At 45.7% G+C, this 288358-nt stretch overlaps 9 protein-coding genes and 1 long non-coding RNA gene across 24 annotated transcripts in view; 4 read left to right on the forward strand and 6 right to left on the reverse strand.

Annotated features, from left to right (window-relative positions):
* Positions 1-791: 791 nt before the first annotated feature.
* On the reverse strand, positions 792-15748 carry TOP3A (DNA topoisomerase III alpha). Of its 4 annotated transcripts, none has more exons than XM_077274349.1 (20): positions 15653-15748; positions 13563-13812; positions 13042-13101; positions 12722-12795; positions 11744-11819; positions 11113-11221; positions 10892-11035; positions 10636-10806; positions 9058-9158; positions 8112-8186; positions 7729-7811; positions 7404-7611; positions 5711-5896; positions 5473-5602; positions 5263-5376; positions 3712-3877; positions 3490-3633; positions 3021-3143; positions 2174-2844; positions 792-2070 (listed from the first exon to the last, which is right to left on the reverse strand). In XM_077274349.1, exons 2-20 carry the CDS (start codon positions 13746-13748, stop codon positions 1886-1888), a joined length of 3006 nt encoding a protein of 1001 aa, XP_077130464.1. In that variant the 5' UTR covers positions 13749-13812; positions 15653-15748; the 3' UTR covers positions 792-1885. The 4 variants fall into 4 exon arrangements, with proteins under 4 accessions (XP_077130464.1, XP_077130463.1, XP_077130461.1 ...); XM_077274348.1 differs by lacking the exon at positions 15653-15748 and adding an exon at positions 15132-15255; XM_077274346.1 differs by lacking the exon at positions 15653-15748 and adding an exon at positions 15004-15175.
* SMCR8 (SMCR8-C9orf72 complex subunit) lies at positions 15738-20487 on the forward strand. The gene is made up of 2 exons (XM_077274350.1): positions 15738-18074; positions 19250-20487. The coding sequence occupies exons 1-2, from the start codon at positions 15880-15882 to the stop codon at positions 19701-19703; spliced, it is 2649 nt and encodes an 882-aa protein (XP_077130465.1). The 5' UTR covers positions 15738-15879; the 3' UTR covers positions 19704-20487.
* Positions 20488-23134: 2647 nt separating this feature from the next.
* On the reverse strand, positions 23135-29936 carry SHMT1 (serine hydroxymethyltransferase 1). Of its 4 annotated transcripts, none has more exons than XM_077274355.1 (13): positions 29829-29936; positions 27834-27906; positions 27253-27369; positions 26928-27073; positions 26443-26558; positions 26133-26293; positions 25763-25844; positions 25422-25634; positions 25232-25348; positions 25024-25146; positions 24124-24240; positions 23824-23934; positions 23135-23588 (listed from the first exon to the last, which is right to left on the reverse strand). In XM_077274355.1, exons 3-13 carry the CDS (start codon positions 27346-27348, stop codon positions 23416-23418), a joined length of 1455 nt encoding a protein of 484 aa, XP_077130470.1. In that variant the 5' UTR covers positions 27349-27369; positions 27834-27906; positions 29829-29936; the 3' UTR covers positions 23135-23415. The 4 variants fall into 4 exon arrangements, with proteins under 4 accessions (XP_077130470.1, XP_077130467.1, XP_077130468.1 ...); XM_077274352.1 differs by having other exon boundaries at positions 27253-27372; XM_077274353.1 differs by having other exon boundaries at positions 27253-27372; positions 29818-29908.
* A 134-nt stretch (positions 29937-30070) lies between these two features.
* Positions 30071-88161, forward strand: PRPSAP2 (phosphoribosyl pyrophosphate synthetase associated protein 2). Of its 3 annotated transcripts, none has more exons than XM_077274357.1 (11): positions 30071-30196; positions 60531-60662; positions 61098-61150; positions 64769-64835; positions 65353-65525; positions 65975-66090; positions 68474-68529; positions 68837-68985; positions 82809-82879; positions 85525-85671; positions 86012-88161. In XM_077274357.1, exons 2-11 carry the CDS (start codon positions 60580-60582, stop codon positions 86168-86170), a joined length of 1074 nt encoding a protein of 357 aa, XP_077130472.1. In that variant the 5' UTR covers positions 30071-30196; positions 60531-60579; the 3' UTR covers positions 86171-88161. The 3 variants fall into 3 exon arrangements, with proteins under 3 accessions (XP_077130472.1, XP_077130473.1, XP_077130471.1); XM_077274358.1 differs by having other exon boundaries at positions 30146-30165; XM_077274356.1 differs by lacking the exon at positions 30071-30196 and adding an exon at positions 50282-50461.
* On the reverse strand, positions 38622-50269 carry LOC143785471 (uncharacterized). Its single transcript, XR_013217992.1, has 3 exons — positions 50139-50269; positions 39610-39707; positions 38622-38724 (listed from the first exon to the last, which is right to left on the reverse strand). It is a non-coding gene; the product is annotated as an uncharacterized LOC143785471 (long non-coding RNA).
* Positions 88162-93407: 5246 nt separating the features above from the next.
* On the forward strand, positions 93408-172455 carry SLC5A10 (solute carrier family 5 member 10). The gene is made up of 15 exons (XM_077274362.1): positions 93408-93541; positions 97102-97173; positions 97625-97729; positions 100325-100384; positions 101503-101607; positions 108563-108668; positions 108998-109078; positions 113135-113340; positions 116274-116409; positions 152201-152308; positions 152428-152578; positions 167738-167906; positions 169919-170134; positions 171684-171789; positions 171895-172455. The coding sequence occupies exons 1-15, from the start codon at positions 93434-93436 to the stop codon at positions 172086-172088; spliced, it is 1923 nt and encodes a 640-aa protein (XP_077130477.1). The 5' UTR covers positions 93408-93433; the 3' UTR covers positions 172089-172455.
* FAM83G (family with sequence similarity 83 member G) lies at positions 112319-143035 on the reverse strand. 2 transcript variants are annotated; one of them, XM_077274361.1, is made up of 6 exons: positions 142605-143035; positions 141962-142516; positions 131076-131243; positions 122740-122864; positions 121040-122558; positions 112319-116104 (listed from the first exon to the last, which is right to left on the reverse strand). In XM_077274361.1, exons 2-6 carry the CDS (start codon positions 142442-142444, stop codon positions 115733-115735), a joined length of 2667 nt encoding a protein of 888 aa, XP_077130476.1. In that variant the 5' UTR covers positions 142445-142516; positions 142605-143035; the 3' UTR covers positions 112319-115732. The 2 variants fall into 2 exon arrangements, with proteins under 2 accessions (XP_077130476.1, XP_077130475.1); XM_077274360.1 differs by lacking the exon at positions 142605-143035 and adding an exon at positions 142536-142552 and having other exon boundaries at positions 141962-142498.
* Positions 172456-195504: 23049 nt separating the features above from the next.
* GRAP (GRB2 related adaptor protein) lies at positions 195505-239216 on the reverse strand. Of its 3 annotated transcripts, none has more exons than XM_077274385.1 (5): positions 239085-239216; positions 233894-233991; positions 229800-229922; positions 207817-207979; positions 195505-199087 (listed from the first exon to the last, which is right to left on the reverse strand). In XM_077274385.1, the coding sequence occupies exons 1-5, from the start codon at positions 239160-239162 to the stop codon at positions 198905-198907; spliced, it is 645 nt and encodes a 214-aa protein (XP_077130500.1). In that variant the 5' UTR covers positions 239163-239216; the 3' UTR covers positions 195505-198904. The 3 variants fall into 3 exon arrangements, with proteins under 3 accessions (XP_077130500.1, XP_077130501.1, XP_077130499.1); XM_077274386.1 differs by lacking the exon at positions 239085-239216 and adding an exon at positions 237789-237811 and having other exon boundaries at positions 196939-199090; XM_077274384.1 differs by having other exon boundaries at positions 196941-199090.
* A 208-nt stretch (positions 239217-239424) lies between these two features.
* B9D1 (B9 domain containing 1) overlaps positions 239425-288358 on the reverse strand; it is a 180494-nt gene continuing 131560 nt past the window's right edge. Inside the window, exons 8-10 of the transcript XR_013217995.1 lie at positions 259777-259899; positions 239702-239783; positions 239425-239598 (exon numbers count right to left, since the gene is read on the reverse strand). The gene's annotated coding sequence lies outside the window, so the exon portion shown is untranslated. The remainder of the gene's footprint in view (positions 239599-239701; positions 239784-259776; positions 259900-288358) is intronic.
* EPN2 (epsin 2) overlaps positions 255151-288358 on the forward strand; it is a 55211-nt gene continuing 22003 nt past the window's right edge. For 2 of the 4 annotated variants that reach the window (XM_077274379.1, XM_077274382.1), the window contains exons 1-2: positions 263396-263609; positions 277445-278263. In XM_077274379.1, coding sequence (XP_077130494.1) covers positions 277666-278263 — 598 coding nt within the window. In that variant the 5' untranslated portion in view covers positions 263396-263609; positions 277445-277665. Of the gene's footprint in view, positions 255296-263395; positions 263610-274056; positions 274135-277444; positions 278264-288358 lie in introns of those variants that run through there. The other 2 variants (XM_077274381.1, XM_077274380.1) reach the window with 2 other exon arrangements.

Below are 288358 nucleotides of genomic sequence, written 5' to 3' on the forward strand. Positions count from 1 at the left end.
AAACAGTTGTGGCCATAAATATTGGAACAGTTGATAGATAAAGGCGTGTATAAGTTTTATTGTCCTGTGATTGAGGTCTGGTCCATGATTGTGATGCCCCCACAAGGTCTGAGGAGCACATTCCTTAGTCGATATAGAAAGACATAAGTTGTGTCCTGAATGTAGCTGGTTGTAGCCTTTACGAGGGGTTTAAGAATACCCGCTACCCATCCAGAACACAATTGACCTACTGAATAAACTATAAGCAATAGGTCCTCAACCAGAAGAAGCCATCCTGGCCACCACGGATGTAGAATCTTTGTACTCGAATATCTCACACCAGGATGGATTAAATGCCTGCAAAGTCTTCATGTAAAATTTAGGAATTGATACTTGTTCTGTGGTGAAGCTTACAAAATTCATCCTCACCAATTACCTTGAATTTGGTAAGATATATGTATAGGAGACTGGTACAGCGATGGGAAGTAAAAGGGGCCACAGTACGCAAATCTTTTCATGGCCAGTGACTTCTTGTCCCATGAGGCCTCTGGGCTATCGTCGTTACATTGACGATATTTTTGTCGTCTGAGCAACAGCTAAAGACGTTCCATGAACTCTTAAATCAATTTCATCCCATAAACAACTTTACTATTGTACTGCAATTAACTAACAAGAACAATGAAATAGAGACGACCCTGGACCAGAAGAATAGACTATGAAAACAGTGAGGAACTGATGGTACATGGTAGATTACAAAGTTGAAATTCGCATCATACAATTACTTAGGAGGATAACCCTTAGGAATATGTACAATATTTCTCATAGTTTTATTTGTACATTAAAAACAAGAAAAATAATATATTACAACAAACGTCACGAGACTGAGCGAACTCCGCACAAAAAGCGGTTATAATTCTGGCGGCACCTTCTGTAGACGCTCGGGGGAAGATGATCTCACAGAATATTGCATCGTTATATTAAAATAATTTATATATAAAAAAAAAAAAGACCAAACCTACCGGAGTCAGTCATGGGATCTGCAATATCAGGCGCGTGCTACGTGAATTTTCCTCCTTTACAGGGATTCTTACACTTCCTTTAAGTTAGTAAGGTGATCCAATAATAAAATGATCACTAGGATCTGGGCAAAATTATTTGCAGGACTCTGGCTCGGTGATGACGTTTCGACGGGGCCTAACTAATCAGAAGGGGGTGCCGACAAATAGGAAGAGGTCTGCAGGAACCTGGAAGCAAGTGTTAAATTTCCCAGCAGCACCCCCACAGGGGAAATTAAGCATTGGACTGTCGGGTCCTCCAGATAAAAAGACGCTCTTTGTAGCTGCTCACTACTCCGGATGACATATGAACCCCCTTCCCTAATAGATTTTATGACTTTTTATTTTTTTTTAGAGTGGGCAAGACTAAAAAAAAAATAAATAAATTGGTAACTAATGTATAAACTGAACTCTGGCTCTTTTGACCCCATCATAAAATATTTTATTTCTTCTTTTTGGTTTTTGATATAAGAGACGTCACTGGGAAACCCATCTCCTAATTAGACACAGAACCTCCTGAGATGGGGACAACGACTTTTCATAATGGCCGATTTTCCACGACACCGCTGTCGGTATGAAGCCAAGCCAGAGTCCGGTCCGACAGTCTGATTGGTAGGCATTCACATATCTGGGCTTTAGGGTACGACATGATTTGCTCAGGAGACCCTGTGGCCGGTGGTCCTTCCATGGATACGTGAATCCGGCACAACAACCAAGGGGTTGTTAACGCCTAAAATATAGAACATCCATGTAACAGGAGTAGATGGATGGAGGAGGAGGATGATGATGGTTTTCCATTCTCGAGCACTCTGCTCCAGTAGGGACGTACAAGATAAAATATTAGACGCTCCTCATCTATTCTGCGGACAGTTGGTCCTGTTGTGTCCGGGCTGGTGACATACACCACAACTCCGTGGTTTTTTCGCTGTCGGCCCGCGATCTGAAGAGTTGTGGTCAGAACGCTTGCTCTTGGTGCCAGAATTGCGTTGCGCTGAGAAGCTTCCTCCAAATGCACTGGGATAGTCGCCGGAGCCTCCTGGAGGGGATCAGGGAGAGATACAAGGGGTTAAATAAAAGTCTTAGTGTGCAGATAGTCGCCCTGGAGCACTTGGGACCCTAGGACCACCCCAACCCCTTACCTGGTGGCACATTTTCGTCAGCCCACTGGAAGAAGCTGCACTGCTGCTCTCTGGGTTTGGAGCAGGTGTGGAATTGTCGCCCCTTGTTGGCGCCGTCTTTCTGCACCGTACGAGTGACCGCGGGCTGATTGCACATACAAGAAGCCTGACCGTCGGATGCATGGTCCCCACTTCCACCTCCAGACTCCCGTGGACTAGTGAATGAATTTGAGGGACGTCCTCCAGATATCTGCAGGGGCGGCGCACTTCTGCCAGCGTCGCCCTCCTGATCCGCCCACAAAAAGAAGTTGCAGTTTCCGCCGTTGCATTTGTAAAATGGGCGTCCTTGATTGGGCCCCTCCTTGCGAACAGTCAGCTGCACAGCGCTAACCCCACAATTGCAGACCACCTCGTTCTGATCAGTGCCGGCCGCTACGGACGTCCGGACGGCGGGGGTCACAAGTTTTGGATTCCTCTCCTTCTTGGCGGGCGGCTGGCGACTTTGCCTTTCTCTGGAATTACCCACTTGGTTCCTCTCCCTCGGGCCGGACTGAGGGGCCGCTCGGTTACCTCCCTGCAGGTACTTGAGATCTAGGACTTCCCGCAGAGTTTCGTCACAACCGCCGATGCACCCAACAAACTCAAGAGGCATCAACGGGGGGACACTGCCGCGCTTAAATTTAAACTTCAGCCTAGAGGGGGAGAAGGAAGAGGGAACATCCAAAAAATAAGACACTAGCTAGGATTGCCTTCACTGATACAATGTAACGAACTGAAGCTGTGATAGATCAGAACGTTTCCATTCAATGACAGCAGCAGAGTTCCTAGAATCAGCTCGGACCTATACAGATATAAAGTGTCAGCTTACTTGTGCACAGGGTGGGGTCCGCACACGTCACACACGCTCTCGTCTCGTGACACCTCCAAGACGGAGCTGGGGAGCCAGATGGATGTTTTACAACTCGGATATCCCAGGCACGAAATGTAGAACCTAAACACAGACACGGGACAGTTACCGGTGGAGACTTACGAGCTGTTACCCTCCATCCTGAGGTTTGGGGTCTTTATCCTTTTGATACCGCATATTCTCTCTCTCTGGCAGCTGAGTGGGCGGGCTCTCCCTGGTGTGATGCATCACACTCAACCAATCAAATGCCTCCAAACTCAACCCCTCCCATCTGACACAGTGAAGCTGCAGCATCATCTCCCTCCTCCTCCTCCACTTTATGGTTTTGGGATGATTCAGAAACTTTAAGGACTTTTGTGGGAACTACGGTGTAAGTCTGGGAACCTCATAAAAGGGTTGAGCTCCGGCATAAACCCTATTATCGTCGTACCCGCCATCTCTCTTAGTTTTCAGAACCATATCCCGGTTGCACTGAGGACATTTTCGTACAGGAAGAGGAGTCTCTGCGTAAATCTCCTGCTGTTCCACGGGTTGCGCTGCCTGTCCAAAATACTGAGACAAAGCCTCGTCCAACCTGTAGAGATGGACAAATCCAGAATAAATGACCTAGGAACTCTGCTGTGAATAGGATGGCAATCCGAGGACTACTCACTTGGTGGCTTTGGCCACAGCTTCGATGAAGACCTGCTTGTATTTCTCAACCTGCTGTCTCAAGACAGTGAACTTGTCCTTCTTGCCTTCACAGACCAGCTTGAGGTCGGCCTCTAATTCAGCACGCAGGTTCGGCTTGGACATCTCGAAGCCCATGGAATCGTATCCTGTGGAAATGATCAATGTAAAGCAATGGGGGCAACAGAGATGGAGTAATTGGTAGGATGAAGATTATGTAGATTTATAACGGTCTCAGGGTGGAGGGGGTTCATTACAAAACAGAGGTAATAAAACCACGGGACGCGGCCCCAGGAGCCATGGAGGGCACAGGAGGTGGTCCACGGAGGCAGGGAAGGCTCGCGAGGCAGCCCGAGGAGGCAGGGAAGGCAGCCAAGGAACGGAAGGCAGCCAGAGGGGGAAGGGAAGGAACGGGAGGCGGCCCGAGGGGGCAGGAACAGCACAGAAGGCGGCCCGAGGGGGCAGGAACGGCACGGAAGGCGGCCCGAGGGGGCAGGAACGGCATGGGAAGCGGCCCGAGGGGGCAGGAACGGCACAGGAGGTGGCCCGAGGGGGCAGGAACGGCACAGGAGGCGGCCCGAGGGGGCAGGAACGGCACAGGAGGCGGCCCGAGGGGGCAGGAACGGCACAGGAGGCGGCCCGAGGGGGCAGGAACGGCACAGGAGGCGGCCCGAGGGGGCAGGAACGGCACAGGAGGCGGCCCGAGGGGGCAGGAACGGCACGGAAGGCAGCCCGAGGGGGCAAGAACGGCACAGGAGGCGGCCCGAGGGGACAGGAACGGCACGGGAGGCGGCCCGAGGGGACAGGAACGGCACGGGAGGCGGCCCGAGGGGACAGGAACGGCACGGGAGGCGGCCCGAGGGGGCAGGAACGGCACGGGAGGCGGCCCGAGGGGGCAGGAACGGCACGGGAGGCGGCCCGAGGGGCCAGGGAAGGCACGTGAGGCGGCCCGAGGAGCCAGGGAAGATGGCCCGAGGAGGCAGGAAAGACAGCCCAAGGAGGCAGGCAGGGCACGGGAGGCGGTCCGAGGGGGTAGGGAAGGCACGGGAGGCGGCCCGAGGAGGCAGGCAGGCAGCGTACGGGAGGCGGCCCGAAGAGGCAGGGAAGGCAGGAGAGGTGGCCCGAGGAGGCAGGCAGGGGATGGGATGCGGCATGGTAAGGTGACAGGAAGCTGTGTGAGGAGCTGGGGAGGAGACAAAAGGTGGTGCAAAAAGTCTGGGGAGAGGAGAAAAAAGGTTGTGTGAGGAGCAGTGGAGGGGATGAGAGGCGACATGAGAAGCCACGGAGAAGGGAATACTCCAGGAGATGACACAGAGGCGCGAGGCTGCCTTGTAGGTGACGGGAGGCACATGGCGTCTGTGCCACCTCCCCACTTACAGAAGCAGTGACACTGCGGGCTAAGTACATGCCTCAGAGATGACCCCGTATCAGACACTTATGGCAAATCCACAGCAGTGAAAAATCTGTATCTTACTAATTTCATCATCGCTGATTTCGTTGATAGATCAGTGATCTATCCACACCGGATCCTCACCTTCCACCAACCCCATCCCCAGCTCTCCTGGGAGGAACCTCTGCTCCGGGGTGAGACCCACATACATACGGGACTTGATGGTCTCGATGTGCTCAGCGTGGGTGGCGTCGGTCCCTGGAGGAGACAATGAGGACACGGGCAGGTTAGAGGCTTTGTGGTGCTGATTGCTCCTGGTGGGTGCAGAGTTTCTGTTCATCTACAGCCACGTACCTATGCCGTGTTTTTCCATCAAGGAGATGAGATCTGCCTCTGTGAGAAGCTGCGGAGGGCTGGTCTCTCCATCCAGCATCTCCACCGTGGTGGGCTGAAACCTAGACCCCATCTCATACACCGGGATTATCTAACAGCACAGCAAAACTAGTTACCAAGATAGGAAAAGAAACACCCCAGCAGGGGGCGCTGCTCGATTATTGTGCTTAAAAGTATAATATAATGCTCCAATCCCTACCTTGGTGTTCCACTTATCATAGGGGTAAACGTCCAGATAATTCCTGGCAATGATCATCAGTCCGTGAGCAAAAAACCTCTCAGCGGCAATGTCAATCTCAACTGTGGTCTCCTGGCCCTGAGCATCCTGAGAGCAGCAGGCCAAGAAGTGGCGCACAATGAACTCGTAGATGCGCTGCTCATTACCCTGCATGTAACAGCAAGAAACACGTGATAAAGTGGTATAGCAGTTATATTCTTGTACATAGGGGCAGTATTATAGTAGTTATATTCTTGTACATAGGGGCAGTATTATAGTAGTTATATCCTTGTACATAGGAGCAGTATTATAGAAGTTATATTCTTGTACATAGGAGCAGTATTATAGTAGTTATATTCTTGTACATAGGAGCAGTATTATAGTAGTTATATTCTTGTACATAGGAGCAGTATTATAGTAGTTATATTCTTGTACATAGAGGCAGTATTATAGTAGTTATATTCTTGTACATAGGGGCAGTATTTATAGCAGTTATATTCTTGTACATAGGGGCAGTATTATAGTAGATATATTCTTGTACATAGGGGCAGTATTATAGTAGTTATATTCTTGTACATAGGAGCAGTATTATAGTAGTTATATTCTTGTACATAGGAGCAGTATTATAGTAGTTATATTCCTGTACATAGGGGCAGTATTATAGTAGTTATATTCTTGTACATAGGAGCAGTATTATAGTAGTTATATTCTTGTACGTAGGAGCAGTATTATAGTAGTTATATTCTTGTACATAGGGGCAGTATTATAGTAGTTATATTCTTGTATATAGAAGCAGTATTATAGTAGTTATATTCTTGTACATAGGGGCAGTATTATAGTAGTTATATTCTTGTACATAGGGGCAGTATTACAGTAGTTATATTCTTGTACATAGGAGCAGTATTATAGTAGTTATATTCTTGTACATAGGGGCAGTATTATTGTAGTTATATTCTTGTACATGGAGCAGTATTATAGTAGTTATGTTCTTGTACATGGAGCAGTATTATAGTAGTTATATTCTTGTACATAGGGGCAGTATTACAGTAGTTATATTCTTGTACATAGGAGCAGTATTATAGTAGTTATATTCTTGTACATAGGGGGCAGTATTATAGTAGTTAAATTCTTGTACATAGGGGCAGTATTATAGTAGTTATATTCTTGTACATAGGGGGCAGTATTATAGTAGTTAAATTCTTGTACATAGGAGCAGTATTATAGTAGTTATATTCTTGTATATAGGAGCAGTATTATAGTAGTTATATTCCTGTACATAGGGGCAGTATTATAGTAGTTATATTCTTGTACATAGGAGCAGTATTATAGTAGTTATATTCTTGTATATAGGAGCAGTATTATAGTAGTTATATTCCTGTACATAGGGGCAGTATTATAGTAGTTATATTCCTGTACATAGGAGCAGTATTATAGTAGTTATATTCTTGTACATAGGGGCAGTATTATGTTAGTTATATTCTTGTACATAGGGGCAGTATTATATTAGTTATATTCTTGCACATGGGGCAGTATTATAGTAGTTATATTCCTGTACATAGGAGCAGTATTATAGTAGTTATATTCTTGTACATAGGGGCAGTATTATAGTAGTTATATTCTTGTACATAGGGGGCAGTATTATGTTATTTAGTAAGGGTGTGCTGTTACACCTCACCTGCAGACTGTTGGTATACTTTGTGGGGTGGATGGGCGGATGGGCTTGATCTGTCTTATTCCCGTTTCTTGGCGTTGGCCCACCCCTTTCCAGAATACGTTGTGCAAATCCTCCCCACTGGGGATCCTGCGTCTGCTGCTCGACCAGCGTTGTGAGGTTTAGATCTTTAGGAAAGATATTAGTCTCTGTGCGGGGATAGCTGATATAACTGTAAGAAAAAAAAAAAAAAAAAGGACACTATGATGAGGGAAAAAAAATGAAAAGTTTAGTCTGATCACGTAGATCCGCTGTTGCGGTCGGTCCCGCTCTCGGTGGCTGCCCTTACCCTTGCGTGTAGAGTTTCTCTGCAATCTTCATGGTTTCTTTAGCTCCGATTTTCAATTTGCGAGAAACCAATTTTTCCATTTCCTGCACAGAAGAAGTGAACACGATGTGGAGACAGTCAGTGACTTATTACAGTGAGTGCGACACAATTCATGGTTAAGGAATGGCGCTTTCTATGGCGGCGCGGTGTCCGGAGCCATCATTACTAGTGTGGTGGTTTCCAATCTGTGGCTCTCCAGCTGTTGCAAAACTACTACTCTCAGCATGCTCTGATAGCCAATTGCCCGAGCATGCTGGGAGTTGTAGTTTTACAACAGCTGGAGAGCCACAGATTGGAGACCAATGCTCAGGTGTAAAAACCAGTATTGGTATCCGTCCACGTACCACAGTGTCCAGCGCCACCGGCCTCCATTTACTTTTTGGTTTACTCCCGACCTGAACAACAGTTGCTGTGGGATCCTAAAAAACAAAGCAACAAACAACGTTTCATTATTTAAATCAAATTTTTGCCACATTTTTTTTTCTATTGGTATCATGATCCGTATTAGAATTAATTAAAAATGAGATATCTTGCAATTTTCACACTTACTATTAAACATTGCACACGTACATTAGCAGCAATGAACTTAGCTTATATCAAAGCAACTAATGAGCGTGTGCAAAATTCATTGTGAAGGGAGGATTCGGTTCTGATTGGTGGATTCTGTGTTATCAGCTGTTATTATTCATTGCAATCTTACCTCTGATAAGGAGCCTGCTGAAAAATATATACTGCTGTAAAAATATATAGGCTCAGCGCTTGTAAAATAACCAATTCTTTTGGCCTTGAGGCCTATAAATTTACAGAAAGTAGATTACAAGGCCATTAAAGTGTTAATTACCGTCTTGATAGATAAATATTGTTGGATAGATCTTGTAAATATGAACAATTTTGCAATTTTCTGCGTGATAAAATTGTCAGCCGTTCTTGTGATATTAACGCTTTTCTTTACAGCTCATTGCCTTGGAGACCGACCACCGATTCTAGAATATGCGTCATGACTACAGGCTCTTTCCTACGGAGCTTATAAACACTGTTTTGAGTCACTGGAGTGTGTTGTTTCCTCCTAATCCCGAAGAGCCTAAGCGCAATGCTTACAAGCTAAGACGGCAGCGGTGGTCGGTCTCCGAGGTAACAAGTTGTAAACAAAACAAAAGTTTTAATGTCTCTAGAACGGCTGCAAAATTTTAACAAGCAAAAATTTGCAAAAGTGTTTGTATTTACATTTACTTTCCTGACAATATCCATCTATAAAAATGAGACTAACCCCTTAAAGAGACAGAACCATACCTCCATACAGATCTGATAGAGAACCAGGCAGGCCGTATGATTGAAGAGACGATTTCTTTTCCAGTTAAACTCCACCATTCCGTCTTCATGGTCATGAGTCACTGAACCCAAAGAAGATGATATACGGTAAGTATATAGGATTATAACAGAGGCATAAAGAGCAACAGATTCTAAACAGTTTTAAGGGGGTTGTCCAAGATGAGAAAAAAAGGGTCTAATATCTCCCAAAAACAGTGCCACGCCTGTGCAATACCAGACACAATAACATGATTCCTGGCCTCTATATCCTGCATTTACTAGAAAGAAGCAGCAGAGAAAACATTATAAAGCAGTACTAACCAATGTAGCCCTGAATCCAGCACTGATGTGAGATAAAACATTTACTAGAAAAAAAGAGCAGGGAAGACATTGTACAGCAGCACTGAGCGGTGTAGCTGTGAATCCAGCACAGAGGTGAGATAAAACACTTACTACAAAGTACCATGTAAGACATAAAAGAGCAGTACTGAGCAGTGTAGCTATGAATCCAGCATTGAAGTGAGATAAAATATTTACTAGAAAAAAATATCAGGGAAAAAGTCATGCCCAAGGATTGTGAGACCTTGGTTAGGTCGGCGATTGACTGAGATAAGTGGGGAGAGTGTGCGCTATCCTCATGGGTAGTAGGGGGCTCCTGTGGGGCCTTCATTGTGGGGGGAGAGGAGGAGACGAATATGCACGCCTGAAGCTGGATAGGTGAGAAGAACTACGCCGTAGATAGGCTGATGGAACTGGGCCAGGGAGGAAGAGCGGGAGAAAAGCTTGCAAGAACTATATTGGGTGGTGGAGAGAGTGACCAAATCAGAAGTAGGCCTCAATGAAGCTGTGGACTAAATTTTGACACTGGCGGGGCCTGAGAAAAGCCTGAAAAAAAAAGCTGTCCTGTGAAAACCTGCCAAAGTCTGAACGCAGACCCATGTCTGCCTCCTTTGGACACTAAACAAAAACTGACTAGCTCGGTTCCAGTTGGTGGGTGGAGTTAATTTTTTTCCTGCCTAGTGTCAGCAGCATGTTTTCATGTGTCCATCAAAGAGGCGAGAGGATAAACACTTAGTAGAAAGAAGTGTCATGGAAGTCATAACAGACCAGTACTGAGCAGTGTAGCTATGAATCCAGAACAGAGGTGAGATAAAACACTTATTAGAAAGAAGTGGGAGCCTTGAGGACAATATACAGTAGTACTGAGCAGTGTAGCTGTGAATTCTGATATAAAACATCCACTCTTAAGCGGCTATTCAAGCTGTCTGCCTGCCTTTCTTATTGTATTCCTGACTTCCCTATACACTTTAAAAGGCAGCTGTAATCTGATCCCTCAGTGAGCTGGCAATTCATCTTGTATTACCAAAGACACTTTTTAGCAATTTTTCAGAGTAAATGCAGAGTTCTTAAGGCCGGAGTGGGGGGTATTAGTGGATGGAAAACAAAAAAGGCTCATAAGTGGAGAAAAAGCCTTGTATTAGGTAGCATGCAGACAGGTTCCCTGTAAGAAAAGAGCCCAGATAAAGAAGAAAGCTTCGCGTACACGTTCTCGCCACTTACCCTTGATTTTATAAAAGGCTTCGGGAATAAAAGCCTGAATGGCCTTAAATCTCTCGACTACAAACCCCAATGTGGGGAACTGACAACTCCCATAACTGATGAGCTGGCTGGATAACACGGACGGAAAGATCTTCTGGAGGCGCAGAGTCTGGAAGCGGGTGAAGGCAGCTCCTGGAAATAACAAAAAAAGGAGCGGATGTCTATGGGGTAACAGGACAGGGAGTAACGCTGACCCCTACTACTGCCTGCTGCCCACCTATCCGAAGGTCCAGCTCCATCCGTACATCCACAGCGTCGCTGACGTTCTGGTCGGGTGGGCTGAGGTTCTCGCAGGCGGCTCGGATGGATCGCGGGGTGATCTCAGAGAAGCGCGCTCTGAATACCTGCAGATTGGGTTTCACTATAAGAAAAAGTAATGAAGGGGTTAATGTTTGGAGCCGCCGAAAAGTCCGGGCAGCATGGAGGGTGAGGCCGTACCCGCTTTGCAAACGTGGATAATTTCAAAGCCGATGTTCTCCCCTTCTCGGTCACAATCCGTCCATATAACGAGAGCCTGGCACTGCCGCACCTCCCGCTCCAGGGTTTTCTACAAGCACATACACAAGACAGGTTTCAGGCACCAAAAATCACAGCGCTTTCCCTGGGGACAAAAGTGGCGAGAAAGCTGCAAAAACATCATCAAAAGTTGTCTGTGACTCATCCCCCATGCGTGAAGCTGGAGGACACACACTTATCGGTGTCGGACCACCACACACCCGATAATGAGGACCCCTCCTAAAGACGGGTCCATCAATATATCAGTACTACGTAATAACCATACCAAATATGTTTTCATCTGACATCTCTGTCTAACAGGAGCGGATGCAGTTGAGATCTGATCGCTGCTGTCAACCATTTAGATGCTGCTGTCAATCTGATAGCAGCATTTAGATGTAGCGCTCGCCAGACAGCAATGTCTGCAAAACAAAAGGATGCCTTCACCTGGGTTATGCAAAAATTGAAAAATAAAAAAATAAAAAAAATAAATTATATATATATATATATATTTTTTTTTTTTCTTTTTTAGATTTTCCGGTCATGACGGGTTTAAACATGATGGAAGACTTACCTTAATGTTCAGGAAATCGTTTGGGCAAAATTTCTCCACTTCTGCATCAAATAGTGAAACTGGGTTGCAGCTGCGCCTGCAAAGTGAGACACTGAGTCATTACCTGAAGTGGTGCAATTAGTGGAGGGCTCAAGACGCGGACCCCCGCTGAGCAACAGTGCTGAAAAGCATCAGCGATATAGCAGAAGTTAGATATATACAGAGCGCCAAATTTCTACATTCTAAACTGGTACAAAATTGGAGCTCTTCCTTAAAAAAGGCTGCCCACTACCTGGACAACTCCATCATAAATGTGACTGTACCCTATAAAAATAGTTTACAAACACATGCCGAACCGACACCGTCCCAGCGATGTCTGCCAGCACTCGAGTGACATTACCATGCGGCGCTCACACTTCAATCAACAGTCTGAGCTTCTATTTGATGGTGCAGGAAGCGGATAATCTCTTTAAAAAGGTTATTCCATTCTTCAGAAATTGATATTTTCAAATAGAGCTTTTCCAATTTACTGCTTGTTAAAATTTGCAGTCATTCTTGAGATAGTTTCTTGAAATGTTTTATTTAAAGGGGTTATTCGTTTTTTTCATAGTTAGCATTGCCAGACAGAGCTTATAAATACAAGTAATTTTGCAATTTACTGCTTGTTAAAATTTGCAACCGTTCTGGAGATAGTACCACTTTTTCTTTTGTTTACAGCCGGTTGCCTAGGAGACCGACGAGCTGTAAACAAAAGAAAACTGTTAATATCTCAAGAACGGCTGCAAATTTTAACAAGCAGTAAATTGCAAAATTACTTGTATTTATAAGCTCTGTCTGGCAATGCTAACTATGAAAAAAGAATAACCCCTTTAAATAAAACATTTTTATCTGTTTAGTTTTCATTAGAATTATCTGATGTCTCTGATAAGCTGCGCTGACACCGACAACATTGCAGATCTCTGTCCATCAGTTCTAAAGATTTTCAAAGAAGAAACCAACCAGGACTTCAGGTGACTCTGAAAATCCAGCGCCAGCAAATGTCCGGACACAGAAGTCATAATGACGGAGACGTCCTGCGGAGAAATGATAAAATATACGATAATAGAATAATATGATAATACAAAAGATATACAAACACCCAAACCAAGAACACACAAGGCCAAATAGTTGGCGAGTGTCTGTAAAATAGCGCAAATCACCAAGCACACTGCAAATCGAAATCTCTGCCTGCAGTCAGTGAATAGAAACAGCTTCTGGCAGCAAACAATGAACTATCGTGGTATACATATATTCTTCCCTCTCTCATTTTTATCACTTACCCTTCCAAAAAGGTGATATTCGTACTCATAGATCTTGTTAAACTTCGAAAACCCTTCTCTCTGTAAATATATATGTATGAAAAAAAAAAATGGATGACTTTTGGGTTCTCATTGGCTGTAAGCCATAATCATCGACATTAACAGAAAAACACGTGAAATAGATCACTCTGTTTGTAATGACTCTATATAATTTATGGGATTCACTTTTTGTATTGAAGATCTGAAATAAATTAACTTTTTGATGACATTCTAATTTTGTGAGAAGCATCGGTATATCCTATGCATGCAAATATGACATGCAAGAAGAATTTGCAAATTTTCCATGTGGGAAGATGAGCATCAGTCCCCAATGAATGACATCAGGGTTGATGCGAAAACAGATGTCCCGCAAACCAGTGACTGATCGTGAGCCATAGATTTCTTACATGGATCTTGTAGGAAGGTGTGTGTGATATTGGCATATGTGACCGTGCCCATTACGGTCCCCTTTTTATTAAAGAAATTGCCTTCAATGACCTCACCCTCCTCATCCTCCCGCTGGACATAAGATCGGCGATCCCCTTGGCGGCATCATTCTTCTCAGCCACACACAGGACCTTCTGAACAGGGATTCTTAGAGACATGTCGATGGAGTTTACAGAACAGGAGCGAATGCCGAAACGTGTCAGTTGTCTGCTAAAAACGAAAATACTTCTCTGGAGGATCATTACGCGAGGTGACGGCGGTGTTCATGTCTGAGCGCTACAGAAAACCGATGAGGTCAACGCATCCCTGTAAAAGAAGTAATACTAATCAAACCATGCCTTAGTCACAGAGTCACCCAGACCTCACAGGAATGCACGGCCCTGGCTCCCTCTCCTCCCCATCCTTTACAACCGGACGATTTTCCATTTCTGCGCTTTTGTTTTTTTTTTCTCCAAGTTAACGCAATTACAGCGATACCAAACTTATATATAAATGTATTTCTTTTATCGGTTACAAAAATATCTGAAATTTGTAGAAAAAAAAAATAAAATAATTGTGTCATATTCTAACATCCATAACTTGTATTTCTCCGTTGATGGAGTCTCGTTATGTTCCACCTCGAGCGGTAGAATTATAGGTACCATTTTGGAGAACATTCAACAATTTAATCGCCTTTAATTCTATTTTTCTGAGATGACCCAAAAAAAAAACAAAAAAAAAAAAACAGCTTTGATTTTTTTTTTAATTTTACAGTTAATTTATTCGTAGATTTTTACAGATCCAAGGCATATGCATATAATGTATATATATATATATATATATATATATATATATATATATATATATATATATGTATATTTTCTTTGACTGGGAGACTAATTTTTTCCAATATTAAAAAAACAAACAAAAAAAGAACACCTTTTTTTTTATTGTGTTCACTTTTTTTCTCCTTTTACAGGATTTGAGTCTGTGATTCCCTGTAATATATACTATGGTATATAGTAGAAAAAAAATTGCAATAAAAATGGCGGCGATGGGGGCTTTGAGCAAGGCGCCAGCTGCCATGGTAACCAGTCGGCACTCCACCCCAAGTAAAATGATTAAGGGCCGCTCAAGGAAAGACATTGGCATCTAAATAGTTAAGCAGCAGTGATCGGAGTCGGCTCTGATCACTGCTGGCGACTGTGTCACCGGCCCCGCACCGGGAAGGGGTTAATAGGCTGCCATCCCACAGCCCTGAATACCTGGATTCCCCACACCCCAGGCCTTGCGGACCCAGTCCTCACCACTCTCCTCAGCTCTGCTTGCTGTCAGTGAATGGGAGCACTCTCAGTTACACGACTTTCTCCTCCCCCCGGTATAACACAGGGAATCCATAGCAGAGACCCCCACTGACACATTGTACCGGACGCTCAGCTGTTGTGAGCAGCAGGAGGCCAATATCAGCGTCTTCTCTTATAAAGAACCACGTACTAATAAGGAGTTGTCAATACTTACACTCCATGTCGCTTCCCGCGCAGGCCAGGCATTCGCTTGCTGCTGCAGAATGACCCTCTTCGCGCAACGTAGCGGCGCTGAGAGACATCACGTGATCAATGTGAACTACAAGTCCCGGCATGCCTTACCGTATTTTTTTCCTATTTGTTTCACGTCATTCCCGTCAGGGCTCATTCATTATGGCGTCTATCAGCTGCGGATCCGCTAGCTTAATAATTCGGGAATGTCTGAACGAGCTCCGGCACAGCAGTGACGTCACGATTTAGTCACGTGATCGGCCTTCTAAACTACAACTCCCGTCATGCATTAGTGTTATTTTTTACTTATTTTTTTTTCTCAACGTTCATGTTGTCTTCAGGGTTACTAATGAATAAAACTTCTTAATATGCATGATATATTCTAATTTGATGCAAATAAACATTCTCCTGCGAGAGTGACGTCAGGAAGTGGTCACGTGACCTTTATCTGAACTACAATTCCCGACGTGCATTGCTGGTAATTTTTCTTATTTCTTTTTATTTTGTTACGTTTTACGGAATTAGTAAAGAAGACGTAACCTTGTTGTGGATACAGGAGCCTAATTTGAGAGAGTTCGTTCTGACTCGCTCAGTAGTGACGTCACTGGTTGATCACGTGACCTTCTTCTGACCCTTGCCGGACTCCGTACTAAGTCATGTGATCGTGTCAGAACTACAATTCCCGGCATTCGTGTTTCTCCGGTGATGCGGAAGGAAGGTCGTTATCTCCCTGGCTGCCGGGTTTCTCTCTCACACGCTCCGGACTTGTGCTACTTAAGCGGGAATCCGTGACGTCACTGGGATGTCATGTGGTTCGCAATTCAAGATGGCGTCCTCCCTGTGAGGTGTTTGTGACAAGATGATCGGCTCTCCGGATGTGGTGGCGTTTACCCGAGATGAGGAGTATGACTCCCCCCAGCAGGGCTCCCCGGGGCTTCCAGAGGAGTACTCGGTGCCGCTGTTTCCAGAGAGCAGCCCCTGGTCCCGGCTTTCGGGGGCCCAATTCATCAGGGACTTCATCCTGATCTCGGAGTTCTCGGAGCAGGTGGGGCCGCAGCCTCTCCTCACCGTCCCCGACGACCCCCGCGTCCGCGGCGCCTTCGACCTCAACTACTTCTCCCTGCGCATCATGTCGGTGGACTACCAGGCCTCGTTCGTGGGTCACCCCCCGGGGTCTTCCTACCCCAAGCTGAACTTCGTGGAGGACTCCAAGGTGGTCCTGGGCGACTCCAAGGAAGGGGCGTTCGCCTATGTGCACCACCTGACGCTGTACGACCTGGAAGCGCGAGGCTTCGTGCGCCCCTTCTGCATGGCCTACATCTCCACCGACGAGGACAAGATCATGGAGCAGTTCCTGCAGCTCTCGGGCGACTTCTCCAAGGCGTCCGAATGTCTCAAGACCGGAAACCGCAAAGCGTTCGCCAACGAGCTGGAGAAGAAGCTGAAGGACCTGGACTACACCCGGAGCGTCCTCCTGGACGAGATGGATGAGCAGGAGAAGACGGACCACCAGGGTTTCTACACCACCCAGGCCATCGAGAAGGCCAATGAGCTGGCCAACGTGGAGAAGTCCATGATCGAGCACCAGGACCTTCTGAGACAGATCCAGTCCTACCCATACCGACACCTAAAGGGGGAGGACTACCAGCCGTACGTGCCGGACCCGGTCACCACCTCTGACCATGAAGGTGACGACGATGACCCTGAGGTCTACACCCCTCGCTCCTCCTACACCCCCAAATTCATCAAAGCCAAGTCTTCCAAATGTTTCGATAAGAAGCTGAAGACCTTGGAGGAGCTGGTGGACGTTTACTTCTTCACCCAAACGATGGACCTCTTGACAGCCATCGAGAAGCGCTATCGGGGCGACGTCAGCTACTTAATCATGAGTCACCTGGACAGGACCCTCCTGGGCCAGCAAGCCATTACAAACTTTCTCTTTGAGGACGTCTCCACCTTGGATCCTAAACCCATCGCCAGGCAATATTCAAACCAGCCGAGCGCTGCTAAAGTGGAGGAAGACATGAAGCCGTCAGTCAGTGTGGAGTCCTATAAGTCCAGCGTGGAGTCTGTGCGGATTAAAATTGAGCAGGAGGCGTTTGACGATGACCAGGATGAGGCGACCAGCAACACAGAGGGTCTCGAGGCGGAGACCAAAGGGAGTGTGAGCAGTGGAGAGAGCATCGAGGTTTTACAGACGGAGAAGTCTACGCTCCTCGTCCATTCAGAGAGTCAACCGTGCCTGACGCTTCATCCGAGCCCGCAGTCCAGGCGGAAATCCGGCAGCCGGAGGACCATCAGCGAGGACAGCATTGAAGTCCTTAGTACTTGTACATCCGAAACTGTGATCCCCGAAGATTTCCGAGCATCTTACCAAATAGCCATTAACGAAGAGGAGACCTCCGCCGAGGGCGAAGACTGTGCCATTTTCGAGGACAACGATAAAGCCAACGAGGTCGATCTGACGGTGGACCCGGCTTGTTGTATACGGACTGAGAGTCCCATCCTTGACGAGTTAGCCAGAGATCTTGTGCCAAGCGATGGCGTCGTAGTCAGCGTGCCGCCTCAGCCCGGCAGGCACATCAGCCATACATTCGGTCCGGTGAAATTCTGCGTGGAGCAAGTGGACGACCCATGCGGGGAAAGCTTCTCTGCTCCAGAGTCCAACTACCTATTGAGCAGCAGGGACGCTGGGAAAATGACTCTGGACGAGGACTCCACCAGCTACAGGAGCGGTGCCTCCACCTGCTCCGATAGGACCCCTTCCCCTCCCCCTGTCGCCACCATCACCGAGCGCCAAAAGAGGAAAGCTGGCCAAAACGCTCTGATGTTCATCAGGCAGTACCCCTTCTCTCACCCCGCCATTTACTCTCTGCTTAGCGGGAGGACCCTCGTCGTGTTGGGCGAAGACGAAGCCTTTGTGAAAAAACTTGTGACGGCGCTGTCCGTGTTTGTCCCCAATAATGGACACGTAGCCAAACCCATCAAGATGTGGGCGACCTCCCCCCTGCACGTCATGGACTTCCAGAAGTGGAAACTGATTGGACTTCAGAGGTAAAGACCCCGATAAACGTCCCCATACTTGTGCCAAAAATCTGGCTCTTAACGCGCGGTGCCAGCGGAGTACTGGCTGTGGGGACGAAATCTCATCCTCCGGGCGGTAATTGACCTGCGCTCAGAATCTCTGGAGAAAATATTCTCTGTGGATTTCATCTATTTCTATATAGAGGAGAAATGTGCAGTGAATTCATCTCCTGTTCTATCTGTGGATTTTCATCCCTTGCTACGTTATCCTTGAAGGTATTTTCCACTTACGGGAACAATATCTCTCTTTAAATGCCTGTACTTTGGACTAAATATAATTTTTGCAATTGGCTTTTTTTTTTTATACCTTTTGCTTTCATTTTCCTGTACATTTATATTTCCTGTGCTGCAAGAACATAAATCAGCCTAGAGGAGCTCAGAAAACAGAGCTGAAAACTCTATCAGCACGTGCTCACTGGCAGATTCTCAGTTAACTCATTCATAGCCAGCAAAAATACAGAGGCTCTAGAAATTTTAAATACAATCCAATTGCAAAAGTAATTTTTAGCTCAAAATTCATGCATTTAAGTAAAAAAAAAAAAAGATTTTTCTCCAGAGGTGGGCTTCCTACTTTATCCTTGGGGTCCAACTTCTATAAATGAAGTCCTCTCTCTATTTGATTATTTCTGCATTTTCAGTGTCCCGATGGCGGTAATGGAAGCCATTACACAACCTAATACTCTGTGTCCTCGACCTCCTGTCCTGTTTCTTCCCCCTTTGCAGGGAGTCGGTTTTTCTACATCACTGACATAATGTAAGAATGGTTTTCGCCGTTTTCTGATCCTCTGAAGTCGCCTTTCCACGTAATGGATTAATCTGAGCGAGTAGAGCTGCAGTGCAAAGTATAGGAGAGTGGGATCCTGACATAGGAGCTAGATTAGACTCCCAACAGACATCATGGCCTGGGTGGAGCAAAAGCAAAAAAAAAAATTTTCTTTGGGCAGAAATGGGGTTATGATGACTATTTCTGCTAGCTGTCAGTGAATGCAAACATTTTCCTGGTCATGTCCATCATGAACCGATGTCTATAAAAGTGAGTTTACATTCACAGACAGCAAGCACAACTCTTACATGGTGAGATGTACTTAAAAAGTTGCAGAACTTTATTACCTTTTAATAACTTTTTTTTCTTCCTCATCTCGTAGGGGGGTCTCTCCTTCCGGATCCAACACCCTGCACACCCTGAGCCGATACAGCCGCTACGCCAGCATATTGGATGCAGACAACAAGACGCTGCGGTGCCCGGTGTACAGGGGGACGCTCCTCCAGAGGGTGGCAGACCACCGCACACAGATCAGGAAAGGCAGCACTTACTACATGCACGTGCAGAGCATGCTGACCCAGCTCAGCGCCAAGGCCTTCCTCTTCACCTTCTGCCACCACGTCCACCTGCCCATCCGGGAGAAGGAGAGCGAGGAGTCGATAAGGCAGCGCCGCGCCGCCTTCCTGCAGCAGCTCCTCGGCCTCTCCCACGAGGACAGCAAGATCGTAGAATACCTCTCGGAACTGCTCAAAACGCATTATCTGCGGGAATCGGGGACGCAGCTGCTTCCTGTGCTCAGATTTGACTACATCCCCAGCATTTTATACAAGATTTGACCCATCGGTCGCCCCCTGTAGACACGTGTGGATGTATAAGACTGCGCATTATGGTGGGCTTCTCGGCCAAGAGAAGAATCTTGGGGGGCTTTATTTACTTTTTAGCCTTCTGTTTTTTTTATGTCACATTGCCTCCGCCAGTTTTTACTAGTGATGACCTAGGTCTGTTGTTTTCAACCTGTGGCTGTCCTGGCATTGCAAAACTACAACTCCCAGCATGCCCTGGGCGCCAGTCGTTGACAAATCTGGTGCCAGTAGCTCTCGAGGCATGCTGGGAGTTGTAGGTTCGCAACAACAGTCACAGTTTGATTATTATAGGGATAAAAAAGGAGCCGGTGGCCAGTCGTGTCAGATCTGCTGTTAAAGGGACCCTAAAGTCTAGCATCTATTAGTGCTGGTGAGTGCAATCTACTGTTCCCTGTTATCAGCCACTTCTGTCCACTCAGAAATCCTCTCCCCTCCATAATCACTAATTTGTCACATATCTTCAAAGACCTTTTCCTCCATGTTTGGGTTTACAGGGGCATTCTTTTTTTTTTTTCCGTTTTGGTGCTAAAGTTTTAGAAAAATCATGGCAAAACCCCCTCCCGTACAGGTGCATTTGTAAATGTATTCTTAGGCTGTGTTCACACACTGTAGTTTTCCAGGGAAATGTATTGTGTGATTACGGCGATAACGCTGGGTCCAGATGCAGAGCTTTTGCACTGATATTTACAGTAGAAGCAAAAGTTTTCACCCCAGTATCGGAGCACAAAAAACTCCTTTTAAAACTGCACATTTTAGTAATTTCCTAGATTTTATTTTTAGCGAGATCCGTCCTATAGGGGGCAGCGTTCCAGCAGTCTTTCCAATGTCGGAAACCATTTTTTTTGTAAATTTCACCTTCAGAATCTTTTTGGGATTGAATAATCTATTGTTCCCTGTTATCAGCCATTTCTTTACTGAGTGCAGGAACCTCCCCTTCTTATCACGTAGCTCTGGAGCAGAGATTTTTTTTCCCCTTTACATCACACCTGACTGATATATGCTGTTATAACGCTCCAGCACTATAAGAGTTAAACTTTAGCGGCCCCCCGCACTCGCCGTCCACCCGCCCAGTGTTATTTCTGTTTGCGTCTTGTAATTTATTATTTTCTTAGCCTCCCGTCCATGCGGTTTCTTATGTCATTACTTGCACTAATGGATCATGTGTGACCGACCGTCGGGCGCTCTGAGGAACGCAGCTCTGGTGCCAAATGTTGCCCGCTGTCAGGATCACATGCAGCCGATCACAGTCGCACCAGATGTTCTATTGTAGTGAATGGGGCTTGTAAGATCTGTGCTTCCTGGCAGTGAATGGGAACGGTCTCTTACTATGTGTAGTAATTAATGTCCAATCTTGGTTACAGGACTTGTAAAATCAGAGCGTTACAATCCCATCTGCCATTTAATTCTGACTTGGTCAACCCCTGCTTACTGTCAGTGAATGGAATCCTTTATCAGTTGTTTTTTGGAGATTTGTGAATTTTTTTATATCGGAGAATGTTTTCACTTGGTTTCGGCAAGCAGAGGTTTACTAATAGTCAGATTTGCATCAACGTCATCTGATTCTCTTTGTCTAGATCCACCTCTGCTTGCCAGCAGTGAGTGGAAACCATCAGTGAGGAATACTGATGGGAGAGTATACTCTTGGCTCGGGTTTTCCAGATCATGCTCGGGTGACCGAGTATTTGTTAGTGCTCGGAGATTTAGTTTTCATCCTGGCAGCTGAATGATTTACAGCTACTAGCCAGCCTGAGTACATGTGGGGGTTGCTAGGGAATCCCCACATGTAATCAAGCAGGCTAGTAGCTGTAAATCATTCAGCTGCCGCGATGAAAACTTACAACACTAACAAGTACGCGGAGACCACCCGAGCAACGTGTATATTCGCTCATCACTAGTGAGGAACTGAAAAACAAATGGGTGAATCGTTTCACTCACTGACAGCAAGCAGAGCATTTACCAAGAAGACAGGTTCCCAAAGCTGTTGATAAGGCATGAGTAAGTAAAAGCACTGCTTGCCATCAGGGAGTAGATGCATTCACAGATCTTTGAATGGAGTGATGCTGCCAGCACTTACAATCTCTTTCTATTGAACTTGTAAGCGCTGCTGCGATCTGTAGGGCGTGCCGTTACCTGCTAATCCTGGCCAAGCTGCGGTGGTCGGTTTCCTAGGACTCAATAATGGCTGTAAATTGCAAAACTGCTTTCTGTGGAAAACCCCTTTAAGCACAGAATTACACAACCTCTGTAGTGTTTTGTTTAGGACTGTCAGGGCATGGGGGAGAGTTATAGTTTCAAAATAGCTAGTGTTGCTGGCTGTTACCCTACACGGATGGATTGTTGCCCTCTCTTTATAGAGGTCCAGTGGGTGGGGCATGACACCAGGAGCAAGCTCCGCCTCAGACAGAACAGTGAACGGAGTTGGCACCGGTGACAGAGCGATGTCCGTCTGTCTGGGGTGTTCAGTCGGTTGCAGTCTTAAGTCCTAACTAAGAACAGTTCTCCTTTAAGAGGCTGCAGAGTCTTTAGGTGTCTTGGCTGCTGTGGAACTAAAATTCTCAGCAAGCGCTGCAGGAAGAAGGGCCCCTCAGCAGACCGGATGGTACTAGCGACTGCAGTGCCCTCTAGTGGAGATGTATATAGTCCTCACAGCTGGTGCGGGTGGCATTAGTGGACTTTCCACGGCACTGACTTTGCACTGCTGCTGTTTCGGTTCAGTTTCGTCTGTAAATGAGCTCAATGTGAAATGTATTTCTTTATAAAGCTGTGAACGCTCTGGGTATTTAACCCCGTACGTAGATGTGATTGCCCCCTTTATTTTTTTTTCTGTTTGTCCTTTGGCCAAGGCTCGCTGGAGGTGCAGGAGCCTCACTGCAACCCCACTGCTCTGGTGCCACCATAACACTCAGGGTTCATACCACCACTGCGGGGACAGCAATATAAACCTTCCGCTTCCTGCAGCTTTGTTACACCAGAGGATGATGGGAGTTGTAGTTGGAGATCAGCTGGTGTACCAAAGATATATCTCCGTTATATTGGTGCATGCAAGGACCCATCCGTGCTCACAAAAACCCGCTGCATGACCCCAAAACTGTGTCGTCTGTTGCCAAATCCACCTGAATAAATGACGGATTTATCTCTGGTCTCATGGACACTACTGATTATTGCATCCAGCGCTGTGAAAGATGGATGACGGCCGGCGTGGCTGCCAGTATGACAACCTGCTGAGGGGGTTGTTTTCTTTTTATTAGAATTTTGCTAAAGATTAGGTGGTCAGGGGTGTAAGATCCCCCCTCAATTACCTGGGAGTGCAGGGAAAGGGAAACAAGTTAGACCTCCCCTAATCATAAAGTGGTACCATATGCTATCACTTTTTAATGTGGGAATTAAAAAAAAAAAAAAAAAAATCACTTTTTCAAGGGAGACATTTATTCCAGCAGGATTGGTGGCGGCACAATGTGAACAGCACATAACGCCCCCACAAGTCACGCTGCCAGGATAATGGCTGCAGAATTGAGGACCCTCTGGCCACAATCATGAGGGATTTCCGATCCTCGCGGAGGACGTGTGACTACGGCCCCAGGATTGAATGAAATCACTTTTCCTAATTATAGTCGTGCTTCCTCAGCAGCTGATATTTGATATCTGGCTCTTGTATGACATCCTCCGTTATATCCCCACACATCACTCACAAGTCAGGCAGGCCGGGGATAGGAAAAGAGCTGGAGAACTGCTCCACCTCCTCCTTCAGGGACGAGATCTTCTCTCGGTGTTTGTCGTCCGACGCCAACTTGTCCTTAAACTCTTTCAGGGTCGCCTTGGGGTTCATGTCGTTCTGAATCTCCAGAGTGAGTAAAATACCTGAAAGGGGGGGGGGGGGGGGGGGAATAAAAAATTAAAAACCATCTTCCAGAAAACAGCACCACCCCTGACTACAGGTCATCTCTAGTATTGCAGCTCCCTTCTGTTCAAGTGAATTAGGCAGAGCTGCAATTCATCACCTGTGCAATACTAAGGAAATCCTAAAAACATGATCTTTTGGGGGCCGTGAGGACTGGAGATTGGGAAACCCTGGTCTACAACGGCCACCACCCACCTTGGTGAATGAAATGCGCAACTTTTTTAAAGTCTTCTTCTTTAAACCCTCGAGAAGTCAGGGCGGGGGATCCAAGTCGAAGGCCGCTGGGACGGAGGGCACTCTTGTCACCTGCCAGGGGGGGGTGCAGATAATGGATTAAGTCACTTACTAGTCAACATGCAGCATTCAGAGACTGTAGAATGGATTTTACAGCTGTTCCGCCTGACTGACGTCCATTATTAGAGCTGCGCGGTTCCTTGAGAGTCTGAAGGTTGCAGATTTTTTTGCCTTCAGGTCTATAGCAAGACTTGCACTCACCCGGGCAGGTGTTCTTGTTGCAGGCGATGGCGCAGGCTTCAAGGACCTTCTCGGCTCGTCCTCCGTCAGTCTTCTTGTCCTTCAGGTTGACCAGAATGAGATGATTATCGGAGCCGCCTGTAAATTGACGGAGAAAAAAAAAGTTTCCTTCCAGAGATGACAACTTTCCTTTATAATGGGTTCAGTAACAAGTCCACTTTAGAAAGTAAATAACTTACTAATCATTGGGGAATCCCAGAAAAGGTCTCGAATGAAGATCTCCGCTATATCAATTGTCTATGGGACTGTGCGCGACTCTTACCGTATTCCCATAGACAATTATTAGAGCGGTGGTCTGCATCCATGGCCACTGCGGCTTTTAAGAGTCCTGTTGAAGACCTGTGAAGGTCCGACTGATGCGGTTAGGTGATACCCTTCAATTTTGGAAATGGCTCAAGTATTTGGTTTATGTATTTTTAAAAAACCCCCACACGATGACCCCTGGGATCCTAAGAACCACTGATTTTGGCCATTTATCCCTTTAATCATTCAGGCCAAGACAGACTTCAGTAATCAATGGATTCATCCATTTAGTCAGGTCACCAAGTTTCCTAGAGACATGGTTGGGGACCTCTGTGGAGTAAGCCCCTAGCCTCATGGCTGTGTTCACTAAGCCAGTGGCTTATGTCCAGGAGTACGATGCGATCGGCAGTCTGAAATCGGACATGTCCAATCGACATCTCCCCTGACCATCAGTCGGCCGGCGACCCCATGCCTATTAGACCAGTCGATATCGGTGCTACACAGTGGGTCAAGTTCCTTTCCCCATCATAACGGACAGAGGACCCGTCCCAGAACGTCGGCTTCTTACATCACCATGACCGGAACATCGGCTTTGTAAATCAATCGAGGCTTTCTTACTGGTGACGATGTGATAGCCCAGTTCTTCCAGTGCACTTGCCAACGCCCGGCAATTAGAGACCACCTGTGTCTGGTACAACCGGAACTCCGGGCTCATGGTTTGTTTCAGGGTCACAGCAATGCCTGTAATAAGTCAGGATGAATTTCTAAAAGCTCGGTGGTGGGTGATCCATGATCCTGTCATACAGGTAACAAGGGTGGGTCGTACCTGCAATAGCGTGATTATGGGGTCCACCTTGTAGGCCGGGAAACACCGCTTGATTAATTGGGCTCTCATAATTGTACAGGATTTCCTTCCCAGTCTTCGGATCCACGCTTCGGACTCCTGACGGAGAAAAATCAAGTGAATGCCGCAGTCGTTACTCCATTTTTCTCCTCCCCCGGTGAGGACTACTCACCCTTCCGGTAAAAGATCATGCCAGCACGGCATCCGCGCAGGGTCTTGTGCGTCGTGGTGGTGACGATATCGCAATGCTCAAAGGGAGACGGCACCACGCCGGCTGCCACCAAGCCACTAATGTGCGCCATGTCGGCCATGAGGACTGCATTGTTTTCATCGGCGATCGTCCTCATTCGGCCATAATCCAGATTCCGGGAGTAGCAGCTAACACCTTAGACATGAATGAATGTATTTTTTGTTTTTCCCTTTTTTTTTTATTTTTAATTTTAAAATTTAGCAAAAATGCCAGTCAGATATTTGGAAAGAATGTGACTTAATGATGGTGGTTGTAGTACTCACCGGCAATGATAAGTTTGGGATGAAACAAGCGGGCATTTTCCTCCAGTCTGTCGTAGTCTATATAACCAGTGTCCGGATTCACCTGCGATCAAGGTGAAGATAAATCAACATGTGAAGCTGAAATACTCTGTGCAGCTGGAGAGGGATGGGGGGAGGGGACGATCCTTCCATTTTCTTAAAAGACATTACCTTCCTCTTACATTTTATCCCTGCCCATGTAGCTCTGGCTTCACTAACATCAGGTCACTTTCCTCCCGCAAGGTCAGTGCACTCTTCTTCTGCTGTTATAGTCATTCCCATGATCTGACTGTCCGCAGACAGAGCGCACAAATCACTGGATCTTACATGCAGCGATGTGACGACTGCTCACCTTGTACGGCATGGACTCAAAAAAGATGGATGTGGCAGAGATTTTCTTCTTGTCGGTCATGAAGCCGTGGGTGAGGTGCCCCCCGTCAGGCAGGTCCAGCCCCATGATCCTCCCATGAGGCTCCACCAAGGCAGTGTAAACAGCAAAATTTGCAGGGGATCCTGGAATCGAAAATTACATTTTTTTTTTTTTTTGCAACGTATGGAGCAAAATCTGCAGCAAAATTCACAAATCATAAATGGAGATTTGCTGCAAAATCTGGAGGAAAAACATGCAATGTGCAGAAAACATCGGCATAATCATCTCTCACCTGAATACGGCTGCACGTTCACGCCCCATTTCTGGGGGTCCAGACTGTACGCCTCCAGTGCCCTCTTCTGGCACAGCCGCTCCAGCTCATCCACGTGCTCCGTGCCGCCGTAGTACCTGCGGGGTGACAACATTAAAATCCAATCTGGTCTCTACAGGAGGCAGGTCGTCTAGGGCCTCCTGTGTGAGGTCAGATTGACCTCTCTCAAAAATATGGCTTCTTTCTTCCAAAAACAGCGCCACACGGGTGCACAGGATGGGTCTGGAGTTACAGTTCGGGGCTATAGCACACACAACCTGGGGATAGAGGTGCTGCTGTTTTGTGTTTTTTTTTTTTTGGGGGGGGGGGGAAAGCCGTGATATTTTTCTAATCCTGGAAAACCCCTTTAAAATGTCCTGAGTAAGTCGCGGCCACAGATCGCCCCAATCCCATGCGACATGACATGCACATATGCTCTGGTGAAGAGCACCGGCGTCGCCCCTCACCTCTGTCCAGGGTAGCCCTCCGAATATTTATTATTCAGGCACGAGCCCAGAGCCTGCAAAACCGCGCAGCTGGCAAAGTTCTCGGAGGCGATGAGCTCCAGCCCGTAGCGCTGCCGGCGCTTCTCCTTCCGGATGATCTCGTACACCTACAAGTATAAGTATTAAACATAACCTGGGACTTCCTTAATGCAGTAGAGGTCCTGTAGTCCGGCATCTGATGGTCCAGAAATCCTGAGAATCCAGTACGCCCATCCAAGTGAATGGGAAAGCTACGAGTGTGCCGCCACCTCTGCATCCCCACCATAAGTCTCCCCCGATTTCTTACCTCCGGATCATTTGTTTCAAGAGGCTCCAGCACCATCCGGTTATGAGATGCCCACAGGTCGGCGTGCCCACCGTTCATCACCGGGGAGTCCGCCATTGGCCGGCCTCAGATACGTCACTTCTGGAACAATAAAAATAATTCATAACCATTTAAAGGGGAAGTTCGGACTTTGGTCAAAAGTCTGCAGTCACTTTATGTGACCGCTTAATCACGGCAGCGTAATGTGAAGATGCAAAAACTGTCCAGCGGGAATACCGGGAACAGGTATACAGCGACTGCAGATCCCTTTAAGGCCTCTGCTTGCTGTCAATGAATGGTAACGTTATTGTTTACAGCCGAATCCGACATGGATACATTAAATGGAAACTTATCGGTGACGGAAGGCTCGCCCGCCACAGCTCACCCGCATCAGTGACGGAGGCTCGCCCGCCACAGCTCACCCGCATCAGTGACGGAGGCTCGCCCGCCACAGCTCACCCGCATCAGTGACGGAGGCTCGCCCGCCACAGCTCACCCGCATCAGTGACGGAGGCTCGCCCGCCGCTGACTTCAGCTGACGGAGGGTGAAAACAAAAACTTACATATTAACTTTCCAAGGGCAGTAGAAAGTTGGGAGTGAAATTGCCTCAGTCTCATCCAAGTATCAAAGGTCTTCTGTGGAGACACAACAACCACACGGAGGGTTAACACTATTGGTGCCAGAAAGTCTCCTGACAACCAGGGTCCCGGGACAGAGGTGGAGCAGTGGGGGAGGGTCTCCTGACAACCAGGGTCCCGGGACAGAGGTGGAGCAGTGGGGGAGGGTCTCCTGACAACTAGGGTCCCGGGACAGAGGTGGAGCAGTGGGGGAGGGTCTCCTGACAACCAGGGTTCCGGGACAGAGGTGGAGCAGTGGGGGAGGGTCTCCTGACAACTAGGGTCCCGGGACAGAGGTGGAGCAGTGGGGGAGGGTCTCCTGACAACTAGGGTCCCGGGACAGAGGTGGAGCAGTGGGGGAGGGTCTCCTGACAACCAGGGTCCCGGGACAGAGGTGGAGCAGTGGGGGAGGGTCTCCTGACAACCAGGGTCCCGGGACAGAGGTGGAGCAGTGGGGGAGGGTCTCCTGACAACTAGGGTCCCGGGACAGAGGTGGAGCAGTGGGGGAGGGTCTCCTGACAACCAGGGTTCCGGGACAGAGGTGGAGCAGTGGGGGAGGGTCTCCTGACAACTAGGGTCCCGGGACAGAGGTGGAGCAGTGGGGGAGGGTCTCCTGACAACTAGGGTCCCGGGACAGAGGTGGAGCAGTGGGGGAGGGTCTCCTGACAACCAGGGTTCCGGGACAGAGGTGGAGCAGTGGGGGAGGGTCTCCTGACAACTAGGGTCCCGGGACAGAGGTGGAGCAGTGGGGGAGGGTCTCCTGACAACTAGGGTCCCGGGACAGAGGTGGAGCAGTGGGGGAGGGTCTCCTGACAACTAGGGTCCCGGGACAGAGGTGGAGCAGTGGGGGAGGGTCTCCTGACAACTAGGGTCCCGGGACAGAGGTGGAGCAGTGGGGGAGGGTCTCCTGACAACCAGGGTCCCGGGACAGAGGTGGAGCAGTGGGGGAGGGTCTCCTGACAACCAGGGTCCCGGGACAGAGGTGGAGCAGTGGGGGAGGGTCTCCTGACAACTAGGGTCCCGGGACAGAGGTGGAGCAGTGGGGGAGGGTCTCCTGACAACCAGGGTTCCGGGACAGAGGTGGAGCAGTGGGGGAGGGTCTCCTGACAACTAGGGTCCCGGGACAGAGGTGGAGCAGTGGGGGAGGGTCTCCTGACAACTAGGGTCCCGGGACAGAGGTGGAGCAGTGGGGGAGGGTCTCCTGACAACCAGGGTCCCGGGACAGAGGTGGAGCAGTGGGGGAGGGTCTCCTGACAACCAGGGTCCCGGGACAGAGGTGGAGCAGTGGGGGAGGGTCTCCTGACAACTAGGGTCCCGGGACAGAGGTGGAGCAGTGGGGGAGGGTCTCCTGACAACCAGGGTTCCGGGACAGAGGTGGAGCAGTGGGGGAGGGTCTCCTGACAACTAGGGTCCCGGGACAGAGGTGGAGCAGTGGGGGAGGGTCTCCTGACAACTAGGGTCCCGGGACAGAGGTGGAGCAGTGGGGGAGGGTCTCCTGACAACCAGGGTTCCGGGACAGAGGTGGAGCAGTGGGGGAGGGTCTCCTGACAACTAGGGTCCCGGGACAGAGGTGGAGCAGTGGGGGAGGGTCTCCTGACAACTAGGGTCCCGGGACAGAGGTGGAGCAGTGGGGGAGGGTCTCCTGACAACTAGGGTCCCGGGACAGAGGTGGAGCAGTGGGGGAGGGTCTCCTGACAACTAGGGTCCCGGGACAGAGGTGGAGCAGTGGGGGAGGGTCTCCTGACAACCAGGGTCCCGGGACAGAGGTGGAGCAGTGGGGGAGGGTCTCCTGACAACCAGGGTCCCAGGACAGAGGTGGGGGAGGGTCTCCTGACAACCAGAGTCCAACACAGCTTGTTTTATCTAACAACCATTGTTCCAGGTCAGGTGACGTTTCTGACCACCTTTGTGACTGCACTCCTGTCATACCCGCTCCTGACCTTATCTCAGGCCGCCCGCTCTCCGCAGGTACCGTCCGCCCCGGATCTCCCTTTCTCCGCTGCTGTCCCGGTGTCAGCTCTGCTCCCGACCACGCCACGTTCTCTCCCACACTTGTAGCTAGAAGCTGGCACATAGCCTAACCAATCACAGCCAGCCACTGTTTTAGCCAGTCCAATCATCAAGGGGCACACAAAACCAATGACCAATCACTGACAAGTACTCTATCAAGCCTGCCAATGAAAGAACGGCAGATTTTCCGCGGGAGGATGCACTTTGTGTAAAGCCTGAGTGATGTGACAGGAAGGAGAATGTGAGACCCTGAGGCGGCGGCCAGAGGTGAGGGGCGGCGGACCCCGAGCGGCCACAGGTAAGCGCCACACATACCTGCGGGAGGAGCCCGAGCGCCACACATACCTGCGGGAGGAGCCCGAGCGCCACACATACCTGCGGGAGGAGCCGCACCTTATGTGTCCATCCCCTCACTTGTATGAGGCCTGTATTTTTGGAGATAAATTGTATTACTAATTTATAATATATTATTACTGAGCTATAATATATTATTATTATTATTATATGCCACCAGTATAATATACTGAAAAGCTGGAAAAAAACTCCCAGTGCGGTGAATGGTAATTTCAGGCCGCTCCCACACAGTACTGTGAGTTTCCGCCGTTTCCTGTGCGGTAATAATGGACCAGTGATCGGAGTCTCAGGACGGCGGCACCAGGCGGGACAAGGTTCATACACTGCTCAAAAAAATAAAGGGAACACTTAACAGAATCTAACTCCAAGTAAAAAAAAATTCTGTGACATCAAACTGTCCACTTAGGAAGCATCACTGATTGACAATCAATTTCACATGCTGTTGTGCAAATGGAATAGGCAACAGATGGAAATTATTGCCAATTATCAAGACCCCCGCAATAAAGGAGTGGTTCTGCAGGTGGGGACCACAGACCACATTTCAGCACCAATGCTTTCTGGCTGATGTTTTGGTCACTTTTGAATGTTGGTTGTGCTTTCACACTCGTGGTAGCATGAGACGGACTCTACAACCCACACAAGTGGCTCAGGTAGTGCAGCTCATCCAGGATGGCACATCAATGCGAGCTGTGGCAAGAAGGTTTGCTGTGTCTGTCAGCGTAGTGTCCAGAGGCTGGAGGCGCTATCAGGAGACAGGCCAGTACACCAGGAGACGTGGAGGGGGCTGTAGGAGGGCAACAACCCAGCAGCAGGACCGCTACCTCCGCCTTTGTGCAAGGAGGAACAGGAGGAGCACTGCCAGAGCCCTGCAAAATGACCTCCAGCAGGCCACAAATGTGCATGTGTCTGCACAAACGGTTAGAAACCGACTCCATGAGGATGGTCTGAGTGCCCGACGTCCACAGATGGGGTTGTGCTCCCAGCCCAACACCGTGCAGGATGCTTGGCATTTGCCACAGAACACCAGGATTGGCAAATTCACCACTGGTGCCCTGTGCTCTTCACAGATGAAAGCAGGTTCACACTGAGCACATGTGACAGACGTGACAGTCTGGAGACGCCGTGGAGAGCGATCTGCTGCCTGCAACATCCTTCAGCATGATCGGTTTAGCATTGGGTCAGTAATGGTGTGGGGTGGCATTTCTTTGGAGGGCCGCACAAACCTCCATGTGCTCGCCAGAGGTAGCCTGACTGCCATTAGGTACTGAGATGAGATCCTCAGACCACTTGTGAGACCACATACTGGTGCGGTTGGCCCTGGGTTCCTCCTAATGCAGGACAATGCCAGACCTCATGTGGCTGGAGTGTGTCAGCAGTTCCTGCAATATGAAGGCATTGAAGCTATGGACTGGCCCACCCGTTCCCCAGACCTGAATCCGACTGAGCACATCTGGGACATCATGTCTCGCTCCATCCACCAATGTCACGTTGCACCACAGACTGCCCAGGAGTTGGCGGATGCTTTAGTCCAGGACTGGGAGGAGATCCCTCAGGAGACCATCTGCCACCTCATCAGGAGCATGCCCAGGTGTTGTAGGGAGTTCATACAGGCACGTGGAGGCCACACACAATACTGAGCATCACTTCTTTGATCCTGAGGCATTTCCACTGAAGTTGGATCAGCCTGTAATTTGATCTTCCACTTTGATTTTGAGCATCATTCCAACTCTAGACCTTGATGGGATATTAGTTGTGATTTACATTGATCATTTTTATGTTTTATTCTCAACACGTTCCACTATGTAATGAATAAATATTTGCAACTGGAAAAATTAAAAAGCGTATATTTTCTGAGCTCTGAGTGTTGTGTGGAGCCGATGGTTTCACCATCTCAGATAAGATGTTTTTCTATTGCTTTTTATTGTACTTATAAGGTAGGCCGGACTGGGACTGAAAATCAGCCCTGGCACACAAGCCAAAGCAGCCACATTCAAATCCGCTAACTAGGAGTGCATCTTCTATGCAGCCTTTTTCTGTATAGTTTGTGGGTGAGAACACTAAGGGAGTTAAATAGGTGAAAAATTACAATATATGTCCCTCCTTGTCTTTAAAAGTTGGGAGATACGGCATTTTATGACTGTGCATATGCCCCGTGACCATGCTGACATTTTTGGTCTTGAAAGGAAAAAAAATTGCAGCATGCTGTGAGTGGCTCCCACATTCGGATCACGCGCACCTACAGGTGTATCTCACAAAATTAGAATACCATAAAAAAAGTTAACGTATATACTCGAGTATAAGCCGACCCCCCTAAGTTTGCCACAAAAAACTGGGAAAACTTAATGACTCGAGAATAAGCCTAGGGTGGGAAATGCAGCAGCTACCGGTAAATGTCAAATGTAAAAATAGATACCAATAAAAGTAAAATTAATTGAGACATCAGTAGGTTAAGTGTTTTTGAATATCCATATTGAATCAGGAGCCCCATAAGTTGCTCCATATTAAAATATTCCCCATATAATCCTGCATAAAGGTTAATAATGGCCCCATAAGATGCTCCATAGACACATTTGCCCAATATAATGCTGCACAAATGTTGATTATGGCCCCATAAGATGCTCCATAAAGATATTTGCCCCATATAGTGCTGCACAAACGTTGATTATGGCCCCATACAGACACTTGCCCCCCACAGTGCTGCACAAACGTTATGGCCCCATATACAGTAGTGCTGCACAAACGTTATGGCCCCCATATAGTGCTGCACAAACGTTATGGCCCCCATATAGTGCTGCACAAACGTTATGGCCCCATAGATGCTCCATACAGACACTTGCCCCATTTGCTGTTGCTGCGATAAAAAATAAAAAATCACATACTCACCTCGCACTTTCAATATTCACCTGCTCCTCATTCCGGTTACCGCTCCGTCTTCTGTAATGACGTTCAGGCAGAGGGCGCACACTAACCACATCACCGCGCCGTCTGACCTGAGCGTCACTGCTGAAGACAGAGTGGCGGTGGAACGAGGAGCAGGTGAATATCGTGCAGCGCTCCCCTCCCCGTTATACTCACCTGCTCCTGGCGCTGTGCAGTCCCTGCTTCCCCGTCGCCGGCAGCTTCATCCTGTCTTGAGCGGTCACCGTTACCGCTCATTACAGTTATGAATATGCGGCTCCACTTCTATGGGAGGTGGAGCCGCATAGTTGTAGCGCCCCCACCGCCGCAGGGCCGAGGGGTACCCGGTACCGGGCCTCTGAGTCTCTGCTCCTGGGGTTGTCACGGCGGCTAGGCCCCGGTCCGTGACCCTGCCGTGGGGCGCACAATCAATGCTAGGTGTGGATGTTGGTGGTGCAGTTGTGGGGTGCAGGTCGCGGTGAATAACGAGGACACCAGGTTGCAGTCTCTTTACCTCTTTACTGGAGATCTCTGAGTCCTCAGTCCAGAATATGGTTCACCAGGCTGCGCAAGTCCGGCCGGTCCAATGGCACCTCCAGAGTTCACTTCACAGGTGGAAATCGGTGCCTTCCTTCTTAGCGCTATGTGTTGTAGTCCTTCCCTGCTATGCTTACGGAAAGTACCCCACAACTGTTGTGTCTGTTTCTTAAGTTCCCTCACAACTCGATTAAATGATGTTCTTCTAATCTTCCGTCCCTTCCTGATGTTACAGTTAGAACGGCACCCGTTTGTCGGATAGGCCTGGAGTTCTTCCGGGACCCTAGAGACGCCCCTCTCCCGCAATTGCCTCCCAAGACTTCATAGGTGATATGTGTTAGACAGCCCGCCTTAAACTGACTGTCCTGCCGCTGTTTAGAGTATTGCTTGAAGCTGGTTATTGTAATACTCCCTCGGCGTTCCGGCCACCGGTAGTGCGCCTCAGTAGGGTGTTGCTCCGGTCTTACAGTACGACCCCTACTGGTATTCTCCTATTGCTTGATCTCGTTTCTCACTCAGCACAATCTATCTCGCTTCTAGTCCTTTCTTGGGTCCCGCCGCTTCCCGGAGCTGGCGCGGACCCGTTACGTTCTTTCAATGCCAAGCCTCTGTCAGGATCCCACCCCTGACAGAGACCCTACTGTCTCTTCCTCCACAACACCCTCTGCCACTAGGTGTTGCTTCGTCCAATCCAGTCAGCTTTCTGATCTAACTTCCTGCCTGACCCCCAGTTTACCCACTATGGTGGGGAGTGGCCTAATGAATAGAACCCTTAGCTCCCCCCGGAGGCCCAGCTGTGAAATGTATTGGTGTCTGTGATACCTGATCAGATGAACTCCTTCAGTGCCATCGGACGCACCGCAGCTCCCCTTAGTGGCGGAGCCACAGTACTGCAACGACCAGGACTCTGGGGCGCTGCATATTCATTACTGTAATGAGCGGTACCATGTGATCGCTCACTACAGGAAGAAGCTGTTGCCGGCGACGGGGAAGCCAGGGACGTGCAGGGACCGCTCCAGGAGTAGGTGAGTATAATTAGACAGCCCCCGCTCCCCCTCCCCTGCCGACCCCTTGGGTATGACTCGAGTATAAGCCGAGAGGGGGACTTTCAGCCCCAAAAAATGGGCTGAAAATCTCGGCTTATACTCGAGTATATACGGTAATTTATTTCAGTTATTTAATACAAAAAGTGAAACTCATATATTCTATAGAGTCATTACACAGAGTGATCTATTTCACATCTTTATTTCTGTTAATGTTGATGATTATGGCTTACAGCCAATGAAAACCCAAAAGTCATTATCTCAGTAAATTAGAATACTTTATAACCCCAGCTTGAAAAATGATTTTAAAATCCGAAATGTTGGCCTACTGAAATGAATGTTCAGTAAATGCACTCAGTACTTGGTCGCGGCTCCTTTAGCATCAATTACTGCATCAATGCGGCGTGTCATGGAGGCGATCAGCCTGTGGCACTGCTGAGGGGTTATGGAAGCCCAGGTTGCTTTGATAGCAGCCTTCAGCTCGCCTGCATTGTGGGGTCTGGTGTCTCATCTTCCTCTTGACAATACTCCATAGATTCTCTATGGGGTTAAGGTCAGGCGAGTTTGCTGCCAATCATGCACTGTGATACTGTTGTTTGTAAACCAGGTAGTGGTACTTTTGGCAGTGTGGACAGGGGCCAAGTCCTGCTGGAGAATGACATTTCCATCTCAAAAAAGCTTGTCGGCAGAGGGAAGCATGAAGTGCTCTAAAATGTCCTGGTAGACGGCTGCACTGACTTTGGTCTTGATGAAACACAGCGGACCTACACCAGCAGATGACATGGCTCCCTAAACCATCACTGATTGTGGAAACTTATACAGCCCCATATACAGTATGATGACCCCACATATAATGCCCCATATACAGTATGATGGCCCCACATATAATGCCCCATATACAGTATGATGGCCCCACATATAATGCCCCATATACAGTATGATGACCCCACATATAATGCCCCATATACAGTATGATGGCCCCACATATAATGCCCCACATACAGTATGATGGCCCCACATATAATGCCCCATATACAGTATGATGGCCCCACATATAATGCCCCATATACAGTATGATGGCCCCACATATAATGCCCCATATACAGTATGATGGCCCCACATATACCACCACCCCCTCCATATAGTATGATGGCTCCAAAAAATGCTGATTGATTAAAAATAAATAAATAAAAATACTCACCTCTCTTCTTTATTCTCCGCTGGGCCGCGGTTGCGACTGCAACAGCAACGTTACTAGGGCAGGAGAGCAGAATGCAGACTCTCTACCCACAGGACGTGCTGACATATGTAAGTGTCAGCGTGTCCCTGGCTCCAGCCACATGTGCATTGCAACGTTCAGTGCGTGTGCGCACCCCGTGCCCGGGTTCCGGAACCCCAGCAGGGGCCCAGAAAATTAAAGGGGCCAGCAGCCGTAGAAACGGTCTGGCGGCCCCCCAAACAGCGCCACACCGCGGCCCACCGGGAAAGTGCCCGGAAGGGCAGATTAGCAGTCCGGGCTTGCGATAGGCGCCTTTATTCTGGTGGTAACCCTGAGAACTTATAGCCCAGGACTGGGGCGGTAACCCTGACAACTTATAGCCCAGGACTGAGGCAGTAACCCTGACAACTTATAGACCAGGACTGGGGCAGTAACCCTGACAACTTATAGCCCAGGACTGGGGCGGTAACCCTGACAACTTATAGCCCAGGACAGGGGCGGTAACCCTGACAACTTATAGCCCAGGACTGGGGCGGTAAGCCTGACAACTTATAGCCCAGGACTGGGGCGGTAACCCTGACAACTTATAGCCCAGGACTGGGGCGGTAACCCTGACAACTTATAGCCCAGGACTGGGGCGGTAACCCTGACAACTTATAGCCCAGGACTGGGGCGGTAACCCTGACAACTTATAGCCCAGGACTGGGGCGGTAACCCTGACAACTTATAGCCCAGGACAGGGGCGGTAACCCTGACAACTTATAGCCCAGGACTGGGGCGGTAAGCCTGACAACTTATAGCCCAGGACTGGGGCGGTAACCCTGACAACTTGTAGCCCAGGACTGGGGCGGTAACCCTGACAAGTTATAGCCCAGGACTGGGGCGGTAAGCCTGACAAGTTATAGCCCAGGACTGGGGCGGTAACCCTGACAAGTTATAGCCCAGGACTGGGGCGGTAACCCTGACAACTTGTAGCCCAGGACTGGGGCGGTAACCCTGACAACTTGTAGCCCAGGACTGGGGCGGTAACCCTGACAACTTGTAGCCCAGGACTGGGGCGGTAACCCTGACAAGTTATAGCCCAGGACTGGGGCGGTAACCCTGACAAGTTATAGCCCAGGACTGGGGCGGTAACCCTGACAAGTTATAGCCCAGGACTGGGGCGGTAACCCTGACAAGTTATAGCCCAGGACTGGGGCGGTAACCCTGACAAGTTATAGCCCAGGACTGGGGCGGTAACCCTGACAAGTTATAGCCCAGGACTGGGGCGGTAACCCTGACAAGTTATAGCCCAGGACTGGGGCGGTAACCCTGACAAGTTATAGCCCAGGACTGGGGCGGTAACCCTGACAAGTTATAGCCCAGGACTGGGGCGGTAACCCTGACAAGTTATAGCCCAGGACTGGGGCGGTAACCCTGACAAGTTATAGCCCAGGACTGGGGCGGTAACCCTGACAAGTTATAGCCCAGGACTGGGGCGGTAACCCTGACAAGTTATAGCCCAGGACTGGGGCGGTAACCCTGACAAGTTATAGCCCAGGACTGGGGCGGTAACCCTGACAAGTTATAGCCCAGGACTGGGGCGGTAACCCTGACAAGTTATAGCCCAGGACTGGGGCGGTAACCCTGACAAGTTATAGCCCAGGACTGGGGCGGTAACCCTGACAAGTTATAGCCCAGGACTGGGGCGGTAACCCTGACAAGTTATAGCCCAGGACTGGGGCGGTAACCCTGACAAGTTATAGCCCAGGACTGGGGCGGTAACCCTGACAAGTTATAGCCCAGGACTGGGGCGGTAACCCTGACAAGTTATAGCCCAGGACTGGGGCGGTAACCCTGACAAGTTATAGCCCAGGACTGGGGCGGTAACCCTGACAAGTTATAGCCCAGGACTGGGGCGGTAACCCTGACAAGTTATAGCCCAGGACTGGGGCGGTAACCCTGACAAGTTATAGCCCAGGACTGGGGCGGTAACCCTTGTGGAGACACAGCATTGTATCTTAATTAACCAGATGACTATTTTTTAGCAAGCTAAGAAGAATAGACTGTTATCTGTATGTTGACTTTTGATTTCATGTGTTTCTTTCTGGCTGTTCAAGAAAATAGACTTGTTTGTGGAAGCCTGGAATATTGACTTGTAAGCTGATATGCGATATGACCTAGTGTGCTCTTATCCTTGATGACTACTGATATGCTAATTATGCATTGGGTAGCCCAGATAGTTTGTTGATTTTTAAAATGGAGGAAAATCTCTGCAAATACATTATATAATGAAACAAGGTGACATGGTTGTCCTCATTCTTCTCCTTATCTCTGGTGCTGGACTGAAGGACACTTGTTTAAACATAAAAAGAGGTAATATGCCTCAATGAGACACAGAGACTGAGAGGCAGCCAATACATCCAAACATCCAGGGGACCCTACAGGACTGCTGCCAATATATCATGGCCCCATCACGAGGAACACAGATCTACCATTCTACAGGAAACAACCTAGGGGACCTCAGTCCTGGTTGGAAGGATACAGATCTGCTCCATTGACCATCTCTAAACCATGGATACGTTTGGAGAAAGCCAGGATTGGGACCCGACGGTCACCTGGCTCCATGAAGATGTTCGGAGAAGCCAGGTTGTGACCATCAGGACAACTGGCCTTGTACCTGAATGGACTGCCATCTTCCTAAGCTTGTTGTTACCTCTTCTCTGTGTGTGTGCCACAAGTGGGGTAGTCGACCCTGGAAGCTCTGAAGTCACAGCTGCTCTTATCCCGGCGAGTCTGCGGAAGGGTGAGACTCGGTAATGTGCACCATCTTTGGGTACTGTGCTGCGACTGTGCTACGTGTTATCTGTCTATTTGGTGGTTCAATAAAGCATTGACACATTGTTATACCCTCACCTTGTGTTGTCTGAGTAGCATTATGCCCACTTTAAACGGAGAGCTGGCGTTCGGCGGGACGATCCCTGGTCCATGCCTGCCGACCCCCCAAACCGCGCCCCTCCGTGTCTCCACAACCCTGACAACCTGTATCCTAGAATAAGGAATATAACCCTGACAACCTTTGTCCAAGGATTGAGGCGGTAGCCCTGACAACCTATGCCTCTTGACAGGCGGTAATGCTGACAACCTGTGTGTCAGAACCAAAGCCGTACCTCTGACAACCCATATCCCAGGAAATGTGGTTACCATGACAACTCAGGGCAAAGACCGTTCCCCTGACAACCAACAGTAGCAGTCACATTATCAAAACCATTGTAAGGAAAAGTGGATGAGTAACCCATAGCAACCAAATCAGCTCTTTGGTATCGCACTAATCGGAACATCCCTATCTGTGTGCTGCTATACCCGAATTCATCCAGCAGGGGGCAGTGCAGACTACATTATATTTTTACACTTTTTTTGTATACATTTCAGGATAACTAAACTTTTAAAAAAATCTAAAATAACTTTAGAAAGTCTGTATGTCCGCGCATCGCTCTCCAAGGACAAGCTGTGAGCATTACACGGGGCTTCAGAACCTGACCATGCACAGATCAAAACTACTGATCCGTGGCTACAGCACATTTTTCCATGAGACATGCGAACCGCACTTACAAGCTCTTTCCTATTGAGCTTGTCAGCGCTATTTTAAACCTGATCAGGATCGCTGGAGAGCGCTGTTACCTGCCAATCCGGGACAGCTTCAGCTACACAACAGCGGTGGTCGGTCTCCGAGGTAACAAGTTGGAAACAAAGGAAAAGTATTCATATCTCAAGAACGGCTGCAAAGTTTAGAAGAAAAAAAAAACAGTGAATTCCAAAAGTGCTTATTTTCACATGTATTATCCAACAACATCCATCTATGAGGATGGGAATAACCCTTTTTAAAATGCAGGTAAAATTCAATTAGTAGATGATAATTAGTTGTCAACAATCAACACTCACTCATACTGATGAGTAGCACTTCCATACTGTCTTAGATACATATAGAAAAACATTTGCCATAGAAACCAAAAATTAGCTGCGTAGGAGCAAAAAATTAGAAGTGACAAATTAAATTAAAATTAATATATTTTATTTATACATGAATTAAAAAAATTATGACATATATTGAAAAATCAGGAATAGGTACAAGGGGAGGCTGGAATAACTCAATGCATATATGATTAGCAGCAAGGTGCAATGGGCGCTATTTATTTAGTTTTTTTAGGTGAATATGCCTAATTTTAGTTGCCATCAGTGATAAGAGATCTCTGATATTAAGTTTTAAAGGACTTTGATATTTTTCTATTTAAGCCCAAGCACTTTAGATTATCACCAAGTGTTATTTGATGGTTAGCTATTATTAATATAATATAAACTGATATCCTTACTGCTAATCATATATGCATTGAGTTATTCCAGACTCCCCTTTTTCCTAGCACTTTTTCCTGTTTTTTTTTAATATATGGTCATCATTTTTTAATTCATGTATAAATAAAATATATATTTTAATTTAATTTCTCACTCATATTTTTCTATAGGTAAGTAAAATTCAATGTTGGCGGTGCTACATCAAGAAGATGGCGTGGTGATGATGTGCCACCTACAAAGTTCAGCGGTCAAAAGGCCAAAAGAAGCCTAAGCAGCAGCTGGAAGATGGCATGGGGTCCGACACCAGGAGTACCCTGAGCGAAGGGTCGCATGGAAAAAAATTAGAAATGTTGCAATTTTCACACTAGTAACTAAGTCTAATACTAGACTCCTATACTGTAGTGAATGGTGGATCCTGTGTTATCTACTGTATATAGAGGTGTTATCAGTCATTGTACAGGAGGAGGAGGTGAGCTGTGACATCACCTATTGTGGATGGTGGATCCTGTTATCTACTGTATATAGATGTGTTATCAGTCATTGTACAGGAAGAGGAGGTGAGCTGTGACATCACCTATTGTGGATGGTGGATCCTGTGTTATCTACTGTATATAGAGGTGTTTGTTATGATCTGGTGGCCTAAGAGCAGCATGAGACGTACTCTGGAGAAGGTGGTACCTTTACTGACCGCAGACCCTGAACTTAACACCGCAACTAGAAGTAGCCGTGGAATGTACCTATCACTCCCTAGACATCTCGACACAGCCGGAGGACTAATTACCCCTAGAGATAGAAAAGGGAAAACTATCTTGCCTCAGAGAAAATCCCCAAAGGATAGACAGCCCTCCACAAATATTGACTGTGAGAGGAGAGGGAAATAACATACACAGACTGAAATCAGAATTTAGCAAAGGAGGCCACTTCTAGCTAAATAGAAAGGAAAGGACAGAGTACTATGCGGTCAGTATTAAAACACTAGAAAATCCACCACAGAAAATACAAAATCTCCAGATCTAACTAAAGACATGGAGGGTATATCTGCATCTCCAGAGATACCAGCTTGGCTAACAAATCCTTATACAGACCAAGCTGGACAAGACAAAACATGGAAAATAACTTGAACGATCAGGCCCACAGCATGTGGACTGCAAAAAACAAGCAGAACTTATCTTTGTTGAAATGAACAGCAAGCAAGAGAGACCAGGCAGGGAAGTGAATCCTCCAGGAAACAATGGACAACTGGCACTAACTAAAGGGTCAAGCAAGACTAAATAGCCCAGTCAGATTTGCAATAAGTGGACACACCTGATGAATGCTGCGATCCAAAGACAGCAGCGCTACCACTTATAACCACCGGAGGGAGCCCAAGAGCAGAATTCACAACAGGTGTTATCAGTCATTGTACAGGAAGAGGAGCTGAGCTGTGACATCACCTATTGTGAATGGTGGATCCTGTGTTATCTACTGTATATAGAGGTGTTATCAGTCATTGTACAGGAGGAGGAGGTGAGCTGTGACATCAGCTATTGTGGATGGTGGATCCAATGTTATCTACTGTATATAGAGGTGGTATCAGTCATTGTACAGGAGGGGGAGGTGAGCTGTGATATCACCTATTGTGAATGGTGGATCCTGTGTTATCTACTGTATATAGAGGTGGTATCAGTCATTGTACAGGAGGGGGAGGTGAGCTGTGATATCACCTATTGTGAATGGTGGGTCCTGTGTTATCCACTGTATATAGAGGTCTTATCAGTCATTGTACAGGAGGAGAAGGTGAGCTGTGATATCACTTATTGTGAATGGTGGATCCTGTGTTATCTACTGTATATAGAGGTCTTATCAGTCATTGTACAGGAGGAGAAGGAGGTGAGCTGTGACATCACCTATTGTGCATTGTCACTAGTCAACTACTCTTATGCTGTCATGAGAGCACATCTTAGAACTCGACATCCACTGACTCTAATTAAGGCTAGGTTCAGATCGCGTTAGGGCAATCCGTTAAGCGCTAGCTGATTGCGCTAACGCAATGTCTTTTTTGGGGTAGCGTTAAACGTCCCCGCTAGCGCAGATCCCCGATCTGCCAGAGCGGGGAACGGACCTCGGGCGCGCCGCGGACGCTGCAAGCAGCGTCCGAGGCACGCTACAAAAGAACGACACATCACTAGCGCGTGCCGAAAATGGCACGCGCTAGCAATGCGCTTTAACATTGCTGGCAATGGGAGCGCTAACGGACGCGTTGCACGGCGTTAATTTCGCCGTGCAACGCTGTCCGTTAGCGCTCACACAAAAACGAAATGAGAACCTAGCCTAACCCCTCTCTGACCTTGGACGTATTATCCCGTCGAGGTTACCTGGGCCTATCTGACCCTCGACAGGATAGTACATCATATGCGATCGGCTGCGCTCACAGGGGCAGCGCGGCCAGTCGCCACCGGGTGTCAGCTGATTATCACAGCTGACATCCGGCACTATGTGCCAGGAGCAGTCACGGATCGCTCCTGACACATTAACCCCCAGAACACTGTGATGAAACATGATTGCAGCGTTCCGTCAGCATAGGGAAGCATCGCGCAGGGAGGGGGCTCCCTGCGTGCTTCCCTGAGATCCTCGGAGCAACGCGATGTGATTGTGTTGCTCCGAGGGTCTCCTACCTCCTCCTCCCTGCAGGCCCGGATCCAAAATGGCCACGGGGGGCCTTCCGGGTCCTGCAGGGAGGTGGCTTCCAAGCGCCTGCTCAGAGCAGGCGTCGGGAAGCCTCCCTGCACTGCCTGTCAGATCGCTGATCTGACACAGTGCATTGCATAGTGTCAGATCAGCGATCTGTCACTATAATGTGATGTCCCCCCTGGGGCAAGGTAAAGAAGTAAAAAAAAAAATATATATTGTTCCAATAAATACATTTTTGTCTAAATAAAAAAAAACAATAAAAGTACACATATTTAGTATTGCCACGTCCGTAACGACCCGACCTATAAAATTGTCCCACTAGTTAACCCCTTCAAAGATCACCGTAAAAAAAAAAAAACCACGATGCCAAAAGCAATGCTTTATTGTCATACTGCCGAACAAAAAGTGGAATAGCACGCAATCAAAAAGACGAATATAAATATCCATGCTACCGCTGAAAATGTCATCTTGTCCCGCAAAAAGCGAGCTGCCATACAGCATCATCAGCGAAAAAATAAAAAAGTTATAGTCCTCAGAATAAAGCGATGCAAAAATAATTATTTTTTATACAAAATCTATTTTATTTTTTTAAAGTGCCAAAACCATAAAAGCATGATATAAATGAGGTATCGCTGTAATCGTACTGACCCGAAGAATAAAACTTCTTTATCAATTTTATCAAACGTGGAACGGTATAAACCCCCCCCCCCCCCCAAAAGAAATTCACGAATTGCTGGTCTTTGTTCATTCTTCCTCACAAAAATCGGAATAAAAAGCGATCAAAAAATGTCATGTGCCCGAAAATGGTACCAATAAAAACGTCAACTCGTCCTGCAAAAAACAAGACCTCACATGCCTCTGGACCAAAATATGGACAAATTATAGCTCTCAAAATGTGCAGACGCAAAAACTATTTTTTGCAATAAAAAGTGTCTTTTAGTGTGTGACAGCTGCCAATCATAAAAATCCGCTAAAAAACCCGCTTTAAAAGTAAATCAAACCCCCCTTCATCACCCCCTTTGTTAGGGAAAAGTAATAAAATTTAAAAAATTTATTAATTTCCATTTTCCCATTAGGGTTAGGGTTGGGGCTACAGTTAGGGTTGGGGCTTAAGTTAGGGATGGGGCTAAAGTTAGGGTTGGGGCTAAAGTTAGGGTTGGGGCTAAAGTTAGGGTTTGGATTACATTTACGGTTGGGATTAGGGTTAGGGGTGTGTCAGGGTTAGGGGTGTGGTTAGGGTTATGGTTGGGATTAAGGTTAGGGGTGTGTTGAAGTTAGGGGTGTGGTTGGGATTAGGGTTAGGGGTGTGTTAGGGTTAGGGGCATGTTCGGGTTAGGGGTGTGGTTAGGCTTATGGTTAAGGTTGGGATTACGGTTAGGGGTGTGTTTGGATTAGGGTTTCAGTTATTGGGGGGTTTCCACCGTTTAGGCACATCAGGGGCTCTCCAAACGCAACATGGCATCCGATCTCAATTCCAGCCAATTTTGCGTTGAAAAAGTAAAACAGTGCTCCTTCCCTTCCGAGCTCTCCCGTGCACCAAAACAGGGGTTTACCCCAACATATAGGGTATCAGCGTACTCAGGACAAATTGTACAACAACTTTTGGGGTCCAGTTTCTCCTGTTACCCTTGGGAAAATACAAAACTGGGGGCTAAAAAATGATTTTTGTGGTAAAAAAAAAATAATTTTTATTTTCACAGCTCTGCGTTATAAACTGCAGTGAAACACTTGGGGGTTCAAAGTTCTCACAACACATCTAGATAAGTTCCTTGGGGGGTCTAGTTTCCAATATGGGGTCACTTGTGGGGGGTTTCTACTGTTTAGGCACATCAGGGGCTCTGCAAACGCAATGTGACATCTGCAGACCATTCCATCTAAGTCTGCATTCCAAACGGCGCGCCTTCCCTTCCAAGCTCTGCCATGCGCCCAAACAGTAGTTTTTTCCCACATATGGGGTATCAGTCTACTCAGGAGGACAAATTGGACAACTTTTGGGGTCCAGTTTCTCCTGTTACCCTTGGGAAAATACAAAACTGGGGGCTAAAAAATTATTTTTGTGGAAAAAAAAATAATTTTTATTTTCACGGCTCTGCGTTATAAACTGTAGTGAAACACTTGGGGTTTCAAAGTGCTCACCACACATCTAGATGAGTTCCTTAGGGGGTCTACTTTCCAAAATGGTGTCACTTGTGGGGGATTTCAATGATAGGCACATCAGGGGCTCTCCAAACGCAACATGGCGTTTCATCTCAATTCCATTCAATTTTGCATTGAAAAGTCAAAAGGCGCTCCTTCCCTTCCGAGCTCTGCCTTGCACCCAGTGTTTTACCCCTACATATGGGGTATCAGCGAGCTCAGGACAAATTGCACAACAACTTTTGTGGTCCAATTTCTTCTGTTACCCTTGGGAAAATAAAAAATTGAGGACGAAAAGATCATTTAAAAAAAAAATATATGATTTTTTATTTTTACGGCTCTACATTATAAACTTCTGTGAAGCACTTGGTGGATCAAAGTGCTCACCACACATTTAGATAAGTTCCTTCGGGGGTCTACTTTACAAAATGGTGTCACTTGTGGGGGGGTTTCAATGCTTAGGCACATCAGGGGCTCTCCAAACGCAACATGGCGTCCCATCTCAATTCCAGTCAATTTTGCATTGGAAAGTCAAACTGCGCTCCTTCCCTTCCGAGCTCTGCCATGCGCCCAAATAGTGGTTTACCCCCACATATTGGGTATCAGCGTACTCAGGACAAATTGCACAACAACTTTTGAGGTCCAATTTCTCCTGCTACCCTTGGTAAAATAAAACAAATTGGAGCTAAAATAAATTTTTTGTGAAAAAAAGTTAGATTTTTTTTTAAACATTCCAAAAATTCCTGTGAAACACCTGAAGGGTTAATAAACGTCTTGAATGTGGTTTTGAGCACCTTGAGGGGTGCAGTTTTTAGAATGGTGTCACACTTGGGTATTTTCTATCATATAGACCCCTCAAAGTGACTTCAAATGTGATGTAGTCCCTAAAAAAAAAATGGTGATGTAAAAATGAGAAATTGCTGGTCAACTTTTAACCCTTATACCTCCCTAACAAAAAAAAAATTGGTTCCAAAATTGTGCTGATGTAAAGTAGACATGTGTGAAATGTTACTTATTAAGTATTTTGTGTGACATAACTCTGTGATTTAAGGGCATAAAAATTTAAAGTTGGAAAATTGCGAAATTTTCAAACTTTTCGCCAAATGTTTGTTTTTTTCACAAATAAACGCAGGTAATATCAAAGAAATTTTAACACTAAGATGAAGTACAATATGTCATGAGAAAACAATGTCAAAATATATGGGATCAGTTGAAGCGTTTCAGAGTTTTAACTTCATAAAGGGACAGTGGTCAGAATTGTAAAAATTGGCCTGGTCATTAACGTGCAAACCACCCTTGGGGGTAAAGGGGTTAATAAATCATGCAAAATCCTAATAAAGTAGAGTGTGTTTGTTGATATGTCATCATAATAATGGCTCCACCAGTCAAAGACCAGATAACTCTAACCTGCACCCTGCGGGAACCACCACAGCTGTGTGTATACAGCAGCATCACCTTCATATGCACTCCACAGAGCCACATGCAGGTGTACCAAGAAAGGGCAACTCAACCCAAGTTCAATAAATCCAGTATAATACTGCTCCTATGTTCAAAACTATAACTACTATAATACTGCCCCCTATGTACAAGAATATAACTACTATAATACTGCTCCTATATACAAGAATATAAGTACTATAATACTGCTCCTATGTACAAGAATATAACTACTATAATACTGCTCCTATGTACAGGAATATAACTACTATAATACTGCCCCCTATGTACAAGAATATAACCACTATAATACTGCCCCTATGTACAAGAATATAACCACTATAATACTGCTCCTATGTTCAAAACTATAACTACTATAATACTGCCCCCTATGTACAAGAATATAACTACTATAATACTGCTCCTATATACAAGAATATAAGTACTATAATACTGCTCCTATGTACAAGAATATAACTACTATAATACTGCTCCTATGTACAGGAATATAACTACTATAATACTGCCCCTATATACAAGAATATAACTACTATAATACTGCCCCTATGTACAAGAATATAACCACTATAATACTGCCCCTATGTACAAGAATATAACCACTATAATACTGCCCCTATGTACAAGAATATAACTACTATAATACTACTCCTATGTACAAGAATATAACTACTATAATACTGCCCCTATGTACAAGAATATAACTACTATAATACTGCCTCTATGTACAAGAATATAACTACTATAATACTGCCCCTATGTACAAGAATATAACTACTATAATACTGCCCCTATGTACAAGAATATAACTACTATAATACTGCCCCTATGTACAAGAATATACAGTTAGGTCCATATATATTTGGACAGAGACAACATTTTTCTAATTTTGGTTATAGACATTACCACAATGAATTTTAAACAAAACAATTCAGATGCAGTTGAAGTTCAGACTTTCAGCTTTCATTTGAGTGTATCCACATTAAAATCGGATGAAGGGTTTAGGAGTTTCAGCTCCTTAACATGTGCCACCCTGTTTTTAAAGGGACCAAAAGTAATTGGACAATTGACTCCAAGGCTATTTCATGGACGGTTGTGGGCAATCCCTTCGTTATGTCATTCTCAATTAAGCAGATAAAGGGCCTGGAGTTGATTTGAGGTGTGGTGCTGCATTTGGAAGGTTTTGCTGTGAAGTAAACATGCGGTCAAAGGAGCTCTCCATGCAGGTGAAACAAGCCATCCTTAAGCTGCGAAAACAGAAAAAACCCATCCGAGAAATTGCTACAATATTAGGAGTGGCAAAATATACAGTTTGGTACATCCTGAGAAGGAAAGAAAGCACTGGTGAACTCATCAATGCAAAAAGACCTGGGCGCCCACGGAAGACAACAGTGGTGGATGATCGCAGAATAATCTCCATGGTGAAGAGAAACCCCTTCACAACAGCCAACCAAGTGACCAACACTCTCCAGGAGGTCGGCGTATCAATATCCAAATCTACCATAAAGAGAAGACTGCATGAAAGTAACTACAGAGGGTTCACTGCACGGTGCAAGCCACTCATAAGTGTCAAGAATAAAAAGGCTAAAAAACATCTAAAAAAGCCAGCACAGTTCTGGAAGAACATTCTTTGGACAGATAAAACCAAGATCAACCTCTACCAGAATGATGGAAAGAGAAAAGTATGCTGAAGGCGTGGTACAGCTCATGATCCAAAGCATACCACATCATCTGTAAAACCCGGCGGAGGCAGTGTGATGGCTTGGGCATGCATGGCTGCCAGTGGCACTGGGTCACTAGTGTTTATGGATGATGTGACACAGGAATGAATTCTGAGGTCTTCAGAGCCGTCATACTGTGTGCTCAGATCCAGCCAAATGACGCCAAACTGATTGGTCGTCATTTCATATTACAGAAGGACAATGACCCAAAACATGAAGCCAAAGCAACACAGAAGATTATTAAATCAAAGAAGTGGAATATTCCTGAATGGCCAAGTCAGTCACCTGATCTCAACCCAATTGAGCAGCATTTCACTTGTTAAAGACTAAACTTCAGACAGAAAGGCCACAAACAAACACCAACTGAAAACCACCGCAGTGAAGGCCTGGCCGAGCATCAAAAAGGAGGAAACACAGCGTCTGATGATGTCCATGAGTTCAAGACTTCAGGCAGTCATTGCCAACAGAGGGTTTTCAACCAAGTACTAAAAATGAACATTTTATTTAAAATTATTGAATCTGTCCAATTACTTTTGGTCCCTTTAAAAACAGGGTGGCACATGTTAAGGAACTGAAACTCCTAAACTCTTCATCCAATTTTAATGTGGATACCCTCAAATGAAAGCTGAAAGTCTGAACTTCAACTGCATCTGAATTGTTTTGTTTAAAATTCATTGTGGTAATGTTTATGACCAAAATTGGAAAAATGTTGTCTGTCCAAATATATATGGACCTAACTGTAACTACTATAATACTGCTCCTATGTACAAGAATATAACTACTATAATACTGCCCCTATGTACAGGAATATAACTACTATAATACTGCCCCTATGTACAAGAATATAACTGCTATAATACTGCCCCTATGTACAAGAATATAACTACTATACTACTGCTCCCTATATACAAGAATATAACTACTATAATACTGCTCCTATGTACAAGAATATAACTACTATAATACTGCTCCTATGTACAAGAATATAACTACTATAATACTGCTCCTATGTACAGGAATATAACTACTATAATACTGCTCCTATGTACAAGAATATAACTACTATAATACTGCTCCTATGTACAAGAATATAACTACTATAATACTGCTCCTATGTACAAGAATATAACTACTATAATACTGCTCCTATGTACAAGAATATAACTACTATAATACTGCCCCTATGTACAGGAATATAACTACTATAATACTGCTCCTATGTACAAGAATATAACTACTATAATACTGCCCCTATGTACAAGAATATAACTACTATAATACTGCTCCTATGTACAAGAATATAACTACTATAATACTGCTCCTATGTACAAGAATATAACTACTATAATACTGCTCCTATGTACAAGAATATAACTACTATAATACTGCTCCTATGTACAAGAATATAACTACTATAATACTGCTCCTATGTACAAGAATATAACTACTATAATACTGCTCCTATGTACAAGAATATAACTACTATAATACTGCTCCTATGTACAAGAATATAACTACTATAATACTGCCCCTATATACAAGAATATAACTACTATAATACTGCCCCTATGTACAATAATATAACTACTATAATACTGCTCCCTATGTACAAGAATATAACTACTATAATACTGCTCCTATGTACAAGAATATAACTACTATAATACTGCTCCCTATGTACAAGAATCTAACTGCTATAATACTGCTCCTATGTACAAGAATATAACTACTATAATACTGCCTCTATATACAAGAATATAACTACTATAATACTGCCCCTATGTACAAGAATATAACTACTATAATACTTCTCCTATAACGTGTGTAGAGCAGCCGTTCGTGGCGGTGTTCCCGGTGACACAGGACAGGTGTATATACCTATTACTCGCACATATGTCGGGCTTGGTTCCCCTGTAGTTATTTGCTGCCTGTATTTTCAGCTTCTGCTCACACATCGATGCGCTCGGCGATCCCCATCACTTCTCCCTGCCATTGACATCCTCTCGCCCGTGACGTCACGCACATGGGCGGATGGGAAGGGGGGCACGGGGCAAAGTCTGGGCTCTGGTTGATGCTTTCGGTGCTCGTCAGGCTCTCGCGGCGCCGCCATTTTCAGTGTCTGAAAGCAAGTGAGAGGAGAGGAGGCAGAGACCGGGGACCGGGAGCGGCGGTGCTGAGGTCACTGGAGGGCCGGGTGACAGGTAACTACTGGGAACACACGACCCCCCTCATCTCTGTACGTCACGTCTGCCGGGGCCGCGGTGGCGGAGTGTGAGGTGCAGGATCCGTTATCCCTGTGTCAGTATCAGCCTGACATCCCTGATCACGTGTCCGGTGCTACCTGTTATCAGACTTGTTCTTGTTCTAAATCCATCTGTGACCTCACATTGTTTACATCATTGTACATGTAACACATCACCTATGTATGTTATATATATATATCGTGTGCATGGTGGGGGTTTCGTAGCAGCTGGGTTTGGCCCCTCGCCGTGCCTCCGGAGCGCCTCAGTTCGCCTGTGCCTCCGGAGCGCCTCGGGTCGGCTGCGCGCTGTGCCTCCGGAGCGCCTCGGGTCGGCTGCGCGCTGTGCCTCCGGAGCGCCTCGGGTCGGCTGCGCGCTGTGCCTCCGGAGCGCCTCGGGTCGGCTGCTCTCTTCCGGAGTGCCTCAGTTCTGGTGTATTTCGGGGTACGTGTCACTTGCGTATGTTTAGTTGGGTGTGCAGTGTGTGCATACCAGGAGTGAGCACTGATAAGCCAAGACCCCTGTGCAGTGCTTGTCTGGCCCCGGCTTTCGCCATGGTGTATACGCTCTCGAAGTGCTCGTGTATGTTCCCTTACGCCGTGCCCACTGGTGTATACGCTCTCGCAGGGCTCATGTATGCTCCCTTACGCCGTGCCCCCTGGTGTATACGCTCTCGCAGTGCTCGTGTATGTTCCCTTACGCCGTGCCCCCTGGTGTATACGCTCTCGCAGTGCTCGTGTATGTTCCCTTACGCCGTGCCCCCTGGTGTATACGCTCTTGCAGTGCTCGTGTATGTTCCCTTACGCCGTGCCCCCTGGTGTATACGCTCTTGCAGTGCTCGTGTATGCTCCCTTACGCCGTGCCCCCTGGTGTATACGCTCTCGCAGTGCTCGTGTATGCTCCCTTACGCCGTGCCTCCTGGTGTATACGCTCTCGCAGTGCTCGTGTATGTTCCCTTACGCCGTGCCCCCTGGTGTATACGCTCTCGCAGGGCTCGTGTATGTTCCCTTACGCCGTGCCCCCTGGTGTATACGCTCTCGCAGGGCTCGTGTATGTTCCCTTACGCCGTGCCCACTGGTGTATACGCTTTCGCAGTGCTCGTGTATGCTCCCTTACGCCGTGCCTCCTGGTGTATACGCTCTTGCAGTGCTTGTGTATGTTCCCTTACGCCGTGCCCCCTGGTGTATACGCTCTCGCAGTGCTCGTGTATGTTCCCTTACGCCGTGCCCCCTGGTGTATACGCTCTCGCAGTGCTCGTGTATGTTCCCTTACGCCGTGCACCCTGGTGTATACGCTCTCGCAGGGCTCGTGTATGTTCCCTTACGCCGTGCCCCCTGGTGTATACGCTCTCGCAGTGCTCGTGTATGCTCCCTTACGCCGTGCCCCCTGGTGTGTACGCTCTCGCAGTGCTCGTGTATGCTCCCTTACGCCGTGCCTCCTGGTGTATACGCTCTCGCAGTGCTCGTGTATGCTCCCTTACGCCGTGCCCCCTGGTGTATACGCTCTCGCAGTGCTCGTGTATGCTCCCTTACGCCGTGCCCCCTGGTGTATACGCTCTCGCAGTGCTCGTGTATGTTCCCTTACGCCGTGCCTCCTGGTGTATACGCTCTCGCAGTGCTCGTGTATGCTCCCTTACGCCGTGCCCCCTGGTGTATACGCTCTCGCAGTGCTCGTGTATGCTCCCTTACGCCGTGCCCCCTGGTGTATACGCTCTCGCAGTGCTCGTGTATGTTCCCTTACGCCGTGCCTCCTGGTGTATACGCTCTCGCAGTGCTCGTGTATGCTCCCTTACGCCGTGCCTCCTGGTGTATACGCTCTCGCAGTGCTCGTGTATGCTCCCTTACGCCGTGCCCCCTGGTGTATACGCTCTCGCAGTGCTCGTGTATGCTCCCTTACGCCGTGCCCCCTGGTGTGTACGCTCTCGCAGTGCTCGTGTATGCTCCCTTTCGGCGCACATTGCTCACGGCTCTGTGAGATGCTTGTACGTTACACACCGGCATATCCTTGTGAGCGAGGCCGGAGTGATGTGAGACGCAACGTTTGTAATTTAATCCTCGTGCTAAACTTGAGATGAAAAGAATTTGTTTTTTCATCTTTAAACTTTTATGCCCGTGTTTTATTCTTTACTTTTAAGTAACCATGATTATTTGAGGTCTGTTTTTATTTTTCGTGCTGCTTTATTTCCCAATTACCATAGGTCGGGCTCCCTGCGTGGGGTCCAGATTACGGGGACCCTGACTATTCCTGTATTGTTTACTGGTTTGTGACTCAAGTATAAAAAGTCTATAACAGAACAGGATCAGTGTAATTATTGTTGCACCTATTTTTAATTTATACCAAAGCTATTCAGCTTAAAATAAAAAGAAAACTCTGCATTGTCTGATCCTGCTGTCTGATACTTTTCCTTCACCCAGAAACATCAGTTGCTCAGTTTCCCTCCTTGCAGTGACAGGTCGGGTAATGAGGCGGATTTTCTTATGTGTTGATAACGCTGTATGTAGTGTGTGTGTCAGGCCGGAGACACACTGGTGCGAGATACGGCCGAGTCTCGCTGGTTAAAAGCAAGCTGTGGCACCGGCACTCCGGAGCGGAGCGTGCAGCTGCATAGCAATACATGGAGCCACACGCTCCGCTCCGGAGTGCCGGTGCCACAGCTTGCTTTTAACCAGCGAGACTCGGCCGTATCTCGCACCAGTGTGTCTCCGGCCTAAGGGGTGAAGTGATAGGAGGCGCTCAGGCTTTTATCTGCGCCGCTTTCTGTAAATTCTGTAACCAAATTGTTGTCGCTCAGTTCCAGTCTGATGTGCATTAGAAAGAAGTGGTTGTAATTCATGATCCCTCCACTCATGATCCTGTTCTGGCAGCGAAACAAGATATTAATACATTTCTAGAATGTGCAGTATAGACCCAGAGAGTCCTACAGTGAGGAAGAGAATATAGAAACGGGTCAGCTGTGCACCCCAGCTCAGTGTGTGTAAAATATATAACCTCACACAGCATGGAGTCTCTGTGTACATACATTACTGATCCTGACTTACCTCCTGTATTATACCCCAGAGCTGCACTCACTATTCTGCTGGTGCAGTCACTGTGTACATACATTACATTACTGATCCTGAGTTACCTCCTGTATTATACTCCAGAGCTGCACTCACTATTCTGCTGGTGCAGTCACTGTGTACATACATTACATTACTGATCCTGAGTTACCTCCTGTATTATACTCCAGAGCTGCACTCACTATTCTGCTGGTGCAGTCACTGTGTACATACATTACATTACTGATCCTGAGTTACCTCCTGTATTATACTCCAGAGCTGCACTCACTATTCTGCTGGTGCAGTCACTGTGTACTTACATTACGGATCCTGAGTTACATCCTGTATTATACTCCAGAGCTGCACTCACTATTCTGCTGGTGCAGTCACTGTGTACATACATTACATTACTGATCCTGAGTTATATCATGTATTATACTCCAGAGCTGCACTCACTATTCTGCTAGTGTCCATGTGACTTCTTGTACTGTAGCACACACATCTCTGGCTCATCCTGTCCTCTATATATTGTATAGTTTTTGTCTCTGCCCCCCCCCCCCTTACAGTGGACCTTGTGTTATTTTCGGTTCCTCTTTTGGACACAAATTCCAAGTGAACGTAGACTGCAAATATTGCAAAATAAACCATCTTCCGGCCCCGATTCCAGCTCCCCCCTCTCCTCCTTCCCTGTTGGTGTACATGTCTGTACGCTCTGCAGTCCCGGTATTCTATTCATGGACCTGAAAGATCATTCCTGACACTTGTTCCTCAATTTAGTTGTTTCCTTTGGAAAAAATTTTTTTCCATAGTGCGTAATGTACCACAGGAATTGCAGTGTGTCACATCGGATGCTGGCCGCTGCGGAGCCGCTGAGTGCTAATCCGTGCTCCGATGTCTAGCAGTCCAGACCGACTACATGTAACGATCAGATCCATAGCTGTGGCTGCAGCCCAGACCCGGCCTTTTCTGTACACAACCAGCGCTCATGTAGAGATTTGTTTGTCTGACAGGTGATTTCAATGTTTTCTATATTTTCTTCGCAATGGTTCTTTATATCTCACGTTTCATCCTTGTGTCATAGTCTGACATCAGGATACAAATGTATTATTCAGGGGATGTGTCTGATGTGCCGCAGCTGCTCCCACCCTGGGACCCATCCTGAGATCAGGCTAAAAATAAGCCGGGTATGATCAGCCAGGACCAAGTAATATGGTAATGTATGTACACAGTGACTGCACCAGCAGAATAGTGAGTGCAGCTCTGGAGTATAATACAGGATGTAACTCAGGATCAGTAATGTAATGTATGTACACAGTGACTGCACCAGCAGAATAGTGAGTGCAGCTCTGGAGTATAATACAGGATGCAACTCAGGATCAGTAATGTAATGTATGTACACAGTGACTGCACCAGCAGAATAGTGAGTGCAGCTCTGGGGTATAATACAGGATGTAACTCAGGATCAGTAATGTAATGTATGTACACAGTGACTGCACCAGCAGAATAGTGAGTGCAGCTCTGGGGTATAATACAGGATGTAACTCAGGGTCAGTAATGTAATGTATGTACGCAGTGACTGCACCAGCAGAATAGTGAGTGCAGCTCTGGGGTATAATACAGGATGTAACGCAGGATCAGTAGAGGTCCATATAACATATCTACAGTGACTCCTCTCTTTGTAGTTTTTTCTATGTAGATGGTAGGTGGGTGTTAGGTTGGCAGCTTCCTCCTCTTCCAGTCTACGACTTCTTGTCAGTCTGCTCTCCGTCTCTGGGGGCTGACGGCCGTCTCCCCCTCTAAACTGTGGTGTTGTGAGATCCAGCTGTGTCACCGGCTCATTATGGTGTCCGTGTATAAGTAATTGCTACGGTATTTTGTCTTTTTTACAGATTTATTGCAAAATCCGAGTCAGATTTCTTCCGCCTGATTTCCGTCCCGTGTGTCCTCACTCCGCTGATCCGTTCATGAGGAGATGTAATTTTTGGCTTTGGGTGGAGATTTGCTGTGAATTGTCTCCTTCCTCTGAGTCATTGGTGGCTGAGGCCACAGTAATCCGTATGTTGCTGCACAGACGACATTAGTTTTATGTCTGTATTTGTCCTTTTCCATTAATAATCCACTTCGATATATAGTGGAAATTTTCCCCTCCTCCTAGGTCTCCAGTTTGCTCAGTATTTCCCTTTGACCAAGGTGACCGATCATACATTAACCTGGTATTTCACTTATCAGTGTGAATCTGCTATGTTCAGCCAGGGCCGGTTCTCTCCTGCTCTGATAATTCTCATCCACAGAGGGGGGTAACATTTTTTTAATTATTGTAAGGATTCTGTTCTCAGAAAGCGTCTTCTTCGGTCCGGTCACAACATTGCCTCTTCTTTCCACCTGCTGCCTTTCTGTAGCCGTCACTGTCGGGCGTATAGTAGGGTTGTCCGGACCGGTTTACCTCTGGTCTCCGGCTGCTGACACTTTACATTCACATTAGTGTTGCTCGGTTGCTTTCACCACTTTCTGCTGAGTGATTACTGTAAACTTTGCTGGAGGTAAAAATTTGAGGATAAACGATCTGCAAGGAATGACGACGAATCTGTCCACCAGACCTCCCCAGTGATCAAACATTTTTCATCTATACTATGGAAATGATACGTGTTCTTTAAGATAGCGACCAGTTTTCTGGGATTTGGTGCCTCACAACCCCTCATAAAACACTCATTTGTTCTTTTTTGTATCCATGACAGTGAAGTTGTCAGACAGGATCCACTGGGTTGTCCACTGCGGTCGCACATGCTCACTGTTCTCGTGTACCGTGGTGGTCGTAGTAATGGTCGTACCTCCCCTTTAGGGTCTCCTGTGGCTCAGGTTCTTGTTTTCTGCTGCAGCCTATGAACCTTAATCTCCTGGAGTCGTAGACTGATTAGCATAGATGTTATAGATGTTTCAGACCTTTGCTCCCCTCATCTATAGGAGCAGCGGTCAGGACAGGAAAAGGCGCTGCTACCGACTTCCTCTCTGTAGAAGATCGAGGTAGAAAAGTTCTATCGTGCAGGAGGATGTGACGGCGCAGAATCTACTTTGTTCCCTTGTATGAGTAGCAGGATGATTCCACTCATCAGTCACATGCTTATATCCTCGGGGTGACAGTGTGGGGGGGTCTGGGTAGTGTCCCTCCGCGCCTGCAGAGTCATAGTGGAGCGCTGCCATCCACCAGGATGCTCCACATTTTCACACTTCACTTCTTGTAAAGAGCTGATGCCAGAAGGGAAGATTTTGGTGGCCTCAGCGTCGTCCTCTACCCCCTGCTCCTTTTCTATAAGCCGCACATACATTCACACATTTGCTTTCTGCATTACGATCATTCCTGTGCAAGTGCTGAGAGGTTATAAGCAAAGTGATAATCTGCACCGATGTCACAGTGTATCACATGTACCGCAATTTGTAAATAGATCTGCTGCGGTGTGTGGAAGTATGAGACGGATGACAACTGTCATAACGGCTGGAAGTAATCCCATCATTGTCTGACAGCGACCACTGCAGTAATGTGAAAAGGATCCTGGGTTACATCCTCCAGAGCTGCACTCACTATTCTGCTGGTGCATTCACTGTGTACATACATTACATTACTGATCCTGAGTTACATCCTGTATTATACTCCAGAGCTGCACTCACTATTCTGCTGGTGCAGTCACTGTGTACATATATTACATTACTGATCCCGAGTTACCTCCTGTATTATACTCCAGAGCTGCACTCACTATTCTGCTGATGCAGTCACTGTGTACATACATTACATTACTGATCCTGAGTTACATCCTGTATTATACTCCAGAGCTGCACTCACTATTCTGCTGGTGCAGTCACTGTGTACATACAAACATTACTGATCCTGAGTTACCTCCTGTATTATACTCCAGAGCTGCACTCACTATTCTGCTGGTGCAGTCACTGTGTACATACATTACATTACTGATCCTGAGTTACATCCTGTATTATACCCCAGAGCTGCACTCACTATTCTGCTGGTGCAGTCACTGTGTACATATATTACATTACTGATCCCGAGTTACCTCCTGTATTATACTCCAGAGCTGCACTCACTATTCTGCTGGTGCAGTCACTGTGTACATACATTACATTACTGATCCTGAGTTACATCCTGTATTATACCCCAGAGCTGCACTCACTATTCTGCTGGTGCAGTCACTGTGTACATATATTACATTACTGATCCTGAGTTACCTCCTGTATTATACTCCAGAGCTGCACTCACTATTCTGCTGGTGCAGTCACTGTGTACATACAAACATTACTGATCCTGAGTTACCTCCTGTATTATACTCCAGAGCTGCCCTCGGGAAAAATCAAGAGTTGCAATAACATGAACCTAATGATAGTAGGTTCATACCCACCATTGGATCATTGTCTGATTTTCCCCCACACTTTTTGTTCTAGTTTTTAAAAACCTTTGCACATACTTCATTTAACACTTGTTGTAGGTGAAAGTAACAACAACATACACGTGGCAGAAATTTCATCACGTTGGTACCACGTGTAGCCGCAGGATATTGTTTACAGATGCTGCAATCTGTTTGTTTTCCTTATGAGTATTTGACTAACCCTTTACGTGACACACAGACTGCAGAGCGGTGATCTGCAATATAGCATCACATCTTATCATTTTCATCTTCTTTGTTTCAGATTCCATTTAATTAGAAAGATGCTTTTGTTTTCCTCTTATATAGGAAAATATAACTTCTATAATACTGCTCCTATGTACAAGAATATAACTACTATAATACTGCAGCTATGTACAAGAATAGAACTACTATAATACTGCCCCCTATGTACAAGAATAGAACTGCTATAATACTGCCCCTATATACAAGAATATAACCACTATAATACTGCCCCTATATACAAGAATATAACTACTATAATACTGCCCCTATGTACAAGAATATAACTACTATAATACTGCTCCTATGTACAAGAATATAACTACTATACTACTGCTCCTATGTACAAGAATAGAACTACTACAGGTCCTTCTCAAAAAATTAGCGCATAGTGTTAAATTTCATTATTTACCATAATGTAATGATTACAATTAAACTTTCATATATTATAGATTCATTATCCACCAACTGAAATTTGTCAGGTCTTTTATTGTTTTAATACTGATGATTTTGGCATACAACTCCTGAAAACCCAAAAAACCTGTCTCAATAAATTAGCATATTTCACCCGTGCAATCAAATAAAAGTGTTTTTTAATAACAAACAAAAAAACCATCAAATAATAATGTTCAGTTATGCACTCAATACTTGGTCGGGAATCCTTTGGCAGAAATGACTGCTTCAATGCGGCGTGGCATGGAGGCAATCAGCCTGTGACACTGCTGAGATGTTATGGAGGCCCAGGATGCTTCAATAGCGGCCTTAAGCTCATCCAGAGTGTTGGGTCTTGCGTCTCTCAACTTTCTCTTCACAATATCCCACAGATTCTCTATGGGGTTCAGGTCAGGAGAGTTGGCTGGCCAATTGAGCACAGTAATACCATGGTCAGTAAACCATTTACCAGTGGTTTTGGCACTGTGAGCAGGTGCCAGGTCGTGCTGAAAAATGAAATCTTCATCTCCATAAAGCATTTCAGCCGATGGAAGCATGAAGTGCTCCAAAATCTCCTGATAGCTAGCTGCATTGACCCTGCCCTTGATGAAACACAGTGAACCAACACCAGCAGCTGACATGGCACCCCACACCATCACTGACTGTGGGTACTTGACACTGGACTTCAGGCATTTTGGCATTTCCTTCTCCCCAGTCTTCCTCCAGACTCTGGCACCTTGATTTCCGAATGACATGCAAAATTTGCTTTCATCAGAAAAAAGTACTTGGGACCACTTAGCAACAGTCCAGTGCTGCTTCTCTGTAGCCCAGGTCAGGCGCTTCTGCCGCTGTTTATGGTTCAAAAGTGGCTTTACCTGGGGAATGCGGCACCTGTAGCCCATTTCCTGCACACGCCTGTGCACGGTGGCTCTGGATGTTTCCACACCAGACTCAGTCCACTGCTTCCTCAGGTTCCCCAAGGTCTGGAATCGGTCCTTCTCCACAATCTTCCTCAGGGTCTGGTCACCTCTTCTCGTTGTACAGCGTTTTCTGCCACATTGTTTCCTTCCAACAGACTTACCATTGAGGTGCCTTGATACAGCACTCTGGGAACAGCCTATTTGTTGAGAAATTTCTTTCTGGGTCTTACCCTCTTGCTTGAGGGTGTCAATGATGGCCTTCTTGACATCTGTCAGGTCGCTAGTCTTACCCATGATGGGGGTTTTGAGTATTGAACCAGGCAGGGAGTTTTTAAAAGCCTCAGGTATCTTTTGCATGTGTTTAGAGTTAATTAGTTGATTCAGAAGATTAGGGTAATAGGTCGTTTAGAGAACCTTTTCTTGATATGCTAATTTATTGAGACAGGTTTTTTGGGTTTTCAGGAGTTGTAGGCCAAAATCATCAGTATTAAAACAATAAAAGACCTGACAAATTTCAGTTGGTGGATAATGAATCTATAATATATGAAAGTTTAATTGTAATCATTACATTATGGTAAATAATGAAATTTAACACTATGCTAATTTTTTGAGAAGGACCTGTATAATACTGTCCCTATGTACAAGAATATAACTACTATAATACTGCTCCCTATGTACAAGAATATAACTACTATAATAGTGCTCCTATATACAAGAATATAACTACTAATAATACTGCCCCTATGTACAAGAATATAACTACTATAATACTGCTCCTATGTACAAGAATATAACTACTAATAATACTGCCCCTATGTACAAGAATATAACTACTATAATACTGCTCCTATATACAAGAATATAACTACTAACAATACTGCCCCTATGTACAAGAATATAACTATATCACTTCTGTATATTAGGTTGTGAGTTCCTCTTTTCCTTAAGTCTGTCTTGTTCTCTCTTGCAGGAGGACATTCGGTCCTGCCATTTGCATGTGACAGCCGTCCTCTCCCAAGATGAACGTTACCAAGGGTGGCCTGGTGCTTTTTTCTGCCAATTCCAATGCGTCCTGCGTCGAGCTGGCCAAGAAGATTGGAGAGTACGTATGCTGCTGGTGGGACGTATTGTCCCGTCATTCTGTCTGACCTTCAGCTTGATTACATTTTCCTTCTGCTTTTGGCTTCATCTCCCTCTTCTCCCATACGTTGCCTCTTGTCATCGGGGATGAGTGTGTTTGGAAACATTTCATTATGGAGCTGGAAGTAATGTCTCCCCCTGACACATAAATACATCAGATGTCATCTCGTTTGCCTCCGTTGGCTTCCAGAATATGCCGTCATTCTGCAGGGAGACTGGTCAGGAACTTCCTCCATACGACTTCCTCGCTTGTACACTCTGTAGACACTTGACGTATAATAAGGATGTGGCTGGAATAGAAGTGATTCCTCTTATAATACTGTGTGGCATCAGATCGCTCTGGGTGACCTCTGGGCATGAATCTCTTACTTGGGCTTTCTTTGCTTTACTTTTGCAGACGCCTAGGGATTGAGCTTGGCAAGGTCCAGGTGTACCAGGAACCAAACAGAGGTAAGGGTGCAGTCAATGCCCATTTTCCTGTCTTCATGTCCTTGCAGAGCAATATGAACCCTCTATAGCGGTTTTGACAGATTTGGCAGCTTTTTCTGTAGGATGTTGTGTTAAATTCCTTTAATCCAGCATGTAATCTGTTAATTTGGCATTGCAATATGTTAATGATACTGGAGAGATCACGCAGATCCCAGCGCTGCCACCTATTGTCAAAGATCACAGCCTGGGTGGGTCACGCTGAACCCAAAACGCTGTTAGTTTTTTTTTTTTGTCTATAACAGCCCTCTGGTGCGGTGTCTAACTCCAGAAAAACCAGAGAACTACTTGCTGTCAACACCAATTGTTTTTTACAGGCTGATCTGACTCCTGGTTCTGCTAGCGTATGGCTTCAGGGGTGCGGTTTACGGAACAAAACGATTACATTTTCTACTTAATCCAGAACGATGGGCAGTGTTTATAGAAAACATATATATATTTATACCCTATATACTTGTGTATAAAACGAGTTTTTCACCCTTTTTTTTTTTGCTGAAAATGCCCCCCTCGGCTTATACACGAGTCATTGTCCCAGTTTACAGCGGGTAACAGGAGGCAGGATTTTAGTGTTTTCTATCACATAATATATTACGTAATTTCACAAGATCTTAAGAAATTACCGAGGATATAAAGTGCTGTGTAAAAAAATAACACTAAATAAATAATAAAATAATAATAATATACTGTAAGAATACTTTAGAAAATAGATAATTTTTTCTAATCAATTAACAAAATGCAAGTCATTTACTGAAACAAAAACAGCTGTGTAGGAGGCGTAATACAGGGCAAGGAACAGACGAACTCTACTAGAAATGTGAGGTTGTGGCAAATAATTTCGTGTCACAGGTAGTGATACTGCATCAGCAAGTCGTCCCCCAGGATAATATTTCACAGCACGCTGGATTTTCAGGATGTGTTATTCAAGCTCTTTTGAAGAAGAAACAAGAAATGAGCAATGTTGAGAACTATAGACACAGGGAACTGCCAAATAAACTTAGTGCATGAGATGAGACATCATGTTACTTCCGTTGAAATCGGAAAATGTCCAGCAGTGCCATCAGCTCAGAATGGGGAGAAACCAGTGAGACCGAGCTGCCCCATCTACTTTTCAGAGAAGTCTGACCAGTCTTCTTCTTTATGGAAGAAATGTGGCGAAAAACCTTACCTTCTCCATACAAGGACAAGTGACTCAACTACGCACGAAAACATAGGAGCTAATAATGGAGGTGACGGGCGGTCCCCGGATACTGATGAAGGAGGTGACGGGCGGTCCCCGGATACTGATGAAGGAGGTGATGGGCAGTCACCGGATACTGATGATGGAGGCAACGGGCGGTCCCCGGATACTGATGATGGAGGAAATATATAATTAATAAATATCCACAACATTAACTATTATTCAGTAATACTGAGAATCTGATCAATCTGATTTTTGGTGCCAGATTAGAAAAAACATATATTTCTGTATTTGGTCACTGCATTGAAGCAGCCTCAGCACTTTATTTTGGTTTTTAGGCGGCCATTAGCTGGGGACAGTGAGCTGGTAAATTGCCTAAATGGCAGATCCCCAATATATGGAGTATGGGTGTCTATAATTTCCTATCAGATGTGTCCCATATTTTTAGGTAGCGTCAGATAATATCTGTGGCACTCCTTCTGTTTTGAAACTACAACTCCCATCATGCCGGCTGATTGCCCAAGAATACTGCCCCCTTGGACTATGTGTTATGAATGTTTGATCATTGCTCCAATGTAGAATAACAAAACTTTGCAATAATGTTAATTTTGTATTTCATGTATACAGCTCCGATTGTACATTTTCACCAGAATCTCATGTCAATAGCATCTTTAGAAACGGATTTACTTAGAAACTTGACATATTCAATGCTCATTTCATCCACAATATATACTCAGGATGAGAATAAATATAATATAATGTCTAATCGTGTGCTCCTGTCTTCAGTTTTCCTCCTCTTCTCCTGTCTGTTGGTTGTCATTGTCGTTGGCATTTGACAGAGCACATAGCCCTGCATAGGAGCTGTGTACACATAACGGTAGAGCAGTCAGGCTTCATACAGAGGTGTGAATGGAAGGTTATATGACATGAGACCGTCGTGCGGAGAGTAATCGATTTGTGACGGCGCTGAGCTCCCCGTGTCCTGCCGTCACCTAATGAGCAGCTGTCTGCTGGTTATTTATAATTTCTATAATGAGGCTGATGGCCGGCCTCATTAGTTAATGAACATTAATCCGCGCTTCTCCTCCGGCCCGTCGCTCTTCATTTCTCCTGCAGGACGCGCCCGCGTCATGTGATATGTATTCGGATAGTCGTGCCTCGGGTCCTGTGACCTTGGTGATAGCGTGGCCTCCGGCGCTCGGGGATGTTGTGGCTGCGTGGCCTCAACATCTGCCCTAATCTCTCCGGCTCCCATCGAACGCTGCTCTCCCCCCAGGAGGGATTTTTTTTTTTTTTTTGTATCTCTCTTTTACAAAAAGGAGACTGCAGCAAATGAAATAAATATCTCCCTTCTCCCTCCTTTTTTTTTTTTTTTTCTTTTTTTTTTCCCCCTTTCATTTTTTGTTATTCTGCTTTGATGGTGCTTTTCTCCAGATAGTATGTGCCCCTTCCACATCCCTAATGCAGGGGTTTTTCTGACCTCCAGTTCTATCCTTCCTCCGCCACACTGTACATCATATTATACACCAGGGTGCTGGTGGCCTTAGGTTATATTGCGGGGGAGGGTGCGGGGGGACGGAGGTTATACAACAGGGAGGGTGCAGGGGGCCAGAGGTTATATTGCGGGGGAGGGGGCCAGAGGTTATACAGCGGGGGAGGGTGTAAGGGGTCGGAGGTTATACGACAGAAGGGTGTGAGGGGCCAAAGGTTATATTGCGGGGCAGGGTGCAGGGGGCCGGAGCTTATACAACGGGGGAGGGTGCAGGGGGCCGGAGGTTATACAGCGGGGGAGGGTGTGAGGTGTCGGAGGTTATACGACGGAAGGGTGTGAGGGGCCAAAGGTTATATTGCGGGGGAGGGTGCAGGGGGCCGGAGGTTATACAGCGGGGGAGGGTGTGAGGGGCCGGAGGTTATACGACGGGAGGGTGCGGGAGGTTGGAGGTTATACAGCGGGGGAGGGTGCGGGGGGATGGAGGTTATACAACGGGGAGGGTGCAGGGGGCCAGAGGTTATACAGCAGGGGAGGGTGCGGGGGGGCCGGAGGTTATATTGCGGGGGAGGGTGCAGGGGGCCGGAGGTTATACAATGGGGAAGGGTGCAGGGGGCTGGAGGTTATACAACGGGGAAGGGTGCAGGGGCCGGAGGTTATACAACGGGGAAGGGTGCAGGGGGCCGGAGATTATACAGCAGGGGAGGGTGCGAGGGGCCAGAGGTTATACAACGGGGAGGGTGCGAGGGGCCAGAGGTTATACAACAGGGGAGGGTGTGAGGGCCAGAGGTTATACAACGGGGGAGGGTACGAGGGGCCGGAGGTTATACATAACGTACATATATTTACTTGCATGTTTACTTCTAGTCTCGTGCTGATTTATAACTAATCTGTATTATTTTCCTTCTTTGCACAGAAACCCGGGTTCAGATTCAAGAGTCGGTACGAGGAAAAGACGTTTTTATCATACAGACAGTTTCCAAGTAAGTGATGGCTGACAGTGTTTACCCCATTTTCATCTGGAGCACTAGGAGTTAATATTTTCACAAGAAACTTGGCCGAGAGGATTGCGGAGAATATCAGAAATGAGCTCACCCCATAAAGACGTTGTGTAATAATCCATCTTTACCGCACAGATACAGCCTTATATAGGAATGTGCCCGCGCCAATCTAACAGCGGGCAAAGCAGCTGGCATTGTGTGATCGGGGAGGGGGCCGAGGTACATCCCGAGCAAGAAAAAACTGAATAGTGCATCCAGAAAGGCCCGGAATAAAGCTTGCCCTGTGCTCCATTTCTTTAGCAGAACAAGTCTTGTAATTGCATAGGAAAAAATCTGGCAAAACCTGGATGCAAGCTTGCATGAATCCGTACAGACACGTCCTAATGGTCCCTGTACACAAGTCCGCTCTGGATTTTGTGTCATTATCGCTATGATTTTAGTCCAGACGTCACCCGACTTATTATCTGCTGTATTAATTGTGCGACCCCTTCGTCTACAGGGATGTGAACACGACAATCATGGAGCTTTTAATCATGGTGTACGCCTGCCGGACCTCGTGCGCTAAGACCATCAGCGGCGTCATCCCCTACTTCCCGTACAGCAAGCAGTGCAAGATGAGGAAGAGAGGATCCATCGTCTCCAAGCTCCTGGCCTCCATGATGTGCAAAGCCGGTAAGTGGGGGAATACAAAAGGAAGGGGGCGCTACATGCAGGACCGTGCAGCGTCAGTCACTCCATGTCACAGGCGCTAAAACAGTGCGAGGACCCCGACATACAGCTCCTAAAGGGAAGCACAATATTTGGGTTCATTGCAGTTAATCCTGGAGTTCGGGCGAAGTTAAGCTTTACTTTCGGAGACATCCAAGCAGCACCCCACACGTAGACCCGTGGGAATCGTCCCATCATCCTCCACAGAGAAATCCATTAGCGTCTGTTTATTTGTTCACTTTATCCCCTGTGTAAACTTGGCTCCTCGTCTTTATGTAACTTAAGATCTAGTTTAATCAGTCGTCGGGTGGAAATCAAATCTCAGCTGCCGGCTGATGACTGGGGAGGGATTGTGTCTGATCTCCAGGCGTTCGCTGTTGTCACCATTTCTCTATTCTCCTTCTCCCATGAAGGGTTAACTCACTTCATCACCATGGACCTGCATCAGAAGGAAATTCAGGGCTTTTTCAATATTCCAGTGGACAATCTTCGAGCGTCTCCGTTCCTCCTGCAGTACATCCAAGAAGAGGTGAGCGAGCGGCAGACGTGAAGTCGCTGCCCTGGCGCTAAAAATATGTAGTGAAATGCCATGTTTACTGATGTGAACTTGTCAGATGCCGCCGGATAATGGTTAATCCCTTCCTGCTGGACTCCGAGGAAGTGGTCAGGAAGGTACCGAAAGCCGATCCCTGTCGTAATAATACATCACAGTAATAGTCTGGAGGGGGGCTGTGGGTTCGCCGGCTCGCCCCCCCGGGGGCTGTGGGTTCGCCGGCTCGCCCCCCCGGGGGCTGTGGGTTCGCCGGCTCGCCCCCCCGGGGGCTGTGGGTTCGCCGGCTCGCCCCCCCGGGGGCTGTGGGTTCGCCGGCTCGCCCCCCCGGGGGCTGTGGGTTCGCCGGCTCGCCCCCCCGGGGGCTGTGGGTTCGCCGGCTCGCCCCCCCGGGGGCTGTGGGTTCGCCGGCTCGCCCCCCCGGGGGCTGTGGGTTCGCCGGCTCGCCCCCCCGGGGGCTGTGGGTTCGCCGGCTCGCCCCCCGGGGGCCGTGGGTTCGCCGGCTCGCCCCCCGGGGGCCGTGGGTTCGCCGGCTCGCCCCCCCGGGGGCTGTGGGTTCGCCGGCTCGCCCCCCCGGGGGCTGTGGGTTCGCCGGCTCGCCCCCCGGGGGCCGTGGGTTCGCCGGCTCGCCCCCCTGGGCTTCGCCGGCTCGCCTCCCTGCTAGATTTCAGGAGCCATAATAAAGTAAAAGATGTCGCTGCAATCTAGACAACTGCATCGTCTGCTGTCAAGAAGTGGGTGGTTACTAAATGGTGCATTTTACCAAATTTGTAAGTTATTTCCTATCGATTGGATAAGTGATAACTCAGTAATGGCTATACACCTGCCTGCGCGCTGATTTGCGGCCATGTATCTGGCTCTGCATACACATTATACCGCTTGCTGATCATGATTAGGAGCCTCCATCCCGGAGATGACAGAAGATCTCTGCTGCGTAATTACAGCACAGATATAGGATGCCGTGCATTTTAAATGCCATGGCTGGCACGCCGGGGGCCGATCACATTTCTGGCTGAACAATGAGCGAGCATCTCATTTACTGCAAGCCAGAGATCCGGCCGGAGGTGAGGAGTAAGAGTCCGTCCAGGATGCCCCCCACATCAGCGGGGCAGAGACCATCCTGGTCACCACTAAACATTACATTTATGCATTCAGTATAACGAAATGAGCTCAATCTATATGGCCGCCCGGCCCAGAAACGTTCTCATTCTTTCCATAATTAAGTGGCCGAGACAATGAAAATTGTACAGACATAAGTATTTACAAAGCAATATGTGATCGTCAAAACTGCCGGAAACGCTGAAATATTTTATTCATGGAGTTGTGTAAATGTTTGTTTTATTTTTCACTAAATGATCACTTTGGGTCAGATGAGAGAGTTGCACAGGTCACTTACATTACCTGGGAAAAGCTCGAGCCCCCTGCTGACTAACATACAGTACACGACCTGCAAAAGAGGGAAAAAGAAAAGAAAAGTGACAACCATTTTGAGCACATTTTTAGTTCTTTGAAAGGACGTTTACGCACTCTGACTACTTCATGACTGCTTCATCTCAGCCAGAATATTACTAATGTACTACTGCCCCCATATACAGGAATATAACTACTATAATACTGCTCCTATGTACAAGAATATAACTACTATAATACTGCTCCTATGTACAAGAATATAACTACTATAATACTGCCCCTATGTTCAAGAATATAGCTACTATAATACTGCTCCTATGTACAAGAATATAACTACTATAATACTGCTCTTATGTACAAGAATATAACTACTATAATACTGCTCTTATGTACAAGAATATAACTACTATAATACTGCTCCTATGTACAGGAATATAACTACTATAATACTGCTCCTATGTACAAGAATATAACTACTATAATACTGCTCCTATGTACAAGAATATAACTACTATAATACTGCTCCTATGTACAAGAATATAACTACTATAATACTGCTCCTATGTACAAGAATATAACTACTATAATACTGCTCCTATGTACAAGAATATAACTACTATAATACTGCTCCTATGTACAAGAATATAACTACTATAATACTGCCCCTATGTACAGTAATATAACTACTATAATACTGCTCCTATGTACAAGAATATAACTACTATAATACTGCTCCTATTTACAAGAATATAACTGCTATGATGACGGATGTGACATTTAGCATACCGTTTTCGGTGTATACGGCAGCCTTTCAGTCGTCCTGTGGCGTTTGTCTGCGCTGTGGATCGGCCTGTGCCCCCTATAGACAGACTACATATAGTGTTGCTGCCGGACTTCCAGGCTATACATGTATATATGTAGATTTGTTTTTCCTTCTGTTTTATCTATGCAGATTCCTGACTACAGAAATGCAGTTATTGTAGCCAAATCGCCGTCATCTGCAAAAAGGTGAGAACACCACCCTCCTCCCCTGACGTTTCGCCTCTATACCAAGGCAGAAGAACGGCGTCGCGCTCATCTTGTAGTACCATTTCATCCCACTATGTGGCGTCGCAGCAGAGCAGACAGTGGAATCTTATTAGGAGCGTTAGGCGCGTCGTCCTCCGCTGCACGGAGGATTGAATATTGTTGTGTGTTTAAGCAGTTGACTGCACTCCGCTGCTTGTTTGTAGCCAGTGTCGGTTTATAATCTTAGTCCTGAGGAGCACCATTTATTAGCCGTATGTAATCATTTGTGTGTTTGCACTCCCCGCAGGGCTCAATCCTTTGCTGAACGGTTGCGGCTAGGAATCGCTGTCATCCATGGAGAAGCTCAGGACGCAGAATCAGACATGGTAGACGGAAGACATTCACCACCAGTTGTCAAGAATATCGCCGCCATTCACCCGTCATTGGAGATACCCTGTAAGTAGAGCCTCTCTTGACGTCACCGGATTATCAGATGATAATTAACCCCTTCACGACCTTGCTGTTTTCCATTTTTGCGTTCGTTTTTCGCTCCCCTCCTTCCCAGAGCCATAACTTTTTTTTTTTTTCATCAATATGTCCATGTGAGAGCTTATTTTTTGCGGGACAAGTTCTACTTTTGAACGACATCATTGGTTTTACCATGTTGTGTACTAGAAAACTGGAGAAAAAAATTCCAAGTGCGGTGAAATTGCAAAAAAAAGTGCGATCCCACATTTATATTTTGTTTGGCTTTTTTGCTAGGTTCACTAAATGTTAAACCTGACCTGCCATTATGATTCTCCAGGTCATTACCAGTTCATAGACACCAAACATGTCTAGGTTACGTTTTATCTAAGTGGTAAAAAAAAAAATTCCAAACTTTGCTAAAAAAAAAAAAAAAATTGCACAATTTTCTGATACTCGTAGCGTCTCCAATTTTTGTGATCTGGGGTTGGGTGAGGGCTTATTACTCTGTCGCCTCATTGGGGGACACAGGACCATGGGTGTTATGCTGCTGTCCACTAGGAGGCGACACTATGCATAATCTGAAAAAGATTAACTGTGGCTCCTCCTGTGCAGTATACACCCCTGGACGGCATCAGCCTTCTCCAGTTTTTGCTTAGTGTCGCAAAGGAGGCACACCTAAAGATTTTTACTCCGTTTTACTCCGTTTCCCGTTTTCCGACGGGATTACAGATGAAGAAAAGAGGGTCTCCTGTGAGACCCCCGGCATGGCTCCTTCCTCGGCCCCCTATTAGGGGTTGCCCAGTTGAAGTTGAGAGGGCTATTCCCCATGCTGCTCCTTCCCCAACCCCTCGGGTGTTGGTTCGAAGTCGAGTCCCCCCTCCTTCCCCAATTCCTTTTGGTTTCTGGGTTGAGGTCGAGGTGAGGATAAAGGCCCCTGAAGGTGTGACAAAAGCACCCTCCCTATCCCCCTCTGGGGGTATTAGGTTGAGACACCTCAGGTAGGGCCTGTACAGGCAGCATCCTACAGCTCCCAGCAATGGGCCAGCACACTGCGCCTGCATCCAGGGACCCCAGCCCAGCTGCGGGCTCCTGTTGGGGCCGGGGGGAGTGCAGGCAGGCATGGCACATACAGACACAGGGCTCCCTGCGTCCCTGTCTCTGCGGCAGCACCAGCTCTATACTGCCTCAGGGGGACCCCAGCCGGGCTCCCCCTTCCGCTTATAGCCCCACCGCCATCCTGCCTTCAAATCCGGAGGGGTCCGGTTCAGATCCGACCCCCTCCCGGACTTTCGCGCCGGCCTGGAGCCCTTCTGGGCCTCAGGCATCTAATTTAGGCCCCGGCTTCGGCCTAGCTGAAGCAGCAGCCTCCTCTCCGCCCCCCGGCCCGCCCCCCGGATGACAAATATGACACTCTACAGTGTCATACAAGGGGCGGATCGAGACAGAAAGGGCGGGTTTTTTATAGCCTTGCCGCCTTTTTCCAGCTCTCCGCCCCCTTCTCCTCCTCTCTCCTCTGTCTCTGCAGCCATTTTCGGCTGCAGATTAACCCTGCATCTCCCGGTCTGCAGGACCAGGACCAGGCAGCCAGTCTCCGGGGGGGCACAGGACTGTGGATTTTTGGCGCTGGACCTAGGGGTACACTGGTGGGGTAAGATCACAGCTGGGTTATCTTTACTCAGCTGTGAATCCATATTACCTATAAGGCTCCCCTGTAGGTTCTCTACCCCTGTAAGGTCCATCTGCTGGCAGCACTTCTGCACTCTGTGCACTATGCCGGGCTCAAGGTCTAAGAGAACCAGGCAGAACTGCTATTATGCATTCTGCACAGCCTGCGGGACCGCTCTCCCCAGTAGTAGCACGTACCCGCATTGTCAGAACTGTATACAAACTAATGTGTCAGAGCCCCAAGAAGCCCCTGCCAATGCCTCGGTGTCTAATGCCACGCCGGAATGGGCTACTCAGATATCACAATCTATGACGCAGTCTATAGATAACCTAACCTCCACATTGCTTCAGGCTCTGCAGGGTCATGCCCCGGCTATGACCGTTACCCAGCAAAGGGAGAGCTTGACTCAGGAACAAGATGACCCTGGCACATCCACGTTTAGGTCACAACGCAAGCGGATCCATAGATCAAGTCCATCTGCGTAATCCCATAGCACACGGTCATCCCCCTCTAGGGAGAGACACCGTTGCTCCAGGTCATCTAGACCATCCCATTCCAGGGACAGACAATGCAGATCTCCGCAATCCCCAACCAGAGAAGGCCTCCTCCCCAGCTCACCCAGCAGGGGACGCCTCAGTGATATACAGGATTCGGAAGGCATCTCAGACAGAGAAACGGAGGGGTCCCTGATCCCAATCCCTCCTAGCAATGCAGCGCTAGTTGAGGACATAATATCGTCCATCCATCGGGTGCTGGACATTTCTGATCCGCCACCAGAGGCCCCAGAACATCAGATTTCCTTTGAAGGACCTCTGAAGCCGCCTAAGGTTTTCTCTAACCACCCAGAGTTTAAGGCGATCCTTAAAAACAGCTCTCACAGCCTGAGAAAAAATTCGCTAATCGCAAATATCTGGAGACGAGGTACCCCTTCCCACAGAAGGACACCAAGGAATGGACAGATCCACCTGAAGTGGATCCCCCAGTCTCCAGGCTAGCAGCACAGACCCTCCTTTCACTGCCAGATAGCTCAACCCTAAGGGACGCAGCAGACCGGCAGGTAGAACGCATGGCTCGTTCAATTTTCGAGGCAGCAGGGGCATCCCTGGTTCCCGCGTTCGCCTCCGTTTGGGCTGCCAAGGCTATCCTGGCCTGGGCAAAGAATTTACAAGCCTTCCAAGCATCCGCTCCTGAACTGTCAGACCAAGCGGTTCAAATTGCTGTTGTAGCAGATTACATGCTCCATGCAGCTCTGGATTTAGCAAGGGGAGTCGCGGGGATAGCATCAAACGCCATCACGATTCGGCGTATCCTCTGGCTGCGGGAATGGAAAGCGGACGCAGCCTCAAAGAAGTCCCTCACGCACCTCCCCTACCTCAGTGGGAGACTTTTCGGTGAACAGTTGGACACTATGATATCCAACGCCACAAGGGGTAAGAGTACTTCTCTTCCCCAACTGAAACCTAAACGCACTTACAAGAAGCGTAACCAAACTCGATTCCGATCCTTTTGGAATTCCTCCGGCTGGTCCGTCTCATGTCCAGTACAAAATCGTAACCGTTCCCCACGCAGGGACAACTCACGATCGACGCAAAGGTCGGACAAGACCTGGCAGTCAAAAGCAGGCCAGTCTAAGCCCACAGGAGGAAAATCTCAGACTTTCTCCTCCTCATGACTCACGGACTCCGGAAGACACCACACCAGTAGGTGGCCGACTTTTGCTCTTTCATCATGTCTGGCTGCCTATTACAGAAGACAGGTGGGTCACGGAACTAGTGTCTTCCGGATACAAAATAGACTTCACCTCCAACCCACCGGACCGGTTCTTCCTCTCTGTCCCCCCAAAACCGCCAGCCAAGGCTCGAGCCTACCACCAAGCGGTCTCCTCGCTTTGTCAATCAGGAGTCATAGTACCGGTACCCACGACCGACCGCTTCCGAGGGTTCTACTCCAATCTGTTCGTAGTTCCCAAGAAAGGAGGCAGCGTACGGCCCATACTAGACCTAAAACAGCTCAACAAATATGTACGGGTCCGTCATTTCCGCATGGAGTCCCTTCGGTCCATCATTGCGTCCATGGAGAAGGGAGAATATCTCGCCTCCATAGACATACAAGACGCATACCTGCATATACCCATTGCACCTGCCCATCAGAGGTTTCTCAGGTTCGCAATAGGCCAGGACCACTACCAATTCGTGGCTCTCCCCTTTGGACTCGCCACGGCTCCCAGAGTGTTCACCAAGGTCATGGCAGCCACCATGGACGTCCTGCACTCCAGAGGCATAGTAGTCGTTCCATACCTGGACGATCTACTCATCAAGGCTCCCACCTTCAAGGACTGCGAGCTCAGCGTCTCAATCACAACCGATACACTCAGTCGCATGGGCTGTTTAATCAACCTACAAAAGTCATCACCAACCCCGAGTCAGTCCCTGACCTTCCTGGGAATGTTATTCAACACCTCCAGGGGTCTAGTGCTCCTTCCCAAGGACAAGGCACTGGCTCTCCGACTTGCAGTTCGCACCCTCCTCCGCAAACCCCCTCGATCTCTCCGGTTTGCCATGAGAGTCCTCGGCAAGATGGCAGCGGCAATAGAAGCTGTTCCATTTGCCCAGTTTCACCTCAGACCTCTCCAACTAGCCATTCTCAAGTCCTGGGACAGGAATCCCTTTTCTCTCGACAGGGAGTTCCAGCTAACGTCGTCAACCAGGAGGTCCCTGCACCGGTGGCTCAAGCCAACCTCGCTAGCAAAGGGGAAATCCTTTCTCTCAGGTCAATGGAAGGTCCTGACCACCGACGCGAGCCTGACGGGTTGGGGTGCGGTGCACCTACACCACAGGGCGCAGGGCAAGTGGTCCCCAGCGGAAGCGACCATGCCCATCAACATCCTGGAAATTCGTGCCATCCTACTGGCATTGAGGGCCTTCCATCACTTACTGGCAGCCTCTCACATCAGGATACAGTCGGACAATGCCACGGCTGTGGCATATGTGAATCATCAAGGGGGGACCCGCAGTACCCAGGCGATGCGTGAAGTGTCACATATCCTCCGCTGGGCGGAGGACACAGGGTCGGTTCTTTCGGCGGTCCACATTCCGGGTGTGGACAACTGGGAAGCAGACTTCCTCAGCCGACAAGGAATAGACTCGGGAGAGTGGTCTCTCCATCCCGAGATTTTTCAACAGATCTGTCTCCGCTGGGGGACCCCTGATGTGGACCTAATGGCATCCCATTTTCAATGCCAAGGTCTCCAACTTCATTGCCAGAACACACGATCCGCGGTCGCTCGGAGCAGACGCTCTGGTTCAGGACTGGACCCAGTTCCAGCTTCTGTACATTTTTCCACCTCTCCCCCTGATATCCAGAGTGGTGAGGAAGATCAAACAAGAGGGAGTTCCAACCATCCTCATTGCACCGGACTGGCCCAGACGCACATGGTACGCCGACATCGTACAACTCACAGCAGACGCCCCTTGGCGTCTCCCCGACCGCCACGATCTTCTATCACAAGGGCCGTTCTACCACCAGAACTCAGGGGCTCTCAATTTGACGGCGTGGCCCTTGAGACCTGGGTTCTAACCCAGGCAGGGCTCTCGGCAGATGTCATTGGAACCATGATCAGAGCACGGAAACCAGCCTCTGCCAAGATTTATTACCGTACCTGGAAAGTTTTCTTTACCTGGTGCGAATCTCGTGGCCAGATCCCACTCCCTTATTCCATACCCAAAGTACTTGGTTTTCTCCAATCGGGTCTGGAGGCGAGGCTGTCATTGGGCTCGTTTAAGAGCCAGGTGTCAGCCCTCTCAGTGCTTTTCCAAAAGCGCATTGCTACCAAGCCGCAAGTAAGGACTTTCCTTCAGGGGGTTTCCCGATTGGTTCCCCCCTACAGACGACCACTAGAAACGTGGGACCTCAACCTGGTCCTGACAGCATTGCAGGAACCACTCTTCGAACCTCTTAAGGAGGTCCCGCTCCGCCTTCTTTCCCAGAAGGTGGTTTTCCTGGTGGCAATCACCTCGCTACGCAGGGTGTCTGAACTGACAGCACTCTCCTGCAGACGGCCTTTCCTAGCATTTCACCAGGACAAGGTAGTTCTTCGTACGGTCCCATCCTTCCTCCCGAAGGTTGTGTCCGACTTCCACCTCAATGAGGAAATTTCACTACCATCCCTTTGTCCGGTTCCGGTTCATAGAGTGGAGAAGGCTCTGCATACGCTTGACCTTGTCAGGGCTTTGCGTATATACGTGTCTAGGACTGCGTCCTTCCGGAGGTCTGATTCCCTTTTCCTCCTTCCGGAAGGCGGCCACAAGGGTATGCCAGCTTCCAAAGCTACTCTTGCCAGGTGGATCAAATCCACCATACAAGAGGCGTACCGCCTTAAGAATTCTCCTCTTCCAGCCGGTATTACGGCACACTCTACACGGGCGGTAGGGGCCTCCTGGGCCATTCGGCACCAGGCTTTGGCACAACAAGTGTGTAAGGCGGCCACTTGGACTAGCTTACACACGTTTACTAAACACTACAGGGTTCATACCCAGTCCTCAGCAGACGCGAGCCTGGGTAGACGTGTCCTGCAGGCGGCGGTGCCCTAAGTGTACGGGCCTGTCTGCACAATATTCGTCCATTGCTTCCCACCCAGGGACTGCTTTAGGACGTCCCATGGTCCTGTGTCCCCCAATGAGGCGACAGAGTAAAGGAGATTTTTGTGTACTCACCGTAAAATCTCTTTCTCTTAGCCTCTAATTGGGGGACACAGCTCCCACCCTGTTGCCCTTTCCGGGCTGTTGTAACTGTTGAGTTCTCATATTGTTTCTTGAGCTCGTACATAGTTGCCTTCTTACAGGCATAATTATGTTATTCATGTTACGTTCCTCCTACTGCTTTTGCACAAAACTGGAGAAGGCTGATGCCGTCCAGGGGTGTATACTGCACAGGAGGAGCCACAGTTAATCTTTTTCAGATTATGCATAGTGTCGCCTCCTAGTGGACAGCAGCATAACACCCATGGTCCTGTGTCCCCCAATTAGAGGCTAAGAGAAAGAGATTTTACGGTGAGTACACAAAAATCTCCTTTTTTTGCGTCCCGAGCTGACGTTTTTAATTATACCACTTTTGTGCAGATATGTTTTTTTGATCGCCCATTATTGCATTTTAATGCAGTGTCGGGGTGACCAAAAAAACCGCAATACTGGCGTTTTGAATTTTTTTCTCGCTACACTGTTTAGCGATCAGGTTAATCCTGTTTTTTTTTTTTTTTTATTGATAGATCGGGCGATTCTGAATGCGGCGATACCAAATGTGTAGGTTTGATATTTTTTTTTTATTTTTTTATTGTTTTATTTTGATTGGGGCGAAAGGGGGGTGATTTGAACTTTTTATATATTTTTTATTTTTTTAATATTTTTAAACACATTTTTTTTTCCATATGAGGCTAGAAGCATGCACAACGCGATCGCCTCTGCTACATAGAGGTGAAGCACAGATCACCTATATGTAGCAGAAATGCAGCATTGCTTTGAGCGCCAACCACAGGGTGGCGCTCAAAGCAATTGGCCATCAACAACCATAGAGGTCTCAAGGAGACCTCAGGTTGTTATGGCAGTGCACCGCTGACCCCCGATCATGTGACGGGGGTCAGCGGTGCGAGCACTTCTAGCCGTGCGGCGGGTGGCGCTTGTTAAATGCCGCTGCAAGACTTTGACAGCGACAGTTAACTAGTTAATGGGCGCGGGCAGATCGCGATTCCACTCGCGAATGGGCGCGGGCGGATCGCGATTCCACTCGCGCCCATTGCGCGCACATGGCAGCTGTTGAAAACAGCTGACATGTCAAGGCTTTAACCCCGTCGCGCCATTTGCCGTACTAGTACGGCGCTGCCGGCACTGCATTTGTGCCAGCCGCAGTACTAGTACGGCGGATCGATCACCGCGGTCTCTCGCTGAGCGCCGCGGTGATCGGGTGCGGATGTCAGCTGTATATGACAGCTGACACCCCGCAGCAATGCCCACGATCTGCGCTAGCGCCGATCGCGGGCATTTAACCCCTCTGATGCCGCTGTCAGTAGTGACAGCTGCATAGAGGTGGATCGCGCAGGAACGGGTGCTCCCTGCGCTCTCCCACCGGAGCAACGCGATGAGATCGCGCTGCTCCGGTGATCCGGAAGGAGTCCCCGGATCCAAGATGGCCGCTGGACTCCTTCCGGGTCATTTACTGACCTAGCTTGCCGGCGCCTGCTGAGAGTTCCTAATAGCAGGCGCTGGCAAGCCTCTGTAAGTTGCCTGTCAGATCGTTGATCTAAAACAGTGATGTCCCACCCTGGGACAATGGTAAAAAGTAAAAAAAAAAAAAAAAAAAATACAATGTATAAAAAATAAAATAAAAAAATCCCCAAATAAAGAAAAAAAAAAAAACATTTCCCAGTAAATCCATTTATTTTTGTAAAAAAAAATAAAAGTACACATTTGGTATCGCCGCGTCCGTAACGACCCGCTCTATAAAACTATCCCACTAGTTAACCCCTTCAGTGAACACCGCAAAAAATAAAAAATAAAAAACAAGGCAAAAAACAACGCTTTATTATCATACAGGCGAACAAAAAGTGGAATAATACGCGATCAAAAAGACGGATACAAATAACCATGGTACCGTTGAAAACGTCATCTTGTCCCGCAAAAAAAAAAGCCACCATACAGCATCATCAACAGAAAAATAAAAAAGTTATAGCTCTCAGAATAAAGCGATGCAAAAACAATTATTTTTTTTATATAAAATAGTTTTTGTGTAAAAGCGCCAAAACATAAAAAAATTACATAAATGAGGTATCGCTGTAATCGTACTAACCCGAAGAATAAAACTGCTTTATCAATTTTACCACACGTGGAACGCTATAAATGCCCCCCCCTAAAAGAATTTCAGGAATTGCTGGTTTTTGTTCATTCCGCCTCCCAAAAATCGGAATAAAAAGCCATCAAAAAATGTAATGTGCCCGAAAATGGTACCAATAAAAACGTCAACTCGTCCTGCAAAAAACAAGATCTCGCATGACTCTGTGGGCCAAAATATGGATAAATTATAGCTCTCAAAATGTGGTGATGCAAAAACTATTTTTTGTAATAAAAAGCGTCTTTTAGTGTGTGATGGCTGCCAACCATAAAAAAAGCTATAAAAGTAAATCAAACCCCCCCTTCATCACCCCCTTAGTTAGGGAAAAATAATAAAATTTTAAAAAATGTATGTATTTCCATTTTCCCGTTAGGGCTAGGGTTAGGGTTGGGGTTAGGGTTAGGGTTAGGGTTGGGGTTAGGGCTTGGGTTAGGGCTGGGGTTAGGGTTTCAGTTATAATTGGGGGTTTCCACTGTTTAGGCACATAAGGGGCTCTCCAAACGCGACATGGCGTCCGATCTCAATTCCAGCCAATTCTGCTTTGAAAATCTAAAACAGTGCTCCTTCCCTTCCGAGTTCTCCTGTGCACCCAAACAGTGGTTCCCCCCCATATATGGGGTATCAGCGTACTCAGGACAAATTGGATAACAACTTTTGTGGTCCAATTTCTCCTGTTACCCTTGGGAAAATACAAAACTGGGGGCTAAAATATCATTTTCGTGGAAAAAATAATAATTTTTATTTTCACGGCTCTGCGTTATAAACTGTAGTGAAACACTTGTTGGTTCATAGTTCTCACAACACATCTAGATAAGTTCCTTGGGGGGTCTAGTTTCCAATATGGGGTCACTTGTGGGGGGTTTCTACTGTTTAGGTACATCAGGGGCTCTGCAAATGCAACATGACGCCTGCAGACCAATCCATCTAAGTCTGCATTTCAAACGGCGCTCCTTCCCTTCCGAGCTCTGCCGTGCGCCCAAACAGTGGTTCCCCCCCATATATGGGGTATCAGCGTACTCAGGACAAATTGGACAATAACTTTTGTGGTCCAATTTCTCCTGTTACCCTTGGGAAAAAAAAATTGCGGGCTGAAACATCATTTTGTGGAAAGAAAATTTTTTTTTTAATTTTCACAGCGCTACATTCTAAACATTAGTGAAACCATTGGGGGTTAAAAGTGCTCACCACACATCTAGATAAGTTCCTTAGGGGGTCTTCTTTCCAAAATGGGGTCCATTGTGGGGGGTTTCCACTGTTTAGGCATGTCAGGGGCTCTCCAAACGCGACATGGGTTCCGATCTCAATTCCAGCCAATTTTGCATTGAAAAGTCAAACGGCGCTCCTTCCCTTCCGAGCTCTCCCATGCGCCCAAACAGTGGTTTATCCCCATATATGAAGTATCAGCGTACTCAGGACAAATTGCACAACTACTTTTGGGGTCCAATTTATCCTGTTACCCTTGGGGAAAATAAAAAATTTGGGGCCAAAATATCATTTTTTGTGAAAATTAATATGAAATTTTTTTTACGGCTCTACATTATAAACTTCTGTAAAGCACTTGGAGGTTCAAAGTGCTCACCACACATCTAGATTAGTTCCTAAGAGGGTCTACTTTCCAAAATGGTGTCACTTGTGGGGGTTTCCACTGTTTAGGCACGTCAGGGGCTCTCCAAACACGACATGGGTTCCGATCTCAATTCCAGCAAATCTTGCATTGAAAAGTCAAATGGTGCTCCTTCCCTTCCGAGCTCTGCCATGTGCCCAAACATTGGTTTACCCCAACATGTGGGGTATCGGCATACTCAGGACAAATTGTACAACGACTTTTGTGGTCCAATTTCTCCTGTTACCCTTGGTAAAATAAAACAAATTGGATCTGAAGTAAAAATTTTGTGAAAAAAAAGTTAAATGTTCAATTTTTTTTAAACATTCCAAAAATTCCTGTGAAGCACCTGAGGGGTTAATAAACTTTTTGAATGTGGTTTTGAGCACCTTGAGGGGTGCAGTTTTTAGAATGGTGTCACTTTTGGGCATTTTGTGTCATATAGACCCCTCAAAGTCACTTCAAGTGTGAGGTGGTCTGTAAAAAAAAAAAAAATGGTTTTGCAAATTTTGTTGCAAAAATGAGAAATCGCTGGTCAACTTTTAACCCTTACAACTCCCTAACAAAAAAAAATTGTTTCCAAAATTGTGCTGATGTAAAGCAGACATGTGGGAAATGTTGTTTATTAACTATATTATGTGATATAACTCTCTAATTTAAGGGCATAAAAACTAAAAGTTTGAAAATTGCTAAATTTTCATAATTTTCGACAATTTTTTGTTTTTTTCACAAATAAATGCAAGTCATATCGAAGAAGTTTTACCACTATCATGAAGTACAATATATCACGAGAAAACAATGTCAGAATCACCAGGATCCGTTGAAGCGTTTCAGAGTTATGACCTCATAAAGTGACAGTGGTCAGAATTGTAAAAATTGGCCCTGTCACTTAGGTGAAAAAAGGCTTCGGGGTGAAGGGGTTAAGGTGGGCTCACCGCCGGAGCCCACCTCAAAGCGGGGAAGTCTGCCAGCTGACATTCTATCTATCCCGTCAGCTGGCAGAAAGGGGTTAGGCTACGTCCACATTTGCGTTGTGCGCCGCAGCGTCGGCGCCGCAATGCACAACGCAAACAAAAACGCATGCACAACGCTGCGTTTTGCGCCGCATGCGTCCTTTTTTTCATTGATTTTGGATGCAGCAAAAATGCAACTTGCTGCGTCCTCTGCGCCCGGACGCGGGCGCCGCAGGGACGCATGCGGCGCAAAACGCAAGTGCGACGCATGTCCATGCGCCCCCATGTTAAATATAGGGGCGCATGACGCATGCGGCGACGCTGCGGCGCCGACCGCAAATGTGAACGTAGCCTTAACAGAAATAACCACGTGAAATAGGTCACTCTGTAATGACTCTATATAATATGAGATTCACTTTCTGTATTGAAGAACTGAAATTCACTTTCTGATGATTCTAATTTAGTGAGAAGCCCCTGTAGCTGCGTGTAAGTGCCAGTTTAAACCTCAGCGTTAATGAGGGTAACGATGGGGCTTCTGAGCCGTCACTGTAATGTATAGGGACCCATGTCTGACTCTCTCCGCCGTGTAGTGATTTTCCAGCCTGGTATAATGCGCTATTGTCCGCCACATGGGTTTATTTATGAGGGCTGACCTACATAAGTCAGTGGCAGAAAATCGCCTGAAAACCTTTATGAAGTGCGACAGATTTATTTCAATCCTTATATTGAATTCTCGGCCCATGTCTTTGTGAGGTGCCATCCCGTGCCGTTCCTTCAGGATAGTAAACACCATCTGCTGGCTTCGCTGTGAACCTCCAGAGTCGGAGGCACGAAGCGACCATCTTTGATTTTCCTCAGTTCCCTTCCCTCTTCATAGAGTGATAGGCGAGCTGAAAGTTCGTTTTAACTAGGCGATAATGGGTGACAACTGCCCGACACTTGTTTTTCGCGTATTCTTTGCTAAACTGGTCCCTGGCGTGTTCACAAATTTTGCATACAAGCAAAGAAGACGTTTTGTAATATATCTTTGTTAGAATCAATGGTGCTAGATCCCAGAGCTGGATTCACATCTTCACTGGTCAGTACTTCTTTATAATGCCCTACATGCTGCTTCTTTAATGGGATTGTTTTGCAGGATTAGTCACTTTTTAATTTGGGACTCTCTTGTTGCTGTAAAACCAGAAATGTAGTGTTCTCTGTTATCAGATCTCTGCTACCTAATAAGAGGGTCCCGAGAGGACCATCCCATAATATCCAAATGCAGTAATAGGGCCCCAGTTGCAGCACAGTCAGATGTATGGACTGCTATGTAATTCCTGGTCCGGCAGAGTAGGAGCTGCTCTTTGTAATCTCTACAGAGTAGAAACACAAAGAGCTGATAATAAAGGAACGAGGCGCTGCGTTCCCAGCCTCCTCAGGAGAAATGAGCGATAAAACATTAATGCAGCGATCAGCCAGCGGTTAGTACAAGCAATATGAATCTTTCATGCAGCAAGCGCCGCTGCGTCCAGGCCATGTAAGGTCTAATATATATTTTAAGCCAAGCAGCACAGGCTTCAATGAACTTGGTGACAACCGAGACTGCCCCTGTAAATGGAAACATAGGTGGAAGGTATTGTCAAGAAGCTGGCACTGATGACATCCTGACGACCGATGCCTCCTAAGACACGTGCGTGGTTGGCACACGTACATTTGACCTGGCAGGCATTTGTGAACAGCATGATGTCCGCACTTGTCGCCGCCAAATGTGAGAATGAGTGGTTCCGGAGATACTCTATAAAACTTGCAGGGTTTCGCTCTCACCAAATTGTATATTTACAATCTGTGATCCAATGATTGATGGTCTCCTGTGTTTGTGACACATGTTCATAAGTAGCAGCAACAAGGAGGACATTATACAGCACTACTGAGCAATGTAGCTGTGAATCCAGCTCCAACTTGACAGGGGGCACTTCTTTTCCTTTCTCCTGTCTGTAGACTTTAGTAGGCAGGTCTACTTTTAATGACTGCACCAAATGTTATAGCTATAAAGTCTTTGATCCAATGACTCCTACTCTCCTGTGTCTGTGGCACATGTTCAGAAACAGCAGCAAGGAGGACAGTATACAGAGGTACTGAGCAGTGTAGATGTGCATCCAGCTTTCTGCGCTTCTCCTCTCTATATACTTCAATAGGCAGCTGTAATCTGTTCTCTCAGTCCATCTTGGTATGACCAGAACGAATAACAAGTCTAGGAGGCAAAAGGACAAGTGGAGAAAGAATGAAAATTGATTGGATAAGATAAATTAGGATATGTTGTGCTGTTAATTTGTGCAATGCTGGTTGAAACGACGGTGACCATTTAATGTTTGCATATAAAGGGCATGCACAATATTCCGAGAGCACAAACAGGAGCGACCGTCGGCATCGCGCCCCGCACCATGCAGTGTGATACATGATCCAGGTATCGGCACCCAGTCTCCATACGGCCCAAATTAGGCAGCAGCATTTATCATAAGAAAACCTCTTGTTCTCCCCTCTGGAAGCTGAGGGATTAGACTGTAATCCTGATCACAGATTGGAAAGATTTGGTTCCAGATAAGGATTAATGTCTCCGCAGTTTGGCTTTCCCTTCATTTCTGCCTGTATGAAACATTGAGACATGAGTTTTGGGGGAAGGCGATCTGGTTGATCTGGATTACTGCCTCTGACATTTCTGCTTTATTCACAGTGATGTTTCCCAAAGAAAAGCCGCCTATTACTGTCGTGGGTGATGTCGGTGGAAGGATAGCCATTATCGTAGTAAGTGCAAACCTGTATTGTTATGGTCCAAGTGGGGGACCCTCTACTGTTAGTAATGTCCTCTCATTATGGGGACAGGTTTCAAGTGGATCTAGCTCTTCTGAGAAAAACTATCATAAGACTTTTTTTCTCAAATATTTATTATTAGCAAATCAGATGATTTCCCTCTGGGCTGTCTCATTTTAGACTGATGTTCCTTTTTGTCCTTCCTGAGAAATGCCACCTGCAAAGATGTCTGCCAGCGGGCTCTCATGGGTAACACATGAACGCTCAGCAGAAAGCCATATAATAAGTTGTTCCTGTGTGTTTTGAAACCCAGATGAAAGAGAAGAATGCAGCTTTTTTTTCCATACAGCTAATCTACAGGAAGAGGACATAGCTGCTTCTAAACTGTTATTAGAGGACATAGATGCTAGTAAAGGGTAACCTACTATGGAGAAACATAGCTATGTCAAAAGGGATAATATGAGTCTCTCTTACACAGAGCCACAGCAGGCACAGAGTAAAAGCTTTGACAGGTTTTACCTATGTAGTTATTTCTTCCATCCTTCACTACCTCCTGCTGCTCCATAATACACAGGAATCCACTGCAGCATGAATCCAGCAGCACAGATCTTCTCTGTATTTACACGCTGCACACTGTCATCCATTTGTCCACTCCCACAGGGGTATTTTCCCAGCTCAGCGACAGGAAGTCTCACACAGGTGTCCACATAGTGAGACAATGGATGGCCCAACTTCAACGTCCTTCTCTTTAAAAGATCACAGCTTTTATTAGTAAATTACAAAGGAATTTTATGTTTCTGAATTATATTATATTTGAGAAAGAGAATACAGTCATGGTTGAAAGTGTCGGCACCCTTGAAATTGTTCCAGAAAATGAAGTACTTCTCGCAGAAAATTATTGCAATTACACGTTATGTTATACACATGTTTGTTTATTTTGTGTCTGTTGGAACAACACACAAAAAAGGAGGGAAAAAAGGCAAATTGAACATAATTTCACAAAAGTGGGCCAGACAAAATTGTTGGCACCCTCAGCTTAATATTTCGTTGCACTGGAATTGTGAACCACTTTTTTTTTTTTTTCCCATACTCCTCCAGGTCTCTCATATGTGAAGACTCCTAATCCCAACAGCAATTTTCAGATCTCTCCACAGGTGATCAATGGGATTTAGATCCGGACTCATTGCTGCCACTTCAGAACTCTCCAGCGCTTTATTTCTATCCTTTTCTGTGGATTCTAGATGTATGTGTTCATTGTCCTGCTGGAAGCCATGACCTAGGACGCAAACCCTGCTTTCTAACACTGGGCACTACATTGCGACCCAAAATTCAGATTTCATGATGCCTTGCATACAGTCAAGTGACCCAGTGCCAGAGGCTGCAGAACAACCCCAAAACAACTTTTATCCTCCACCATATTTGACTGTAAGTGCTGTGTTCTTTTCTTTGTAGGCCTCATTCTGCTTTCAGTAAACAGTAGAATGATGTGCTTTACCAAAAAGCTCTATCTTTGTCTCCTCTGTCCACTAGACTTTTTCCCCCAGAGGGATTTTGCCTTAATCTCATACATTTAGGCAAACTGCAGTCTAGCTGTGCAAGTCTTTGTGTCAGCAGTGGGGTCCAACAGGGTCTCCTTCCATAGCGTTTTTTCTTTCACATGTCGATGGATAGTTCGCGCTGACAGTGATGCACCCTGAGCCTGCAGGACATTGATTGGAGCTGCTTGTCCTCCATTCTGACTAACCTGCGTTGCAACCTTTTCATCAGGTTTTTCTCTGCCGTCCAGTTAGAAGAGCTACAAGGCCATGGGTTGGAAACGTCTCACTTATGTTGCGCACCGTGGACACAAGAACTTCGCAATCTCTGTTGATGGACTTTTAACCTTGAGATTGTTAATATTTTTTAACAATTTTGGTTCTCAGGTCTTCAAACAGTTCTTTCTGTTCTCCATACTTAGTGTGACACACACACGGCAAAGATTGAGTAAACGTATCCCCTTTTTATCTGGTTTTAGGTGTGATTTTCATATTGCCCACACCTGTTACTTGCCACAGGTGAGTTTGAACCCTCATCACATGCTTGAAACAAAGTTGTTCACTCACAATTTTGGAAAGATTGCAACAATTTTTTCCTGCCTATTTTTGGTGTTATGTGTGAAATTATGTCCAATTTGCCTTTTTTATTCAGTTTTATTCAGGAAATTAACATGTATGTAACAAAACGTGCAATTGTAGTAATTTTCTGGGAGAAATACTTCATTTTTGGGCAATAGTTCAATGGTGTCGTATGCATGTTTATGTATGTATGTATTTGTGTATGCATGTATGTGTGTGTATATGTATATATGTGTGTGTGTGTGTATATATATATACACGACACCATTGAACTATTGCCCAAGAATGAAGTACAATATAATCTTTTTTCATCATGACCTGTCCCAAGTGATGGTGATGATGAGTCCTCTCTAAGTCGGGGGTCTAAAGTCGTCCCCCCATTGATTCTGCACACTGCTGCACCTTTCAGTTTCCGCCATATTGCCATCCATCGGCAGAGTATTATAGCCATGTGGCTTCCATCTTTCTGCAGCCTCCACGTTAGGACGACCATTGTTTGACACCACTTTCTTACGCTTTCCACAGGACGACATCATCGACGACGTAGACAGTTTTCTAGCCGCAGCCGAAACGTTAAAAGAACGAGGAGCCTACAAAATTTTTGTTATGGCCACTCATGGACTCCTGTCCTCAGACGCTCCCAGGTTAATAGAGGAGTCGGCCATTGACGAGGTAAGGGGGACATCACTGTAGAGCCAAGCTCCGAATCCTCCACTAATAAAAAGAAAGCAACTTTCAGAATAGTCTTCATAAAAAAAAAAGTATCTCGTTGTTTGGTACATTGAGCTCATATACAGACTCATGCGATTCTTGCCGACCAGATCGGACTATGTGCAGTCCTATATTACAGCTCTGCAGACTCCTGCCCGCCATCAGACGTCCGTATAATGGGCATGTGGGCACCAGGCCTGGACCACCGAGCCATGGAAGAAGACTCCATCATTGTTTTTTTTCCGTTACGTGGACGGTCGCTCTTCCTAACCACTTCCTCACGTTCTCTTTTCCATTTCAGGTAGTTGTCACAAACACGATCCCCCACGAAATCCAAAAGCTGCAGTGCCCCAAAATCAAGACGGTGGACATCAGCATGATCCTGTCGGAAGCCATCCGCCGGATCCACAACGGAGAGTCCATGTCATACCTCTTCAGGAATATAGGAATGGACGATTGACCCTTTTTTATTTGCCGTCTTTTTTTTTTTTTTTTTTGTCTATATAAATATATATATATATATTTTTTAGGAATCATACCAAGGGCCAAAACTGGAATTGTACAGTGTCTCTGTGCCGTATAAGCGATAACCTTAAGATTTCCACACAAGCCATTTGTTTTTTTTCTTCGTCTACCCGTAGGTTCGCCAATCAATGACGTCTTTAGAGGGTTTTGTTTTGCTAAAAAAAAATTTTGCAAACAAAATTCTCACGAGCAAAATGAAATAAACGAATCTGCCTTTATGTGCACTAGGGGACGGTCTCTTAAAGCAGCAATACTAGAGAATATCTGCACTTAAAGGGATTGTCCTGACCTTGGATACTGGTGAGCTACCCAGAGCTGAGGTGTTGGACCATTAATGATCTATGGTATCTAAGTTCTGGACCACCCCTTTAACCTAAAAAGCGAATTAAGTCAGTCTTTCCCATTTACCTCCCATTTACCTCCCCCTGCCATTATAGCTCACCCAGCTTTCCATGGATCCTGAATGGAAAGATCACCTAGTTTTAAATGGATGGGTAATCTGGGGCTATATCTCTGATTTGGTCAGACGTATTGGCAGCCATGTTGCTCGGCACCCAAGTCTTCAAATTTTTAGCGACTTGATGGGTTTTTTTTATGTACTTTTTTTTTTTTTTTGCGGGGGGGGGGTTCCTTCGTTTTCGCCTTTTTATTTTAGGGGTAGATGCCTTTTTATATTTGTCTATTTTAACCCAATGAATAGGTAGCTGGGGATCACAGCCAATCTCTGGTTCGAAGCCACTGTTGACCGGGGCTCATGTATGAAATTGCAATGGCGCCGAGACGTCGGAAACGATGGAGGTCGAAAATGTGTAATTTAATAAACGCCAAAAACTGTCCCAACCCCTTTCAATGCTGGCGGTTTCCATTCCGAAGTCTTTTCAGTCAGTCATACCACCGTCAATGCATTTTATTCTACACCCTAATTCTTAATGGGGTGGGCGGATGGTTTGGGATGTCTGGAGCCTCGTGTGTGTCTGTTAATGGCGGCCTCCGCTGTGCAGAGCGATAGTTTGAAGCGCCAGGAGTACAGACACCGCCGCCATGAGCTTAGCGCTTCGGTTTTGCGTACCTAGTACTGCTGCTTTTGACCTTATGTTCTGCTGCAGGCAGTGAGGGGCGAGGAATAAGCCGCCGTAGGCGAGGGCCTGTAAAGCATTGCTGAGCAATGTAGTATGTGTGGATCAATGTACTGCAGGCCCCCCGAGCAGCACAAGGGCGTGAAGCAAGAGTTACGTGTTTTTGTTAGTTTTTTCCCTTTCCCGTCCCAAATTTGACTTCAACCCCCCTCCCCCTGCGCCGATCAGTAGAGCTGCTACAGCGTGTTAATGGGTTGGGGGAGGTGGGATGGGGTTCTTCGTAGTGATGCTTTTTTTTGTTTTTGTTTTTTTATTTTTTCAGTGGTGCTTGAAAGTTTGTGAATTCTTCAGAATTTTCCAGATTTCTGCATAATTAATTTAAAGACCAAATTAAACTTCAAACAAATGGTCCAAAAATATAACTTTTTTTTTTCTTCTTCTGTGGGGGGTGTCCCAGAGCTGTATGAGCACTGTGAGGCTCCTGGGTCCCTCGCTCCCCCCGCCTGACGCCGTGGTCGCCACACTGTGACATGCCTGGCAGGTTAGGGACCCACTGAGTGCTTCGCCGTGACATGGCAGTGGGATTACACATTCTGATTAGGTTTTTTTTTTTTTTTGCTTTATCCGTAGTAGATTAATAAGTGGCGTGAGTGTGCGATCCTTGTCGTCTTCTAACGTCCTGTTTTATGATCCAATATAAAACGTCTGTGAGTGGCAAAATTATGTGAACCCCTTAGGATTAGCAGATAAACTTTCAAGCACCACTGTAAGTAAAACATACAGAAAATGTGCACTTGTATTTATTTTCTGCAAAAGATGAGGGAACATGTAATAAAATTTGTGAATCGTGGTATTTTTTTTAATTTTTTTTCTCCTTATTTTGTCCTGCAAAGGTTAATGATAAAAATCCAACTCCCTGCGACCAGGAGAGGGCCGGCCTCCCTGGGGCCGTCACTGGAGGGGGCTGGTCACCCTGGGGCCATCGCTGGAGGAGGGGGACGGTCTCCCTGGGGCCACGGCTGGAGGGGGACGGTCTCCCTGGGGCCATCGCTGGAGGGGGCTGGTTATCCTGGGGCCACGGCTGGAGGGGGACGTTCTCCCTGGGGCCACGGCTGGAGGAGGGGGGCCGGTCTCCCTGGGGCCACGGCTGGAGGGGGGTGTGCCGGTCTCCCTGGGACCACGGCTGGAGGAGGGGGACGGTCTCCCTGCATACTGTGTTGATTTATGAGTTCAATGTATTGACCGCAGGAGTTAGGCTCCCCCTAGTGGAGGCTGCTGGGAGCCAGATTTTCCCGATTTCATTTTTGCATCCATATGCAGGGGGTTTGGAGCTTTTGTTTTACAGAAATACTGACCGCTATACAGATATATTAGGAAATTGATCATGGCCAAATTTTGGACCTAGTCAGAAATGAATGGTGATCAGGGGCAGATGAAGCAATCACCTTTCTTTTTGACCGTCATCTGTAAAATGCCAAACATATATATTGAGGAGACACGACTATAATAAATTTCATACATATTTATTAACGTGGTAGAAATAATAAACATTGACCTGAAATATCTCAACAGAAAGTAAATGCGGAGAGTGGGAAGGAATTAGAGATGTGCGTATAATGCATGATTTCATTCACAGCCAGCAGAGTAAAACATTGCCAGATCCTGTGGTAAGTATGGATAAATAACAGGATAACCAGTAATAAAGTATAATCAGTATTGATAGTAAGATATTATTAAATGTACATAAAAATCCTCATTGGATAGAAGTGCCAGGATGAACGAGCCAAGTGTCCTCTGTGACATGGGACTTCCGGTCCTGACGGCTCTGTACCCAGGTCTGCCCGATGAGCGACGCTCTGCCTGGTTTTTTTGCTGATAAGGCGTCAGCTGGCTGATGGCCGGGGCACAGATGTCCTCTCTATTGTGTTTTCCTGACCTCTGCTCCATTACACCAATTTGTAGCATTCGCTGGTTGCGTGTTTCCTGGTCCTTAATTTTACTGCGCTCCATTAGAAGTGAGTCGCAACGTCCACAACATAAGACGCTCTCTTATCTCTGCTGCTTGTGGAGCTGTCAGCAGATTCTGCCGTTCCCTCCTAGACATCCCACACAGATATGAACTGGCCGGTATCCAACATGGAGTGTAGAGCAACATCGTCTCATTACCAAGTTATCAGCGCAGCGCTTATAGGATGAGGGGGGTAGTTGTCCCGTAAGATTATAGCATCATCCACACTATTAGATGCTGGTAAACTTGGAGATGATCAGATGTGACCCAAAATTGTACTGAAAAATGGACTTCGGTTAGGGCGGTCCGACCACAGACATGGGACCATAGAAGGGTGGGCTTCTTATTAAACGTGTTGCATTTTAATAAACCAGTGGGGAATTGCACACAAAATTTACATCACAAGTCACATTGAAAATACATTATTTTACCCTTTTCTGTTCCTGAGATACATCCTGTATTATACCCCAGAGCTGCACTCACTATTCTGCTGGTGCAGTCACTGTGTACATACATTACATTACTGATCCTGAGTTACCTCCTGTATTATACTCCAGAGCTGCACTCACTATTCTGCTGGTGCAGTCACTGTGTACATACATTACATTACTGATCCTGAGTTACATCCTGTATTATACCCCAGAGCTGCACTCACTATTCTGCTGGTGCAGTCACTGTGTACATACATTACATTACTGATCCTGAGTTACCTCCTGTGTTATACCCCAGAGCTGCACTCACTATTCTGCTGGTGCAGTCACTGTGTACATACATTACATTACTGATCCTGAGTTACATCCTTTATTATATCCCAGAGCTGCACTCACTATTCTGCTGGTGCAGTCACTGTGTACATACATTACATTACTGATCCTGAGTTACATCCTGTATTATACCCCAGAGCTGCACTCACTATTCTGCTGGTGCAGTCACTGTGTACATACATTACATTACTGATCCTGAGTTACATCCTGTATTATACTCCAGAGCTGCACTCACTATTCTGCTTGTGCAATCACTGTGTACATACATTACATTACTGATCCTGAGTTACATCCTGTATTATACTCCAGAGCTGCACTCACTATTCTGCTGGTGCAGTCACTGTGTACATACATTACATTACTGATCCTGAGTTACATCCTGTATTATACTCCAGAGCTGCACTCACTATTCTGCTGGTGCAGTCACTGTGTACATACATTACATTACTGATCCTGAGTTACCTCCTGTATTATACCCCAGAGCTGCACTCACTATTCTGCTGGTGCAGTCACTGTGTACATACATTACATTACTGATCCTGAGTTACATCCTGTATTATACTCCAGAGCTGCACTCACTATTCTGCTGGTGCAGTCACTGTGTACATACATTACATTACTGATCCTGAGTTAGATCCTGTATTATACCCCAGAGCTGCACTCACTATTCTGCTGGTTCAGTCACAGTGTACATACATTACATTACTGATCCCGAGTTACATCCTGTATTATACCCCAGAGCTGCACTCACTATTCTGCTGGTGCAGTCACTGTGTACATACATTACATTACTGATCCTGAGTTACATCCTGTATTATACCCCAGAGCTGCACTCACTATTCTGCTGGTTCAGTCACTGTGTACATACATTACATTACTGATCCTGAGTTACATCCTGTATTATACTCCAGAGCTGCACTCACTATTCTGCTGGTGCAGTCACTGTGTACATACATTACATTACTGATCCTGAGTTACATCCTGTATTATACTCCAGAGCTGCACTCACTATTCTACTGGTGCAGTCACTGTGTACATACATTACATTACTGATCCTGAGTTAGATCCTGTATTATACCCCAGAGCTGCACTCACTATTCTGCTGGTGCAGTCACTGTGTACATACATTACTGATCCTGAGTTACATCCTGTATTATACCCCAGAGCTGCACTCACTATTCTGCTGGTGCAGTCACTGTGTACATACATTACTGATCCTGAGTTACATCCTGCATTCTACCCCAGAGCTGCACTCACTGTTCTGCAGACCATGTACATACATTACATTCCTTCCAATACCCTTCAGGAAAACCTGAAATAAATGTGAATGGTATAAACAGTTCTCTTCTGATGCCCCGTTTGTAGAGCGCAAAACCACCAGAAGGGGGCAGCAGATAAGTACCTTGTCTCCTGTACAAATCCACTATAGTTCTAATACAATCCATGGCTGGTGCTGCCCCGTCTTGGCAGAGCACTGACCTGTTGACGCTCTCTACCTCCTGCTCTGGTGTCTGGTTATTATCACCTTGGTCTCGCACATTCCTACAGTCATATCCATGTTCTAGAAATGGGGTTATGCCAAATCTGGAGAGCTGAAGTTTACTCCCCTCATGTGAAGGAGAACCCGTCCATGGCGTATCATATATAATAGGAAATGACTCGGTCATTATAATGGTCTCTGATAGGTTAAATATCCTTTTCACAAGAGCAGTTAGGTTTTATTTATTCTCTTTTCTTACTAGAAGCTGTAAATCCTTTTCCCCAATGATTGTCGTCTAAACCCCTTTAAAATCCCTTCAAAGTGTCGGCCACTAGGGGTCTCCCTTCTGTGTAATTTGCTGCCTGTTGTAAAGAATAATCCATCACAAGCAGCAGAAACCCCAACACGGATTACAGGAAGTGGGGGCGGGTCTTTGTTTCTCTGCAGGAAGTGGGGGCGGGTCTTTGTTTCTCTGCAGGAAATGGGGGCGGGTCCTCGTTTCTCTGCAGGAAGTGGGGGCGGGTCTTTGTTTCTCTGCAGGAAGTGGGGGTGGGTCCTCGTCTCTGCAGGAAGTGGGGGCGGGTCTTTGTTTCTCTGCAGGAAGTGGGGGCGGGTCTTTGTTTCTCTGCAGGAAGTGGGGGCGGGTCTTTGTTTCTCTGCAGGAAGTGGGGGCGGGTCTTTGTTTCTCTGCAGGAAGTGGGGGCGGGTCTTTGTTTCTCTGCATGAATGAAGGCAGTTTCTGGACATATTTTATTTGTATTGGCACAATGTATGTGGGGGATGAGGGCAGAAAAAAACCTTTTCTGCAAGTTTTGTGTGCCTCCACCTCAGGGGCCAGGTGTGCGTGCGCCCACCCTCAGGGGCCAGTCTTGCGCATGTGCCTCCACCCTTGGAGACAAGTCTTTGTCTATGCACCTCCACCCTCGGAGACCAGTCTTGCGTATATGCCTCCACCCTCGGAAGCCAGTCTTGCGTATGTACCTCCACCCTCGGAGGCCAGTCTTGCGTATGTGCCTCCACCCTCGGAGGCCAGTCTTGTGTGCGTACCTCCACCCTCGGGGACCAGTCTTGTGTATGTGCCTCCACCCCCAGGGACCAGTCTTGTGTATGTGCCTCCACCCTCGGAGGCCAGTCTTGCGTATGTGCCTCCACCCTCGGAGGCCAGTCTTGTGTGCGTACCTCCACCCTCGGGGACCAGTCTTGTGTATGTGCCTCCACCCCCAGGGACCAGTCTTGTGTATGTGCCTCCACTCTCGGAGACCAGTCTTGCGTATGTGCCTCCACCCTCGGAGACCAGTCTTGTGTATGTGCCTCCACCCTCGGGGGCCAGTCTTGTGTATGTGCTTCCACCCTCAGGGACCAGTCTTGTGTATGTGCCTCCACCCTCGGAGACCAGTCTTGCGTATGTACCTCCACCCTCGGAGGCCAGTCTTGCGTATGTACCTCCACCCTCGGAGGCCAGTCTTGCATATGTACCTCCACCCTCGGAGGCCAGTCTTGTGTATGTGCCTCCACTCTCAGAGACCAGTCTTGCGTATGTACCTCCACCCTCGGGGCCAGTCTTGTGAATGTCCCTACACTCCCCATTGACCCAGGAATGGCCAGAGTTGGATGGTGCGGGGCCCCCGCTCCTGATGTTCTTCACGTTGTTTCAGGTGAGTTGTGGGTCCGGCGGCTATAATTGGTGACTTGCACTTTGTGTCCCTTTTATATCTGCTTGAGAGCCTCCAACACCAGGGGCCGACCGTCCTGATTAATGATCAATCACCCCAAGCTGCTAACGAGTCGTCGGAGTCAGCACTTCTCCCGCTGCCGCTTCACACCTTGCTGCTTTCTCCACTCAGTACTGGGCGGCAGCAGGACGCAAACCATGGAGCGAAACGCCACGATAACGCAGAGCCTCATGGCGCAATTCAACATCTCCGATATTATAGTGATCGTGGCTTATTTCGTGCTCAACGTGGCCGTGGGCATCTGGGTAAGAGATCACTTCTTATCCTAAAGGGTCACTAATCCCAAAACCTCACTGTGCCGTTGAATCCAATCTGCTGCTTTCTGTTATCAGCCATATTGGGCTAGGGAGAAGCTCGCTGCACTCCGTGATCACTACTGGATGTCTCCTATCTCCATCCATTCCTGTTATAATGCTACGGTACCATTATAAACTCCAGCTTGGAATATTAATAGCTTTTTAGAGTCGGCAGCAATATTGCAGAATTTTTGCAACCTTTAACCCTTTAAAGACCCAGAGCGTTTCGGTCCCAAATGACCCAACTTTTTTGATTTCTTGTGCTCTCAAAATAATTTTTTTTTTTTTTTCCCTTTTCACCTGCATTATTTTTTTTGTCTTATAATTTTATTAGAGGTAAAATAGGCAAAAAGTAAAAAAAAAAGTTATTAAATTGCAGTAAATGGGGCAGCTGGCAATCACGTGATCGCTGTGACCAGTGGAGGCCAGGCCATTGTTTCTGACAGTCGGGAGTTTGATCTGCTGCTGCAGCAGTAAAGCAATGACTGCAGAAGATGTCCTTGCAGATTTAGGATCCAAATAATATGGGCCTTAAGGGTTAAGCCAGTAGTCCCCGATCTATTATTCATCAGTAGTTACATAATCTGATATAGTGAGCCAATGGTTAGCTCTGACTAGCAGATAGGTAATTAGCAATGGACAGAGAGGTCACTTGCTAATTATCTTGATATTAGTATGTCGCAATGTTTTGAATCCATTTTATTGTAATATTATTTACATATCATAATAGAATTAGTGCAGATGGACAGTTTATTGCCCTGTGAGGGCATTTGTTTTTATGCCATGTGGGACCCATCTAAGACCACGTAAAGGGAACGACAGGCAGCATTAACCAGAGCCTGGCACTACAATGGCAGCTAGGTGTATTTTTTATAGTTAGAAGATCCAGCTGGGGGTAGTGCCGGACTAGTGTCTTCTCTGCCTATGATTCCCGGCTCCAAGTAATTGATGGTACTCTCCCAATATACACACACAGAATAAACCTGTCAATTACCGGCAGCAGCGCTGGGAAGAGCCGGCCAAGGATGGTGCAAAACTAGTCTTTCTCCTACGCCTCATTGGCTGTGTCCCCCAATGATTGGCTCCAGAAAAGGATTTTACGGTGAGTACTCAAAAATCCCTATTTTCTCTGCTCTGATTGGATCTTCAAACTGTATTTTCTCTGATTCATGAGGCCTGATGCTTGGGCAGAATGAATAACAAGATTCCCTTTGAGTTGTATCCGATCATTTGCCCGCTGTGCCAGTATTCTCCTGATTATCCTTTTCTTTGGAGGGCGCTTATTGACATTCAGTAGAAAGATTTTTACTTGTCACTTTCTGAACTTCAATATATCGCCAAGCAGAGCTCCAAATCCCCGACTTTTACACCCGTCCTTCTGTCTGTCTGCTGCCACCACTAGGTGGTGCTGCCTGTACGCAGCTGTCAATAAAGTTTTTGCACTTAGATTGTTTGCTGGCGGTCCGACACATCTGACCCACACTCATCCTGGGAACGGGGTCTAAACCTGATAGAATACGTTTAATATTAAATCCATCTGCAATGATTCTGCAGGCTCCTGGGGATGGAAAATGCCTTTAATTCTTGGGCTTATAATGGTGCAGCAGCATTAGAGGAGCTGACATCACTGTCCACGGATGGAAATGTCTCTGGAAGCCACAATGTAGTGATCATGGGAAGAACAGTCTTCCAAATGAAGAACATCAGAGACTAAACTGGCTGATAACAGGGAACAATAGATTGTGGATATTACTCCCTAATGTTTAATACATCAGTCCCTAGTGTCTAGATACTTTGTATTCTGGTGCCTGGTATCCTTTGGTTTTATATCCCAGTCCCTGGTGTCTTGTGGTTTAATGTCCCAGTCCCTGGTGTCTTGTGGTTTAATATCCCAGTCCCTGGTGTCTTGTGGTTTAATATCCCTGTCCCCAGTGTCTTGGTTTAATATCCCAGTCCCTGATGTCTAGTGGTATAATATCCCTGCCCCTAGTAGTTTAATATCCCAGTCCCTGGTGTCTAGTAGTGTAATATCCCAGTCCTTGGTGTCTTGTGGTTCAATATCCCAGCCCTTTTTACTTGTGGTTTAATATCCCAGCCATGGTATCTAGTGGTTTATTTTCTCAGACCCTGGTGTTTAGTGGTATAACATCCCTGCCCCTAGTGGTTTTCTCTCCCAGTCCCTGGTGTCTAGTGGTTTTCTCTCCCAGTCCCTGGTGTCTAGTGGTTTTCTCTCCCAGTCCCTGGTGTCTAGTGGTTTTCTCTCCCAGTCCCTGGTGTCTAGTGGTTTTCTCTCCCAGTCCCTGGTGTCTAGTGGTTTTCTCTCCCAGTCCCTGGTGTCTAGTGGTTTTCTCGTTTTCTCTCCCAGTCCCTGGTGTCTAGTGGTTTTCTCTCCCAGTCCCTGGTGTCTAGTGGTTTTCTCTCCCAGTCCCTGGTGTCTAGTGGTTTTCTCTCCCAGTCCCTGGTGTCTTGTGGTTTAGTCTCCCAGTCCCTGGTGTCTTGTGGTTTTCTCTCCCAGTCCCTGGTGTCTTGTGGTTTTCTCTCCCAGTCCCTGGTGTCTTGTGGTTTAGTCTCCCAGTCCCTGGTGTCTAGTGGTTTAATATCCCAGTCCCTGGTGTCTTGTGGTTTTCTCTCCCAGTCCCTGGTGTCTAGTGGTTTTCTCTCCCAGTCCCTGGTGTCTAGTGGTTTTCTCTCCCAGTCCCTGGTGTCTAGTGGTTTTCTCTCCCAGTCCCTGGTGTCCAGTGGTTTTCTCTCCCAGTCCCTGGTGTCTAGTGGTTTAGTCTCCCAGTCCCTGGTGTCTTTTGGTTTTCTCTCCCAGTCCCTGGTGTCTTTTGGTTTTCTCTCCCAGTCCCTGGTGTCTAGTGGTTTTCTCTCCCAGTCCCTGGTGTCTAGTGGTTTTCTCTCCCAGTCCCTGGTGTCTTGTGGTTTTCTCTCCCAGTCCCTGGTGTCTTGTGGTTTTCTCTCCCAGTCCCTGGTGTCTTGTGGTTTTCTCTCCCAGTCCCTGGTGTCTAGTGGTTTAGTCTCCCAGTCCCTGGTGTCTTGTGGTTTTCTCTCCCAGTCCCTGGTGTCTTGTGGTTTTCTCTCCCAGTCCCTGGTGTCTTGTGGTTTTCTCTCCCAGTCCCTGGTGTCTTGTGGTTTTCTCTCCCAGTCCCTGGTGTCTTGTGGTTTAGTCTCCCAGTCCCTGGTGTCTAGTGGTTTTCTCTCCCAGTCCCTGGTGTCTAGTGGTTTTCTCTCCCAGTCCCTGGTGTCTAGTGGCTTTCTCTCCCAATCCCTGGTGTCTAGTGGTTTTCTCTCCCAGTCCCTGGTGTCTTGTGGTTTAGTCTCCCAGTCCCTGGTGTATAGACAATGGCTTAGTGTTTCTGTCCCTGGTGTCCAGTGGGTTTCTATCCGAATCCTTGGCGTTGCGGCAGTAATTTCTGACCCCAGTCCCTGTCACCCCGTTATCGTGCAATATAATCTCATCCCGTAGTGAACGACCCTCTCCCCCGCTCATCGCTTCCTTTCTTTTCTAGTCGTCTTGTCGTGTTAGCAGGAATACGCTGAGCGGATATTTCCTGGCCGGGCGGAATATGGCCTGGTGGCCGGTGAGTATGTGAAATGATACAGAGCATTTTATCACCTCCCTGTGTTTATGGAAGGGGTTAACGTCCCAATCCTGGGAATTACATGGGCACGGACTCAGATTTGTAAGATGGATTATTCAGAGCTTCTCGCCTTTTCACCCTCCTTGGCACAATGCGCCCACTAATGCCCGAGAGATGCCAAATGTGCAAATCTGCTGCCCCTGCTGGTGACAGGAAAGCACTGCACATGCTGCACAATAATCTGCACCCAGGCATGTAGCAGGCGCACTTGTGGCACTCGCTCCTGACCCTTTGCCAGATAAGAAATCACCAGTATAATAAATGACACATGCCAGATGGGGGCGCTGTTGCAGACTTTGCACACAAGCTTATGGGACGCAGGATGACCCTTCCATTCTGCACCCAGCCCAATGGGCATTTTGTTATTAACCATCTCTCCTCTGTCTCTTAGATTGGCGCCTCTCTCTTTGCCAGCAGTGAAGGCTCCGGGCTATTTATCGGGCTGGCGGGTACCGGGGCGGCAGGCGGCATCGCCGTGGCTGGATTCGAATGGAACGTAAGAGACTAGATACAATTTACGTCTCGGACGAGCAAAATAAAATGGGCAAAGTTTGGCCTTTCTCACCCGTTTCCGCCATTCGCCGAGTTCAATGGCGGCTTAAAGGCGTTTTCCGGTTGCACAGAATATTAAAGTAATTTAAAGCTGATCAGAAATGAAGAAACTTTATAATTTACTTACTGTTAAAATTCTGCTCTGTTCCTGAGCTGTCGCAGGTGGGGATGAGACCTCCAGCTGCTCACTTCACAGCACGAAGCAAAGCGATTCCCTGCCTGTGCTTTGATTGGCTCTGCAGCGGGCTCAGAATGGTGATGTCATGGGAGGCATGGCCTGTGATCAGCTGCAAGATTACAGTGACTGGGGATGTGCGCAGGAAGAGCTCATTGCAGGCCCAACACACTAGTCTTCAGCTTATGACTTTGGCCACAAGGGTTAGTGCTGGGCTTCCAATATCAGCCTGCAGAAGACTCAGTCACCTACTAGGTGAAAAGAGAGGAAAACTAGGAAGGGGAAACTATGTGCTGCGACTTATCCATCCTGAGACTGTAAGAGTCTCAGGATGGTGCTGGGCTTCCAATATCATCCTGCAGAAGACTGTCAGCCACGTACTAGGTGAAAAGAGAGGAAAGCTAGGAAGAGGAAACTATGTGCTGCGACTTATCCATCCTGAGACTGTAAGGGTACCGTCACACAGTGAAATTTTGATCGCTACGACGGCACGATTCGTGACGTTCTAGCGATATCGTTACGATATCGCTGTGTCTGACACGCTACTGCGATCAGACATCACGCTGAGAATCGTACGTCGTAGCAGATCGTTTGGAACTTTCTTTTGTCGCTTGATCACCCGCTGACATCGCTGGATCGTTGTGTGTGACACCGATCCAGCGATGTGTTCGTTTGTAACCAGGGTAAACATCGGGTAACTAAGCGCAGGGCCGCGCTTAGTAACCCGATGTTTACCCTGGTTACCAGCGTAAACGTAAAAAAAACAAACAGTACATACTTACATTCCGGTGTCTGTCCCCGGCGTCTCAGCTTCTCTGCACTGTGAGCGCCTGCCGGCCAGAAAGCGAGCACAGCAGTGACGTCACCGCTCTGCTTTCCGGCTATGGTGCTTACACAGTGGAGAGAAGCAGAACGCCGGGGGACAGACACCGGAATGTAAGTATGTACTGTTTGTTTTTTTTATGTTTGCGCTGGTAACCTGGGTAAACATCGGGTTACTAAGCGCGGCCCTGCGCTTAGTAACCCGATGTTTACCCTGGTTACCCGGGGACTTCGGCATCGCTCCAGCGCCGTGATTGCAAAGTGTGACCGCAGTCTACGACGCTGGAGCGATAATCATACGACGCTGCGACGTCACGGATCGTGCCGTCGTAGCGATGAAAATGGTACTGTGTGACGGTGCCCTAAGAGTCTCAGAATGGTGCTGGGCTTCCAATATCATCCTGCAGAAGACTCAGTCACCTACTAGGTGAAAAGAGAGAAAAGCTAGGAAGGGGAAACTATGTGCTGAGACTTATCCATCCTGAGACTGTAAGAGTCTCAGGAAGGTGCTGGGCTTCCAATATCATCCTGCAGAAGACTCAGTCACCTACTAGGTGAAAAGAGAGAAAAGCTAGGAAGAGGAAACTGTGCTGAGACTTATCCATCGTGAGACTGTAAGAGTCTCAGGATGGTGCTGGGCTTCCAATATCATCCTGCAGAAGACTCAGTCACCTACTAGGTGAAAAGAGAGAAAAGCTAGGAAGAGGAAACTGTGCTGAGACTTATCCATCGTGAGACTGTAAGAGTCTCAGGATGGTGCTGGGCTTCCAATATCATCCTGCAGAAGACTCAGTCACCTACTAGGTGAAAAGAGAGGAAAGCTAGGAAGGGGAAACTGTGCTGCGACATCCATCCTGAAACTGTAAGAGTCTCAGGATGGTGCTGGGCTTCCAATATCATCCTGCTGAAGACTCAGCCATCTACTAGGTGAAAAGAGAGGAAAGCTAGGAAGGGGAAACTGTATGTGCTGAGACTTATCCATCCTGAGACTGTAAGAGTCTCAGGTTGGTGCTTTGTAGTTGGAGGTGGGATGAAAACACCTATGGGATGGATACAGCTGCAGGGGCTGAAGAGGAGTTAAAAAAGGAAACTAAGCGTAACAAGGCTGTTTGTGGGCTCATTACAAGGCCAGCCAGATTGTCATTCCTTATTTTTTTTCCTTTTTGTGCCTGGAAACCCCCTTTAAGGGGCTGCAGAGGTCTGGTGCCTCGCTTCTCGGGGGGATGTGAAGGCTTTGTAGGCTCCAATGGAAAGTTCTGCTATTGGTTAATGGGTTTGTCCAGAATTAGGAAAACATGGCTGCTTTACTCCACAAACAGCGCCACCCCTGTTTACAGCTCGTCTCTGGTATTGCAGTTCAACGCCACTCTAATGAATTGTTCTGAGCTGCAATACCAGATGCAACCTGTGAACAGGGGTGGCGCTGTTTTTTTGTTTTTTTTTAAGATGGCTGCCATATTCTAATCCTGCACAACTCGTTCAATCTTGATAATCTCGCTTCTGCCAGTATATATTATATATGTGCAATTTATTATCTTACAGGCCACGTACATCCTACTCGCCCTGGCTTGGATCTTCGTCCCAGTTTACATCTCCTCCGGGGTAAGTACGTCACCAGCAAATAATCAGTTCCATCATATATTATACTCCAGTCACATCCAGAGCTGCATTCCGACTTCTGCTGTTTTTTTACATGTAGTATACTATCATTAGGAAGTATGAAAGCAGCTCTGGATGTGTAAGGAGTAAGAAAAAAACAATATTTGCTGTTTATTTAATGTCCTGCCTCTCTGTGTTTCGATTTTTTGCCATCACTTAGATCTCTGCTTGCTGTAAGTGAATTAAAAAAATAAATAAAATAAATATATACAGTATATAATTCTTTTTATTATTATTTTTCTATACAATTATATCACCACCTGGTGGTCACATCTAGAACTACAATAAGATCCCTGCAAAAATGAATGTTAGCTCCTACTTCACATTTATTCACACTGGATGCGTTGCGCAATTCTGTAACCTAGCAACACGGATCATTTGCATAGATTCGGTACTTTATAGGCATATATGTGCCCCCCTGTGTAATGTTCTGTAGGTATCACATTACCTGTATTATATTATTGGTGCTGCACTGCCATCTTCTGGCAGATAGTGAGTACTACAAGGTGTAAACAAATTTTACATTCTTTTCATCATCTATATATATTATTATTATTTTTTTGTTTAGTTAAACATTTTTGCGCCAGTTGGCTTTTACTGGCTTTTGGTTTAAGCTTTGATATGGTCATAAATCAGCTAAAAAAAAATAAATAAAGTTGCTCCACCTTAGACTGTCGGTGAGCTCACTGACCAATCCTCAGTTAACTCATTCAGCAGCAGAGGCTGTAGAAAGCAAACTGTGCAACTTTTTTTTTTTTTTTTACTAAAATCCAATGACAAAAATGATATGTTGGTGAATCTAAGCGGGAAAAAAAGTTCCGCAAAGGTGAACAACCCCTTTAAATGTGTCATCTGTGTGCTCTTGGGCCAGAGCTAAAGAACATGATCTGAAGAGGCTTATTCCTTGTGGAGTAGATTTTAGTATACTAATAAAATGTCTTAATATTTGTCCCAAACTATGAATAATGAAACAAGCAGAAAAAAATGATAATGATAAAATGGATTTAATATGGCGTCCGCATCTCGTGTGTGAATAACGGCCGACGTCTTCTCTCCGTCAGATTGTCACCATGCCGGAGTATCTGCAGAGGAGGTTTGGGGGTGAGCGGATCCAGATGTACCTGTCCGGACTCTCCCTGCTCCTGTCAGTCTTCACAAAGATCTCCGTGAGTATTTACCATGGCTGCAGACTTATCAGGCTATGATGGGAGTTGTAGTTCTCTCACAGCGGATGAGTCGCAGATTTAGGATCATTGGTTGAAATCTTTAAAAAAAAAAAAAAAATAAATTCTTTTTTTTTTTTTATTTTGTGTTTTTTTTTTCTTATGTGAAAGATTAGTTTTCTGGTCACATATAAAGCTGTCCGACATCCGACTGTAGCTTTGGATGTGTTTGGAGTATAATCCTAGATTTACCTTGTCGTATCTGTATATGGTGTTAAAGGGATTGTCCAGGATTGGGAAATAGTCTGCTGTCTTTCAGGTAGGTTGCGTCTGGTATTACTGCTGAGCTCTACTGAAGTGAATGGGGCTGCGCTGTAATACCGGACACAACCTATAGATGGGGTGGCGCTGTTTTTGAAGGAAGGTAACTATAAGTGGAGGTACAGTACTGTATACCCACCTGGATCAGGTCCTGATTCCTGACTCGCCCGTCTGTCCGCGGTCCTGATTCCTGACTCGCCCGCCTCTCCGGGGTCCTGATTCCTGACTCGCCTGCCTCTCCGGGGTCCTGATTCCTGACTCGCCCGTCTGTCCGCGGTCCTGATTCCTGACTCGCCCGCCTGTCCGGGGTCCTGATTCCCAACTCGCCTGCCTGTCTGGGGTCCTGATTCCCAACTCGCCCGCCTGTCCGGGGTCCTGATTCCCAACTCGCCCGCCTGTCCGGGGTCCTGATTCCCGACCTGTCCGCGGTCCTCATTCCTGACTCGTTCGGAGTCCTGATTCCCAACTCGCCCGCCTGTCCGGGGTCCTGATTCCCAACTCGCCCGCCTGTCCGGGGTCCTGTTTCCCGACTCGCCCGCCTGTCCGGGGTCCTGATTCCCGACCTGTCCGCGGTCCTCATTCCTGACTCGTTCGGAGTCCTGATTCCTGACTCGCCCGCCTGTCTGGGGTCCTGATTCCTGACTCGCCCGCCTGGCCCCGTCACATGTAGGTCTGAAGATTTCCCGTTTTCGGGCCGCAGCTCTGAAGAAAGTTTAGGGAAATTCAGAGAATCTATTTCAAGTGATGTAATGTGTAATCACATGTATCCGACTGAGTCTTAGATACAGCTTGATTAGATATAAGAGCTTTGTAAATGGTTTCACACATAAGATTAGATACTCTTTTTAGCAGACAGTATCACACAGGATAGGATTAGATACAGTATATGATGCACCCCCTGCAGTCCATCATTGCTGTGATTCCCGCCTGCTCCATGTACCAGCCTGTAATACCAGGCTCAGCCAGCAGTGGGCGCAGCAGGCAGGTGTATATATATATACGGTGTATATATATATATCACATGATGGCGGTGCCGCTCGCTCCGTTTCCTCTTGTCCGGACGTCACATCTAAGTCTCATAACCACTAATGATGTTTCTTGAAAACACAAATTAAGTTGCGGTTCACAACCACATGAAATCCCGCAGCGGAGCGTAGGAGCACTCAGGGCCGCTGTCCCTCCTGCGGCTGAAGGGTGGGAGTCCTGCCAGGCTTGTATATCAGGGGTGACTGAGCAGAGGAGGACAGACCATGGGTGCTGGGGCCCATGAGATAAGGGGCCACTTCCAGCTTCAGTCACAGGCGCATTCTTGGACTGTGAGCGGCCCATGTACTGTGCATGGACGGGGACCTGTTCTGTCTGTGTCCGCTCCTGTATGTGAGCAATGTTCTAGGCCTTCCCTAAAGTAGACAGTACAGTGGCTGATAACAGAGAAAAATAGCATTTTAAAAATATATTTAATGTCCCTTTAAATTCCGTTGTAAATAAATTTCTGGGATCTGTAGTTCCACAGTGTTTCTGCTGAACAGGCTCGTGACCGGCGGATGACACCGTGGTACAGCTCCGCTCTTTCACACAGGTCGTCCCGTGGTGCTGTTTTCGGGGCGCCGGCTCACGCCCTGCTGTGGCATTTGGATGCCTTTTATTCCCGAGGGCCGGTCACACCCGTCATATATAAGCGCAGGATCCATTGTCTGCATTATTCTCTGCCATAGTCCGAATTCATGGCCCGTATCCATTACCATGTGTCACTTTATCTCCCGGATCAGGTGACGTTCACTAATAATTCTCCTGTCTATATGGTCACATTTACTAACATTCTCATCACAGAGAGCTGTGAACACGTCAGCAAGAAATCCACCTGCAGCAACAGAGAACATCGTAAGCACGGAGGGGAGAGAGGGGGATGCAGCTGCAGAGACTCTCCTGTATTCTGTGCTGTGAGAGGGGAGAGGGAGCCGCACTATGGAGGCGGGAAACCTCACATTAGGATGATCCTGCCCACTGGGAAATAATTCAGGTTTCACATCTGCAGCTGCTGTAACAGTGATTGTGCAGAGCAGTCACTTATCGGAAATGGTGTCTTACCTGCCGCTCAGAGACTTTGGACTTTGCTCAGACAACATATTAATCATGAGATCAGACTGACAAACAGGAGAAAGATAAAGGAAGGAAAGGCGCAGGATATAGACTGCAAGGGCCATGTTATCTGTATGTTTAACGTGTGTCATTCCATCATACATGATTAAAGGGGATGTGCACATATAACTAATGTACTGATCCCGAGTTACCTACTGTATTATACCCCAGAGCTGCACTCACTATTCTGCTGGTGCAGTCACTGTGTACATACATTACTGATCCTGAGTTACATCCTGTATAATACTCCAGAGCTGCACTCACTATTCTGCTGGTGCAGTCACTGTGTACATACATTACATTACTGATCCTGAGTTACATCCTGTATAATACTCCAGAGCTGCACTCACTATTCTGCTGGTGCAGTCACTGTGTACATACATTACATTACTGATCCTGAGTTACATCCTGTATTATACCCCAGAGCTGCACTCACTATTCTGCTGGTGCAGTCACTGTGTACATACATTACATTACTGATCCTGAGTTACATCCTGTATTATACCCCAGAGCTGCACTCACTATTCTGCTGGTGCAGTCACTGAGTACATACATTACATTACTGATCCTGAGTTACATCCTGTATTATACTCCAGAGCTGCACTCACTATTCTGCTGGTGCAGTCACTGTGTACACACATTACATTACTGATCCTGAGTTACATCCTGTATTATACCCCAGAGCTGCACTCACTATTCTGCTGGTGCAGTCACTGTGTACATACATTACATTACTGATCCTGAGTTACATCCTGTATTATACCCCAGAGCTGCACTCACTATTCTGCTGGTGCAGTCACTGTGTACATACATTACATTACTGATCCTGAGTTTCATCCTGTATTATACCCCAGAGCTGCACTCCCTATTCTGCTGGTGCAGTCACTGTGTACATACATTACATTACTGATCTTGAGTTACATCCTGTATTATACCCCAGAGCTGCACTCACTATTCTGCTGGTGCAGTCACTGTGTACATACATTACATTACTGATCCTGAGTTACATCCTGTATTATACCCCAGAGCTGCACTCACTATTCTGCTGGTGCAGTCACTGAGTACATACATTACATTACTGATCCTGAGTTACATCCTGTATTATACCCCAGAGCTGCACTCACTATTCTGCTGGTGCAGTCACTGTGTACATACATTACATTACTGATCCTGAGTTACATCCTGTATTATACTCCAGAGCTGCACTCACTATTCTGCTGGTGCAGTCACTGTGTACATACATTACATTACTGATCCTGAGTTACATCCTGTATTATACTCCAGAGCTGCACTCACTATTCTGCTGGTGCAGTCACTGTGTACATACATTACATTACTGATCCTGAGTTACATCCTGTATTATACTCCAGAGCTGCACTCACTATTCTGCTGGTGCAGTCACTGTGTACATACATTACATTACTGATCCTGAGTTACATCCTGTATTATACCCCAGAGCTGCACTCCCTATTCTGCTGGTGCAGTCACTGTGTACATACATTACATTACTGATCTTGAGTTACATCCTGTATTATACCCCAGAGCTGCACTCACTATTCTGCTGGTGCAGTCACTGTGTACATACATTACATTACTGATCCTGAGTTACATCCTGTATTACAACCCAGAGCTGTACTCACTATTCTGCTGGTGCAGTCACTGTGTACATACATTACATTACTGATCCTGAGTTACCTCCTGTATTATACCCCAGAGCTGCACTCACTATTCTGCTGGTGCAGTCACTGTGTACATACATTACATTACTGATCCTGAGTTACATCCTGTATTATACTCCAGAGCTGCACTCACTATTCTGCTGGTCCCAGCAGGAAGTACGGCGGCGTCTAAAAATCACTAAAATTGACAAATCTCCGGGTCCGGATGGGATCCACCCCCGAGTACTGCAGGAACTAAGTACAGTCATTGATAGACCATTATTTTTAATCTTTAAAGAGTCCATAATAACAGGGTCTGTACCACAGGACTGGCGTATAGCAAATGTGGTGCCAATATTCAAAAAGGGAACAAAAACTGAACTCGGTAATTATAGGCCAGTAAGCTTCACCTCTACTGTGGGTAAAATCCTGGAGGGCATTCTAAGGGATGCTATACTGGAGTATCTGAAGAGGAATAACCTCATGACCCAGTATCAGCACGGGTTTACTAGGGACCGTTCATGTCAGACTAATTTGATCAGCTTCTATGAAGAGGTAAGTTCCGGTCTGGACCAAGGGAACCCAGTGGACGTAGTGTATATGGACTTTTCAAAAGCTTTTGATACGGTGCCACATAAAAGGTTGTTACATAAAATGAGAATGGGGATAGGGGAAAATATGTGCAAGTGGGTTGAGAGCTGGCTCAGGGATAGGAAACAAAGGGTGGTTATTAATGGAGCACACTCGGACTGGGTCACGGTTAGCAGTGGGGTACCACAGGGGTCAGTATTGGGCCCTCTTCTTTTTAACATATTTATTAATGACCTTGTAGGGGGCATTCAGAGTAGAATTTCAATATTTGCAGATGACACTAAACTCTGCAGGGTAATCAATACAGGGGAGGACAATTTTATATTACAGGCCGATTTATGTAAACTAGAAGCTTGGGCTGATAAATGGCAAATGAGCTTTAATGGGGATAAATGTAAGGTCATGCACTTGGGTAGAAGTAATAAGATGTATAACTATGTGCTTAATTCTAAAACTCTGGGCAAAACTGTCAATGAAAAAGACCTGGGTATATGGGTGGATGACAAACTCATATTCAGTGGCCAGTGTCAGGCAGCTGCTACAAAGGCAAATAAAATAATGGGATGTATTAAAAGAGGCATAGATGCTCATGAGGAGAGCATAATTTTACCTCTATACAAGTCACTAGTTCGACCATACTTAGAATACTGTGCACAGTTCTGGTCTCCGGTGTATAAGAAAGACATAGCTGAACTGGAGCGGGTGCAGAGAAGAGCGACCAAGGTTATTAGAGGACTGGGGGGTCTGCAATACCAAGATAGGTTATTACACTTGGGGCTATTTAGTTTGGAAAAACGAAGACTAAGGGGTGATCTTATTTTAATGTATAAATATATGAGGGGACAGTACAAAGACCTTTCTGATGATCTTTTTAATCACAGACCGGTGACAGGGACAAGGGGGCATCCTCTACGTCTGGAGGAAAGAAGGTTTAAGCATAACAACAGACGCGGATTCTTTACTGTAAGAGCAGTGAGACTATGGAACTCTCTGCCGTATGATGTTGTAATGAGTGATTCATTACTTACATTTAAGAGGGGACTGGATACCTTTCTGGAAAAGTATAATGTTACAGGGTATATATATTAGATTCATTGATAAGGCGTTGATCCAGGGAACTAGTCTGATTGCCGTATGTGGAGTCGGGAAGGAATTTTTTTCCCCATGATGGAGTTACTCTTACCACATGGGGTTTTTTGCCTTCCCCTGGATCAACATGTTAGGGCATGTTAGGTTAGGCTATGGGTTGAACTAGATGGACTTAAAGTCTTCCTTCAACCTTAATAACTATGTAACTATGTACATACATTACATTACTGATCCTGAGTTACCTCCTGTATTATACCCCAGAGCTGCACTCACTATTCTGCTGGTGCAGTCACTATGTACATACATTACATTACTGATCCTGAGTTACATCCTGTATTATACCCCAGAGGTGCACTCACTATTCTGCTGGTGCAGTCACTGTATACATACATTACATTACTGATCCTGAGTTACATCCTGTATTATACCCCAGAGCTGCACTCACTATTCTGCTGGTGCAGTCACTGTGTACATACATTATATTACTGATCCTGAGTTACATCCTGTATTATACTCCAGAGCTGCACTCACTATTCTGCTGGTGCAGTCACTGTGTACATACATTACATTACTGATCCTGAGTTACATCCTGTATTATACCCCAGAGGTGCACTCACTATTCTGCTGGTGCAGTCACTGTGTACATACATTACATTACTGATCCTGAGTTGCCTCCTGTATTATACTCCAGAGCTGCACTCACTATTCTGCTGGTGCAGTCACTATGTACATACATTACATTTCTGATCCTGAGTTACCTCCTGTATTATACCCCAGAGCTGCACTCACTATTCTGCTGGTGCAGTCACTGTGTACATACATTACTGATCCTGAGTTACATCCTGTATTATACCCCAGAGCTGCACTCACTATTCTGCTGGTGCAGTCACTGTGTACATACATTACATTACTGATCCTGAGTTACATCCTGTATTATACCCCAGAGCTGCACTCACTATTCTGCTGGTGCAGTCACTGTGTACATACATTACATTACTGATCCTGAGTTACATCCTGTATTATACCCCAGAGCTGAATATGTGAATTGTGAATATGGATAACCCGTTTATCGGAGCCTTATGACCTGCTAATTAACTTCCAGAATTGTGAGTTCAGCTCTGGATGATGTGTGCTAATTCTTTCCGTGTGTTTTCTTGCAGACGGACCTGTATTCCGGGGCGCTTTTTGTGCAGGTGTGTCTGGGCTGGAACCTCTACCTGTCCACGGTGCTGATGCTGGTGGTGACCGCTATGTACACCATCGCAGGTGAGACGTGGGGCGCCACTACTCATATGGCCACGTGTAGTCGGGCTCTGTGTATATTTCTCACTGACTTCCATGGACCAGTCTCCCCAGTACTGATCATGTGGGGTGGTTTCCTAAAAAAAATATCTGAGTGGTTTTCAAAATGATGCATGGCCTCGTAGAAGATGGAGAAGTTGTGTCCTCCTGTGACTTTCCTCTTCTGCTCTTTTCCAGTACAGCATTTTATAAGTATTTTCTCCCCTTCTCTAATTTTTTAAAGGAGCCACACACTTTTTATACCCGTTACATCAGTGAATATTGATGCTACGCCTTTGTCTTGATTTTTTTAGGGGGTCTGGCTGCCGTTATCTATACGGACGCCCTGCAGACGGTGATCATGATTGTAGGCGCCATCGTCCTGACAATCACAGGTATTCTCAATGTGACCTATCGGGAAAAAGGCACTTACTGCGTAGCGGCCATTTTGCTTTTCCCATAAACCAGTATCTGAACCCCACCCAGTCCTTTATATGTGCCCACACTGGAATATGGCTTCTAGTAAGGGTAATTAGTGTTCCCACAGGTATGGCAGTCCCTCAGTACAAACACCCACACAATATGATGTCCACACAGCCTCCGACACGGTGTGATGTCCCTGCGCACGGCGTGGTGACCCCATCCCTTGTGTTCGGGACACACAGCCCCCCAATATTGGCGAATGAGAGATCAGCCTAGATGGGGTGCGGGATGGCAAAGGAAAAGCTGTTAGAGGAATAAAATAAATCCCCCATTTTCACGAGACCCCCGATCTGCTGTTTGGACTTAAGGTACCTTCACACGAAACGACTTTGTAACAATATCGCTAGCGATCCGTGACGTTGCAGCGTCCTCGCTAGCGATATCGTTTAGTTTGACACGCAGCAGCGATCAGGATCCTGCTGTGATGTCGCTGGTCGCTGAATAAAGTTCAGAACTTTATTTGGTCGTCCGATCGCCGTGTATCGTTGTGTTTGACAGCAAAAGCAACGATACCAACGATATTTTACACTGGTAACCAGGGTAAACATCGGGTTACTAAGCGCAGGGCCGCGCTTAGTAACCCGATGTTTACCCTGGTTACCAGCGTAAAATGTAAAAAAAAAACAGTACATACTTACATGCGTCCCCCGGCGTCTGCTTCCCACACTGACTGAGCACCGCAAAGTGAAAGTGAAAGCACAGCACAGCGGTGACGTCACCGCTGTGCCCTGCTACTGCCGGCACTCAGTCAGTCAGTCAGTGCAGGAAGCGGACGCCGGGGGACGCGAATGTAAGTATGTACTGTTTGTTTTTTTTACATTTTACGCTGGTAACCAGGGTAAACATCGGGTTACTAAGCGCGGCCCTGCGCTTAGCAACCCCATGTTTACCCTGGTTACCCGGGGACCTCGGCATCGTTGGTCGCTGGAAAGCGGTCTGTGTGACAGCTCTCCAGCGATCAAACAGCAACGCTGCAGCGATCAGCATCGTTGTCGCTATCGCTGCAGCGTCGTTTCGTGTGAAGGTACCTTTAGGGTTTAATGCAGCAGGCGGATCTGGCGTCACACTCCTATTTGTCCTCCCATATCCTGCCGGTGAGCAGACTGCGAATATTTTGCATCGGGAAGAAACACATAAATGAATATTTGCACGTTGCACCTGTTCCATTTCAGCATAGACAGGCAGCATTTGCATTAAGAGACCCGCGGCGTGTACACAGCGACATGGCGGGAGAGTGGCCGCAGTGATCGGGTTAGATCAGGACAGTCATGGCTGACCATCACTACCACATGGGAAAGTGCAAAACATCATCATCAACCTGTAACAGAGCGACCCGACTGTACAGGGGACAAGGCGTCATGTGCGGATAGATGCAGGCGATGGTGCACTAACCCTGCGCCACTTCAGTATAATCCCCTTGTGATGACATCATGGTCTGTATGATTACTGTGTGCATTATCCCTGCACTGTGACGACGCTGTCCGTATTACTGTGTGCATTATCCCTGCACTGTGACATTGTTGTCCGTATTACTGTGTGCATTATCCCTGCACTGTGACATCGCTGTCCATATTAGGGCCTGTGCACACGATGCAGATTTAGTGCAGATTTAGTGCAGATCTGCAGCATTTTTTTCTGCTGCAGAAACGCTGCAGATCTGCACTGTAATTTACAGTACAATGTAAATCAATGTGAAAAAAAAAAGCTGTGCAGATGGTGCAGAAAAATCCATGCAGAAACACTGCGATTTCAAAGAAGTGCATGTCACTTCTTTTGTGCGGATCTGCAGCGTTTCTACACCCCTCCATTAATAGAAATCCGCAGTGGTAAAAACTGCAGAAAATCCACACAAAAACCGCATAAAAACCGCGGCAAATCCGCAGCTGCGGATTCTGCCAGGAGATGCGGATTTTGTGCAGAACATTCTGCACCTGTTTTTTAACGTGTGCACATAGCCTTACTGTGTGCATTGTCCCTGCACTGTGACATCGCTGTCCGTATTACTGTGTGCATTGTCCCTGCACTGTGACATCGCTGTCCGTATTGCTGTGTGCATTATCCCTGCACTGTGACATCATTGTCCTTATTACTGTGTATTATCCCTGCACTGTGACATCGCTGTCCGTATTACTGTGTATTATCCCTGCACTGTGACATCGCTGTCTGTATTACTGTGTATTATCCCTGCACTGTGACATCGCTGTCTGTATTACTGTGTATTATCCCTGCACTGTGACATCGCTGTCCGTATTACTGTGTATTATCCCTGCACTGTGACATCGCTGTCCGTATTACTGTGTATTATCCCTGCACTGTGACATCGCTGTCCGTATTACTGTGTATTATCCCTGCACTGTGACATCGCTGTCCGTATTACTGTGTGCATTATCCCTGCACTGTGACATCGCTGTCCGTATTACTGTGTATTATCCCTGCACTGTGACATCGCTGTCTGTATTACTGTGTATTATCCCTGCACTGTGACATCGCTGTCCGTATTACTGTGTGCATTATCCCTGCACTGTGACATCGCTGTCCGTATTACTGTGTATTATCCCTGCACTGTGACATCGCTGTCCGTATTCCTGTGTATTATCCCTGCACTGTGACATCGCTGTCCGTATTACTGTGTATTATCCCTGCACTGACATCGCTGTCCGTATTACTGTGTATTATCCCTGCACTGTGACATCGCTGTCCGTATTACTGTGTGCATTATCCCTGCACTGTGACATCGCTGTCCGTATTACTGTGTATTATCCCTGCACTGTGACATCGCTGTCCGTATTACTGTGTGCATTATCCCTGCACTGTGACATCGCTGTCCGTATTACTGTGTGCATTATCCCTGCACTGTGACATCGCTGTCCGTATTACTGTGTGCATTATCCCTGCACTGTGACATCGCTGTCCGTATTACTGTGTGCATTATCCCTGCACTGTGACATCGCTGTCCGTATTACTGTGTGCATTATCCCTGCACTGTGACATCGTTGTCCGTATTACTGTGTGCATTATCCCTGCACTGTGACATCGCTGTCCGTATTACTGTGTGCATTATCCCTGCACTGTGACATCGCTGTCCGTATTACTGTGTGCATTAAGCCTGTATAACAGAAGCACAATACCCAGCAATGAAGTAAAACAAGACGCAGCCTTAAATACAGCATTTATTTAAAACAGCTTAAAATCCATTTTACAACATACAAAAATAGTCTTAGGACTTCGCAGATGTCTCTCAGGTTCCCACTGCGACACAGAAAACCTCCTCTGCTGATCTTTGGTGCTTGAGGAAAAAAAATATTAATAAAATAACAAGTAAAATAAGATTGAATGTTCCCATCCATTCCAACATATGAATGTAAGTCACAGAACGAGCAGCCATTTTATTTTTCACGCATTCATGACTGTCGGTCGCACTCCTCAGCCGCCATGTTAGAAGCGATTCGCTCTCTCAGAAGGCAGCCCCGGGCTTTATCCATCGCGCCTCAGACTTCCACAAAAGTCTGGGGACAGTTCAGTGAGATGTTAGATACGGCTCCAGAGAACATGGCCGCCCGCCAAGCCTTCACCTGACAGAAGTGGATTTAATCCTCTCAGACAGAACATAATGGCCGCTGTGTATTTACTGAGGGACGTCATGGGTTACAATGACGAGGGACGTTTTATCCACACAAACTGTGTGCCAAGCATTAACTGCGAATGGTTTCAGCTAACCGCCATTTTGTTAACAGAAAATCTGAAAAACGGCCCATAGCAACCTATCAGAGCTCGGCTTACATTTCTTATACGGCTCTGCAAAGATGAAAGCTGCACCGTTATTGGTTGCCATAGACCACTATATCTCTTTTACCTGCCAACCCCCCCAAAAAGTGTAATTTTCACAAAATGGCCACCCCCGCCTTGGTGACCGATACGGCTACATTTTTTGTGTTACTAGTTCACATTTTTGTTTGTTTTTCACCTAGCTTTCAATGAAATTGGAGGCTACCAAAATCTAGAAAAAGCCTACGCATCGGCCATACCGGCCCTGGTGGTCCCGAATACCACCTGCCACCTCCCCCGCGCTGACGCCATGCATCTTTTCCGTAATCCTGTCAGTGGTGACCTTCCGTGGACGGGGATGACTTTCGGGTTAACCATCATCGCCGCCTGGTATTGGTGCACCGATCAGGTAGTTATCACCATTTTATTTATTTATTTATTTTTTACTGTAAATGTTTTATACACAAAACTAGAGGACAACCAATATATATGCATGAAACCGGCAGCAAAAGGCCTAATACAGGGCAAGGAAAAAGGCAAAATGTTTGTTCAAAGCGCCATTTTGTTTACATGCAGTAAACCAGCTGTCCATAGCAACCAATCAGAATCCAGCTTTCATTCATCTAGAGCAAGTTACTGCATGAAAGAAGAGATCCGATTGGCTGCTGTGTATAATGCCTCCACAGTCAGCAGGTAAAGGGTAGAGGAAATGCCCATAGCAACCAATCAAATCTCTTCTTTCATTCTGTATCCTGCAGTGGAAAAATGAAAGCTGAAACCTGATTGGTTGCTATGGGCATCCGTTTCTGTATTTGCCAGGAGGGGTTTTATTCACAAGGCCTAGTGACGGTACTAGCCTGGCAGTAGATGACCATTAACCCTATCAGCGCTGCTATCGCCCTAAAAACTGAGGCAAGCCTTTGTTTTCTGTTTACAATTGTGCTGTCTACTATATAACATCCGTCCTCTACCGTAAAATATCTGATGAGCGACGAAAACACGTGTAGATGCAGCCATAAGATCCGGCCTACCGATAGGAAGATTGCACCAAAATGAAGGACTATAACGGGAGGTGACAAATGAGGTGTCCCCTGTAATTGCAAATGTCCTCACGCCCCTGTCTGATATATACATACATACACACATATATATATACATAAAGTTACATATTCACATACATACAGTGGAAAATAACCAGGCAGGGAGAGAACGTGACACAATTCTGAAGTCGCCATTTTAGATGGTCATTGCACCCTCTCGAGGACACGCAGGTCTAAAATGGAGGAGAGAATGAACGCGCAAAAATCACAAACCGAGGCGGCAGCCATTTTGTAACCGCAGCATAAATATCATTGGGTCCCGGCTCTCGCTCCGACACATTGCCCTCAGCCTTTTAACGTCAGGATAATCTACCAAAACACACTATTGTGGCCTCTATGGGATCAGCGGAGCCCTATGGACACATTTAATATTTTTGCATGTATATGGCGGCATGTACGCTAAACGCAGGTCTCCAATGTTTTTGTGCACAAAGCGTCATCTTCATAGCCACGTAATACCGACAGGAGATTTACAGCCAGACAAATGAATCGGGGGCCTAGGCCAATCCCAATTTACAGGGGCTGTCTGTCGGCTTAACCTGTCAAGACTACTGAAACTAGTGGTGATAGTGTAGGCCATGATACTGGTCTCAAAGTAATCCAATGTGCCAGCGCTAAGAAATCAAGTATTAAAAGCTTAGGGAAACGACCCTGGCAGTGCACTGGGGGTGTGGTGATACAGACCAAGTGCATTGACACACCCACAATGCACCTCAAGGCTAATTTGAGTGTGGCCTTTCTCAACACTGGACCGTTGGATTCTTACAAGGCAGGTATCATTTTTATTCTTATACTAAGACCTATACAGCCATACTACTCGTTTACTCCCGACATGTTCCCTTTTCAGAAAAATATAAAAGGTATGTTCCATTAATGTGTTATCTATCGGAGATATGGAAACATGGAGAGATGGGGAGAATGGATTCCCAGGTCTGTCGGCCTGTAGCCACTGCGTAGTGCCTGATGTCATCAGCGGCCATGCCGACTAATCCGAGCTGCTAGAAGGTAGGCTGCGGTTCTCACGGCTCCCGTCCAGCAGCCATGGATTAGTGACCAGAACCTGATAATCAATTTGCACCAACTCTACAGACCAATGGACCCGACCCAAGACATTAATGCACAATCCAAAACATGGCTGCCTCCAGCCTTCTGTATTTGGAAGCCCCACTTGAAACCAATGTATAAACCCTTTAAGTAACTTTCTTAAACATTCTCATCACACTTTAACTCTCCATCCATTAACCTGCCCCTCTCCACCCAAAAAATAAAAATAAATGGCTGCCGCGTATTAAAGTGGTGGGAAGCGGTTTTGGGCCACTATGGGTAATTAGAGCCACCTGGATAGGAATCCTTTTAATATCACTCCATAAAAAAGACCTGGTTGGAATAAGAATGTAAACAGGTAGAGGAAAAAGTGCAGTAAATGCAGACCCTGCAGCCCCAGCAGCGATGGGCATCATAAAAACAGTTCAATATCCACCCAATCTAAACCCGCCTGCAAGCCTCACCAAGCACGTACACATCTGGGGCCTGCTAGCACCTCTATGGCGGTAAGGCCGAGCAGCACAACGGTGGCTTATTCCAGCAGCCTTATTACACCACAGTTGGCGTTATCCATCCTATGGGCATAGTACACAGTGTAAGACGGCATATGCCAGCAGGGACCTGTGCCCACAAACAAGAGTAACACCGAGAGCTTAATTAAAGGTCCTTGTGGCCAGGGGGACCATGCCCTCTCCTCCGAGAGTCCAGGCTGCTGGCTCCTAGCTTGCTCTTTAGATGTTTCGCTTGGGACAGCTTAGAATATGGAATCCCGAACGGCGTGGTCACGTTGTCGGGGGGTATGGCACTCTGGGATAGGGGACCGGTATAGCTGCTTCCGTAGTCCTTTCCGCTCCAGTATCCTGGTCTCGGATTGTCAGACTTCCTACTAAGCTGACGGTACGCTCCGGGACCCTCCAAGCTCTCCTTCTTGGCTCTGCCCCTGCCTACGCTCCGGGTGGCAGGGTGGGAGAGGAACCTGTCGAATCCTCCGGTGGGGCCGTTTGTGCTGTAATGGAAATGGGGTTTCGCCTTTAAGAGCAAGAAGAGAAGGATTAGGTGTTAGTATAAGTGCGTGTGCCAATTCTGCAAAGCTAGCAAGGCAAATATTAGTCTTTGCATCCCCCGCTCTTTATGCAAGGAAGGGTAAGACAAGGCATTTATTATGGTATAATGTCACGTCCACTTTCCCACCCAACAGGTCATCGTGCAGAGGTCGCTCTCAGCCAAGAACCTAAGCCATGCTAAAGCTGGGTCTATCCTCGCCAGTTATCTGAAGATGCTACCCATGATCTTTATCATCATGCCAGGAATGATCAGCCGTGCTCTTTACCCAGGTAGGAAAGGCACCTACGGCTTTTGCTATGGAGCCCATGATTATTATTTTTTTTCCATGTGTGAGATATACACAACCTCGCCTTGCTCATTCCCGTTCTTGAGCAAAACGCTTCCTTGTCAGCTAATTGGATTGTTTGTGTGCCCAAAAATCGTTGCTTTGGGCAGCACGTCGCCCAAAGTAAACAGGGACGTGCCGCCGACAATATGCAAACTGTCTGGAGACCAAAAGGCCATATAATGATTAGAGACGTCCCACTCCAGTTTGCATTTGGCTGTGTAAAAGGACCTTAAGGGGTTATTTCAACCATTCATTTTGGAGAGAGAAATATCGGTGTCTTCACGGTGACCATGGGAGGGAAGGACTCTGAAAAAGCTGAGCGGGCTGAGCTACGCTGTCTCGACAATCCCCGTAGAAGTGAATGGGAGTTGCAGAAGCGGCACAGCACAGCCCCCTCAGCTGTTTACACAGCCCCGGACACTTTTTACCCCCATAGAAAGAGATATCTCATTCTCAGATACATCATGCAACAAGTGGATCTGAGTATAAGTGTGCCAAACCCTCAGCAGTGAGACATTCTAGGTCCATACAGGTTTTACATCACAGCAAGCAGAGATATTGAATTAAAGCCCCACATTCTATTACAAAAGTTGCAGAGCTTTTTGTTGCACCATGTTTGTCACTTACATAAAAGTGGAAAAACCCAATTATAAGTCATTAATATACAAAGTCCTGAGTCAGAAAGTCTGTGTGACTCCGACTATTACGCTCGGAGGGGGACGTGTGAAGCCTTAAATCACCAGGAAGGGTGTGTGATGGGCAAGTGTTCCTTATAAACGTCGGAAGGAAATCATCAAACAATCATCGCGCCAAGTAATAAAGCAGAAGCGCTGATACATCCTTTGTGTAGGAATCGCACTGTACAGCTAAATACTACTACGCCTATCATTTAGCTCCCAAATCCCTGCACCTCTGGAGATGGACACAAATTATTCTGACGGCCAGAAATGCACTAGAATACTTGATCGACCCCCAAGTAAGGGCACAATTTAATAGGCTGATAATGTAAGAATGCACAAATATCGGGAATGCCCGTTACCAATTGGACCGTCTAAAGTGGCCGGCGATCATCTGATGAATGAGCAAGACTCTCGTTTGTTGAGCATGTTTTTAAACCACATCCTTCTCGACAGCACATTGCCCTGTGTAAACAGGGTATGTGCTGCCGAGAACATTACGTTCTTTGAGCCCAGAATGATCGTATTAATGATTGACCCTAATCTTGGGCCGCAAAGGCAGGACAAGGAGAAAGCCCTAATGAATGGTCAGTCTAAGAGAAAGTTGGTGGCCCCAACTTATAATGGGAATCATCAGGTTTCATCGTGTTTTCCGCCACTTTGAGGCTGCAAAATTCTTTCCGGCAAGTCGAATCCTCTGATGGACGTGTGAACAGAGCTTTACTATGGGTAAGGATTGCCCAACCATCTTGTCTCACTGGGCAGCAAAGACGCTGCCATAGTTTAGCCGTCAATGAAGGGGCTTGAAGTCACAGCGGAAGGGATCTGAGCAGCTGCCATATTTTTCACATTTCAATACAGTTCTTTATAGGGGGTATTTTTTAAAATTTTTCCATTACAAGCCCCTGGGGTGTAGAGGAAGTAGTCTCACCTGCCTCGTGGAGTCAGAGGGGGTCGAGAGGACCCTCTAACTCATAAGAAAACCCCATTCCAAGATCTGCAACTGCACTACACTGAAAAAAACCTAAACTGGCACAGGACGGTGCCAAGACAACCACCATCCCAGGGACGTGCAGGAGCAGGTGTATACAAGCCCTCATATTAAAGAAAAAGACAACCCACAGAATTCAGAAGAATTCAGAGAAATTAGGTGCCACGGTAAACAGGAACACCGTGTACCGCAGACATGGAGGGCAGATTTCGTAACGTGCCTATCTCCGGAACACCCTCACCCATAACACTGACACCCGCGCCACAGTGGGGCTTATTTGGCAATCAGATTTTTTTAAGGCCTCCGTATACAGATGAAAGTCATATTTTAGAGGGGCTGGCTGGCTATCTATGGGGGTCTCCTGAGTTTGGGGGACAATGTTAGGGTAAAGAAGGGCATGGTTAATTATAAAGGGGTTGTCAGGTGCCACTCAAATCCGCAGTGGTGGCAGAAGCCCACATACCTGCCGAGACGCGGGCACAATTGGCCGGTAAAGAGCACGCATCTCGCCAGTTATGTGGGGTGGTACAAAGTGAGAGGACACCTACATTACTCATGCGATCTAGAGGTGTCCAAAAAGATTCACAAGACTATGGTCTAGCTGCCACATTGACAATGCATTTACCGCCGGACAAGATGATTACGAATCTTCTCCTTGATGGCATCCTCTTCTGATTCTGATGACATCACGTGGGGTCTACTAATCAGAGGAGACATTGTGGATGCCGGGGGGCAACGGATTACCGACGTGCCCACTAGACCAGGCTCCAGCAAATCTTTTTGCACAACTCGAGTCTGATCCTTTTGTTCTCAGGTGTCCGACAGCCACTGACTACCCCTCTGCCCATTGGAAATACAAGCACGCTCAGCAAATCGAGCAGGCATGTGGATAGGAGGGCTGGGAGAAACAGCAGCAACTTGCTTGGCTTCCATGAATCCCAGTGTCCTCATCTCCACTAGTAGATTTGTAGGGTAGCTTAGCCGGACGTCCTGAGCATTGCATTCTGGGAGCTGTCGGCCATCTTGCCTCTCGCTATACAATGCCGGCATTCGCCTCCGGCTGCCGCGGAGTTAGGTAAATATTCTCATATGTATTGTTCAGGGACTTTGCCTGCAGGCAGCTTCATGTTAAAAAAAGGCTCGGAAACACCAAAGGGTCCAGAGGGCGGCCATTTTATTGGTTTTGTGTAAACATAGTGAACCTGTCGGGCAGCATTGGATCAGTGCATTACTCAGGCACAGCGGTAATACTGTATAGAGAAAATTCCACTTTTAAATATTAATTTTTCAACAATCCACAGATAAAATCTACAGATAATTCTGAGTAACTCTGTTCTCGTATTGATTCGGAGCTACGTGCAGATTTCTTCTCCGTTCAGAATTCTAACCTGTCCTTGTTGTCAGAGGTCCTATACAGCAATGGCCTCCACCTGGGGCTCTTGTAAAACTACAATTCCCAGCATGCCTACGCTGAGAGTTGTAGTTTTGCACCAGCTGACGAGCTCCAGGTTGGAGACCGCTGCTATCAGTCTGTCCTAGGAGCAGATTCCCTTTAAAGTCACATGTCTGACTACAGAGAGGAGCTGAACTGTAGTCTGTTTCCAAGGGCAACCATCAGAATTCTGTATATGAAGAAAATACCTTGAAATAATAGTATGCATGACGCCATCACTTTATCTTTTACAGTCTGATATAATACTGAAGTTGAAAGACATATTAACCAAGCCACACGCCCCAGTGCTACTGTAGTGAAAGAGCTTAATATCATGTCTGTATTTTTTACTAAATAGTAACCTGTTGCCACGATTTATGTTTTAACCAATGGCTATTACTCACAGGATCACACCAGAGTCTAGCAAACAAAGGATTTGCAGGTACTTGTTGCAGCGGCCCCATGGGAAGTCCATGGCCGCAGGACCAGAGCCCTGCAGACGTCCTACTGACATCCCTCGCGCCTCTTCTGAATAGTAGACCGCAACGATGTCATGGCGCAAAGTAAACGCCTTATGTTGCTAATACCTACTAATCAGAAGTGGTGCCGGGAATGTTTCGGATGGTTGGAAGATCGCGCTGCTCTGTCAGGTTACTGACACGACCACCGGATCAGGGTCCTGCGGATCTTTTTGTTCAGTTCTATTGCATATCTTACAAAAATGAGAAAATCTGCTGCGCCATGTGCAACTTGAGTCTTAAGTGTCCGCTGGGCGTTGCTGCACCATTCAAGTGTCCGGCTGCGCGAGCCTCCAGTATGTCGACAGGAACATCCTACGTTCAACAGTCTGCTATAAAAAAAATAAGTGGCGCATGCGCAATGAGTTTTCCCCTTTGAGGGCAGATGATTAGTTTCAGTTCAGCACACACCCCTTTGGCTAAAACAATGAGGTTAATGGAGGAAAAATGGCACACGAGGGAAAAAACTAAGCACGCGCCTCGTTGTCTCTGCGCTATTCAACGCACAGAAGAATCATCCAACATGAGTTGATTGACCAGGTCTCCGCTCAACAGGTTACTTTGATGGCCTCATACCACCCCAGACACCCAGTTTGTATATGGCGTGGGTGTCATTTTCACTTCTTATTAGGTATCCGGTGTTACTGGGAAGTAATAGCTAACAGTTTGGATACATGATGGAGGGAATGGTGACGGGTTCCCCAAAATATCTCATGACTAAGGTCAGAGCGCTTATTGGATTCAGTTTTTAAAAAAAAAAGTAAAATAAAGATGAGAAAATGTCTACAACAACATGTAGATACTCAGTACAACGTCCGTCAACATGTACGTCCATATACGTGTTCAATTAGTCATTTTTGAGGTTATTAAAACCCACCAATATTAAATAACGTGCATTCTACAAATCACATATTGGATAACGGGAGGTCACCTTCGTGGACATCGATACACACCTGAGAATGGTCTAAAGCATAAATCCGCTCATTCCTTTGCGAGGGGTTGTTAGACAGAACGTAGTCCTCCAGCATGCTTCTCCTCTTCCCGTTTTCTGTAGGATTCACTTCTAACAAGGTTTGAGAGATGTTGAGAGGACTCAAGAAGCTTCCTCTACTAATGTGACCGTCGCTAAGCTTCCGGCGAGGCGGAGGACGTTCGCCATTGGAGATTCGCTCTGAACTCCTCCTGTGAATGGACGCAGATGGGTAATATTCCTCGGACATGGAGGAGGCGTTAGATGGAGGTAGAGAACCAGAACCACTGGATGAATATTCTCCTGGGCACGGCCCATATATACCGGTGTCCTCTTCGTCTTGCTCGTCATTTGGTCCATTTTCAATGAGGATGTCGATCTCTTCGGATTCTCTTCCTTCGCAGTCCACCCCATTGACTGACGGCACTGTGTTTTCCTCTGTCAATGTGCTGGATTTGGTGTTTAATGTGTTCTTCATAGTAATGAAGTCCGTCACTTGTACTGTTCGAGGCTTCGGCACCGGAGGAGGATTTCCACCTGTTGGCCCCGAGCTTGTGTTACGGGACACTAAATGATTATTTGCGGCTAAAGATGCAATACCTTCTAGTGGCCTTTTTTGAGTAGGCATTTCTTGGACCGGAGAGGTGGCCGATTCCTCGCCGTTATGCTGCTTTGAAGTGCCATCTTCCACCTCTGATGATACTGTTTGCCTTGTATTCGAGAGAGGTCCATCTGGGCTATCCTGTTGTGATGTTCTATTTTCTGTACGACCTTCTGAAAGTCCATTATGCCTGGTCATCTCTTGACCTTTTCTGGACTCCTCAGGTGGAGCGCTCTTGTTTGCACATGGTTTCTGTGTGTGACCAGGTGGTCCGGAAGCATTCATGTTGGAAGATGAACTCTCTTGCTGCTGTTGCTTAATCATCTCGTTCTCCCTGGTCTGTTGCAGGTACTGAGCTGTTGCTTGAGAAGTGTCACAAATCTTGATCCGGTTCATCTGAGAGGGCTGTGCATTCTTGATGTTTGGGTCAATAATATTAATGTACCCTAAAATATCACTGCCCGGCTCGGGGTCCGGCTCCACCCATGTGGGAAGATACTCGAACATATCGGCTTTTTCCATGTCTTGTAGCGCCGGATGGATCTGGTGCTCATCCACCTGATGCTCAAATGCAGATACTCGTGGTTTAGTGGGCAACTTCTTGGCAATTTCAGCTTCTTTCTTAGAGTCTTTGTCGGTCTCACTGGCACTCTTGATGTTAACTAAACCATATTTTGGGTTGATTAGCTTCTTGGCAATGGATTCTGATGGTGCTGTGGGAATGGACACAGGCTGTATCACCGGTTCTGGTTCTGGTTCGTTATCCATTGGAACATTTTTTAGACTGATTCCTTTGGACAAGAGATAAAGTTCCTGGAACTGGCGGTCAAAGGACTCCACGACTTGGCCAGAAAGAACAGTGATAAGGTTTCGGTCAATCCTCGCTGCTGACCAGGTGAAGCTAGAAGATAAGGGTACAGTATTAAAAGGGTACAGTATTAAATAAAGGTGATTACAATTACTATACGTAATACCCCCTATTGATTTGAGTATTGATCAGGGTAGATGGATAGTAACCCTAGACAATGTCCTCAGTAACACGCACAATGCCCGCCCATCACCCTGCATTTGTAGCCGCTCACCTGTAAGACCCGCACATCGTTTTGTCTCCATCCACAAACATGAACTTCTGTCCTAGCGTTCCTTTAAACTTGGTGGAGAATCTGGTATAAAACTCTGATCCCCCGATGCTACGGATCCGGAGGTTCTGCAAAATAATCAAAAGAAGAATAGATTAATCCGGGTGGCTCTGGACAACGATCCGTCTTTAACCTACAATTATGGCACCATCTATAGCGTCTACACATAACGTTGCACAAGTTTCAAAACCACAAAAGATGATTCCAGACAAGTAAGAAACCAGAAGATACGTCACGTCGCTGACGAATCGTATCCTCCGTACTAGTAGATCTTTCCGCAAGTGCATGAGCAGCCGCCACCACCCTTTTCCAGGAGGAGCATGTGTCAAGGTTGCAGGAAACCTTCCTGACATACGCATGTGAAAGCCATCTCCTAAGTGGTACTGCGCTGTGGCGTTACAACTAGATGGGTTTATTACAGTGCTGGTTCCAGATTTATACCGACCTATAAAGCCTGATATACAAACATGACAGATACACAGGCCATGAGGAGGCCAGTGGAAACCCATAATTGCACTATGGTGGTGGCTGATGGACGTTGGAAGAGATATTTCCTTGCCCAAACTTCCAACTTCTTAAATGCAAGCAGTGCATACTCAGGCTATATTTTCAATGGTGTTATCGGCCGTACAAGTAAATCTGGACCAAGAGGTACCTGGCACTTGCTCAGGTTCACCAGGTGCTTATGCCTCGTTTCCATCCGGGGGTATTTAATGTCCTACCTCAGTTTTATCTCTAAAGCTGATCATACCCATAGGACTGTGATCAGTCTGACATGAGAACGATCCTGCGAACAACTGATCTGACACATAAGAAAAAAAAAGCATGTGAAACGCGCTTATTCAAAGGTGGCGGAGGATTGTCTCTAATCGAATGCTCACATCAGATGTCTAGTTTCAGATCTTCCACCGTGACAGATCAGATGATGATTTGTTGCAAAAGTTTGGGAACGACCATCGGCCGATACGATCAGGTCCCGTGGTCGCATTCGCATTTGAGCAAGACATTTAATTAACGTTCTAAATATACTCGGCACATCCGCTCCCGTCCACTCCGCCTATTATCCCATTCCAGATAGGAGGGATGAGTCACAATAAGGTCCCATGAGAAAACAGACACGATACCACCGGGTGTTGTAATGAGACACTGGAAGATCTGTTTACAAGGGAGGATGCCGTAACCCGCCGTGTGACTGCTCCGCGCAGTCCGACGCTTTGTAATGAGTGCTATTATGACAGCGGCCGAAGGGTTAATAGGTAAAAAATATGGCGTCAGAACAATGTAACCAGACCTGAAACCGGAGTGTCCCTGCGTGATTAGATGTCCCCCCCGGGTGTGGGGTGTTAATATTTTTTTGTTTCTGTACAAGGTGTCATGGACTCCTCACCCTCCAACCAAAACAGAGGCACGACTCATCTAATAAGGAGGTATGAATGTGAGGTTACAGTATGGTTTCTACAATGTGACACCCTCCCATGGTGCCATATGTGGATTTCAACAGGCTTGATTCCTTTGCTCCATTACAGAGCTCCCCTATCTCTGACAATCCCAAAAAAACAATAAAGGGAGTCTGAGCCGACAGTGGCGGGCGACTGCTGCTTCACTTAAATGTGGCACACAAGCCCCTTGTTGTTGTGATCAGTAGGACCCCCCAACGATCAGATACTGTGGGTAGGTTGTAAGGATTAATTGTGGGACCACCCCATTAATTTCAGTGATAACATAGTGTTTCTGAGAACCCCGACCATCACCACGGTCCTGAGATTGAGGGTCTCAAAGTCCCTTGTTAGAATGGAGAGGTGGAGTGGGGATTTGAAGTTTTGAATTCTATAACGATAAGTTAAAAAGTGAATCAAACAGAATTTTGGACATCAAAAAGTGGAGATTCCATTTAAGGATAATATTGGAAATTGAAGTAGATCAAGAGGGTTAAAGGAAATCAATCCCAAAGAATTGTCATCCATAGTATCTGGATTGTATGAGACGATAGCATGACAAGCTGCAATAGATTGTACGGTCACTGATAACTTATCTAGGAAGACAGGAATTTATGAGTATATTGATCAGGTTGCCAGTGTGAACAAAGGGTGCGACCGGCAATAAATCAGGAATCGAGGGCATCTGCCATGTACTGTCACTCCAGGGAAGTGATGTAAGGGTTAATATCTGCCATCTACTCTCAGGCCTGGGAAGTGATCAGAGGATTGATGCATCTGCCATCTACTGTCATGCCTTAGAAGTAATCCCAAGATAGATACATCTGCCATCTATTGTCACGTTTTAGAAGAGATCACAGGATCGATGCACCTGCCATCTGTCGTGCCTTATAAGTGATCCCAGGATCGATGAATCTGCCATCTACTGTCGTGCCTTAGAAGTGATGCCAGGATTGATGCATCTGCCATCTGTCGTGCCTTAGAAGTGATCCCAGGATTGATGCATCTGCCATCTGCTGTCGTGCCTTAGAATTGATCTCAAGATCGATGCACCTGCTATCTACTGCTGTACCTTAGAAGTGATCCCAAGATCGTGGCGTCTATCTACTGTCGTGCCTTAGAAGAGATCCCAGGATCGATGCACCTGCCATCTACTGTAGTGCCTTAGAAGTGATCCCAAGATCGATACATCTGCCACCCACTGTCGTGCTTTAGAAGTGATCCCAGGATCGATGCACCTGCCATCTACTGTCGTGCCTTAGAAGTGATCCCAAGATCGATACATCTGCCACCCACTGTCGTGCTTTAGAAGTGATCCCAGGATCGATGCACCTGCCATCTACTGTCGTGCTTTAGAAGTGATCCCAGGATCGATGCACCTGCCATCTACTGCTGTGCCTTAGAAGTGATCCCAAGATCCATGCAGCTGCCACCTACTGTCGTGCCTTAGAAGTGATCCCAAGATCCATGCATCTGCCATCTGTCGTGCTTTAGAAGTGATCCCAGGATCGATGCACCTGCCATCTACTGCCGTGCCTTAGGAGAGCTCCCAGGATTGATGCATCTGCGATCTACTGTCATACTTTAGAAGTGATCCCAAGATCGATGCATCTGCCACCTACTGTCGTGCCTTAGAAGAGATACCAGGATCGATGCACCTGCCATCTACAGTCGTGCCTTAGAAGAGATCCCAGGATCGATGGACTTGCTATCTATTGCCGTGCCTTAGAAGTGATCCCAGGATCGATGCACCTGCCATCTACTGCCGTGCCTTAGGAGAGATCCCAGGATTGATGCATCTGCGATCTACTGTCATACTTTAGAAGTGATCCCAGGATCAATGCATCTGTCATCTACTGTCGTGCCTTAGAAGAGATCCCAGGATCGATGCACCTGCCATCTACAGTCGTGCCTTAGAAGAGATCCCAGGATCGATGGACTTGCTATCTATTGCCGTGCCTTAGAAGTGATCCCAGGATCGATGCATCTGCCATCTACTGTCGTGTCTTAGAAGAGATCCCAGGATCGATGGACTTGCTATCTATTGCCGTGCCTTAGAAGTGATCCCAGGATTGATGCATCTGCCATCTGTCGTGCCTTAGAAGTGATCCCAGGATTGATGCATCTGCCATCTACTGTCGTGCCTTAGAATTGATCTCAAGATCGATGCACCTGCTATCTACTGCTGTACCTTAGAAGTGATCCCAAGATCGTGGCGTCTATCTACTGTCGTGCCTTAGAGGTGATCCCAGGATCGATGCACCTGCCATCTACTGTCGTGCCTTAGAAGTGATCCCAAGATCGATACATCTGCCACCCACTGTGGTGTTTTAGAAGTGATCCCAAGATCCATGCATCTGCCATCTGTCGTGCTTTAGAAGTGATCCCAGGATCGATGCACCTGCCATCTACTGCCGTGCCTTAGGAGAGATCCCAGGATTGATGCATCTGCCATCTACTGTCATACTTTAGAAGTGATCCCAAGATCGATGCATCTGCCACCTACTGTTGTGCCTTAGAAGAGATACCAGGATCGATGGACTTGCTATCTATTGCCGTGCCTTAGAAGAGATCCCAGGATCGATGCACCTGCCATCTACAGTCGTGCCTTAGCAAGTCCATCGATCTTGGAATCTCTTCTAAGGCACGACTGTAGATGGCAGGTGCATCGATCCTGGGATCTCTTCTAAGGCACGGCAATAGATAGCAAGTCCATCGATCCTGGGATCTCTTCTATGGCACGACAGTAGATGGCAGATGCATCGATCCTGGGATCACTTCTAAGGCACGGCAATAGATAGCAAGTCCATCGATCTTGGAATCTCTTCTATCTATTGCCGTGCCTTAGAAGTGATCCCAGGATCGATGCATCTGCCATCTACTGTCGTGCCATAGAAGAGATCCCAGGATCGATGGACTTGCTATCTATTGCCGTGCCTTAGAAGTGATCCCAGGATCGATGCATCTGCCATCTACTGTCGTGCCTTAGAAGAGATCCCAGGATCGATGGACTTGCTATCTATTGCCGTGCCTTAGAAGTGATCCCAGGATCGATGCATCTGCCATCTACTGTCGTGTCTTAGAAGAGATCCCAGGATCGATGGACTTGCTATCTATTGCCGTGCCTTAGAAGAGATCCCAGGATCGATGCACCTGCCATCTACAGTCGTGCCTTAGAAGAGATCCCAAGATCGATGGACTTGCTATCTATTGCCGTGCCTTAGAAGTGATCCCAGGATCGATGCATCTGCCGTGCCTTAGGAGAGATCCCAGGATTGATGCACCTGCCATCTACTGTCGTGCTTTAGAAGAGATCCCAGGATCGATGCATCTGCCATCTACTGTCGTGCCTTAGAAGTGATCCCAGGATTGATGCACCTGCTATCTACTGTTGTGCTTTAGAAGAGGTCTTATACAGTCTGGTCCCTGCCAAGTGTTTATCAGTACCCGATACAACTGCAGCAAACCTTCAGCTGTGTGAACAGGACCGATTTTATAGTATCTGGCTCTAACAAGTATACATCCATTCACTGACACCAAACAGAGATCTTGAAATGGTGAAGAATTGAACAGATCGTCTATTTAACAAAACAAAAAAAAAGTGGAAAGTTGTTTTGTTTTTTTGTTTCTTATTATACAATGATTAAACTTTCATTAGAATACTGGAATGTCAATTTATAGAGGGGAAATAAAAGAAATATCCCTGTAACCATATCCTGGGGATATCACACCGAATTACAGGGGATTTCCACGATACAGCTGAATTTCTGGTATTTTATTATAATGTGCAGGATGAATGAAAAAAAACTAATTTGTAAAATATAGATATATCTACATTCTTCAATAAGCAGAAAATTTCCACTGCCGCTACATCGTCTGAGATGTCACGGCACATGATTATGGCAACCAATCAAGGCAATGACTATTGATAAAACTTCAGTGTTGTGATTGGCTGCTAAAATCATGTGCTGGAGGATTAACAAACTGCAGCTCTGGGATTGGCTGCCGTAATCATGTGACATCACCTGGCGGCCATATTGAAGTACTGAATATTGAACTATTGCACTATGTATCACAAGCAACGGTTCGGGCGCCCTATGGCGACTAAAAAAAGAAATGGAAAATTTAAAAAAATAAAGTTTTAAAAACACTTAAATCAAATCGCTCAACTTTTCTTCATCAAAAAAGAAAAAAATTCTACTCGGCCTTGTGTCTGTAAAAGTCTGATCTATCGAAACCTAACAATTGTTTACAGCTCATCCTGCAAAAAACAATCCCTCGTACGACTACGGGGACGGAAAATTAAAAAAACCCTCTGTTTTGCAATAAGGGGATGAAAAAAAAACGAGTCGTTATGAGATGCATTAACCCTTTTGATACAAGAGAAGTTTGCACCATATGGGGCGACATGAGACCTCCTCCGCCCTATAGCAATAGCTGGGCTGGATCCCTCTGCTGCCGCGGGTGGGAACGTTCCTCATACAGATCACCTGGTAATAGCTTCCCAGACAGACAACAAAACCGCATTGTGGACCGGTCTGTGGGAATGTGCCCCCCCCCAATGACGACATACCCCCTCCCCTGACCTGCATTGTATGCATTGCACAGCCCGCTCCCTGCCTCCTGGACATAGACATCTCTGCATACGATCTGCGGAGCAGGTACTACTAGGGGCCATTCCGAAGGGTGGGAAAGCTGGGTGACAGTCCTTGGGGTGACCACGCCGCTCCTACATAGGGTGTCCCCCCCCCGATCCCACACTCCGAGCCATGAACCATTAACTTAGAGAGATTTACTATTTCGTCTTGCAATCCGCCCCGGGGCCGAATACAATCCATTCTCTTGCTGCAGGGTGAGCAGGTGAAAACGTGGCCACCTTCATTCCTGTCATATCAAACTGCGCACAAAGGAGGAGCCGCCATCTGGCTGTTTGCTTTCACATCGTCCTCGATAAGGGAGAGGTGCAGTGACTACAAAAGAGGCCTTTTCTCTTCCCTGTTCAGCTGATCCAAAGGATTGGGCATGTTCACATTCAGCATGACTGATCTACTAAGGCCCCTTTCACACATCAGTCTTTTGCCGTCAGTCTCAATCCGGCGAATTTTGAAAAACAGAAAAACGGATGCGGCGAATGTTGCCGCCGTATCTGTTTTTTTCTCAGACTTGTATTAGCGACGGATGACCTCGCGTTTCATCAGTCGTTCACCAGATCCATCGTAAATCGTTTATCCGGTGGCCGGAGAAAGCTGACATAGTAACGTTTTTGTGTCCGTCGAAAAAAACGGACAACGACTGATTTGTCGTCGTCCATCGTTTGCTAGAATGGAAGCCTATGGCGATGGATTCCGTTTATTTTAACTGAGCATGCTCCGATTTTTTTAGGATCCAATTAGCTGGATCAGCTAGTCGGATCCGGCGAAAAAACTGATCCATTGCATCAGTTTTTCACAATCTGCGAAGGATCCGTTTTTGTTTTTTTTCAACATTTGACAGATTGTGACTGATGGCAAGAAACTGATGTGTGAAAGGGGCCTAAGCCCGCCATGCAAGTGTGTGTCGGGTCCTGAGGAACAGATATAGACTGGGGTGTCACCACCTTTAGCCAATGTGACCTCTGCAGACATGCAAAACAAAGCGGCCATGACACTACAGGCGTGGAGGGCTTCTGAGGCCCCATTCAAGTGTGTTTAGCCCTTTCCCCACCCTTCTCAAGTGCATCGCCAGCGTCTGACATCACCCCCATCAATGTATAATCACTCAATCGTTTCTTCCCATTGAAGTGTCACTTATTACCATCTGAGTCTCTGTCACTGCTCTCCACGACTGCAGATCCTTTATAGTGCCCCCCAGCCACAGAGGAGAGCATGGACCCCCGCAGCAAACTGCCTGACTCCCCTTAGATCTACAGAAATAGGCCGAGTGTTATTTCTATCATGTCCTCACAAGCACGCCTCGCAGGCAGGGAGGCACCCACGGGTGCTCAGGAGACACCTAACGCGTAGGAGCAGCAGAAGTCAGTGTACCGGACAGGTGGCCCCCTAATCTAGGAATCTGGCAGCATGTAGACACGTGTTACATATCGCCTAATGATATATTGCTCAAATCCGAACATGCTGCACGTCCTTCCTTTATACTACATGACCTGCACAAACAAAGACTTCATAGTCCTCAATTCTGGAGCAATAGGGCCCCTTCCCTTCTCTTGAGTAGGGTGGTCAAAACTGCTGTAACCACCCATATCGGTGGGGATATGGGCACTGCACAACAAACTTCAGGGGCTCCCCTCGTCTTCAGGGCTGTCCCAAGGGCTGCAACTTTACAATATAATTTGTGCATCAATTGTTCCCTTTTTTCCAGGATCTCTTCTTGCTGTCAGCAAGTGAAAATGTGATCCTTCTACCAGCTGAGGGTTTGATAAAATGACATGTAGTCATCTCAGATAAACACAGCAGACATGTCATCTGTACTGATGGTTTGTTACAATGTATCAATTTAGGGATGGTAGTAACAAACTAATATTTCCAGGGACTGCGTACAGTACACAGCCTCTCTATACATCATAGGACGTTTTAAGGCCACCCCCCTTACAAATTCAGACATGAGGAGGCCGCCATGGGGTCCTAACTCACGACAGAAGATATCAGGGGAAGGATGAATTTCAATAACTGATCCTTTTATTATCAAGTGAGCTACGCGTCCACCAATCGAACGCGTGCATGTGATGTTGGGGTGATGAGGAGGGAAACAAACCACTATTGAAAGTATATGGACCCCATTACGGTACCCTCTAAAGTCCACAAATAAATGTGACTGACCCAAAATTAGGGAACCTTCTAGTCCTACCTTGAGGTGACCTTTGTGCATTTGAGCCTTTTCACACATCTGTAGGAAATACTTCACTTCTGACTCATTGAGAATGATGTACACTGAGACCTTCCTCTTGAATCCCGACTCAAGCAGATCCTTAAATATGTCCACATCAGTGAAGAGGTCCATGACCACCGCAATAACCTGAAGGGGGGAAAAAGGATTAAGATAGATTCAGTATAATAGCAGAATCCTCTCATTCATGGTCACTGCACATTGGGTATAAAAATGGCCTAAAGGGGACAGTGGAGCCAGATAATGTCCTGGTACATGGTTTGACCATTGCATTAGTCCTGGAAAAGAAATATGGGCACCATTTCAATTATTACACACCCTGACTGATATGGTATTGCCAAAATCTTAATGGCTCATGCAATAAAAAGTGTTATTAAAAGCAGTATAAAAAAGGCACAATTACCATTTTAATTCCTTTCAAAGTAAAAACAAAAACATCCTGCAAAAAAAAATTAAAAAAATTCCTAAGTTTGCCTTAAACAGCCAAGTTGTCAACTTTCCTTAAAGCTATCTTGACGTGGATGATAACCGTGTGATCGCTGACTGCTGAGACCCCCACACTGATCCCGAAAATGGGGGTTTCAAAGCCCCGTACGTGAACAGAGCAGTACTGAGCATGTGCAACAGACAGTAAAATGAGCAGAGGTTGCACATGCTCAGTATTGCTCGGTTCACACAGGGGACTTTGGACCTACGAGTATGTCCTTGGTGGTCAGACCCCTTCCTTTGTGCTGTTAATGGGACAATCTGATGTGACGCGTTTCGTCTATCGTGAAGAACAAGAACGTCCTCGTGTCCCACCACTGTTTGCACAGCTAAGTTGTGTGTTTTGACAGCGCACATTGACACTGTGCGTTACCATTAGCCATGATGATGGCTCACCAGGAGATGCTCCGCGGCATTAACCCTATCATGTTATGTCATTTGACATCTTCTCCAGTCACATCCAGAGATACTTTCAAAATTCTACTGGTCGCCCTTGGCAACAGACAACAGTTTGTCTTCACTCGTCGTCAGACATGTGACCTCCCACAATGCACAGTAAGAATAAAGCAGAACGCTCTGCTCTAGAAGAAAACAGGGGCCGTAGACATTACAGCGGGCCGGGCTGCCGCACGGAGAGAGCGGTTTCGGGTTTCTCTCCTAGCCTACTTCACACCATATCTTTCATCGGTGTCATTTTCTCACACGCCCTGCGCAGAACAATCCGCCAACGTTTAATTAATGCTCAGCCGGGGTGAGAACGGGAAACGGCATCCCCGCCCGGCATATAATTATTTTATGTAAGGAGACGTCACCCTGAGCTGCTGACAAGAAAAAAAAATCTCCAGGGATTTTATTTAAAGGGAAGGTGTCATCAGAAAAGTTTTTTTTTAAAGTTTTAGGCAATTTTTTGTTTTTCTTAAAGAATGGGGTCTAAAAGTCACCCATGTGAATAGTCATTGAGCATGTGCGACCACTGCCACTATAAATGGTGGTAATTGTTCATGCTTGCGGATGACTGCTCCTTTTACAAAGGGGAATTCAACTTTTAAGACCACCGCCGATCAAGAGAATGGGGTCTAAAAATGCCCTGTGTACGTGAAGCAGTACTGCACATGCATGACCACCACTCTTAACTCTGGTCGTACATGTCCACCCCCTCCCATTCAAGGGGGACTTCGGACCCCTTTATTTGTGGTATGGGTGAGGCGGGGTCTCAGCAATTGTACATTAATTACCGATCCTTTGTTTAAGGGACTACACCTTTAAGGTGATGGAAAGTATATAGCTAGGATAAGTCAGCACTTCCTAATGAATGGGGTCCGGCTGCCATGACCCCCTTGCCCACTGAGCCACACAATGAATGGAGTAGTTCCCTGCAGAGTTACTGTGCAGGGTAACTGACAAAAGGGATCTTGTCCCTCCGTTTTTGGGATTCTGGAGGTCAGAATGTTATAGCCCCTTTAAATGAGATGAAAAAGATCTTTGTTTTTTCCTCTCCACAAACAGCGCCACCCTGGTCATCTCAGGTATTGCAGCAGAGTTTTAAAAACTCCCTGCCAAAAATGAGTGGTCCTGTGGGGTCTGGCCAGGGCCATATTAATTGATATTTACAGATTTATTGCATCAGAGGGAGGAAATGCTCTGAAGACACCTCTTATTTCAGCCACCTATACCAGCCTAGGTGCCAACCACTCATTGTTCGGGCTGCTTTGTACAGTTTTTATCCCATGCTGTGCAAACTGGGGGGTGCTACCAACGTTACATGTCAATAAAGTTTTGCTTTGATATCAGACTAGAAGGGAGAAGATAAGAATAATGGGAGTTATCTTCCTACTTTGTTTGGCTGCAATACATTGGATTTTGCAATCATTACCTAAAATAGATATGCCCAATTATTAAAAATTATATTAACTGTGCTGCCCATGAAGCCAATCAGATATTCCAAAAGATTAAACTGCCTGTTGTACATTCCAAAGAAGCTTGGATAGGTGATAAGATGTAATTTTGGGAACACCCCTTTAAATAGGTTTCTTAAAGGCGATCTCCGCCCAAAAAGTAAAGCAAGACTACTTATTAGTACATCATAAGTTAAAGCGCTAGCCAAAGTCTGGCAATGATATCTGTTTTACTTTCAGAGATACTGGCATTTGTTTCTACTCTGTGGTAGCAGCCATTTTTTTTAAGAATGAACACAGGAAGTGCAGCCATGTTGGTCATTAGCTTTAATTTCACTGCTCTGAAAACTGTCACTTTATTACTGAGGGTACACTGAGATAAAATTATGAACTATTTTCAGTTTATGAGAGGTTGTTTCAAAAGAGACGACTAATAAAATTGCACTTCCTGTTTCCACGTTTGTTAAAATGGCCACCGCGAGTGAACAGAAAAATGCCACTATCTCTGAAAGTAAAACAGATATGATTATGAAATTTTGGATACTGTGCTAACTTCTCATGTTCTATCGTTATAATACCATTTTGTTTCGGGTAGAAATCCCCTCGAATTCTCGTAACTGATTGTGAGACTTCCCTCTTTAGGCTGCTGAGCCTGCATTTACCCGTTTGCGCACAAAGGAAATAAAAAAAGAAAATAATCTGTGTGTACCAGAGGATTAGCCGGCCGGCCGGGGCCTAGCACACAAACACTGCCTGTTATTCCCAGTCAGCAGATGGTGGCCTTGATCTTACTGCTCCTATCGTGACTAGTCAGCTCCTGTTCTCTGTCTGGGCCGGATAATAAGCGAGTGACAGATTTACTAAAAACAGATCCCAGCACTTCTGGACTCTGTTCACGTCCTCACTGTTGATTTTGGATCTCGCTCGCTTCCAACCGACCTCCTTCATACTGAAATGTTTTTCATTACTGACGTCAATGGACAGAAAAAAAAAACATTCAGAATCCAGAAAACTTCCATCAGGAGGAAGAAGGGAACTGACAACTGCACTGGGCTTATTTCTGTCCCAGAAAAGAAGTTGTCACACGGTTAAAGGAGTCAGTTCTCCAAACCGTAGCCTGCAAAGCACCGCTGCGAGAGCTCTTTAACCCTTCCCAAAAGAGGCAAATTTTGTTTTTGCGGTTTTGTCCCCCGCCTCCACTTTTTGTAATGTTTTTGTGGGGTGAGATGACTTTATTGCTAACGTTTTGATCATATTTTGTTGCATATTAGTGGGTAATTCTGGCATTTTAATTAATAGTTTTTCTTCTTTTACTTTAAGTGTTTACCATTCTGATTAAATAATTTGTATGGACGCAGCAATACCAGATGTTTAATTATTGTTTTTCTATTAGAATTTGTAGGGGTTTTTTCATATTTACTTTATTATTTATCCCCCTTAGGGGCCTTGAACCTGTGATTGCTTGTTCTATTTACTGCCATACCTCGGTAGATTTCGGGAAAGGGCTTTAAGGGGTTTTCCAGGATTAGAAAAATGTCTGCATTTGTCCTCAGCAGCAATCACTACCGCCGCCTACAGGCTGGGTGCGGTATTACAATTTAGCTTCATTGAAGTGAATGGTGCACAACTGCAATTACAGACGCTATTTGTAGTCAGGGTGGCACTGGTTTTTTGTGTTTTTTTTTAAAGTTTGTCTTTCATAATTAACCCTGGAAGAACTCTTTAAGCTGATCCCAGCTGATCATAAATGGAGGGGCAGCATTTTAGCAACTTGTGGGGGGTCTCGGTACCCGGCCTCTGGATCTGGTGAATTATTCACAAGAATTTCAGACTTGGCTGTTTTTTTTTTGTTTGTTTTTTGTATCCTAAAAAGCGCACCACACATGGGTTGTAGCCGGTATTGCAGCCCAGCTCCAATATGAAGATGACCAACATGTTTTCTTTCCCTTTAGACAAACCCTTCACCTTATTATCTCCCTTATTTAGAAGTATTGCGACTTCATCACATAACGACTTGGCTGTGAGGTCACCCGGTGTTTGGATGGCGGCAGGCAGATACAATCTGAGACTTTGTTTTCAGCAAGTTTTTGAAAAAAAATAAAACGTCCCTTTAAAGGCCTCTTCCCATCTTCATAAATGGGTACATTGTCAGATAGAACTTTTAATTATAAGCACTTTTGCAATTTACTGCTTATTAAAAATTTTCAGCCTTTCTTGAGATATTAACACTTTTACAGCTCGTTGCCCTGGAGACCGACCACCGCTGCTAGACAGCAAAAACGTGCAGTTCTTACAGGCACTTTTCTATTGAGCTTAGACGCGCTGTTTTGAAGCTGGAGCGCGGCGCTATCTCTTAATTCCGACCAGCTTCATCACAGCGCTTACAAGCTGTACAGCAGCGGTGGTCGGTCTCCTAGGCAACGAACTGTAAATAATATCAAGAACGGCTGCAAATTTTAATAAGTAGTAAATTGGAAATGTGCTTGTTTTTACAAGCTCTATCTTGATAATATCCATCTATGAAGATGGGATCAACCCCTTTATGTCATTTCGAAACCTTCAGATCTTTCTAATAATATCAGAGAGAACTGGGTGACAGGTATTTATTATTATCCGGTATGGGCCGCATCCATCAGGAGGGATAATTAAGTTTATTAAAAATCAGAGCCTTGGAGCAGATGAGCCCAGTGACGTCGGCCATCACAAAACTTTTTTTTTTTTTTTTACTTTAAAAAAAACTTTTACCGCACCTCTCATCTTGCTAAGTGAGAGAATTGCTGCTCACCGACAGGCAGATGTGACTTCACCACCCACCTAGACTGCGGTCAGCCAGGTGTGAGCCCCCTCGCCGTCAGCCAGGCGTGAGCCCCCTCGCCGTCAGCCAGGCGTGGGCCCCCTCGCCGTCAGCCAGGCGTGAGCCCCCTCGCCGTCAGCCAGGCGTGAGCCCCCTCGCCGTCAGCCAGGCGTGAGCCCCCTCGCCGTCAGCCAGGCGTGAGCCCCCTCGCCGTCAGCCAGGCGTGAGCCCCCTCGCCGTCAGCCAGGCGTGAGCCCCCTCGCCGTCAGCCAGGCGTGAGCCCCCTCGCCGTCAGCCAGGCGTGAGCCCCCTCGCCGTCAGCCAGGCGTGAGCCCCCTCGCCGTCAGCCAGGCGTGAGCCCCCTCGCCGTCAGCCAGGCGTGAGCCCCCTCGCCGTCAGCCAGGCGTGAGCCCCCTCGCCGTCAGCCAGGCGTGAGCCCCCTCGCCGTCAGCCAGGCGTGGGCCCCCTCGCCGTCAGCCAGGCGTGGGCCCCCTCGCCATCATCCAGGCGTGGGCCCCCTCGCCATCATCCAGGTGTGGGCCCCCTCGCCATCAGCCAGGTGACGAATGCCGGTGATGTCATCTGCCACCTAGCTCAGTTTCTGGTAAGGGCCTACACCCAATCATGTGATTTCCAACAAAAATGGGGGGTAGGGGCCAACAAATGAGTTCAACTGGATAATCAGTCTACAACAAGACTCTAGTCTGATAATCCGGAACTTCCAATGATACGGCACCAGGCAATATTGTGCGACATGAGCCGCCTCCATTACTAGGGACTCTCTGGACATATAGTCCCTCTGCCCAACCTATTCCTGAGCTTTACATTCCTGGATGGGGCGGTCGCCTCTTCCTTTCTGGTTCTGCAGACGTCATTGCTGCCAGGACTATAGAGCAGGTCTCCTGGTAACAGCATGCACATAGGAGCCATATTCAGGCTGCAGCAGCTAAATGGTTAATACATCTCGATTAGACGGTAATACACCCATAGCACACAGTGCAACAGCCGGGGCGTAGGAAACCCTGCAAATATCCGCATATACACACAGGAAAATAACGATAAAGACGCCTAAAGGTGGCCGCCGTACACTACGGCTGCTGACTCCTCACGCACATGCACGCTCAGGACGTCCGGGTGTGCATGTATTTATTATTGCCACAGAGCTATAGGTTGCTAGAAGCTAGGTCTTGTTCCGTTTTACTATTTTATTTTTTTAACAATATTTTATTTTTTTTGACAATTTATGGTTAAAAAAAAAAAAAAAACTAACGAAAACATTAAGAGCAAATATATATAAAAAAAAACAAAAACCTGTGCATAAAGCCTCATTCTGTGATGTTGTTACAATGTATCGGTCTGCAGTCCAGGCTGTGCAGCTTAGAGTATTTCCAAGAACAGATACAATTGTAGCAAACACTCAGCTGTGAGAAGTGTTACATTTCAGCTACAGCAGGACAGGACAGGTCTCTCGCCCTCGTTGACTGGTGGTCCTGCTACCGCTGGAGCCCCCTGGGCCATAAGACTGAAGGGCAGAGACCCCTTTTGCCTTTCTTTGCTCAGAGTTTAGCAGGAAGGGACATCCCCCTTTCCTAGCAGTGAGACCCCCTTCCCTAGCTGACCATGGCTTTCTCCCCCTTATGCACGCTCCCCTCCGCACTGCTGGCCGTAGAGTACAGCGCTCCGCCTGTCCTGGCGGTCCTATAGACAATGATCAGGGGGGCACATTTCTCAGGACTGCTGGGGGTCCTTGCTATTCTTTGGACAGGTGATCACTTTTATTCAAATTATCGCTTTTTTTACTGGGGGTTTTTTTTATGGTATTTTTTGTTTTCAATCATGCTACACATGTTCCAACGGATCCATATGGGTACAATTATTAATCCGGAGAAGTAGTATGACATAATTGTAAGAAAATGCCAAAAATGGCCAAAACAAGAATCAACTGAAAACAAGGCTGCTGGGAAAGGAGGCCACGAAAATGGCGAAGCACGCTTGTTCACTTCTGTGTGAGACGTATGAAAGACCTAAAATTAGAATAAAGAAAGCAAAACAAAGTAGCATAAAATAGGTGGTGACAACAACAACAACAAATGTAAAATAGACAGAAACTATAAAGGAAAACTCTAAACATCCATTTTCGACCATGAAGTCAGTACATAAGAGTGAATGAGCCCTTTAGGCGGTGGAAAGTGATGGCCATATTGCGAGGGAAGGCTGTCACTTGTTGTTTGGGGGCACTAGGGGGTCTGACCGCTATAACCACTATTTGAGTCAAGGGGCTGTGTCATCTTGGAGCACAATCTAGACTCCACAAAAAGGGGTCTCTGCCCATCATTCTCATGAACGAGGGGGCTCCAGCAGTGGCACGAGGGCGAGAGATGACTGAAATGTGAAATACTTCTCACAGCTGGGGCTTTGCTACAATTGTATCCAGTCTGCAATCCTCTGTGAGCTGCACAGTCTGGACTGCGGATTGATACAATTTACTGATACAGTGTAACAAGCTGTAACTAGCCTTTATTCACACTTGTCTTGGTTTTCCATGATTCATTTTTTTCTTATTTTTAACCAAAAAAGTGTCACTGAAAAGAGAAAGATGATCAAGAGGGAAGAAGCCAGTTCTTCTCCTAGTGAGTTCGGCCTGTGATTCGGACCCACGTAGGGCAAGTCGGAGAAATTACTAAATTGGATAACATTGTACCAAACTCCCATCTGTGATCCATTTCAGGTCTGCAGTGGTTTTTTGGACCGAAACAAGAATGTCCCCCATTAATTGACCCCAAGATGTGATCTCTAAAATGGTGAAAATGTATTAGAAGAGCTTTTCATTATACGATGATTCGGATAAAAGTGGACAATCCCTTTAAGGCGAAAAAAAAATTAACACGAAATTGCGAGCGACACAAAGCCGAGAATATCTGAAAATATCTCCCCAACCCACATTCCAGGAATAGTAGCCGGTACCGGTACGCGCTAAGACTACCCGGAGCAGACTATAGAGATGGCGTGATTGCTCATGCTGATTCATAAGGGTTAATCACCGATCGGCGGGTCACATTATGCCCGGATTTCCTGGCACAGAACTTTCTGGGAATAGACTCAGATCCTGCGTGTAAGGAGAAAGTTCACAGGGGATCGGTGATATCTTATCAGGCGCACACATCTACACCAAAGCAAAGCTCCAGCGCGCGCGACATGTGAGGGAATAGCAATTTGAGCAATTTTCTCATTAGAACAAGGCAGAGTCTAAATATTTCCCTCGAATCCCCAACGGCAAATCTGACTGGTCATGCAGCAATATAAGAGCCGGAGGTGCATTCCTGTATAAAATCTGTCAAACGAGGATTTTTTTTGTGTTGGGGGAGGGGAAACTGATAGACATGCAAGGGCCCTGTAAGAAAATCTGCAAGTCCATAGAGCTGGCGAGCCGCAGTCTGCCTCCGAAGGGACAGTTTTCTGCAATGACGTGTCCCTGTTACAGCAAGTGTATATTTGTATAAAGGATTATACGTATCCAGGGTGAAGCCTCGCCATAAACGCAACCGTAGCTGCACCTACACAAATATATAAGGCAATGGCGTAAATAGTTACCTGGGGAAAGAACTACAGAGCGATCGCCAGCTATGCTATATGTGATAGGGACATGCAACTAGCAGTCCAGTTAAATGCAATCTGTTCCCTGTCATCAGCCAGTTCAGAGCTCTGGTTAATATTGGGGGGCTCCTGAGTGGGAGACGCCACGAGGGACTATGGACATGTAACACAGTTACCAAGGATCTTATCCTCTGTAATGAAAGATTTCAGCTGCACTAATCCTATGCTTTTACAACAACCCACCATCAAAAGTTGCCGTCCAGTCCCAGCAGCTCTATTATCTGCCACCTAAGCCCAATGTCCAACTAACAGAAAGCAAATTCTGTATATTTCTCTCTCTGTACACAGCTCGATCCCCTTTCCCCTGATTTCACAGATGGGTAATAAGAGACAGCATGGCTGTGGAATGTCACTGTCATTTTCATGTCGCATACACAATGCTATTACAAGTCATCCATCCGCAGGTCAAAAACCCCACTTTGATCACAAGTACAGCCACAATAACCCTACTGAGCAGGTTGCAAATCTGCACAGACAAGATTTCCTCAATGCTGCAGGGAATTATAACTTTTTAGGTACCGCAATGGGTACGATCCTAACCCCTACATAGGCCAAGGCAACTAATTTCATAATTACTGGACTCCATTTCTAAATCCTTTTTATATTCCAGATTTAATTTACCAAAATTTTGTCTTAGAAATAAAATCACGGGTACTTTAGTTACATGGATAGTGGTTCAACTCTACTAGGGAGTCTGTGACAAATCTTCATACCAAGCAGAACTCCTCGAGGACATGTAAGTAAACAAATTTCATGTAGCAGCAGTGCTAAAGATTTCAGGGACCAGATAAGGGCAGACAGTCTGTTACAGTGTGAAGCGCTTTTTTAAACCAGACAAACCCCTTTAATTAGGTGTAGGGGCAGATGTACAACTAATGCCAGGATAGAATCTGCCATTAAACTGGTACAACTGCATTGCTAATAATGATTCCATAGTAAGGACCTTTGCGTAGGACTACATCAGAGCCAATAATCCAATCCTGGACTCAAGATGACGTAGGACTGCCAACCAGTGAAAGGTCACATCAGCAGGCGAATCGAGCCACCTATTCTCCCCTTACATCACCCACACAAATATTGGGCTGCCGGCACTCTCATACGCTGACGCTTCCTCTGAGACCATGCACATAGTGAATCATCCAGTGAGGTCACGGGCCATGCCTAAACGCGTCATAGGTCGTGATCCAACATGTCAGGCACATCTATGAGCTATATGTTACCACAGGGATGTTGAAAACACATCCGGCGGGCATTAAAGTAGAGGGACAAGACTTGATCAAAACTTTGCGCATAGGGCACTAATATTATCCAGAAAGTCCTAAAACCAATGGTACCAAACACGGCTGATCAGGACCACATACAATCTAATCTAGTCAAAGAACACTACATCCCGACCAAAAAATCCCCAAATATATAGTTAGGCATTAGTGCTAAGACTGGGCACATCCACTAACCCAATGGACATGCCCTTTACTCTGGGTTGACACCTTGGCCCCAGAAAACCAAAATGATCCTACAGGGGTGGGACTGTAGCATCACCCATAGTCCAGGTGTGGCGATATATTGACCATGAATAGAGCTGATGGTCTTTATAGGTCTCCTACTGGGTCTTGGGCCACATATTTAGCCACCCCCCATCATGCTAAAATAAAATATAGTGCACCTGTTGAGATAAATAGGTATCCAACCTGCTTTCAACCAGTGGAGGGATGCCTCCAACATAGGAAAGGGTAAATCAGACTACCCCGATAAGAACAACAAAGATCTACAAGATGGCCTATGACCTACACTATGGGGTAGAACCATGAGCATACCCTAAATAGAGATGTGGGCACCCCTTCTTGGTGCTTGGCTGTATTGGTTTCCACCTATTAAGTTTGGGTAAGACGCCAAGTACTGCTAAGGGCCCCACGGTTACCCCACACTGGGGCATGTGCCATCTATTGGCACTGCACCATTCACAAAGTTTGATCTACACCTGGCACAGACAGCTAGAGCGATCAACCAACTGGACTCACCCTCTGGGCTTGTGTGATCATCTTCCTGACCACCTCTTTGATATGTGGCTGGCCATCGATGGGTGGCTGCATGTATACAGTAGCCCGGGTCACTCCTCTGTAGGCCACCGTGTCCGGCCACCCCAAATCCAACTCCGGAATGGGGCAATCTGACTTATCCGGCCAGTATTCCAAAGAATGTTCCGCACCTTCCTGGGGGTCCCCTTCTCCTTCCTGCTCAGACTTGTCCCCACTTTTCCTAAGGTGACTAGAGTCAGGGTCAAACGCTTCCACCCGGCTCACGATCTTGGCCAGCTCCAGCTCCGACAGGAAGTCTCTGATGTTCTCCTTCTTGACCACCTCACAGAAGGCATCTTGCCCTGTGGACACCAAGGCTTCCAGCGCCAGCCTCTGCTCCTCGCTGTAGAAGAACTCAGGCTTGGTCTCACTGGATCTCCAGTTCACATTGTTATTGTCCAAGCACTGGATCTGGGAGAGAGCCATGGTGAGGGATCCTCAGGACCTGCTGGAGGATACCCAAACTGGGAGACCCCCCAACTAGAAGAGACCCCCCAACTAGGAGAGAACCCCCAACTAGGAGAGAACCCCCAACAAGGAGAGACCCCCAACAAGGAGAGACCCCCAACAAGGAGAGACCCCTAACTAGGAGAGAACCCCCAACAAGGAGAGACCCCCAACAAGGAGAGACCCCCAACTAGGAGAGACTATATCTGATTCCTGCTGGAGGAGACCCCAATTGGGAGAGATTCCCCACTGAGAGACCCCCAACTAGAATAGACCCCAATCAGGACCTGTGGGAGGAGATCCCTGGAGAAGATCTATACAAGATAATCCGGTGTACAGAAGTTGATCCTGCTCCCCGGGTGGATAGAGCGGGATCTAGAGGAGTCCGGTGTTGTTGCTGCTCTGGTCTCTCCCTGCCATGGTGCCGGTAATGCCCCCCAGTGTCCGGGTCCCCGCCGTCCCGCAGCCGGTGCCACTCCCGGATCTGTGTGCAGTGTGTGCGGCAGCCGCTCCGGACTAGTGGCCAGGTGAGAGAGGCAGCGGCTCAGCTCAGCCCCCGCCCTCATCCACACGTGATCCGGACTCGTCATGTGATCTGTCCCCGGCGCCTCCTGCCGTACGCGGAGTGTGAGCTCAGCGGCTGCACAGACATAAGCCACGCCTCCAAAGACAGGACACGCCCCATAAAAAAAAAAAAACTGCCCCAGGACTGTGTGTGACTGCAACCCCATAAGTGCACCACTGTATCAGGCGGTATTATACACTGTATGGACCATTCTCCTGTGTCTCAGGCGGTATTATACACCGTATGGACTATTCCTCTGTGTATCAGGCGGTATTATACACTGTATGGACCATTCCCCTGTGTATCAGGCGGTATTATACACTGTATGGACCATTCCCCTGTGTATCAGGCGGTATTATACACTGTATGGACCATTCCCCTGTGTCTCAGGCGGTATTATGCACCGTATGGACTATTCCTCTGTGTATCAGGCGGTATTATACACTGTATGGACCATTCCCCTGTGTATCAGGTGGTATTATACACTGTATGGACCATTCCCCTGTGTCTCAGGCGGTATTATACACCGTATGGACTATTCCTCTGTGTATCAGGCGGTATTATACACCGTATGGACTATTCCTCTGTGTATCAGGCGGTATTATACACTGTATGGACCATTCCCCTGTGTATCAGGCGGTATTATACACTGTATGGACCATTCCCCTGTGTCTCAGGCGGTATTATACACCGTATGGACTATTCCTCTGTGTATCAGGCGGTATTATACACTGTATGGACCATTCCCCTGTGTATCAGGCGGTATTATACACTGTATGGACCATTCCCCTGTGTCTCAGGCGGTATTATACACCGTATGGACTATTCCTCTGTGTATCAGGCGGTATTATACACTGTATGGACCATTCTCCTGTGTATCAGGCGGTATTATACACTGTATGGACCATTCCCCTGTGTCTCAGGCGGTATTATACACCGTATGGACTATTCCTCTGTGTATCAGGTGGTATTATACACTGTATGGACCATTCTCCTGTGTATCAGGCGGTATTATACACTGTATGGACCATTCCCCTGTGTCTCAGGCGGTATTATACACCGTATGGACTATTCCTCTGTGTATCAGGCGGTATTATACACTGTATGGACCATTCCCCTGTGTATCAGGCGGTATTATACACTGTATGGACCATTCCCCTGTGTATCAGGCGGTATTATACACTGTATGGACCATTCTCCTGTGTTTCAGGCAGTATTATACACTGTATGGACCATTCTCCTGTGTATCAGGCGGTATTATACACTGTATGGACCATTCCCCTGTGTATCAGGCGGTATTATACACTGTATGGACCATTCTCCTGTGTATCAGGCGGTATTATACACTGTATGGACCATTCTCCTGTGTATCAGGCGGTATTATACACTGTATGGACTATTCCCCTGTGTATCAGGCGGTATTATACACTGTATGGACCATTCTCCTGTGTATCAGGTGATATTATACACTGTATGGACTATTCCTCTGTGTATCAGGTGATATTATACACTGTATGGATTATTCCCCTGTGTATCAGGCGGTATTACACACTATGGACTATTCCCCTGTGTATCAGGCGGTATTATACACTGTATGGACTATTCCCCTGTGTATCAGGCGGTATTATACACTCTATGGACTATTCCTCTGTGTATCAGGCAGTTTTGTACCCTGTATGGATTATTCCCTTGTGTATCAGGCGGTATTACACACTATGGACTATTCCTCTGTGTATCAGGCGGTATTGTACACTGTATGGACTATTCCTCTGTGTATCAGGCGGTATTATACACTGTATGGACTATTCCCCTGTGTATCAGGCGGTATTATACACTGTATGGATTATTCCCCTGTGTATCAGGCGGTATTATACACCTTACGGACTATTCCCCTGTATCAGGCGGTATTATACACTGTATGGACCATTCCCCTGTGTATCAGGCGGTATTATACACTGTATGGACTATTCCCCTGTGTATCAGGCGGTATTATACCCTGTATGGACTATTCCCCTGTGTGTCAGGCGGCATTATACCCTGTATGGACTATTCCCCTGTGTATCAGGCGGTATTATACACTGTATGGACTATTCCTCTGTGTATCAGGCGGTATTACACACTGTGGACTATTCCCCTGTGTATCAGGCGGTATTATACACTGTATGGACTATTCCCCTGTGTATAAGGTGGTATTATACACTGTATGGACTATTCCCCTGTGTATCAGGCGGTATTGTACACTGTATGGACTATTCCCCTGTGTATCAGGCGGTATTATACACTGTATGGACTATTCCCCTGTGTATCAGGCGGTATTATAAACTGTATGGACTATTCCCCTGTGTCTCAGGCGGTATTATACACTGTATGGACTATTCCCTGTGTATCAGGTGATATTATACACTGTATGGACTATTCCCCTGTGCCTCAGGCGGTATTATACACTGTATGAACCATTCTCCTGTGTATCAGGCGGTATTATACACTGTATGGACCATTCCCCTGTGTCTCAGGCGGTATTATACACCGTATGGACTATTCCTCTGTGTATCAGGCGGTATTATACACTGTATGGACTATTCCTCTGTGTATCAGGCGGTATTATACACTGTATGGACCATTCCCCTGTGTATCAGGTGATATTATACACTGTATGGACTATTCCTGTGTGTATCAGGTGATATTATACACTGTATGGACTATTCCCCTGTGTCTCAGGCGGTATTATACACTGTATGGACTATTCCCCTGTGTATCAGGCGGTATTATACACTGTATGGATTATTCCCCTGTGTATCAGGCGGTATTACACACTATGGACTATTCCCCTGTGTATCAGGCGGTATTATACACTGTATGGACTATTCCCCTGTGTATCAGGCGGTATTATACACTCTATGGACTATTCCTCTGTGTATCAGGCAGTTTTGTACCCTGTATGGATTATTCCCTTGTGTATCAGGCGGTATTACACACTATGGACTATTCCTCTGTGTATCAGGCGGTATTGTACACTGTATGGACTATTCCTCTGTGTATCAGGCGGTATTATACACTGTATGGACTATTCCCCTGTGTATCAGGCGGTATTATACACTGTATGGATTATTCCCCTGTGTATCAGGCGGTATTATACACCTTACGGACTATTCCCCTGTATCAGGCGGTATTATATACTGTATGGACCATTCCCCTGTGTATCAGGCGGTATTATACACTGTATGGACTATTCCCCTGTGTATCAGGCGGTATTATACCCTGTATGGACTATTCCCCTGTGTGTCAGGCGGCATTATACCCTGTATGGACTATTCCCCTGTGTATCAGGCGGTATTATACACTGTATGGACTATTCCTCTGTGTATCAGGCGGTATTACACACTGTGGACTATTCCCCTGTGTATCAGGCGGTATTATACACTGTATGGACTATTCCCCTGTGTATAAGGTGGTATTATACACTGTATGGACTATTCCCCTGTGTATCAGGCGGTATTGTACACTGTATGGACTATTCCCCTGTGTATCAGGCGGTATTATACACTGTATGGACTATTCCCCTGTGTATCAGGCGGTATTATAAACTGTATGGACTATTCCCCTGTGTCTCAGGCGGTATTATACACTGTATGGACTATTCCCTGTGTATCAGGTGATATTATACACTGTATGGACTATTCCCCTGTGTCTCAGGCGGTATTATACACTGTATGGACCATTCTCCTGTGTATCAGGCGGTATTATACACTGTATGGACTATTCCCCTGTGTCTCCGGCGCTATTATACACTGTATGGACTATTCCCTGTGTATCAGGTGATATTATACACTGTATGGACCATTCTCCTGTGTCTCAGGTGGTATTATACACTGTATGGACTATTGCCCTGTGTATCAGGCGGTATTATACACTGTATGGACTATTCCCCTGTGTCTCAGGCGGTATTATACACTGTATGGACTATTGCCCTGTGTCTCAGGCGATATTATACACCGTATGGACTATACATCCAAGCAGCTTTTCTTCTCCAGTTCCTATTTCTGAAATGTCTGCGGGTTCACTAAAGATTCCGGATTTTTGTGGCCTCCGGCCTCATTACTGTGTGTGAAGCAGACATGACATCATCTAGATAAGACCACTGATAACTGTAAGAACCAGTCAGTCCAGGTAACATGCAGGTAACATGCCCTTAAAGGGACAGTACACAGTAAGTGCAGCAAGCAGTGGTATACACATCACATAGCTGTGTGCTGACACTTCTTCAGGCAGCCGTCTCGTCTCCACGCACTTGGCTGAACTGCGGTCAGTAGACCTCCATTTCCCGGTAGATGGAGGTCTCAGACGTGGAGGCTCTCAGGTATGTATCCTATGGAGAGGCCACGCGTGGCTGCAGTAGGTTTGTATGACATCTCCTGTACTGAGGATTACAGATCTGATCCCCAGAGTATGAGACACCTGAGATATGTACACAGTGATAATGGCTCCTTATCTGTGACTGTCAATATGGCCGAAAGCCAGATAGCGGCATAGTAACTTGTGAGTGTAACAAGGTCATTCCTATTAGCCACTCCGAAATGTGAAGAGGTAGATATAAAAGACACTATGCCGGAAAGCACTCACTGAATCCTCCTCACTATGTTTATTTCTGCGCCTTTACCCACTACACTGAATCCTGCGCCCTTACCCACTACACTGAATCCTGTGCCCTTACCCACTACACTAAATCCTGCGCCCTTACCCACTACACTGAATCCTGTGCCCTTACCCACTACACTGAATCCTGCGCCCTTACCCACTACACTGAATCCTGCGCCCTTACCCACTATACTGAATCCTGCGCCCTTACCCACTACACTGAATCCTGCGCCCTTACCCACTACACTGAATCTTGCGCTCTTACTGTACTTAATCTTGCACCCTTACCCACTACACTGAATCTTGCGCCCTTACCCACTACACTGAATCCTGCGCCCTTACCCACTACACTGAATCTTGCGCTCTTACTATACTGAATCTTGCACCCTTACCCACTACACTGAATCCAGTGCCCTGACCCACTACACTGAATCCTGCGCCCTTACCCACTACACTGAATCCTGCGCTCTTACTATACTGAATCTTGCACCCTTACCCACTACACTGAATCTTGCGCTCTTACTCACTACACTAAATTCTGCGGCCTTACTACACTGAACCCTGTGCCCTGACCCACTACATTGAATCCTGCACCTTTACCCACTACACTGAATCCTGTGCTCTTACTCACTATACTGAATCCTCGCTCTTGCCTATTACACTGAATCCTGCACCCTTACTCACTACATTGAATTCTGTCCCCTGACACACTACATTGAGTCCTGCGGCTTTACTCACTACACTGAATCCTATGCTTTTACCCACTATTCTTAATCCTGCACCTTTACCCGCTACACTGAATCCTGTTCTCTTAACCACTATACTGAATCCTGCACCATAATAATAATAATTTTATTTCTATAGCGCTGACATATTCCGCAGCACTTTACATTACTTACTACGCTGAATTCTGCACCCTTGCCCACTATACTAAATCATGCTCACTTTCCCAATACAATGAATCGTACAACCTTACCCACTAGACTGAATCCTGTGCCCTTACTCACTACTCTGTATGGACTATTCTCCTGTGTATCAGGCGGTATTACACACTGTATGGACTATTCTCCTGTGTATCTGGCAGTATTATACACTATATGGACTATTCCACTGTGTATCAGGCGGTATTACACACTGTATGGACTATTCTCCTGTGTATCAGGCGGCATTATTCACTGTATGGACTATTCTCCTGTGTATCAGGCAGTATTATGCACTGTATGGACTATTTTCCTGTGTATCAGGCGGTATTACACATTGTATTGACTATTCTCTTGTGTATCAGGCGGTATTACACACTGTATGGACTATTCCCCTGTGTATCTGACGGCATTATACACTGTATGGACTATTCCACTGTGTTTCTGGCGGTATTATACACTGTATGGACTATTGTCCTGTGTATCAGGTAGTATTATACACCGTATGGACTATTCCCCTGTGTATCAGGTGGCATTATTCACTGTATGGACTGTTCTCCTGTGTATCAGGCGGTATTATACACCGTATGGACTATTCTCCTGTGTATCACTACAATGAATCCTGTGCTCTTACCCACTACACTAAATCATGCGCTCTTACTCACTACACTGAATTCTGCTCCCTTACCGACTACACTGAGTGAAGGTACCTCTGTGCCTGGTGATGCTCCCTGTGTGTATCTTGCACGGCACTGTTCCTGTGTCGCGCGGCTTTCTTGTATAATCTGTAGGCAGCTGTTGCAGCCCCACACCTCGCCTTCCCCTCGCCCGCACCTCGCCCTCTCCTTGTCCTCCCCTCGCCCGCACCTCGCCTTCCCCTCGCCCGCATCTCACACACCCACCACATCTCAGTTATACACCTGAGTGCGTCCTATAAGTGAGCACTCGGCACGACCATCGACTGAGACTTTTATTTGGGCCTTCCTCCTGTGTGACGCACTCGGCAGCAGTATGTGGGGAGAAGAGAGTCCAGAGAAGCCCGCGGAGATGATGGGATTTACACCTTATACACGTGTAAAGCTGCTGCCTGAATCCCCCCATAAAAAAGCAAGTCATAGGGACCTAATAATAGGATCCTAAAAGACTAATCCACAGTGCCCCCTTAATAAAAACATCCACAGTGCCCCTGTAACAGAGGTTTGGTGCCCATTACCAGTACCTGCCTCCTCCGTATGCAGTGCTGTTCTATGGGGCTACCAAAATTTAGTTTCCGTCACCTGAAAGGTTTAGCACCACATGTTCTGGGATCCGTTGGTTACGTCAGAGATCCAGTCTCTATTAACTTGGTGCCTTGGCCCTAAATATCAGATGACCTGGTGCCCTGTAGGTAGCGTCCGTTGCAATTATCTAAGGGGTACGGCCATCTTAAGAGTTAACCGCCGCCGCCCGGCACATACACAATGATTTGCCAGAGAATATTTTGTGTCGAGTCTGTCGTCTGGGATTCGTTATCTGGAACAAAGATTTCATACAATGTTGCCAGAAGATTTCAAATCCACAAATTCTTTCTCAAGTTCTGAGCTGGGAGATTAACGGGCAGGATTGCACTTGGCGTAAAGGTTTAGACAAGGGTACGGCTCCGTGTCTACCATCGGCTGGAAGGGGACGTTCTGGAGAATTTCTCCAACGCATAAACATAATGTGCAAAATGATGTAACTGAGTAATAAGCGAACCAAAGGCCAGACCCAGGGCTCGGTCATCAACTGGGGTCTTCACTGGAAACTACTCACATCCTCTGATACAAGAGAAGTATTTAGACATTACCTTTATACCATAGATGTGATCAATGCTAGAATTGTGAAGGTAATAACCACATGATGAACATTGCTCCTGCCAATTGACCCATAGACCGAGTAATCGGTGATCGAGGAAAGATCTGCTTCTCACTTGATCCTGATCAGTGGATGTCAGTCTTCAGTCCAAAGAGGACTCGATTATGCTAATGGCGCAGGCTAGTTTGATAGTGGGAGGACCTGGCATCTAAGGTGGCCTACTACAGGAGGAACAATCTGCTTTAAATGTGATCCTGATCAGTGGATTTCAGTCTATAATACAAATAGGACATGGCCATACTCCTAGGAAGGACTGACTGATGGGAGGAAAGAACATTTGAAGAGGTCTCATAGGAGCAACAACCTGCATTCCTCTTCATCTTGATTAGTGGATGTCAGTCTTGAGTCCAAAATGACCCAATTATGCTCTTAGGAAGGGCAGGACTGGCTAGTTGGACGGTTTGACGTTGGTTGGACGGTCAGTCCATCAAAATACAAATATCACTTATAGTAAACAAACTAATAATGACAGACTGATAGAGACGGAAGAGGACCCTGCCCTTGCATTCTACAGGATTATGGGGAAGGAGACAGTAGGTTGGGGGTTGCAGTATCTCCGATGGTGCTGGTGGCCGTGTGGTCATTACACGTTGTAGGCCTTCCTGAAGAGGTTGGTTTTCAGGTTCCGTTTGAAGGATCCAAATGTGGTGGATAACCGGACGTGTTGAGGCAAAGAATTCCAGAGGATGGGGGATATTCGGGAGAAGTCTTGGAGGCGGTTGGGTGAGGAACAAATAAGCGTGGAGGAGAGTAGGAGGTCTTGGGAGGACCGGAGATTACATGAGGGAAAACATTGAGAGATTAGTTCGGAAAATAGGAGGAGATGATTAGGGCATGCACAAGCATTTCGGTAGATTGACGGGTGAGGAAAGGACGGATTCTGGAAATATTTTTGAGCTGGAGGCGACAGGAGGTGGCGAGAGCTTGGATGTGCGGTTTGAAGGACAGGGCAGAGTCCAGGGTTACTCCGAGGCAGCGGATTTTGGGGACAGGGGAAAGTGTGATTTTGATTATTTTGACAGATAGGTCAGGTAGGGAAGATATGCAAGATGGAGGAAAGATAATTAGCTCAGATTTGTCCACATTGAGCTTGAGGAAGCGAGAGGAGAAGGAGGATCTGGCTGGGATTCTGGAGAGCAGAGAGGTGACATCTGGGCCAGAGAGGTAGATCTGAGTGTCATCAGCATATAGATGGTACTGGAAGCCATAGGACTTTGAGTTGTCCCAGCCGAAGGGTATAGACATTAGTGTCCAATCCCAACAGGACACTATTATGCTCTAAGGAGAGTGAGATCTAGCATCTCAGAAGGCTTCATAGAGGAGAAAGATCTGCTCCAATTCTGATCGTTTCTCATCAGTTTTCATAGACATGACCCTGGTCGTAGAGCTGAGATGATTGATTTCTTGAAGGGTCTGACATCTGAGGAGGCCTTATAGGCCCACTTTCTGCCCAGTATAGAAGACAGATAGAACTTTATGATGCTCAGTTGACTAGATCTTATATACATCTTTTTGGACATTACTGATACATCCCCATTTTCATTGCATAATGAAAGGCTCCATGACCGATTTTTCCATATATACTAAAATATCAATCCAACTGCTTGAATCCATTGTGATGTTGCAGTTTGTACTAAAACCCTAAAATCAAGCATTTGTCTCCAGTGATGACCACATGATCATGTGATCTTCATCTAATGTCGCATACTTTGTGTGCTGCAGATGCCGTTGGATGTGTCGTCCCGGAAGAGTGTGTGAAAGTTTGTGGGGCTGAGGTTGGTTGCTCCAACATAGCATACCCAAAACTGGTGATCGAACTGATGCCAAGTGGTAAGAAAACACCGGACAGACGTGATAACGGACCAGTCTGTTATAATATCCCACAGAAGACAGCACCTCTTTTATGTGCCCCTTTTTATTTCTCTTTCTTGTTTCCATTATTCTGAAAGGTCTTCGTGGTCTGATGATTGCAGTCATGATGGCAGCTCTCATGTCTTCCTTGACCTCCATATTTAACAGCAGCAGCACTCTTTTCACTATGGACATCTGGAGGAAGATCAGGAAGAATGCCAACGAGAAGGAGCTTCTTCTGGTGGGAAGGTGAGGTTACCCTATAGACCATCAATGCTAATAAGATCTAATGGCGGCCACCACCTTTTATACAATTTGTCCTGATTTGGGTTCCTACAAGCAAATCCTGTCCCTTTTGGAAAGAAGTACATATATAAGACCCAAACATTACCGGTGGGACACGGGACTTATCTCCGGTGAATTAAGCCGCAGCCTCCACTGTGGCCATTAAGCCCACGGCATGACTCTGTGATGGACAGCTCATATATTTGTTCAGGAGCCACCTCCTTCACCTGTAGCTGAGAGATCGTCCATTGTATATCTAGGAGAAAGTGGCTTCAAATCATTGAGTTGCAATGGAAATCCAGTGTAAATGCAGCAGAGGAACCGGCGTGTCTGAAACGTGTTGGTGAAACGGTATGCTCTCTTACCGTGTTTGCATCATGTTTGTAAATTATTGGAGAACAAAGAGATATCCCGTTATCTAGAGTTCTGGAGCACATTATTGGACCTTGGATCATCGCCTGTATAGCCGACAGGATCCTTTCCACTCTAGCAGGGAGCAGTAAGCTATATTGGACAAGAGGGGGTGAAACTGTTTTTAAATTGTACATTGGTTATCATTAAGATTGATTAGATTAGATATAATCTAAGATGGTTGTCCAAGATTTATCATAGGTCATTAATATCAGATCGATGGGAGTCAGACATCCAGCACTTGCAGCGGCGGCGGTCATCGGAGTAAATAGTGTACAGTGCTGGAACAGCACAGCTTTACATTATGTAGTGATTTTCATTTGTAGCTAAGCTCCCGTTCAATTAAATAGGAGCTAAGCTGCAGTAACTGACATACCTGACATCCGAGGACGTCTCAGGGTCTTAAGGGTCCTATACATATTAGGTAGCTGTAGGACAAATCATCATTTGCCCGACTCCCTCATACACAGGAACGGTTAGCTCGGCCTACTTTTCCTGTCTTCTCTGTGAGATGTCAGGCCAAACTGCCCAGGCGACAGTCGGGAGGTCCCCTTGTACATATGTCCTGTCAGTTGAGCCCCCCTGTATTGGTGGGTTTGCCCCACCCTTAGCCTAATGTGTATGGAGCTCCTCATATTTACTGGGGATTCGTTGCCTTTTGGCTGTTTTTCCTTTTCGGGCAGCCCTTCCATTCTCCGATTACTGGCGGCCCCTGACGTGAGGTGTAGATTAGTTTACATCCGCCCTTATTACAGTTCTCGGTTTTATGAGATCTCTGCAGATAAAAGGAAGATTTATACCTAGTTATTATGAGGGGGATGGGGCGAGGATTTTTTTTAAAAGGAAAGAGAAGAGTAGTTGATGTTTTCATCATCTGTGTGTTACTATCGGGTGTAGACTGGTGTCCGCTGTCTAAAGCGGCTGAGTAGGTGGTAACTGACTGATCGTGGGGGTCCGACCACTAGGGCCCCACACTGATCAGTAGAGGAAGGAATTTTTATTCCTAATGGGGCACTTTTAGCCCTGTTCCAAAATGAAGCTGCAGGTTGGATGCTCGACCGCCGCTCCATTCATTCTATATGGGGCAAGCGGTTTGGCAGCACGGCCACTTAATTTTGTAACTGGGTTAAAAATGCCCCGTTCTGCCGATTGGTGCAGGTTCCGGCAGTGCGACCCCCACTGATCAATAAGTTATCATCTGCCCTGTGGATTGGGAGGTCTCCATGCACATTAGATGCTGTACCGGTGCTGATGAGATTGTTTGGTTCCTCCAATTTTTATGTGTATTACTTATTACGGCCTTTAAACTGCCCGAACCCATTAGATTGATGATGGCTGAACCTGCGGATTTTGGTGCGACTCACCAACCACCTACTACCAGGAAAGATAAAAATGGGGCAATTGGATTTTAACTGCCCCATCTTTTCATTCTCCTAGGAATAAGACTCCTCCATGGCGGTCTGGCATCGGCGTTCTCCCTTTGTTAAAACACAGACATGCTGAGCCAAGCATCCACGTGTACAGAGGACAGGCGTCTAATGTGTACGGCAGCTTTATTGGGGTCTCATCCCCACAATATGAGGTGCAAGATTTCAAAAGAATGGCAGGAAAAGACCAAACCACCGGAACCAAAACTTCCCACACAGAGATGAGCTTAGATTTGGTGCACTGCCTGGGGGGATCACTAGAGAAGAAGCTAGAAAGACATATTTTATTATTTCCAGCTTCACTTTCTTTATCCATTACACATTCACTACAGAGGCTGAGCAAAGTGCCACCTATCCCTATATACAGTAGTGCCACCTTTCCTTATATACAGTAGTGCCACCTTTCCTCAGATACAGTAGTGCCACCTATCCCTATATACGGTAGTGCCACCTTTCCTCAGATACAGTAGTGCCACTTTTCCTTAGATACGGTAGTGCCACCTTTCCTTAGATACAGTAGTGCCACTTTTCCTTAGATACGGTAGAGCCACCTTTCCTTAGATACAGTAGTGCCACCTTTCCTTAGATACAGTAGTGCCACCTTTCCTTAGATACAGTAGTGCCACCTTTCCTTATACAGTAGTGCCACCTTTCCTTATACAGTAGTGCCACCTTTCCTTATATACAGTAGTGCCACCTTTCCTTAGATACGGTAGTGCCACCTTTCCTTAGATACGGTAGTGCCACCTTTCCTTAGATACGGTAGTGCCACCTTTCCTCAGATACAGTAGTGCCACCTTTCCTTATATACAGTAGTGCCACCTTTCCTTATACAGTAGTGCCACCTTTCCTTATATACAGTAGTGCCACCTTTCCTCAGATACAGTAGTGCCACTTTTCCTTATATACTGTAGTGCCACCTTTCCTTACAGTAGTGCCACCTTTCCTCAGATACAGTAGTGCCACCTTTCCTTATATACAGTAGTGCCACCTTTCCTTATATACGGTAGTGCCACCTTTCCTCAGATACAGTAGTGCCACCTTTCCTTATATACAGTAGTTCCACCTTTCCTTATACAGTAGTGCCACCTTTCCTTATATACAGTAGTGCCACCTTTCCTCAGATACAGTAGTGCCACGTTTCCTTATATACTGTAGTGCCACCTTTCCTTATACAGTAGTGCCACCTTTCCTCAGATACAGTAGTGCCACTTTTCCTTATATACTGTAGTGCCACCTTTCCTTAGATACAGTAGTGCCACCTTTCCTTAGATACAGTAGTGCCACCTTTCCTTAGATACAGTAGTGCCACCTTTCCTTAGATACAGTAGTGCCACCTTTCCTTATATACAGTAGTGCCACCTTTCCTCAGATACAGTAGTGCCACTTTTCCTTATATACTGTAGTGCCACCTTTCCTTAGATACGGTAGTGCCACCTTTCCTTAGATACGGTAGTGCCACCTTTCCTCAGATACAGTAGTGCCACCTTTCCTTATATACAGTAGTGCCACCTTTCCTTATACAGTAGTGCCACCTTTCCTTATATACAGTAGTGCCACCTTTCCTCAGATACAGTAGTGCCACTTTTCCTTATATACTGTAGTGCCACCTTTCCTTATACAGTAGTGCCACCTTTCCTTATACAGTAGTGCCACCTTTCCTTATATACAGTAGTGCCACCTTTCCTTATATACGGTAGTGCCACCTTTCCTCAGATACAGTAGTGCCACCTTTCCTTATATACAGTAGTGCCACCTTTCCTTATACAGTAGTGCCACCTTTCCTCAGATACAGTAGTGCCACGTTTCCTTATATACTGTAGTGCCACCTTTCCTTATACAGTAGTGCCACCTTTCCTCAGATACAGTAGTGCCACTTTTCCTTATATACTGTAGTGCCACCTTTCCTTAGATACAGTAGTGCCACCTTTCCTTAGATACAGTAGTGCCACCTTTCCTTAGATATAGTAGTGCCACCTTTCCTTATATACAGTAGTGCCACCTTTCCTCAGATACAGTAGTGCCACTTTTCCTTATATACTGTAGTGCCACCTTTCCTTAGATACAGTAGTGCCACCTTTCCTTAGATACTGTAGTGCCACCTTTCCTTAGATACAGTAGTGCCACCATTCCTTAGATATAGTAGTGCCACCTTTCCTTATATACAGTAGTGCCACCTTTCCTCAGATACAGTAGTGCCACTTTTCCTTATATACTGTAGTGCCACCTTTCCTTAGATACAGTAGTGCCACCTTTCCTTAGATACAGTAGTGCCACCTTTCCTTAGATACAGTAGTGCCACCTTTCCTTAGATACAGTAGTGCCACCTTTCCTTATATACAGTAGTGCCACCTTTCCTCAGATACAGTAGTGCCACTTTTCCTTATATACTGTAGTGCCACCTTTCCTTAGATACTGTAGTGCCACCTTTCCTTAGATACTGTAGTGCCACCTTTCCTTAGATACAGTAGTGCCACCATTCCTTAGATATAGTAGTGCCACCTTTCCTTATATACAGTAGTGCCACCTTTCCTCAGATACAGTAGTGCCACTTTTCCTTATATACTGTAGTGCCACCTTTCCTTAGATACAGTAGTGCCACCTTTCCTTAGATATAGTAGTGCCACCTTTCCTTAGATATAGTAGTGCCACCTTTCCTCAGATACAGTAGTGCCACTTTTCCTTATATACTGTAGTGCCACCTTTCCTTATACAGTAGTGCCACCTTTCCTCAGATACAGTAGTGCCACTTTTCCTTATATACTGTAGTGCCACCTTTCCTTAGATACAGTAGTGCCACCTTTCCTTAGATACTGTAGTGCCACCTTTCCTTAGATACAGTAGTGCCACCATTCCTTAGATATAGTAGTGCCACCTTTCCTTATATACAGTAGTGCCACCTTTCCTCAGATACAGTAGTGCCACTTTTCCTTATATACTGTAGTGCCACCTTTCCTTAGATACAGTAGTGCCACCTTTCCTTAGATATAGTAGTGCCACCTTTCCTTAGATACTGTAGTGCCACCTTTCCTTAAATACTGTAGTGCCACCTTTCCTCATGGCACAGCTTCATGATGCAGCAGGACCCAAGCCTGTGATCCGGCCACAGACATGGCCACGTGTTGTCTCTCCCACTCCTTGGTATCAGGACGATCTGTGACATTTGCTGCCGTTCTCTGTATTAACCCCTGAGGGAAGCAGCAATGAGTTCTCTCCATCCGGAGCCGGTCCGGTCAGTCTGGGACTGAGGTTTGTTTCCTCGTATCTCGTCTATTTTGAGATATTTTAATTAGGTTAATTACACATTGTCTGATAAGTCACCGCATCTCAGGAAAACCACAGACTGGATTTATTTCCTGTAACTATCGGTGTGCGGCCCCCATAATGACAGCCACACATAGTGGACAGACCCCAATACAGTGCCAGCCACGCTCCCCCCAATCATAGCCATTGTGTATAATACCAGTGTCAACCCCAATATATCCATAGCTAGCGCCCCCTATTGTTAGCCACACTGCACCTACACAGTGACCCCATTAAGTAATGCACCGATGAGAAGGGCCGCCATAGTGCCCCCTAATAATAGCTGCATTGTCTCCATATCTTTCATGTCAATATTTTTGGAAAGTACCATAATGTAATGGAAGGACTCGTATTATCCCTTGTCATTAGTCACACGTGCGCCATCCTGACATAATCCGTGGCACTGACCCGTCGGGTGTCATCGACTTCCTAGAGCAAGTTCCCATACCCGACAATGACAAACTACACGTTGCTTCTGGTCTGGGGCAGGGTCTCATAGCAAAACCAAAATGGTCCATACCATGTACCTTCTCATTCTGGATAAGAATGGCTGTACTGCCTGGGGGGTGCACTAGGGAAGAAGCCAGAACGGACAAGTGCTTTGTTTTTTAGCTTTATTGACTCCTTCCATCACATATTTATTATGGGGACTGACACTTGTACCCTGTTTTCCTTAGATCTGATAGTGCGTCACTTATCCATAACTTCCTGATGAACCTGAGCCTGGGATCCCGGCTATAGACATATTTATTCCATTCTCCACTCTTCCGGTGTTATTCCACTAAACTGCACCTGCTGCCATTGTGTGCATTAATCCCTAGTAGAGGGATGTCTCAGTGCCTCTCCCTAGATCTGCAGTTTGTGTGGGGAACTAGAGGCCTTTCATAAAGAGACAAGCAGTTCCTGGTCCTTATTCCCCACAACTAGGTAAAGCTGCTCTTGGTGCACATACCTGGCTAATTTGTCCAGTTAATGTACTAATTATTATGCTCTGTGACTTGCCACCCACTCATTTTAGGTTTATGTTTCTGCTCCATTCTGCCAGCACCATAGGAGCTGGAACTTTTGTTTCAATCACTTCATGCATTGCTTCTGCCAGTGTTCAATGACATGCTTGCCCTAAACTAAAAGACTGTGTCTCTGTTACGCCTGTATGCAGTTTAACAGATAGTAGGATAGAAGCAGAAAGATAAAGGCCTGCTTCACCTTCCAGTAGAGAAACAGTGGACTCCACTTCCTGTAGAGAGACAGTCATCCCCACTTCCATTTCTTGTAGAGAGCTAGCCACCTGCCCCCACTTCCTGTAGAGACTTAGACCCGCCCCACTTCCTGTAGAGAGACCTAGACCTGCCCCACTTCCTGTAGAGAGACCTAGACCCGCCCCACTTCCTGTAGAGAGACCTAGACCCGCCCCACTTCCTGTAGAGAGACCTAGACCCGCCCCACTTCCTGTAGAGAGACCTAGACCCGCCCCACTTCCTGTAGAGAGACCTAGACCCGCCCCACTTCCTGTAGAGAGACATAGACCCGCCCCACTTCCTGTAGAGCGATAAAGACTCATCACCACTTCCTGTATGGAGACAAAAATCTATCCCCACTTCCTATAGAGAGATACTGGCCTGCTTCTACTTCTTTAGAGAGACAAAGACCCGCCACCGCATCCTGTAGAGATGTAAATCCCAGCCCCTACTCGCTGTAGAAAGACAAAGTGCCATCACTTCCTGTGCTCAAAGCCATGCCCCCACTTCCTGTAGAGAGAGAAATCCCTGCCCCACTTAATGTATACAGCGCACCCCCACTTCCTGTAGAGAGAAAAAGCCATGCCCCCACTTCCTGTAGAGATAAAACCCCACCCCCCACTTCCTGTATAAATATAAATCCCCACCCCCACTTCCTGTAGAGATAAATCCCCACTTCCTGTAGAGATAATGCCCCACTTCCTGTAGATAGTGCCCCACCCCCATTTCCTGTAGAGATAATGCCCCACTTCCTGTAGAAATAATGCCCCACTTCCTGTAGAGATAGTGCCCCAACCCCACTTCCTGTAGAGATAATGCCCCACTTCCTGTAGAAATAATACCCCACTTCCTGTAGAGATAATGCCCCACTTCCTGTAGCGATAGTGCCCCACCCCCACTTCCTGTAGAAATAATACCCCACTTCCTGTAGAGATAATGCCCCACTTCCTGTAGCGATAGTGCCCCACCCCCACTTCCTGTAGAGATAATGCCCCACTTCCTGTAGAGATAATGCCCCACTTCCTGTAGAGATAATGCCCCACTTCCTGTAGAGATAATGCCCCACCCCCACTTCCTGTAGAGAGATAAATCCCCACCCCCACTTCCTGTAGAGATAATGCCCCACTTCCTGTAGAGATATGCCCCACCCCCACTTCCTGTAGAGAGATAAAGCCCCACCCGCATTTCCTGTAGACATCAGCTTACACAGAATAGAGACTCCTACTGGAATATTCTGGGGGCTGCAGACATAACTTTGGGTATAACTTTCTCTGATTTCACTTCTCCGGAGCCTCACAAGCTTCGTCTTTGCTTCCCATGACAGTAAGGGCCATCGTTCCACCCCTGGCGGCATTTGTTTTGTGCTATATAAAATCATCAGTCGTCATAAGAGAAGATGATGGTGGATATTTTCATTATTAAAAGACATTTTCTCTTAAGCTCATTATTCAGGATTAATGAAGACACGTAAAGTTGATTACATCTGTCTGGAGATCACACATCTAGGTCAGCGATTATACCGTAAACGCCGAACCTGCGTGAGATATCCATCAAGACCTGAGACACAATAAAAATGCCGACAAGTCGCTGCATGACGGAGTCTGCTACCTGAAATGTTCACCTTCAGCATAAACATTACTGACAGGAGGAACTACGCCGTCTATCACCGCAGGTCTATGGGGTCACAGACGTGCAGCAGAGAGTCTAGGAAGGTCTTCTCTTGGTCTGGAGGACCCCGATATCAATGGATCGTCCAGGATTCCAGTGTGTGCGGTGTAATGCTTCAGTTCTCATGTGGGGGCACTGTTATGGATTTGAACACTTTTTCTACAGATCACAACAGATTACAAATACAAGGAATTTTTCAATTTACTGCTTATTAACATTTTCAGTCGTTCTTGAGATACTAACACTTGTTTTGTTTACAACTGGTTGCCTTGGAGACCGACCACCACAGCTAGACAACAGAACATGCACAGAGCTTACAAGATCATTTAAATAGAGTTTGTAAGCGCTGTTTTGAAGCTTGAGCGCACTGTAACCTCCTAATACCGGCCAGCTATATCTCAGTGCTTACAAGCTATACAGCAGCGGTGGTCGATGATCTGAGCAAAAAGCAAAAAAGTAAACAAAAGAAAAGTGTTAATATATGAAAAACGGCTGCAAATTGTAATAAGCAATAAACTTCAAAAATGCTGCTATATACAAGCTCTATCTGATAATAGCCATTTAGGAAGACCGGAATGACCTTCTAATACTTATATTTTTTACTTTGGTGCATTTTCTCTATTTCTTTCTTTGAATTCAGCAGATCATTATCGTATGTGACCAATTTTACATTCTAAAGGCTGGAACAATGGATATTAATTAACAATTAACATATCTGTCTCATTAACTGCTCCAATTATGGGAGGTGTCAATAATTATTTCCTTTCTCATTAAAACCGGATTACAGGGATTTGTCCAAATTCCTGCAATGGATTTTTGTTGAATATACTGTAGCTGTTGGTTGCCACTTTGGTTTTAGTTCTTTCCTGGCTTAATTTCTGGTTCCTTTCTCTAACTGCTGTGCTTCAACCTTGGTTCCTGTCTTGGCTATGTTCATAGTCAACATTTGCCCCCAGAGGAAGCCTACGCGAAACGCGCGTTGGGGCTGGTTGCACTACCTCACCACACACAGGTTATAATGGGTGAGACGTCTTTTTGATTACCTTTTGCTGCCATGGCCTGATTCTACTATGGAGATATATTTGTTTTTTGTCTCTTGTCTAACCACATGTTATAGTATATTCTTATGACTATATAGACATTCCCTAGCTTGTTATTCAAATGGCTTTTGACTGTCTGACTTTTGGTGGCTGTCTAATATACATTGTCTGACATGCTATTATGTATATTATTTCCACGTCTTTTATCCCATGCCTGATACGCTATTTTGTGGTTGTTGTACAATGGAACTTGTTTGACACTGTGCGCCACTTTTTCCATCGCCTTTTTTATTAAATGTGAAATATTGTTTATTTTTGTAATAAAAATTGATATATTTTTATATATATTCGGACTTTGTGCTCTATGTCTCGTATAGGTTGCAGTCTTATTAGAGTGTCTGCTCTTTTGGTCCAATAATATATACAATGACACTATTTTGTGTCTTAAATTTTTCCTTTTTGGTTTGGTTGATGTTGAATATATGACATTTGCCACCAAGCATGGTTGGAGATCCAGACCATCGTGAGGACTCAAGGAAAAATACAAGGAAATCCTGATTGCAATCCTTAGTTTTGCAGCCAGGGTCACTAATTTCAGCCCCCTTGTCTGAGAGAAGGATAAGGTAGTGGCCAAACTTGACTTGGTATCATCACAGACCGTTTCGGCCATATTTGACTTGGCCCCATCACTGATCGGTTCGGCCACATTTGACTTGGGCCCCATCACAGATCGGTTCGGCCATATTTGACATGGCCCCATCACAGATCGGTGTGGCCATATTTGACTTGGCCCCATCACTGATCGGTGTGGCCATATTTGACTTGGCCCCATCACTGATCGGTGTGGCCATATTTGACTTGGCCCCATCACTGATCGGTTCGGCCATATTTGACTTGGCCCCATTACAGATCGGTTCAGCCACATTTGACTTGGCCCCATCATAGATCGCTTCAGCCACATTTGACTTGGCCCCATCACAGATCGGTTCAGCCACATTTGACTTGGCCCCATCACTGATCGGTTCGGCCACATTTGTCTTGGCCCCATCGCAGATCGGTTCGGCCACATTTGACTTGGCCCCATCATAGATCGCTTCAGCCACATTTGACTTGGCCCCATCACAGATCGGTTCAGCCACATTTGACTTGGCCCCATCATAGATCGCTTCAGCCACATTTGACTTGGCCCCATCATAGATCGGTTCAGCCACATTTGACTTGGCCCCATCACAGATTGGTTTGGCCATATTTGACTTGGGCCCCATCACAGATCGGTTTGGCCATATTTGACTTGACCCCATCACTGATTGGTTCGGTCACATTTGACTTGGCCCCATCACAGATTAGTTCGGCCACATTTGACTTGGTCCCATCACTGATCGTTTCGGCCTATTTGACTTGGCCCCAATCACAGATCAGTTCGGCCACATTTGACTTGGTCCCATCACTGATCGTTTCGGCCTATTTGACTTGGCCCCAATCACAGATCAGTTCGGCCACATTTGACTTGGTCCCATCACTGATCGTTTCGGCCTATTTGACTTGGCTCCAATCACAGATCGGTTCGGCCATATTTGACATGGCCCCATCACTGATCGGTGTGGCCATATTTGACTTGGGCCCCATCATAGATCGGTGTGGCCATATTTGATTTGGCCCCATCATAGATCGGTGTGGCCATATTTGATTTGGCCCCATCACTGATCGGTTTGGCCACATTTGACTTGGCCTCATCACATCACTGATCGGTTTGGCCATATTTGACTTGGCCCCATCACTGATCGGTTTGGCCATATTTGACTTGACCCCATCACTGATCGGTTCTGGCACATTTGACTTGGCCCCATCACAGATCGGTTCGGCCATATTTGACTTGACCCCATCAAAGATTCGGACAAATTTGGTGGTAACATGTAACATGATGTAATGCAATGAAAACATTGTTGTCCATGACGTGTTGACTCTTACACTGCATCAGGGTCGTCAGGTATCTTCCTCTGTTCTCCTCACCATGTTGCTTGCACGTAGAGATTCAGTGATTTGTGAGGACACGTGTTGTGACTATAAAGACCCTATATGATGGTAGATTGGAAGAGGCATAAGCGGGGAGTACTCTGCACTTATCTGCCGTGTGTCATCACCCAGAATCCTTAGCTGTTGCGATTGTTTGCAGTTTGTCGGGATTGAGCAGCCGAGTGTCGCCCACTTATCGTGCATTCAGGTGACGGAGAGCGACATGTACCAAGTGACCTGGATTTTTTTTTTATTGAATTTAATGACTGTTGTTGAGGTTGGGAAAAAAAATAGGATGACTCATGACAAGTGGCGAGGAGGGTGGGGATTCAAGTGTATATATATTATCTTAAAGTGGAAGTAACAGATTCATTACTATAATGATAAGCATTTGTTTAAAGGAAAGTTCCTGTCATCGCAAAATGTTGCATAGATGACTGAGAACAACTAAGATGGAGAGTAAAGAGAATCCCTTTAAATGTCTTTGTCTATGGGGCTCACTCATAGAGATAAGAGAGAGGGTAATTGCACTGACTAAGCTGTGGGAGGGGCAAAGAAAAGACTTCCTGGTTCTGTGGAATCACATGATCCCTCTTACCCAATCAGCAGTTCAATGATCATGATAGACGCGGTTCCATGTGCTCTGCCTCTTAAAGGGCCAGTGCATTCTAACTTTAGCTCTGTTGCGCCAGGCTTTATTAGGACCCTTCCTAACATTACATTATCCTGTGCTGCTCCAGCTTTGATGTGCTTTTATTTTTACTGTTATGATTTGCATTTTTGTTTCTATTTTGAGGGTAGGACCTTGACTTTCCCATTGTTTTGGTCCATGCCTAATTTTGGGGTATGCATGCCAAATTTTCAAAATTGTCTACCGGGAATCAGGGATAAGTCACTTCCTGTGCAAGCCTTATTTCCGCCTCCTAAATGTGCTGCTGATTGCCAGGGTTTGGCTTCATGGCACTGCAAAAGATGTGAGTAGAACTGCTCCATGGAAAACTTCTACCATGTCCGGAAGATTTGACACCCATGCCAGGAGTCTGGAAGGTCTTTGGCTTTTCTTCTGGCCTCCTGGACATCCTGGGAGAGTAGGTTTAGGATGAGGAAAGCACGATCCCGTTGACTCCGCTCCCTTGTTTTGGTCTAAGCTCTGCCCCATTTCTAGACTTTTGCAGAAAAAGTGGCTGGGGATCAGAAGACTTGATAGATATGGCAATCTGATGCTGCGATTCGGCCACTCAACGTGGCTTTCTTTCCTCTTCAATGATATGTGGACTGGATCTTGGCTATGAAAAAAAAACCATGTCATGATGCTGCAGACGATCATGTCACTCAGACTCCCCACCAAGCATCGTCAGCGCCGGCACACCCCGGCAGGCAACAGCGTTTTAATTCCACCCAAGCAAAGGAAGCCACTAAAATGAATGAAGCCACACCTTGTTAATTGTTTTCAGCTTTTGTCTCACGCGCAGAGCTTTCAATTAAACTTCCCCGTGAGGGAGCAGACCGAGGACGACCCAGCTGTAAATGAAGGAATCTTGGCGCCATCACAAAGGCGAGATACAAGAAGCGGCTGAAGCCTCCCGATGGCTGCGGGGTTCCATATCTCATCGGATTCAGGAAGCGTACAATGCGGATTTCACTTCTGTATCTCCCGTCGTACCCTCCGAATTTTGCCAGCAGCTGCAAATGTTGCGCAAAGCTTTAGTCGGATTTAATTAAAAAGAAAAAAAATCACGTGATGATGGAGTTGGCATAGTTGCCAGAGTCTTACTATTCTCGCTGGATAGGCAATAAATGGCATCAACTAGGAAATAATGCTGCACGTGATTTATAAATGAAGCCACATCCTCAACCGAAAACTTGAAAGTCGCCAGAAATTGCAAAAAAAAAAACAAAGGCTTAACGCGCTTTTTTTTTTTTAAAGCGTTCCTTGATACATCTCCTTTGTTCCCTGGCATAAACCGTATAGATCCTTTGTCTATGGAAATATTAAAAAAATTAAAAAAATAGCATTTTTCAAAATTACATCCTAATCTGTGGCAGTCAGAGTTCTGATTTTCATGTATGGACATAGGTTAATGTATAGGAGTCAGGTTACTATTGGGATATACAATGGTTGGAGACAAGCTCTTGTCTGGATGAAGGGCTCTTGTCTCAGGGATGGGACGCGATTACATCATGGCAGGTCCTTCAACCTCTTGCTCAGACTGTTGTAATTAATGGCTGTTTTTTCCATTCTGTGGTCTGAGGACCAGGTATCTCTCCATCCACCCCGAGGTCACATCATCTATTATTCTACTGGAAATTCACAGAAGATTCATCACGTATAAAGATGACCGGCGTGCCAACTATATTCGAGCCCTACAATAGGAAGGTGCATAGAAAAAAGGTCAAACGCATACATGGCGTCCTTTTTTGGGGGACTGTGTAGCAACGGTATTTTTTTCATTCCTCAATTCTTGGTGTACCAACAGGTCTCATCACCGAATTAACAGTATGCCACATGGTTTGTAACATGTTAACCAGTGGAGGTTGAATTATATCGTATGCCTATACAGTGGGATTGTACATCGGAGTCTTCCTCTTCCGTTCCTGACTTATTCTCCTTCTGACGAAGGGTTTAAATGTTGAACAAGCAGTAGATAATGAAGTTCAGTGAAACCCTTGGAAGGCATGATAAGACGGGTATAAGGCTCACTCTTGCTGTTTTCCGTTTGGAGCATTGCATCAGAACTCCACTAGGAATATCTATCTTTGGAATGAATGATATGCGGAGCGTGCCGGCGCTGCATAAGAATGGAATAATAGTCAAAATATTAAGTCACCCGACACAAAGAATGTGACATAGGTACATCAGCGCTGAAATATGTGGCATTGTGATTATAACAGGCAACTATCCTCATCTGTCAAATTCAGCTGTCGTGAGTGGGACCTCTAAAGATGGAATTTAGCCGAGGAATGGGAAGAATCTCTACAAAGAAATAGCTGAAGATGGAGCCTAGCCATTGAAGGAATGAGAGGATGTATTAAAAAAATCGAAAACTGCTAGAAAGTGAACCTGACACAACCAAAGAAAAGACCTGAATCAGTGCCAAAAACCAAACATAGCCAAAAGCAGTACAAAACCAAAGATCGAACATTGCCAATGTCAAAACACAGCCAAAGACTGAACATAGCTAAAGACCGAACATAGCCAACGGCAAGATAAAAATCAAAGACCGAACATAGCCAATGGAAGAACAAAGACTGAATACAGACAATGGCAGAACAAAGCCAAAGACTGAATATAGCTAATGGCAGGACAAAACTAAAGACCAAACATAGCCAATGGCAGGACAAAACCAAAGACCAAACATAGCCAATGGCAGGACAAAACCAACGACCAAACATAGCCAATGGCAGGACAAAACCAACGACCAAACATAGCCAATGGCAGAACAAAACCAAAGACCAAACATAGCCAATGGCAGGACACAACCAAAGACCAAGCATAGCCAATGATAGAAAAAGCCAATGGGAGAACATAGCCAATGGCAGGACAAAATCAAAGACCGTACATAGCCAATGATAGAAAAAGCCAAAGACCGAACATAGCCAATGACAAAACAAAGCCAAAGACTGAACTTAGCCAATGGAAGGACAAAACCAATGACCGAACATAGTCATAGACTGATTATAGCCAATGATAGGACAAAGTCAAAGACTGAGAGTAGCCAATGGCAGGACAAAGCTAAAGCATGAACATAGCCAATGGTAGGATAAAGCCAAAGTGTGAGCATAGCTAATGGCAGGATAAAACCAAAGACTAAACATAGCCAACGATCGGACAAAGCGAAAGACTGAGTGTAGCAAATGTGAGAACAGAGCCAAAGACCTGAGAATAGACAAAGCCAATGGAAGAACAAGAAAACACATGGTTTTACCAGTCAGAATGAAATAATATTTCTTAACAAGAAATCTAATGTTGACCTGCTGAGATTTTCTTTCACAAATTTATATGTTTTTGGTCATTATTTGCAGGATTGTGACGGTGGTCCTTGTGATAATCAGTGTGGTCTGGATTCCCATCCTGCAGAATGCCAACAGCGGGCAGCTGTACGTGTACATCCAGTCCGTCACCAGCTACCTGGCACCCCCGGTCACAGCCGTGTTTGGCTTGGCAGTCTTCTGGAAGAGAGCCAACGAGCAGGTAAATCCCATCTGTGCCGATCGTGTACACACCATACTGAACAATAGTCATACCACAATAGGGCGCACCCAACCTACACAACGTATCCTCACACAATGCACACAGTCACTTTCTGTTCAAGTAAATAAGGTCACTGATCACAATGAACGAGAACATGGAGTCTCCTGTCAGAAAAATCACTCTAATTACTTAAATGGGGATGATTGGGGAGTGGATCACGGTTGTGTCATTGTCCTTCGCTTTTAGTCGAGCGTTTTCTCTGTTTTCTGGACGGGGATGTCATTTGTCACATATTAGGGACACTTAATTACCCTAAAAACACAGGATTTAAGAATAAAGAGACAAAATAGCGCAGTCCGTCAAGTCAGACGGCTTACTAAGCAATGATGTCATGGAATGTCTCATTCCACTTGCTTCATATTGATCTTGTGTTTGCACCGGCTGCCATTACGGATGGCACGTTAGATACCTTTCGTCTATATGAAGCTTAGGGGTTCACCAAGGTTCAGTTGAAAGAACAACTGTGGCGGCACATCTGGAGGACTGCCATGTTGGTTAATGGGTCTGCTCCAGTCATGGCGGCAGTCCAGGGTTGGAGAATCCTCCGGTGGGCCCTGCCTTCTGCTTCAGGAGAGTTAATAGTACAAACATTGCAGCTGCTATGGGGCTCTTAAGTGGGGGAGAAAGGTGGGCCCTCATAATCAAATCCTCTGGTGGGCCCAATGTTCTTCAGTCTGACACTGGGCGGCACTATATCAGATCGGTATCACCGATTAAAGGAGGTCATCTGACGAAGAAAACTCCCTTTTTTAGGATCAAGTGATCAGCAGGTCTCCTAATCCCTTCCTAACCTAAACCTTGTTTCTTGACTACGCTTCGGCCAAACCCTTTGGCTACTACATCTGGCACTTGTAGTACCTCTGCTGGCTGTTCCTGACTATGCTCCTGACTTCCATTGGGTTGTCGAATCCTGTCTGATCTCCTGGTAAGAAATCCCGGCTCCATTAATGACCTAGGTTCTGCTTCCACCATCACCAGAATTTTGACTATTATATAAGAATCCTTCTTCTGCAAAGTCTATACCTTTTTCCACGGGGTTACAAGTGAAAAACAAGGAACCCCTGACTCCGATCTAGTCACTGCTAAACAGAAAAAGGCTTCTAGAGTCCATATTCTGACCATTGGTTCTTTATGGAGAACCATAGTCCTTCCATTTCTGAGGATGTCTACAACTTGGAGACAACAGCTGATCCTTTAGGACTGACTTGGTTCCATGAGGACCATATGTTGACTCCTAGTTTAGAAAGCCCACATTTGAATACCGGCACTTCCACCCTATTACAGGTGCTTCGCCCCTTTAGTTTCCTACAAAGAAAGTCTAATCAGCAGTTCTGTGCATGCCTTATCATATGTAGCGTCCCGGGACGTGTCCGTCCTGCAGATTGTCAGCATTTAACAGGCGTTAAAAGCCAGAGGCAAAAGCTCAATAATCCGGCGTTAATGCGACAGGCCAGATCCAGAGAGTCGTCATCTTCATTTGGGATAATTGCTGCATTGTGAAAACAGGTGTGTGCAGATTCCTGGGTTCACAATAAATCCTAATCCTACTATTAATCCCCCCTCCCCTGATAAAAACCCATTTATAACCGCGTCTTGTGGGGGGAGGGACGTCGTATCTGGCCATATTCATTCTGGCTTGTTCTGCTGTTCAGAAATCCTAAGAAATATCAGTATTAATGTTTGTAAACCTTCGCATTCCAGCAACAATTGTCTCCATGGTTACAGACTACAAACAAACCCTGTGTAGTCTGGGCCTACAGAGGGGGCCACACCTTTCTATTGTAGACCACGTAAACTATTTTCTATGTATACTGGTAACTCGGACAGTTCTCTCCCTCTCTGTTCTTCCTGGCAATCCATCATATAAGATTGATTTTTCCCATCCCCCTCCCTTTGTCAATACATGCTTTTATGACCACACATGTCACGTCTTGTCTCCTCTCTCCTCACAGGGAGCATTCTGGGGTCTTATGATCGGCCTGGTGGTCGGATTGGCACGGATGACTCTGGAGTTTGTGTATCCCATCCCCCGCTGTGGCGTTCCCGACGAGCGTCCGTCCATCCTGAAGGACATTCATTACCTGCACTTCGCCATCATTTTGTGTGCACTGACAGTGGGAGTAGTAGTCGGGATAAGCCTATTATCGGAGCCGCCCCTGCACGCTCAGGTAGGTGTAAAGCCGCGTGACATTATATAAGACACCAAGAGATCAGGGGGAAAATGGCGTCCGGCGAAAACAGTACAGCGATACAGTTGTCTTACGGCTTATTTTAGGGTATTTAGGGAAATATTATGCAATAAGAAGACATATTGGGCATGTGTCTATCTCCACCACCATCGCTGGTGAGACACAGAACGTGTCGCCATATCCTGCACCAGCGGTGACACCAAGTGCAGAGGAAAGTAACATGTCTCCGGCTTCTGATGGGGGCGTAATGACGCGGCAGCGTTGGCTCTTGCCGTATAGTTGCAGAATCTGACACTCTACCAATATGATCCCCTCCTCCTCCAATGTGTGGGTTCACATAGTTTTGCTGAATGACCCAAGTGTTTGGAATCTATCAGTCCTCCTGGACACGATGGGTTTTATTCTGCTCTCAGATTAGAGAGGAGGATGTGATCACAAATGGGGCCCCTGAGACCGGAGTGCAATCCCCCCCAAAGAGCGATATTAAGGGGCAATATTGGCATTATGTGATGTCATCGCATGGGGCAGAGTCTGTTTTCATACTCTGTGATGTCATCACGTACCACAGGCTCCATAGAAAGGCATAGCGCCCTCTCTCCTCCACCTTACCATCTATTGCCTACATAATACCACCATACAATGCTCAATAATAAAAGTATCATCCAGCGCCTCTCAGCTTATCCATCTACTGCAGCCACGGTGACGGGGCAGTGACGTTCACTAGCTGGTGGTGCCATTTTCTCTTTTTCCCACCTTACAATCTGTATTTTTTTAGGGAGTTTTGTATCGTATTTTCCTTTATTTCTCCAGGAAAACAAGTTGAAAGCTGCCTCTTTCTTTCTTTTACGGCTGCCTGATCTGATGCCAAGCATACAAGACCTGTCGCCAGGGAAAACAGCGCTATGTTTAATGCCGAAAAACGGTGCCAAAGCCAAACGCTAATCTCGTTTTGTGCGACAGAAATATTTTCTGTTTTTTTAGCCAGTTTTTCTATTGGTCCTGGCTCAGTGGGTAAGCAGATGTGCTGTGCCCCACAACTAACAAGTTTCTTCATGATCACCTGGCGCTCAGGGGGTAAAGTAAAGGTATAAAGGAAGTAATTAATCTACCATCATGGCTGCCACCGAGCATCTCCGGTCTAAGAACTGTAAAGGACATTTAAAGGGGTTGTCCAGGACTTGGATATTACTGGCCTATCCTTAGGGCATGAGTGTCGGATCGGTGGTGGTCCAACACCCGCTACCCCACGGTCACTACGAATGGACAGCTCCGTGCATCATGTAGTGGCCATTCTTGGTACTGCAGCTCAGGTCACATTCACTTTAATAGGAGCCGAGTCGCAGTACCCAAGAATGGCCTCTACACTGTGCACGGCGCTGTGCTTATCACACTCTATACACCAGCCGCAGCTGGAGCTGAACAGAGGACGGACGGGTGTCGGACCCCCACTCATCTCAAGAAAGAGTCATCATTATATAACCCCTTAAAGAAGAGCAATGATCCGTATATATCTATTTCTTCTCGACAGGTAAAAAACCTCACCTGGTGGACAATACCCCGAGGAAGAAGCCCACCCGAGATCACACTCAGGAAAGTGTCCACTCGTAGCCACTCGGCCCCTGGAGAAATTGATGGTGGGTTCAGTTGTGCCCATTTGGTACCGTATGGTAACTTGTTGGGTTAGTTGGGGCATTCTGGATACCATTTGATATATATATTTTTTTCATTCATTTGCACAGGCCCAGCCAACTGTTCCCCCCGCGACCGGACTTGGAGCACAATGTTGTGTAAACCCCCCACAGAACCAGTGGAATCGCCCACCCCCATTCAACAAAGAAGCATTAAGGAGGAACCATTCTGGGCGCGGGTGTGCTGCATTAATGCCATCATTCTCATGTGCGTCAACGTTTTCTTCTATGCCTATTTTGCTTGAAGACCAAGAGGAACGGAAAAAAAACCCAAAACACTGCAAAAACATTACCGACAAGTGCCCTTTAAATTAACCGTTTCCCTGCCATCCATCAGTACATAATGATGGTTTTGGTTAACCGATTCCAAAGCTAAGGTCACGGAGCGGCCTCCATTGCCAGCGTGTGCCAGGGTGAATCACATGCCCAATGAAGGACGGCACCGCACATGTGTAGAAGTCAGCAGAATAGAGATTCCTGCCCTTTTAACCTCACACGCCATGACGCATGCTTTTCTACAGGAGCCAAGATGGCGGCCCACCAGCGGCACGTGACATTCCTGACAATGTGCCCTCGTAAAGTACAATTATCGAATAAAAGGTGTTATTAGTGGAGCTGCCTCCTGCCCGTCACTGACAGCGGGGGCTCATACTGACGACTTTTTATTGCGATGACTCTCAGAAAATCATCGAGAGTCACAAATAATTCCCTCACTCCAAATAATGAATCACTGAAGAGGGAAGATTAAAGGGAAAAGTCATCGAATCCTATTAGTCTACAAAGATCTCTGACCCCGGGGAGGGAAGAGGCCAGTGCTGCCAGGAACCATGATGACTGAAGCAACCCCCCATTACTGATGACTATGCATCCCCAAATAACAGTGATGATCACAGCGTCCCACTAAAATAGAGATGACAGAAGCATCCCCAAATAACAGTGATGACCGAATTGTCCCCCCATAACAATGATGACCACGGCGTCCCCCCATACCAGTGATGACCGAAGCAGCCCCCCATAACTGATGACTATGCATCCCCAAATAACAGTGATGACCGAATTGTCCCCCCATAACAATGATGACCACGGCGTCCCCCCATACCAGTGATGACTGAAGCAGCCCCCCATAACTGATGACTATGCATCCCCAAATAACAGTGATGACCGAATTGTCCCCCCATAACAATGATGACCACGGCGTCCCCCCATACCAGTGATGACCGAAGCAAACCCCCTTAACTGATGACTATGCATCCCCAAATAACAGTGATGACCGAATTGTCCCCCCATAACAATGATGACCACGGCGTCCCCCCATACCAGTGATGACCGAAGCAACCCCCCATAACTGATGACTATGCATCCCCAAATAACAGTGATGATCACAGCATCCCCCCATAACAGTGATGACCACGGCGTCCCCCCATAACAGTGATGACCGAAGTGTTCCCCCAAAACAGAGAAGAACCGCAGCGTCTCCACATAACAGGGATGACCTTGGCGTCTCCCAGTAACAGCAATGACCATGGTGTCCCCCCATAACAGTGATGACCGAATTGTCCCACCATAACAGTGATGACCACGGCGTCCCCCCATAACAGTGATGACTGTGCATCCCCAAATAACAGTGATGACCGAAGTGTTCCCCCATAATAAAGAACCGCAGCGTCCCCACATAACAGGAATGACCTTGGCGTCTCCCGGTAACAGCAATGACCACGGTGTCCCCCCATAATAGAGAAGGTCGCGACGTCCCTCCATAACGATGACCACAGTGACCCCCCATAATAGTCTACCCATTACAGCTATGACATCATCCCAAACAATAGTGATGACTGCAGTGTTCCCCCAATGAGAAAGACCGCACCATCCACCCATAATAGCAATAACCATGGTTTCCCCACCATACCAGTGATGCCCCAGCGTCTCCCATTACAGAGATAACCACAGCGTCCCCCCATAAGTGATAACCAGTGTCCCCCCCATAACAGTGATAAACGCAGCATCCTCCATAACAGTGATAACTACAGCTTTCCCCATAACAAAGATAACCATAGTGTCCCCAATAAGAGAGATAAAGATAGTGTCCCCCTCATATTAGTGATAACCATAGTGTGCCCGATAACAGTGGTGACCATGGTGCACTATGGCAGTTGCGGTCAGTGTTGCGCTATGGCAGTTACGGTCAGTGTCGCGCTATGGCAGTTGCGGCCAGTGTTGCGCTATGGTGGTGTTTACATGTGGCTGGTACTGGGATTTCCTGTAGTAGCAGTTCAGGAAATGCTCCCTGATTTCTCCATGACAGACGGATCGGTGTATTAATTAGATATTGTGGGGTCTCTGACTGCGGGGGCTTGGTAGCCTGTTTCTCAGGAATAGTAAGTGATCAGAGATCTGGCATAGAAATCTATGGACCCATATTGTACAAGTACGTGACAGATTTCATGAGCAGCATATGGCGGTTGGGGAAGTAATAACCCTCTATACAGTACAGGAGGAGGCAGGACTCTGTATTACGCAGTTTGTCCCCTATATACAGTGCAGGCAGAGACATGACTCTGTAGTACGCAGGTAACCCCCCTATATACAGTGCAGGCAGAGACATGACTCTGTAGTACGCCATTTGTCCCCTATATACAGTGCAGGTGGAGGCAGGACTCTGTATTACGCCGTTTGTCCCCTATATACAGTGCAGGTGGAGGCAGGACTCTGTATTACGCAGGTAACCCCCCTATATACAGTGCAGGAGGAGGCAGGACTCTGTATTACACAGTTTGTCCCCTATATACAGTGCAGGAGGAGGCAGGACTCTGTAGTACACAGTTTGTCCCTATATACAGTGCAGGTGGAGGCAGGACTCTGTAGTACACAGTTTGTCCCCTATATACAGTGCAGGAGGAGGAAGGACTCTGTAGTACACAGTTTGTCCCTATATACAGTGCAGGTGGAGGCAGGACTCTGTAGTACACAGTTTGTCCCCTATATACAGTGCAGGAGGAGGCAGGACTCTGTATTACACAGTTTGTCCCCTATATACAGTGCAGGTGGAGGCAGGACTCTGTAGTACACAGTTTGTCCCCTATATACAGTGCAGGAGGAGGCAGGACTCTGTATTACACAGTTTGTCCCCTATATACAGTGCAGGTGGAGGCAGGACTCTGTATTACACAGGTAACCCCCCTATATACAGTGCAGGAGGAGGCAGGACTCTGTATTACACAGTTTGTCCCTATATACAGTGCAGGTGGAGGCAGGACTCTGTATTACGCAGGTAACCCCCCCTATATACAGTGCAGGAGGAGGCAGGACTCTGTATTACGCAGGTAACCCCCCCTATATACAGTGCAGGAGGAGGCAGGACTCTGTATTACACAGTTTGTCCCCTATATACAGTGCAGGTGGAGGCAGGACTCTGTATTACACAGTTTGTCCCCTATATACAGTACAGGAGGAGGCAGGACTCTGTATTACGCAGGTAACCCCCCTATATACAGTGCAGGAGGAGGCAGGACTCTGTATTACACAGTTTGTCCCCTATATACAGTGCAGGTGGAGGCAGGACTCTGTATTACACAGGTAACCCCCCTATATACAGTGCAGGAGGAGGCAGGACTCTGTATTACACAGTTTGTCCCTATATACAGTGCAGGAGGAGGCAGGACTCTGTAGTACACAGTTTGTCCCTATATACAGTGCAGGTGGAGGCAGGACTCTGTAGTACACAGTTTGTCCCCTATATACAGTGCAGGAGGAGGCAGGACTCTGTAGTACACAGTTTGTCCCCTATATACAGTGCAGGAGGAGGCAGGACTCTGTAGTACACAGTTTGTCCCTATATACAGTGCAGGTGGAGGCAGGACTCTGTATTACACAGTTTGTCCCCTATATACAGTGCAGGTGGAGGCAGGACTCTGTATTACACAGTTTGTCCCTATATACAGTGCAGGTGGAGGCAGGACTCTGTAGTACACAGTTTGTCCCCTATATACAGTGCAGGAGGAGGCAGGACTCTGTATTACACAGTTTGTCCCTATATACAGTGCAGGTGGAGGCAGGACTCTGTATTACACAGGTAACCCCCCTATATATATAGTGCAGGATGAGGCAGGACTCTGTATTACACAGTTTGTCCCTATATACAGTGCAGGTGGAGGCAGGACTCTGTATTACGCAGGTAACCCCCCTATATACAGTGCAGGAGGAGGCAGGACTCTGTATTACGCAGGTAACCCCCCCTATATACAGTGCAGGAGGAGGCAGGACTCTGTAGTACACAGTTTGTCCCCTATATACAGTGCAGGAGGAGGCAGGACTCTGTATTACACAGTTTGTCCCCTATATACAGTGCAGGTGGAGGCAGGACTCTGTATTACACAGGTAACCCCCCTATATACAGTGCAGGTGGAGGCAGGACTCTGTAGTACACAGTTTGTCCCCTATATACAGTGCAGGAGGAGGAAGGACTCTGTAGTACACAGTTTGTCCCTATATACAGTGCAGGTGGAGGCAGGACTCTGTAGTACACAGTTTGTCCCCTATATACAGTGCAGGAGGAGGCAGGACTCTGTATTACACAGTTTGTCCCCTATATACAGTGCAGGTGGAGGCAGGACTCTGTAGTACACAGTTTGTCCCCTATATACAGTGCAGGAGGAGGCAGGACTCTGTATTACACAGTTTGTCCCCTATATACAGTGCAGGTGGAGGCAGGACTCTGTATTACACAGGTAACCCCCCTATATACAGTGCAGGAGGAGGCAGGACTCTGTATTACACAGTTTGTCCCTATATACAGTGCAGGTGGAGGCAGGACTCTGTATTACGCAGGTAACCCCCCCTATATACAGTGCAGGAGGAGGCAGGACTCTGTATTACGCAGGTAACCCCCCCTATATACAGTGCAGGAGGAGGCAGGACTCTGTATTACACAGTTTGTCCCCTATATACAGTGCAGGTGGAGGCAGGACTCTGTATTACACAGTTTGTCCCCTATATACAGTACAGGAGGAGGCAGGACTCTGTATTACGCAGGTAACCCCCCTATATACAGTGCAGGAGGAGGCAGGACTCTGTATTACACAGTTTGTCCCCTATATACAGTGCAGGTGGAGGCAGGACTCTGTATTACACAGGTAACCCCCCTATATACAGTGCAGGAGGAGGCAGGACTCTGTATTACACAGTTTGTCCCTATATACAGTGCAGGAGGAGGCAGGACTCTGTAGTACACAGTTTGTCCCTATATACAGTGCAGGTGGAGGCAGGACTCTGTAGTACACAGTTTGTCCCCTATATACAGTGCAGGAGGAGGCAGGACTCTGTAGTACACAGTTTGTCCCCTATATACAGTGCAGGAGGAGGCAGGACTCTGTAGTACACAGTTTGTCCCTATATACAGTGCAGGTGGAGGCAGGACTCTGTATTACACAGTTTGTCCCCTATATACAGTGCAGGTGGAGGCAGGACTCTGTAGTACACAGTTTGTCCCCTATATACAGTGCAGGAGGAGGCAGGACTCTGTATTACACAGTTTGTCCCTATATACAGTGCAGGTGGAGGCAGGACTCTGTATTACACAGGTAACCCCCCTATATATATAGTGCAGGATGAGGCAGGACTCTGTATTACACAGTTTGTCCCTATATACAGTGCAGGTGGAGGCAGGACTCTGTATTACGCAGGTAACCCCCCTATATACAGTGCAGGAGGAGGCAGGACTCTGTATTACGCAGGTAACCCCCCCTATATACAGTGCAGGAGGAGGCAGGACTCTGTAGTACACAGTTTGTCCCCTATATACAGTGCAGGAGGAGGCAGGACTCTGTATTACACAGTTTGTCCCCTATATACAGTACAGGAGGAGGCAGGACTCTGTATTACGCAGGTAACCCCCCTATATACAGTGCAGGAGGAGGCAGGACTCTGTATTACACAGTTTGTCCCCTATATACAGTGCAGGTGGAGGCAGGACTCTGTATTACACAGGTAACCCCCCTATATACAGTGCAGGAGGAGGCAGGACTCTGTATTACACAGGTAACCCCCCTATATACAGTGCAGGAGGAGGCAGGACTCTGTATTACACAGGTAACCCCCCTATATACAGTGCAGGAGGAGGCAGGACTCTGTATTACAGTTTGTCCCCTATATACAGTGCAGGAGGAGGCAGGACTCTGTAGTACACAGTTTGTCCCTATATACAGTGCAGGTGGAGGCAGGACTCTGTAGTACACAGTTTGTCCCCTATATACAGTGCAGGAGGAGGCAGGACTCTGTATTACACAGTTTGTCCCCTATATACAGTGCAGGTGGAGGCAGGACTCTGTAGTACACAGTTTGTCCCCTATATACAGTGCAGGAGGAGGCAGGACTCTGTATTACACAGTTTGTCCCCTATATACAGTGCAGGTGGAGGCAGGACTCTGTATTACACAGGTAACCCCCCTATATACAGTGCAGGAGGAGGCAGGACTCTGTATTACACAGGTAACCCCCCTATATACAGTGCAGGAGGAGGCAGGACTCTGTATTACACAGGTAACCCCCCTATATACAGTGCAGGAGGAGGCAGGACTCTGTATTACAGTTTGTCCCTATATACAGTGCAGGTGGAGGCAGGACTCTGTATTACACAGTTTGTCCCCTATATACAGTGCAGGAGGAGGCAGGACTCTGTAGTACACAGTTTGTCCCCTATATACAGTGCAGGTGGAGGCAGGACTCTGTAGTACACAGTTTGTCCCTATATACAGTGCAGGTGGAGGCAGGACTCTGTAGTACACAGTTTGTCCCCTATATACAGTGCAGGTGGAGGCAGGACTCTGTATTACGCCGTTTGTCCCCTATATACAGTGCAGGTGGAGGCAGGACTCTGTATTACGCAGGTAACCCCCCCTATATACAGTGCAGGAGGAGGCAGGACTCTGTATTACACAGTTTGTCCCCTATATACAGTGCAGGAGGAGGCAGGACTCTGTATTACACAGTTTGTCCCCTATATACAGTGCAGGTGGAGGCAGGACTCTGTATTACACAGGTAACCCCCCTATATACAGTGCAGGAGGAGGCAGGACTCTGTAGTACACAGTTTGTCCCCTATATACAGTGCAGGAGGAGGCAGGACTCTGTAGTACACAGTTTGTCCCTATATACAGTGCAGGTGGAGGCAGGACTCTGTAGTACACAGTTTGTCCCCTATATACAGTGCAGGAGGAGGCAGGACTCTGTATTACACAGTTTGTCCCCTATATACAGTGCAGGTGGAGGCAGGACTCTGTAGTACACAGTTTGTCCCCTATATACAGTGCAGGAGGAGGCAGGACTCTGTATTACACAGTTTGTCCCCTATATACAGTGCAGGTGGAGGCAGGACTCTGTATTACACAGGTAACCCCCCTATATACAGTGCAGGAGGAGGCAGGACTCTGTATTACACAGTTTGTCCCTATATACAGTGCAGGTGGAGGCAGGACTCTGTATTACGCAGGTAACCCCCCCTATATACAGTGCAGGAGGAGGCAGGACTCTGTATTACTCAGGTAACCCCCCCTATATACAGTGCAGGAGGAGGCAGGACTCTGTATTACACAGTTTGTCCCCTATATACAGTACAGGAGGAGGCAGGACTCTGTATTACGCAGGTAACCCCCCTATATACAGTGCAGGAGGAGGCAGGACTCTGTATTACACAGTTTGTCCCCTATATACAGTGCAGGTGGAGGCAGGACTCTGTATTACACAGGTAACCCCCCTATATACAGTGCAGGTGGAGGCAGGACTCTGTAGTACACAGTTTGTCCCCTATATACAGTGCAGGTGGAGGCAGGACTCTGTATTACACAGGTAACCCCCCTATATACAGTGCAGGTGGAGGCAGGACTCTGTATTACACAGGTAACCCCCCTATATACAGTGCAGGAGGAGGCAGGACTCTGTAGTACACAGTTTGTCCCCTATATACAGTGCAGGAGGAGGCAGGACTCTGTAGTACACAGTTTGTCCCTATATACAGTGCAGGTGGAGGCAGGACTCTGTAGTACACAGTTTGTCCCCTATATACAGTGCAGGAGGAGGCAGGACTCTGTATTACACAGTTTGTCCCCTATATACAGTGCAGGTGGAGGCAGGACTCTGTAGTACACAGTTTGTCCCCTATATACAGTGCAGGAGGAGGCAGGACTCTGTATTACACAGTTTGTCCCCTATATACAGTGCAGGTGGAGGCAGGACTCTGTATTACACAGGTAACCCCCCTATATACAGTGCAGGAGGAGGCAGGACTCTGTATTACACAGTTTGTCCCCTATATACAGTGCAGGTGGAGGCAGGACTCTGTATTACGCAGGTAACCCCCCCCTATATACAGTGCAGGAGGAGGCAGGACTCTGTATTACTCAGGTAACCCCCCCCTATATACAGTGCAGGAGGAGGCAGGACTCTGTATTACACAGTTTGTCCCCTATATACAGTACAGGAGGAGGCAGGACTCTGTATTACGCAGGTAACCCCCCTATATACAGTGCAGGAGGAGGCAGGACTCTGTATTACACAGTTTGTCCCCTATATACAGTGCAGGTGGAGGCAGGACTCTGTATTACACAGGTAACCCCCCTATATACAGTGCAGGTGGAGGCAGGACTCTGTAGTACACAGTTTGTCCCTATATACAGTGCAGGTGGAGGCAGGACTCTGTAGTACACAGTTTGTCCCCTATATACAGTGCAGGTGGAGGCAGGACTCTGTATTACACAGGTAACCCCCCTATATACAGTGCAGGAGGAGGCAGGACTCTGTAGTACACAGTTTGTCCCCTATATACAGTGCAGGTGGAGGCAGGACTCTGTAGTACACAGTTTGTCCCTATATACAGTGCAGGTGGAGGCAGGACTCTGTAGTACACAGTTTGTCCCCTATATACAGTGCAGGAGGAGGCAGGACTCTGTATTACACAGTTTGTCCCTATATACAGTGCAGGTGGAGGCAGGACTCTGTAGTACACAGTTTGTCCCCTATATACAGTGCAGGTGGAGGCAGGACTCTGTATTACACAGGTAACCCCCCTATATACAGTGCAGGAGGAGGCAGGACTCTGTATTACACAGTTTGTCCCTATATACAGTGCAGGTGGAGGCAGGACTCTGTATTACGCAGGTAACCCCCCCTATATACAGTGCAGGTGGAGGCAGGACTCTGTAGTACACAGTTTGTCCCCTATATACAGTGCAGGTGGAGGCAGGACTCTGTATTACACAGGTAACCCCCCTATATACAGTGCAGGAGGAGGCAGGACTCTGTAGTACACAGTTTGTCCCTATATACAGTGCAGGTGGAGGCAGGACTCTGTAGTACACAGTTTGTCCCCTATATACAGTGCAGGAGGAGGCAGGACTCTGTATTACACAGTTTGTCCCCTATATACAGTGCAGGTGGAGGCAGGACTCTGTAGTACACAGTTTGTCCCCTATATACAGTGCAGGAGGAGGCAGGACTCTGTATTACACAGTTTGTCCCCTATATACAGTGCAGGTGGAGGCAGGACTCTGTATTACACAGGTAACCCCCCTATATACAGTGCAGGAGGAGGCAGGACTCTGTATTACACAGTTTGTCCCTATATACAGTGCAGGTGGAGGCAGGACTCTGTAGTACACAGTTTGTCCCCTATATACAGTGCAGGAGGAGGCAGGACTCTGTAGTACACAGTTTGTCCCCTATATACAGTGCAGGAGGAGGCAGGACTCTGTAGTACACAGTTTGTCCCTATATACAGTGCAGGTGGAGGCAGGACTCTGTATTACACAGTTTGTCCCCTATATACAGTGCAGGTGGAGGCAGGACTCTGTATTACACAGGTAACCCCCCTATATATATAGTGCAGGATGAGGCAGGACTCTGTATTACACAGTTTGTCCCTATATACAGTGCAGGTGGAGGCAGGACTCTGTATTACGCAGTTAACTCCCCCTATATACAGTGCAGGAGGAGGCAGGACTCTGTATTACACAGTTTGTCCCCTATATACAGTGCAGGTGGAGGCAGGACTCTGTATTACACAGCTTGTCCCCTATATACAGTACAGGAGGAGGCAGGACTCTGTATTACACAGGTAACCCCCCTATATACAGTGCAGGAGGAGGCAGGACTCTGTATTACACAGTTTGTCCCCTATATACAGTGCAGGTGGAGGCAGGACTCTGTATTACACAGGTAACCCCCCTATATACAGTGCAGGAGGAGGCAGGACTCTGTATTACACAGGTAACCCCCCTATATACAATGCAGGAGGAGGCAGGACTCTGTATTACACAGTTTGTCCCCTATATACAGTGCAGGAGGAGGCAGGACTCTGTATTACACAGTTTGTCCCTATATACAGTGCAGGTGGAGGCAGGACTCTGTAGTACACAGTTTGTCCCCTATATACAGTGCAGGAGGAGGCAGGACTCTGTATTACACAGGTAACCCCCCTATATACAGTGCAGGAGGAGGCAGGACTCTGTATTACACAGTTTGTCCCTATATACAGTGCAGGAGGAGGCAGGACTCTGTATTACAGTTTGTCCCTATATACAGTGCAGGTGGAAGCAGGACTCTGTATTACACAGTTTGTCCCCTATATACAGTGCAGGAGGAGGCAGGACTCTGTAGTACGCCGTTTGTCCCCTATATACAGTACAGGAGGAGGCAGGACTCTGTATTACACAGGTAACCCCCCTATATACAGTGCAGGAGGAGGCAGGACTCTGTATTACACAGTTTGTCCCTATATACAGTGCAGGAGGAGGCAGGACTCTGTATTACGCAGGTAACCCCCCTATATACAGTGCAGGAGGAGGCAGGACTCTGTATTACGCAGTTTGTCCCCTATATACAGTGCAGGTGGAGGCAGGACTCTGTATTACACAGTTTGTCCCCTATATACAGTGCAGGAGGAGGCAGGACTCTGTATTACACAGTTTGTCCCCTATATACAGTGCAGGAGGAGGCAGGACTCTGTATTACACAGTTTGTCCCCTATATACAGTGCAGGAGAAGGCAGGACTCTGTATTACGCAGGTAACCCCCCCTATATACAGTGCAGGTGGAGGCAGGACTCTGTATTACACAGTTTGTCCCCTATATACAGTGCAGGTGGAGGCAGGACTCTGTATTACACAGTTTGTCCCCTATATACAGTGCATGAGGAGGCAGGACTCTGTATTACGCAGTTTGTCCCCTATATACAGTGCAGGAGGAGGCAGGACTCTGTATTACGTAGTTTGTCCCCTATATACAGTGCAGGTGGAGGCAGGACTCTGTATTACACAGTTTGTCCCCTATATACAGTGCAGGAGGAGGCAGGACTCTGTAATACACAGTTTGTCCCCTATATACAGTGCAGGAGGAGGCAGGACTCTGTAGTACGCAGGTAACCCCCCTATATACAGTGCAGGAGGAGGCAGGACTCTGTATTACACAGTTTGTCCCCTATATACAGTGCAGGAGGAGGCAGGAGTCTGTAGTACGCAGGTAACCCCCCTATATACAGTGCAGGAGGAGGCAGGACTCTGCATTACGCAGGTAACCCCCCTATATAAAGTGCAGGAGGAGGCAGGACTCTGTATTACACAGTTTGTCCCCTATATACAGTGCAGGAGGAGGCAGGACTCTGTATTACGCAGGTAACCCCCCCTATATACAGTGCAGGTGGAGGCAGGACTCTGTATTACACAGTTTGTCCCCTATATACAGTGCAGGTGGAGGCAGGACTCTGTATTACACAGTTTGTCCCCTATATACAGTGCAGGAGGAGGCAGGACTCTGTAATACACAGTTTGTCCCCTATATACAGTGCAGGAGGAGGCAGGACTCTGTAGTACGCCGTTTGTCCCCTATATACAGTGCAGGAGGAGGCAGGACTCTGTAGTACGCAGGTAACCCCCCTATATAAAGTGCAGGAGGAGGCAGGACTCTGTATTACACAGTTTGTCCCCTATATACAGTGCAGGAGGAGGCAGGACTCTGTATTACACAGTTTGTCCCCTATATACAGTGCAGGAGGAGGCAGGACTCTGTAGTACGCAGGTAACCCCCCTATATACAGTGCAGGAGGAGGCAGGACTCTGTATTACACAGTTTGTCCCCTATATACAGTGCAGGTGGAGGCAGGACTCTGTATTACGCAGGTAACCCCCCTATATACAGTGCAGAAGGAGGCAGGACTCTGTGTTACACAGTTTGTCCCCTATATACAGTGCAGGTGGAGGCAGGACTCTGTATTACACAGGTAACCCCCCCTATATACAGTACAGGAGGAGGCAGGACTCTGTATTACGCAGGTAACCCCCCTATATACAGTGCAGGAGGAGGCAGGACTCTGTATTACACAGTTTGTCCCCTATATACAGTGCAGGTGGAGGCAGGACTCTGTATTACACAGTTTGTCCCCTATATACAGTGCAGGAGGAGGCAGGACTCTGTATTACACAGTTTGTCCCCTATATACAGTGCAGGAGGAGGCAGGACTCTGTATTACACAGTTTGTCCCCTATATACAGTGCAGGAGGAGGCAGGACTCTGCATTACGCAGGTAACCCCCCTATATACAGTGCAGGAGGAGGCAGGACTCTGTATTACGCAGTTTGTCCCCTATATACAGTGCAGGAGGAGGCAGGACTCTGCATTACGCAGGTAACCCCCCTATATAAAGTGCAGGAGGAGGCAGGACTCTGTATTGTGCAGTTTGTCCCCTATATACAGTGCAGGAGGAGGCAGGACTCTGTATTACACAGTTTGTCCCCTATATACAGTACAGGAGGAGGCAGGACTCTGTATTACGCAGGTAACCCCCCTATATACAGTGCAGGAGGAGGCAGGACTCTGTATTACACAGTTTGTCCCCTATATACAGTGCAGGTGGAGGCAGGACTCTGTATTACACAGTTTGTCCCCTATATACAGTGCAGGAGGAGGCAGGACTCTGTAATACACAGTTTGTCCCCTATATACAGTGCAGGAGGAGGCAGGACTCTGTAGTACGCAGGTAACCCCCCTATATACAGTGCAGGAGGAGGCAGGACTCTGTATTACACAGTTTGTCCCCTATATACAGTGCAGGTGGAGGCAGGACTCTGTATTACACAGGTAACCCCCCTATATACAGTGCAGGTGGAGGCAGGACTCTGTAGTACACAGGTAACCCCCCCTATATACAGTACAGGAGGAGGCAGGACTCTGTATTACGCAGGTAACCCCCCTATATACAGTGCAGGAGGAGGCAGGACTCTGTATTACGCAGGTAACCCCCCTATATACAGTGCAGGAGGAGGCAGGACTCTGTATTACACAGTTTGTCCCCTATATACAGTGCAGGAGGAGGCAGGACTCTGTATTACACAGGTAACCCCCCCTATATACAGTGCAGGAGGAGGCAGGACTCTGTATTACACAGTTTGTCCCCTATATACAGTGCAGGAGGAGGCAGGACTCTGTATTACACAGTTTGTCCCCTATATACAGTGCAGGAGGAGGCAGGACTCTGTATTACACAGTTTGTCCCTATATACAGTGCAGGTGGAGGCAGGACTCTGTAGTACACAGTTTGTCCCCTATATACAGTGCAGGTGGAGGCAGGACTCTGTAGTACACAGTTTGTCCCTATATACAGTGCAGGTGGAGGCAGGACTCTGTAGTACACAGTTTGTTCCCTATATACAGTGCAGGTGGAGGCAGGACTCTGTATTACACAGTTTGTCCCCTATATACAGTACAGGAGGAGGCAGGACTCTGTATTACGCAGGTAACCCCCCTATATACAGTGCAGGAGGAGGCAGGACTCTGTATTACACAGTTTGTCCCCTATATACAGTGCAGGTGGAGGCAGGACTCTGTATTACACAGGTAACCCCCCTATATACAGTGCAGGAGGAGGCAGGACTCTGTATTACACAGGTAACCCCCCTATATACAGTGCAGGAGGAGGCAGGACTCTGTATTACACAGTTTGTCCCCTATATACAGTGCAGGAGGAGGCAGGACTCTGTATTACACAGTTTGTCCCTATATACAGTGCAGGTGGAGGCAGGACTCTGTAGTACACAGTTTGTCCCCTATATACAGTGCAGGAGGAGGCAGGACTCTGTATTACACAGGTAACCCCCCTATATACAGTGCAGGAGGAGGCAGGACTCTGTATTACACAGTTTGTCCCTATATACAGTGCAGGAGGAGGCAGGACGCTGTATTACACAGTTTGTCCCTATATACAGTGCAGGTGGAAGCAGGACTCTGTATTACACAGTTTGTCCCCTATATACAGTGCAGGAGGAGGCAGGACTCTGTAGTACGCCGTTTGTCCCCTATATACAGTACAGGAGGAGGCAGGACTCTGTATTACACAGGTAACCCCCCTATATACAGTGCAGGAGGAGGCAGGACTCTGTATTACACAGTTTGTCCCTATATACAGTGCAGGAGGAGGCAGGACTCTGTATTACGCAGGTAACCCCCCTATATACAGTGCAGGAGGAGGCAGGACTCTGTATTACGCAGTTTGTCCCCTATATACAGTGCAGGTGGAGGCAGGACTCTGTATTACACAGGTAACCCCCTATATACAGTGCAGGAGGAGGCAGGACTCTGTATTACACAGTTTGTCCCCTATATACAGTGCAGGAGGAGGCAGGACTCTGTATTACACAGGTAACCCCCTATATACAGTGCAGGAGGAGGCAGGACTCTGTATTACACAGTTTGTCCCCTATATACAGTGCAGGAGAAGGCAGGACTCTGTATTACGCAGGTAACCCCCCCTATATACAGTGCAGGTGGAGGCAGGACTCTGTATTACACAGTTTGTCCCCTATATACAGTGCAGGTGGAGGCAGGACTCTGTATTACACAGTTTGTCCCCTATATACAGTGCATGAGGAGGCAGGACTCTGTATTACGCAGTTTGTCCCCTATATACAGTGCAGGAGGAGGCAGGACTCTGTATTACGTAGTTTGTCCCCTATATACAGTGCAGGTGGAGGCAGGACTCTGTATTACAGTTTGTCCCCTATATACAGTGCAGGAGGAGGCAGGACTCTGTAATACACAGTTTGTCCCCTATATACAGTGCAGGAGGAGGCAGGACTCTGTAGTACGCAGGTAACCCCCCTATATACAGTGCAGGAGGAGGCAGGACTCTGTATTACACAGTTTGTCCCCTATATACAGTGCAGGAGGAGGCAGGAGTCTGTAGTACGCAGGTAACCCCCCTATATACAGTGCAGGAGGAGGCAGGACTCTGCATTACGCAGGTAACCCCCCTATATAAAGTGCAGGAGGAGGCAGGACTCTGTATTACACAGTTTGTCCCCTATATACAGTGCAGGAGGAGGCAGGACTCTGTATTACGCAGGTAACCCCCCCTATATACAGTGCAGGTGGAGGCAGGACTCTGTATTACACAGTTTGTCCCCTATATACAGTGCAGGTGGAGGCAGGACTCTGTATTACACAGTTTGTCCCCTATATACAGTGCAGGAGGAGGCAGGACTCTGTAATACACAGTTTGTCCCCTATATACAGTGCAGGAGGAGGCAGGACTCTGTAGTACGCCGTTTGTCCCCTATATACAGTGCAGGAGGAGGCAGGACTCTGTAGTACGCAGGTAACCCCCCTATATACAGTGCAGGAGGAGGCAGGACTCTGCATTACGCAGGTAACCCCCCTATATAAAGTGCAGGAGGAGGCAGGACTCTGTATTACACAGTTTGTCCCCTATATACAGTGCAGGTGGAGGCAGGACTCTGTATTACGCAGGTAACCCCCCTATATACAGTGCAGAAGGAGGCAGGACTCTGTGTTACACAGTTTGTCCCCTATATACAGTGCAGGTGGAGGCAGGACTCTGTATTACACAGGTAACCCCCCCTATATACAGTACAGGAGGAGGCAGGACTCTGTATTACACAGGTAACCCCCCTATATACAGTGCAGGAGGAGGCAGGACTCTGTATTACACAGTTTGTCCCCTATATACAGTGCAGGTGGAGGCAGGACTCTGTATTACACAGGTAACCCCCCCTATATACAGTACAGGAGGAGGCAGGACTCTGTATTACGCAGGTAACCCCCCTATATACAGTGCAGGAGGAGGCAGGACTCTGTATTACGCAGGTAACCCCCCTATATACAGTGCAGGAGGAGGCAGGACTCTGTATTACACAGTTTGTCCCCTATATACAGTGCAGGAGGAGGCAGGACTCTGTATTACACAGGTAACCCCCCCTATATACAGTGCAGGAGGAGGCAGGACTCTGTATTACACAGTTTGTCCCCTATATACAGTGCAGGAGGAGGCAGGACTCTGTATTACACAGTTTGTCCCCTATATACAGTGCAGGAGGAGGCAGGACTCTGTATTACACAGTTTGTCCCCTATATACAGTGCAGGAGGAGGCAGGACTCTGCATTACGCAGGTAACCCCCCTATATAAAGTGCAGGAGGAGGCAGGACTCTGTATTACACAGTTTGTCCCCTATATACAGTGCAGGTGGAGGCAGGACTCTGTATTACGCAGGTAACCCCCCTATATACAGTGCAGAAGGAGGCAGGACTCTGTGTTACACAGTTTGTCCCCTATATACAGTGCAGGTGGAGGCAGGACTCTGTATTACACAGGTAACCCCCCCTATATACAGTACAGGAGGAGGCAGGACTCTGTATTACGCAGGTAACCCCCCTATATACAGTGCAGGAGGAGGCAGGACTCTGTATTACACAGTTTGTCCCCTATATACAGTGCAGGTGGAGGCAGGACTCTGTATTACACAGGTAACCCCCCCTATATACAGTACAGGAGGAGGCAGGACTCTGTATTACGCAGGTAACCCCCCTATATACAGTGCAGGAGGAGGCAGGACTCTGTATTACGCAGGTAACCCCCCTATATACAGTGCAGGAGGAGGCAGGACTCTGTATTACACAGTTTGTCCCCTATATACAGTGCAGGAGGAGGCAGGACTCTGTATTACACAGGTAACCCCCCCTATATACAGTGCAGGAGGAGGCAGGACTCTGTATTACACAGTTTGTCCCCTATATACAGTGCAGGAGGAGGCAGGACTCTGTATTACACAGTTTGTCCCCTATATACAGTGCAGGAGGAGGCAGGACTCTGTATTACACAGTTTGTCCCCTATATACAGTGCAGGAGGAGGCAGGACTCTGCATTACGCAGGTAACCCCCCTATATACAGTGCAGGAGGAGGCAGGACTCTGTATTACACAGTTTGTCCCCTATATACAGTGCAGGAGGAGGCAGGACTCTGTATTACACAGGTAACCCCCCCTATATACAGTGCAGGAGGAGGCAGGACTCTGTATTACACAGTTTGTCCCCTATATACAGTGCAGGAGGAGGCAGGACTCTGTATTACACAGTTTGTCCCCTATATACAGTGCAGGAGGAGGCAGGACTCTGTATTACACAGTTTGTCCCCTATATACAGTGCAGGAGGAGGCAGGACTCTGCATTACGCAGGTAACCCCCCTATATACAGTGCAGGAGGAGGCAGGACTCTGTATTACGCAGTTTGTCCCCTATATACAGTGCAGGAGGAGGCAGGACTCTGCATTACGCAGGTAACCCCCCTATATAAAGTGCAGGAGGAGGCAGGACTCTGTATTGTGCAGTTTGTCCCCTATATACAGTGCAGGAGGAGGCAGGACTCTGTATTACACAGTTTGTCCCCTATATGCAGTACAGGAGGAGGCAGGACTCTGTATTACGCAGGTAACCCCCCTATATACAGTGCAGGAGGAGGCAGGACTCTGTATTACACAGTTTGTCCCCTATATACAGTGCAGGTGGAGGCAGGACTCTGTATTACACAGTTTGTCCCCTATATACAGTGCAGGAGGAGGCAGGACTCTGTAATACACAGTTTGTCCCCTATATACAGTGCAGGAGGAGGCAGGACTCTGTAGTACGCAGGTAACCCCCCTATATACAGTGCAGGAGGAGGCAGGACTCTGTATTACACAGTTTGTCCCCTATATACAGTGCAGGAGGAGGCAGGACTCTGCATTACGCAGGTAACCCCCCTATATAAAGTGCAGGAGGAGGCAGGACTCTGTATTACACAGTTTGTCCCCTATATACAGTGCAGGAGGAGGCAGGACTGTATTACGCAGGTAACCCCCCTATATACAGTGCAGGTGGAGGCAGGACTCTGTATTACACAGTTTGTCCCCTATATACAGTGCAGGAGGAGGCAGGACTCTGTAATACACAGTTTGTCCCCTATATACAGTGCAGGTGGAGGCAGGACTCTGTATTACACAGTTTGTCCCCTATATACAGTGCAGGAGGAGGCAGGACTCTGTAATACACAGTTTGTCCCCTATATACAGTGCAGGAGGAGGCAGGACTCTGTATTACGCAGTTTGTCCCCTATATACAGTGCAGGAGGAGGCAGGACTCTGCATTACGCAGGTAACCCCCCTATATAAAGTGCAGGAGGAGGCAGGACTCTGTATTACACAGTTTGTCCCCTATATACAGTGCAGGTGGAGGCAGGACTCTGTATTACACAGTTTGTCCCCTATATACAGTGCAGGTGGAGGCAGGACTCTGTATTACACAGGTAACCCCCTATATACAGTGCAGGAGGAGGCAGGACTCTGTATTACACAGTTTGTCCCCTATATACAGTGCAGGAGGAGGCAGGACTCTGTATTACACAGGTAACCCCCTATATACAGTGCAGGAGGAGGCAGGACTCTGTATTACACAGTTTGTCCCCTATATACAGTGCAGGAGGAGGCAGGACTCTGTATTACACAGTTTGTCCCCTATATACAGTGCAGGAGGAGGCAGGACTCTGTAGTACGCCGTTTGTCCCCTATATACAGTGCAGGAGGAGGCAGGACTCTGTAGTACGCAGGTAACCCCCCTATATACAGTGCAGGAGGAGGCAGGACTCTGTATTACACAGTTTGTCCCCTATATACAGTGCAGGTGGAGGCAGGACTCTGTATTACGCAGGTAACCCCCCTATATACAGTGCAGAAGGAGGCAGGACTCTGTGTTACACAGTTTGTCCCCTATATACAGTGCAGGTGGAGGCAGGACTCTGTATTACACAGGTAACCCCCCCTATATACAGTACAGGAGGAGGCAGGACTCTGTATTACGCAGGTAACCCCCCTATATACAGTGCAGGAGGAGACAGGACTCTGTATTACGCAGGTAACCCCCCTATATACAGTGCAGGAGGAGGCAGGACTCTGTATTACACAGTTTGTCCCCTATATACAGTGCAGGAGGAGGCAGGACTCTGTATTACGCAGTTTGTCCCCTATATACAGTGCAGGAGGAGGCAGGACTCTGCATTACGCAGGTAACCCCCCTATATAAAGTGCAGGAGGAGGCAGGACTCTGTATTACACAGTTTGTCCCCTATATACAGTGCAGGAGGAGGCAGGACTCTGTATTACACAGTTTGTCCCCTATATACAGTGCAGGAGGAGGCAGGACTCTGTAGTACGCCGTTTGTCCCCTATATACAGTGCAGGAGGAGGCAGGACTCTGTATTACACAGTTTGTCCCCTATATACAGTGCAGGAGGAGGCAGGACTCTGTATTACACAGTTTGTCCCCTATATACAGTGCAGGAGGAGGCAGGACTCTGCATTACGCAGGTAACCCCCCTATATACAGTGCAGGAGGAGGCAGGACTCTGTATTACGCAGTTTGTCCCCTATATACAGTGCAGGAGGAGGCAGGACTCTGCATTACGCAGGTAACCCCCCTATATAAAGTGCAGGAGGAGGCAGGACTCTGTATTGTGCAGTTTGTCCCCTATATACAGTGCAGGAGGAGGCAGGACTCTGTATTACACAGTTTGTCCCCTATATACAGTACAGGAGGAGGCAGGACTCTGTATTACGCAGGTAACCCCCCTATATACAGTGCAGGAGGAGGCAGGACTCTGTATTACACAGTTTGTCCCCTATATACAGTGCAGGTGGAGGCAGGACTCTGTATTACACAGTTTGTCCCCTATATACAGTGCAGGAGGAGGCAGGACTCTGCATTACGCAGGTAACCCCCCTATATAAAGTGCAGGAGGAGGCAGGACTCTGTATTACACAGTTTGTCCCCTATATACAGTGCAGGAGGAGGCAGGACTCTGTATTACGCAGGTAACCCCCCCTATATACAGTGCAGGTGGAGGCAGGACTCTGTATTACACAGTTTGTCCCCTATATACAGTGCAGGTGGAGGCAGGACTCTGTATTACACAGTTTGTCCCCTATATACAGTGCAGGAGGAGGCAGGACTCTGTAATACACAGTTTGTCCCCTATATACAGTGCAGGAGGAGGCAGGACTCTGTAGTACGCAGGTAACCCCCTCTATATACAGTGCAGGAGGAGGCAGGACTCTATTACACAGTTTGTCCCCTATATACAGTGCAGGAGGAGGCAGGAGTCTGTAGTACGCAGGTAACCCCCCTATATACAGTGCAGGAGGAGGCAGGACTCTGTATTACGCAGTTTGTCCCCTATATACAGTGCAGGAGGAGGCAGGACTCTGCATTACGCAGGTAACCCCCCTATATAAAGTGCAGGAGGAGGCAGGACTCTGTATTACACAGTTTGTCCCCTATATACAGTGCAGGAGGAGGCAGGACTCTGTAGTACGCCGTTTGTCCCCTATATACAGTGCAGGAGGAGGCAGGACTCTGTAGTACGCCGTTTGTCCCCTATATACAGTGCAGGAGGAGGCAGGACTCTGTAGTACGCCGTTTGTCCCCTATATACAGTGCAGGAGGAGGCAGGACTCTGTAGTACGCCGTTTGTCCCCTATATACAGTGCAGGAGGAGGCAGGACTCTGTAGTACGCAGGTAACCCCCCTATATACAGTGCAGGAGGAGGCAGGACTCTGTATTACACAGTTTGTCCCCTATATACAGTGCAGGTGGAGGCAGGACTCTGTATTACGCAGGTAACCCCCCTATATACAGTGCAGAAGGAGGCAGGACTCTGTATTACACAGTTTGTCCCCTATATACAGTGCAGGTGGAGGCAGGACTCTGTATTACACAGGTAACCCCCCCTATATACAGTACAGGAGGAGGCAGGACTCTGTATTACGCAGGTAACCCCCCTATATACAGTGCAGGAGGAGGCAGGACTCTGTATTACGCAGGTAACCCCCCTATATACAGTGCAGGAGGAGGCAGGACTCTGTATTACACAGTTTGTCCCCTATATACAGTGCAGGAGGAGGCAGGACTCTGTATTACACAGTTTGTCCCCTATATACAGTGCAGGAGGAGGCAGGACTCTGTATTACACAGTTTGTCCCCTATATACAGTGCAGGAGGAGGCAGGACTCTGCATTACGCAGGTAACCCCCCTATATACAGTGCAGGAGGAGGCAGGACTCTGTATTACGCAGTTTGTCCCCTATATACAGTGCAGGAGGAGGCAGGACTCTGCATTACGCAGGTAACCCCCCTATATAAAGTGCAGTAGGAGGCAGGACTCTGTATTGTGCAGTTTGTCCCCTATATACAGTGCAGGAGGAGGCAGGACTCTGTATTACACAGTTTGTCCCCTATATACAGTACAGGAGGAGGCAGGACTCTGTATTACGCAGGTAACCCCCCCTATATACAGTGCAGGAGGAGGCAGGACTCTGTATTACGCAGTTTGTCCCCTATATACAGTGCAGGAGGAGGCAGGACTCTGCATTATGCAGGTAACCCCCCTATATAAAGTGCAGGAGGAGGCAGGACTCTGTATTGTGCAGTTTGTCCCCTATATACAGTGCAGGAGGAGGCAGGACTCTGTATTGCGCAGTTTGTCCCCTATATACAGTGCAGGAGGAGGCAGCCGATCCTGTGTCAGCAGTTTTCTCCTCTTGCATGTAATGTTTCTGGGGTTGTTCTGACATCGCCGCCCTGGCAATTAAAGGCTTTGTAACAATGAAGTAACGAGCTGAGTGTGTAATAATAATGTAATGGGGGAATATCCCAGGACGGGGGGGGGGGCACACAGCGCTGCCAAGTGACTGCCACAATGTCACGACCCCGCTGCCTAGATGGAGAGTTGATAACGTGCTCTTCCTCACCTCTTTCTCCAAGTGTCAGGACGACCAGAGACCCTTGTGTCTGAGAATTTATTACTATATTGATATTCTGGAGCTTCGATATCTTACAAGTGTTGGACGCCACAACAGAAAGCATCGCCCCCGTTATCAGTATCTGTCGTGTCATGGATCCACCACTGCAGCGATTAGTGGGAACCACAACAAGGGGAACTGAGGCTTAAAGGGAAGGTGTCATCAGAAAATGACCTATTGTCTGATTCATTTGTTTGTTGTTGTTTTTTTGCATTTTTGTCTTATTTCTCATTTGTCTTTTTTAGTTTCATTTTAGGAACGATCAGTATTAGAAATCGTCCAGTTTTCACACTGACGCAGGATTTTTAGAATCTAAATTCCTGTTATTTCATGAAATGTACATGAACATTAGCAAAACCAAAGAAATAAGCCAGAATATATTGGTATAAGTGCAATGTGTAGGAGGAGCACGGTCACCCTGTGGCCGCGTAACAGACAAAACCTAAAACAAAATGAACTAATATCCTGTAGTAACGAAGCTGTAATAGTAAATGTAGATAACTCTGATCAAAAGAGAACAAAAGCAGCAAGGTGACCCATCGGGGTGGTCCCAAACTCATGTACATCACTTCACGGTGTCAGCAGATGTTAACATAGACGGGGGGCAAAGGCAGGACCCAAATCCAACTGTTCAGACACCTGCTCCTGGAAAGCTACATGAACAGTAGCAGCAATGAACCAACTCTGACCCTATCATTGAATGAGCATTGTAACCTGTGTTATCTACTGTCATTGTACAGGACGAGGAGGAGGTGAGCTGTGACATCACCTATTGTGAATGGTGGATCCTGTGTTATCTACTGTATATAGAGGTGTTAGGCTACGTTCACATTTGCGTTGCGTCGGGCGCAGCCGCGGCGACGCATGCGTCATGCGCCCCTATATTTAACATGGGGGGCGCATGGACATGCGTTGCACTTGCGTTTTGTGACGCATGCGTCACTGCGGTGCATGCGTCAGGGCGCAGAGGACGCAGCAAGCTGCAGTTTTTTCTGCGCCCAAAACCATGCAAAAGTAGACGCATGCGTCACAAAATGCTGCGGCGCACAACGCAAATGTGAACTTAGCCTTATCAGTCATTGTACAGGAGGAGGAGGTGAGCTGTGACATCACCTATTGTGAATGGTGAATCCTGTGTTATCTACTGTATATAGAGGTGTTATCAGTCATTGTACAGGAGGAGGAGGTGAGCTGTGACATCACCTATTGTGAATGGTGAATCCTGTGTTACCTACTGTATATAGAGGTGTTATCAGTCATTGTACAGGAGGAGGAGGTGAGCTGTGACATCACCTATTGTGAATGGTGAATCCTGTGTTATCTACTGTATATAGAGGTGTTATCAGTCACTGTACAGGAGGAGGAGGAGGTGAGCTGTGACATCACCTATAGTGAATGGTGGATCCTGTGTTACCTACTGTATATAGAGGTGTCATCAGTTATTGTACAGGAGGAAGAGGAGGTGAGCTGTGACATCACCTATTGTAAATGGGGGATCCTGTGTTATCTACTGTATATAGAGGTGTTATCAGTCATTGTGAATGGTGGATCCTGTGTTATCTACTGTATATAGAGGTGTTATCAGTCATTGTACAGGAGGAGGAGGTGAGCTGTGATATCACCTATTGTGAATGGTGAATCCTGTGTTATCTACTGTATATAGAGGTGTTATCAGTCATTGTACAGGAGGAGGAGGTGAGCTGTGACATCACCTATTGTGAATGGTGAATCCTGTGTTATCTACTGTATATAGAGGTGTTATCAGTCATTGTACAGGAGGAGGAGGTGAGCTGTGACATCACCTATTGTGAATGGTGAATCCTGTGTTATCTACTGTATATAGAGGTGTTATCAGTCACTGTACAGGAGGAGGAGGAGGTGAGCTGTGACATCACCTATAGTGAATGGTGGATCCTGTGTTACCTACTGTATATAGAGGTGTCATCAGTTATTGTACAGGAGGAAGAGGAGGTGAGCTGTGACATCACCTATTGTGAATGGTGAATCCTGTGTTATCTACTGTATATAGAGGTGTTATCAGTCATTGTACAGGAGGAGGAGGTGAGCTGTGACATCACCTATTGTGAATGGTGAATCCTGTGTTATCTACTGTATATAGAGGTGTTATCAGTCACTGTACAGGAGGAGGAGGAGGTGAGCTGTGACATCACCTATAGTGAATGGTGGATCCTGTGTTACCTACTGTATATAGAGGTGTCATCAGTTATTGTACAGGAGGAAGAGGAGGTGAGCTGTGACATCACCTATTGTAAATGGGGGATCCTGTGTTATCTACTGTATATAGAGGTGTTATCAGTCATTGTGAATGGTGGATCCTGTGTTATCTACTGTATATAGAGGTGTTATCAGTCATTGTACAGGAGGAGGAGGTGAGCTGTGATATCAGCTATTGTGAATGGTGGATCCTGTGTGATCTACTGTATATAGAGGTGTTATCAGTCATTGTACAGGAGGAGGAGCTGTGACATCACCTATTGTGAATGGTGAATCCTGTTATCTACGGTATATAGAGGTGTTATCAGACATTGTACAGGAGAAGGTGGAGGTGAGCTGTGACATCACCTATTGTGAATGTCCAGGCTCCAGCAGTAAAAGGTAGAGGCGGCAGAGGCGCAAAATACTGAGGAACAGCCGGTCTCACACCCATCATCCATGGCTGCTTAGTATTATTAATGCACATGGAAAAGACTTGTATAGAGGTCCAGTCACACTTATACTTGTAGTGCACCATGACGGATGACAGGCTATAGGTTATTTCCATGTTATTAGATTAGGCCAACTGCACAGCCCTATGTAAGTGCACCCCATAACAACAGAGACCCCAGTCATCCCGCCAACACTACAGGCCCTGGCTGCACCCTGCAATGATAAAAGAGGGCTTAGTTGACATTTTGGCCAAAATACACAAGCTTGCAGCCTCCTCCATCATTATCTTGGAAGTTCCTACTTAACATTAAAAACAATTCTCTGAAAAGGACAAATCCTAAAAAATCACAGAAAAGTAACCACTTACCAATACCTGGTGACAATACTGATCTACTGCAGACAGGCCCCTGTGTTACACGGTGCAGCAGCACAGGGGCAGAGTACGGATTAATAATGGCTCCTACACCGACCATCCATGGGGACGGCTGCTCAGTATAATAGATGCACACAGATATAATACCAGCAGTATCCCCCTCCATGGATGGTCGAGGTGTTAGTAGCTGTTCAGCAGTATTTTGCACCTATGCTGCCTCCGCCACATGACACTGGGGCCTCTCTGCACCCTGTTTATTGGTACTAAGACCAGCTATGGAGAAGTAGGACCTTTCTTTTCAAAACTAGTAATTTAGTTGTTGGTTTGTTTTTAATAAAGATCATATTCTGAAAAAATATTGTCAAATAAAAAAAAAAAAATAGTTGAAACATAAAAACCTGATTTAAACAATGTCATTTTCTAAATCAAATGTTCCAATTAAAAGAGAACTGTAGTCTCAGCAAATAAAGGGTGTGCTGAAAAGTTATATCATTTTCCCATATACTTTCTGTAGGAATTACATTCAATAATTAATGAAATGACAGAAGGCAGAGATCTCGGGTATGACGTCCATAGCGGCGCCCTTATTGACCCGGACTGTACGACACCGAGCAGGACGGTATTCTCAGCCGGACACTGGCATTGGACGACTCATAGCAATGAAAGGATTGTCCAGGATTGAAAAACAAATGGTTTGCGTTTTTTTTTTCCAGAACTAGTGCCACGTCTGGTATTGCAGCTCATATTGTCTAGGTATAAGCTGCACTATCACACAGAGTCCATGAACAAGGGTGGCACTGTTTCTCAAAAAAAGCAAGACCCTTTTTTTCTAATCTTCTAATTTTGGCAGTTACTTTGCATAAAGAATGAAGACAGTGAAAGAGGAAGTTTGGCGAGATTCCAGAAGTCATCACCCCGTCCTTCCCGATAACTCGTCGGCACAGATGCAGACACCCACTCTCTTGGGTACATTTATGGAGCAATGTACTTTCCTTGCGCCAGCCAGCCATGACTCCCCGATGTTTCAGTATGATACAATATTGTAATTTTAGGCTTCATATACTTGGGGGTTTCTGGTGGGTTCTTACCTATAGTGACGCATCTGGGGGCTGGCGGATGATAGAAATCTACTGTCCGTCCTTTCATGGTCCAGAAGTATCTGCATCTACGGTGGGAAACTTTATGGGAACTCGTGGGATCATGTGGTAGAAAAGATGGATGCCTGATATACAACGAGAAGGCAAGGACTCAAGTTTGCATTAACACAACCTGTCAGTTCACAGTAAGACCCCTGCCCTAAATGTTGCGCTCCTCGTTTATGGTTGGGTAGTAAAAGTAAAAATAGAATCCATGATAATGTGACAGAGGTTGTAAAGCAGCCACACCAGATACAATATTTCGGAAGGGGCATAGTAACAGCCACAGAGAGGTAGATCACATTGAATCTGATGATTGGCGAGATCTGTCCATTTGTTGACCCCCCGATAAACTTTATGCTTTCTCTATAGATTACTTTTCAACTTTTTTGGATGATTCGTCCGCTATAGTTCTTCTATAAAAGCCTATACCTTGGTGGCCCAACTTGAGAAAGGACAATCCTTGAAACTATGGGGTGGTCTAGTCTGGTCGACAATGAATTGGAAACCAAGTCTATGTATAAACCATATACCCATTATGATTAGAATAGATTTAATAACCACCCCTCAAAATGTAAAATACCCCTTTCTTTTATAAAGTCTCTTGCGAGAATGAAGAGAAGATCTATTGAGCTCATACGTAATGTTCTCCACCTTATCTAAGTGGCTGTCTCTTATCAAAGTACGGTCTCATCCACTGGAAGTATGATCCTGACCAATGGTGGTCACTGGTGGATCTGGTTGACGTAGTTCCTAGGAAAAAGACCAGTCCTTCCGGAAATCCTTCCACTCCACCAATTGGGATCCGAATTGTCCATGACTTCGATGATATCTCCTCGTTGAAAAGACAGTTCTGATGATTTCTCCGAGATGAAGTTGTACTGAGCCTGAACAAATTGCTTCATTCTCTGCTGGGATAGAAGACAGAACATAATTAGCATCTAGGATCCCATCATAGGAAATCAGCTGGTGGAATGAACAGCACAGATAAGGGGAAAACTGGGGACATTCATGGCTGAGATGTTTGGTTCATCTTAGACACATTAATACATTGTATGCCTTGCTTTATATTTTTAGATATAGAAACTTTTCTTATTTTAGAATTTCTTTTTGTTTTGTGAAAGACACGTGACTCAAGAAAGCACAAAAATACTGTTTTATTTCCCAGGAAGCTTAAGGCTATTGCTGCTCTTAGACGTCTTTATCTAACACGTGACTACAACCGCTCCCTATACATTCAACAGAATCAGCAAAAAGAATGTACATCATCCAGTTTCCTGCAGAGTTACATAGTGCTATTTTGGCCGGAGGTTAGTATGAACCAAAGAAAATAAAATATATATTTTGGCTGACAGCCACCTTAAGCATAACCCCATCTGAAGCTGTCAACAGAGGAAATATATATATATTTTTTTTAACCCCTTCATGACCCAGCCTATTTTGGCCTTAATGACCTTGCCGTTTTTTGCAATTCTGACCAGTGTCCCTTTATGAGGTAATAACTCAGGAACGCTTCAACGGATCCTAGCGATTCTGAGATTGTTTTTTCGTGACATATTGGGCTTCATGTTAGTGGTAAATTTAGGTCGATAATTTCTGAGTTTATTTGTGAAAAAAATGGAAATTTGGCAAAAATTTTTAAAATGTCGCAATTTTCACATTTTGAATTTTTATTCTGTTAAACCAGAGAGTTATGTGACACAAAATAGTTAATAAATAACATTTCCTACATGTCTACTTTACATCAGCACAATTTTGGAAACAAATTTTTTTTTTGCTAGGAAGTTATAAGGGTTCAAATTTGACCAGTGATTTCTCATTTTTACAATAAAATTTACAAAACCATTTTTTGTAGGGACCACCTCACATTTGAAGTCAGTTTGAGGGTTCTATATGGCTGAAAATACCCAAAAGTGACACCATTCTAAAAACTGCACCCCTCAAGGTGCTCAAAACCACATTCAAGAAGTTTATTAACCCTTCAGGTGTTTCACAGCAGCAGAAGCAACATGGAAGTAAAAAATGAACATTTAACTTTTTAGTCACAAAAATGATCTTTTAGCGAAATTTTTTTTATTTTCCCAAGGGTAAAAGGAGAAACTGGACCACGAACGTTGTTGTCCAATTTGTCCTGAGTACGCTGATACCTCATATGTGGGGGTAAACCACTGTTTGGGCACATGGTAAGGCTCGGAAGGGAAGGAGCGCCATTTGACTTTTTGAATGAAAAATTATCTCCATCGCTAGCAAACACCATGTCACGTTTGGAGAGCCCCCGTGTGCCTAAACATTGGAGCTCCCCCACAAGTGACCCCATTTTGGAAACTAGACCCCCCAAGGAACTTATCTAGAAGCATAGTGAGCACTTTAAACCCTCAGGTTCTTCACAAATTGATCCGTAAAAATGAAAAAGTACTTTTTTTTCACACAAAATTTCTTTTAGCCTCAATTTTTTCATTTTCACATGGGCAACAGGATAAAATGGATCCTAAAATTTGTTGGGCAATTTCTCCTGAGTACGCCGATACCCCATATGTGGGGGTAAACCACTGTTTGGGTGCACGGCAAGGCTCGGAAGGGGAGGCGTGCCATTTGACTTTTTGAATGGAAAATTAGCTCCAATCGTTAGCGGACACCATGTCGCGTTTGGAGAGCCCCTGTGTGCCTAAACATTGGAGCTCCCCCACAAGTGACCCCATTTTGGAAACTAGACCCCCCAAGGAACTTATCTAGATGCCTAGTGAGCACTTATAACCCCCAGGTGCTTCACAGAAGTTTATAACGCAGAGCCGTGAAAATAAAAAATAATTTTTCTTTCCTCAAAAATGAATTTTAGCCCAGAATTTTTTATTTTCCCAAGGGTAATAGGAGAAATTGGACCCCAAATGTTGTTGTCCAGTTTGTCCTGAGTACGATGATACCCCATATGTGGGGGTAAACCACTGTTTGGGCGCACGGCAGGGCTCGGAAGGGAAGGCACGCCATTTGGCTTTTTGAATGGAAAATTAGCTCCAATCATTAGCGGACACCATATCGCGTTTGGAGAGCCCCTGTGTGCCTAAACATTGGAGCTCCCGCAAAAGTGACCCCATTTTGGAAACTAGACCTCCCAAGGAACTAATCTAGATGTGTGGTGAGCACTTTGAACCCCCAAGTGCTTCACAGAAGTTTATAACGCAGAGCCATGAAAATAAAAAATAATTTTTCTTTTCTCAAAAATGATTTTTTAGCCCACAATTTTTTATTTTCCCAAGGGTAACAGGAGAAATTGGACCCCAAAAGTTGTTGTCCAGTTTCTCCTGAGTACGCTGATACCCTATATGTGGGGGTAAACCACTGTTTTGGCACACGTCGGAGTTCAGAAGGGAAGTATTGACGTTTTGAAATGCAGACTTTGATGGAATGCTCTGCGGGCGTCATGTTGCGCTTGCAGAGCCCCTGATGTGCCTAAACAGTAGGAACTCCCCACAAGTGACCCCACTTTGGAAACTAGACCCCCAAGGGAACTTATCTAGATGTGTGGTGAGCACTTTGAACCCCCAAGTGCTTCACAGAAGTTTATAACGCAGAGCCGTGAAAATAATAAATGTGTTTTCTTTCCTCAAAAATATTTTTTTAGCCCAGAATTTTTTATTTTTGCAAGGGTAACAGGAGAAATTGGACCCCAAAAGTTGTTGTCCAGTTTCTCCTGAGTATGCTGATACCCCATATGTGGGGGTAAACCACTGTTTGGGCACATGCCGGAGCTCGGAAGGGAAGTAGTGACGTTTTGGAATGCAGACTTTGATGGAATGGTCTGCGGGCATCATGTTACGTTTGCAGAGCCCCTGATATGCCTAAACAGTAGAAACCCCCCCACAAGTGACCCCATTTTGGAAACTAGACCCCCCCAAGGAACTTATCTAGATGTGTGATGAGCACGTTCAACCCCCAAGTGCTTCACAGAAGTTTACAATGCAGAGCCGTGAAAATAAAAAAATCATTTTTCTTTCCTCAAAAAAGATGTTTTAGCTAGCAATTTTTTATTTTCACAAGGGTAACAGGAGAAATTGGACCCCAATATTTGTTGCCCAGTTTGTTGTGAGTGCGCTGATACCCCATATGTGGGGGTAAACCACTGTTTGGGCACACGTCAGGGCTCGGAAGGGAAGTAGTGACATTTGAAATGCAGACTTTGATGGAATGGTCTGCGGGCGTCACATTGCATTTGCAGAGCCCCTGATGTGCCTAAACAGTAGAAACACCCCACAAGTGACCCCATTTTGGAAACTAGACCCCCGAAGGAACTTATCTAGATGTGTGGTGAGCACTTTCAACCCCCAAGTGCTTCACAGAAGTTTATAACGCAGAGCCGTGAAAATAAAAAATAATTGTTCTTTCCTCAAAAATTATGTTTTAGCAAGTAATTTTTTATTTTTGCAAGGGTAACAGGAGAAATTGGACCCCAACAGTTGTTGCCCAGTTTGTCCTGAGTACGCTGGTACCCCAAATGTGGGGGTAAACCACTGTTTGGGCGCACGTCGGGGCTTGGAAGGGAGGGAGCACATTTGACTTTTTGAACGCAAGATTGGCTGGAATCAATGGTGGCGCCATGTTGCGTTTGGAGACCCCTGATGTGCCTAAACAGTGGAAACCCCTCAATTCTAACTTCAACACTAACCCCAACACACCCCTAATCCTAGTCCCAACTGTAGCCATAACCCTAATCACAACCCTAACCCCAACACACCCCTAACCACAACCCTAACCCCAACACACCCGTAACCCTAATTCCAACCCTAATCCTAACCCTAATCCCAACCCTAACCCTAATCCCAACCCTAACCACAACTGTAACCCCAACACACCCCTAACCCTATCCGTAACCCTAACCACAAGCCTAATCTTAACCCTATTTCCAACCCTAGCCCTAATTCCAACCCTAACTCTAATTCCAACCCTAACCCTAAGGCTATGTGCCCACGTTGCGGATTCGTGTGAGATTTTTCCGCACGATTTTTGAAAAATCTGCAGGTAAAAGGCACTGCGTTTTACCTGCGGATTTACAGCAGATTTCCAGTGTTTTTTTGTGCGGATTTCACCTGCGGATTCCTATTGAGCAACAGGTGTAAAACGCTGCGGAATCCGCACAAAGAATTGACATGCTGCGGAAAATACAACGCAGCGTTTCTGCACGGAATATTCCGCACCATGGGCAGAGCGGATTTGGTTTTCCATAGGTGTACATGGTACTGTAAACCTGATGGAAAACTGCTACGAATTCGCAGCGGCCAATCCGCTGCGGATCCGCGGCCAATCCGCTGCGGATCCGTGGCCAATCCGCTGTGGATCCGCGGCCAAATCCGCACTGTGTGCACATGCCATAACCCTAACCCTACCCCTAACCCTACCCGTAACCCTAACCCTACCCCTAACCCTACCCCTAGTTCTAACCCTAGTTCTAACCCTAACCCTAGTGGAAAAAGAAAAAATATATATTTTATTTTATTATTGTCCTTACCTATGGGGGTGATAAAGGGGGGGGTTTATTTATTATTTTTTTTATTTTGATCGCTGTGATAGAACCTACCACAGCGATCAAAATGTACTTGTAATGAATCTGCCGGCCGGCAGATTCGGCGGGCGCACTGAGCATTTTGGAAGATGGCGGCGCCCATGGAGAAGACGGACCGACACCGGGAGCCTCGGTAAGTATAAGGGGGGGGGAGATCGGGGCACGGGGGGGGGGGGGGGCGTCGGAGCACGGGGGGGTGACATAGGAGCACGGGGGGAGCGGACAGGAGGACGGGGGAGTGGAGCACAGGACGGAGGGGACTACGGGACAGATCGGTGGCTTGGGGGGGGCGATCGGTGGGGTGGGGGGTCATTTCAGTATTTCCAGCCATGGCCGATGATATTGCAGCATCGGCCATGGCTGGATTGTAATATTTCACCAGTTTTTTAGGTGAAATATTACAAATCGCTCTGATTGGCAGTTTCACTTTCAACAGCCAATCAGAGCGATCGTAGCCACGGGGGGGGGGGGGGGGGGTGAAGCCACCCCCCCTGGGCTGAAGTACCACTCCCCCTGTCCCTGCAGATCGGGTGAAATTGGAGTTAACCCTTTCACCCGATCTGCAGGGACGCGATCATTCCATGACGCTACATAGGCGTCATGGGTCGGATTGGCACCGACTTTCATGACGCCTACGTGGCGTCAAAGGTCGGGAAGGGGTTAATACTAGTTTGCAATAATGATAATAGCATCAATGAAAATAGGAGTTCTGATATAAGAACAGTTTGGGACCCATGCGTGTTTAAGTTTAAGCACAGTTTAAAGCTGAATTAAAAATAAAAATTGGGTACCATAATGGGAGCAAATATCACCCCACAAATTGGAAGAGACTTACAATGTAAGTTTAGCGGCATTATTAAATTAACGGCATATATTTTCCTTTACCGTATATTTATGAAGTCCTACTAGAACTTTTACCAAAATAAAGACTTTAATCTTGGAAAATCTGGCATTTGTCATATTGTTCAGTAGACTTGTAATGGGACCAGACTGACTCCAATGTATAAGGCATTGTTACTATTATTGGACTAGCAGGAAACATATATAAAACTCACTAGTAACAGTAGAGGAGCTTTAGAAAGTAAACTCAAAATAAAATGTTGCTAGAAAATCTTAATACTTTTTTTTCTTGAGTTACATGGGGGGACTTTATATATAGGCGGTGGCGAGTTCTCTCTCTTAATTGCTTAAGAGGTTGCATCAGATAAAACATTGTCCTTCACAGACGTCAATCTCCGCTCATAACTTTCACAATCCCAGCGTGGCCTGCAGCCCTGTGGCCGGGGAGGGAGCTTCAATTTTCTTCATTATTGTAAATTAATTGATGCTGAAAAACAGATGTTAAACATTTGATGTCCTGCCAGGTATGAAGTGATTCTGGAGGATGCCAGTTCTAATTAATACGCCTGTTGTTAATAATCCTGCACTTTTATTACACGGGGCCCTGGGGGGGACACGAGGCGATAATCATAGAGCAGGAGCTGACTAAAACATGTGTATCGGGTCACGTGGGCACAGAATAAAATGGTGTAAAATCTGTATGAACTAATGTTGTATACTAGGAAGACCCATTGTGTTATTATTTAAAGGGAAAGTACACCATAACATTACCACCCACAAATACAGGCCATAAATTGCAAGGCCCCCAGTGCTGGTTTTATTTACCATGCTGCCCATTGAATAATCCAGAATATTTGATAATCTGACTTCCATCAGACTAAATTTAATCCCTGTACTGCAATGTCAGAGTCATATAGAACATGGTGGTGTTGAAATAGGAGTTAATACGCTTATCATGCCTGGCTGCCCCCACCTGTGGCCACAACCTGTAGGTTCCCATGAGCGTAACTGGCAGTAGGCGGTGGCTGTACGATACAAGAAGTGAAACTTCACGTATATTTCCATGCATAAATGTGAAAATATGTTTAAAGGGCTCCGAAAAGTTTAGGGTATAGTCAACTGAATTCGGGTAGGGGGTGTCCAACGTCAATGTAGCATATACAGTGAATGCACAGTCACAGTTGGGGAGCCCATATGCTGGACATAAGTGTCAGGTTAAAGTTGCTCATGAGGGAAAGTAATCATCTACCACGACCAAACAAATTCTTTCACAAACCCATAGCTCCCTGGTAGTTATGAGACTACAATTCCCAGCATGCCCTATGAACCATGCGGGAAAGTAAGGTGGTGGGCTAAGCTCATAAACTTTATCAAGATCACTTGTTCTGTATCTATGGCATGTATGAAGCCCAGTGTCCCTATGACAACTCTGAACTGCCAGAGTACAAGAATAGAAAGGGTTGCTATGGAGTCACAAAAAGAGAAGCTTTTCTCACAAGAGAGCTATCAAACAATAATTCTGGAACAATAAAGGGATGCAACGCTGCACCCTTGTGTATAGGAGAAGGAGTTGAAAGTTTTCATCTCCATTCCTTTTTGTTTTCCTGATATTTACAAGCACATTCCAGGGTGTAATAAAAGCCCTGGCCGCAGAGCATTGTCATGATTGTGCTAAAACACCACAGCCAATCAGATGGCAGCGTTGCCTTTTATAAGTGACAATCCTTGGCTATATAATGCAGGGAGGTATTCAACCACTAAAATCGCAGTGTAATCATTACACTTATTTACATGCTCCAGGCATTGTGACCTGCCCATATTACACACACGCCAGTACACTCCGTTGCACACTTTGGTGAAAACATGTTTTGAGACAAATACATTATGTGCATGTAACGTGAGAGCCTAGAGCTTTCATGAGAAAGATTTAAAGTATGATAGAAACAGAGAAAAAGGAAACGTCAACCAATATTCTACTGGGCCCCTTTATGTCGACAGATAACAAACTAGAAAAAAAACAGGCACAGTAATGGGGTCTACAAATATGCCTCTTGTGTCTTTTGGTTCCTACATGGGCAGCATAATCTTTTCATATACTTTTTTGTCTGAAAATAATTTATTCCTGATACTGGGACTTCTCAGAAAGCAAAGTCACTAACATTTATGCCTAACGGGGAATTTAGGGGACTGCCAATGCTCCCATAAACCCTAGATAATATCCTACCACTGCTACATTCATCCTTAAAAGAAGGATTTAATGGCTGAAACATAACACCAGTGATTAAAGAAGACTTTTTTTCTTTTTTTTACATATATTGCCTTCAGCGTCTCCCAGGCTTTATAGTAGCTTTTGCCTACGTGGTAGTGAGACTATACAGGCTATCATATAGATTGCCACTTGGGGAATAAGAGGTGTACCTATCCTTTCAGGTAACTTTTTAGAATAGGATGTCATGTGTGACTATGTACAAGAGGTATAACACACAATACTGGCTGTGACATCACTTGTACTCTGAATTTTTCACCAGATATCCTCTTTTAAGGCTCTATCTCTATTTTCCATTTGTCTCTGAGATAGTGGGTGGAGACTGAGACTACCTGCTATAAAGGTTCCAATACACACCACACAGAAAAATGATGTATTCCTGCTCTTCCGTTTCTATGTAGCTCAAGTTCAGAAGCAGAGGCAGTGAGGTCATTAAACAGCAGTACAGAGCAGTGTAGCTGTGAATCCACCTCTCTGGTGAGATAAAACACTTACTGAGAAGCTGCTGCAGATGTTTGTGTGTGTCTATGATGCTCTCTCTCACTGTGCTTCTCCCTCCTTTCCTCTGCATAGACTTTAATATGCAGCTGTAATCTGAGCCCTCAGTGAACTGGTAGTCTGTCCAGTTTTGACAACGATGGATTTTAGCTACTGTATTTTTCAAAGTGATCATTTAAGGTCCTCAAAGTTCTAATGGGTAATATGAGGTGAGTCCAGCGTAAGATTATAATATTAATGTTATATTAAGCATCACTCTAAACCTGGGCTCCCCTGTGATCTACTCCGAGTCGTACCTCGTATTCTTCCAGTTATTTCTCACCCAAAAAACTAGTTGGACGGCTGATTACATATCGGAGATTTCACTTTCAGTTCTATTTAGTAACAAGGCCATAGAGAAATAATGATAATGTCTGTGTGGCTAGTAACAATGGCTACAGAGAATATGGTGATTGTAGCCCCCCACCCAGCATCTCTACCTTCTCCTCCTCGTCTCGCAGGAGCACTTGGTGGGTTTTGGCGATGGAATTCGATTTGTAATAATCCACCAGTTCATTCAGGGAGCTGAACTTCATCTCCCACAGGTAGTATGTGCCAGTTCGCTCCCTCAATACCCTGAAGTGCTGCACGTGGTGCCCGTAACTGGAGAGAAAATAGAAAACAAACACATAAAAAAAAAGAGTCAACTTGGGGTGGATTTCGGAATGACAAAATTCATTGTTATACCACTGATGGCACCCTGACTCTCGTTCTGTTGATTAGGCATCAAAATAAGTGTTTCATAAATTTTTGGATCCTACTAATTTTCTCAAAAAAGTTTGCGAAAAATCAACAACCTGGCACGACGGTCCAAAAGCACGATACGATTCAAGATTCGTATAAGGAGTTTAGGATCACGGAAACCAGTTCTACTGGAACACTAACGACATTATTATACTGGCAATAATGAAAACAAGCAATAATCGAGCCGCTCTTATCGCGTGGCAATCATCTTGTGGTCGTACATATGGCTGTGGCTCTGGATCCAAATTGTAGGCATGGTAAGCAACCGGGGCCTCTCCTGCCATTGCAAAACTACAATGACCAGCATGTCCTGACAGCTGCCATGCTGTAGAGGCCACCGCTATAGGAATACAATGGCAAGACCCCAGTAGCTGTGGACCCCATTACCGATTTTGCACTTAGGCCTGGGAGCTTGTTATTACAGCTTTGGGGTCCAGTTAGTATCTGGTATCATATGCACCCCTCGGGTCACCTCCACAATCTGTATATCATCTGGTCTTATCACTCATCATTTATCTGTTTTTTTATAATTTTGAGAATATTTCCGTTCCAGGAAGAAAAACGAGAAGACGATATAAATTATACACATATATAAATATATATATATATAAAAAAGTAATTATTAATAAAATTCTGCGACACAAAATCTATTTTGTAAGTGAATATTTGTAATGTGGCGGCGGTGACCTCTGACGATACAGATTATTATGACGTCACGTTGACTCCGGCTCATCTCATTATATAAAGCTGTAGGGAGGTAAAATGAGGGATAATGAAGCGCAGGGCAGTGACCCGATAATGAAGGCTTTATGTGGGGTGTTTCGGGCTCATTAACAGACACCCTTTGGTGATGGTGAAAGGCGACACAAATCCTGCGGATTATCTGAGTGGGTGCGGATTGTGCAACTGCTACTGTTCTCCATAGACGGATCATGGAATTGGGAGGCCACAAAGCCGAGCTGTGAAGTGATCATCGGCTTATCGCAGGGGAGGACTGACACAATGGATTCTGCAAGCGCCTGCATAGGACTGCAGCAAGGTTTTGTGACCATCAAAATGGCTAATGATGGCAAACTGATGGCTTCTTCCATTGCCTGCAAGTTTTTCTTTTTTGTTTTTTTCATAAAACACAAAAATTGTGAAAAAGAGCATCAGTCTACAGGATTGTGCTAGGACGTGTGCGTGATACCTGCTGAACGTCCCGTAGTTGCTTCAGCACACTCAGTGCAGCAACGTCTCTCAACTGCATGTGCTGTGCCACCCCTTTAAGAGCATGCAGTAGGATTACCTAGCTGCAGTCCTATGTAAAAATCAGATTTCTCCATAGTGTAATATGGGCTAAGTATAGGACCCCACTTAATCAGCGAATTTTGGATGCTCATTCATTCCCATCGTCCCCAGTGTATAACATTTGGCCCAGCCCTTCACCCCAATGAATAACATCCAGCCCCTCACGCCTCCAGTGTATAACATCTGGCCCCTCGCTCCCCCGATGTATAACATCCAGCCCCTCACACCTCCAGTGTATAACATCTGGCCCCTTGCTCCCCCGATGTATAACATCCAGCCCCTCACACCCCCGATGTATAACATCCAGCCCCTCACACCCCCGATGTATAACATCCAGCCCCTCACACCCCCGATGTATAACATCCAGCCCCTCACACCCCCGATGTATAATATCTGGCCCCTCACACCCCTGATGTATAATATCTGGCCCCTCACACCCCTGATGTATAACATCTGGCCCCTCACACCCCCGATGTATAACATCCAGCCCCTCACACCCCCGATGTATAACATCCAGCCCCTCACACCCCCGATGTATAACATCCGGCCCCTTGCTCCCCCGATGTATAACATCCGGCCCCCCGCTCCCCCGATGTATAACATCTAGCCCCTCGCTCCCCCGATGTATAACATCCAGCCCCTCGCTCCCCTGGTGAATAACATCCGGCCCCTTGCTCCCCTGGTGAATAACATCCGGCCCCTCGCCCCCCGGTGTATAACATCTGGTCCCCCCACATGCTGTCTGCATTTACTACCATTTCACACAGAATGGCCGGCGGTGCACCGGGGTAACAAGTCCGTTCATGACATTTCTTCCACCTAAATCTTCCCCCATCACCTGTTAGTGATATTAGCGAGAAGTGGAAGGAACCGCAGCAACTCAGCAACGCAGTGGGGACCCCATAAAGTTACAGAGCAGGGGGCCGAGTGCTGAGAAGCTGAGGGCAGAAAAGTCACCAATACTACACTGACCCCATAACTGCAGAGTCCAGACTTCCTCTGGTATAACATCAGCACAAACACTGCGCCCCGCCGGGAGCTTCATGGTCAAGTAACTGCATGCAGCCGTACATCACCAAGCACAATGCCGTCACAATGGTGTAAAGCCGCCATCACTGGACTCTGGAGGAGACGAGTTCTGTGCAGTGACGGATCACACTTCTCTATCTGACGTCTGATGGAGGAGTCTGGGTTTGGTGATTCCAGGAGGACATTACCCCCTGACTGCATTGTGCCCCCTGTACAGATGGTGGAGGAGGATAATGCTATGGGCTGTTATCAGGGGGCGGCCTCGGCCCCAGCACAAGACATTGTGGACAATGGTAGCTTCAGCTTTGTGGGAACAGTTTGTAGAAGACCCTTTGACTGTGCCCAGTGCTCAAGGACCATAAAGATGCTGTACAGAGGGTGACATCGAATCATAACGATCTCTGACCCCATTGGGGCTCACAATTGATATTCGGTGTGTTTTCGGAGTGTGGTAGGAAGAAGGAGAAAGCCCACGCAAACTGGAGAAGAACAACCTCAGGACCCCGGTGCCGAAAGGAATAAAAACCACTGACCTACATGACGAGCTCTGCTATGTGCACTGATGTTACTTCAGAGGCCATTTTTTTTTTATATTCTCCCCCCCCCAATCTCATCACCGAATATCCCCAATCACAAATAAACAGAGGAACCATGGAGACTAATCTGACATCGAGATGATATAACTGTGACATAATAAAGGTAAAGGCGATGTGCGGCTGACAGGACGGATTAGCCGAAAAGTGACGGCTCCTCTTCACTTCCTTGTCTGGAGAACCTTTCTCAGAACTTTCTAGAGGTGATAGATAATTGATCTGTGAGGTGATTCCAGACACAGTCATGGGCGGATAAAGGTCTGTGGAAGCTCCTGGTGTAAGCGCGGGGTGTGGGGGGCGTTGTTCTCACCCCTTCACTATAAATCCCCTAAATCTCTGTATAGATACAGACTGAGACCCTCCATCATTCACCCTCAATCCCTCCCACAGCCACCAGTATTCATTATTGCACTCTCATTTTTTCCTTCCCTTTTCCAAGAGCCATAACTAGTTTTATTTTCCAAGACCTTTTGTTTAATATCTTTTTGGGGTACAGATGACATTTTGACCCATTTTTATTGCTTCTGTCTGGCCTTCTGAATTTCTTTATCGCACGGGTTAATTTACTTTATATTTGGACTTTTACGAACGCGTAAATATCAAACATCTTTTTTATTTTGTGTAATAGCTTTAGGCCATTTTATTATTGTTTTGCGCCTTTTTTTTGTCTAATTTTTGCACTAAATTTTAATTTGCACCTTTTTTCAAAGTATTTTATACATGTTCGCTTGTTTGCTTTTTTTCATGTTTGTCACAGAGGGCAAGTTTTTTTTCCCCCAGTTATTTGCAACGGAGTTTGATTCTAGGTTGTTGTTTTTGTTTTTTTTTTTAAATACTTTAAATATTTTTATTATTTTACATTTTTTTTAGCCCCTAGACGAATAAAGAAAAGTAACTTCTAAATTGATTCTACATTTTATAAGTATGTTTAAACACTTATTTTTAAGTCTCCTTCTGGGACTTGGTCAAATGTTCTATATGGTGTAATACAAACACTGCCTCAGCCAACATGGCTGCCCCCGCTGTGACCAGGCGGTGGTACCTGTAGAGGGCGCTGTGTCTGCAGTCTCCCAGCTCAGGACAGACACTTCCTGGTGACTAATCTGCAGCTCGGCTCAGCCTGGATGTTGTTTCAACTCGCTCCGCACCCGCTGTCATTCACAAGGGGAATTTTTTTCTAATTTCCTGACTCGTGATTTCTATAATTACTGCACATGTCTTACCGCTCCCTGACAGATCTGGGTTAAACATGGCCGTGTGTGGTCTGCGGGAGGCCAAAGTACAGGAAGGACAATATTGCTGTAATGTGATCCCGCAGTGATTGCCGATCAGGGAGAAGAAAGCCGCTGTAAGATGGCAATCGCTCCTTCGATTAAGGATTAGATTGTCTTTTCCATAGAAACATTTGTCTTAAGCCTTATGTGCAAAGGTGATCACACCCATTATTAATAAGTGGTGAGAGCGGCGTAAAATGAAGAGAAGAAGCAGATTATTGAGCAACAATGGCGTGATACAGATAATAAAAACCATGAGCTAGTCTATGATGGAATAGGGTTGGATGATGATGATGACTCACGTAAGTTTCTTGGATCCACGTTTGTTTTTGGAGCAAAATCTGTCTGCAAGATAGAGCGGGGGAGCGGAGAAAGCCAAGCTGTAGGCACATGAGGCTCGGGCACGTCTAAACTGTGAGCTCACATGACAGCCGTCATTAATGTTTTATAGGATGTAAAACACAATGCACAGATTAGTGTCACCATTGATGTGGTTAATCCCCGACATCATGGATCAAAGCCAAGGAGGGAGCACCACCAAGTCACATCCAAGGGCAAAAAATCTAAAACTTCTCACCTCTCTGGATATGGAGGTGGCGGTAATCTGCTGAGGAGCAATTCCACCCAATATGGGATTAAACAAGCCAACCATGGGATCGCCCGAGGACATGATTCAGGAGGCCGCCCGCCATCTATACAATTTGTGTACAACTATATCAAGATCTGATAGGTTAATTGCAAATCCCATAAGCAATGGACCCTAGTGGGAAAGTGATGGGCTCCGAGACCACCTTCAAGTGGGACTGTCTTCTGCTGAACATTTAGGAATAATTATTGAGTAGCAGCCCACCTGATGTTCCTCCAATATACCGAAGGTCCAGTCCAACCTTGGTGACAGCAATCTTCCTGATATACAGACAGCATTAGAGACTAGAGTTCCCCTGCCTAAACCAAGAATATTTGTTTAGAGGTCAGATGGAAGATCTTAAGAAGACAGAATCCACACTTTATGGAAATAGAAAGTGAGGATGAGCATAAAGGGTGATATCTCAGCGTAGTAAGCCAAGCTGGTCGTGGTATAGCATACATATTAGATGCAAGTGTTTAGATATGCGTTCACCTCGGAGATGTCATCTTGATCAATGGAAAAGGTCACGTTGCACGCCTCGTTGCCAACACCAGTGTTTTGCCCATTTGGTGGAGGTCCTATGTAATGGCGCTGAGAAGGATTGAAAAGGCATGGAGTTTGATGGCAGTTGTACAACTTTTTTTTCCTGTACCATGTCACAGTGTACCCGATGAAGGCCCTGGTACATTGTCAAAAGGTGTTATATGACTGCCTCCAATAATCGGCTTAACAGAGCCATCAACTTATTTCATGTTTGTATGAAGTAGCTCCAATAGAGGTTGAATTCTTTATTATTCACCCCATCATTACTCAGACTGAAGGTTTATCATCTCCGGCACGTATTATTTTAGGACCAAGCTAATTGTAGGAGAGTGATATAATGGGAGGAATTGTAAGGAAAAAAGTTAAGATGACTGATAACACCAAGATGGATGGAGACAACGGAAAAAGTCAAACGCATTAATGAGAAGTTTCATGACTCAAGGTGTAGATGGGACCTTCTGAAGAAACACCATAAGGTCAATGAGAAACTTCACAACTCAAGGAGTAGATGGGACCTTCTGAAGAAACACCATAAGGTCAATGAGAAACTTCACAACTCAAGGAGTAGATGGGACCTTCTGAAGAAACACCACAAGGTCAACAGAAGTTGAACTTAACAAGAATAAGGTTTCTCACCAGGGACCCCAGGCTAGAAGACCCAAATAAAAGATGGGATGAGACCCTCTGGTTCACGTCATCGCACCCCTCCATTGTAGAAAAGAATAGTTTGGAATCTTTTAACTCCAAGGAAGAGAAGGATGGTGTGATCCTTGATTACGTTCCTCCTCCCATGTTTGGGTGCCTATGGAAGTTGGGTCCTGCATTTTTATGGGCCACATGTCACCCTTGGTCACTGGATGGGCCACATTCTGGTCATCGTTGGTTATTGTAGGACATTGTTGTCCTCTAATAAGTTATATATTCTAGAGGAATTGTCGAAGTCCATGTATACTAAACTAAGCTACCAGAGCACCCTCCAGTGAGCCATGTAGTGAGGTCTTAGCTGGGCTAATGTATATCCAGCACCAATGCTGCCAAAAAAGATGTGATTGTTTGGTTGACAATCCGTGATCAAACCTGTCTTTTTGTGTAAGGCAACTGCCTGCAGCAGGAGCTTTTCCCCCGCTGCTGTCTTCCAAGATCCATTCCCTTACTGAGGCTCCACCTTACCAGCCATCTACAAGGGATTTCTGCAAGATTTCTACAAGATTGGTCCTTAACACCCAGCGATCCGCGATCCCCGCTACAATTCTTCCATCAGCAGTAACCCTATTTGACTCCTTGGATTGTTTGTTTGTTTGCCAGGGGCCACCAATGTATCCTGAGAGGACTACGCAGATGACTTAATATTATTTGTCTTGACTTCATCTCCGTTGGAATAACACTTTGTATGTTTATGTTTTATGAAACTTTCCGGTGAGCTAATTACTGTACCTTCTCGATCTGGGGATATGAGCGCCGTGTTTTGGCAGGTGACATCAGGTGGAGCGTGATACATTACAATTACATCTCCTAGTGAAGGTTCCTAAGAGGAGCGAAGAGTCTACAGATGGGAACATTGTGATTGATTATTGTTATTGAGCAACCAGCTTGTGGCGTCAGGACAGGCAACGACATCGCTGCAGGGAGGAATGAATGGAATTGGATAAAAAAAACAATACATGATCATTGTGTATCGATCAAAATGTTTTTAGGAAAAGTCACGAGCCATCGCGCGTGGCAACTCCAACCGCCGGGCCACGCAACCACTGTGTGCATGCTAGGGACAAGTGTGGGTGCCCGCTACTGAAAAGGTGACTATATATATATATATATATATATATATATATATATATATATATATATATATATATATATATATATACACACACACACACACACACACACACTCCTCAACATTTAAATTGTAACACCAAGAAGGAAAAACTGTGGAATTATGGAAATCACAGGGTGGATAGACATATTATTGATCTGCAAATAATGGAAAAAATGTATAAAAAAATTAGAAACATTTCGATTTATTCGGTATTGTGCAAAAATCTGGGACATCATTGGTCGGTGATTATACAGGAGCTGCCAGCAGCGGATCTTGATGATTTCCCCAAATGCATTCAGCCATAAACATCTTCCTGAAGGGGGGATTCTTCTTTTTTTTTTGTACTTTTGCTTTTTCCTCCCCTTCCTCCCAGAGACATAACTTTTTTATTGTCCTGTCCCCATTGCCGTATAATGGCTAGTTGTACTTTTAAATGACATTGCTCATTTTATGATGTGATGTACTGGAAAGCGGGAAAAAAAATTCCAAGTGCGGCGAAATAACGGAAAAAGCGCAAATCTGGAATTGTTTTTTATTTATTTTTTTATTAACAATATTAACTTTAAGGTAAAACTGACCTGACAATATGATTCCCCAGGTCAGTATGATTATGCAGACCCCAAACATGTATAGTAGCTTTTTTTTTTTAATTTAAATGGTGAAAATAAAATAAAAAATGTATAAAAAAAAAATCACTTGGATCGCCATTTTCGGAGACCCGTAATGTTTTTAATTTTTAGTCGATGGGGCTTATTTAAGGGCTTATTTTTTGCACACGAGCTAACCTTTTTATTATTACGATGTTTTAATTGCTTTTTATTACATTTTGCTGCAGCGGGTGAAAAAACATAATTCTGGTGTTTTGATTTTGTTTCACATTTACTAATCGAGTTCACTTATTTTATATTTTAATAGATCGGACTTTTAAGAATGCAACAATATCAAATATATGTATTTTTTTAATTTCTGTATTTTTAATGGGGGAAAATTTTGGCTTTTATAGGCTCTTTGTTTCCCTGTCAACAATGACGACTAGATTAAAAAAAGGATAATTAAAGGGGTTAGTCTCATTTTCATAAATGGCTATTATCAGATAGTCCTTATAAATACAACCAATTTTGCAATTTACTGCTTGTTAAAATTTTCAGCCGTTCTTGAGATATTAACATTTTTCTTTTTGTTTGTTTACAGCTAATTGCCTTGGAGACCGACCGCCGCTGCTAGAAAGCGCAACATGTTCTTTTCTTTTGAGCTTGAAAGCCCTATTTTGAAGCTGACCAGGATCGTTGGAGCACGCTTTTACTTCCTAATCCAGGCCAGTGCTTACAAGCTAGACAGCGGCAGTGGTCGGTCTCCTAGGCAACAAGCAGTAAACAAAAGAAAAGTGTTAATATCTCAAGAACGGCTGCGAATTTTAATACACAGTAAATTGCAAATGTGCTTGTTTTTACTTGTACTATCTGATAATATCCATCTATGAATACAGGATAAAAAACTATAAAGTGTCTTACAGCCCGAAAGGGGTCTATTTACACCAACAGTTTTGTATAAAAAGGGGTTCCTGGGTGATACTGGCAGCGCTTAATATGTCCCATGATTGAGTACAGTAATACTGCTATGTATGTCTATACAATTTTCTAAAATATTCCCCATGCCGCAACTCCCCTTTAAGTGAGCATTCCCTTTAATTGCCGCTGCCCAGATAGGAATCAGTTATTAAATCATAGGGCAATTAGCATTTTAAACACAGGACAAGCCCTGCGCTCTATTCTTAGTATCGCTAATGAACAACTCAGAGATTTTTACATGATAAAGAATAACAAACACCTACGAAGATCCGTCCGTTCCCAGCGCGGCAGCTCCGGAGCGCAGATCTGTCTCCTGATACCCGCGCTCCACCCCATCTGTAATACTGCTCTAATATATGCAAGGGACATTATTGTCCTAACCCACCTGGAGCCGCGCCAGGCACCACAACCCGACCCATCGGGCCCAGGTGTGTGGGTGGTCACCATGGGATGGTGCATTTATAAGGGGTTTTGTAATACTCGTTTCCCGCTCCAGTGACTCAGATCTCGCGTTCATGTTGGGACTAGACACCGGCAAACTCCACATGATCAGACAATACAATGACTATTGGGGAAAACCAACATTTACAAGACATTATCGAAGGCGGTCAGCTTAGAGCTTATTGTATGAAGGGTCGAAATCTTTTTTTTTTCCCCAACACAGAGATCCATATCCCCTACAGAGACATGGAGAGAAAGGACAACATTCTGTCTGCCTGCAGCCAACACTAGGGGGAGCTGAGGAGCTTCCTGCAGACTGAGTGCAATGTATAGCGGACCTCGTATATATAACTACAGCAGCCGCCACTAGGGGGAGCTCAGGAGCTTACTGCAGACTGAGTGCAATGTATAGCAGACCTTGTATATATAACTACAGCAGCCGCCACTAGGGGGAGCTCAGGAGCTTACTGCAGACTGAGTGCAATGTATAGCGGACCTCGTATATATAACTACAGCAGCCGCCACTAGGGGGAGCTCAGGAGCTTACTGCAGACTGAGTGCAATGTATAGCGGACCTCGTATATATATCTACAGCACCCGCCACTAGGGGGAGCTCAGGAGCTTACTGCAGACTGAGTGCAATGTATAGCGGACCTCGTATATATAACTACAGCAGCCGCCACTAAGGGGAGCTCAGGAGCTTACTGCAGACTGAGTGCAATGTATAGCGGACCTCGTATATATAACTACAGCAGCCGCCACTAGGGGGAGCTCAGGAGCTTACTGCAGACTGAGTGCAATGTATAGAGGACCTCGTATATATAACTACAGCAGCCGCCACTAGGGGGAGCTCAGGATCTTACTGCAGACTGAGTGCAATGTATAGCAGACCTCGTATATATAACTAGAGCAGCCAACACTAGGGGGAGCTCAGGAGCTTATTGCAGACTGAGTGCAATGTATAGCGGACCTCGTATATATAACTACAGCAGCCGCCACTAGGGGGAGCTCAGGAGCTTACTGCAGACTGAGTGCAATGTATAGCAGACCTCGTATATATAACTACAGCAGCCGCCACTAGGGGGAGCTCAGGAGCTTACTGCAGACTGAGAGCAATGTATAGCACAACCTCGTATATATAACTACAGCAGCCACCACTAGGGGGAGCTCAGGAGCTTACTGCACACTGAGTGCAATGTATAGCAGACCTCGTATATATAACTACAGCAGCCGCCACTAGGGGGAGCTCAGGAGCTTACTGCAGACTGAGAGCAATGTATAGCACAACCTCATATATATAACTACAGCAGCCGCCACTAGGGGGAGCTCAGGAGCTTACTGCAGACTGAGTGCAATGTATAGCAGACCTCGTATATATAACTACAGCAGCCATCACTAGGGGGAGCTCAGGAGCTTACTGCAGACTGAGTGCAATGTATAGAGGACCTCGTATATATAACTACAGCAGCCGCCACTAGGGGGAGCTCAGGATCTTACTGCAGACTGAGTGCAATGTATAGCAGACCTCGTATATATAACTAGAGCAGCCAACACTAGGGGGAGCTGAGGAGCTTACTGCAGACTGAGTGCAATGTATAGCAGACCTCGTATATATAACTACAGCAGCCACCACTAGGGGGAGCTGAGGAGCTTACTGCAGACTGAGTGCAATGTATAGCAGACCTCGTATATATAACTACAGCAGCCGCCACTAGGGGGAGCTCAGGAGCTTACTGCAGACTGAGTGCAATGTATAGCAGACCTCGTATATATAACTACAGCAGCCGCCACTAGGGGGAGCTCAGGAGCTTACTGCAGACTGAGTGCAATGTATAGCGGACCTCGTATATATAACTACAGCAGCCATCACTAGGCGGAGCACAGGAGCTTACTGCAGACTGAGTGCAATGTATAGCAGACCTCGTATATATAACTAGAGCAGCCAACACTAGGGGGAGCTGAGGAGCTTACTGCAGACTGAGTGCAATGTATAGCGGACCTCGTATATATAACTACAGCAGCCACCACTAGGGGGAGCTCAGGAGCTTACTGCAGACTGAGTGCAATGTATAGCAGACCTCGTATATATAACTACAGCAGCCATCACTAGGGGGAGCTCAGGAGCTTACTGCAGACTGAGTGCAATGTATAGCAGACCTCGTATATATAACTACAGCAGCCATCACTAGGGGGAGCTCAGGAGCTTACTGCAGACTGAGTGCAATGTATAGCAGACCTCGTATATATAACTACAGCAGCCGCCACTAGGGGGAGCTCAGGAGCTTACTGCAGACTGAGTGCAATGTATAGCGGACCTCGTATATATAACTACAGCAGCCGCCACTAGGGGGAGCTGAGGAGCTTACTGCAGACTGAGTGCAATGTATAGAGGACCTCGTATATATAACTACAGCAGCCGCCACTAGGGGGAGCTCAGGAGCTTACTGCAGACTGAGTGCAATGTATAGCGGACCTCGTATATATAACTACAGCAGCCGCCACTAGGGGGAGCTGAGGAGCTTACTGCAGACTGAGTGCAATGTATAGAGGACCTCGTATATATAACTACAGCAGCCGCCACTAGGGGGAGCTCAGGATCTTACTGCAGACTGAGTGCAATGTATAGCAGACCTCGTATATATAACTACAGCAGCCGCCACTAGGGGGAGCTGAGGAGCTTACTGCAGACTGAGTGCAATGTATAGCGGACCTCGTATATATAACTACAGCAGCCGCCACTAGGGGGAGCTCAGGAGCTTACTGCAGACTGAGTGCAATGTATAGCGGACCTTGTATATATAACTACAGCAGCCGCCACTAGGGGGAGCTCAGGAGCTTACTGCAGACTGAGTGCAATGTATAGCGGACCTTGTATATATAACTACAGCAGCCGCCACTAGGGGGAGCTCAGGAGCTTACTGCAGACTGAGTGCAATGTATAGCAGACCTCGTATATATAACTACAGCAGCCACCACTAGGGGGAGCTCAGGAGCTTACTGCAGACTGAGTGCAATGTATAGCAGACCTTGTATATATAACTACTGCAGCCACCACTAGGGGGAGCTCAGGAGCTTACTGCAGACTGAGAGCAATGTATAGCAGACCTCGTATATATAACTAGAGCAGCCAACACTAGGGGGAGCTGAGGAGCTTACTGCAGACTGAGTGCAATGTATAGCGGACCTCGTATATATAACTACAGCAGCCACCACTAGGGGGAGCTCAGGAGCTTACTGCACACTAAGTGCAATGTATAGCGGACCTCGTATATATAACTACAGCAGCCGCCACTAGGGGGAGCTCAGGAGCTTACTGCACACTGAGTGCAATGTATAGCAGACCTCGTATATATAACTACAGCAGCCGCCACTAGGGGGAGCTCAGGAGCTTACTGCAGACTGAGAGCAATGTATAGCACAACCTCATATATATAACTACAGCAGCCACCACTAGGGGGAGCTCAGGAGCTTACTGCAGACTGAGTGCAATGTATAGCGGACCTCGTATATATAACTACAGCAGCCGCCACTAGGGGGAGCTCAGGAGCTTACTGCAGACTGAGTGCAATGTATAGCGGACCTCGTATATATAACTACAGCAGCCGCCACTAGGGGGAGCTCAGGAGCTTACTGCAGACTGAGTGCAATGTATAGCAGACCTCGTATATATAACTACAGCAGCCATCACTAGGGGGAGCTCAGGAGCTTACTGCAGACTGAGTGCAATGTATAGCAGACCTCGTATATATAATTACAGCAGCCGCCACTAGGGGGAGCTCAGGAGCTTACTGCAGACTGAGTGCAATGTATAGCGGACCTTGTATATATAACTACAGCAGCCGCCACTAGGGGGAGCTCAGGAGCTTACTGCAGACTGAGTGCAATGTATAGCAGACCTCGTATATATAACTACAGCAGCCACCACTAGGGGGAGCTCAGGAGCTTACTGCAGACTGAGTGCAATGTATAGCAGACCTTGTATATATAACTACTGCAGCCACCACTAGGGGGAGCTCAGGAGCTTACTGCAGACTGAGTGCAATGTATAGCGGACCTCGTATATATAACTACAGCAGCCGCCACTAGGGGGAGCTCAGGAGCTTACTGCAGACTGAGTGCAATGTATAGCACAACCTCATATATATAACTACAGCAGCCGCCACTAGGGGGAGCTCAGGAGCTTACTGCAGACTGAGTGCAATGTATAGCGGACCTCGTATATATAACTAGAGCAGCCGCCACTAGGTGGAGCTCAGGAGCTTACTGCAGACTGAGTGCAATGTATAGCACAACCTCATATATATAACTACAGCAGCCGCCACTAGGGGGAGCTCAGGAGCTTACTGCAGACTGAGTGCAATGTATAGCGGACCTCGTATATATAACTACAGCAGCCGCCACTAGGGGGAGCTCAGGAGCTTACTGCAGACTGAGTGCAATGTATAGCACAACCTCATATATATAACTACAGATGCCGCCACTAGGGGGAGCTCAGGAGCTTACTGCAGACTGAGTGCAATGTATAGCACAACCTCATATATATATAACTACAGATGCCGCCACTAGGGGGAGCTCAGGAGCTTACTGCAGACTGAGTGCAATGTATAGCACAACCTCATATATATAACTACAGCAGCCGCCACTAGGGGGAGCTCAGGAGCTTACTGCAGACTGAGTGCAATGTATAGCACAACCTCATATATATAACTACAGCAGCCGCCACTAGGGGGAGCTCAGGAGCTTACTGCAGACTGAGTGCAATGTATAGCACAACCTCATATATATAACTACAGCAGCCGCCACTAGGGGGAGCTCAGGAGCTTACTGCAGACTGAGTGCAATGTATAGCACAACCTCATATATATAACTAGAGAAGCCGCCATGTACGGAAACTTAACGGTGGCCGACCATTTATTATATATGGGGTATCTCGGCTTACTCCGCTCTCCCCATTAAAAAAAAAATGTACACTTGGCTCAGCTGATTGTGATAACTGTTGAGCAAATGCACATCTGAGTGTATTAGACATATTGTTGTTTTGTTTTTTTCGTTTTTTTTAAAGGTGAGTAATAGATGAATTTGCTGCCATTACAGCTCCTGCGGGGGCCACCATTCAGTATTCTTTGATTTTTGGATTGTTAAGATTCATATGGACATTATAGCTGACACTGTTATTGGGCACTGTGGATGGCACTGTTATGGGGCATTGTGGATGGCACTGTTATGGGGCACTATGGATGGCAATGTGATGGGGCATTGTGGCTGACACTGTTATGGGGCACTGTGGCTGGCACTGTTATGGGGCACTGTGGATGGCACGGTTATGGGGCACTGTGGATGGCACTGTTATGGGGCACTGTGGATGGCACTGTTATGGGGCACTATGGATGGCAATGTTATGGGGCATTGTGGCTGACACTGTTATGGGGCACTGTGGCTGGCACTGTTATGGGGCACTGTGGATGGCACGGTTATGGGGCACTGTGGATGGCACGGTTATGGGGCACTGTGGATGGCACTGTTATGGGGCACTGTGGATGGCACTGTTATGGGGCACTGTGGATGGCACTGTTATGGGGCACTGTGGATGGCACTGTGATTGACACTTTTATGGACACTGTGGCTGACACTAACAGGACACTGTGGCTGACACTATTATGGGGCACTGTGGCTGGCACTGTTATACTGGGTAATTGGTTTGTGAGGGACAGTCTCTCCCCGTCTATAGGGCCTCTCGTAGGTCTGTTTGGGCTGGAGCAGAGCAGTCATTTGCAAATTACATATGGACATCGCTTATTAACGTGACTGCAATTAATGCCCAATTACATGGCAGCCGCGGTGATCCGCTCCATTTACTCCATGCGACATGAATATGTTGCCTATTTAGACACTGACTCACTGGAAAATGACAGCTAAAATCCTCATTATAATGAATCAGATTGTGGAGTGACATCGGTATGAGATCCAGAACTAATCCTGACACGCACCGAAGCCTGGCACCAGATCATACGGGTGAGCATGGCGTCACATCGCTGGCAGATCATATTGGTGTGCATGGTGTCACATCGCCGGCAGATAATACTGGTGTGCATGGTGTCACATCGCTGGCAGATCATACTGGTGTGCATGGTGCCACATCGCCAGCAGATCATACTGGTGTGCATGGCGTCACATCGCCGGCAGATCATACTGGTGCGTATGGCGTCACATCGCCGGCAGGTCATACTGGTGCACATGGCGTCACATCGCCGGCAGATCATACTGGTGCGCATGGTGTCACATCGCCGGCAGATCATACTGGTGCACATGGCGTCACATCGCTGGCAGATAATACTGGTGTGCATGGCGTCACATCGCCGGCAGATCATACTGGTGTGCATGGCGTCACATCGCCGGCAGATAATACTGGTGTGCATGGTGTCACATCGCCGGCAGATCATACTGGTGCGCATGGCGTCACATCGCTGGCAGATAATACTGGTGCACATGGCGTCACATCGCCGGCAGATCATACTGGTGCGCATGGTGTCACATCGCCGGCAGATAATACTGGTGCACATGGCGTCACATCGCCGGCAGATAATACTGGTGTGCATGGCGTCACATCGCCGGCAGGTCATACTGGTGCACATGGCGTCACATCGCCGGCAGATCATACTGGTGCGCATGGCGTCACATCGCCGGCAGATCATACTGGTGTGCATGGTGTCACATCGCTGGCAGATCATACTGGTGTGCATGGTGCCACATCGCCAGCAGATCATACTGGTGTGCATGGCGTCACATCGCCGGCAGATCATACTGGTGTGTATGGCGTCACATCGCCGGCAGATCATACTGGTGGGCATGGCGTCACATCGCCGGCAGATCATACTGGTGTGTATGGCGTCACATCGCCGGCAGATCATACTGGTGCGCATGGCGTCACATCGCCGGCAGATCATACTGGTGCGCATGGCGTCACATCGCCGGCAGATCATACTGGTGTGTATGGCGTCACATCGCCGGCAGATCATACTGGTGTGCATGGCGTCACATCGCCGGCAGATCATACTGGTGTGTATGGCGTCACATCGCCGGCAGATCATACTGGTGCGCATGGCGTCACATCGCTGGCAGATCATACTGGTGTGCATGGCATCACATCGCCGGCAGATCATACTGGTGTGTATGGCATCACATCGCCGGCAGATCATACTGGTGCGCATGGCGTCACATCGCTGGCAGATCATACTGGTGTGTATGGCGTCACATCGCCGGCAGATCATACTGGTGTGCATGGCGTCACATCGCCGGCAGATCATACTGGTGCGCATGGCGTCACATCGCTGGCAGATCATACTGGTGTGCATGGCATCACATCGCCGGCAGATCATACTGGTGTGTATGGCATCACATCGCCGGCAGATCATACTGGTGCGCATGGCGTCACATCGCCGGCAGATCATACTGGTGTGTATGGCGTCACATCGCCGGCAGATCATACTGGTGCGCATGGCGTCACATCGCTGGCAGATCATACTGGTGTGCATGGCATCACATCGCCGGCAGATCATACTGGTGTGTATGGCGTCACATCGCCGGCAGATCATACTGGTGCGCATGGCGTCACATCAATGCAATATTGCCTTGCGCAGGCGTGTACTCCGGAGGACAGAGAATGAACTTCAATCCAATATTGCGGCCAGCATGCAGCCAGCGGGTAAGGAAAGGGTGAATCAAACACCCGAAAACCCCGCCCATATGACCCAAAACCGGTCTCGCCAAATCCAGGTGACAGGTTCCCTTTAAGAACAAATGCGAAGTGAAATAGTGGATTATCAGGCAGATAAGATCCTCAAAGCTTTTTGTGCACGATATAATACCGCCAAGTATATATATAAAAATACCGCCACAAGCTATTAATGACCCCGGTCATCCTTTCGGACCGTTCTTAGAGAATCCCACTAGGTTTGGAAAATTTGTGGATGGTCCTGACACGGACTCCACCTGGAGTTTGTCCGTGTTCCTATTCTGCCCACTAGTGGCAGGAACCCGTAATTCCAAAATTTCCAGTCTGCCGGATGCTGGGAAGGGGGTGTAATCAGGACACTAATCTATTAGAGCAGCTCCAAGAGCATCACTTCTCCAGGAGGACCCGACACTGTGGGATCAGTGTGATTCTTCATCTTGCTGTGGTGGCGCTGAAGGGAAATTAAATACTTCCAGCTGGATTACACCACAGATGATCGCTGTGATCAGTGATCCTTCTACAGGCAATCTAGAGGAGAAGGCGGATCAGAGCTCGTGTTTATTTATAAGCAGGGATGACTGAGCGACTAAAGACCAAAAATGGCTGATTATAGTTCAACTAGATGGTAGCCTGATTCAAACGCATCGGGTATTCTAGAATATGTATGTAGTTTATTTATGAAGAGTTTAGAATAATACATTGAATACACAGGATTCGGCCGGCCGCGACAATCCCGCGCCAATTCGCGGCCAGACTGCGCCTGTCGCTGATTGTTCGCGGCCGGCCAAGTAGTATATAGCACAGCCACGTAGTAGTATATAGCACAGCCACGTAGTATATAGCACAGCCCACGGAGTGTATAACAGCCTACATAGCATATAACACAGCCACGTAGTTTATAACAGCCCACGTAGCATATAGCACAGCTCACATAGTATATAACAGCCCACGCACGCAGTATATAACACAGCCCACGTAGTGTATAATACAGGCCACATAGTGTATAACACAGGCCACGTAGTGTATAACACAGCCACATAGTATATAGCACAGCCCACGTAGTATATAGCACAGCCATGTAGTACATTGCACAGCCACGTAGTATATTGCACAGCCCACGTAGTATATTGCACAGCCCACATAGTGTATTGCACAGCCCACGTAGTATATTGCACAGCCCAAGTAGTACATTGCACAGCCCACGTAGTACATTGCACAGCCCACGTAGTACATTGCACAGCCCACGTAGTATATTGCACAGCCCACGTAGTATATTGCACAGCACACACAGTATATTGCACAGCTCACGTAGTATATTGCACAGCCCACGTAGTACATTGCACAGCCCACGTAGTATATAGCACAACCCACGTAGTATATTGCACAGCCCACGTAGTATATTGCACAGCCCACGTAGTATATTGCACAGCACACGCAGTATATTGCACAGCACACGCAGTATATTGCACAGCTCACGCAGTATATTGCACAGCCCACACAGTACATTGCACAAGCCACGCAGTACATTGCACAGCCCACGTAGTACATTGCACAGCCCACGCAGTATATTGCACAGCCCACGTAGTACATTGCACAGTTCACGTAGTACATTGCACAGCCCACGTAGTACATTGCACAGCCCACGTAGTATATTGCACAGCCCACGTAGTACATTGCACAGCCTACGTAGTACGGTATATTGCACAGCCCACGCAGTATATTGCACAGCCCACGTAGTATATTGCACAGCCCACGCAGTATATTGCACAGCCCACGAAGTATATTGCACAGCCCACGCAGTATATTGCACAGCCCACGCAATTTATTGCACAGCCCATGTAGTATATTGCACAGCCCACGTAGTATATAGCAATGTGGGCATCATATCCCTGTTAAAAAAAAGAATTAAAATATTAAAATAAAAAATAGTTATATACTCACCTTCCGTCGGTCCCCGGATCCAGGCGAGGCGTTTACCGATGCTCCTCGCGCGCTCCGGTCTCAAGAGTGCATTGCGGTCTCGTGAGATGATGACGTAGCGGTCTCGCAAAACCGCTACGTCATCATCTCGCGAGATCGCAATGCATGGAGCGGTCACCGGAGCGTCACGAGGAGCGGGAAAGGCCTGTTCGGGATCCGAGGGGCCGACGGACGGTGAGTATATAACGATTTTTTATTTTTTTTATTATTTTTAACATTAGATCTTTTTTACTATTGATACTGCACAGCTTTCTATATACTGTCCTCCCTCCCCCACTGCATCTAGTTCACTCTCTGACTTTGAACCAGTTACAGAAGAAGAAGTAAGCAGGCTCCTTGCATCTTCTCGCCCGACCACTTGCACCAGCGACCCCATTCCGTCGCATCTCCTCCAGTCCCTTTCCCCGGCTGTCACCTCTCACCTAACAAAAATATTCAACCTTTCCCTCACTTCCGGTATTTTTCCCTCCTCATTTAAGCATGCCATCATACATCCACTACTTAAAAAGCCCTCCCTCGATCAAAATTGTGCCGCTAATTATAGACCTGTCTCTAATCTTCCCTTCATCTCTAAACTCTTGGAACGCCTGGTCCACTCCCGTCTTACCCGCTATCTCTCAGATAATTCTCTTCTCGACCCTCTTCAATCTGGTTTCCGCTCTTTACACTCTACTGAAACTGCCCTCACTAAAGTCTCTAATGACCTACTAACAGCTAAATCTAATGGTCACTATTCCATGCTAATTCTCTTGGATCTCTCCGCAGCATTCGACACTGTGGATCATCAGCTCCTCCTCACTATGCTCCGCTCCATCGGCCTCAAGGACACCGTTCTCTCTTGGTTCTCCTCCTATCTCTCTGGCCGATCCTTCACTGTTTGTTTTGCTGGTTCCTCCTCCTCTCACATTCCCCTTACTGTTGGGGTTCCTCAAGGATCAGTCCTAGGCCCCCTCCTCTTCTCTTTGTATACTGCCCCTATTGGACAAACAATCAGTAGATTTGGTTTCCAGTACCATCTCTATGCTGACGACACCCAATTATATACCTCTTCTCCTGTTATCACGCCGACCTTTTTAGAAAACACCAGTGATTGTCTTACCGCTGTCTCTAACATCATGTCCTCCCTCTATCTGAAACTGAACCTGTCAAAAACTGAACTCCTCGTGTTCTCTCCCTCTACAAACCTACCTTTGCCCGACATTGCCATCTCTGTGTGCGGTTCCACCATTACTCCAAAGCAACATGCCCGCTGCCTTGGAGTCATCCTTGATTCCGAGCTTTCATTCACCCCCCACATCCGATCACTGGCTCGCTCTTCTTATCTGCATCTCAAAAACATTTCCAGAATTCGCCCTTTTCTTACTTTCGACTCTGCAAAAACTCTTACTGTCTCACTTATTCATTCTCGTCTGGACTATTGTAACTCTCTACTAATTGGCCTACCTTTTACCAGACTCCCCGCTCCAATCTGTCCTGAATGCTGCTGCCAGGATCATATTCCTCGCCAACCGTTACACCGATGCCTCTACCTTGTGCCAGTCATTACACTGGCTACCCATCCAATCCAGAATCCAGTACAAAACTACTACCCTCATCCACAAAGCACTCCATGGCTCAGCACCACCCTACATCTCCTCTCTGGTCTCAGTCTACCAACCTACCCGTGCCCTCCGCTCTGCTAATGACCTCAGGTTAGCATCCTCAATAATCAGAACCTCCCACTCCTGTCTCCAAGACTTTACACGTGCTGCGCCGATTCTTTGGAATGCACTACCTAGGTTAATACTATTAATCCCCAATCCCCACAGTTTTAAGCGTGCACTAAAAACTCATTTGTTCAGATTGGCCTACCGCCTCAACGCATTAACCTAATTATCCCTGTGTGGCCTATTAATAAAAAAACAACAACATAATCACGTTCCTCCATCATGTTCTCATACACTTTATGCAGTTAATAGCCTCTGTGTCTGTACTGCTACATACTTAGGCAGTTAACTGGTTCATGCAGCTTTACATGAACACCCGAGCCTTACACTATGGCTGGTCCAAATAACTAAAGCAATTGTTACCATCCACCTCTCGTGTCTCCCCTTTTCCTCATAGATTGTAAGCTTGCGAGCAGGGCCCTCATTCCTACTGGTATCTGTTTTGAACTGTGATTTCTGTTATGCTGTAATGTCTATTGTCTGTATAAGTCCCCTCTATAAGTTGTAAAGCGCTGCGGAATATGTTGGCGCTATATAAATAAAATTATTATTATTATTATTATTATACTGCATAGGCAGCATCGATAGTAAAAAGATGGTCACACAGGGTTAATAGCAGCGTTAACGGAGTGCGTTACACCGCGGCATAACGCGGTCCGTTAACGCTGCCATTAACCCTGTGTGAGCGCTGACTGGAGGGGAGTATGGAGCGGGCACTGACTGCGGGGAGTAAGGAGCGGCCATTTTGCCGCCGGACTGTGCCCGTTGCTGATTGGTCGTGGCTGTTTGGCCGCGACCAATCAGCGACTTGGGATTTCCATTACAGACAGAAAGACAGACAGAAAGATGGAAGTGACCCTTAGACAATTATATAGTATACAAGTAGGAAAGAGGCGGAGTCTCCTGGCCTAGAACGTTTCCTTTGTTTCCCCGGGGAGATGTACTCTTTATCATTGTTTTCTTGATTACTTTCCTATCAGTTTTACTCTCGAGAACGAGTCTTGGAAACGTCTAACGCGACCATAAATAAAGAACGGTAAAGATTTCCCCAAACTAAATGAAAAACATTTACAACTTACTTGACAGAGATGGAGAATTCCCCCGGGGAGCTCTCACTGTCTCTGAGCAGGAAAGCTCCTATAAACCTCCGACTCAGCAGGATTCCTTCAGCCACTTGTCTGGAGATCCGGCCGCTATACCACCTGTACGGAGAATATAGTGACATAACCTGTATAAAGTGACATGGAGCAGGCTGGTATAACATGGGCATATGCTGTATATAATTATATGTACAACTGGTATAACATGAGCATATTCTCTATATAATTATATACTGCAAATACAGCTCGTATAACATGGGCATATTCTGTATATAAATATATACTGTTTGTACTGTATAACAAGAGCATATTTTGTATATAACTACAGTTGTGCTGAAAAGTTTACATACCCCGGCAGCATTTTTGCTTTCTTGGCCTTTTTTCAGAGAATATGAATGATAACACCAAAGCTTTTTCTCCACTCGGGGTTAGTGGTTGGGTGAAGCCATTTATTGTCAGACTACTGTGTTTTCTCTTTTTAAATCATAATGACAACCCAAAACACCCAAATGACCCTTATTAAAAGTTCACACACCCTATTTCTTAATACCGTGTATTGCCCCCTCTAACATCAATGACAGCTTGAAGTCTTTTGTGGCAGTTGTGGATGAGGTTCTTTATTTTCTCAGATGGTAAAGCTGCCCACTCTTCTTGGCAAAAAGCCTCCAGTTCCTGTAAATTCCTGGGCTGTCTAGCATGAACTGTGCGCTTGAGATCTCCCCAGAGTGGCTCAATGATATTGAGGTCAGGAGACTGAGATGGCCACTCCAGAACCTTCACTTCGTTCTGCTGTAGCCAATGACAGGTCAACTTGGCCTTGTGTTTTGGATCGTTCTCATGTTGGAAATTCCAACTACGTCCCATGCACAGATTCCGGGCTGACGATTGCAACTTTGCCTCCAGTGTTTGCTGATAACGTGCTGCATTCATCTTTCTTTTACCTTTGACCAAGTTTCCTGTGCCTATGTAGCTCACACATCCCCAAAACATCAGCGATCCACCACCGTGCTTTACAGTAGGAATGGTGTTCTTTCCTTAATAGGCCTTGTTGACCTCTCTCCAAATGTAACTTTTATGGTTGTGGCCAAAAAGTTAAATTTTGGTCTCATCACTGCAAATTACCTTGTTCCAGAAGTTTTGAGGCTTGTCTCTGGGCTGTTTTACGTATTGTAGGTGAGATACTTTGTGGCATTTGCACAGTAATGGCTTTCTTCTGGCGACTCGACCATGCAGACCATTTTTTTTCAAGTGCATCCTCATTGTGCATCTTAAAACAGCCACACCGGTAGTTTTGAGAGAGTCCAGTATTTCAGCTGATGTTATTTCTGGGTTTTTCTTTGCATCCCGAACAATTTTCCTGGCAGTTGTGGACACCATTTTTGTTGGTCTACCTGACCGTGGTTTTGTTTTTACAGAGCCCTTGATTTTCCATTTGTTAATCACAGTTTGAACGCTGCTGACTGGCATTATCTATTCCTTGGATATCTTTTTGTATCCCTTTCCTGTTTTATACAGTTCAACTACCTTTTCCCGTAGATCCATTGACAATTCTTTTGCTTTCCCCATGACTCACAATCCAGAAACGTCAGTGGCAGGATGATAGACGCAAGAGTCTGTCTGGATCCCAGAAACTCACTCAGCTTTTATGCACACACACTGATTACAAGCAAACAGGTCACAGATGAGGATGTCGCCTTTAGGAGCCATTCACACCCATTTGTGTCAACTTCTGTGCATGTTCTCAGGCCAAAATCACCAGGGTATGTGCACTTCTGATCAGGGTCATTTGGGTGTTTTGGGTTGTCATTCTGATTTAAAAAGAGAAAACACAGTAGTTTGACAATAAATGGCTTCACGCAACCACTAACCATGAGTGGAGAAAAAGTTTTGGGGTTATTATTCATATTCTCTGAAAAAAGGCCAAGAAAGCAAAAATTCTGTCGGGGTTTGTAAACTGTATATAATTATATATGTACAGCTGGTATAACGTGGGCATCCCCTGTATATAATTATGTATGTACAGGTGGTATAACCTGGGCATCTCCTGTATATAATTATATATGTACAGCTGTTATAACCTGGGCATCTCCTGTATATAGTTATATATACAGCCGGTATAACCTGGGCATCTCCTGTATATAATTATATATGTACAGCTGGTATAACCTGGACATCTCCTGTATATAATTATATATGTACAGCTGGTATAACCTGGGCATCTCCTGTATATAATTATATATGTACAGCTGGTATAACCTGGGCATCTCCTGTATATAATTATATATTAAGCCAAAGTAATACCGCACATGAGACTACCAGAAAGTATACAGGCTAATTTCAGATTAAAATATGCCTTTATTTATAATAAGGTGGCAAATGGTTACAATAAAAATAAAATAAAAAATAATAAAACGTGCGCAAGAACACGACTAATTAATGTAATATATTTATATATGTTTCTAGCTACCCCGGGAAAGGACTCAGTATAGGGATGATTATATATTACTCAACCATGCATATATTATTATTGTGAAAACCATAAAAAAAGTGATTAAGCCACAATAAAGTGAGAAAGAGTGCACACAACTTTACACCAAGTGTAATATGACTGATACATCATCAATTAATCAGAAATTAAATAAAGTGCATGCGTGAAAAAAAATCACACAATAAAGGCAAATCAATGTGCAAAATACGCATAAATATCTAGTACTTACAAATATATACAAAAATTATATCATAGTGAGATATACATCCTATACCTGGGATAAACACTAAAGTTCAAAAAGTGCAAAAGGCCACACATTCAGGGCAAACCAATGTGTAAGATACGCATAGATCTATATACAGAATATATCACAGCGAGATATATATCTCCTATATCTGGGATAACACTGAAGTGCAAAAAAGTGCAGAAAGACCGCACATATAGGGCCAAATGGTGTGCAGAATCTCCAACGATCCACCATAAGAATAGATGCACACAAATTATAATAGCACAGTAAAATATATGTCCTATACCTGAGGGGTAAGCTGGGTCCCGTCTCTGCGCACCCCTGAAGAAGGAGTTTTCCGAAACGCGCGTCGGGGTCTGCAGAGACGGGACCCAGCTTACCCCTCAGGTATAGGACATATACTATACTATACTGAGTCCTTTCCCGGGGTAGCTAGAAACAGATATATTACATTAATTAGTCCTGTTCTTGGGCACGTATTATTATTTTTTATTTTATTTTTATTGTAACCATTTGCCACCTTATTACAAATAAAGGCATATTTTAATCTGAAATTAGCCTGTATACTTTCTGGTAGTCTCATGTGCGGTATCACTTTGGCTTAGTTGTCCCCCTTGCAGTGGTTTCCACTAAAAAATCTTCACAGCACACCATAACTACCTGTGTACTATTAGTATATATATTATTATTTTTTTAATAATCTATATTTTGGATAAGTTTCAGGTGTTCTGTGTTTTTAAACTTATAATTATATATGTACAGCTGGTATAACCTGGGGATCTTCCATGTATACTCTAATTATATACACTCGTCAACACGGAAATTTCAACACCAAGAAGGAAAAGTGCTGGAATTCTGGGAATCCCAGAATGGAGACAGGTTACTGATCTGCAAATGATGGAGAAATGGGAGCTGGAACAAATCATCTGGATTCTTCAGTCTGGAGAAGGAGCAGAAATCCGGGCACTTACATTCATAGACGACCATTGATAACCTCACTGATTGGAGCTGATGCTGTAAGTGCCGGGATTTCTGCTCCTTCTCCAGACTGAAGAATCCAGATCATTTGTTCCAGCTCCCATCATTTGCAGATCAGTAACCTCTCTCCATCCTGGCAGTCCAGGAACTGATAGTTATGAATAGACCCTACAGCAGCTCTGCTCGTCCTCGCTACACAGAATGTGTAACGTATTTTAGGTTTTGCACTGGTCGTTGTGGTTTTAGTTTCCTATTCATGATATCTGTGACTTCAGGGAAATACAGCAGAAGAGGACGAGCTGGGGCGGCGGGTGGTTTGGATGTGGACGGGTGCAGACGATCAGATAAAACGCTACTTACGGATGGGGTTTCACTCTGATATAATTTTTGGGAACAAAACCTTCCAAGCCGTAAAGTTCTGCCTTGTACCAATTCTGGTCATCCTCCATATTAAGAATCTGAAAGAGTTAACAAATATTAATAACAAATATTAAGGCTACGGAGGATAAAGCTTCTATTTATTGTCTATCTATTATCTATCTATATATCATCTATATATTATCTATCTATTACCTATCTATATATCATCTATATATTATCTATCTATCTAAATATCGCTTTATTGGGGAGCAAAACAGAAAATGGGAAAATATATAAAAACTAACAGTAATGTGTCACATCTATGTAATGCGGTTAGGGATTACAATCGCGTATAACATTTTCAGTTTAAAAGTTAAAGAGAAAAGATAAGTAACAGAGAAGCAAACTTATAAATAAAGACTTAGGGTATGTGTCCACGTTCAGGATTGCATCAGGATTTGGTCAGGATTTTCCATCAGTATTTGTAAGCCAAAACCAGGAGTGGAACAATTAGAGGAAAAGTATAAGGGTATGTTTCCACGTTCAGGAAACGCTGCTTGTTTGACGCTGCGCAGAGCTGCAGCGTCAAACAAGCAGCGTCCAGATGTTCCAGCATAGTGGAGGGGATTTTATGAAATCCCGTCTCCACTATGCGTGGAAACCCGCACGCGGCGGCCCTGCGACTCCGGACATGCTGCGCGTCTTTTCAGATCGCAGCATGTCCGTACACCTTGCGGGGACGCTGCGTCCCCGCAAGGCATATCACAGGGCCCTATGGGAGAGAGCGATCATCCCGGATGTGAAGAGTTAACACATCCGGCATGATCGCGTCCCATTAAGGGGGCGGGGCTTAGCGCCGAGCGGCTTCGCCGCTGCGGCGATACCGCCGCCCATCCGTAACGTGGAGACATACCCTAACAGAAACATATGCACCACTTCTGCATTTATCACCCACTCCTGGTTTTGGCTTACAAATACTGATGAAAAATCCTGACCAAATCCTGATGCAATCCTGAACGTGGACACATACCCTTAGGGGGCAAAGTCAGAGCATGATTCCCACCTCTTATAATAGGTAGCGTAATAGTTCTTTGCTATGGCATGGCTTTTCTCATGAGTTAGGTAGAGCCATTTTATCCAAAATATCACCAATATTAGGAATAGAATCTTCTTTCCATAAAGCTGCTATAGAATCTTTAGTGAGCAGACATAAACGAATTACTGTGGATTTGTGAGAAGGGTGAATTACATCTAAATCCAATGATAGTAAGGCCATTTTGGGCGTCAAAACTATTTTTTTGCTTTACTATTTTATTAACAATTTGTGAAATTCCCAACCATAACGGCCTGATTGTGGGACACTCCCAAAACAGATGAAGAAGATCTGTAAAACCACATTCTCTCCAGCAATCTGGAGATTTACTGGGAAAAATTCTAGCCAACTTGAGAGGGGTAAAAAACCATCGAGATACTATTTTATGGTAGGACTCGTGTAATGTGGCGCAAATATTTGAAGAGTTTGTTAATCTGAAGGCTTCATACCATTGTTCTAGGGATATTATCATTCTCAGGCTCCGTGTTCAATGTATCAGATATTTTTTGAATTCCAATATGATTTATTGTCCGGATTGCACAACAGCAAGCTAGTAGATTCAGTAACAAAATATTTTTTTCTTAATGAGTTTCAAAATATATTTTTTTATGATAGTAACTTACGATCTCGAGTAGAAACATTTTTGGGGGTTAGTACAATTTCTTTGCTTATAAACTGCTTACCATCGTGCAAATCCCCTTCTTGTTTCCAAGAAGCTGGAATCTCTTCTGCCACAATTTTTGCAAAGAACCTTAAGGAAATGTTTTGAAGCTGGTTAAGCCTTGTACCTCTTTTATTATGAATCTGAGGCTTGGCTAAATATTTCCAGGCCCAGAGAGTAGCTGAAATTGTAGGTGATTGAAAAGTCATTGGTCTAGAAGATAGAAGAAATTCTAAAATAAGACTCGAAAGAGGGGTGTTGTTAATAATATTTTTCAATTTCGGACCATTCCGGAATGTTATCAGTTTTAATCCAAGAATGAGGCTGCTGAACTAAATTCGCATGGTAATAACGGATTACATTTGGAAGGGCAAGGCCTCCCTTTAGTTTATTTTTGAGAGTACTAGAGGTAGTCCTGGCTCTTTTTTTATTCCAAACAAAGCTATTTACTATTGACTGTAATTGTCTAATACATTCTAAAGGAAAATCTAAGGGGATGGCATAGAACATATAAAGGGTTTTAGGTAGTGTAAAAAGTTTAAGTAGAGTAATCCTGCCAATCCATGATATTTCCTGTTTCACTAAGTTATTTAACTCTGTTTGGGTATCAATAATGTTTTTTTTGTAGGTTAAACTCAATAGTTTTACGTAAATTTCTTGAGATAGAAATACACAGATAAACTATACATTATTTTTTCCCCATTCAAAACTTGAAAATTTTTTTGATTGAGTCGCTTAAGAAGAAATCCAAGATTTTTGATTTAGTCTGATTAATTTTATAATATGAGATTTTAGAAAATTCTTCAAAAATTTGTAAGATAGTTTATAGGGATTCTAAAGGATTAGATAAACTTAAAATGATATCGCCTGCAAATAAACCCAGTTTATATTGGTTATTTCCAGTTTGAATGCCTTTTATTTGCTGGTTCTCCCTTATACACTCAGCTAGTGGCTCCATTAGTAAAGCGAAAAGTAAAGGTGAAAGTGGGCAGCCTTGCCTTGTCCCGTTGGTTGTTTGAATTTTTTTGGGCAAATGATTATTCACAAATACATTCGCAGACGGATACGAGTATAATGGCATGATCATCCTTATAATTTTAGGGTTAAAGCCGAATTTACTAAGAGTAGGGTAAATTGGGACTATTTAATCGCTATCGATGGCTTTCTCTGCATCCAAAGCCACAAATAAAGATGGAGTTTTATTAAGTTTAATATGGTTAATTAAGTAAAAGCCGTCGCCGCCTCACCACCGCCAGAGCCGCCGCCGCCTCACCCCTACCTTCTGTCTCTTCCCCACTATCCCATAGAATGTAAGTCCGCAAGGACAGGGTCCTCCTCTCCCCTCTGTACCAGTGTGTCACTGTAAACCTGTTTACTGTAAATGATATCTATAACCCTGTATGTAACCCCTTTCTCATGTACAGCACCATGGAATTAATGGTGCTATATAAATAAATAATAATAATAATCTATTATCTATCTATCTACAGTATTATCTATCTATTATCTATCTATCATCTATATATTTATCATCTATCTATTATCTCTCTATTATTTATCTATTATCTATTATTATTATTTATCTATTATCTATCTTTATTATCTATTATCTATCTAACATCTATCTATCATCTATCTATTATCTATCTAATTATTATCTATCTATCTATCTATCAGCAAAAATTGGAACAGCACAAATCCTTTTACTTATCTTCGGGTGCAAAGCCCCTAGACCACCCGTCCACCGGTTGTCTCTAGTCCATACATTTCCAAAAAAGCAGGCAGCACTCCATTTTCTTAAAGGTAATATGCAGGATTTATTTAAGCCCACATGTCTGGCAGAGACATGTGGGCTTAAATAAATCCTGCATATTACCTTTAAGAAAATGGAGTGCTGCCTGCTTATTTGGAAATGTATCTATCTATCTATCTATCTATCTATCTATCTATCTATCTACCTATCTATCTCTGTATACATCTATCTCCATCTCTGAGGGCCATTATTTAACACACTAGTACCCAATCTAGACCATCCCTTTAAGTTGTGGGTTCCGGGTGTCTCCAGCTCCCATGTTGTGCCTCTATACATTTCAGATCCAACCACCAGACTAAACAAGGCAGGTAAACACAATAGAAAGCACCTAAGAATAGCGCTTCTGTGTACTGACCCAGGGAGGAAAAGAAACATCCTGTTTGTGCGGATATTTTACATTTTTGGCCCACGTCTTGAAGTGGACTCCTCCTCGTAACCAGTTAGATGCCACACCTTCAAAGCTGCAAAGAAACCTGTTTTGATAATTCTGTAATATGTTGGTAGGATCGAGACAAGGTGTAGTCCGTGGTCTCCAGTCCCTTATACGGTGGAGATTAGCGGCCCACCAACGATGATGCCGCTGAAGCTAATATCATGGCCATCCTGATGAAGGCAGCTGGATTTGCCCACTGCACCCTCTGCCAGCACCAGCCACATCATTTTATGATTTACCGTCTTACTATTGGTCCTTTTCAGATCCACCAACAATCTAATATTAATGAGAAATGGCTGACGGACTTCCATTGGCAAAAAAGTCAAAATAAAGGATTGATCCCAAGTGTTTGGCTCATTTTGCAGTAACACAGACCTTCAAATGACCTGGGAGTGAGTGTTTAAAGGAGATCTGTGGCCAAATCCAAAGTGACCAGTCTTTGCTTTAATTTTATTCCCACTGAGCCCCAGACTATAGCATTTTATGTTTTATTAAGATCCGCCATATGGTTTCAGAGATATGGCTGTTTTTATTTAGTATTCATTTTCATGGTCTCTACCAGAGGGGGTGTGACTCGCAGGGTAATTATGCAGTGACATGCCCCTGAGGACCCTGTGAGCCACACCCCCCTTTGTAAATATCCTAAAAATTACAACCTAATTAAAAGGCTTACATCTCTGGAACCATATGTTGAATTTGAAAAAAACAAAAAATGCAATAATCTGGAGATCAGCGAGAGTAAGACAAGAGCACAAAGTCGCCACTTTTGTTCTGAAGACATATCCCCTTTATACTGGAAATCTAACAAAAAACATCACTTAATATATTGTAAATCTCCAAAATAAGAGTGCTCTATAGAGGGAGACCAAATCCCTTTGACGCCACACAGAGCCTTCGATTACTGGAAGTCTTATTCAAGACATATTACAAGATCACTATGAAATACATATTCCCTTTAAAGGGATATAACAGCTTCTCCTTTTCTAACTAATTTTTTACACTGTTATACACATATCCTTGCATGCTGGGGGTTGTGGTTTCCCAACAGCTAGACAGCTAAGATCTTTAGATCTGATCAATCATCCGACACAAATCATATGGAGTCTTAAGGAGTGCCCCTTTAATTTGGGAACTGCAATTTAATCTTGGACTTTACATCTTGGATATATCTAATGAATATGATGATCGTACCTTCAAAGTGTCTCCCTTGCTGAATGGCAGCTCGTCCCTTTCGGTCGTCTTAAAGTTGTACATGGCCACAGCCTCCATGTCTTCTACTCGGGGAACCTCTGACTGACGTTCTGTGGGTTCAGTGACCACTAGCAGCAGATGACTTGCACTGGTGGAAAATCCGTGGGTGGGATGGCAGCCTCCAATGGGCTCTCAAATGGTGAGGAAGCAAGCAGAGCTCTTGGTAGTGGAAACCAAGTCATGCATGTCTAAGATCGAAGGTTGGGCCTCGGAAATTCAGAGGGGGCTACCGATAAAAGGTGATGTGCCAGTCACCAGCCCCTACCTAGGAGGAAAGAAAAAATGATAGTAGTAAGAGTACCAATTCTCAAATTGCTGAAATTGCACCATAGAGTAGTCTTCACTTTTTGGCAGCAGGTATCCGCAGTCTGTCAAGAAGGGGGTTGGAGACCATGGTCCCTGTGGGTGAGGGCGAGTACCTGGTTAAAAAGTGTACAGGCATCACGTAGAGCACCTGTAGGATGGTCATGAAAGCCGAAGACCACAGTCAGGATAAAAATACAGCACCTGCCACATACAGGAGCGCACTCACCGCACGGACCTCCAGTACTACCCACCAAGCAGCCGCTCTAAGGCCTCCTCTGATGGGAACGCGAAATCTCAAGCCTTAGCTGCAGTTTTATCTCCGCTCTGCTGAGTCTGCAAAGGAAGAGGCTCTTCTCTCACAAAGTCTTAACCTTTTTTTTTTTTTTTGCAGATAAAGGCAAACAGGATGTTAGTGTAAAACACTCCGACAAAACACCCGGCCTCATGACAGCCCAGCATAGTAGGCTGCACTGAGGGTCCATAACGTGCGTCCCCTCACAGCGGGGTCACTGCAAAATGTCCCAGTGTTATGTCTAATGGTATATACTGTACATCACTGACTGCAAACATCAATTCATTACCTACATATAATGGCTACAATTAGTATTATAACAGTTTTATGTTTCTACAGTAGTGGCAGCATTGTAGTAGTTATATTCTTGTACATAGGGGCAGTATTATAGTAGTTATAGTCTTGTACATAGGGACAGTATTATAGTAGTTATATTCTTATACATAGGGGCAGTATTACAGTAGTTATAGTCTTGTACATAGGGACAGTATTATAGTAGTTATATTCTTATACATAGGGGCAGTATTATAGTAGTTATATTCTTGTACATAGGGGCAGTATTATAGTAGTTATATTCTTGTACATAGGAGGCAGTATTATAGTAGTTATATTCTTGTACATAGGAGCAGTATTATAGTAGTTATATTCTTGTACATAGGAGCAGTATTATAGTAGTTATATTCCTGTACATAGGAGCAGTATTATAGTAGTTATATTCTTGTACATAGGGACAGTATTATAGTAGTTATATTCTTATACATAGGGGCAGTATTATAGTAGTTATATTCTTGTACATAGGGGCAGTATTATAGTAGTTATATTCTTGTACATAGGAGGCAGTATTATAGTAGTTATATTCTTGTACATAGGAGCAGTATTATAGTAGTTATATTCTTGTACATAGGAGCAGTATTATAGTAGTTATATTCCTGTACATAGGAGCAGTATTATAGTAGTTATATTCTTGTACATAGGGACAGTATTATAGTAGTTATATTCTTATACATAGGGGCAGTATTATAGTAGTTATATTCTTGTACATAGGGGCAGTATTATAGTAGTTATATTCCTGTACATAGGAGCAGTATTATAGTAGTTATATTCTTGTACATAGGGGCAGTATTATAGTAGTTATATTCTTGTACAGAGGGGCAGTATTATAGTAGTTATATTCTTGTACATAGGGGCAGTATTATAGTAGTTATATTCTTGTACATAGGGGCAGTATTATAGTAGTTATATTCTTGTACATAGGGGCAGTATTATAGTAGTTATATTCTTGTACATAGGAGGCAGTATTATAGTAGTTATATTCTTGTACATAGGAGCAGTATTATAGTAGTTATATTCTTGTACATAGGAGCAGTGTTATAGTAGTTATATTCCTGTACATAGGAGCAGTATTATAGTAGTTATATTCTTGTACATAGGGGCAGTATTATAGTAGTTATATTCCTGTACATAGGAGCAGTATTATAGTAGTTATATTCTTGTACATAGGGGCAGTATTATAGTAGTTATATTCTTGTACATAGGAGCAGTATTATAGTAGTTACATTCTTGTATATAGGGGGCAGTATTATAGTAGTTACATTCCTGTACATAGGAGCAGTATTATAGTAGTTATATTCTTGTACATAGGGGCAGTATTATAGTAGTTATATTCTTGTACATAGGGGCAGTATTATAGTAGTTACATTCCTGTACATAGGAGCAGTATTATAGTAGTTATATTCTTGTACATAGGGGCAGTATTATAGTAGTTATATTCTTGTACATAGGGGCAGTATTATAGTAGTTATATTCTTGTACATAGGGGCAGTATTATAGTAGTTATATTCTTGTACATAGGGGCAGTATTATAGTAGTTATATTCTTGTACATAGGGGCAGTATTATAGTAGTTATATTCTTGTACATAGGGGCAGTATTATAGTAGTTATATTCTTGTACATAGGAGCAGTATTATAGTAGTTATATTCTTGTACATAGGAGCAGTATTATAGTAGTTATATTCTTGTACATAGGAGCAGTATTATAGTAGTTATATTCTTGTACATAGGAGCAGTATTATAGTAGTTATATTCTTGTACATAGGGGCAGTATTATAGTAGTTATATTCTTGTACATAGGGGCAGTATTATAGTAGTTATATTCTTGTACATAGGAGCAGTATTATAGTAGTTATATTCTTGTACATAGGGGCAGTATTATAGTAGTTATCTTGTACATAGAGGCAGTATTATAGTAGTTATATTCTTGTACATAGGAGCAGTATTATAGTAGTTATATTCTTGTACATGGTGGCAGTATTATAGTAGTTATATTCTTGTACATAGGGGCAGTATTATAGTAGTTATATTCTTGTACATAGGGGCAGTATTATAGTAGTTATATTCCTGTACATAGGAGCAGTATTATAGTAGTTATATTCTTGTACATAGGGGCAGTATTATAGTAGTTATATTCTTGTACATAGGGACAGTATTATAGTAGTTATATTCTTGTACATAGGGGCAGTATTATAGTAGTTATATTCTTGTATATAGGAGCAGTATTATAGTAGTTATATTCTTGTACATAGGAGCAGTATTATAGTAGTTATATTCTTGTACATAGGAGCAGTATTATAGTAGTTATATTCTTGTACATAGGAGCAGTATTATAGTAGTTATATTCTTGTACATAGGGGCAGTATTATAGTATTTATATTCTTGTATATAGGAGCAGTATTATAGTAGTTATATTCTTGTACATAGGAGCAGTATTATAGTAGTTATATTCTTGTACATAGGAGCAGTATTATAGTAGTTATATTCTTGTACATAGGGGCAGTATTACAGTAGTTATATTCTTGTACATAGGGGTAGTAGTTATTCATTTTGCAATGTCTCAGAAGTAATTTTTAGTACCGATACTAAGCTGATGATATCCTGTACCCATATGACATCATAGCTTTTTCCTTACACAAATAACTTATTTATAGAGGGAGATAACAGGGTCTTTGGTACCACCTCTTGGAGGTTGAATAAGAAGTAAATATCAACTCTTTAATCTTTGATAAGATTGTCTCATGTTTCAGAGCTCTAAAGGTACCTTCACACGAAGCGACGCTGCAGCAATAGCGACAACGATGCCGATCGCTGCAGCGTCGCTGTTTGATCGCTGGGGAGCTGTCACACAGACCGCTCTCCAGCGACCAACGATGCCGAGGTCCCCGGGAAACCAGGGTAAACATCGGGTTGCTAAGCGCAGGGCCGCGCTTAGTAACCCGATGTTTACCCTGGTTACCAGCGTAAAAGTAAAAAAAACAAACAGTACATACTCACCTGAGCGTCCCCCAGCCTCTGCTTCCTGACACTGACTGAGCGCCGGCCCTAACAGCACAGCGGTGACGTCACCGCTGTGCTTTCACTTTCACTTTAGGGCCGGCGCTCAGTAAGTGTCAGGAAGCAGACGCTGGGGGACGCGCAGGTGAGTATGTACTGTTTGTTTTTTTTACTTTTACGCTGGTAACCAGGGTAAACATCGGGTTACTAAGCGCGGCCCTGCGCTTGGTAACCCGATGTTTACCCTGGTTACCAGTGTAAAACATCGCTGGTATTGTTGCTTTTGCTGTCAAACACAACGATACACGGCGATCGGATGACCAAATAAAGTTCTTGACTTTATTCAGCGACCAGCGACATCACAGCAGGATCCTGATCGCTGCTGCGTGTCAAACTAAACGATATCGCTAGCCAGGACGCTGCAACGTCACGGATCGCTAGCGATATCGTTACAAAGTCGTTTCGTGTGAAGGTACCTTTAGAATGACACACAGATCGGTGATGGTCCAGGTCCTGAGAACACACGGCATACACAGACCGGGGTACGGAGTCGAATCCTATGTTTTCTATTGAATCTGTACTCCATGAGGAATTTGAGCTGTGTACATCTCAGGATGAGGGGGGATTCAGGACCTGGACCACCACTGGTCTCTTTGTAACTATGAGCGTAATTAATATGAAAGGTTTATTTACTCTTTAAATCACTGGTTGTACTTAGCAAGAAAAAGTTTGCCTTTTGTCGCCATCTAGTGACATTTATGTGGTACTGCAAAATAACTTTATTGTTCTAATCTTGCAACATAAAAATTCCTTCCATTCTCTGAGCAAGTAAACTAGAAGCACTGGATCTTTAGGTAGCGGTGACGTCACTGAGGCTCCGCTCCCAGCAGCTCATTCACCAGTGGTTCTCAGCCTGGGCGGTCGCATCTTGGCACCGTCCAGGTTGAAAACTATTTCTCCACCAAACATGGATTACAGCGCGAGACAGGACGACGGACAAGTAAGGTATATTGTTGTTTTATTATGTTTGGTATATTACAGGAGAACGAGGGCTATGGAGGAATTAGGTGAGGTTGTAAGTATGGTTTAATTAAGATTATTAAAGGAGTCTGTCATTTTTTTTTCAATTAAAGGACTTTATTTTTGGGATCTGTGTGTTTATACAATGTGATGTGGTTAATAATGGGGTCGTCTTATTGATGCCTCCTTATTACTAATCTCGGGGCTTGATGTCACCCGACTATACAAAGGTAACATCAACCCCACAAATATGAACATCGCTTGCCACCACTACAGGGCAAGTGGGAAGAGTGAGGCTAAGTGCCAGAATTGGCACATCTTAGAGATGCGCCATTTCTGGGGCACTGAGAGCTGATGTTTTTAGCCTGGGGGCGACCAGTATCCATGGCCCCTTCCTAGGCTATTAATATCAGCCCGCAGCTGTCTGCATAGCCTTTGCTGGTTATTAATTATAGGGGAACCCCACATCATTTTTTTTTTGGGGGGGGGGGTTCCCCCATTTTAATAGCCAGTAAAGGCTAATTATACAGCTGTGAGCGGATATTAATAGCTTGGGAAGCTCCATGGGTATTTCCCCCTTACCAGACTATAAACATCTGCCCCCAGCTGTTGACTTTCCCTCTGCTGGTTTCGAAAATTACGTGGCGCCATTTTTCCCCCCAAAAAATAATCTTTTATTAATTAAGTACATGTACAGTAAGCTGCACACACACTGTACTAATTGTGTTTGTCACTCGCATGGTCCGAGTGCTGTGAGTTTTTTTCTCGCACCCACTGACTTCAATTGTAGGATGCGATCCGATTTCCGATTACAATCGCAGTGTGCTGCGACTTTTTTCCAGTCCAATCGTGATCCAATCCGAGCTGGAAAAAAAATGCAGATGATCACACAACCATAGAATAACATTGGTCCGAATTCAATCCGATTTTTTATCGGATTGCATTCGTCCGATTTCATCACAAGTGGGCATGAGCCCTTACTAAACTTTCTCCTCTCCAATCCATCCTGAATACGGCAGCCAGCTGCTTCACCGATGCCTCCACCTTGTGCCAGTCATTACACTGGTTACCCATGCGCTACAGAATACAATGTAAACTCATCTCTCGCACCTACAAAGTCCTCCAGAGTTCTGTAACACCCTATATCTCCTCCATCAACTCGCACGTGGCCTCTGTTCTATAAATGACCTAAGACTAACATCCTCCATAATCCAACCCTTGCAACTCCGTCTCCAGGACTTCTCTCGTGCTGCGCCAGTTTTCTGGAATGCACTACCCCGGACGATCCGACTGTTACCTAGTGCCCAGCGTTTTTAAGTGTGCACTAAAAACATATTTCTTTAATTAAACCTATCACGTCACCTCACTAACCTAACTCTTCTCGTTCCCTCCTTCCAAATAGGATTCAGAATCTTCTCCCTTCCATTCCTCTGTCTTCCCACCTTCCATGCACACGATACCTGCACTTGATAATTGCACTTAAACACACGGGCTGATGACAGGATCCTGCAGCTTTATATGAAAAGCCCTATTTATTATGATTGCTTGACCTGAAATTACAAGCACTTTATTGTCTCCCCCCCCCCCCCTACTTCCTTGCAGATTGTAAGCTTGCGAGCAGGACCCTCACTCCTAATTTAGCTGTATAAACTGACTTACCTTGTATTGAATTATTGTCTATATATGTCACCGCAAGTGCTGCAGATTATGTTGGCGCTATATAAATAAAATTATTATAATATATTCAGCACCTAGTTGTGACCACTAGGGAGCGCTGTGTGATTAATATTTACTTATGGCATGCGTCAATCTGCAGCTCCCAGACCTGGCAGCGGTTTTAGCCAGCTACTTACCAGCCTTGCGCTCAGGTTTTTCCATGGTATTAAAGCCATGTGCCGGCACATAAATCCAGGGATCTGCACTAATCCTTTCCAGACTCGATGAATATCTATTTTTATGGATGTGATTCATAACATATTGGAAATATGCTCTTGTGCTGCAGAAACAAACAATACGGAGTCTGCCTATATAATGTTCACTCTACGCCAAATGCATAGACCCAAAGCAAGGATCAAGGTTTGTGGAGGCTCCAAAAGGCAGGATGAGGAATACTTCACCCAAACAGTAATGTGCCCAAAATAGCGCAATTCAGCACCACATAATACTGCAACACACTGCTAACATAATACTATAATACAACGCCTACATTATACTGCAATACAGTACACTCATAGTACTGTACCACAGTGCCCACATAGTACTGCAAAAGAATGCATAAATCATACTACAATGCCCTCATAGTACTGCAACATAAATCCTACATAAAACTGCAATACAGTGGCTATATAATACTACAAGGTCTACAAAATACTAAAACACATTGTCCACATACTCAAAAACTGTGCCCATACACTATTATAATATAGCTCTATATCCTATTGGAACAGAGTGGCAACCTAATATCGCTATACAATGTCCACTTAGTGTTGGAAGACCGTGAAAGTAGTACTGTAATACAGTACAGTACACACCTAATATCCCAATATGGCATTCACATACTGCTGTGATACAACACCCACATAATACTATAATAGTGAACCCGCATAACACATGAATATAGCACTTCCATAATACTCCAGTGCAGAGTTCACATAATACCACTATACAGTGCGTACATAATATTGCAGCACAGTACACACATTACGCAGAGACAGTGATCATATAATACTGTAATAAAGAGTGCAAATACTACAGTAACAGAATAAAACCATAATATCTCAATATGGAATCTGCATAATACCGCAATACAGCACCTACATAAATACGGCAATACATACATCTGTACTTACAAAGTCCACCTAATACAACAATACAACACCCACATAAATACTGGAATAGAGCACAGACATACAGTTAAGTCCATATATATTTGGACAGAGACAACATTTTTCTAATTTTGGTTATAGACATTACCACAATGAATTTTAAACAAAACAATTCAGATGCAGTTGAAGTTCAGACTTTCAGCTTTCATTTGAGGGTATCCACATTAAAATTGGATGAAGGGTTTAGGGGTTTCAGCTCCTTAACATGTGCCACTCTGTTTTTAAAGGGACCAAAAGTAATTGGACAGATTCAAGAATTTTAATTAAAATGTTAATTTTTAGTACTTGGTTGAAAACCCTTTGTTGGCAATGACTGCCTGAAGTCTTGAACTGATGGACATCACCAGACGCTGTGTTTCCTCCTTTTTGATGCTACTCCAGGCCTTCACTGCGGTGGTTTTCAGTTTCTGTTTGTTGGTGGGCCTTTCTGTCTGAAGTTTAGTCTTTAACAAGTGAAATGCTGCTCAATTGGGCTGAGATCAGGTGACTGACTTGGCCATTCAAGAATATTCCACTTCTTTGCTTTAATAAACTCCTGGGTTGCTTTGGCTTTATGTTTTGGGTCATTGTCCATCTGTAGTATGAAACGACGACCAATCAGTTTGGCTGCATTTGGCTGGATCTGAGCACACAGTATGGCGGCTCTGAAGACCTCAGAATTCATTCCTGTGTCACATCATCAATAAACACTAGTGACCCAGTGCCACTGGCAGCCATGCATGCCCAAGCCATCACACTGCCTCCACCGTGTTTTACAGATGATGTGGTATGCTTCGGATCATGAGCTGTACCACGCCTTCGCCATACTTTTCTCTTTCCATCATTCTGGTAGAGGTTGATCTTGGTTTCATCTGTCCAAAGAATGTTCTTCCTGAACTGTGATGGCTTTTTAGATGTTTTTTAACAAAGTCCAGTCTAGCCTTTTTCTTCTTGATGCTTATGAGTGGCTTGCACCGTGCAGTGAACCCTCTGTATTTACTTTCATGCAGTCTTCTCTTTATGGTAGATTTGGATATTGATACGCCGACCTCCTGGAAAGTGTTGGTCACTTGGTTGGCTGTTGTGAAGGGGTTTCTCTTCACCATGGAGATTATTCTGCGATCCTCCACCACTGTTGTCTTCCGTGGGCGCCCAGGTCTTTTTGCATTGATGAGTTCCCCAGTGCTTTCTTTCTTTCTCAGGATGTACCAAACTGTAGATTTTGCCCCTCCTAATATTGTAGCAATTTCTCGGATGGGTTTTTTCTGTTTTCCACACCTGTCCATGAAATAGCCTTGGAGTCAATTGTCCAGTTACTTTTGGTCCCTTTTAAAACAGGGTGGCACATGTTAAGGAGCTGAAACTCCTAAACCCTTCATCCAATTTTAATGTGGATACCCTCAAATGAAAGCTGAAAGTCTGAACTTCAACTGCATCTGAATTGTTTTGTTTAAAATTCATTGTGGTAATGTCTATAACCAAAACTAGAAAAATGTTGTCTCTGTCCAAATATATATGGACTTAACTGTACATCTTTACAAAGTCCACATAATACCGCAATACAACACCCACATAAATACTGGAATAGAGCACAGACATACATCTTTACAAAGTCCACATAATACTGCAATACATCATCCACATAAATACTGCAATAGAGCACCTACATACATACATCTGTATTTACAAAGTCCACATAATACCGCAATACAACACCCAAATAAATACTGGAATAGAGCACCTACATACATCTGTATAAACAAAGTCCACATAATACCACAATACATAGTCCACATACATACGGCTATAGAGCACCTACATACATACATCTGTACTTACAAAGTCCACATAATACCGCAATACAACGCCCACATAAATATTGGAATAGAGCACATACATCTTTACAAAGTCCACATAATACCGCAATACATAATCCACATAAATACGGCAATTGAGCAGCTACATAAATTCATCTGTACTTACAAAGTCCACATAATACCGCAATACAACACCCACATAAATACTGGAATGGAGCACATATATACATCTTTATAAAGTCCACATAATACCGCAATACATCACCCACATAAATACAGCAATAGAGCACCTACATACATACATCTGTACAAAGTCCATATAATACCGCAATATAACACCCACATAAATACGGCAATAGAGCACCTACATACATCTTTAGAAAGTCTACACAATACAGCAATATAGCATCCAAATAACACTGCAGTATAGTACACACGCATTATACTGCAATATAGTGCTATAATACGGCCAAGCACAGATAATACCGCCAGAACATACCACAACCTAGCAGTGTGACCAGCATGGGTTGTGATTATGACTCAGACATATATGGGAGGGTTTCGTGTTTCTCTTCCATCAGCTTTAGATGCCAATTGCCCAACATGTGAGTTGCGACATTTTAAGGGGCCATAAGCCACAGAATTCCTGCCCCTTGTGACATATCCTTCAGATGGCAGCGATGACTGACAGCAGCAGAACCACTGATCAATCTGATGTCACCGCCATCTCCACAGGAGCCGCTGATGGCAACATTTCTTGTTGTTTTTTTCCATTATCTCGACCGATAAATAAACCTAATAATAAATGATCTAAGTGCTGCTAAAAACATGATGTCATGTGCCGGCCCCGGGGTCCCAGGGGGCTATACTGACAGTAAGTGAATAATTTTATCAGCTAATGATGGGTGTGAATAATCCAGGAGATCCCTGGAGGGGGCGACCAGCTGAGGCTTGGTGACCTACGGCTGTGCTAAGTGATGCGAGTAATCAATGCACTGGGTCAGGAGGAGCAGACCTCACTGTACACCAGGGGCCACAGGCACAAGAACCTCGAGAGTTCAGACATTAAGGAGGTCACATCTCTAGATCCAGATGATGCTGGTCACTTTTTGCCACCCTTGATAGGATTTCGGATCTCTTCCGAGAACGCGGGAGGTCTCTCCATGTTCAGGAGCCTCATGGTCTCTCAGCGAGAATTGGTGGGTACTCTAATGTGTGCACGTATGTATATAGATAGACCATAGCAATCAATAGACTCTAAGGGGGTGTTGTGGGCACGCTCTGTGATCTATGCTGAGCAGGGAGAGAAGGTGAGCTGTGAAAATCACCTATTGTGAATAGTGGATTTTGTGGTATCTATGCATAGTTGTTACCGATCATTAGACTGTGAATGTGTTGTGGGCATGCTCTGTAACCTGTGCAGAGGTCATTGTGCAGGGAGAGGGAGGAAGAAAGCTGTGACCATCAGATATGGTGGATCTGGAGTGATATATCTATGTATAGGGTTTACCTGTTAATGTAATGGGAAACTTTCATGGGCATGCTCTGTGACCTGCGCAAAGAAGGGGGACAAAGTGAGCTGTGACAATCAACTATTGTCAATAGTGGATCCTGAGCTGCCTATACAAAGCAGTTACCTGTAAATGTAATGCAGGGAGGAGGAGGTGAGCTGTAACTACAACCTATTGTGAATAGTGGATCCACTTTTTTCTATATTTTTATAGGTGTACCTGTTAATGTAATGGGAAAGTGTCATGGGAATGCTCTGTGACCTGTGCAGAGAGGAGGAAGAAGAGAGCTGTAATCATGACGTATTGTGAATGGTGGATTCTGTGTTTTCTATATTTATATAGGTGTACCTGTTATTGTAATGGGAAAGTGTCATGGGAATGCTCTGCGACCTGTGCAGAGAGGAGGAGGAAGAGAGCTGTAACCATAACCTATTGTGAATGGTGGATCCTATGTCTTCTATATACAGCTATTTGTCAATAGAATGTGAAAGTGTCATGGGTATGCTCTCTGACCTGTGCAGGGAGGAAGAGGAAGTGAGCTGTGACCATCACCTATTGTGAATGGTGGATCCTGTGTTATCTACAGTATATAGAGGTGTTATCAGTCATTGTACAGGAGGAGGAGGTGAGCTGTGACATCACCTATTGTGAATGGGGGATCCTGTGTTATCTACAGTATATAGAGGTGTTATCAGTCATTGTACAGGAGGAGGAGGTGAGCTGTGACATCACCTATTGTGAATGGTGGATCCTGTGTTATCTACTGTATATAGAGGTGTTATCAGTCATTGTACAGGAGGAGGAGGTGAGCTGTGATATCACCTATTGTGAATGGTGGATCCTGTGTTATCTACTTTATAAAGAGGAGTTATCAGTCATTGTACAGGAGGAGGAGGTAAGCTGTGACACCACCTATTGTAAATGATGGATCCTGTGTTATCTACTGTATATAGAGGTGTTATCAGTCATTGTACAGGAGGAGGAAGTGAGCTGTGACATCACCTATTGTGAATGGTTGATCCTTTGTAATATAATGGTGTTACCTTTCATTGTAATCGTGCCATACATGGCAGTGAGATGACTGCTGAGAAGTCATCTCTATAGAGCAGGACGTATCAGACCAGTATAAGACTTAGTGGTCAGACTCAGAGTACAAACTAACAAGTTTTCAAGATTGTATTAATATAGGTAGATTGTGAAGAAGAACACTATAAGGGTCACAGATAGCACGCTGCTAGCCATATTCACATAAAACGTAACCCCCAAACTAATGACAATGAGCCTGGTGCTGGCTGTGAAAGGGTTAACTCGCATGGCTTCTTCTCTGAGTAATGTGTTTACATGGAAGCGCCCAAGAATGCGGCCCACCTGCTCCCTCTATTGTTGTGCTGGAGCAGTGCGGCCTATGGAGGATTGGGTGTGTCTCCGGAGTGACACCCTGGGCCAGCCGCAGTCTGTATATGCCTGGGGTGCTGGAATCACACTGACATCCATTGTCACATTCATGTGTAATGCACCAACTGCAGACATTGTTAGGACATGATTACAGGGACTTACTGAAAGCGCAGAGGTGAAGCCTGCAAAGTGGGCTAGACACTGTCTACACTGGCGGATGTAGGAGAACAGCGCCGGCATAAAGACCCTCTAATCGTGGTCTGTTTTACTTAAAAGGCTCGTCCCATAAACAACAAATATCGTCTATCCATAATATAGAGGATAAACGTGATCGGAGGGGATTCGGTGGCTGAGACCCCCACCAATCGTAAAAACAGGTCCTCTGTGTGATGCAGCATCCCAACTGCGACCACCCCTATACACAGCGAAGAGAGCAGTGGTTGAACAGGCCGACTACCACTGTATACACACAGCGGGCCTTGCTACACTAATGTGAATGAACTGTGGGTATTTATGCCTAATTATCCCATCTAGCCCTTGATTTTCCATGATTTCTTCTACCGTCTTATCTTTCTTCTTGATCTCTTCCACAACCCAGTCTTCAAACATGACCATTTCCAGTTTCTGGTCTTCCAACATGACCTCTTCCAGCTCCTGATCTGCCAACACGACCTCTTCTAGCTACTGATCTGCCAACACGACCTCTTCTAGCTTCTGATCTGCCAACATGACCTCTTCCAGCTCTTGATCTGCCAACATGACGCCTTCCAGCTCTTGGGCTGCCAACATGACCTCTTCCACTTTCTGGTCTGCCAACATGACCTCTTCCAGCTCCTGATCTGCCAACATGACCTCTTCCACTTTCTGGTCTGCCAACATGACCTCTTCCAGCTCCTGATCTGCCAACATGACCTCTTCCACTTTCTGGTCTGCCAACATGACCTCTTCCAGCTCCTGATCTGCCAACATGACCTCTTCCAGCTCCTGATCTGCCAACATGACCTCTTCTAGCTCCTGATCTGCCAACATGACCTCTTCTAGCTCCTGATCTGCCAACATGACCTCTTCCAGCTCTTGGGTCTGCCAACATGACCTCTTCCAGCCCTTGGTCTGCCAACATGACCTCTTCCAGCTCTTGGTCTGCCAACATGACCTCTTCCACCTTCTGATCTGCAAACACGACCTCTCCAGCTATTGATCTGCCAACAAGACCTCTTCCAGCTTCTGATCTGCAAACACGACCTCTCCAGCTCTTGACCTGCCAACATGACCTCTTCCAGCTCTTGGGCTGCCAACATGACCTCTTCCAGCTCTTGGACTGCCAACATGACCTCTCCAGCTCTTGGTCTGCCAACATGACCTCTTCCAGCTCTTGGACTGCCAACATGACCTCTTCCAGCTCTTGGACTGCCAACATGACCTCTCCAGCTCTTGGTCTGCCAACAAGACCTCTACCAGCTCCTGATCTTCAAGCGTTAAATTTTCAGAAATGATCTTTCACTCGATCTTCTAAAGTGACTTCTTTGCAGATCTTATAATTACCACAATAGTGCTTAAATGTTAACACATACATGTTCTCCAACATAACCTTTTCCACTTCCACACCTTCCAACAGGACTTGTTTCAGCTCTCAAATTTTCAACATGACTCCTTCCACTACCCAATCTTCCAACATGACCTTTTCTGCACTCAATCTACCTCTTCCAAGCTGATCACTTCCATCATGGCACCTTCCAATCATAGTCATGTAGTCTTTTACATGGAAATGACCTCTGTCTGGTCTAGACCCACATACGTTACTGATCCAATGTATCCTTGCTAGAGGACACTCACGCTGTTTTCCAATTTAGTAATTTGCAAAACATAACCAAATCCAACTGCAACCTAGAAGCAGACCCATTGCTTTTTCAAAATGACCTCCTTGATACAACAGGCACTTCATGTCTTACACGTCAGTGATATCGCTAGTTTTTGTGAACTTCCAAGAATATCAGGTTGAGTCATTGACATATTCCCCCTGTGATTCCATATTATATCACCGTTTGGTAACCACTTACTTCCAGTACAAATAACAGTCATCAAAAAATGGGAATGGGTCTGCTCCATGCACGTAGGTGGATGACAAGTTCTGGCATAACGAACTGTCTGCTACTTTGTTTAGCCTCTAGCAATTATTTGTTGGTACTTCTCCTGTACGTACATGCACCTGCGTACACAGGACGCCGCAACAGAGCAAAATGAGAGTCACAAAGTAGCTCATAGTATTTCATCATATTTAACCTCTATTTATTGTTGTCTGTAAGTAGCAGTAATATAGTAGTCATATTATTGTACATAGGAGCAGTATTATAGTAGTTATATTCTTGTACATAGGGGCAGTATTATAGTAGTTATATTCTTGTACATAGGGGCAGTATTATAGTAGTTATATTCTTGTACATAGGGGCAGTATTATAGTAGTTATATTCTTGTACATAGAGGCAGTATTATAGTAGTTATATTCTTGCACATAGGAGCAGTATTATAGTATGGTAGTTATATTCTTGCACATACGGGCAGTATTAAATTACTTATTTTCTTGCTAAGCACATACACACTGATTCATCAAGCAGTTTTCAACATAATTCTGGCGTAAAACTGCTTGAAATGTCACAAAATATTTGCACAACTCAAAGTTACACAAAAACATTAAGCCAGTCCCTGCCAACTTTTAGAAAAGTAGTTGGAGCTTTGGCTTGGGTATATGCGTTTGACAAATCCGTCACACATTTCTTTATTAGGGGCGCACAGGAATTTAAACTATGCGCCAAACTGATTAAGACCACACACCTTTTAATTAATTAGGCGCATCTAAACTCCGGCGCTCCCTTCATTAAGGCTGTCATACATAGTGCCAGTGTTACAGGTTAGGGCTCATAGAGTGCTCCACTCTATTACAGATCTAGAGTGCATCATTCCTCCAACATAATGCACTAAAAAGGAGGATCACAGCACGAATAGAATTGGAGTCTAGGCCTACGCTTTTGCCAGTGCAATAGTGCCCATCTCATGATTTTACTGGTTCACGAATAGAATGCAAGGCCTACAGTGAGAACTGACACGGTGGGAGAAAGTGAGCAGGGTGAGTGCAACCAAGTAATTTTTTTTTATTATTGTCTTATAGCAAATTGCTCTCATACCTTACAACACGTCAGCAGTTGGAATTTGCAAAATAATTTGCTTATGTTTATAGGTCACAGACGTTAAGAACTAGTGACAAGTGATGTGCGAGCGGAGACACAAATTGTAGGTTGCGAGGAGACGCTCCCCGGCCACCGCTGACAGATGTCACCGCACCGCTTCCTGCGCAGGGTCTTGGTTGACATGGTGAGTGATTGTTATTCCGCTAGGTGCTGTGCTGCAGTACCGGGGACCTCATAATCAGGCGACTTCTTTTTTATTTTCTGCACTGTTTTATGGCAGACTGTTCCCAAGGAAGGACAGCGGTGAGCGGCGCACATCCCAGGCTGCAGGGACACACGCCATGGCCTGACCAGTCACAGGCAGCTGTCACCTCGGCTAAATATACACTGGCTCTGTACAAGTCATCTGCTGTAAACCTGCCGGCGACGGCGGACGGTGAGTCCCTCCTTTATTATTACTGGTAAACTGGGGTGATCAGCTTCCAAGCCAATAGGAAAACCACGACTGTTACGGTTGGGCAACAATAAAAGTTTGGTGATTGAAAAGTTTTGCAACTTTTTAATAGACTTTGAATTTTTCACCATTTTCAAGATCCCGGCTTCCTGTCTGCAAATTGGAACTAGTGTTTTTGGAATGCGCTGAAAATCTGTCCTGATTATATACAAGATGATGGCTCGTTACAGTGTGTGACAGTTCTGGAAAATATTGGAGGCACATCTGATTTTGAGCCGAGGGTCACCTTAAAATCGGCAATGTAAGTCTACGGGTCAGTGAATAAATTAGACTGCACTCGGATGACATCTGAGTGGGGTCTGATCTTCACAGACTGTTGGAAAGGAGGAGAAACTTTTTTGTTCTCTCTCCACGTATAAGAAATACTGATGACGCTCAGACCAAACTATGATCCAGGCTGACACCATTTGTATTTGGCCTTTTATTATTTCGTAAGAGTGGAAGTAAAAAACGGATGTCAGAAACAGATAAGGATGAGAAAAATGTACATACAGCTCAGCAAGTGGATGAACGCTCTCTATTTTTCCATAGACTCATCTGAAACTGGTCTAAGACCTCATTCACATGTCCGTTTTTGCCGCACTTACACTGACACATTTTATTCTATGGGGCTGTTCATATGTCCGCTTTGTTTTTGCTGCCCGAGGGTCCGCATAAGACCTCATTCAGATGTCCATTTTTTACTTTCTTAGTTTATTTGCGTTTTTTTTACGATGGGACATTATAGTCGTTGGGTATGTGGTCATGTGTCCAGGCTTTTATTTGCAGACTAGGTGTTCATAAAAAAATAAAAATAAAAAAGTGCGTGTTTTTTCACGGCCTGTTTGCTACGAGAAGCTTGAGAAACCTTCGCCACATGATAAAAGCCGATACATGGACCAAACATTGGTGAAAATCTGGATGGAAATCTCCGAGACATGTCCCACTTTGGTGCACCAAACTCACCAATTTCATGGGAATAGATCAAAAAAAAAAATTGGAGATCAGATTTTCATCTATGTGCTTTTTTTCTTTCTTATATGAGAATAGCGGGTGATTGGTAAAAACAGACTTAAAAACAAGTAAAAAAAAAAAAAATGCATCCAGAAAAATAAATAAATAATAATTTTCTGTTGATTCCCAGCAGCTTCAGTGCTAAGCCTCTGCTGATACCCACTTTTCTTTGTTTCCTTACATGCAGGTAGGAAGTGCTGTACTTGTACGTGACCTCTCCGGTGTCAGTCTTTACTGCATGTCTAGCATTCTACTCTTGATTCAGGATGACCGTAGCATAGTATCGGATACTATGCTACAGTCATGAAACTGTGGTAGATTTTCTACCCATAGGGTCATTCTCCGTACTGATATTGGCACATTCAGGTGTCATGATCAGGAGAAGGTGGCGTCATGTGAAAGCGGATGGACGCGAAGGTCCCCACTCATTCACGGTGGTTTCCATATGGGCCGAACTGTAGTAAAAAGTCTCCGCAAGTTGCCAACACAGATGGGGTGACTCATTCAGGACCACAGGTTTTTTGGAAGAGGGCATCAGGAAGGAAGGGAGAGAAATAATGGGTCTTCCTGAGGCGTCGGTGGCTTCCAGCCTTCCATTTTCCTGCACAGAATCTCTATAGATAAGCAGGCGGTGGACAAGGGACTGGGAGCGGTGCCAGGGCTGCCCATGATTCCTGGTTACGCCAGACACTAATTGGGCATCTGGTTAATCTGTCAGAAGCCAAGGGCCGCTCTGTAAATGCACAATTCATTAATGAAAGGGGAAGGAGGAATAGACCCAGGTGGGTGGCACAGATATTAGGCACATGAATGGTGCACAGTCTGCGGAGAAAATGCCTATATTGGCCATGAATGCCCGCCCGCTTATAGAGGGCTGCATTCCCAGACGCTGCCCAATATTCTGATGCATTAACCTCTTACTTACCAACAATGCCGGTATTACTGGGCACGTGAAACACAAATTAAACCTATGGAGATGCCAGAGAATACATGGGCATTGATGCCAAGGACAGAAATGTGATTGTCATAGCAGTTTTTCTACCTTTGGAATATAATGTATGATGGGGCAGAACGTTTGCATCGCTAACTCCAGACGTCACGTGTGGGCTCTCATGCGGCCTCTCCTAACTCACTGGGCCACTATGGAGTAAAACTTGAGCAAATTGTCAGCGTTAAACCTGTAACATATGCCATTGTATAGGCATAGCCGGGCATATGTTGCCATAGGGTCTCATGGTACAACTTGTATGTCTTTTTTCAGTGGTCCTCAGTGTAAGTAACCTCAGCCTGATACACTTTCCTTTACCTATAAAAAAAAAAAAAATAAGCCAACAAAAATTGATAAAAAATTATTTTCAGGACCTAGTGGCCATATCAGTGGTCCTTACAAGCCTCCTCCTACCTGCCGGCTTCTCCAGTCCCTCTTTTAATTAGTCGGCGTTGCTTCCCATCACAAAGTCATCGCAATAAAAAGTGGAGGTCTGCAAGGCTCGGGTCTCACCTTTGTAGTCTGTGGCTGTTGGATCGGAATTCTGAAAATCTTTTTTTCTCAGTGTGCCGACCCAACTTTCCCAACAGAGGCCAAAGGGACGCTCCTATGGGGTCTCGTGTGAACGAGCCATAAGCAAGCTCCGATCGGCTGGTATGTAGACGATCTTCTCTCGTTAATGGGTCGTTAATGTGCTGCTATTTTACAGACATAAGAAATGATTTGTAACTATCGTAGGCGACCATCGTTCTTGGAGACTATGTCTAAGGGCGCAGTCAGATGGCCGTATAACATGGATGACAATTGCATTGCAATGCTCGGACGGACTGGCTGGCGGCTCTCCTGAACCGAGCGTGATAGCTGCATAGAACATACTTGGGTCAGGAGAGCCGCCAGCCAGTTTGAGCTTTGCGATGCTATCGTCGTCCATGTTATACGGCCGTCTGACTGCACCTATACATGGCTCCGGGTAAGCCCTCCTTCTAGCAGTGTTTACAGCCTGGGCCTGGCCTGGATTTTATCTTGCTGGGGATTATGGTAAAATAAATCCCATCGTGTGGAAAAAGGAACTAGAAGCTGCTCTATAAACACAAGAGGGCCCTATAAGGAGACCTGGCATGTGTTAATCGAATGGCATGAGACCCAAATGTAAATGATATGTGTCACCGAACCACCTGGCAGAGGGCGAGAGGGGCCTGTGGTCAGAGGACTGCAGATATGCCCATGGTAACAGAGCTGGGATTTCCTTCTCCACCCCCAGCCTACATGTGTGTGCAATTCTCGGGGACACATTCCTGCACTAATGCAACGCTGGGCACAGAGGCTTAGGCAGGGCTGCAATCATCAGCTTGCCATTAAAAATGTATCAGACATGGCGATGTCTACACCGTATTATTAATTTGGTATGTTAATGCTTGTTGCCTAGGTTACCGGTCACCGCTGCAGTTTACCAGAAGTGGCCAGTTTCCTAGACAAAAAGCTCAGGGCTTGCAAGCGCTTCTCTGAAGATGGAGCGCTGGATCCAACCTGCGCCAGTGCTCCCCCAAAAGCAGCATCAGCTTGAGGCATCGGCACAGTTCAGGACGGCGGCACAGCCATCTACACCGCTCCTCTGCCTCCCAGCTTCCTGATTGCCGGGGTGGATGCACTCCTGAAAACACATACCAAAACAACCCCTTTAATGCCTTCATGACCAGGCTTTTTTTTTTTTTATTGAGCTGTCATTTTTTGCCTCCCTTTTATTTTTCCATTGACATCACGTTGTAATTTGAAATGACACTACTCATTTTACCATGTATGGTACATAAAAACAGAAAAAAGTGGGCGAAATGGTGAAAAAAACCCAAACAATTTCACCTTTTTTTTTAAATGTTTTGTGTATACAGCATTAATTGTGCATTAAAAAAAAAATGCGTATCAAGCTGTAGTTTTTATTGGCACCATTTTGATCAATGTCTTGATCGGTGCCGGCACTGGAGATGAGTGTAGGCTGTTGGGTCTTTTTTTTTATAATGGGGAATAAAGCAATTGAGAAGGGGCTGTCTGAATAATGGACAACCCCTTTAATTACGGTAATTTTACACTTTCATACATTGTACTTCTGGGAAGCGGTAAAAGTATATATATTTTTTAAACTTTTTAAATTAATATTTTTTTTTTTTATATAGTCCCCATAGGGGACCTGAACCTGTGTTTGTTTGGGCACCTGCTCTATGTAGTGTAACAATATTACAGTATATAGAAGAAATCGTGCTGTCCTATTCTTGGGAGTACAAACATGGCAGCTATGGGTTGTGGATTTTGTTTCAGATTTCGTGCAGATTTCTACCGAAATTCTCAATAGTCATTTTCATATTGAAGACATAGTAATGCCATACAGTGCAAATATAGTAGTGCCGTAATAGTAGTATATAAATAATACCTCCACAATGCGCAGAACTTAGACGATGAGGTTTAGCTTCAGACGCAGATTTTTCGATCAGTGGGGAGTGGGTGTTGGAGATGACTAGGAAGGGAATATGTCTTGAATTTGGATCAAAAATTGCTGAAAAACATAACGATATCAAATTTATAGCAAATAATTTTCGGTAAATTCTGTGCCCTTGACCTTCCCCATCCAATACAGTCCATGAGTTTGACATACCAGTTATAATACACTGTCCCATGATACCGGCCCTATATCCGGTTTCCTGAGGGGCACAGCTGTTTGATGCGAATCCGCTGGCCCCTGAGTGCCCCCCCTAAGCAGACCACTTTATAACCACAGGCCTTTTATCAAATTCTCCATTGCACACAGTTACCAGGAGGTCAACGCGGCAGCTCCATCTCCTCCCCGGCCTCCGCTGTCTGATTTTATTATATTTCCATTAGTTCAAAATGCTGGCGACATCTACTCACTGTCATTCTCTATAGTCTGGGAAGTGAGGAAATAAATAGAGGCTAATGATGGTCTGGGGGTCCCCAAGAGACCCTACCCCCCTCCCCACACCCCGGATAATCAGACTTGGCATTATTACTTGGATTATACGCGATTTTATGTCCAATGAGTCCATTTGTCTGCCGCTTGTCAACACACAGAAAAGAAAGGTGAAAAAAAATTACAGGGGAAGTCCATCTTTATAACATTAATCTATTCCCGCCGCAGGCAATGTTTTCTTTTTTTGCGCTTTCGATTTTTCCTCCTTTTCTTCCAAAAGAAACAAACTTTTCTATTTTCTGTCCCCATAGCCATAAGAAGGCTTCATTTTTTTTTTTAATGACGCCATTCATTTTATTATATAATGTTCTGAAAAAAATTGAAAAAATAATTCAAGTTGAGCTAAATGGGAAAAAAAAACACAACTCTGCCATCATTTTTCACTTTTGGATGTGGAACCAAATATGTTTATTTATTTTTTTATTTTCTTTATTCTATTTTTTATGAATTTTCTTAATTTTTTTTTTTTTTTTTTCTACTTTTCACTTTTTTTTCAAGTCTCACTAGAGGACTGGAACCTGCGATTGTTTGATTGCAGTATATATATATATATATATATATATATATGATTGCAGTATATATATATATATATATATATATATATATATATATATATATATATATATATATATTTCTCTTTATATCATGAAAACCTACAAAACTCAGCCTGTGGCAGCGACAGGAGCCGTCAGCGGGTTCCTGGCGGCCATGGCAGTCCATCAGCACCCAGCGACCGTGTCATGGAGGAAAAGGCTAATGGACATTTGATTTTACATCCTTGGGAATCTCACTGCTTAAATGCCACTTTAAGCCATTGAAGGAGTCAAACAACAGCGATCGGTACCAACTAATATGGAGGCCATTTTGTCTTTCAAAAGGGTTGCCAAACACCCGAATGGCAAATCTGCCATATCATTCTCACTTCCATACTGGGGCATAAATAGACTGTATATCATGTCCAATCTAAGCAGATCACATTTACATGAAAGGTTTACTGTGGGAAACTACAGAAACTCAGGCCTCACCTGCTTCAGAGGAGACAAGGCCTCGTTACCCATAGCAACCAATCAGAGCTCAGATTACATCTGCACAGTGCAGTCAGCAAAATGAGAGATGATTTCTGATTGGTTGCTAGGAGCAACAGGCTCCTATTTAGTCTGTGAGGCCTAGAAATTTTCAGATCTAACTATTAGACATTTCCTTAGTAATCATTTGTAAGAAATGAGAATTATAATTCTATTTTATGTGACTGTGGGTGCCCCCAACACAGCTATTTGGGGTATGAAAATACATAAATTGTAGGTCTGGCTTCAAAGCAAAAATTTGTAGTAGGGGGTCCCTCTCCACCAAAACAGAGTTCTATGGGCCCTTTCAAGTACCGAGACCTGGGTGTAACTGTGCACCCCATATAGCTATGCCCCTGATAGGTGCAGTGGTAGTAGTCACCCCTGGCCCCTAAAGAGACCCAGGGGCCCCGCTGTCACATAAAAGACATTAATATTATAAAAGGCATTTGCCCCCGGTCCCAATGGATGGACCCCCATGGATGACTACACTGGAGGGGCTGCTACGGCACAATTGTTATGCTTGCTTATGGCCTCCTGTGGCATCTGGACATGCACTGGCCCATTTACAGGCTAGGTAAAAAAAATGAGGGCATTAGCAGTTCAAAGTCTAAGCCCCATTGTTCAAGGTGTCTGACCAGTAAGTCATTTAGAGAATAATTACTCAATACTTGTACACCCCTATTGACCCTGCTGTTAGGACGCAGCCATATTGTGCAGTTTACAAAAATCCGCACACGGATGGCGTCAGTGTACCATCTGTGCGCTGTCCGTGTTTAACCCTGCAAAGTACAGGAGAAGCATAGTTTCTTTATCCATCCCAGAAAAACACTGACGGACACAAGATTGACGTACTGATGGCAGACACCGATGACACTGGTACCGGTTTTTCACGTACGTGTTTTATACGGATGCATGAGGCGGCCTAAGATTGCAGGTAATTTTTCTTATCCACGTATTCTATTGAATCTTAGAAGTTCTTCACTAAAAATGCATTAAAAGACGATGTCATATTTCTATCAAGAAAGGAGAAAATGCCTTAAAAAAAAAAGCAACAAAATACAATAATCAGAGTAGATTGCTATTGCGTGTTTTGGTGGAGACCACGCAGAAAAAACAAAACCGCAGCGATTCCGCTCATGGGAACATCTCCACTATCTACTATTATCACCCAGCCCACGTCGTGCTTTATTAGACTTGCCATTGGAATAATAATCTCATAAAGTGAAGGTATTGGCCTATAAAACATGTTTGGGTAAGGCGAGTAACCTTGGTGAGCGATCGGACAGCAGATGGGGATTATCGGAGCGGCCGGCTGCCAGAGCACACGCATTTACTGGAGCTCCTTCCAATTGAAAGGGACATTTATCTCGGTCGGGAGGTTTTGGTTTTTATTCTTTTGGGGAAAAGTTTCTGTTTCTACCCAAGACATGTATCTAAATACCCTAGGGAAGTTCGGAGTGGTATGTTGGTACCCCATTGGCACCCCCTAACTACTCCACCCCCGCCTTGTACAGTCATTTCCCTTTGTGCTCCACACATTGATGTAACGTCCCATGAGATGCTCATTATGATGATGATAATGGTCACATAATGCAACAATTGTCCATTCTCTGGGTGCATGGGCAGTTTCAGACTTGGCAGTGCCAGGACAGCTGGCATGCCACTGGTGCCCTACAAGCCTCTGGCACTGTTGCATTGCCTTTACATAATATCTGTCCTGCTGTGTCACAGCCCCACTTTTATAATCCTCGGTGACACCACCATGCCATTTGCAATGCTCTGCAGCCTCCCTATATACAATGCATCAGTTTGTCTACAGAGCAGCCCATGGGAGCTGATACATAGTAACAGTACAGTATGGCTGGCACCCCAGGGGGGTGTATGGAATTAGGACCCCCTAAGCACTTGCTCTCCCTTCCTCCTCCCTGCTCTTCCCCTCCCTTCCTTGCAGGCTCTTGTTTCTCTCTCCCTCCTCCTCCCTTCTCTCCTCCCCTCATCCTTCCCTGGCTGCCTCTCACATCTCCCTGCCGCCCGCCCGTCTGGGGCTCAATAGACACCCGATCCCTCCTAACCAGTGGCCCTCAGAGGTCTCACCCTGAGCTGGGAGGGGTGGGGGGAGAGGAGCACCCTCCCTGCCCCCTCTGTACACAGACAGAGGAGACCCTGCTTGGCACAGAGAAGACCCCAATAGGAAGGAGAGAGTCCAGTGGGGTGAGTGTGGGGGGCCTTTCCTTTTTTTAGGGTGTGTGGGTTGGGGGTGTTTACATGGGCCCTCACCCACTCTGCCACCCTGCTGCTGCCCAGGGGCCTGTTGCATGAGATGTCTGGAGGAAGAGGCCTCTTCTTTAGGGTGTGAGGTTGCCCCCCTCCTCCATCCTTGTTTATTTACTATTATTCCTGTAGTGATACATTGTATCTTCACTGTATTTATCTCTCTTCCTCCCTTAAGTTGCATGCAGGGCCTTCCCTCTCTGCACCATGCCCTTCCATCTGAAGAATTCCAGTGGGCAGAGTATGTTGGCATGTAACTCGGAGCTTGTTAAAATATCCTTCCCTCCCTAAAATACCTCCTGGCACAGTGAACTGTTTGTGCTGGGTACACTGTAACCTCTGCAACTTCTATCCTATTCTACGCAACTTGCCCCTTACCCAAGAAAATGGCACCAGTTGCCCCCTCCAATGCCAGGTGAAGCCCGCTGCTCCTTTTTAGATATATACATTTATTGGTGGGTACCATAATACTTTAGAGTCTTGGGATGGGATTGCAGGCTTGTACCCTTTTGTTCCCTGGAGGGTCTCAGAGCCTGGGGTTGGGGGGAGGTTGCATGCAGGAAGTTTAGCTTATGGCGGCACTTATTCCCTGGTATCAGACACACTGTGATGGCAGTATTATTACCAGGGTCTTTACATTGGATGGGTATGGTTCACTTTCTTTTTTTACCCTTTACTTTTAGAACTATGGCTTTTGGAACTCATTAACCCTTTGTGTGCTTGGCAAATCTTTATATACACAGTGCAAACTTGTAAACTTTTTTTTTCTGGTTATGGTTGCTCTTGTTTTACCTGCGGTGTCTTTAAATTGTAATCCATAGCATAAAAAGGGATGGCGTCTGCGTAAAAGAGGACTTTTTTGGGGGTGTTGTATCTTTTAAAGTACGCCTCAGTCTGGATTGTGACTGTGGAGGGTGAAGCTTGTAAACATTGGGCAGATGTAGGGATTGTTGGGTAGGAAGGGGTGACAATTAATGTCATCCATTACAGGTACCACAGAACTTGAAGGAAAGTTGTAAAAGTTCCGAAAGAACATACAGGCTTCATGCAGATGGTTGGTCCCCAGTGATGGCAACTGCTACGGTGACAATTATATATTTATATTATTGACATAGCAACAGAATATATATATATCTTTCAGCGTATTCCCCACATATCTGTCTCTGACAGGGCTTCGATGGCTAGTGGATAGATTTGCACATATGCAGAACTAGTGAGATCTCGGCTGTTTTTTTTTTTTTTTGTCATAAAGCTGCCAAGATACAATGTTTGTGCGTCTTGGTTTCTTGTGTCAGAGCACCAAGGAGATGTAAGCCCAGGAGGATTGTCCTCTGTACAAGGATATTTCTTATGAGTCTGCTTGTATTAAAGATTTTCATCTCGTTTACAGTCCTTGTATGGGTTGTCACTCAGCTTTCCCAAATCTGCAAATCTACCCACGTATGACGGGATATTTAATAGTTTATAAACGGTTGTAAAAAGTTGAGTACATCCTATATTATATGCACCAGCAGAATAGTGAGTGCAGCTCTGGAGTATAATACAGGAGGTAACTCAGGATCAGTAATGTAATGTATGTACACAGTGACTGCACCAGCAGAATAGTGAGTGCAGCTCTGGAGTATAATACAGGATGTAACTCAGGATCAGTAATGTAATGTATGTACACAGTGATTGCACCAGCAGAATAGTGAGTGCAGCTCTGGGGTATAATACAGGATGTAACTCAGGATCAGTAATGTAATGTATGTACACAGTGACTGCACCAGCAGAATAGTGAGTGCAGCTCTGGGGTATAATACAGGATGTAACTCAGGATCAGTAATGTAATGCATGTACACAGTGACTGCACCAGCAGAATAGTGAGTGCAGCTCTGGAGTATAATACAGGATGTAACTCAGGATCAGTAATGTAATGCATGTACACAGTGACTGCACCAGCAGAATAGTGAGTGCAGCTCTGGAGTATAATACAGGAGGTAACTCAGGATCAGTAATGTAATGCATGTACACAGTGACTGCACCAGCAGAATAGTGAGTGCAGCTCTGGGGTATAATACAGGAGGTAACTCAGGATCAGTAATGTAATGCACGTACACAGTGACTGCACCAGCAGAATAGTGAGTGCAGCTCTGGGGTATAATACAGGATGTAACTCAGGATCAGTAATGTAATGTATGTACACAGTGACTGCACCAGCAGAATAGTGAGTGCAGCTCTGGGGTATAATACAGGATGTAACTCAGGATCAGTAATGTAATGTATGTACACAGTGACTGCACCAGCAGAATAGTGAGTGCAGCTCTGGAGTATAATACAGGATGTAACTCAGGATCAGTAATGTAATGTATGTACACAGTGACTGCACCAGCAGAATAGTGAGTGCAGCTCTGGGGTATAATACAGGAGGTAACTCAGGATCAGTAATGTAATGTATGTACACAGTGACTGCACCAGCAAAATAGTGAGTGCAGCTCTGGGGTATAATACAGGACGTAACTCAGGATCAGTAATGTAATGTATGTACACAGTGACTGCACCAGCAGAATAGTGAGTGCAGCTCTGGAGTATAATACAGGACGTAACTCAGGATCAGTAATGTAATGTATGTACACAGTGAGTGCACCAGCAGAATAGTGAGTGCAGCTCTGGAGTATAATACAGGAGGTAACTCCGGATCAGTAATGTAATGTATGTACACAGTGACTGATCCAGCAGAATAGTGAGTGCAGCTCTGGAGTATAATACAGAATGTAACTCAGGATCAGTAATGTAATGTATGTACACAGTGACTGCACCAGCAGAATAGTGAGTGCAGCTCTGGAGTATAATACAGGATGTAACTCAGGATCAGTAATGTAATGTATGTACACAGTGACTGCACCAGAAGAATAGTGAGTGCAGCTCTGGGGTATAATACAGGATGTAACTCAGGATCAGTAATGTATGTACACAGTGACTGCGCCAGCAGAATAGTGAGTGCAACTCTGGAGTATAATACAGGATGTAACTCAGGATCAGTAATGCATGTACACAGTGACTGCACCAGCAGAATAGTGAGTGCAGCTCTGGGGTATAATACAGGATGTAACTCAGGATCAGTAATGTAATGTATGTACACAGTGACTGCACCAGCAGAATAGTGAGTGCAGCTCTGGAGTATAATACAGGATGTAACTCAGGATCAGTACAGGATCAGTAATGTATGTACACAGTGACTGCACCAGCAGAATAGTGAGTGCAGCTCTGGAGTATAATACAGGATGTAACTCAGGATCAGTAATGTAATGTATGTACACAGTGACCGCACCAGCAGAATAGTGAGTGCAGCTCTGGAGGATAATACAGGATGTAACTCAGCATCAGTACAGGATCAGTAATGTATGTAGAAAGTGGCACAGCTGTTACTGTTGGTAGGTGTTACGTGTGACATAGTGGTCATAAGTGAACACACCATTTAGGCGTGCAACACCTAATTCTTGTTAATATATTAAAGTTGAGCAAAACAAATTGCAGGACGCAGGTCTGGCCTAATAACCCAAAAGAAGCCCAATATGTCAACATTCTGGTTCTAGCCAAGGACATTTGCTGTGGCATGGTCCAGGGAATCTTTTTTCCTCAGCTCTATAATATACCGCATGTAGCTTGGATGTGTAGATCTATAATACTTTCACATATAGAGAAGATTGCGGGAGTCCTATTCATGCTCCTCTGTAGATGCTGTTAATATATAAAAATAATTCCGATCCCTTGGGTTTTCCATCTATAGGAGCAGATTTTTTCTTTTACTTATGTGCAGTTTAGTTAGGAGATTGAGAACATATAGCGGGTCTGGATTTAAAAAGGCGCTGAAGTTACGCTGCCCGGCAACCTGTCAGACGTCACGGAAAGTAATCATGGCACCATGATGATATACTGACCGTGTTCATTAATGAAAAAAACATGGAAAGACATTGCACAGTCTGGTAAAGATACACAGAGGAGCGCATGTTATATACATCCATTTGTCACTTGGTTTATTTATTTGTGATCCAACTAGTTCAGTGTTTCAAAAATACATTCCCAGAACGAAGAATAACAAGAGCAAAAACCCTCAACTCCTCACAATCACATGCTAAATATTTGTCCCACTGTGCCGACTAGAAAGGAAAATAAAAAGTGTCTGAGTGTAAAGTAGAATTCAGGTTTACTTATCCCGGTCATATTCTTATATATACTATTAATATCTACTGTAAATAGTACACATTCCAATCTATAGGGGGCAGTATTATAGTAGTTATATTCTTGTACATAGGGACAGTATTATAGTAGTTATATTCTTGTACATAGGGGCAGTATTATAGTAGTTATATTCTTGTACATAGGAGCAGTATTATAGTAGTTATATTCTTGTACATAGGGGCAGTATTATAGTAGTTATATTCTTGTACATAGGAGCAGTATTATAGTAGTTATATTCTTGTACATAGGGACAGTATTATAGTAGTTATATTCTTGTACATAGGAGCAGTATTATAGTAGTTATATTCTTGTACATAGGGGCAGTATTATAGTAGTTATATTCTTGTACATAGGGGGCAGTATTATAGTAGTTATATTCTTGTACATAGAGGGCAGTATTATAGTAGTTATATTCTTGTACATAGGGGCAGTATTATAGTAGTTATATTCTTGTACATAGGGGCAGTATTATAGTAGTTATATTCTTGTACATAGGAGCAGTATTATAGTAGTTATATTCTTGTACATAGGAGCAGTATTATAGTAGTTATATTCTTGTACATAGGGGCAGTATTATAGTAGTTATATTCTTGTACATAGGGGCAGTATTATAGTAGTTATATTCTTGTACATAGGAGCAGTATTATAGTAGTTATATTCTTGTACATAGGAGCAGTATTATAGTAGTTATATTCTTGTACATAGGGGCGGTATTATAGTAGTTATATTCTTGTACATAGGGGCGGTATTATAGTAGTTATATTCTTGTACATAGGGGCGGTATTATAGTAGTTATATTCTTGTACATAGGAGCAGTATTATAGTAGTTATATTCTTGTACATAGGGGCGGTATTATAGTAGTTATATTCTTGTACATAGGGGCGGTATTATAGTAGTTATATTCTTGTACATAGGGGCAGTATTATAGTAGTTATATTCTTGTACATAGGGGCAGTATTATAGTAGTTATATTCTTGTACATAGGGGGCAGTATTATAGTAGTTATATTCTTGTACATAGGAGCAGTATTATAGTAGTTATATTCTTGTACATAGGAGCAGTATTATAGTAGTTATATTCTTGTACATAGGGGCAGTATTATAGTAGTTATATTCTTGTACATAGGGGCAGTATTATAGTAGTTATATTCTTGTACATAGGGGCAGTATTATAGTAGTTATATTCTTGTACATAGGGGCAGTATTATAGTAGTTATATTATTGTACATAGGAGCAGTATTATAGTAGTTATATTCTTGTACATAGGGGCAGTATTATAGCAGTTCTCTTGTATATAGGAGCAGTATTATAGTAGTTATGTTCTTGTACATAGGGACAGTATTATAGTAGTTATGTTCTTGTACATAGGTGCAGTACTATAGTACTTATATTCTTGTACATAGGGGCAGTATTATAGTAGTTATATTCTTGAACATGGGGCAGTATTATAGTAGTTATATTCTTGTACATAGGAGCAGTATTATAGCAGTTATATTCTTGTACATAGGGGCAGTATTATAGTAGTTATATTCTTGTACATAGGGGCAGTATTATAGTAGTTATATTCTTGTACATAGGAGCAGTATTATAGTAGTTATATTCTTGTACATAGGGGCAGTATTATAGTAGTTATATTCTTGTACATAGGGTCAGTATTATAGTAGTTATATTCTTGTACATAGGGGCAGTATTATAGTAGTTATATTCTTGTACATAGGGTCAGTATTATAGTAGTTATATTCTTGTACATAGGGGCAGTATTATAGTAGTTATATTCTTGTACATAGGGTCAGTATTATAGTAGTTATATTCTTGTACATAGGGGCAGTATTATAGTAGTTATATTCTTGTACATAGGGGCAGTATTATAGTAGTTATATTCTTGTACATAGGGGCAGTATTATAGTAGTTATATTCTTGTATATAGGGGCAGTATTATAGTAGTTATATTCTTGTACATAGGGTCAGTATTATAGTAGTTATATTCTTGTACATAGGGGCAGTATTATAGTAGTTATATTCTTGTACATAGGGGCAGTATTATAGTAGTTATATTCTTGTATATAGGGGCAGTATTATAGTAGTTATATTCTTGTACATAGGGGTCAGTATTATAGTAGTTATATTCTTGTACATAGAGGCAGTATTATAGTAGTTATATTCTTGTACATAGGGGCAGTATTATAGTAGTTATATTCTTGTACATAGAGGCAGTATTATAGTAGTTATATTCTTGTACATAGGGGCAGTATTATAGTAGTTATATTCTTGTACATAGGGGCAGTATTATAGTAGTTATATTCTTGTACATAGGGGCAGTATTATAGTAGTTATATTCTTGTACATAGGCGCAGTATTATAGTAGTTATATTCTTGTACATAGGGGTCAGTATTATAGTAGTTATATTCTTGTACATAGGGGTCAGTATTATAGTAGTTATATTCTTGTACATAGGGGCAGTATTATAGTAGTTATATTCTTGTACATAGGAGGCAGTATAAAAATAAACATCAAAAGACTGAAAAAACGCTGTCCCAAAAAATGGACCATTGTCTGATAGATAGCAAACATCTGGCTTTTGCATTTTCTGCAAAATATTGCAATTTGGAGAACTGAACCTCTTGATTCTGATGGGTTTCCTTTAGAGAGCAGAGTGAGCAGTGTACGGATTAATATAAAGTCTTCTATGAATGCACACAGCTCTTGCTCCACTCTTCAAGGAGATCCAATCAGAATCGCAGCGACACAGCTATTAGACCTACGTTTTAGCAATTTGTTGGGGTCTCTGTACCCGGAGTGAACTACTAGCAAGTCACAATGACATGTTAAACTTTAGGTTGTGGCAGCTGTATCATGGAGGGCCACGAGAGTGTATTTAGTGTCCTCTCCTGGTTCTCCTAAATCTATAACATCCTGTGTTTTCTGCCAGGCTGCTGTAGACATTATCCCTATGTCAGAATAAATTCCATGTGTTTGGACGCGAACCAAGTAAATGTGTGTCGCTCTGCTGACAAGCGAGCCTCTGGAACCTGCCATGACTTGCTTCGCTCTCCTAACAGGACGCAGAAGTCGAAGAGACTGTCCTTATAAAGACACCAGAGCGATGGCACCGACCCCGGGAAGTGGCCCTAAAATAAAGGGATGCGGATGAGGACACAGTGATATTCATCAATAGGCTTTTATATAACTTACTAGATGGCAGCCCGATTCTAACGCATCGGGTATTCTAGAATATGTATGTAGTTTATTTATGAAGATTTTAGAATAATACATTGAATACACAGGATTCGGCCGGCCGCGACCAATTAGCGAAGCGTGGTTCAAATCCTGCGCCGATTCGCAGCCGGACTGCGCCTGTCGCTGATTGTTCGCGGCCGGCCATGTAGTATATAACAGCCCACGTAATAAATAGCACAGCCACGTAGTATATTGCACAGCCATGTAGTATATAGCACAGCCACGTAGTATATAGCACAGCCCACGGAGTATATAGCACAGCCCACGTAGTATATGACACAGCCCACGTAGTATATAGCACAGCCCACAGAGTTTATAACAGCCAACATAGCAAATAACACAGCCACGTAGTTTATAACAGCCCACGAAGCATATGACACAGCTCACGTAGTATATAACAGCCCACGCACGCAGTATATAACACAGCCCACGTAGTGTATAACACAGCCCACGTAGTGTATAACACAGCCCACATAGTGTATAACACAGGCCACGTAGTGTATAACACAGGCCACGTAATATATAACACAGGCCACGTAGTGTATAACACAGCCCACGTAGTATATTGCACAGCCCACACAGTATATAGCACAGCCCACGTAGTATATTGCCCAGCCACGTAGTATATTGCACAGCCCACGTAGTATATTGCACAGCCACGTAATATATTGCCCAGCGAGACCGCTACGTCATCATCTCGCGAGATCGCAGTGCATGGAGCAGTCACCGGAGCGTCGCAAGGAGCGGGAAAGGACGGTTCTGGATCCGAGGGGCCGACGGACGGTGAGTATATAATGATTTTTTATTTTTTAAATTATTTTTAACATTAGATCTTTTTACTATTGATGCCGCATATGCAGCATCAATAGTAAAAAGTTGGTCACACAGGGTTAATAGCAGCGGTAACGGAGTGCGTTACCCACGGCATAACGCGGTCTGTTACCGCTGCCATTAACCCTGTGTGAGCGCTGAGTGGAGGGGAGTTTGGAGCGGGCGCTGGGCACTGACTGTGGGGAGTAAGGAGCCATTTTGCCGCCAGTCTGTGCCCGTCGCTGATTGGTCGTGGCTGTTTTGCCACGACCAATCAGCGACTTGGATTTCCATGACAGACAGAGGCCGCGACCAATGAATATCCGTGACAGACAGAAGGACAGATGGAAGTGACCCTTAGACAATTATATAGTAGATACAATGAGAACTTAATAATGAGCGTCTAAAAAACCCTTCATTTTCCATTTTTCACCATTTGCTTGCTGTCCGTGAATTGCAACATGTTTGCTCGCATTCAGAATCCCATCATCCAAGTGTTGCAGCAAGTCAGAGATCTCTCTGTAACAAAGCCTGTGCTCTCAAGTTGGAAGGGACAGATTTTCAGTTGCTGGATGCAAAGAATACTGCTTTCATTCACTGACAGCAAGCAAGTCACACATGGTTAACTAGCTGAAAACATCAAACCTCCAAAAGAGGACGAGAACTGAAAATGCCTAAAATACAAACTCTTTTTTTTTTTTTTTTTTTTTAAATTAAAGGTACAAGATGAATGATGAATTGGATCTATATTATATAAAAACGGTGTTGCAGAACTATTAGTTATAGGATTAAAGGGAATCTGTGGGTAGGATCAACCATCCTAAACCGTCCGTGTGGGCATGTAGGTCATAGGAAGCTGAATAAAATGATACCTTGATATCTGCGATCCGATGTTTTAATCCCGAGAAATCTATGTTTTTCTTAATATGTAAATGAGCTGTTAAGATCTATGGGCGGGATATAGAATCTGCCTCCAGAGCTTACAGTAAATGAGGGAGAGATACCAGTGTGAGACATGTATATCAGGAGGGCAGACTATCAGTCATTACATGTCTCTACCACTCCTTTCAGTTACAATAAGCTTTGGAGGCAGATTTTCAGATTTTATGTCCCACCCATAGATCTTAACAGCTCATTTACATATTAAGAAAAATGTGGATTTCTCCGGAATAAGACATCGGATCTCAGATATCAAGGTGTCGTTTTACTCAGCTTCCTATGACCTACATGCCCATATGGACGGCTTAGGAAGGTTGATCCTACTCAAACTTTACATAAAGCATGGAAAACCCGATACCCTGTTTTTGCAGCAATTGTTCCGGAAAAAAAGCCAAGGAACAAAAATGTGTTTTTTTTTGTTTCTTCCACACAAATGCTTAGTGTGAAACGAATGGATCAGGGAGATGAGGTATTTGCTTCATTTAATTATCTTCACCATACTCCACCCCAGCTTCACACCACATATAGTCATGGGGGAGGTGTGGTGCGGGTTATTATTTTTTTTGCTATACTGCAAGTTTCTCTTTAAAAGGGCTGCTTAAAAAATGTACACACATACAAAAACAGCGCGATATTGGGCGAGCTACAACCTGTTGTGGTGTTAGAGACGACTTGGGTCATATTGCATATGCGTGGGGTTGGTGTGAGTGCTGTGCACTATATGGCCATATATATGGATCAGCGTATGCTTCTATTGTCAGTGGGTCATGCTGGCCTTCCTTTATACATAGGGTTAGGGTACTCTGGTTCGGAGATGGGGGCATAATTGTGTTGAGCTGATTATTTTATGGGGCTCCTTCTCTTCTAGTTAACCCCCTATTTTTCGTTCTTCAATCTTCACCATTTATCAGAAATCTTGATAAAATGAAGAACATTTTTCAAAACAGTCTATTAATAAGACTCTTATTGCCCATAACAACCAATCACAGCACAGCTTTTATTTTTATTCAGCTTTTTTAGAAATAAAAGCTGCGCTGTGATTGGTTGCTATGGACCGTACACTGTCTAACGCTAAGACTTGTTTTTAATGCCCATAGCAACCAATCACAGCGCAGGTTTCATTTTTCCTCAGCAGCTTTAGAAATAAAAGCTGCGCTGTGATTGGTTGCTATGGGCAATAAAACCGTTTTCAGCGTTAGACAGTTTTGATCAGTCTGGTCTTTGAGAGTCGGAGGTCTTCCGCGCCTTCACAGACAGGCAAGGCCGCTTCTTTAGTGCGGAATAACCCATGAATGTCTCCATTTACAGAGGCCCATGAAGCATTCTCTGTGTCCACGATGGAACACTGGAGGTTGTATTCAGCATGTCCTCGATACTTTACAATGCTCGCTTGTTCCCCTTCCTGTCTGGATTACATGGGAACGCAATAGAATAAACAATACTGTAACTTTAGGCCGGACACGTGTAGACAGCCACCTGTTGCCACTGCCGGTGGTGAATGTTGAGGGTTGTAGTATCACATCGAACCTCAGGGTGTAACATGGCCATGGCCACCGCTCCATCACCCCGTCAGGACAACCTCTATGGAAGCCATATTGACTATCACCCAACTTTTTCAGAAAACCTACCCCCTGTTAGGGCATTAAGAGTTAATTGAGGCCGTTACAAGGGGCGTCTTTCGATCTGGAGGACATGTCTTGTCCTCCATTGCATTGACAGCTCATTTATTTCAACAGACATTGTGCAATACTTCATTTCACCTGTGGTGGCGCTGTAGGGAAATTGAACACTTACAAGCACCAGTCCCCACTGATCACTGAGGGCGATCGCTTGTGATCTTCCTATAATAATGGGGTCTTTAGTACAAGTAGGGTTTGTCCGAAGCGGAGAAACCACCCCTTCCAATTCCCAACATGCAGTTCTTCCTATGATTTTGGGAGGGTTCTTCGTAGCTTCCCTCTGGCGTAAGGTGTTTGTGCTGACATAGATGAAGCTATTCACCATTTTTGTCAGGCGTTACCCTTTTATCTACTTCCTGTGCATTGTCTGTGAACCCCATGGAAGATCCTGAGACTTCTATGAAATAAGCCAGTTTTGCGATTTCCTTGCCCCCATGAACAATGACTATTGATATAAACACGTCGGTCGGCCGCTACATAGGGGTCCGAAAAAAAAGATGCCTGAGATTACTTAAAGGGGTTAACCCCTTCCTGACTTAGTATGTCGTATGAGGAGCCTCAAGAGCTAACGGCAGCGAATAGAGATAACTCCGATCGCTGCTGATTAATCATCACAGGGAGATAATTTAATGCTAAGGCAGCCTGGGCCTGCTGAAGGACCCCATTGTCACCATCTTGGTGCTCCTATTTAGCCCAGCCATAGTCATTTTCCTATAAGCTGCAGTATTACAGCATTTAGAACAAGCGATCAAAACTATTGCAGGTTCAAATCCTCCAGCAATGAAAAAAAAATGTTTTCAAAATATTAACAGAATAAAAAATATATAAAAGCTTAAAATAAACCCAGCAAAAAAAATAAAAAAAGTAAACATCATTGGTATCGCCACATTCGTAAAACTCCCTCTCGGGTCCTGAACTCGGACAGTTTTACCCAGTCTGTCCCTGTAAAGGCGACCTCTCAAAAGGAGAAAAATGGCCAATTTCTGTTCTTATTTTATTCCCGCGGCTCCCTTGGGAATGCTAGGATTTTTTTAAAGTTTTTTCTTAGTGCAAATTTTTATAGTCTTTACAAGGGGACACGCCCCCAAGGACTCCTGTGAGCCACTCCCCCTTGGCAAAGACCATAAAAATTAGTACTAAAAAGGCCTGTATCTCTGGATCCGTATGGCAGATTTTAAAAAAATACTTAGGGGAGCAGCGGGAATAAAATAAGAGCATTACTGGACACTTGTAATCCGGTGACAAGTTCCCTTTAAAAAACGTTGTGGGAATTGGGATGATGTAGGGAGGCAAAATGGGCAAGAAGTGTAAAAACAAGGCCTGGTCTGTCGACTGAAAGCACAATTATACCAGGGCTGTTAATTAGTGACTGTTTGCTCTCATTTGTCCCACTTTCATGCTTTAAGCAAAGAAATGATTCCCGTTGTTTGTTATTTGTGCGTCAACAAAAACAACTTTATTGCATCTGCCCGGCCTGACAATTGCCATTTTGTATAAGAGGAGTACACGTAATGATCCGCCGATGGTCGGTATGTGCTCCTTTAAATGTCTGCATGAGGCATATCAGTAGATGTTATCAGAGGAGTCTCTGAGCTAAAGGAATGAAGGCTCCGCAGGGAAATTTCTACAACTTTTCTTTTTTTTTTTAGCTTTTCTATTCACATCCAAAGCTAAATTCTCTCAGCTTGTTGTTGTCAGAGAGCAGTGCATTCTGGGTGCTCAGTGACATTGTCAGTTTAGCGGTCAGGGTCACATGACTGACGTGGGAAAATGGCGTGAAATAACTCCTGTTGTGGGGTCTGACCACCGATTATCTCCGCGGCTCCATGCCTTTAATAGCAAATTATAGCCAAAACATCTGGCATGTTTCCAACTTGTCCGATTTTCTCTGGTTTCGGGGGCTGTCAGGCAGTTATATGCACAGACAGGCCGGGTCCTCCAGCGTGAGAGACCCCCTTTGTAAAGTTTTGCACTGATTATTAGATGAATATACTGAACTGTAGACCAACCTCAATTAAAGGGTTGTATCCTATCCATAGTATGGGGATAACTTGCTGAATATTGAGGGTCTGACCACTGATCCGACCCGAGAACAGGGGCTTATGGTAAAGGTGCCCATGATTGATCTCCGCTCCATTCATTGTCAATAGGGCTGCTGGAGAAAGCAGGTGCCACACAAGATCCATTTATGACGGAGATACTGAGCCCCTTTCTAGATATCGGTGGGGAAGTCTCTCCAGCAAGTTATCAGGCAAGCCAAGACCTCCAAAGGGAGAGACACTCTTTATAAAGTTCTCCACTGGTTAAAAGATGAGCATAGTAGATGGAGGGACCCTTCCCACCCTTTATTATCTCAGAATTCTCAAATAGGACATTTTATTGGGTTGCCCATGTAGCTAACGGACATGCCGAATCCTCCAGAGCGAGAGACACTCTTTGTAGAGTTCTCCACTGGTTAAAAGATGAGGATAGTAGATGGAAGGACCCTTCCCACCCTTTATTATCTCAGAATTCTCAAATAGGGCATTTTGTTGAGTTGCCCGTGTAGCTAACGGACATGCCAAATCCATGCCAGAGCGAGAGACACTCTTTATAGAGTTGTCCACTAGTTACTTATTGAAGAGAGTGAATCCAGACACCCCCTTTGAGAGATATATGTGTGTATATATATATTACATACATACATACATACACATTTGGGTGTTTTTTTTTATTTTACCCAATTGTACTGATTTGACAATTATTTCCTATTTTTATAGGTCTTGGGTTGCGTATTTCATAAGGGGGATATCTGGATTGTAAAATCTGTTAAGAACTTTATTTTGAAAAATTTTACCCAATTTTACAGATATGACAATTATTATTATTTCTTTATTTTTTACTTATAGGTTTTGGGATCGCATGATGTTTGTCGGCTGAGGAGATGCTTATAACCAAAATTGGACCCCATTTCCTGTCATGTGCGGAAACAACGGTGACGACTTCTCCTTGAGAGGATTTCCCTACTTGGTTTTTAACTTTAGGACCCGGGGTATGTCAGACTTTTTGTGATTTTTTTTAATTTTTTTTATTTTAAAGGTGCTTTTTTTTTTTGTAAACCAACACAAAAATGACGACCTCATCCATAAGGAGACAGATGAAGAACATTGTCAATAATTATTCAGAGGCGGAGATCAAAGTTAGGGAAGCCACCTCCAACGATCCTTGGGGTCCTTCCAGCTCCCTCATGACGGAGATTGCCGACTTGACCTATAACGTGGTGGCTTTTTCGGAAATCATGAGCATGATCTGGAAGAGGCTCAATGACCACGGTAAGAACTGGAGACATGTTTACAAAGCCTTGACCCTTCTGGATTATCTCATCAAGACCGGATCGGAGAGAGTGTCCCACCAGTGCAAGGAAAACATATTTGCCATACAGACGCTGAAAGATTTCCAGTACATCGACCGGGACGGGAAAGACCAAGGGATTAACGTGAGGGAAAAGTCGAAACAGTTGGTGAGCCTCTTGAAAGACGACGAGAGGTTGAAGGGCGAAAGGGCCCAGGCACTTAAGACCAAAGAGCGAATGGCTCAGGTGGCCACAGGAGTCGGGAGCAACAATCAGATCAGTTTTGGTCGCGGCTCTAGCCAGCCCAACCTGTCCACCAGCTACTCTGAGCAAGACTATGGGAAATCTGGTGGTTCTCCGGCATCGTACCATGGATGTGAGTATCTGCATTGCTTTCCGTGCCTCTCATTGAGCTGATAATAACACTCTTGGATTCTAAGATTACGGTCAACCTAGCCCACCAGGATACGAGGTGATCATCTACGTGAGCCCTTTTAACATCACAGTAGTCTCCAAAGATCCTACAGCAGACAACCCCATTTGTTCCTAAGGACTTTTCCTTATAAGATGAACCACAAAGGACCTATTAGGCCTCAATGATGATATATCCTGGTGGGCTAGTGATTCCTAGAGTGACCACCAAGTCTACAAAATAGTTCTGTGTTGCATTGCTTTATAGGAGAGTTATTTTTTTTTTCCTTTTCTTACATTAGTGCCTAATATAAAGACTAAAATTCCCAGAAGTGAACCAGCAGGGAATGCGGAGAAATAGGAGCTTAGATAAATGAGTGCTCTATGCATAGCTGTCAATAGTCCCAATTTCCAGCAAATTTGATGCCGTCCCAGGCCAAAAATGGGCGGATTTTATGTAAACGCCACCCAAAATTAGGCATTACTAGTTGTTCCCAGGCAGAACTTAACGTATGCTACCATGTATATGTGATGTTGGTTGCCTTTATTTGTGGCCTGAGAGTCATTTAAGTTTACTTTTTGGGGAATTATTGTGGCTCATTCCCTCCATTCACACCCAGAGCTGTTTTCAGAATTCGGCTGGTTGTCTTTGGAAACAGTAATTTAATCCCACGTTGTGGTCGGTCATGTGACCTCAGATCTTAGCTCTAACTTTGCAGCCGTCATTTGATTTCCCATGGTGCACTCCTTCCCGGTAACGGGAAATGAGCAGAATTCTGAATTCAGCTCCGGAGGTGAACGTCAGTGTAACATGAAGATCCGGATAAGTGGTGTCTCCTTTGATACAACTGTGAATCGGTTTGATCAGCGCGGCGTCGGTATGTATAATGCGCCATTCCTATACATACGGTGTCAAAATACACAAATCCTGCTCTCCACCCTCTGGCTTTATCTTTCCCGGATAATCCAATTTAGGCTTCTTTTGAAATGAAGAATGACGTTCTGCCGGCCGACATTCAAAGTCGAAATTAATTATCCCTCAAAGAGTCGGCACGCCAAGGGATTTCCCTTTTTTTTTTTTAAGCCTCAGGCAGAAGGAATTTGCTGCGATTTGCACTTACTCTTGTACAATAAATGCCGGGTGTCATGTAGATATTGCACCCAGCTTTCCCATAGATCTGAACGGCAAATTCACCCAGTTATGCAGCAAGGGATGTAACGCTGCAGTACATGTGGCCTGCAAGAGCAGGAGGGATATCAGGTGTGAGCCAATATGGCCATGTTCAGATGTAGCAGATATGCTGCTGAGAAAAATCTGCAGCAAAATCCGCATGTGATTTTTAAAACCCAATTCACATATAGCAGAAAAAAATCTGCATGAACATCTGCAGCGCACTCATTCTTATGTGGCTTTGTGGGCGGGAATCTGTGGACAGAGCCACGCCAGGGTGTCAGGGCATGCTGGGAGTTGTAGGTTGGCAACAGCTGAGGAGCCATAGGTTGGCATCCTCTGAGAGTTCCTATATGAGGAGTGTCTCCATGCAGCTCTTGTTTCCCTGCATTGTTGGTCTATGACACAGACGCATCATGTGATGACATCAGCACTCCCCGTATATCAGGACATAATATACAGGACGGACGGTCTCTGCGCTCGCTCATTGTCTCTCTGTTGTCTCACCCACCCCCGCCATCCAGTCATGTGTGATGCCCTATCAGGTAAGTGTGTCGCACTAGTGCATGCTTTCTTGTGTAAGGCCGGTGGTCCGCTGCAGTTGCGGAGTTGCATGGTACATCCCCTCCCATAATGCTCCCTCAATACACAGACCCACTCTTCATAAGAAGCCCGCTGATGCCAGCTCTCATAAACAGCTGATTGTACCAAGACTGGCTCCTATTGTGGCCGCTCCACGTGACCTCCCTGTATACGAAAATCAAGACCCCCAATATCCAGATCAACGTAAAATCCCTTTCATCCGGCAGTCTGACAATTCTGCTAGGTCAGGGCGCATTCACATTGGCTTTGCAGCGTCTGCTTTCGGTATACACAGCAGGAAAGACCCCCGACTAGAGCGGAGCAGCGGGATTCCCAGGACCCTGGTCGAAGCGGCCATGTTGGTAGTCCGTGGCCACCAGACCAGAGCCTCCCACCTGCAGAGGCATCCCCAGCGCCTCTTCCATAATATTCAGATTGCCGCAGGTAGGAGGAGGTCTGCAGGGCCCTGTCTGGTGGCCACGGACTACTGACATGGCCGCCGCTGGACCCGGCTGGTGGGAATCTTTTTGCTCTGGTCCTGACATGTCTAACAAATCTAACCCCAATTATCCACAGTAACTACGACTAATTCCCTGCCCAGATGTGAGTGCACATCGCGTACGTCTGCTGGTAAGACCTTATGCACATGACGTCTGAACCCTAAAATCCATCGTCCTGTGTGGGCCTGCCCCCAAAAAAGTAATGCCGGATTAAAGGAATTTCATTTTAGGCCTCCCATGTGGAATGAAAGTTCTAGATCCTTCGTTTGATAATTCAGCATCCGTCCTGTCAATGGCAGATAAAAGGAATTGTGCATGGAAAGGAATTCCAAAAACATCCGGCCCCTTCTATCAAGGTCACGGTACATCGGACGCCTCTGTCAGGGGCTGCCTGTATGGCTGGGGAGGGGATTTGGGGCCTAGAGCTTTGCATGGCGTAACGTGGCAGTGCCCTCTACATACGGTATTACCTATAATCCTTGTTTTATTGTAATATTTGGGACCTATGGGAGCAGAATATTCTGAGAATGTGCCAACATAGTATTACCGCAGACACCCCAGTATTACCGCAGACACCCCAGTATTACCGCAGACACCTAGTATTACCACAGACATCCCAGTATTACCGCAGACACCCCAGTATTACCCCAGACACCCCAGTATTACCGCAGACACCCCAGTATTACCGCAGACACCCCAGTATTACCACAGACACCTAGTATTACCACAGACATCCCAGTATTACCGCAGACACCCCAGTATTACCGCAGACACCCCAGTATTACCGCAGACACCCAGTATTACCGCAGACACCCAGTATTACTGCAGACACCCCAGTATTACCGCAGACACCTAGTATTACCGCAGACACCTAGTATTACCAGACACCCCAGTATTACCGCAGACACCTAGTATTACCAGACATCCCAGTATTACCACAGACATCCCAGTATTACCGCAGACACCCCAGTATTACCGCAGACACCTAGTATTACCACAGACACCCCAGTATTACCGCAGACACCTAGTATTACCACAGACATCCCAGTATTACCGCAGACACCCCAGTATTACCGCAGACACCTAGTATTACCCCAGACACCCCAGTATTACCGCAGACACCCCAGTATTACCGCAGACACCTAGTATTACCACAGACACCCCAGTATTACCGCAGACACCTAGTATTACCACAGACATCCCAGTATTACCGCAGACACCCCAGTATTACCGCAGACACCTAGTATTACCACAGACATCCCAGTATTACCGCAGACATCCCAGTATTACCGCAGACACCCCAGTATTACCGCAGACACCTAGTATTACCCCAGACACCCCAGTATTACCGCAGACACCCCAGTATTACCGCAGACACCTAGTATTACCGCAGACACCCCAGTATTACTGCAGACACCCCAGTATTACTGCAGACACCCCAGTATTAGCGCAGACACCCCAGTATTACCGCAGACATCCCAGTATTACCGCAGACACCTAGTATTACCACAGACATCCCAGTATTACCACAGACACCCCAGTATTACCGCAGACACCTAGTATTACCCCAGACACCCCAGTATTACCGCAGACACCCCAGTATTACCGCAGACATCCCAGTATTACCGCAGACACCTAGTATTACCGCAGACACCCCAGTATTACCGCAGACACCCAGTATTACCGCAGACACCTAGTATTACCACAGAAAGCCCAGTATTACCGCAGACACCCCAGTATTACCGCAGACACCCCAGTATTACCGCAGACACCCCAGTATTACCACAGACACCCCAGTATTACCAGACACCTAGTATTACCGCAGACACCCCAGTATTACCGCAGACACCCCAGTATTACCGCAGACACACCAGTATTACTGCAGACACCCCAGTATTACCGCAGATACCCCAGTATTACCGCAGACACCTAGTATTACCACAGACAGCCCAGTATTACCGCAGACACCCCAGTATTACCGCAGACACCCCAGTATTACCGCAGACACCTAGTATTACCGCAGACACCCCAGTATTACCGCAGACACCCCAGTGTTACCGCAGACACCTAGCGTTACCGCAGACACCCCAGTATTACCGCAGACACCCCAGTATTACCACAGACACCTAGTATTACCACAGACACCCCAGTATTACCACAGACACCTAGTATTACCGCAGACACCCCAGTATTACCAGACACCCCAGTATTACCACAGACACCCCAGTATTACCGCAGACACCCCAGTATTACCGCAGACACCCCAGTATTACCGCAGACACCCCAGTATTACCGCAGATACCCCAGTATTACCGCAGACACCTAGTATTACCACAGACAGCCCAGTATTACCGCAAACACCCCAGTATTACCGCAGACACCCCAGTATTACCGCAGACACCCCAGTATTACCGCAGACACCCCAGTATTACCGCAGACACCCAGTATTACTGCAGACACCTAGTATTACCACAGACAGCCCAGTATTACCGCAGACACCCCAGTATTACCGCAGACACACCAGTATTACCACAGACACCCCAGTGTTACCGCAGACACCCCAGTGTTACCGCAGACACCCCAATATTACCGCAGACACCCCAGTATTACCGCAGACACCCCAGTATTACCGCAGACACCCCAGTATTACCGCAGATACCCCAGTATTACCGCAGACACCTAGTATTACCACAGACAGCCCAGTATTACCGCAAACACCCCAGTATTACCGCAGACACCCCAGTATTACCGCAGACACCCCAGTATTACCGCAGACACCCCAGTATTACCGCAGACACCCAGTATTACTGCAGACACCTAGTATTACCACAGACAGCCCAGTATTACCGCAGACACCCCAGTATTACCGCAGACACACCAGTATTACCACAGACACCCCAGTGTTACCGCAGACACCCCAGTGTTACCGCAGACACCCCAATATTACCGCAGACACCCCAGTATTACCGCAGACACCCCAGTATTACCGCAGACACCTAGTATTACCACAGACACCCCAGTATTACTGCAGACACCTAGTATTACCACAGACACCCCAGTATTACCGCAGACACCCCAGTATTACCGCAGACACCCCAGTATTACCGCAGACACCCCAGTATTACCGCAGACACCTAGTATTACCAAAGACACCCCAGTGTTACCGCAGACACCCCAGTATTACCGCTGAGCACCCTCCATACAGTGCTGGCTGTGTTACAGAGCTGGCACCACAAGTCTATCGCTGTGAGTTATCTCCAATTCCAGAAATATAAAGGGGTATTCCCATCTCCAAGATTCTGTCCCAATATGTAGTAGGTGTAATAATAATAATAATGACAAATACCTCCAGTTAGAATTGTAGTATAGTTTTTCTGATTCGCTATGTCTCTTTCTTCATGCACAGGCATTACAGGACCTTAGGTATCCATGGTTACGACCACTGATATAGTGACAGTTAGCTAGTTGCTAGTGGTTGTAACCATGGATACTTAAGATCCTGCAATGCCTGCACATGAGGAAAGAGACATAGCAAATCAGAAGAACTATACTACAGGTATTTGCTAATATTATTATTACTACTCCTACTACATATTGGGATAGGGTGTTGGAGATGGGAATAGCCCTTCAAAGTCTTAGATGCCGCTGCAAATCGTGACAGCATCATTTAAGCAGTTAGAAATGGGGGAAGGTGTTCCTTCCGACACCCATCGGCCCACCCCAACATGTCACTATCACGGCAGCCGGTGGGCCTACTAAAGCCCCCCTGTATCTGTTGTGTGTGTTGTTGGACTTCAAAAGGCGAAAAGTCATTTTACAATATTGCACTATCACAGAATTGAAGTATATTTTACAAGCAATCAAGTGATCGCTGGTCCAAGTCCTCAATAAAAATGTTAAAAATTAAAAAAAAAAAATAAATTTCACATCACCTTCTCCCGTAACTTAGAAAAATCTTTAAAAAAAATAAAAGTATCACGTTTGGTATAACATTGCCACGTGCATAATAAACATCTATGATCCACAAAGTGACATAAAAAAAATTCAAAATGGCAGAATCACAATTTATTGGTGATTTCGCCTCCTCTTCCAGGGGTCCCCAAAGTGCTATCAATAAAATCTACAGTTTGCATCACAAAAATAATGAAACAAACAAAAAAAACAAGCCCTGATACAAGTCCAACAATTAGAGAAATGATAGGCGAGGAGGAAAAATCGAAAGCGAGGAGGCCCCTGTGTCATCTGTCACCATATTACCTTCCTGATTAGATTAGATTTACAGGCAATTCTTCTTCAGATTACATTACTGCATTTTTTATTTTATTTTCCAGATTATATATTTCCTGTTTATCACCCCCATTATGTAGTTTTATTAGATTATTTTGCCATTATTTTATTTAGCCGTACGTTTTATGCGATCTGATTATTATTTACGATCAGATTATTGATCGCTCAGTTTTATGATGGCAGATTATTTATCATCATATTGTGAACGATTGTATTTTATATTACCGGATTATGTCACCATGGTGGTACTGAATTATATAACAGTAGGCTATATCCATTTATATTATACAGATTATACATTGATTGTGAGGAATTGATTTATGGGACTTATAAGGGGAGAATTCACCCCAATCCATCTTTTAACCGCTCCATAATCTCTGATCCCCGTGGTCTGGATTCACAGACGCTCATGTTAATGAACTGTCACTGCTTTCATATAGATTTCCCCTTTTAAGAACATATGGGGGGTAAATCCATGCATCTACACGCAGCAAATATGTAAAGTAATCCTATGTACAATCCCGACCTCTTAGGATTTGCGTAGAATTGAGTGTGTGACAGGTGCCACCATATGCCATCTCCCCGCCGGCCCGCCCGGTGGCCACGGTTCTGGCGCAGAGGATAAACAGATGGTGTGCGGGGAATCCTGCTTTAGTGATTAGCAGAATTGGGAAGTAATTTCTCATACGCTGAAGGGCGAGCGGGAGGGAAAAACCGTCCCATTCCGCCCATCGTTGGGGGCGGGGGAATCCCAGATACAGGAATTTGTATTTTACTCATGATCAGATTTTATTATTTTTTATTAGAGCACCATTTATTCCATGGCTACAAGGGATGGGTGAGGATACAATAGATAAGGGTAGAGGTGGTGGTATGGTGTAACGAGGGTTACTGCAGGTTGTAGGCTTGTCGGAAGAGGTAGGTTCCTTTTGAAGGTTTCCGTGGTATGCGAGAGTCTGATGTGCTGGGGTAGAGAGTTCCAGAGTATAGGGGGAAGCACGGGAGAAATCTTGTCTGCGATTGTGGGAGGAGGAGATAAGAGGGGAGTAGAGAAGGAGATCTTGTGAGGATCGGAGGTTGCGTGTAGGTAAGTACCGGGAGAAGAGGTCACAGATGTATGGAGGAGACAGGTTGTGGATGGCTTTGTATGTCATGGTTAGGGTATTGAACTGGAGTCTCTGGTCAATGGGGAGCCAGTGAAGGGATTGACAGAGGGGAGAGGCTGGGGAATAGCGGGGGGACAGGTGGATTAGTCGGGCAGCAGAGTTTAGGATAGATTGGAGGGGTGCGGGAGTGTTAAAAGGGAGGCCACAGAACAGGAGGTTGCAGTAGTCAAGGCGGGAGATGATGAGGGCATGCACTAGTGTTTTTGCAGATTCTTGGTTAAGGAATGTGCAGATCCGAGAAATATTTTTGAGTTGTAGTTAGCAGGAAGTGGAAAGGGCTTGGATGTGTGGGTGGAAGGAGAAGGCAGAGTCAAGGGGAGAGTGAGCAGCCATTGATTTTGATGGATAGTTCCATTGGGAGGGTTGGGAAAAGATGTTGAATTCTGACTTGTCCATATTAAGCTTTCGAAATTGAACAGCGAAGAAGGATGGAATAGACAGACATTGTGGGATTCTGGTCAGTAAGGAGGTGATATCGGGTCCAGAGAGGTAGATCTGTGTCAGCATAGAGGTGATACTGAAAGAAGTGGGACTCTATGAGCTGTCCCAGGCGGAACCGAAGGTGTAGATGGAGAAGAGCAGGGGTCCTACAACTGAACCTTGGGGGACACAAACAGGGGACGACATGCGGAGGAGGTGTGTGAGTAGGAGACGCTGAATGCCCGATCTGTTAGGTATGAGAAGATCCGAGATAGGGGCAACATGTGGAGAAGTTATGTGCCGACACCATCTGTTGTTCACTCCTCTATAGCGTGAGCTGAGACGAACCAGACCTTCAAAAGACTTTGGGTGTGTTCAAGGAAAACCAGTAGCATAACATCCAAAAATAGAAAGAAAAATCTCACTCACCGTCTCTTTAAAACGTCAACACTTTAATTGAAAAGTTAAAACATCAGGTTGCAGGGGTGAATGGAATACACGGAGGACAACAGTCGTTTCACACCAGTCTTCAATAGGTCCTTGCATAACAACGACTGTTGTCCTCCGCGTACTCCGTTCACATTTGCAACCTGATGTTTTAACTTTTCAATTAAAGTGTTGACGTTTTAAAGATCCGGTGAGTGAGACTTTTCCTTCTATTTTTGGATGCAAGATAGGGCCAAGTCTGCGATGCCAGGAGATGAGAGAGTCTGTAGTAAGAGGGAATGGTCCAACATGTGGAAGACTGAGGACAGGTCCAGGAGGAAGAGGACAGAGTAGTGTCGCTTCGCTTTGGCGGTAGGTAGGTAGGTCATTGGTGACTTTAGTCAGAGCAGTTTCGGTCTAATAATGTGGTCGGAAGCCGGATTGTAACTGGTCAAAGAGTGAGAAGGAGGAGAAGTGGGAGGACAGATATTACCCCAACCCATCAATCCTATTATTGGGCTATGACGGTTGCCTTGAGATCGGAGCTATCATGGATGATTAGATGTCAAGGTACCTCACATTTCTGTGTCTGGGAAATCTGGGTGACCACCAGTATGGCACCATTATGGCTCCCTCAGAGGCTACCACCCAGTAATCCCTCCTGTCAAGTTTTCTTAGTGACCATAAAGATCATTAGAAGTTGTCATGACATTTGTCTTGGATTAACAAGAGGGTATCTAACCCCAGGCCCTATTTTGACTTCTTTATTAAGCTCTGTCCCCTCATTTTCTGCCCCAGATGTCATTTGGTGTGAGGCAGGCACAGTCTCCCCCTCTCGGAAAGCTCTGTCCCAGCGTTCCATGTCCTTGTCACAGGAATTCCGGGAATGAGGCCTTGTGACCCCTGTACATCCCATACCCCGGCCCTTGCTTCCTGTCTGGGGGCCCCTAGCATTGAGAGGTCTAGGATGCATCACGCAGGGGGTTACGTGCTGCTATATTTTGGGAATTCTTATGGTTATACGGTCCCATTATGATGCCATGCCGGACAGCTGTGTGTCTGTTCGCAGTTGCACAATACAGTATGTCCATGACTGAAATTCCCACGGTTTTATGAAACAGCGAAGGGGACGGGGGTGGATTATTCTTAATCTTACATTTCCTTTCAAAATGCCTCCTCTTGTTAGAAATGCTCTCCGTCGCAGCTACTGAGATTAACACCCGGCTTTCCCGAAACCCAGAAGGGCAAATCTACCCAGTAATACCATCCCCAAATCCATATAACCAAACATTGCAGTCAGGATGTTGACTTCGAGGGGTTGTCCATCGGGGGAAAAAATGGACAAAGTGCTCAGAGTAGTAAAAAAATAAAAGAAACGATATTCAGCAATTCCCCCATTGCTCCCATTCCATCATTTACTGGGTTCCTACTGGTCTCTATGTGTTGGTCTCGTCTCGTCACTGCTCAGCCAATCACTGTCTGGATCTGGGGCCCGCCTCAGCTACTGA

Source organism: Ranitomeya variabilis, chromosome 7 (genome assembly GCF_051348905.1).
Source record: "Ranitomeya variabilis isolate aRanVar5 chromosome 7, aRanVar5.hap1, whole genome shotgun sequence".
Taxonomy (NCBI): Eukaryota; Metazoa; Chordata; class Amphibia; order Anura; family Dendrobatidae; genus Ranitomeya; species Ranitomeya variabilis.

Bases quoted from the DNA above. Each gene is read 5' to 3' on its own strand.
- SMCR8 (XM_077274350.1), top strand. From the start codon at position 15,880: ATGATCGGCTCTCCGGATGTGGTGGCGTTTACCCGAGATGAGGAGTAT. The intron at 18,075-19,249 runs GTAAAGACCCCG...CTCATCTCGTAG, and splicing joins AAACTGATTGGACTTCAGAG to GGGGGTCTCTCCTTCCGGAT.
- SLC5A10 (XM_077274362.1), top strand. From the start codon at position 93,434: ATGGAGCGAAACGCCACGATAACGCAGAGCCTCATGGCGCAATTCAAC. The intron at 97,730-100,324 runs GTAAGAGACTAG...ATTATCTTACAG, and splicing joins TGGCTGGATTCGAATGGAAC to GCCACGTACATCCTACTCGC. The intron at 113,341-116,273 runs GTAGTTATCACC...CCCACCCAACAG, and splicing joins GGTATTGGTGCACCGATCAG to GTCATCGTGCAGAGGTCGCT.
- PRPSAP2 (XM_077274357.1), top strand. From the start codon at position 60,580: ATGAACGTTACCAAGGGTGGCCTGGTGCTTTTTTCTGCCAATTCCAAT. The intron at 64,836-65,352 runs GTAAGTGATGGC...CTTCGTCTACAG, and splicing joins ATCATACAGACAGTTTCCAA to GGATGTGAACACGACAATCA. The intron at 85,672-86,011 runs GTAAGGGGGACA...TTTCCATTTCAG, and splicing joins AGGAGTCGGCCATTGACGAG to GTAGTTGTCACAAACACGAT.
- TOP3A (XM_077274349.1), bottom strand. From the start codon at position 13,748: ATGATCCTCCAGAGAAGTATTTTCGTTTTTAGCAGACAACTGACACGT. The intron at 11,222-11,743 runs GTAAGTCTTCCA...ATGTGCTTGTAG, and splicing joins ACGATTTCCTGAACATTAAG to AAAACCCTGGAGCGGGAGGT. The intron at 8,187-9,057 runs GTATGGTTCTGT...TTTGTTTTTTAG, and splicing joins TCTATCAGATCTGTATGGAG to GATCCCACAGCAACTGTTGT.
- GRAP (XM_077274384.1), bottom strand. From the start codon at position 239,162: ATGGAGGCTGTGGCCATGTACAACTTTAAGACGACCGAAAGGGACGAG. The intron at 229,923-233,893 runs GTAAGTAGCGTT...TTCTCCGTACAG, and splicing joins ATCAGAGTGAAACCCCATCC to GTGGTATAGCGGCCGGATCT. The intron at 199,091-207,816 runs GTAGAGATGCTG...CTTCTATCCCAG, and splicing joins TGCGAGACGAGGAGGAGAAG to CAGAGAATGAAGCAATTTGT.
- SHMT1 (XM_077274355.1), bottom strand. From the start codon at position 27,348: ATGGCGGACTCCCCGGTGATGAACGGTGGGCACGCCGACCTGTGGGCA. The intron at 26,559-26,927 runs GTGAGGGGCGAC...GTCACCCCGCAG, and splicing joins GAGGGCTACCCTGGACAGAG to GTACTACGGCGGCACGGAGC. The intron at 24,241-25,023 runs GTAAGAAAGCCT...GTCAATTTACAG, and splicing joins GGGCTATCACATCGTCACCA to GCGGCTCCGATAATCATCTC.
- FAM83G (XM_077274361.1), bottom strand. From the start codon at position 142,444: ATGGCTCTCTCCCAGATCCAGTGCTTGGACAATAACAATGTGAACTGG. The intron at 122,865-131,075 runs GTAGGACTAGAA...ATTATTTTGCAG, and splicing joins TGCACAAAGGTCACCTCAAG to AACCTCCGGATCCGTAGCAT. The intron at 116,105-121,039 runs GTGTGTATCGAT...TTGCTCTTAAAG, and splicing joins ATGCTTTAGACCATTCTCAG to GCGAAACCCCATTTCCATTA.